We start from the raw sequence: 288,358 nt of genomic DNA, 5'->3' as shown, positions 1-288,358 counted from the left end.
ACTGGATCTTTTGGGTATTAGTTATAGAAGGATATTGGGAAGTCTGTAGGTGTTCATTAACATTTTGTAAATGTGTAGAATTTTTGTTTCTCTGTTATATTGCTGATAGTGATCATGGTTACATAGTTCCTGGTTGTTGGTTAATGGTATGTTCTTACTAAATCAATAAAACACTTTAATCCTGATTTAGTGTAATCTACATGATCTAAGCAGCTTTTGCCTGTGAGAATATGAAAGTCTTGATATTGATCAAAATTTTGACACAGTTTACATGAGAAATTATTTTTTGAAGCCATTCATTTGAAAAATAACTTTTTGTTCAGGAGCAACTAACAGAAAACAAGGTATGAGGAGCTGCCAGTCCCATATCATCACTGTCAGAGATTTTGTAGCTTTGGCTTCTTTTCTTCTTTTCTTACTCAAGAGACAAAATACTATCGAGTCTCCCTCAGCAGTGCCTGTGAAGTCTCCAACTGCGATCATTCCCACATGCCTAGTCACATGGGAAAAAGGAGAAGCTACCTCTGTAAGGCTTACAAGTACATGGGAAATGCTATTTAGTTTAATTATATATATTATAAGATAATTATAAAAATAATATTATTTAAAAAATCTTCTTCCTCAACACACCAGCTCTGTGCACATGTCCAGTCAGATCTGTTCAGCACTTAAGGTATGGACAATTCAAAGATAATTCTATGGTACCATCAACTCTTCAACAGTTGATACTGCTGTGAGACAAATAACAGGTTGTTGTTCCTGTGTTTCATGCATCATGAACAGAACTATTGCCTCCCTTTGAACTACAGAATATTTTATGTGACATCAAGGCATCAAGTCTTGTGAAAATGAAGACACTCATCCTTGGAGGGGTGAGGAGGAAGGAAGTGATAAACCACTGCTAGAAACAAAAGGCTCATTTTAAGCTTGCTTTTAGCACATCGTGATATAGATCATCATACTTGTAAACAAAGTGCACTCAGTATACTGCCAACAGCTAGCAATAGCTATTACTTTTTGGAGGGATTAATCAAACTTTAAATCAAGAATTGAAAATGGTAAGCATGGTGGGTCCCTCACCTTTACAGACTGGTACCTTATTCTCTACTGAAACCCATACAACAGTGGCACTGACAAAATCAATGTTAGCATCAAAACAAAGGCACAGGGTACTTCTTTACACTGTCACTTAGCACAGAGTGTTGTTATACTAGGTCTGCCAATAATTGCTAAAATATTGCCGGGAGATCTCAAACCAAAGTTCTACATGCTAGAGGAAAACATTAGGGTTTTTTTATCCAAAATATTTGTAATTTCAGGATTTAAAATATATAGCAATAACATTGTGACAGATCTCCAAGTCAACAGGAGCTTTATGACAGATTTGTCTAAACTTTGATCATCGACTCACAAACCCAAGTGATTTTCAGTCAGAATCCTTCGTTAGTATATAATCTGGGATAGAAAACTTTACATGAACTCAAGACTTTTGCCACTGGGTAATATAACAGAAAATAAAAAATATTTATGCACTGCTGTGCAGCCGAGAATGCACAGATGCAGTCAACTGTTAATGAAGACAGGAAAAGCAACTCTTCCCTTGCTGTTCTGGCTTCCAGATTGGATTGCAGTTGAGTTCTTCCAGGTTTAATTTGCATCACTCATCAACCTTCTGAATGTTTATGATTTATATGGATTCCTTGCTGGGCCTTGGGAGCTCCTTCCTATTGCCCTTAAGGCCTGGTTGATACTTGATGGCAAATTTATACACTCTGCTGCAACTTCTCATGCTCAGTTGCTCTTCCACCTGACCCAGTCATCCTACTTGACAGAACATAACAGAAAACTGGTAACAAAAAAAGCAAAATATCAGTCCATCAAGAGTGATCATGTTTGTTAGAGTTAAGCAAAGAAAATTTTGTAATAAACCAGATTTATTTCATTCCTTTCCACCTGCCTTTAAAAAATACACAACTCTGGGGCCAAAGGAAACACCCTGCAGAGAAACATCCATGGACCAGTGGACCCCAGGCTCAAAGAAACATACTAGAGGTTCCTTCTTAAAGGATTTCACAACACAATGGAGATAACAGTTCCCTGAAGAAGTTCCTGTCCCAGCCAGTTGAAAATCCTAATGTAAAGTAATCTGAAAGGTTAAGGATCAGTTTGACCTGGTGACAAACATTAACTGAAAGGTCTGAAGATGTTTGTACTTTGGGGTTTTACTTTTTTTACATGCTCCATCAGCCAAAAAATGAATGTACAACCATCAGATTGTAGATAAATTGAATTTACCCATTCAGTGTTTCTTAAAACATGTATTTTTGTCCTTGTGGAAATAAAAAGTCAAATAGCAGAAACAGATTTCCAACATTCAGAATTTTTTTTTCAGATATTTAAAATGTCTCCCTGGGTGATCAAAGTATATTTTTCCTTGCAAGACTTTAAGGATAAAAATGTAAACACACAAATGTAAACTCACAAGTCCTTGTTTGCAGACAATAAATCCAGCTGCGTGCATTCCCCGTTTGGCTCACTGACCAGCTGCGTCAGGAAGTTCTCTTCCACACAGTTCAGGAACCTCTTATACTGTTTCCTCTATGGTGTATTGTATTTCCAGTAAACATCTAGTAAGTTGAAGTCCCCCAAGAGAACAAGGTCTAGAGATTCTGAGACTTCTCCCAGCCACTTGTTGAATATTTCGTCTGCCTTTTCATCCTGAGTGGTCTATAACAAAATCCCACCATAATATCTGCCTTGTTGTCCTTCCCACTCTTTCTTGTCCCAGTAAGCAAGAAAGGAGAATTCCTCTTTCTAATAATGGTGACATATGTAATTACTGAGCTCTCAGAGCATCATTAGGTAATTCATAACCCTATTTTCTAAAGCTTAAACGTGTTCAACATTAGGTTTGCAGCTTTCTTGCACCAGCTTTATTCAACAGAATGTCTCTGCAACAACTGCTTCCATAACCCTATGAGGGGTAGAAGATGGAGAAAACTGGCACTTGTGGTAAAGATTGACACAGGGAAGAAGAACTTGGAATTAGGTGTTTATCAGTCAGAAATGGAGGCATGTCATTCTTTGTTTGTTGCATTTTTACAAAATTAATTGTGGCAACACTAGAATTTTGAGGTAATTTTGAGAAGACAGAGACTCTGCCACCATGACTGAGCAAGAAACCTATTCTGTAAAGCTCAGTCTACTTAAGATAAAACGACAGTATTTAATGCTGTGTTGTATAGAGATGTTGAGCTGGATTTATTAGAGCTGTTTCATGTAACAGAAGCAGCTTATGCATCAAGCATGGAGTTCAGAAGACTAATATGCGTGTTCTTCTCCATGGGTCTGTTAAACTTCCATAAGTACTGGTTATGTATTAAAATAGAAAAAATAGCAAATTAATTCATGCTGAGATCCATGCCCTGAGATAATGCTTGCAAAACCCAGGGCTAGGCTGTAGTATGGATATGTCCTTGTGTGCATAAAGCATCTTAAAATCTTGGGAAAGCAGTTTTCCTCATTCAGAATCCTGCTGGTTAACTATTAAACCTTATTGGCTTCATCTGTATTTCATAAAGAATTTTCATAAGGACATAAAACATTTGAGATTATTAGATATTTATTTCCCCATATTGCAGTATTTTTGTTTGTGACAGAACTAACCTGATTTATACTGGATTATGAACATAATCTGTTGGGTTAACCATAAAAATCACAGGGTTTGGATGCTCATCTGTTATCATACTGGAACTTACTGTATTGTAGTGAAGAATACAATTAATTCGAAAGGATTTGACTGCTTTCTGTGCACTACAGGCTTGAGTCTATTAAACCTACATAAGTAGTGGCCATTTATTAGGAATGAATTTCTTAATTGTACAAAGCCATTTTTTATATAAATAGCAGAAAGCACCAGACCAGATCAATGACTAAGGAATTGCCTGCCAAATTTCTTATTTAATTAAAACTATGTCTTTTTCACTCTACAAATGAGAAGAAAACTATCAGAAACTGTTCAAAAGCTGTTTTCATGTTGTGCAAAAACAACATGGGCTTTAATATTTTTAAACAATAATAAAGTTTTTCTGCTTTATGTGTGAACTATTTTAAAAAGTAGATTAAAAAGAGAAGACTCAAATTCCATCACAGAAAAAAATATCCATTTACTGATTATTAGAAAGCGTCTAAATTATTATTACATTGCATTAAAATAAGTTATTATTTTACACTCATATGTTAAGGCCCCACCCAGACCAGTGTTTCAGTATTCCAGCAGCTATGCATGGACTTCTGAAAATGCAACACTTCCCTAACAATGCTAGGATCTAAATACATGAGAAATTGTAGCAGTAGGATTATCTCCATTCTACAGACACCTATTGCACACGTAGGGTCTCAGAGGAGATTTTTGACACATTTAGAACTGTATCTGCCTCCCAATCTGACACATTGATAAGAAGATCATCTGGGTGTAATAGCACACAGAGTGACAAAAGAACAAGTCCAGATTTTGGACAATACAGATTTCAGAGGAATCACCCCAACATTATGAAGGTCTTCTGGTTTCTTTCCCAGGTCAACACAGTGGAACTAAGGAACTTTAAAAATGAGACAGAACCCTGAAAGTCTGCATTAAAGTCAGCTATTTCTTTTTAAGAGGAAAAAAAAAAAAATCATGTAGTTCCTTGCTCACCTGTAGTTAAGCTTTATACTGTTTGAAAGAGATAAAGGCTCAATCTCCCTTCATTATAAAAAGGTCTTTTTTAACAGGTCTGGAAAGGATGCCAGTATGTCGTGCAGTCTAGCCCCTTCTCAAAAGAGTTCCAGGGAGAGCCTCCCTCAGGGGTAGGAGCCATCCTGGCCTGAACAATATTACATCTGCTATACCATGAGGCATAAGGATGTAAGAGAACAGCAAGAAGTGACACCTCCCTCAACAACAGAAGCAGAATTTTCTGATCTCTTCTTCGATTCCTTTTTCAGTGTACGGTCGAAATCCACTGTGCTAAAAGTTAAAAATATTTTCTCCAATTCTTCTAATGAATCCCTGACAGAGTCATGGTGGTCCCAGACAATCCACCCCCAGGAAGAAGGGTAATAGGGAGGGTTATTCATGCTTTGAAGTTCAGCATTCTTTGACAAGGAAAATGAAGTGTCAGTAAGATTTCCTAATGGTGGGAACTCCTCTTCAGGACAGCTACTAAGGTATTTCAAATGTATTACAATTCCACAACTGCAGAACAGAAAGGGCAGTTTTTCTCACATTTGACCCGATTTCTTTGGGGTTTTTTTGCCCTCCTCCTAAAAAACCCCATCCTGCAAAAGTTCAGCTGGACTACAGAAGTGCTTCCAGAAATGACAGCTTGCTTTTCATTCTGGTGGATCAGTACAAGGACGTTTTTCAGTTCAAAGGGGACCATCACCCAAGGGAAGTTATCAAATGGTATCTTAGGCATTTGAAGATCATGTCAATCTCTTCATGTTAAAGCTCTCTCCTCAACTACCTGTGAGGCTTATCTCAGCTTGCCTAACGATCTGTGAATGCTCTTTGTTTCTCAGTAAGCCATAGTACTAGAAGAGCTACAGCTTTAAAACAAAATTTCAGTAAAAATAATGTAGGTGGCATGCATGACGTGATTCATGTTATTACAGGGTAAAATTCTCCTTTGTCTCAATGAGTTAGTCAGGTGACAGGTCTCACTTTTCTCAAGAGCAGCCTCAGAACCACACTGAGACATTCCTGGGTACAAGCCACCTCTATCTCCAGTTATGACAATGCAACATACTCAGTGGAGCATAACACTTAATGAATTCTCTTTTCTGAGACAGTATATAATGAGCTGTTTAAAGTGATTAACAGACATTTTCTACAGACCTTTCAGCTAGAAAGGTACAGGACAAGCTGAGGAAACGTGTTGGGGGAAAAAAGTTTTCTCTATATTTCTCCTAAGTCTTTATCTTTCCTGACAAGGTTTATTATGCTGTTGTTAGCCTAGTGACCTCAGTCTCTGGCTTGGGAGGCACAGCATGCACTGTTGAAGCACATTCCTTGTCTCCAAGTCAGTGGCATTCCTGACATCTCAATCAACTACTCATCCTTTACCTCTACTCACTGCCAAGCTTTGACTAGTATCTTTAAGGCTGTCTTATGCCCTTGGATCATCAAATCCTGGATCTTTAGTTTGATTTATTATAAATATTTCAAATCTACCAGGTCTCAAGCGAGAAGCATTTCTAATGACCTTTTGGTATTCATTCCATCAGGGAATTTGTGTCTGCCACCTGTATTTGCCTTCTTACATCTCCTTTGATTTAATTTCAGGCATTCTGATATATCATTCTGATATATCAGGGAACATCATACAGGTAAATTGAGAGACATACTTCATTAAGCAAAACACTTGTAACTCCTCTGTTCCCGGCAGCTGTACTTGGATGTGATTAGCCTGTTTCATTAGAGCACTCTTCACTCCTCCACCTCTCACCCTTGTTTTCAGAAAACCATACGGTCACTGAGGTTGGAAGGGACCTCAGAAGGTCTCTAGTGCAGTTCAGAACAGGCTGCTCAGGATTTTGTCCAGTCAGGCCTTGAAAACCACTAAGGATGGAGAAAGCACAACCTCTCTGTGCAATCTGTTCCACTGTTTGCCTGTCCTATTTTCATGCATCATGCCTCTGACAGAAAAAAAAGAAGCTGCTGTTTGCAGGATGCACAGAAATGGTGACAAACCAGCAGTGAGAGAATTTAAGGGCAAAAGTAATCACACATACAAATCCCATATATACATATGTACAAAAATACGTGGGGAAGCTCTTGAGGATGACTACAGATGGAAACAGCCTCTGCTTCAGGGCCTTCCTTTCCTGTCTTTCTCAAAAATTTACCTTTTTACAAAAGAATACATTCTGGGGATTAATCTGTTTTCAAGTAGAATGAGAAGTCACAGGAAATGGTCTGAGATGGGTGGGAGTCACGATGCAACAGATGGGAATTGCAACATTCTCTACAGAAACGTCTGCATGTCTGCACATCTATATATGCTCACCTTGTCATCTCCTGAAATATGCTGTAAATAACAACATACACCCCCTCTGATCTACGTGAAGTCAATGCAAGTCTTCTGTGGAACCCACGCCAACTATTTTAAAATACATTATCTGGCACTTTTCAAAAATTCTGTGGCCAAGACAAGCTCTAATTACTGCCTTCCATCATCGTCACTGTTTGCATTTTGCCTATCATTACTACTCTATGAGTATACTTTAAGAACAAGCGTTATTAATAGATTGTGGATAAATTGTTGTAAAAAAATTTAGAAAGGCTGAGTAAGCTTCCTATGCCTGTTTGCTCATTCATACACTGGGAAATGAATCAACACCAATTCAACACGTAGTTGCATGACTTTCACCTCAGATGCCATAAAACATGCATGCTGTACCAGAGATATTTAATTATACAACATCTCTGTGTTAGTGGTCTTCAGTGATACGCTGCTGGTATGTAATTCAGTGGCTTTTCTGTCCATGATAAGCTCCATGTGTTGCTAGCATTTGACGTAAACGTTACATTAGTTAATATCACAGATACAGAACCATTAATGCAATAACATTTTTTATCACTGAAATACTTTTAAAGAAAGAAGTTAAAATCTAAGTAATGAGTTAACATCACTTCGTAATCAATCTTAAGAATTTCAGTATTAACATGGACAAATTCCAAATCTGTCTCCTTAATGCATTAAAAATACACAGTCTTTAAGTTGTGTAACTTTGTTAAATAACAAAATGAACTGGAGGGAACTTGAAGAGGAAGCTCAAAGCATCTTTGTACATATGTGCATTTAAAATGTTTTTATAAATATATTAAACATAATAGTAAAATATGTATATATTTTGATCAATCTGGTTCCTTTACAGTGGCAGACACTGTGCTTTAAGGTATTTTATATTTTCTAAGATATTTTCATGTTGGAGTGATAAAAGCTGTTCCTAACAAGAATGATTTAACATCCAGAGATGGGTTGAACTTTATTTGAAATAGTGAAGTCACCCTCATCTCTTCTTTAGGTTTGTGGAAGAATTTTGGTAATATACGGTCTCATCAGCAAAGCAGTACATTATTTATTGTATGTAGAGTACAAGTAAGTACCTCACTGTTTTCCAGGTTAGAATATACACTATATTAGCACTGTAAGATTAATAGAGATGGCTTGGGTTTTGAAAACAAGGTACACAAGGAATATCTGCTTGCTGTAAATTTCACATTAACTATACATTTTCCTGCCTAATAAATATTTTTTTATAAACATTGCAATCCTGAAAAGTGCAAAGCTGAGCCTAAACTGTGATTGGAGAACTTTTTTCACTTGTCTGTTAAGAATGCCAACAGTTATGTTAAAGCATATCACACTTAGAAGTGCTGAGAAATACAATAGACAGAGCTTGGACTACATGATCTGAAAAAGCATAATTAACTAATGCCTATTAATGTATACTTTGTGTAGGGCAGCTCTAAGCAATCTCATTCCATTACATCCCTAATATTTTAAAAAGCAAGAAGATGCATAAAACTTCACTGAAAACATAAGCAAAAATGTGTGTGTACTTTTATATACAAGACAAAACAACTTTGTTCATCACACAAACGTTTGTTTTCAAAAGATTATAGGTTTCCTTTCCCCAACCAAAAGTAAATCTTTGGTCAGCCTCACAGTTCAAAGGCCACCTACATTCAGATGAGTATGTAAGTTTGTGCCTCGGTTTCTATGCATTAGGGAAACTTTGAAAAAAGGCTGGAAAGTCTCCTGAACCATAGCCTTCATGGTTTTGCACTTCTCTTTCTCCCCTTTTATTTAGAAAATTCACTCCTGTGTCACACTTTCCTACTTTCTCATCATTTGAGTGATAATTGTTAAGTCTTTTATGCACTGAGACATAAAAGGACAAACGGGCTCGCGCTGAGCAGTTAAAAAAAAGCAGACTAAAGTTATCAGAGAAAGTTTCTCAATAGAGGGATTTTAGCTGCCGAATCATTTCCCAAGGGAAGTAACAGAAGTCTGTTACTAAAGCTATTGGAAACTAGCCATGGCAAAGTCCTGGCACACATAATTTAAGGAAGACTCCTGCGCTGGCTCCCAAGGGATCACTGACTTTTACATTAAATAACTACACTCTGTGGATACATAGGACACGATTTACTAGCATTAACTAAGGAAAATTGACTTCTTTTTTGGACAGAGATGAAAATTTAACTCATACTATGGTATTACATCAAAAAGATGAAAATCTATATTAATGATTATAACAATGTCTCCTGACATTTTGGAGCTTCAAAGCCAGCATTGCATTGCATTGCAGTAAGAAAGATAGCTGACATGTCTTTTCAGTCTTTCTGTAAATTGTCTGTATATATGTTGTGTATATACATACACTGCATACTATACACAGACATGTATCATATATATACATATAAAACGACTTTTTGCCATGCAACCAGAACCTACTGAAGCTGATGGGGACTTGCTTGTTATGGAATTCCACATCCTGAAATATTTCTTTTAAACCTCTTTTTTGAACAAAATGATTTGAAAAAATCTCTCAGGTTTTGTGCTTTTAACTATACCATCTAATATATATTAACTATGATGTTTTGACTCGTAACACAAACCCCTTTTATTCCATCTATTAACAAGCAAAAAAACTTTGGGTGGCTAGAGTTTACACTAAAACTATGAGGGAAAACTTGTTATATCATTCAAAAAGTTATTAAACATATCAGCTTTCTGTCTCTGAAAATGTGCAATGGATTAAGCTTGGTAAACCTTTTTAAAAATGTTAATTCAGATTTATTATTTTTTTTTAAGACGGGAAAGAAAACAGGCCGAGGTTTAATTACTCCAGGTGACACCCAACTTATATTTATGTTTTCACAAGTAGGTAACAGTTTTCACCAAAACAAGAAGAGAAGAGAAAGAATATTTAATCCTAATGACATCCAGGCAGCAATATTTTCCTGGATTGCGATACCTAACAGAGATAGATAATGTTATTTTACCTTCTAATGGAAAACTGCAGAAAGATAAAAGGCAATTGGAAAAAAAAAATTCAGCAAGTGATGAATTTAACTCTTTTTAAAATATAGATAATTCTCTTGGTAACTCCTTAAGAGGAATGTTCATGTTTTTCTTCTGCACTGACAATGAAAGGTAAGCCTAGGAGATTATATTTTAGCAAATCATTAATCACATAGTTCAATATCTTAAACTCTATGTAAACACAGAAGATGAGCCAAGCAACCCAAATCTGTCACTGCTTAGTTACTTTGGAAAGCCAGTGTTTTTTCCCCCAGGAGAGATTAATGGGTTTTTTTTCAGATGTTTATTGTGAAGCAATGATATCTGAGATCAATAGCCAGCATACAGATGTAACGGTATTTTAATAGATTTTCCTCCAATTCAAGTGTGGTAAGCTGAATCTGCATCAAATACTCTTTTACAAGACAAGCGTAGCACATCATTAACAGATAAAAAGGAATGAGAATATATATACACCTTTTGTTATAATTAGGGTCTACTTGGCCTATCCCAGTCTTACATTTAGGTGTTGGTAAGTAGATGAAGATCCGTAAAATCTCACAACTACAGGAATGAATCTTAATAGAAAAAATACAAGAAAGGAGACAGACTGAATGAGATGAGATGAGCTGAAAAGGTGTGTTATATGTCTCAATGACTCTGTTGAGATGATTTCTGCTAAAATACAATAAGATGAAAAAATAAATCAATGAAATTATTTAATATGCCTGATTGGAGGCCCAACCGATGCACAGAAATAAACCCAGGTGCACTACTTTACCTATTTTCTCAACTTGTGCAATTGCAGGGCTACAGTCTTGTTGGGATCATGGAGACATGGTGGGAAGGCTCCCATGCTGGAGCGTTACAATGGAGAGAGGCAGGCTCTTTCGGAAGGACAGGATGAAAAGAGGAGGAGGGGGAGTTGCCCTTGATGTGAGAGAGCAGCTGGAGTGTATGGAGCTCTGCCTGGGGATGGATGAGGAGCCAAATGAGAGCTTAAGGGCTAGGGTTAAAGAGAGGACAGGCAAAGGTGACATTATAGTGGGTGTCTGCTATAAGCTGCCTGACCAGGAAGAACAACTGGATGAAGTCCTCTATAGACAGATAGGAGCAACCTCATGTTTATGGGGTCTGGTCCTCATGGGGGACTTCAACCACCCCGATATCTGCACAAGGGACAACACAACAGAACATAAGCAATCCAGGATGTTCCTGGAGTGCATGTAAGATGACTTCCTCACCTAAGTGATAGAGGAACCAACAAGGAGACAGGCTCTGTGGGACCTCATACTCATCAACAAGAGCCTTGTTGGGAATGTGAAGGTCAAAGGCAGCCTTGGATGCAGTGGCCAAGAGATGGTGGAGTTCAGGATCCTGAGAAAAGGGAGGAGGGTAAAAAGCAAGGTCACAGCTCTGGACTTCAGGAGAACAGACTTTAGCATCTTCAAAAATCTGCTTGGAAGACTCCTGTGACATAGAGTCCTGGAGAGAAAGGTGGCCCAAGAAAGCTGATTGATATTCTGGGATCACCTAGTTCAAGCTCAAGAACAGTACATCCCACCAAGCAGGAAGGGAGCGAAAATGCCAGGAGGCTGGCATGGATGAACAAATAGCTCCTGGCCAAACTCAGACACAAAAAGAAGCATATAGAAGGTGGAAATGAGGACGAGTAACCTGAGAGGTATACAGAGACATTGTCTGATTATCCATGGCCAAAGTTAGAAAAGCCAAAGCTCAAATTAAATTGAGTCTGGCCAGGGATGTCAAAGACAAGGGAGACTTTCATAAGTACATAAGCGATAAAAGTCTGACTACGGTAAATATGGGCCTACCGCTGAACAAGATGGGAGACCTGGTACACAGAACATTGAAAAGGCTGAGATGCTGAGTACCTTCTTTGCCTCAGTCTTTACTAGAGAGACCAGCCTTCATGAATCCCAGGTCCCAGAGATGGAGGGAAAGTCTGGAGCAAGCAAAATGCATCCTTGGTGAAAGAGGATCAAGTCAAGGAATACTTAAGCAAACTGGACATGAATAGGTCCATAGGCCCTGATGAGGTGAAGCCACAGGTGGTGACTGAGTTAGAAGATGTTATTACAAGACCACTTTCAATGAGCTTTGAACTGTCATGGCAACTGTCATAGTTTTTTCAACATCTTGGCTGGAAATAGTGCTTTACCTACCCCCAACCTCTCTGTGTATTATTTGTCTCCATAATCTTACTCTCCCACAGCTGAAATGCAACAGCCAGGGACCTTTCAAAACCTTTCATTAAATATATAAATGTTATTGTTGTTATATTTTTAAAGGGAAAAGTAGTTTAAAGATGTAAATTATGAGCTGTAGAGATGTTTTCTGCAGCATAGAAAAAGTAAAGGTGAAGTATAAGCAAAACACAAAAATGAAAGAATAATTCTTGCATGTCTTTTAATGCTATGCTCCTCCAAATCATTAATGATAGTTTTAATAATCCAGTACCAGAAACAAAACAAACTACTAGAGAAGTCTCAAGACATTAGATATGCAATGCAAACAGACTAGTCCGACCTTTTTATAAATCACAAGAAATAAGACACTAGGTGCCTAAATTAGCTATAGCTACTCAGAGCATTGGCTAATTCTAGTCAACCATGGGTGAATTTTAATTTCCAGTATATCTAAATATGACTGAAAAAAATATTGGAAAGCCCTAATATTTCAATTATTATTCATTTTTCTTTTTGGAAAACCAAGCTCTAAAGTTCATAAAGAAGATAACATCTTACAAAAATCCAAAGTTTAAAATTAAGCATTTTTTAATTTCTAGTTCTTCACAATTGATTGATGTTTTCAAGTTCTGAATAATTTACAATAACAGCAATCATAAGCAGCTGAAATACAGTATTGTGATTAGGAAAACAAAGATATATTAACTGCTGCATGTTTATTTATGGTCTTGTTTGTAACAGTCAGACCCACCCAAAAATATGTACCAAAATTAAGTACTGGTTTTTCAAAAGAAAAAAAGGGACTGAAGTGTTACAGTGTAGGTATATGTTAAAAATGGTGGCCTGTTTCCATTAAACTATAAGTTAAAACATCCATGAGAAACAGATTATAGGCATAATTTTAATTTTCTGAATGTAGAAAAAATGTAGCTTTTCCATTTGAGTAAGGATTTTTGGTAAACCACAAGAGAATACAGTGAGAAATTGGTACTTTAGACATTTTTAAAAATGTTCCTGTCCATTTCTTTCACAATCTATTCTTCTTCCATTTGAGTGAGGACAAATAGAAACATTTCTGATGAAATTTTTTTATGTACAGAAAACAAAGTCAAAATTAATAACAGATTTATCTCAAAACGTTATCAAATTCTGTCAGAATCACTTCAAACACAGCTAAATTTCACAGCTAATTAATGATCAGTATTGTTTGATTAATATAGTTTATATAGGCTTTGATGCAGTAAGATGAGGCTGAGAAGCATGATAATCTGTGAGTTCTGACCTCACCTAGAGCAAGTATCAGAGTTCATACGCTGAGGTGTGACATCTGCCTCCACTGAATCACTACTGTTTTTGGGAAGAAATAGAAAACTCAAATCTCCATACTTCATTGTGGCCTTGGATACAGTTCAACACACATTACCGAATTACCCTGAGTTAGTGTTCTCTTTTCTTTTCCTGTTGTTACCATATCAGGTTCTGGTTTAATTATGGGTAGCAAAAAGAAGCAATCTGAAGTCAACAGCAGACTAGATATAGATGAGCAGGATGTTACTGAGAAATGTGTAGGTAGGACTATTAGATGGAAAATCTTCATGGTTTGGTACTTGGGTACTTTTAGAAAGGATTTCAGCAAGGACGTGAAAGGCTGAACAGACCCATTATCCACGAGAAGTAGACTTTGGCTTAAATTGGAGGAACGGCGTCATGTGTTGCCAGGCTTACTTCGAGAATTCACTGAATTGCCTCAGGGTCTTTTCTCCTTTTAAGAATATATATAGAGAAGTTCTATAATCAGTTTCTGCTGCATTTGAACCACTTAACAGATGCACAGACTGTGCTGGCTCCAGATCTTATCATTAATTCCCCCTCTCCCCTAAAGAGAGGACAAGCACCTCATTTCAACCTGCATTAGTGACCATGCCACAGTCATTACTTGTCCCAGTTTGTCAGCAATCCAGATTCCCTTCTGACTTGCTACTCTTGCCATTTAGTTTTGGATGAATTTCCTTCATTTTTCTAATTCATAATGAATTATGCTGACAGTGGTATATATATGTTAACAAAATAATGCATACGGGAATTAGAGGTAAGCTATATGCCAAATTCTGGCTATAATTCTTCAGTACTGCATACTAGATGATATTCAGTCTCTTCTCTAGCCATTTAATACACTGTTTGATTTACTTTTTTTCACTGTTTTGGATACAGAAAAAAAGCATCTTAAATGGAAGGTGGAGAGAGAAAGCAATTCCAAATGTTTTATAACTTTAAAGGTGTACTATTCAGCATCTAACATGTCAATTGCAATAGATATGAATTAATTTCTGGTTTTGCTAAAGGTAAATTTGGCTCTTGCAGCTGGTTATATACTATTTTTTATAAGATGGCATTCATTTAGGGAACACAGGACATGAAAGCTGGAGATGACAGTGCAATAAGGATTCTACATGTTATAAAAAGACCAGATTTAGTAAATTCAGAAATATGTGTACTCTAAAAACAGTACATAGATGCCCATGATGAGAAGCACAGACATATATTGTTCTACAAAATAATATTTGGGTCTTGGTTCTCAGTGGGAGCTAAAAACTGATAAATTCCATCCTTGACAAGATGAAAATAAGCCATCTACTCAACATACAGTAGTCATATCCCTTTTATTTGGCCCATTTTTTTGTGAGGAAAAACCCACTTTCTGCACAGTATTTAATAAAGTCATTACAGTGGTAGTGCTAATATTCTAGCTCAGAATCTTTTTGTGATCACACTGCAAAAGAAATGACCCTCTGTCAGAGAGAATTGCTCAATAAGGAGAGGTAAGTGACACCCTAAAGGGATGTGGTTCAATTTTACCTGTTTCCAGACACAAGTACCTAAACATCATACTTAATGTGTGAGTAAAGGGCTGATTCGCCTCTCACACTGGGAGGCAGAGGACAGAATTAGCAAAAAAGGATAAGAAGTCATTTGACCATTTATACCCTCTTGCGTGGATACGTACACACAATTAGAGATTTTCTTTATATACAATCAGGCAGCAATTCCTTGAATACTTTTAACATGAATATTTCTGTCTATAATCCTGAAATGGAACACCACATCAATTAAAAAAAAATCAAATCTGGATCTAAATTTTCGATCTCAGGTATATTATTGGATTAACATGCTCGTATTTTAAAATTTCCTTAAAAAAACCCTTAATCTGATCTATCTAAAGTAAAGTAATCCAAACAGGTCTAGAAGAACTGATGTACTGAACCACAGGTTGATATATTCTTATTAAAAAGCAGCTACGGTTTTCTCAAAAGAAAATATGTATTTGAAGCAATGAAATAGGGAGACATCATAAAATTTTTAATAGCATTACTGGATGCATTGTGATTTGGATTTCTTTAAAGCTACAATGAAAATTATATGTAAAAATAAATCAATATTCCAATATCTTACAGTTTCTATAATATTGATTTATAATAATAAAAAAATCATAATTTATCTAAAAATTTAGAAGTAGAAAAGATATTAAAATATATCTTCCAAGTGGACAATGGCCTAAGCTATAAAACTAACTTCTACATTGAGATCTTCATGCAGCTGTTGAAACCTATACTATTTTTTGTTTTATTTCTGAAGTCACGGTCAACTACAAAGGCCCCAATATGTGAACTAACAAAGATAAACAATCTTGTAACTTTATTTGGGCCACTGGTAAGATGGTTGTTAAGCAACAATTGACTATTTACTAGATGAAAGTCTTATCTTCAGCTTAAAAGCATAATCTCAAGTTTGGATTCATACTTCCGGTTTTGAGCCATTTCTTTTTTAACAGAGTTCAAAACTTGATCCAATAAAATCCAATTACTGTTTTTAGTGGATTCCTACCAATATAAAACAATAAACAAAGGTTATAAAAAGTTCAGAAGTGGATGTTCATGATACAAATGATCACAAAATTACCTGTGATGCCGATCTCATAATTATCAGACACACCTATCATCCTAAGCAAACTAATCTGATTTACCTTACATTCTCACAATCATTACAATCTTTCTAGTTTAATCTTATTACAGGTTTTGTGGGGTTTTTTCTATATTCATATCTATTATTTATGATCATAGGTTGCTATGCTAATTTGGGGATTCAGTAAACTATTTCTGTTTAAAACAAGATTAACAACTTTGCTGTACCATATTTTATTAATGTATATTTTGGTATTGCATCTGCCTCATGTTCACTGAACATTTTTGTCTCGGGACTTTTTTTGCAAAGGAAATGATAGCAGATATATGGATCTGACTTCATCATTATATTGTGGAAATTATATCCAGTGAAAACTGTTTCTTAAATGTAACATGTAGAAAATGTAGATCTTTCTAGCACATCTGAGCATGAGGAAATGGGAAAATCACGTTGAAAACATAAATATACTTAAATACACCTCAAACTGAGGAAGTTCTGGCCAATATATTTCAAATAATTCTTCATGAACTAATAAGCCAGTGTACTTTTCCAAAGTACCAGAATTATTTGGGTGTCTCGTATAAAGGCTTTGGATATCATGATATCTTCTGTACTCAGGAACTTACATGAAGTAACAAGTAACTACATTAGATCCTTGTTTCACTCTCATTTTACTTGTCATTTCTTGAATTAATGCAAGAGTGGAAGTTCATAACACTTCTATTCAGAGAGGACTATTTATTGACTGATTGGTCATTTGAGTTGTTAACCTATTTATCAAAAGCCCCTGCACAACAGATAAGTGTTATTTTGCTTTATCTCTTCTTCGTCACTCAGTTCATTTTCTTGTCTACTTCAATAACCACTATAGCTTGAAAGAAGAATGAAAGTAAAGCTCTGTTCTTGGCCAATAAGTATGAAAACACAGCACGAAAACAAACAGTTGTGGAAGTTATTTTTCCATTCACTATAACCTCTCATTTGCGATAGAATCGTAGAGTCACATAATAGTTTAGGTTGGAAGGGACCTTTAGAGATCATCTTGTCCAACCCTGCCTGACACAGGCACGGACATCTTTCACTTTACTAGGTTGCTCCAAGCCCCATCCAGCCTGATCTTGAACACTTCCAGGGATGGGCCATCCCAAACTTCCCTGGGTTACCTGTCGCAATGTCTCACTACCCTCATCATAAAAACTGTCACCCTTATATCCAATCTAAACCTACCCACTTTCAGTTTAAAACCATTGACCCTTGTCCTGTCACTACAGACCTCGATAAAAAGGCTCTCTGCGTCTTCCTTATAAAGCTTCTTTATGCGCCGAAGGGCTCTGTGGAACTTTCTGTTCTCCAGGCTGAACAACCCCAACTTTTTCAGCCTTTCTTCACAAGAGAGGTGTTCCAGCCCTTGGATCGTTTTCATGGCCCTCTTCTGGATCGGCTCTAACAGGTCCGTGCCTTGCTTGTACTGAGGACCCCAGAACTGGATGCAGTACTGCAAGTGGGATCGGAGGAGAGTGGATGGAGCAGAGAGGGAGAATCACCTCCCGGACCTGCTGGCCACGCTTCAGTTTATGCAGCCCAGGATATGATTTGCTTTCTGGGCTGCAAGCGCACATTGCTGGCTCATGTCCAGTTTCTCATCCACCAGTACCCCCAAGTCCTTCTCCTTAAGGCAATGGCTTAATTAATTTATTTATTAAAGAGCAATATCACAACAAAAATTGGAATCTTTCAGCATTAGATGTTGCATTTCCCAAGTATCGAAACATTGGAGAAATTGGTAGAAGTGATTTCTTCGCAGGTTTTATCAAGTTACTGAGTTAGTACAAATCAACTGTAGTTACCTTTTCTTAGAGGTATATCAGTGACATAGCCATGGATATCAAACTAGCCTTCCTCAGTACATCACTTGGACAAACCTGCAGTCAATCTGTACTTAAAGAATTAATGTTAGCTCTAACAAGAAACCGAATCAAACATGGACAGCTTCCAGGAGAGCTATTTCCTGTTTTCATATAGTGGACATTATTTACAGCTCCAACATGTTATACACAGTTAGAGTAGTAAATCTGTTTATTCACAGCAAGAATAATGGGTGCCCAGTAAATAATACAGGTAAGTATTATATAAGCGTTACTTTTGCTGGGAACACTAAGGTTAGATATTGACAAACGTGTCCCAATAAACTGAGAAATGTCCTGAGGGTTAAATGCTAAATCTAGCTGAAAAGCCTGATTTTCAGCCTGGTTAAATTCCCTGGTGTTTTAATTGTATGCTGCTTTCAAAGAATGGAGCAGTAGTAGTAGTGGCATACTGTTGCCTTTCATTACCATCATATTTTGGTTGTAGGTATAACTGTTTCCTTTCGTCCTCTTACCCAGTTTGAAACTTTGTTCGTTCTTGGATAAACAAAATCACAGAATACTTAAGGTCAGAAGGGACCTTCGGAGATTGTCCAGTTAACCCCCTTGATTAAGCAGGTTGCCCAGGGCTGTGGCCAGTCAGTTTTTCAGTATCTCCAAAGGCTGCCTCTTCTGGAAACCTGTTCCAATATTTGACTGCTTTCAGAGTAAAAAAAGAGAATTATTTTCTTATGCTTAGATGGAATTTTTCATATTTTGATTTGTGACCAATATGCATTTTAAGTATCTTATTATTATTGATTGATGTGTATTAATTGATGTAAAAGCTATCCTATGGAAGGTGGTTCCACAGGACAAATACCTTCCCAGGGCAGCAAGATGAAAACTAAGTGGTCTTTCATATGCATTAAATGAAATTGTGGAACTCTGTCAGGTCCCACTGTGCTTTTTTTAAAGACAGACTCATCTGAAATAAAATGAAAGCAAATCTAAACTAAACGATTATGAGAGTTGTTCTTCTGTCCCTCTCTGCGCCCATCCCCATTCCCACCCCACCCCACCCCTCACTTTTGGGGGAGATGTTGAAAACAAAAGATGGTAAACACTCTAAGTGAGGTCTACCCATGCTTCAGTAAATGTTATTTGTAGATTTTCTTACTTCTCTGTAACAGCAGGAGAGAAACAACCTGCCTCAGGCTGGTAAGGAACTTGCCTACAGAATTAAATATCCTTTGCTTTATTTTGTGGTATCTGAAAAACAAATTTTGCTTTGCTCTCTCTCCGAGTAAGACTGAAAAGTTTACAAAAGACTATTTTAAACACATCTGTCTGCAGCTAACATGCTGAGGTTTTCCAGTGCAGTTTTCAGGTCAACTAAGAAAATAAAAGTGCTGTCTTGATGCTGATGTGTTATTCTCCCCAGCCTGTATCAAAGCAATACGTTCATTTACTCTTGGCCAAAATAAGGGGATTTGGTACAATGATTTGCAAGCACATCAACGTTGTCCATGGAGGACAGGTTCTTAGTACAGTGAATAAGTGTTTCAGTTGTTTTCTTGGTGACCCAGAAAGGGTAATAATGCCATTGTCACCAAATAGTGTTTCTATCAGAGTCCAGTTCTCTTCCATATAGTATTGATATGCTATTTCAGAGAAAAATGTTAAGATAATGGAATGAAATATTGAGATCGCTATCATTCCTTACTTTTCCTAGCCCCCCTCTTCCCTTTTAATTACCATCATATCTGCTGTATCGCAGAACATTGTGAAAAGAAAGATGCCTGAAGATTAAGTGTAATAAAGTTGGTTTTCTGCAAAATAACACACAGTATTATGCATGTTTTATGATAGGAAAAGCTGTTATCCTTTCTTTCCTCCAAACTTTTCTTATTCTTTTTGCTTAATTTTAACCTTAATAATCAGAGGTTCAATAATGACTTTTTTACAGTTTAGAGTTACAATTCTTTCCAAGAAAAGAAAATCTACCTGCCAACCACTAAGGTTCTTTCTTAAGGAGGGGGGATGATGTTTCTTTAAAAACAGAAAACATTCCACTTTATGTAATCTTTAAGGAAATGTTACAAAAATAACTTGGCCATCACTAACCGAAGCATAGGTTTTCAATGCCTGAGTAGTTCTACTTGTTCTTGAGAAGCTGGCTGCTTGCTGCTTATTCTCCTCCTATTCACTTTCTGCTCTTTGGGAATCCTTTTTATCAATAACATTCTCTGAGGTAGTCCTGTATATCCAAGAATAAGGATGTCCTTCTTATCCATACCCTTCCACTGAGGTTTTACACAGGGAGCTGTGCATGAAATTGCTGGAAGATGATCCATCATTTCAGATTAAGTGACTGACTGCTGATGAACTATAATAGTCTACTGTGCCATTATAGAAAAGCAGATGTAGGAAAGCATAAGATGTCCTCAGGATAAATTCAAAGTTGAAATAAATAATGGTATGAATTGGTCTTCATTCAAAATGAAATAAAACCAAACCATCTCTGATCCAATTGTTTGGATGGCTCTACCTTTTCAGTTTAGTTTCAAAAAAAAGTAAACCATACTCAAGAAGACAGCAACTTAAGCATTTTGATAGTGAATATGCATAAATGTTTGTTCTTTGTAATTTTTACAAGCAGCAACCCTCTATAGATTTCAGGAGTTAACTTCTAGTGTAAAGAGAATGGACTTCTCCAGCACCTTTCCCTTGTAAACTTCTGAAGGAAAATGCAACTGTGAAATAAACAACAGATACTCAGGGTTAAAGCTATTTATTTTCACAGCTATCCGCTACTGAAATGAGAGATTCTAAAAAAATTGTGACAATTATACTATCTTCCCAGGTGATTTCAGCAAAAGCACCTTGTGACTAGAGAGATGCTGCAGGTAATTTAAGCTGCCATTGTTAGTACAAATATGTCAATCATATTTATATAGCACAATGCTAATTCAATAGAAAAAGCGCAACTGTAAGTCTGATTTTATAGACCTTCAGAAAAACTGGTATAACTGAGCTTGGCTGAAAGAAAATCACATTAGAGATGTAAGAAATGGATCAGAGAGAGATCTCAGGAAATCACCATGCTGAATGCTTGTCCCAAATTAGGACTTGTATATAAAATACAGTCAACAAAATACTTGTTCCAATTTAATATTAAAAAAAGACAAAAATTCTACCATCAAAAAATTGTTCAAATAGTAAAAAGGACTAATCAATAAAGATTGTCACCCTACTGTATAACATAATTTTTCTTCTTTTTAATAATTCAGTCCTATAATATATCAAAAACAAAGTAGAAAAAAAACCTTAACACTGAGCATAATGACAAAAACACTAAAATATTAAAATTCCCCAGAGCTGCTTTTTTTTTTGTTTGTTTGGTTGGTTTTTTTGTTAGCGCTATTTTATCAAAGGGTGAATAGAAGACCACATCTGAAAATCTTACAGAACCATTGACATAACTTCCCTAACTCATTAGGGATATTTAATTTAATTTTACGGATCTAAAGCCATGGGCTTACCTACACTTTAATAAAATGTCAGCTTCTGATATATGTGAATTATTAGGATGCAAAGTTGAAAACTGGATAATTTTACAGGCACTAGCTGCTGCTTTTATTATAAATCTATAAGCTACCTTTGCCTTCTAAACTGTATCATATTTCATTCATCTAAAAGGTTTAGCTGCAGAGACATCATTTTATTTACATTGCAATGAGACTGTCAATGCACATTAAAAGTGGTTGCTCTCCAAATCTGAAACAGATATAACACTAAGGAAAAATAGCATAAACAATCTCTTTTGTGTGTTTCCTCATCCATCCCTTACCAGAGCACTGGATTGACTCTTGTATCTTGATCTCACCCTATTGATTTAGATTACTATTACAGCAGGTAGAATCAGCTACCCATTTTCATTCTGCCTGCTACCCTGATGCTTCCTCAAGGCTTATTTAAATGCAAGCACTCACTTGCAGATTCACATACAATCATTAGTTTTTATGACTGTGGACGTTCAATTAAATAATATCACCAAACTGTAAACTGCATAGAAGTTACTAACTTCTACAGAAAACACAACTTTGTAAAGTTACATGCAATATTTTTAATCCCTTCTGTTTGTCTATCACAGAGCAAGCAGGAATATATTATGTTGTAGTAAATTTCCTTTCAATTAAGGGAATGTGAAGCTCAAGTTTATCCATAGTATTCAAAGCTATCATTTTGATCATAAGCAAGGAGAATAACAGAACTTTTAAGCTTACATGTCATTATTCAATCAGTAGGAAGACACAGACTGTATTTGGAACTCAATTCTCTGCCCACTTCACTCATCTGGAGTAACAGTTTCTCACACATCCCAATAAAATCCTGCAGCAAAGTATGTAAAAAAAAAAAAAAAAAAGATGCTCCAAGCAAACGAATTTTGAAAAATCGGTCTAACTACACATGCATTGCCTATAGCATAGGTTAGTTGAACTGAATACAACTGCAACCACAACCTGTCCTGGGCAAGCTGCTCTAGGTGGCCTCCTTGAGAAGAGGGGGTGGACAACATGACCTGAAGAGGTCCCTTCCAACATCAACCCCTCCGCTTTTCTATGAATCTATGTATATTCATATATCACGTAGGGGATTAGACATCAGTGGGATAGAAGTGTTTAAAAGATTGATAAACCAGATCCATTTCAAACATAAGGATTTTACTAGACTGGTTTTCATTAACAATACACGTTGCCAATGGTTGATTCTTACTGAATAATAATGCTTAGCATTACATTTTTAAACAAGTAGTGATAATGAGCCTGTTTCCTGCCTTCCTCTGCAAAAGCAAAGGCGATGATGTTATTGACCTGCTCTGCAACCTTTGTTTGTGTCTTGCAGATTTTAGTGCTTGCAGGTGACATCCTGAACCCCTTTTGTGCAATTGTTTCCCAAGTCTTTGCTTGACCTCTTGCAGCTGTGTGTTACAAAATGGTTGATGATGATCATGTTTGTTAGTAAAGTTACAATGTTACAAAGTACTGTCACTGGTTTTACTGTTTCAGCATACTTTGGTCTGGTTCTAAGGTAACAAAACAGTAATCACATCTTGTTTAGTCTGTTTCCACTTTATGGGTATTATAAGCTTCTACTTTGGCTATAGGCTGATAGAATTTTACAACTTCTAAAGTGATATTCTAGAATATAGTATTAACCTTTTCATAGTTGAATGCGTGTCCTGTAAATGAGAAGCTTGCTGTCACTGAGTGAATATCATATTTATAGATTGTCTACGTCCAGGACTCACACATGAAACTTGTGGGGATGGAAGCCAGGTAAAAGATTGAGCCCTCTTTTTTTTTTGTTCCCCTGTAGAAAAATGTTTAGCTCCATTGTAGTCAATATGGTTTGAGTAAATACCCTGTAAATCTTCAAGGATACTTACGCAAACAATGATGGTCCAGACTCTGCTTCCATTAGTATTTCCAAAGGTGTATAATTAACTGGATATTAAATGTGTTAAGATTTATAGCCTACAGTACTCAAGTACAAGTAGAAATCAATTATTGTTTCCTATTAAAGTAGGAGTTATGGACTATTAAGCAATGTCTCAAATGGACCAAGGTTATTACTGAAAATATTAATGGAAAACATTCTAACTCAATATGCTCATAAGCTCTCATAGAAAAAGCCTTAATCGTCAGTATTTCAAAATGATGTAGCATTACTAATCAATACAGAGGTAAGAATGACCATCAGATTATATCAGACCTCTGTGTAATGAAAAGTAATGAAGTTTATGGAGAAGTGACACATGTTCACATACTTGGAGATAGGCTAAAATAAGTGAATTTGCTTCACAATAATATGTAATTAACTAGCAAATCCCAGACTACATAAGACTTTTATTGCACAGCTCAGCTGCTTCTGTACAATGAACTTCATATAGGTCTCTAGTGCTCTCTAAGTATTGATAGAGCTTTCAGACAAATAGCAGAATTTAAAAATGAAGATGGTCACTTAGCACATTTTCAAACCTCAAGACAGTTCATATGAAAGCTAATTTAAATTAACTTTTCAATTAAGGTTTTGAGACCTGGTAGTAAATGTATTGCTAAGATTCAAATATAATAAATATACTACAGTTACTCTATCCACTAATTAGGATTTAAGAAAAATAATAAAATTAGGTTTATTCATATAGATCTACCAGTGCTGTAACTATTCTATCAGTTTTAATCAAATCACACTTAAGGCAATTGAAAATCTCCCAGTGCCTTCAATGGAACAGGATCAGGCTGCTCTGTTTTTAAATTTAGTTTTGACTGGGAAAGAACATTGATATCTACTATGTCATGGCAAGGTGAATAACTACTGTTCAGTTTTAATATCTGTGTAAAATAATGCATGATACATCTCCATGTACAGATAATTAGAAGGAGATATGGAAAAGCCAAAATTTTCTTGCAAAATGATGAGATAAACTGTATTCAAAGTTCTGTCTGTATTAAATATATTGCTAAAATAATTTACGGTACTGGCTAGTTAAACAGCCTTCTTACATGCCTTCCATCAATCAATGGAATATGGAATTCAGAAAAACACATCACCTTTGAGTTCAAAAGGTAACAAAAAGGCCATGTTATTTTAGCGAGCAAATGAGGAAAAGAAATTAGAATAAAAGGAATGAACATTATTATAAGGATGAAATAGTCCTCTTTTAGCCTATAAACTGCAATGTTGTAATACTAGCAAAAGGTAACCTTGGAAAGACTTGCCTTAAGTTATCTGAAAATTCTGGAAGTAGATTAATTTTATCATAAAGTTCAACTGTTTAATTCAGAGAAGGGAAAAATGAGTGTGTAGAAAGCCTGCCCCCAACATCCTATCAGAAAGTACAGGCTGGTGATACGGACTCAGTGCACTGACACTCATCTTTTTTGACTCCTTCAGCCTTCTCTTTCCAAGATCCCAAGGCACTGTAAAGGACGCTCAAACTGCAAACTCTCAAACTGCAAACTCTCAAAATGCAAAGGCATTGTGAACTGACTTCTGCAGTTTTGCCAGGTCTGTAATATTAGCTATTCCTATAATTATACACTTACATAATTGTACACTTTTATAAGTACATAATTATAGTGTAATTGTCCACTGTTCTAAGAGTTCTCCTTACTCAAGAGAAAAAGATGACAGGAAACTAGATTTTCAGAACAGCTCAAAGAAAGTAGGTGTTAACTCCCTCAAATCAAATAAATGGTGCCTCACAAGAGACCTGTGGGATGTTTCAGACGCACTCCACATGCATACTTATATAGAAAACCTTCAACAACATCAGTCAAATGCTTAAAAATTATTTTCCCCTTTCAAATGCAAAGTTTATGACAGGAGAAGGAAACACATGCATAGTAACACTTCATGGTGTGGAATAATTCTAAGCACACTGGCTGCTTGTTTGAACAGAGATGAAAAAGGTTCTGTCTCGTAGGTTCAGCAAAAAAATAAGAAAGTTAAATCCACTTTGTAGTGAAATAATTTTGAATGAAATAATTCAATCAATCCTAATAAATGTTTTAGGCAGAACTAGTCTTTCCCTTACTCTTTTGAGGCCTCCATAGGCCAAACAGTTCAATGCCAAACGCACAGTGCAGCACAGTCTTCCTCCCTCATCTATTTCCACTTCTGAGAAAAGAAATGAGATCTCATGCAGGTCTCTTTCTACCCACTTTTGCACACTTACGAAGCTTCATTCTGAGAGCACTAATTTCTCCTGTTGCTGGATTGTGGAAGTCACTGATAGCTTTTATTACCAAGAACCGATAGCCCTGCTTGTTGCAGTTTCAGAAAGAAACTTCCTTTCTTTAGAGCTAGGGAGCTATCCCTTTCCAAAAAGGTAATGTGATCAAATGAAACAGTCAAAGAAAATGTGTATGAAAATCTCTTTACCTTTACTCTTAATTTTTTATAATCTTTATAATATACCATACCCACATCCAGACAACAAGTCAACCCCTCTGCAGAAACGTATGGAGGTAAATTGCACACATTTCTTTCTAAGCTTTTCATTCATAAATACAAGATGTCAAGAAATTTTCAGAATTGTTGTGGAACTCCCATGGTTTGAGATACTTATTATTCAACAGAACAAGGCCCCAGACAACCTGAGCTAATGTCACAGTAAGCCTTGTTTTGAGCAGAGGACTGGACTAGTCCAATCTGAGTCCAATCTTAGTCTGAGGCCCCTGCCAGATTAAGCTAATCTGTGATTTTATAATTCTGCATTTACAGAGTGCAATTGGCCAAGATACAAACATCTTCAAAGTGTTCTTTTTTCCTTAAATGTATGTTAAATTTACCAAAAGGATTTTGCTACAGACAGCATCAGTTTATTTGGTTGTAGGTATCAGTGGATGAACTCGCAGTTCTTCTCCTGTTACTCAAAAAAGAAACTAGGTGGATTCAAGTGACAATCTGTTAAATTTTATTGAGAACAACAATTGAAGCAGGAAGCTTAGATGTGTCAAACACAGGGGAAACACCCATTCACAAGTGCACACACACACTCACCTATAGATATACGGGTCCTGGGTGCATGCCAATCTGAGTCCCTCCTGGAAGCACCTACGATCAAATACCCCCAGTCCCAATGCATTTTATATCCAACATAGACCACAGTATTACTGTGCATAAGAGGATAAAACAAAGATTACACACACACACAAAAAAAAATGTATACTGATAACTGAAAGCTGAATCTTCCCTGTTAACTCATATAAATGTTCATGTGGCATAAGACAGTTGGCACGTATTACCTTGAAACTGTCTTTGCATCAAGAAAAGGTGATCTAGTTTGTATGTTGCTTTTAGAAATTTCTAAATTGGTTGTGAATACTTTGGGATGAAATTCACAATGCAATTCCAACTTTATTAGTCTTGGTTCCAGCATAATTTAACTAACAGGAAGCTCCTTTTCCACCATATGCCAAAGTGAAAAATAATTGTAAAGTAAATATTAGATTACTACAAATACAAACAAAGACTTAAATGAAAATTATCCATGACTATAAAATAAATTATCAAATGCAATTTTGTAAGAAGTACACAATACTGCTGTAATGTGACAGTGAAATGTGACAACTCTTTGTAATGTGACAGTGAAATGTGACAACTCTTTTTTTTTTTTTTTTTTTTTTTCCAGTGAACTGGGAAATGTAGGAGATGTTCACAATGTTTTATTGGAACAAAATCTGGAGCTCAGATTTCTTGGTTTTAAGAACTGATTGGGGCAGGACATCCATTTGAGACATGTTCTTTTTCTTTCACTTGAAAATGTGTTTCACTAATTCTTGGAACTAATCAAAAACAAGGTCAAATCACTTATGTCACCCTATACACATAGGGAGAATGTGTCTAAGAAATTATGCACTCATGTCCAGATGCAAGAATGCACATGCATATAGCTTTTCTAAGTTTTCAATTTCTTTTCAGTCTGTTTAAAGAGCACAAAGATAGACAACAAGTTGTTCTCTCATGTTTAAAATCTGATTCTAGATTTAGACTCATCTTTTGGCATCTGGAATGAGGAAAGTGGTTTTGACTCAGGATACAGAGACTGTTGTTACTTGTGTTGTCAGATTGTGGCATGTGATGGAAAGAACATTTTACTTCTTACTAGAGCATATGTATGTAAATCATAACTTGTGCAATTAGAGATTAGGAAAGTAAAGGTTATATAAAAAGCCAGACCACTCTCAATAGTGGCAAATTGCAGTAAGGCAAATGATAAAGTAGCATGGAGTCACAGAACATTTAAACAAACAACAGGAACTCCATTAAAAAAAAGCTTCCCTGCAGACAACATTAACATAAATTTAATGGTTGAAAAAAAATAAAAATCCAATGTTGCATGTTTTCATAACATTGTTCCAGCTCTCCAAGACATCCGTCAGAGTCAGTTGCTTTCTATCTAGTCCTGCTTGGCTGTAAACTAATTTTTCACTATAGGCCAAAGTGAAAAATATTATCCATTATCTTAAAGTAGTTCGTTAGAGGTCTTAAAAGAAAAAGAGACTTACCGGGCTAGATGTCCTTTGAATGGAGAACCTTTCTCTCTCTTTCTGACCTCTGCTCCATAAAAGAACTCAGCTGGAACATCCTGTGTTGTTCCATCTCTTTCCCTCATAGAAACATGTTGAGCGTCTTTCATTAAACATTCTACTTAGGACAAACAGAGCCAATGTTATACTCAGTGACTATTTACAGCTATCAACTTAACTGAAGAAAAAAACAAAACAACATGAAACCAAAGTAAACCAAAGTAAAAACCCAAAACAACACAAAGAGGGGGTGGCGGGTGGAGGGGTAGGGAAGAACGAAAAAACCCAACCCTTAAGGGATTTGCAGATATCTAATTTGAAAGGGAGCCTGTCTCTTAAAATTCGAGTAGATGTTGATAAACAAACAACAAAAAGATGGGTTATTTGTGCAAAGTTCGGGGGTGGGTGGGTGTTATGGTTTAACAAAACCGTTTTTACTTCATATCCCTCCCATATTGTTGCTTCAGCTTCTCTGACATGCAGAAAATCATATAAACATGTTAAAACATAACCGAGTTACCAATTAATCTCTTAATTCATTTGTAACTCCTTTAGTAGTTGACTATTTATAAGAATACAATATAAGAAAACTATATAAAAAAGTAATACTTTCATATTAGACATAATCACCCTAAAGTTAATATTTTGTTTACTGTCAGAAAGAGTTCACATGCGCTTATAGCTTATCATTCTTTAAACCGAAGCAACTCCTACCACCAAAGTACTTCCTCAGGCTGCTGTTATGGAAAGAATCAATGCTCGTGTCTCACACCAAAAAGATAACATACTGAATACCGAAAAATTGATAGAAGGTGAACAAAACAGTCTGATAATTCAGGGACAAATTGTTCTAATTAATAAATAATTGCTTTATGTACAATTATTCTGAATTGAGTCATGTTGAAGCCCACAATAAAGATGTAGGACAAAACGCAAAAATGCATTTAATTTTACACTAGACTACGAAGAATTAAAAATCTGTCTTTATGACCTTTCTATGAGGAAAAGTACACTTGCTTCTAAAAACGGTTTTCATTTTTTTATTCTAGGATCAAAAGTTCTGACCTTTTTAAGCCAAAGTCTGGAGGCCTAGCCAAAAAGCAGTCAGGATCAAAGAGTGCCTCCCTGCAACGTTTCCAAAGGAGAATGGCTAATCGTTCACAAACAGAAAGCAGAGCATTCACAGCAGAGCTCTAGCTGCTGCCTCATGTATGGGGTTCACACTAACAACTCCAAGAGACAATCCTGAAAAAAGAAGACCTTAAGATTTGTTCTAATCTGTAGACAAAAACACAAAAAGATTAAGCAATCACAAGTGTAAAACCACGACTAGATTGTGTATATTTTCCTTTAGCCTAAATAAAAAGTATTTTCTTACGTGTGCACATTGCGTACTACGTGCTAAAGAGAAGGAATGAAGGAGGATCAAAGAGAAAGTGTGACACATGGGCAAGAGCTAGAGTAGCAGAAAGAGACCAATATCATGTATAGGAAAAGAGAAACACCCAAGATCCTACTTGTGTCATGCAAGGATAAAAGATCTCTGAGAAATACCTTAGAGAGAAGCATTTCTCCAGCCCAAGGCACTCCTCAGATTCTTCTGTCTTTTATTTCCTAGGATAGCACCATTTACAGCCCAACACCACCAAAAATATATTATTTACAGCACAAAACTCTTGAAATTTGCTTTCATGGAGTTGATTAAGTCCACTGAATTTTAAATTACCCTTAAAATTGCCTTCCTATTTTATTCTTTTCATCTTTGGACTCTCAGGTTGGGGAGAAACTCTGCATGTCTGAATGAGTCTCAAAAACAATTTGTTAAAAATATAAAATAAGACTACTATTTTTTTAGATATCTTTGGAATGTCATTTCATCTTAACTAGTTATGAAAATCAGTGTATATATATGTTCTTCTTCTGCAGGAAACAGATTTTGGGCAAAAATGCTGTGGTATGTCTCTGAGAAGGAGGGATTTCCTTTTTATATTTTGTAATGATTAAAACAGACTAAATCATTGAAATAGACACCTGAAGTTAAATATGAAATATTAATTGAACATAGTAATAAATAAAATAACATCATTCTCAGTGGCCCTAATTAGAAGTAAACCTCAACAATCTTCTAACAGCACTTCTTATGCTTCACTAAAGTGATTCATTTGAAAAACAGTCTATTTTCATAACAACAACTGAAGCAATTAAGTGGTCTCTATTTACCCACTTCTGAAGGAAAATAAAAGAAAGATACACTCAACACAGAATATATAACCTCTTTTATTTATTCCTTTTAAATTAACATAGAAGACACTTATGCTCCCAGTAATCACAGAATTCATGGGAAAACAAGGAAACAAAAGGCAAATCTGCTGACTGCTCACTGTGTTAAAGGGAGCTCAGCTTAATTTTGTGCCTCCTTTACTGTTCCCTTGATTCTGCAAGTAAATTACAGCAATCACTACCCTGCAGTAGTTTAGAGCAGGCAGACCTGTTCCCACAAAAAGTACATCACTCAGACGGTTCTTTCTGAATAGCCCTGAAATGACTCTTCTTGCCCTTGAACCCACGCTTCCACACTCCACATTCTGAGAAACAGGGACTGAAGACAGCTGGCGTTGAACTGTTAGTCCTGTTTTTAGAGTAGATTTCTAAAACACTCTGAGGAGTTCTACGTTAACATCTTGTGTTGATCTAAGGACCCACAATATGGAAAATTATATTAAGACTTTCTGCTAGGTTCTGGGTGTTTTCTTTTTACACTATGTTTATCCTCCTCTAGATGAAGCTACATAGAACAAAATCCAGGCAGCATCCACGTGTGACATTGCTTGCACAGAAATCTCTGCAGGCTTCCCAGAAACAAAAGTATTTGGGGATACTGTAGTTTGTCTTCAGATACGTGATTCAGCAGAATCACCTGTTTCAGATAATTGTTACTTATCTTTTTACTGGCATACTTTCTCCTCCTGTTCCTGAACTTCAGGACCTGTCACGTCCACGAGCTCAGTCACTCCTGTGAAGCAACCCAGCCAGGGGCACTGGAGTACCTAACATCTGGGACAGGAATTGTATGACAAGAACTAAGGAATTCATGTCATAAGTGTGTTAACAGAGTGAAATTCAGGTTTGTGCCATAGTTACAACCACGGGATAGCTGGATATGAGGGCTGTGCTTGTGTTCACACCCAAGACACTTAGTCATTATCTCCCTGGTTGGTTGAGGAACTCCCCATCAAGTGATCTGGTTTGAAGCTGGAGGCTTTGATGACATGGCGTGGCAGGAGTGGTCTTGCTGGTACAACAATCTGAAGTAATAAAAACATTACAAGTCAAACCCAGTCATTAAATAACTAAGTTGAAGTATACATCCTACCAGAAAGAACAGGGGTGCTTCTGGCCTGTGGAAGAGTCCTAATCAAGCTCACTTCATGCACCTGGAGAAAGGAAAATGGCTTTTGAGCAGTAAGTGCTTCCTGAACAGCCCAGATCCTTCCCCTTCATGCCATCACCCAGAAAGCCACTCAGATCTGCACCAAGCAGAGTGTAGGTGAGGGGGTGGTGGAGAATCGTCGCAAACAGTTGTTTCTACAAGGGGGTGGAGTGGTGGTGGTGGTGGGGTTATGGTGTCGTTGCTAAACATTTTTTAAAACATTTCATCCTGTTTGACCTAAAAAGGGAACACCTTTGCAAGCTTGCCTCCAAATATTATTGTATCTCCCTGCTCACTTCTAGTGCTTTGAAGACTTTCTTTTCAACTAGAAATACCTCTTCTTTAAACAAAATGTGAATTTTTGGAGTATTTCTTTCCAGCAGGCAGTAGTTCAGCAGTAAATTCTGCAAACTAATTGCAGGGAACTTGGGGATCTGCTTGTCATCACTGCTTCGCACTGAAGAAATGAAATCAGAAACAGAACTTATGGTCATATTATAAAAACAGAAGTGCCAAGAAATAAAGTAAATGACTCCTTACTGAGCTTTCCAGGATGCTACCAGAATATAATTGGTGCTCATGCCAGCCATGTAGGCATACATGATGTGAAAGTCACAGAATGGCACAAGAATGTATTGATTTTTTGGAACAACACATAATTAAATGGTAATCACAAGCTATACATTCAGGATCAATCTCAGCAATATAGCTTATAAATGACATTACTAGACACTCAACAGCTGTTAATAAAAGCCTACAAATTTCTAAAGACCTTTTTATAACTATTTCCAAAAGTTTTAAGTATGCACATACACACATACAGTCATTCACATACTCAGATCCATCCCCGTTGCTGTGTGTGCTACCAACAAACATCCCTTCTCCTGGCACTGCAGATTCCCTCTTCTTGAACATCTGCGGGAGATACAGGTGCTCCAGCTTCATGTGTACCCCTGATGCTTCACACACCCCACTGCCCCACATGCTGGTGACAAATACCACCTAGAGTCACAGCTGCACACCCGAGGGAGGTCTCTGTGTGCTCCTCCTGTGTTGTCAACCCTTAAGCTGGTTGCTGGTATCTCAGAGTCTGACAGGGAGGGTGGTTTCTGAGACATAAACGTAGGTCTGGGAGGGTTGCTGGAAGGGTGACTTCTGGTGTGTCAAACCCAGACTTACTGCTGTCTGTTACCCTCTTCTCAATCCTAGGTATGTCATTGCATCATATATTTTCCATCCTTAATTTTATTCCTTTTTAAGATGACTCTTCCTTTCATCTAAAGTTTCTTGGGCATGCTCCATAAACTGCTTCATTTGACTGATCATCGTCTTAAGCTTTGTTATTGTTAATTTGCTTTTGATCATCATAGCTGTTGGGGCAAGCACCCTTTCAGAGGAGAGAGTTTGGGTATTCCCATCACACGGACCGCTGGTACTCCCATTGCTCCTGAGCTATCCAGGTCACGTTACCAAGAAGAGGTGTATTGGGTTTATGTGGCAAGGTTTGGTGGTGGGGGGGCTGCAGGGGTGGCCTCTGTGAGAGTATATCAGAAAATTCCCCTGTGTCCCTGTTCCAGTCAGCTCCAAGATGAACCCACCACTGACCAAAGTTCAGTGAAAGCTGTTGCTGGCCCTTACCTTCCCTTGGAAGCTGCTTCACAGCTTTCCCATGGAGAGCAGCCCACACTGGACCGAGTTTTCTGCCAGGAATTGTGACCCGCACTGGAGCAGGACATTCCTGAAGGACTGTGGAAGAATTCCTGAAGGATCCTATGGAAAGGACCCATGCTGGAGCAGTTCATGAGCTGCAGACTGTGGGAAGGACCCACTTGGAGAAGTTCAGAGAGGACTGTCTCCATAGGCGTGTCCTCACACTGGAGCAGGGGAACAGTGTGAGGAGGGAGTGGCAGAAACAACATGTGATGAACTGATCACAACCCCCATTCCCCATTCCCCTGTGCCGCTTGGAGGTAAGAGATGTAGAAATTGGGAGTGAAGCTGAGCTTGGGAAGAAGGGAAGGGTGGAGGGAAAGTGCTTTTAGATTTTTTATTGTTTCTTATTATCCTACTATTATAATTGGTAATAAATATAATTTCCCCTACTTGGGTCTGTTTTGCCTGTGACAGTAATTAGTGAGTGATGTCCCTGTCCTTCTGTCAGATTTCCCCTCCTCTGTCCAGTTGAGAAGAAGGAATGATAAAGCAGGTGGGCACCTGACATCCAGTCAAGGTCAGCCCAACAGAAGAAGCCATGCAGATTGCCCAAAAGTAAAAGATGGAGAGACATATGGAAACAGTAGAGATTTTATTAATTACTTTTTCAACTTTATACAAATGAGTAACATTATATTTTCAAAATGTTATTAACCTGAATGAGGAGAGCTTGGAGTTCTTGTGCTGGCAGAGCTCCATCAACTTCACTTTACCCATGTGGTGCATCTTGTTAATTCTGATACCTTCTTACATCCTTAAAGTCAAATATGATGTTCCAGGTGGGTTGCACAACAGTGGTGTAATCTGGCGTTTTTTCTGCCTTCCATCATGATATGATTTTAACATATGCAACACAAAAAACATATTGGCACTTTTTCTTTCATCTGGCACATTGCCTTACTGATGCAGATTTAATTTGTTGCCTTTTATGAGTTCTACTTTTCTTTCATGTCTCCCACATCAACACTGAATCTCTGAAGTTTGGAAATAATTCTTCCTTATGTGTATTCGCTTGACATTTTCAAAGTTCAGTCTCATTGTGGTACTCTTTCCTGGCTCCCAATATTGCCAAGTCCCTTTGCATTTCCTTTCCTTGCCCTTAATTTTGCTTTCTGTGTGAATGAGTGGCCAAGGACCACAGCGTTCCCTTAACAGAGAGATGCAACAATTAACAGGTGCAGGTAGCATCTTCGCCTTCACTGCGCTGAAAACTGCCTTTTCACAATCCTCTCTGAACTTAATCCGACCAGTAATACTGTTGCTTCTTAAAAACTGCTAACTTATTTGTACTAAATGTAGACCTTTATCAACAAATTTGTTTTTTCTTATGGTATACAGTTGACATATTTTGCTGAACATAATAAAACCTAATATATGTTATGCTTTTCAGTTATAAAATCAATTCATTTGCTAGTACAACAAATTATTACAGGTAGACACTCTTACACCTATACTGTACCCTTAAAATCAATCCTATCTTCTGACTGAGGCTAAGTAAAATTGACATATTTTCACTGTTTATGGTACTGAAAAGCTTATTTTTCAGTAGGGAATATTTCACTGAGGAAAAGGGAATACAACTATTATATGTGAGTTCAGCCAACAATACTAAGTAGTCTGTCTTTTGAAAATGAAAAGGCACTTGTCTAACTGGGTTATTACTGCAGAGTGTGTAGGCAAATATTTTATCTGCCAGTAAGGCTAGGATTTTGTGCTTGTGCTCTTCAAAGAGATTCCAGTAAGATCACAGGTGAGATGACAGCAGGTGGAGGAATTACCATGAATAAAACAGAACAGCCGCAATAGAGAAGCTGAGCAGCTGTGCTTAGGTACTCAATACTCTTACTCTCTCACTGCAAAGATTAATTCCATGGGCATCTCATTGAAATGATTATAGCTGGCTGACTGGGTTTTGCCCTAGACTTGTCTGATGAGTGACTTTCCTTCCTAGAGATGTATTTTGAGTTTACCATTGGAAATTTAGGATAATAGCTTAGTACAAGCTCAACAAAAATGAGTAACAGCTGCTCAAGAGGAAAACCAAAGTTATATTCCTCTTCTTTTGGAGGTGTTGGAAGTACTGCAGTACAACCTAATCTTTCCAAATTAGCTGTGTGTCTGTACAGTGCATTTTTCTTTTTTCTTGTACTTACCATTCCCTCTTGTTCTCAGATGCCTTCACAGAAGACTACAAAGAACCTTTGTTGGGTTATTTCTGTTTCTCAGTCTGTCTCATCTACGGCTATATAAAAATAACCTCTCCGAAGCATAGCCTGGTGGTAACATGGAAAGTCTTTTGATTTCTGTCAATATGTACATTGTAAAACCCTTGTCAACAAATTGCATACTAATAGAAGCAAAGGAAAATCCGCAAGTGTGTGGCTAAATTCCTAACAAAGGCAAATCCAACCAGTGGACTACACTTAACTTTGGTAAGAGCTGAAGACTGGGTTTACTGTTTTGCTAGAAACACAGACGCTAGTGCTTCATCATGAGTCCCTTTTACTCAGGGGTGAGAGAGAGAGAGAGAGGGATTCTTGCACGTAGCAGCAGATGGTACTTCTGACTATTTTAAAGCAGTCATATTAACAGATGCGATTGAGAAAAACTGCATGGACTTCACTATTTTTGGGGATATGTAATTTTGGAGAGTTTTATTAGCTGATTTTTTCATACTGTGAGAAACAGGAATACGATTGTTGGTTATTTCCAGCTATAAAGCGGCCCCTTTGCTCAATTCTGATACTATGACAAGAATTACAAAGGAGGGACAAGCAATTCTGGACCCCTTTAAAGAATGTCTTAAGTTGCTGTGCTGTGTCAAGGAAACCAGAAAAAGGCACACAGATTCAAATTACTTCTTTTGCTCCTACCCCTGACAGTCCAAATTTATCATTTCTTTGTAAATATTGTGTCAAAATATATTAATCCAACATCTCTTTCCATCTCAGGCTGAACTGTGACTACAAGTGTTTCAGAATATGGCTTTTGTAGAGAGGAATTTAGGAAGATTGTCTGCAGTTCATGAAAATGTCAATGCAAAATGGTTCAAGGGTCTCAGCTGGGAAGAGGCCCATAAAAGGCTAAAAAAAGAAAGGGTTAATGAAACATCATGGATTTTCTCCTCTATGAAAAAATAAAATCAAGCCAAAATTTTACTTTCAGATTAGGTAAAGCATTTTCAATCCAAAGTTCAGCTCACATTATTATTATTTTTGTTACTATTATTTTAATCAGTCACCTGCAATGTACTTTGCCCAAGTACAAAATTACATTGCCCTAAAATTAGTCCGGGGAATGCACTGAGACTTTAGGACTTAGTTGTTCTTGCTTCCTGTCTTGCTTAATTAGGTGTGCAAAGAAGAACGGACAGCTTGTTCATACATGAGTAAGTTTATACTCTTTTCTTCTAGCTTAGTCACTTGCATGGGATAGCAAATGCTGTGCCTCAGAAAGCACAGGTCAGATCACATAACCTATGCCTGCATATACTTGAGAGAGGGAAAGCAACACAGAGAGCTCTCTTGGGAATGTAAGCAAGCATTTTATGTTCCATTACTCTTCTTGATTTTATTCTCACTTTCTCCAAGAGAAATAGGCTTTGATACTATACCTGTACTGACTTATAGCCCATTGCATAGAGAAACCTGAGAAATAAATTTGCAGGAATTCACACATCCCTCAAACCACCTAGCTCTGAGATGCTTTACTCAGCATTACCTTCCCTGCAGAATCCATTAATTGAGGAGTCTACTGAAGGCAAAAGTGCATGAGAAATGTAAGGTGCGTAGTCTGAAAATACGAGGGAGAGTTGAGGATCGTTGGTGCCATAGCACAGGCACATGGACCTTCAAGCAGTGCCTCACGGCCCCATACCATGGGCTGCCCAGAAACAGCACCGTGCAACACGATGCTCACGTCCCAGGGCTGCCAGTCTGGAAGCCCAGAGTGCATGTGAAGGACTATGTGATATTATTGTTAACCACCTCACCTTTGAGCTGAGCCTGACATGCCCACTTCTTCACCCTATTAAGTGAGGCAGATTTATTTTTTTTTTTAACAGTAGTGAAAAAAGTAGTAATGTGTGTTTGTAGTAGCAGTGGTTACCTTCAGAGTTCTAACTTTTCAGAAAAAGAAAATGGAGTGTCACAGAACACTAAAGATTTTTCATTTTGAATGTTCACATGAAAAAAGGCCTTCGCTCCACACAGAAATCTGAGAATCATATAAATCTGAGAAATCATATAAACCCTCAGCAGAGAGGCTGAGAGAAAGGAGACCCTAACAGATAACCCAGTAAATGAAATAGAGAGCCCGAGTAAAAGTTCTCACAAATGGAAAGAGTAAAAGCTTTAAAAAGAGCTTAAAACCCCATAATATCCATTTCCTCACAGCCACTTTTATCTGTAACAGAAACAAATCAGAGGCCACATAATTTGACAAATAAGTTTCAATGTTAACTATTTCCTTTTTTTTTAATTCCTTCCGCACCAATTCTAGACCAGAAAGCTATAAAGCATCCTTATAGCTCTCTTGTGTTTGTTTACTAACTTCAATGACTATTTCAGTCTTCTCAGGGGAGTAAAAAAAAGTATCGTTTTCCTTTCCAATGTGTAAATGAAGCACAAAATTCGCACATCTGTCCTTTTGTATTCTTTTTTGGTCAAAGACCACTAATAGAGTTTAACAGTCTGCAGGAGACTGGAATCTAGCCTTAAAGCTGGTATTTATTGCCAGCATTTCTAGGCCTGTCAGTATATAAGGAGCCAAACATAAATTGACATTGCTGCATTTTAATACTGTTCATGGTTATTTAGGTTACCAAGGAACACTGAAAAGACTTAAGACTGCCCTTTTAAGATTTTTTCTTTTTTTTTTTTTTTGCGATAGTGTGTGTAAATGATCACCTTGAGCATCTGTGTTTTTAGAAAGCTACTTCTTTTTCTTGTTATATGCAAGTGCATGGAAATATCAGCACTTTTTTACCTCCACTGTAAACTGTAAAAACCCAGCTCTGTATTCTCAATACATGTGTGTGAGAAAACATTAGTTTGTGCCTGTGGTACCATGAGCTCAGTTAGAAGGTAAGCAAAACAAGACACAGAAAATCAAAATGTTGAACTTAATATCCCCACAAGTCCTACTCATAAGGCATTAGAGCCTGTTAGCACATTCAGTGGCAAGCTCAAACTGCTAAATTTTCTGAATAAAATTGTCACTTTATTGTTATTAAAATTCCACATACACATCGCATTACAAAACACAGCAACATATGGCACCCTTTGGGAGTCAGGGTACTTTACCTTAGAATTACCAGTACCTTAGACATATTAAGCAAAATTCAGTCCCAAACTCTTGTAGCTTCACTGGAGCTACACCTGCAAGGAGTTAATTAAATTTTCTTCTGAATCATCACTAAATCTTTCTTGACTTTTTTGTTCTTTAAAGAGTTGATATACAGTTTTTTTTCCCCTCTCCATTTTCTCCCTCACCCAGAAAGGCCCAAACCCATAATAAAATGATCCATTAATTTTCTATAGGAGGTCAATTGATGGGATACTAAGGAATCAAAGAAAACAATGGACATTTATTCTCTTTTCCACCTCTTCTCTATTTTTCATTGCTTGAGAAATGAAATGTGTAAAAATGAAACTATCTATTTAAAACCAACTCTACGGAATGGCAGGAGATTCTCTTTTTATTTCATTCATAAAGTCATGCCCAAGGCAAAGATAGGGAGTGCCGTAACCCTTGAAATATAGTGTTTAATTGGCCAACTACAGAAGTTCAAATTCTGTTATTGAATAAGACCAAGCACCAGCATTTTAATAACTCAGACTAATGCACACAGTGTTTTACACAAACACAAATTTTGTCAGCTTCCAGTTTTCCCACTGCAAAACTTTACGTCTTGGTGGGATATGTTGCCAGTGAAAGAAGCACTGCTTTGTTTCCTAGTTCTGTGTATGTTGCAGTCTCTGGGACGACAGCGGCAGGAGATGTTGGCAATAAACATTTCTACTCACCGTCTTTCCAAACCTCTGCAGCCTTCCAGTTCAACACAAGTAAGCTGTGACTCCACGTCTGACTGCTGAGTGGGAATACAGATCATACGGTTAGTGGAAGACTTCCCCAGTAACAACTGAATATTTATTTGGCAGTTGCCGCTACAGCTTTGGCAGGGAAACATTATTTGCTATTGATTTAGGTAGAAACATAATTTCATCTTTAAAGTGAAGAGAAAATTTGTATGCATAGTCTAATAACTGAGGTTCCTAATTTTGACCAGTGAGTACTGCAAATCTTGAGATTTTAGTCTTCATGGGCTGTCTCTCTCCCTCACCGTTAGCATACATTAACATCTATTGATACATAAATAGATCTCACTTATTAAAAGACTGCTTTATGATCTTATGGCACACATTCCATTTCTGTAGCAGATGGTTCTTCTTGTTACTGATGCTGATCACATTTGTTTTCTAGTAGAAAGTGCAAACCTATCAACATAACAAGAAATTTAATATGTGAAAATAAAATGAGTTCCTGCATTCTACATAAGGATGTTAAAGATCAGGAGACCTGGCTTTATTTGATGATGCGCAACCTCAGATACACTTTTTTTACAGTTATATTACCCAAAATATTTAATCATGGCTTTCATCTTAAAATCTGAACTTTTCTTCCTCCCACAATGTTTTTGCAAAGACAAGCTGTCAGAGATCGTCAGAGAATGACATTGGGAGTTCCACCTTTTCTTTCTAATCTTCCCCCTGCCCCTTAACTGATGTGTTTATTCTATAAGTTTAACAAAAGATCAAGCTTTTATTTTTACGTTTACAAGGGCAGTATATCAAGTGGACCTGAGGCTTTGCACTGCTTTAACCATAAAGCTGTATTTTGTTGTGTATGCCTACAATTACGTATTTCAATCTTATGTACAAGAAAAAGGTATAAATCAGGACTTCACAAAAGCCAGAAGATAACAATTTGCACACAAGATGGTAAGACAAGTCGGGAGAGTACCAATTTACCTGTAGAAAGTGAGACGACATTACTCCCTGGTGCCAAGGATCAGCTGTGGTAGCTTAAACATCTGCTAACTGCTGCTTCCCCTGCTGCTAGGTGGAGGGTTGTGTTTGGTAGGGGTAGTGCTCTGAGGGGTAGTCCTGCCCTGTGATCGGAGATGAGCTCAAGAAGTAGGGCCAGGAACCTCAAGAGGTTCAACAAAGCCAAGTGCAAGGTCCTGCACCTGGGTTGGGGCAGCTCCCAGTATCAACACAGGCTGGGGGATGAAGGGATGGAGAGCAGCCCTGTGGAGAAGGACATGGGAGTACAGGTCCTAACATTTTTGTTAGGGATGGGTTTTACTGTTAAACTGCAGATACGTCACATGCATGTCCTGCGTCACCAAAGCTAAATCAAATCTGTTCCAGAGAAAACAAATCACATTTTGAACCTGTTAGCATGGATAGGTTGTATGCAAGATGGGAAGATAAATTTGTTTACTTTCCTAAAGTTCTTTCATGGGCACAACCTGGTTATGATTCCTTAGCTAAGTACTCCTTTGAGTTGATGCATTTTTTTTTTTTTTTATTTTGCAGCATGCAACAGCTATTTGTGCACGTCCTAATTATGTCCAAATTACTCAGGCTACTGTCTACCTTCATTTAAACTCTTACATGCTTGTTTTTCAATTAGCTGTTATTGTATTTAAATGCCTTCTACTGGCATCTGTCTTTCCATGTTAGGGTATTTTAGATCCCGGATTTTTCTCCAAGGTCTCAGTTTCCTTTGTGCATGTCAACAGAGCCTGGTTTCTCATTCCTTATGAAGCATTTCCTTTGTTTCCAATGTTAGTCTAAGTACCTTCTGTCATGGTTTTTTGATCTTTTCCAGCTTCATATAGTTTTCATATAATATCCTAAAAAGAAAAAGTCGGAATATCCCAAATGAGGCTTTACTATTGTTCTATATCTGAGTAGTAGCTTCTTATATATACATCTCATTGCTAGAGGCATAATACATGCCAAGACATGCCAAGACTTTGTTTACCTTCTTGCTGCTACCAGACATTGTGCAGATGGCTAATGCATTATCCTTAATCACTCTCAGGTCTTGCTACTGCTTTGTTTTGTAGATAAGTGTTCTTATTTGTGCTCTAAAATTTGTATCGTGTGGTTCTGGTCTCCATCTCCACTTTTCCTTACACAAGGAACAATCATACCGTATTGAATCAGACTGGAATTTAAGACCATGGCATAGGGATGGTTGCAGGATGGTTGCAGGTTCCTTAGAGCTGCAAGAAAAAGTTGCAAGTGCTGTTTCTGCATTTATACTCTCTATCTTTCCCCTCCTTTTCTCATTCAGAGAAATACAACCAGTCACTCCAGCTGATGACTCAGAAATTAAGTGGCTAGAGGTGTTTGGGAATGTATTCTATATCAAATAATATAGTATACAGATGTTTCATAGCTAATAGCAGGACTTACTAGACGAAGAAGTGCCAGAGGGCAGAAGTCCACTGTATATTTACAAACCCCAAAACTAGTTGCCAGGGTGTACTGAATGAAGTCCTGCTGGAGTGCCTGTGTTTGTGCCCAGTGTAACCTTCTGTGTCCTGTATGGCTTTAATATTAAATTTCTATACACAGGAGCTATCACAACATCTTTGTTCCCCTCATCATAACATATTTTCTTACACAGAAGGATAGCAACCATGGATTTAAGTAATACTCTGTACAAGCTGAACTCTGAACTTGAGCTCCCTGAATATGGTATTAAAGAGCCCTGTGAGCAGCCCTGTAGCCACTGTGGCCATGACAGAATTGAGCGACTATTTTTTATTTGTGTGCCTAAAATAATTCCATAATTCCAGTTGTCACACTCATTTGCTTGTTAGCAGGTTTTCAGTCCCTCTGACTGAGGGAGCAGGCAGGGAGCAAGAGCAGCTCAAGCACAAAAAGGGAGAATAAGTGAATCCTTAAATGGCAGCCTGCTAATTTGTACCTCCCTTTCTGAAGCACCAGCATCACCAGAAGAAATCTTCATTTCCACTTGAGTTCAGAAGGAACAAAACAAACCATTCAGGAACAGCACGTGAATTGGCTGAGCTGTTAGGTCACAAAACGTGTTGTTTGCAAAATATCTGTTCAGAACATCATTACTCCAAATGAGCTCCACCTGTACTCCATTATCACAGCTTTTTCTTTTTTTTTCTTTTTTCTTTCTTCATTCTTTTTCTTTTTTTCTCTTCTTTTTTCTATTTCTTCCTTTTTTCTTTTTTCTTTTCTTTTTTAAAATTTTTTTTTAAAGTGTAGAAAAAATTCACCTTATCTGGTATCAAGCCTGTGAAAATGTAGGCAACTGTGTTAGATGGGCAAGTTTAATTAAGGCTTAACTTGGTGGATGAAATGTGTAACTAAGAATAAGAAATAGACTGAATCTTTATACGAAATAGGGTCAGAGGCACATTTGCTGTCTAAGTGTCTTCTGACCTCGCTCAGCTCTCAGGCTATAAAGACTTTTATAAGTGGAATGTATTATTCAAGTTTTTGCCGGGAAACAAAAATACTTTCTGTATGCTATTTCATGACAAACTGATTCTTTTAATCTGATTCCTTAAATAAAGCAAAGAACAGTGAACAAGGGCAGTGAAGACAGAGACAGGAACCCCAGGGGGTGAATATGACTCCCTCTCTGAGCAAGTCATTGGTATCCCAGAAATTTTGAAATGTAGTAGACTGATATTTTGAATTTCAACAAATAATTAACAAGAATTGTCAGCTTTCTTCTCATTCCGCCTCATTTTCCAAATAGATGTAGAGATGCTTAAGATACTGTTGTAAGAGGCTGAAAACACTTTTGTTGTGCCCTGTCCTCTGATTCTGTGTTTTCCAACCAGCTTTTCTTCCAGCCAGCTACCCAAACTCAAAGGACTGTTTTAATGTACTACCTGGAGAATATTCTTGTCTTTCAACTTTCCACTTCTTTCTTACCCCTGTGAAGTCTGTCCTTTCATTAGGCCTTGCCTATTGCAGTATTTTAGTCCTGCTCATTTATGCCTGTTTACAAATAGGTCATGCTATTTTCATGAAAACAGTCAGACAGTCTCTAAGGGTTCAGAGCAGCACCCACACATGGCATGCAAGACTTCAGCATTGCTTCTGGAGAGTTTTTTCATTGCATTATCATGTTTCCTTTAAGATCTTCCAGAAATGCCTGGTGATATTTTTGTATTCCACCTAAACCAACCGAACGAATTTCAGTTTTGCATCCCATGTCAAGGTCATTCATTCCTTTTGAGCAATTACCCCATATAACCCTCCAAGCTATGCATAAAACACTGTACCCTGAAAAAATGGAGATTTCCTGATTTTATTCAGAACTTAGATGAAACCAAGACCTCTTGGTGGGTAAAATAAATAGTTAACAGGCTAGTAATCTGGTCACACAGACTGAAAATGAGTCCCGTGTCTCTGTTCTACCTGATTAAAACTACAGGCCTAAATATAATTTCATATAGCCCTGATGACTATCCAGCTACCAAGCTATTAATTATTCTCTGATCATGAAGTCATACAGGGACCCCCTCTAAGATATTTCATTGTGCAAGTTTAGGCAGAGCCAGCATGTTCCCATTGAGACATTTCAGTCTTGGATAAATAAACATTTTATAGAAGTCAGCATCACCACACTGAGAAAGGATTCCTATGCAGCTCAGAGTGAACGCAACCACGTCTGAATGGCTTGGGGAAGTGAGGGAACAGGACTGCTCTCAAAGAAGAGCTACAGGCATTGGCTAGTCAGTTTACTGAATACTTTTGACTATTAGCAAAAATATTTTAATTCTTTTCCTTAAACCTGGAGTCATACCCAGTTTTTAGAGTCTTTCAGTGCAGAAGAAATGACATTTTTGTTCATCCAAATACAGCTTTCCCTATACTTCACTGATAAGATTTTTACCCTAGTCTGTCTGAACCAATTATATTACATATGCAGAAATTCATTAATACAGGTTAGCTTTAAACCTGCCAGTCAATGCAAATTATATCAAATGATATACGGTGGTTTATATATTTGGATTACTGCCACCATGAAATGAAAAAATATTCTATTTCAAAGTGGAGGGGACCCATGGCATAGAATAATAGAAAAAGAGCCAAAGGGTTTATTAAATTTGACACCTAATCTTTCCATCAAGCTTATAAAAATAAGACTGTTCTGCAGTAGTGGCCTAGAGCATTAAAGAAGTGCTACTGCAAGATGTAGTGTTCTGAGCCACTGCTGTAAAAATACTGTTTTAATATAAATCGTGAGAAGCTAGTTCTTATTTATTTTGCCATACAATCGTGTAGTTATAATGGACCATGCTGAAAAGCTGTTGCACTTAAGAATACGAAGCATTGTCGTAAGTCTGAGAAGATGGCTGAAAACATAATCGGAAGGTACTTCACCTAAAGCAGCAGGCTAGTCCTGCGGTATTAAGCATTGTGTCCCTGATTTAAAACCTTGTAACAATAAAAGGTACAACCTTCCAAAATGCCAAGCTTGTTAGCCTTGTAACAGTGGCTCAATCGTTTAATAGCTATACCAAGTGCAAAACAAGAGTATCGGGTACTCAACTCACCCACTCAACGGTGCCACCCACGCTGGCCGGCCTGCGCTCTGCACTCCCCCTCAAGGGCCTCCATCATGCTATGTTTCCACCCAAGAGCAGTCCATCCTAGGAAGCGTGTTCCCATCTTGGAGCTCAGACCGCTGATGAAACCTTAATAATCAAAATATTGTTGTACACATAAAGAAAACCTGCATAGATGACACTAAGTTCGGGTTTTAGTCACGTTAATCTTTTAACTGCCTAATAGCCCAAATTTTCTGCTTGCTACAGAAAAACCTCATTAATACTGCAATGAAAATTATTATATAGAAAGACATGTCCTAGTACCTACTGCTTTGCTTTATGCTATGCCGAGCCTCCCGGTGGCGTTCCTCTGTATCCCAAGGCTGACAGCTCTGGACCTCCCCAAGGGTTCGGGAAGACGAGGTTTAGCACGTGCAGTGACCACCCTGAGACATTTCCTGGGAAGATTATGATGCCTGTGGTGAAGGTTTCATTCTCCCCAGTCTTGGGGTCTGCCCGAGGCTTTAACTAGTAATGATCTTTTTTTTACTAGTAATGGTAAAAATCTTATCTACTGGGTTACAAACTGGTGAACATGTTTAACTATCCAGTTTCAACTCACTCATAACACTTTTACAAGAAGCTGAGCATTTACCATACTGTTCAGCACACTAATCCCATGGTAATCTAAATGTTTTAGTGCATTTAAATTGGTGTTTTTTTCAAGACTTTAATTTCAGTACCTCAAGTGGGCCAGATGTTTAGTTGGTTTAATCCATGTACTTCTGTCAAAGTCAATTAATCTGATAAAATACCAGTGTGGGATTGTATCCACTACAATTTTACCAACCTATGATCAGTAAAAAACCCTCAATTATTTTTGCTGAGGATGGAGATAAGACATTAATTTTAAAGACTTTCTATTTTTAACTGTGGCTGTCTTACTTTCTTCCCTCTTCATGGCTGAATTTTATGAGCTGCTGGATCTGTCAGCTGAAATGACAAATTTCTAACTCAATCTTTGTTAATTTCTTGAATGTATAAAATAATGTATGGAAGTATACAAATTACTAACATACTGTTTGATTGCTATGCTTTTCCCATTCTAATTTCTTTTTCTAGCATTCTTGTAGCACGTATGTGCTATACATTCATTTTCATAAGCTTTAACAATTATTGCACGACCTTAATGTTAACATCTAATAAGGAATCTGTTTACCTATGTTCCTTACAAAACTCTTCATTTTAATTAACAATTTGCACTCTTTAACAGTTTAAAAAAATAAATATGATTTTTAAAAATAAATAAACAGTTGCTTTTAATGTCAAATGGTTGATAGCAGAGATAAGAACTTGGGTGACTTTGTCCATTGTGTTCAGTAAAAGCATTTTCCTGGCAGTAGCTGAAGTCTTTTTCTCCAGTGGAAGGTTGTAACACAAACATGTTTTAGCCTTGATACCATGAAGAGACCCCATTAATCCTAAAGCAACTACCATGAAAGGAAAGTCAAGTAGATACATAATCATGTGAGTCAAAGATACAATTTTAGTGCCTGCAACAAAGAATTTATCTGTCTTGTTACTAACACTTCCTTTGAGAAACTATAACATAAATGAAATTATTTCTTTCTTATTCTGTTAGTATGGATATTAACAGGTCTGTACAGGTATATACAGGTCTACCCAGTTTAGAAAAGTGGCACAAATACTTCAGATCAGAAGAGAAATCTAAGTAGTTCCACTTTTGCTGAGGATGGAGACAAGACACCCATTGCAAAGAAACTATTATTGTTTGTGACACTTTTACTTCTTTTCTTTTATCGTATTTCCTATACAGCTGGCTCCCCACAAGAAGCCTCAGTTTCGATTCTGCTGTCCCATGTCCCCCAAAGCAACTAATCTTAATGAACAACCTACTCATGGCAGCCACGTTTGGACAAGAAACATGGGAAGAATTATCTTAAGCTTATTCAAGATGGGCAAATGGTTCTTAGAGTGTAGAACAGGGAATACCGCAAGATTACTGGAGGGTATGATTTGTCAAGTTATACCAATAAAGAGAAGAAAAAATAATTGTGATGTTGAAATTGATCCAACGAACTAGTTTGAAAAATATATTTATGTTACAAACAGCACAGTGGTTTTAACCTTATTGGAGTTCAGTGTAATGTAATGTACCGGCTCCACTACATGTTCTAAACTCCAGGCTATGAAACTTTCTACAGCAAAACCAAAAGGCTGAAGTAAATAGGAAACAGCATGTTTATATGCTTTTACTTAAGGATCAAATCCTTTCCGGAAGAAGTGGTTAAAACATTTCCACAACTTCCAGAAAATGTCTCTGTCACTAGAAAAAGGATATTGCTGTTTAGGAAAAAAAAAACCCCAAACAAACCCAAAACAATAAGACAGGGCTTTGGAGAGCACATTTATTTAAAAAATACAGAGAGTGAAATTAAAGTGATGAGTGTCATGGCAACTCCTGTCATTTTGATTTGTTCTTTGTTTTTTCCGCAGAGTCCCAGCCTCCTGACTGTCAATGCTGCTTGCCTGCTGTTCGCTGCCTGCTGCCTTGCAGAGAGAATTCTTTTGCTAAATCCTACCAGAAGGAACGTGGATATAATTGACCCAGGTCTGGGTCAGGTGGGTGCAGACTCTACAAGCCTTGTTTCTCACAAGCTAGGAAGCCACCACAAACACTGCCACAATGACTATGTACATGTCTTTGTGCCATATTCCATTAGCTCACATACTTGCCGTGTGTCATGCTATTCAATGTTATTCTCACGGACAGTGACATTGGTCACTTACACTATCAGTTATTCTGAATTGGGAAACCTCAAAATAATAGTGCATTATAAAGAAAGCTGGGATTTCAAAGAAATTCTAGATAAAAGCTAGGGACCATGATGTCATGAGGTAACAGTTTTGGCAGTGCAAGTAAGACATTTAGTGGATCCACAAAGACAGGTAAACAGGATATACTATTCATTTTCAGTTGTATCATTATCTGGAATGTCATTGAAACAGAGATTCTAAAAGATCAAAAATTGTTCTAGAGAGGGGCTGCTTTCTAGATCATGTTTGATCCAATCCAGTGTAAAAAAAACCAAAAAGTGAGTACAGAACAAAAATGGTAGCCATTTGGCTCACAGCTTTTTCTCTCTCAAGATTTTCATGTATATTTCATATTATATACACTCAGTATAACACTGGAAAGCACAAAGTAGATGGACAGGTAGGAACCCTTTCTGTGAACTGCAGTGCTCTTCCAGAGCACCTGATGGCTTCCAGCTGTCATATGCCCATCAGTATTATTAGACCTCTTAATGAAACAGGACTAGTTTTAAGTTTCTTTGTAGAAACCAGCTCAGCACATCTCTGGACAGCCCCTGTAAAGCCCCTAAGAGTCTGCACCTCCCCTTACAATTTCTGTATGTTATACTGCTAGTCCTAAGGTATGTGTTCCACCTAATCCAAAATCAGAAGTTGAGAAGACCGAATGCCAGCTGCTATACGACACAGAAAGGTGATAAGGACATTGTGACTGATAGTGAAAAAGCCAGAGGTAAATCAAGTACAGATAGGACTGACATCAGACTCTGGCATTTGTCTGTTCACTATAGGATTCTCACACATACAGTGCATTGAGAAAACATTTCGTAAAGAACAACATACCACAAAGCTGTTCTGATGAACATGCACTGTTATCCCTAGAGAAAACAAACAAACAAGCGAAAATCATAGCAGATGTATAGAAAACCAAAGGGATAAAATAATGAAAGAGGTTTCTGGTGGGATGGTGGCACTTATTTTACGAGCTTGTTAGGGTTTCAAAGGTTAGGTTTCTCTGATCAGTCTGTGCTTACTGCGCCTCCTAGGACTGGAATTTCTGATGGTCAAGTGCTCTCAGTCTATACAATTTTTACTGACAGCTAGATTCAATGAATAGGTGTCCCAAGAGCTTTTTATGCTCTAACTAAATAAAATAAGGGACATTTTAATTCAGAACAGGAGTGTGCTTTTTAAAAGTCAATCTGGTCATCATTGTCACTTACTACACTTTGGTTTTCACCATGAGGCAACCTCAGACCTTCCAAACTGGAATCCTTATTAATGAAATTAAACTAAGAATTTTATTGCAAGTGTTAATGGACAGTCAGTCCACAGCTCTAACCAGTCTAAAGTAACCTTGCACCTTTTTCTGAAACATGTACGGTGAGGTTTTCAAGTCCTTAACACCAAATCTTTCATTCTGCAGATCTTCTCTGGCTGCACTAGAACTTTTGGTAGTACAGATACAGGACCTTCCAACCCTCGATGAGGCATTGGTTTGGGATTTAAATGTCTCCAAACCACCAGTCCAACAATGACTCCTCAGAGGATGATGGAAGACAGGTTTAATGCCTGTGCTGGCTACCACCTCTCAGTCACCAGCATGATTTTGCTCTATATAGCTGAAAGCAGTATGAACTACATCTCTAAATCCTGAGCCTGCACATGAAGCTTAGAATTCTTTGCCATTTTGTGGTTCTGTTCTGACCCAGATTGCCACAGAGAATTATGGCCCCGGCCCTCAAGCGGAGTGAAGCAGCACCACGTGTCATTTGAGAACCATCATACAAAGCCAAGTTTGGGCTTTTCTGAATTTAAACTGTGTCAGGACAGTGACCATCTGGTCTTTCCCTTGAACCAACAGCTCCCAAACTAGAAATCGTGCCTCTGGAAGTGTGACTGCAAATGGTGTTATAAATCCAGCCACAAAGATAATTCATTGTTCAATATTCAGTTTACATGAAATGTAAAAAATGTGAATTAATATAGGCACTATTAAGATGGTTCTAAAACCCTCAAAGACCCCTACTGTATAGGAAATTTGATGAGGTCAAGGCATAATTTTCCACTGTGTTGCCAGTATATATCAAAGTATACAGTCCACTGTACAGGTACAAGGGTCTGTATTTTCCTCCTCTCTTTTGAAACCTTTATTTGTTGGTAGTGTTTGTTGTTTTTTTTTTAAACAGGGAGTGGAAGTTACTCTCCAGTCCAAAATTTCAAAAATCTAAACCACTACAGCCCCCAAGCTACCCAAATTCTTATGGTTTGCATACAAAGGGAAGATACTACATTTTCATGTCATGTACTCCTGGTGCACCTCACACTCTCAAAAGCAGACTGGGAAATAAACTTGAGGCTGCTTTGTATCTTTTTCAGTATGCCATGCTGCAATACATTTGTACATTCTTAATGTGTCTGCCCTCTGAGTATTTAGGCCTTTATCCTGTAGTAATTACTTTGTTATTACCTTGTCGTTTCACTGTACTTTGGCACTGGACAGAAATTACTTTTTACTCTTATGCTGATCTTTCATAAAGATTTCAGAATAGAGGTAAATTAACAAAGTTGATAAAAACCCAGGGAAAATTCTATTGTGCCTCCTATAATGAAAGCTGAAGCAACTGGCATACAAAGAGGAGGACCTCTTCTCTCAACTTTGTATTTAGTTCATTGCCTAACTTGACAACTATGGAATGTGCTTGCCAATATTTTTTTCCTCAATAATACCTTTAAAATAAACTAGAACAGACCCTCTTTCAGTTACGTATAGATTTTGGCCATGGCTCAGGAAAGCACTCACGTATATTTTTGAATCCATTTCTCATCGAGACAGCATTTAAGCACCTGAGTGAAGATAAACACACAGGTAAGTGTTATGAGAAGCACAGAAGCATTAGATAAACTCAAAACCTGACCTGAACAAAGGTCTCTCTTCATCCAGACAGAAGTTCATCTGGAAAGTCAATTCCCCTTCTGTTTTCCCCTTTCCTCTTCCTTCAAAGAAAAGGCATATACAAAGCTGCCTGTCAGCAATGCAGGTGGTGCCTCTCTGAAAACGTATTTAAGAAAGAGCAAAAATTCTGGACAGGCAGAGGAGTGTGATAGGCAGCCCTACAGATACCGAGGTCAGTAAAGAAGGAGGGGGAAGAGATGCCAGAGCAGAGATTCCCTCACAGCCTGTAGAGAAGACCATGGTGGAGCAGGGGGGAAAGTGAGGAGGAAGGAACAGCAGAGAGGAGCTGTCATGGGCTGACCACAACCCCCATCGCACATCCTGGGCTGCTCAGGGGTGGGGGAGGTGGTAGAGGAGCTGAGAATATAGGACTGAAGTCGAGTATGGGAAAAAAGCAGGGGGAGAAGGTGTTATTTTGATTTTATTTCTTTGTTTCTGATTTACCAACTCGATTTTAACTGGCAATAAATTAAATTAATTTTCCCCAAATCAGGTATGTTTGGCCCATGACTTTGACTGGTAAGTGATCTCCCTGTCCTTGTCCCAACCCACAGGCTTTTTCTGCTTATTTTGTCTGCCTGTCCTGTTGGGAGAGTGGGAGTTAGAGAGTCGCTAGGTGGGCGTCTGGCAGCCAGCCAAGGTCAGCCCATCACAAGTATAAATTATTTCTGTCACAGGAGGTACATGGAGCACTTTCTGCATGATTCATGTACATTTTTTACCAGCTTCAGTGGTTAAAGACTTAGGTCATTGTGAATGTACTTTGAAATTTTACCTTTATGATGATACATTACCAAAAGACTTTTTAAAGAATCTTTTCGCAAGCTACTTAGAGACCGAGGTTTAAATATTTGTGATTGTTGAGGAGAGGCAGAGCTTATGTAGTTACCTCCAGGAAAAGTTTTCTGTGACCAAAACAGGACTCTATTTAAGACTGGCCAGAGACACCAGTCATTGTAGTGGCATGTTTTAGGAGAGGATTCTTTAAATAATACAGGAGAGTGTCTGAACAGGATGAGAATCACTTTGGGTGTAGGAGTAGATTTTAATGAAGAAGCTAGTAGGATCACTCTGCATGTGCTTTAGCTAACTTGAATGAAAAATCCTACAGAAAACTTCTTAGGATAATGGCTTTCATTTTCCAGCACTGCAAGATGTTGCAGGTGATGATGCAGTAATTACTGTGCAATGAGCACATTGAGAAACAGCATAACTTAAAATGACTTCATTGTTCTAATTGCTGATTTGAGAAAGGAAAATGCTCCCAGTACTATTATAAATGGTGGATACATTGGCAAACTTTGAATAGTTCTTCTTTGCTGCTTACCAACTTTACAGCCCTACAGGAAGAGAAATTATTTAACTAAGCCACTGAAAAGTGCACCACAATTACCTGTGACAAGTATAAAATATGACTATTTATTAAGCCCCTTTTTCTCAACTGTTGCATACAGTACGTTGCAGAATAAGATCATCTGCACGCAAACACATGAGATGAATGAAATGCAGTCCTGAAAGCACGGGATGTTAAAAATATATTTGAGACATTTTCCTTGCATTTCTATAGAAACTTTTAACATTTGAAAAACCCCTAAGATCTGGTGGCCATCAATACATGTTGCTAAGTGCATTTCTTCACAGGCTCCCAGAAATGAAAGGGGCTTGTTATCATAAGAAGAATTTTGCATTTTGGAATAATTGAAAGATATGAGTCTACATATGCTTTTTTATTTTAACGGCAGGTTTATATTATGTGCAGTTAAAACACAGTCTTTACATGTATTTACATCTGAAGCTGATTGCAAGTTGTCAGGGAAATGCCTGGTAAAATTTGTCAGAAATTGACCTATAGAAAGTAAAAATGAAAATCAGAAAATTTTCTCAGATCTAGAGTACAATTTTTAGTTAGCAGGCTTACTTCAGTTATCCAGCAATCTGCAAGGCAGGGTATAGAGGATCTGATCCAGCAACAAGTGCCTGCCCCATGTGGTTCAGAAAAAGGATGACTCGGTAACACAAATATCCACTGAAAACTGAAATGACCTAGTGTCTGAACTGTTAGCTACTTTTGCCACAGAAATTATTCTAATCAAAACCTTGTAAGTTTTGGGTGACTTTTAATTTGCAAGAAAATCAGGAAGAATTTTACGATCTAATTTTGCTGACATGAAAAATATGTAATTCCATACAAGCTTGGGTTTTCACATTTTAATAATTCTTTAAATACAAACCACATAAAATATTTCCAAGTTATAAACAGCTGGTCTTACAGGTATATTCAATCTCTACGTGATAGCATTCTACAGGTTAGCAGGCTCTCCTCTCCTGCCATACTCTCATGATACTACAGGGCAGTATTGGAGCCCTGCAGGGGCCATGGGTGCAGACTTACAATAAGCCAGAATTCTTTAACCAAAAAAGTTCCAGCTTCACTAGGATCAAAGCATAACAAGTAAGCATGAGAGATAATAGCAGGCAATGTGGATGGAGGATTAAGGCAGTGATAAGATCCTTCAGTTATACTTATCAGTTGTGTGCCTGAGTGGATGATGAAGACACAGTCTTTCTACAACCAAAGCAAGCTGGATGCTGCACGGTCACATCCACTTCACATGGCATATGCACGGGGTCCCACGGGCTCTTACTGAAAGATGCTAAAGCCTTTTACATTCCCAAATAAATCTCTACCTGCATTACATAAGACTTTAGCTTCACTTAAGATGCCAAATAGCAATAAATATTATTACCCACCTCCAGCAGGGGCTCTACATAACCCCTACTGGGTTCACTGCTCCCGTATATACTCTCCAGCAAAATCACAGAGCAAGGTGAGGCCGTCAGAGCCCCCATGTTTCTGTGAATACCCGATTTTTGTGTGTGTTCAGCCACAAGTAGAGTAGCAGGAAAATTACAAACCATGTTCAGTTTTCAAGGAAATAAATGACCAAGTGAAAGGACAAACACAAAGAAAGAAAACTGACCCAGCAAAGACCCATGATTATTGACAGCTACTTAGGGAACGAAATATCGCAGCAAAAGCCAGCTTAATAATATTAGTACTTTTGATATGAGAATCTACTCCCACCTTCTTAAGTATTTGTTCTTATTTTCTGTGCTTTCGTACATTTCTTAGGATCATATATAAATATTTATGTAACAGAATTTGAGATTACTGAAAAAAGATAGCTGTGTGGAGCTACAGTATTTGGCAGGCAAGACCATTCTCTGTTTCAAAAACTCAACAACTGCTGAGGCAGAACAACTTATGTTTCCAAAACTGGCCTTGGGGGCTGTAGCGGGTTAACTGAGGGGGTAGGCAGCTAAGCCCCCACCTGGGCATTCTTCACTCAGTTACTCAGACTGTCTCACTCCTCTGCAACAGGAGGGGGAATAGGAGGGGCAAAAATGAGAAAAACTCATGGGCTGAGAGAAAGCCAGTTTAATAAGTGTTAAACCCCCCCCCCCCCCCCAAAACAACAACAAAAAACCCTAAACCCCCAAACCCCAAGTGATTCCAAGGCAATCGCTGGCTACCTCCCAGCAGCAGGCCGATGCCTAGCTGGTCTCTGAGCAATGGCTACTTTGGGAAAAACCTCAGCTCCCGGTTTTACTGCTGAGCATGACATGACACGGTATGGAATATCCCTTGGGTCAGTTCAGGTCTGCTGGCCTGGGGGTGTCCCCTCCTGCTGGCCCGTGGGGTGCGGGGGCGTGCGGGGGGACAGCCTGGCCACTGTGTGAGCCCCACTCCGCAGCAGTGGCGCGTCCGCGCGCCGCCAGCACTGCTCCAGCCACAGACCCGACACACCGTGCCGCACCGGGAACATCCACACCATCGCACACAGGCCCAGAGGCCTGCAGAAAATTAAGTATTCTTAACAGGTTTGAACATTCTATGAAAAAATAAACTAGGTACTGAGTCAGTATATTTTTCCAATCGCAGTATTCAGGAGTTAGGCCCACTTATCTAGTGAGTAACTTGTTTTGAAGGTGTTTATTTTGTTATACTTCACTGATTTTTTTTCTCTTATTGTGAAAGGAAAACTCATGTGTGATAATTCTTATTTTTGTGAGTAGACCAAGTTAAATTTCCTTGTCCTTGTTTTCTCATTTTTCACTTTTACAGAGGAAAATGTTTTACTCATTCAGAAATCAGAGAAGTTGTAAATGTTTTCTTCATGTACTCGTATCTGCATTGGTTTTTGCTATTTATGCAATTCCTTGGACTACAAGACAAGTGTTGACTACTAAATTTGAAAAAAAAATATAAATCATGCTATGGTTATTTCTTAAGAGTAGATAGTGATTGGAGCATTAACGTAAGGTACTGTAGGTACAGGTGTTTTAACTGTAAGGTATAGACTGGTTAACTCCATACCAACCATATTTGGCTTAATACATGTCAGCTACAAAAATTATTCAGACTCTAAGTGCTTAATTGTCTCAAAAAGCAACTGCCAATTACCTTACATACAGACAACGAATTGTCTGATAAATGTCAGTAGCTGAGAAGACCTTCTGCTGCCTCTAGACAATCCAAACAGTACTCGATGAGAATGGTACCTTGGGGTTCTGTTGTTTGGTGGTATTTTTATTACTTAGTCATGTGAAGTGCACAACGAATGGGGACATTGAGATTATCCTATGTTAATACATTTTGCCAGTGTTGCTTTTCCTGGGTTTATCTGAAAAAAACAAGGAAACAGATGTCTGATCTCCTAAATTCAAAATAGGAACACATCTTAGTGTTCCGCTGTGTCAGAGATTTCTGCCAAAAAGTGAATGTTATTTCTAAGGCTGAGCAAAATCAAGACAACTAACTCAAAACCGGAGGCACATGTTTTATGAATCAGGTCCTAAGATTTTATTTACTTTTCCTCCTATGTCATTCAAATGAATGCAACTGAAAATATGGCTTTCTGGAAAAGACATTTGCACCACCTAAAATGTATAAACAACTGTTGTCATGTGATTCAGCAAAACACATGCTAAAGAGTAACCAAAGGTATAAAGCCACCCTTGTTTGCTGAGGTTTTTAAGGGCATGCTTAAAACCAAGCAGATTCCAGAGTGCTTCACAAAGTACATTTGGGCTTTGTGCTCTACTGCTTTGACAAATGGAGAACGTAATCAAATAAATGATGTAAGAGACATCTTTTTTACTGCCTCCTTTCCTTGTGACTGAGAAGAGAACCTGATGTCTTCCTAGTAGCGGTCCCCCACCAGTCAGGAAGAAGTTGAAATATTACAACAGTGATGGCTGCTGCTAACAGGAAAACATACCTGTTGTGCACCAGAATGACCCAACCCAAGCTCTTGCAAGATAAGAACTGTAAAAAAAAAGAAAAAAAAGAAAAAAGAAAAGACTTTATACATATATTACTTAGTTTTCATATAATTATGTTTGAGTTGGAAATTAGGTAAATGGAGTTCATCCATCCAAATTCTTCATGCTTTTTCTATCTCATTAGCTCCATAGCCCAGGCAAATGATAAATGCTTGTAATATTGCTGCATTTTAAGTGCATGCTAGAGACTGGAAATGCATTGAACAGACTGTTCAAGAAACTGTGCTGTTCTTGTTCATTGTCATTAGTGGCCCATGTATTTTGATTCTTATGAGGTAATGACATATAATAACAAAGGTTATTTTCAAATCTTACTACAGATCTCATTTCTAAGGGAGATAACCACATCTATTGAGATAATGCAACAGATGTTATTCAGGGAATGACTATCAATTTGAACCAGTATCTGTAAAATAATCTATTTTTCAAATGCAAATTGCTTTCTCTACATGCCCTTTTCTTCCCAGCATAACCACCCTGTAAAACTGTGCCTTTCTAGTGTGTAATTCCTTGACACTGTAAAGCATTGAAAATTTCAGTGGTACCTGTCAGTTGTTCCCTTTTCAGTCCATGAAAAATTTCTTTTATATGTTCTGGCAAATATATAGTTTACTTCTGCAAACATTCATAAAGGGAAAGTACATAGATTCTAATCAGGCTCTCTTACACCTTGAATACAGACTTACTTTTGTTGTAACTTACTGTAAGTCTGTCTTTTGTACCAGGCATCAGATATAACAGAACTTCATTTGACTCCATCAACCTTCTAAAAACTCATCTTGTCTGAAAGCGGATCTTGCTTTTTTATGTGCACCACAGAAAATGCATTGAGGAGTCTTCTATTCACTTCCAACACTTCTTCTGTCCTACATCATTAATTCAAATGCATTTCAGTCTCTGACCTCTCTGGGACAGAGATTTTTTGTGTTAATACCTTGCCTAGTCTGGAAGGGACTCATCTCTGACTACACAGAAGTAACAAAACAGTAACAGCCAGACTTTAAGTCTGTGTGACAACACTAAAACCAGATAGGGATAGAAGATGCACGACTTCTGTATTTAAACACAAAGACACTAAAAATACACTTCCATTCCTCTGCAAATCTGCTTAAGTATTAGACCAGTGCTTCTCACACTGCTTGTAAAGTCAGCGTTTGTGGGACGGAGGCCTCTGTTCCACTTCCATCATATCAGCTACTGGAAGTACATATTGCACTGCTTTCATAGGACATTCCTTCCGGTACTGCGCTACTACAGCCACTGAGGATAAATTTTCCCTAAGAAAACCAGGCATTTGATGTATAAGCATCTCCACACCATGCTTCAACATGAATTCAAATGCATCTCTTCCTTTACCTTTTCCTCTACAATTATTTTTATCTTTTCATTTTCTTGAAAGTAAGAATCTTTTGTGATTTTCTAAATCCATCTAGCAAGAAAAAGTGAATACCTGAATATATCAGAGCTTATTTTGAAAATGCCAGGCCCATATTTTTGCCTGCATTGCCATTGTTCATGGAAAAATAGCCAAAATATACCCTAACTTAAAAAAATAGGTTAAAAAGTCAGTAACGGTACTGTAGCACATTACTGTCCCATGGATTTGAAGACAATTACTTCATTTTCTGTTGCACACTTCAGTTCTAACATCAAGGTTAGGGGCACTTTAAAGAAGTCATCTGATTTTTACCTAGCAAGCTGTGTGATAGCAGTCATCGTTTGCTTTATGTGCTACGGAGAATTTACAATTACTAACAATGCCTATCGTGGTACAGCCATTAAATCCCTCTGTTCATTGAGGGACATTGTTTCTGGTTCAGGCTGCTGTGTGCATTTGCAGTGCAAGTCCTGGAGTACCCATATGTTGCACAGATAATAACAGCTGTGAAGATTCTACAGAATAAACTTAAATCTTAAAAGAAAAGGGAGCAGTAGGTTGTCAAACTCTAGAGAATGTCATCCCTCTACATCTCCACTGCTGTTGTAACCCTTCTAGACGCGTGTCTAGCTATGCCTAGTGAGTTCACGTGAGCTTAGAGGTCTTGCAGTTAGTATCTTCTGAAAGCAGTAGAGAAATACCATCTCTTCAAAGAGGCTATCCTATCTCAGAAGGTTGGTGTTTTAATGATAGAAAAGCAACCCCTTTATGTTTGTCCTCTGCTGCCAAAGGATAGGGCCAGTGAGTATTCAATCATTGTTAATACTGTATTTCTTAGATCTAATTTTGGGGGAGAAATTAAAGACATTCTACAGTACTAGTTCATTCCTTGTAAGTGAAATGTTGGAAAATGCTAAAAATAATCTCCTCTGCAAGAAAAGAAAAAGTCGGTGGATATAATTTTATTCAAGTGAATCATATCTCTGTTAAAGCAAAAAAATATATACGTTGAAATATGTTGTCAGTGGACAACAAGCTGAACATGAGTCGGCAGTGTGTAACTGCAGCAGCAAAGGCAAATCAGATCCTGGGCTGCATCTGCAGAGCATTACTAAGACAGACAGAGATGTGATCATCCCACTCTACTCATTGCTTGTCATGCTGCACCTGGAGTACTGTGTCCCATTCTGGTCCCCACAATTCAAGAAAGTGGACAGTCTGGAAAGGGTCCAAAAGGCAGCCATGAAGATGATCAAAGAGCTGCAGAACGTGTCCTGTGAGGAAATACAGAAACAGTTAGGTCTTTTCTCCCTGGACAAGGCTCAGGGGGACCTCATTGTAGTGTCCCAGTACTTACAGGGTGGCTACAAAGAGTATGGAGGCTCTTCACAAGGAACTACATGGAGAAGACAAGGGGCAATGGGTACAAGTTGCACCAGAAGAAGTTTCATCTCAACATAAGAAAGAATGTTTTTCACAGTAAGAACGATCATTCACTGGAACAACCTCCTCAGGGACAGGGAGAGCCCCATTGCTGGAGGTTTTCAAGATGTGATTGGACAGTGTGCTAGATAATCTCATCTAGACTCCCCTTCCCATGAAAGGCTGGACCAGACGACCTTCTGAGGTCCCTTCCAACCTGAGCTGTTCTGCAGTTCTATGTTTCTCTGATATGTGTATAAAGCAAAATTCTAAATACAGCATAATGTTTCTATAATGACTTGTTTAGATACACAGTTCAATTTGTGGATGTAAATAGTAACTAGAAATGAAACCCAGGAATATGTGACACATTGTTTTCAAAGCTAAATATGGACACTGGACATAGGCAATTAAGCATTCCCTATGTTTTCTAGCTGAATATGCAAATTTGACATTCAAACCAGACTTCTAAAAAAAACCTTACCCAAGCAAAACCACTAAGAACATAAGCAATCCAGAGCTTAGGCGTTTTTGCTCTACTTTAATTACTTCACCATAATTTCAGTTAAGGGCAAGGCACTTTAGTAGGTTATCACTTTGCTCCTCCCAACTGTTTCAAAAGTCAAGTACAGTTTCCCCTGACAAAAGACGTAGTGGATGGAATTTTTAGATGGAGAATTTACAGCAGAGTAGCATGCAGAGAATTCATTATAGCTAGGAGAAGTGAGGCACTTTAAGAAGGTGACAGTATTGTTTGCTTAATAGGTTTGCCTGTTGCAAACTAAGGGTAACTGCTGAACTGGCTTAATAAATTACATACATTTTTCAGTAGCTAAAGAGAAGCATGCAGCAGGTTCTGGAAGAAAGAGGGTCAAAAGGCTGATTATAGAAAGCAAAAAAAAATAAAATGTTATGGGATACACTGTTGAAATATGCATTTACCAACACAGACATACACTGCTACTTAATGCAGATTTACAGGACAAAGGAATGTAATGACCTGTAATTCAGGACCACAGGGCTTTTGGCATGGGAGGACTCTTCCCTCTCACATGATGTTGTGCAGCTGCGCATTTTAGACGAGGTCCCAGGCTTGGTTTTAGTATTTTTGGTGGCTGCCCTATTCAAGTACGGTTTGTTTGCAATTTCAGTATTCTGCCCTATCATGAGATTTCATAATATTATATTCTAAGGCCATAGTTTATTAACATAATTGAACAAAAGGCATCATAGTCCACTACAGCAGTTTAACTCTGCTTCAAGACTATTTTAAGGGCTAAAATGGAACTGTTGTGGCAATCAGGTCTTGGAATTGACCACAGTGGAAAATCTGTGTTGTTACTTTAAGGTAATTTTTTTTAACCTTTAAGTATTAGACAGATATACACAAGTGCATAATGGCAGAATATGCTTATTAAAGTGGGAAAGGATCAGAAGAGGTGATACTAGTTGAGGAAACAGAGTTGTACTGCTCTCTAGATTAGAGAAGTTGGCAGGGAGGAAAAGGGAGCACAGTATAGATCAGACTGTCCACTGCACCTCTGGATGGTATGAAATAAAAACTGAACCTAACTGTGAAAGGTCTGAGTCAAGGTCTAGAGAAGTCAGCCTCTTTTATTGGGAAGGTGAGGTTGGTCAGATTCAAAATTCTCCTTGTCTGATTTAAACTACCTTTGGTGTGAAGTGGCTGCAGAACAAGTTAAGCCTAGGACATCACTAGAGGTAGCAATAACCTAAAGAGAAGAGCAGAAAAGCATTAGCATAACAGCAGATATCTTTTTATATATTCTCACACACACACACGCACACTTATATATAAAGGTCCATTGGATCTTGCTAGCATTTCCAGTAAAAAACACTGCTAAGAAGATATTGCTGCCCATGTGCACCCTGGCACTGTTGATCTATCCCATTCATACACTATGTCTCTTTGTCTTTTGTTTTCTCTGGGATTTTATCAGTTCTAGAAAATGGACAGTACTCTTATTGAGTGTCTCGAATCCAAAAGTCTATTTGATAGTCATTGCAGGCTTGATGTGCAGCAGTCTTTGTAAAGAAACACAGTGATCTTTACATAAACAGGCTGACCTTTGTAACTGGCATTTTGTCAGGATGGGGTGAAGGCAAGGGGGGGGGGGGGGGGCGAGGAGGAGCCTGTGCTACTTGTTGCTGTAAGAGAAAATGTATTCTGAGGCAAAGGTGCAAGATGGGATGCCTTTTGTTTTTATAACTGCGTAATGAATCATGCATATGCCTACATATTTAACAGCTACTACACTTGAAATGGACACTGCATTTTTTCCTTTACTGACCATAACATCTTTCCCTCACTTCTTTTTTTTCCCTCCACTCTATAAAGAAAAAGACAATAAAACCCAAAGAAGGCTAAATCATTACTAAGATCAGACCACTGCACAATTCTTTAGTATAAAAATGACGAAATACATTGACACGAACAAACCAATGTGATGCCAGAGAAATCTTGGGTTTCTGCAGTTGCCAAACGTCTCACAACAGATTCTGGAAACATAACACTGCCAGACTGGCAAGTGAACGCCGGTACATGAGCACTTCACACTGGTGCTTAAAGAGATAATTGGAAGGAGACAAAAACCTTCTTGATCAAAAAAGCTAAACAGAAATTAGTCTCTTTTGACCACATGTAGCACAATGGACAAGTGCTAGTGCAATACTGGTGGTTACTCCATATAGTCCAATGTATACATCACATAGTCTGTATGGTCACTGTGGTTATAGATCCTGGAAAGCATGGTGTGAACACAGCCAGGCTATCTTATTCACACGCAAGGATGCCAAAGCTTCTTGTTCATCTGCAGGCTGTGCCCTGACACGGACTGGCTTTCAGTTTATTGGTACTGAGCTCTCAGACTAACTATACATAGGGAAACACATTTTTATTAGCCATAAACGCACGTGCCTGCTTACAGCACGTGTGTAGGAGAAGGACCGGGGGGTGGGGGGTGGGTGGCAGATGACACCCAAGCTCCATAAATGCTGGCGCTGCCTCCCCATTCAGCACACACCTTGACAATCAGCACACGCTCCGGAGCCGCTGTGCGAGGAAAAGGGAGATGTTTCCACCGAGCCAGCTCGTGATTTCCATACAGAGAGCCCAGGAGCGCCGGGAAGGGGGGGATGGAGGGGGATGCTTAGCTTTCCCCGAGCGGGGAGGGGGGCACGGGTGATTAGCAGCAACATTACCGCTCATCCCCCTACCCCACCCCGCCGATGTTTACAGCCGCGGGTCTGTCTCCCCGTGCGCCCCCAGGCCGGCTAGCCGCGCCGGGGCTCCGCCGCCTTCCGCGGTCGGGGGCGGGGAGGGGGCCGGGCGCGGGCGGTGGGGCTGCCGCAGCCGGGCGGGCGGGCGCCGGGGAAACCTGCCTGCTGGGGGGGGAAACAGAAAGGATCTGACACAAAGGCTTGGCCGAGGGTAGGGGAAGCGGGGCGCAGGGGTCCGCTTACCCGGTCGGTACCGCCGCCGTGGCTCTCCGCGTTGCGGCTGCAGGAGGAGCGGGTGCCGCGCCACCCAGCCGCCGGCCCGCGGGCTGCCCCCGCCACCCGGGTCATGCCGTGCCCCCCCACACGCCCCCCCCGCCGCCCCGGCCCACGGGTCATGCCTTGCCTGTCCGTGTGTCCGTCCCCCCCCCGGCTGTGCCGCCCGCCCCAGCCCCGCGGGCTGCCCTCGGCCGTACCGTGTGTCCCCCGCCCCCGGCTATGCCGCTCCCCCCGCTCCGCAGCTCTCCGCGCCCCGCCGCCCCCGCCCCCCTCCCCGAGGGACGGTGGCGATGTCCGGGGAATCCCGGCGCCGCGGGGAGCGGAGCGGTGCGGAGCAGCCCCGGGAGGTGGCCGGTGCCCCCAGCCCGCCCCGCTGCCGCCGCTGGCGGGGCCGCGCTCGCCCCTCTCCGGCCCGCCCCGGCCCGGCGCCCCTCACACCGCCCGCTGCGCTCCGGCCATTGCCTCGCCCGGCTGGCAAACCCCTCTCCTCCTGCCCGCTGCTCAGTTCCCACAATTTGCTGTTCTATCCTTGAGGATCACTGCCGTCACCACCAAAAAATCCCACCCCAAGCCCAGCAAAGCCTAACCCTCCCCGCAACTCCTCTTGCCGTTCCGATTTCCTTCCCTCTCTCCTGCTCCTCCCTCCCCCGCCCCGTCTCTGGGTCTGGAGCTTCTCTCCCTACACACACACGGAGGGACGCGCGGTGGGAATGGGCTGTTACACTTGCTGCTGTGCCGCACAGAACTGCTGATGGTTCTCAAAGTCCCACCACCATGCAAAGCCCTCCTCTAGCCTGAAGCCGAAGATCATGGACTATATGCTTGGAGTCGGGATGCATTTTGCTCACAGCCGCTTGGCTTCCTGCAATTTCATCCGGTGAGTAGGTTTTATTTCACGTTCAGGTTGCTTGTTTTCAACAAAGAGGATACTTTAAAAATATTTAAAAAAAAAAAAAAAAAAAGGAAAAGCAAAAGGCAAGAAAAGGAACGTCCTAATTGCCTCGCCTTGCTTCTGAACCTTTCAGTAGCCTGGCTGGCTCCACTTTCTGAACTCGAAGAATTAGGAAGCAGCAGCCCTGCTTGCCCACATCCATTCCGTGCGTCAGTCGCCGCTCTCGGCACCAAGTTGGCAGTCCGCACCGGAGTCTCGCTCGCAGAGTCTTTACCATTCTACTGCTTATGCATCACATTTTATGAATGCTTTCATGAAGCACTGTACATGCTGCATTCCCTAGTTTAACCCTTGCAGATACAGCTGCTCGCACGGGTGCTGGAGGGGCTCAGCGTTCCTCCCCGTGTAGGAGGATGGACAGAAACCGCTGGCGGTTCAGGGAAGTCGTGAGCGTGTCTGAAGGAGTGCCTGGAAGTCTGCATAGGGAGATAAGGTGGAAAAGTTGGTTACTGATCCCCTGAAAAAGCTTGGATTGGATTGGGGTGGGGAAGTTCCCTCCAGAAGAGAGAGGAAAGGATTTCCAGCCCTAATTACACCTGTCCTGTCGCTTGTGCCCGAAGGTGACAGCGCGCCGGGGTGCGCGGGGAGGGTGCGGGGGAGCGGCGTGCGGCTGCATCCGGCTCCTGCCCTGCCGCTGCCCTTCCCGCTGCACGCCCTTCCCGCATCTCGGCATCCCTTCGCACCTCCTGGGTTTATTTATCGCTGCTCTCGGGAATACCTGTATTGTTGCTGGCCTAAGGAGCGCAGGGTAGGCGTGAGGCGCCGTCTTCACAAAACGTATGCCCACAGAGATACCTGCCGCGTTTTGAAGCGTAGAATATCTTTTGGATCAAGTAGGGGCTTCTTTACTTTGAAAGAAAAATAGAGAAGGGGACCAAGGAAATAAACAGCTTTTGTAAAAAAAAAAAAGAAAAAAAAAGAAGAAAAAAAAAAAGAGAAAAAAGAAAAAAAAAGAGGGAAAAAAAAAAAAAAAGGACAAGTGCCTTCAGAGTGCTATTTATGTCTAATACTTCCAGTATTTCTGTGTCTCTAATTAGCGGCAGAGACCCACCCACGGTCAACAGCAGAAGGTAGGGAGGGAACATGTTACTTCTCATGGGGAGGTATTGATTGGGCTCCATTTAACGCTGTCATTTGGTGTGCAGGATAAGTGTGTGTGTCTGTGTGCAGTCATGTCTCCAAAGCAATACATGCAGAGATCACAAGGAAGGTGCTAAAGGCTTGCAAGCAGGTAGAGATGCCAGCGAGAAATACATGAGATCCGAATTTATTGCCTGGTGGTAAGCAGAGGATAGAAAAGATCAATACCCCCTTCAATACCGTACTCCCGAGAGTGCTCCCCCGCCTCTCTCCCCCTCCAAATTGCTGGCTGATGTCGGGAAAGGGGGAGTGAAAAAGCCCTTCGAGCGTGGGATCCAAAATTCATCCTTTCTCCAGCTCCTCGCTTCTCCCAGCAGCGCGAAAGCCCCATGTCTACTTCTCTCCTTACAGCTAAGCCTCTTTCTCCCAGAGTCTCTCCTGCGGGAGGTTTTTCCCATTACCGTCATTGCCGACCTGCCGCCTCTGCCCCGCCTGCCCCTCGGCCGCACACACCTCCTGCCCAGGCCCCTTCGCACGGGACTGGGGTAATTAACCAAATCCCCGCCATTTCTCCTGAAATACCCGCCTCTGCCTCTGCCGCCGCCGCTGCCGCCGCCGCTGCCGGGATTCTCCCGCACCAGGCTGCTCCGGAAAGTTTCCGCGCAGTCATGCCCCTTTCCCTTCCTAGGTATAGAGGATTGCCTAGGTAAGTGCGTTTCAAAAGCTCTACCTGATTTTTAATCCTTCTCTCCTCCCACCCCCCACCCCCAAACCTTGGAGAAAAAAAACCCCAACCCGTGGAGTCCTGCGGGATTATCTGGCTGTGGGAATAGCTCAGCCGGTGAGCATCAACTCGCTGTGCCGGTTAAATGATAGCGTTCTGCAGAAGAGATTTATGTGCCCATCAGCGGAATGTTTCCTGGGTTTAAGAGCACTCTATATTCCTTCTGTGCCGACGGGGGTGGGAGATGGTAGGACACAGGATGAGTGAGGGCAGTGGAGTTGTTTAGATTACAGTCACTGTGATGGATGGCAGCAGAACGGTGCTTGGGCAGTAAAACTGACACAGGTTGGCTCGGGTGGCGTTTCTATACTCAGCACAAGGCAGGGGGACACGCACCGAACACTTTGCATAGAAACATCAAATAAATCAATGCAATGAATGTAGGCCTAATGGGCGATTGCAACAAGCCAGCGTGAGGTTTGCTTAATAGACAAGGTTCCCGTTAGCCTGGATGGTTCATCTCCAGTGGCCAGCACTACCAGACCAGCGGATACCCTCTGCTCACATTGGGCTGGATGACTCAGAAAAAAACAGGAATCCGAGGCAGCAGCCTGACGGCTTTTTGCATTGCTTTGGTTGGTTCTTTTGCTTTTTGTACATAAGACTGGTCGTGTGTAAATACTTCCCAAGCCCCGCGACCCATTCCCGAGGGAATGGTCCCCAACAGCCCTCTTCATTTAGGTGTCCAGTCTCCCTGCATGTCTGTGTCAGGCTTCACTGCCAAGGATTATCTGCTACCTCCTCTGCTACCTTCATCTCCTCCGGAGCTGTGTGGCTTTGGGACTTCCTTTTGGCCAGGAGTTAAATTTCCTAATTTCAAACATTGGCAGTGGCGGGTGGACACCCAGGGAGGGGACTCTGGCAGAGGAAACACCTTTAAAGATGCCTGCCTGGTCATCCGCTTGGACTTAACCCTACACCCTTCCTCCAAGTTGTGGGCGCCCCCGGGGCGACGTAGCATGCGGGGGGTGGGATGGGGGGGGTGGGGGTGGGGGGGGGGCGTGCGGACCGCGCCGCCGCCCGCAACAGCAGGAGGGGCTGCGGGAGGAGCGAGCTCCTGCAGCCGGGCGGCAGCGCCGGTCCGGGCCGCGGGCTGCCGGGACCCCCGCCTCCCCCAGCCTCCCCCAGCCTCCCCCAGCCTCCCCCAGGCTCCGCAGAGAGGGAAGCTCGCTGCTTCCATCACCTCGCCTGCCTCTGGGTAGGGGAGGGCCGGATCCAGCCTCCCAGGGAAGCGGGTGCCCGGCAGCCACCCATCTGCGCGGGCTTGCCAGGGCTGCCCGCAGCGGGGAGAGGCTGCACCGCGAAGGGTTAACCAAGGGCTGCAGGGTGCTCCGAGCATGAGTCCTGTGTGCGCCTCATAGATGCACCAGCCAATCCCAGGCAACGGAAGCATGAACTATGTGTAGCATGGTGTAAAAGGCGAGGTAAAGAAAATAGTGTAAACTGTGACTGTGTGTTGGAAGACAGGAGAGCTGTATTTTTGTGCTACGATTTCTGTGCCATTTAGAGACCATCATGCATTTAAAGAGGTAAGGGCTTTGTTACCCTAAGTCTGTATTGTGGTTCACTTCCGAATTTTGGTGTATTTTCTGTGTACCTTTCACTAAGTGTTAAATTGTGTAGCACAGAGCGGGAAGAAAGTGGCATGCGGTGTGATTTACTGTTTGGGAATTTTTTTGAAAGGCTATGTCAGTTTCAAGTTTTAATAATTTCTTTCAGAGATTAAGCATGTGTATGCATGTGAAGTAAATTTATGACCGGCAGAGAAATGTAATGTATGTGATAAGTGAAGGATGTTCTATTGTAACGCCAAAATCAGTCATGGATCCGTATCAAATGGAGGCCAATGTGAGATAGACCCGATTTTGAAAAAAAAAATACATAGAGTAATTCAGAGACATGTATCTGACAATCAAATCTGACAGAAGAAATAAAAATAACTTCTTCCCTCGAAAAGCCCACGTCTGACTTTATTTAAACATGGCATCACAAAAGAATGCTATAAAAAGTCAAACCCTTACAGAGTCTGTATTTTCAAAGATGAGTGACTGACACATTAAGTATACAGAGATAAAGCTACAGTGGCCCCACTTAGATTTACAGGATATAAGGAATAACTTCGGAGGAGCAATCCATTTAGATATCAGACTTTACAGACTGCTGTCAATGCTCAACTCCAACTGTACAAGGAGTTACTCATTTTAAATATGTGCTCGATCAGCTTTACCGTAAGACCTAGCTCTGAGAGTAGAAACATTTGTCTTATATCTCTTCCTCTCTGTATTTAAGTGTAGCAACAGAACTGTTGTGTACTGTCTATCAGAGTTCCATAAAGAAACTACCTACGGATTCTTGAGTTCACCATTTCTCTCTAAATCATGTACATAATTTAAGCATGGGAGAGAAAAAAAGAAAAAAAGATCTGCTATATTTTCAGTAAGCTGATCCACCACCAGTGAGAGCTAACCTCCCCGACAGACGTGGAGTTCACCAGAGTTGCTGTGTTTGGGGTGTTCATGAAATGCTGAAACACTGTGACTGAAAATGTTAACTAGGAAACATAAAAACAAGCAGCTGAATGTTTTACAGATCTTGCTGCAGAAGGCAGCATTTGTACAACAAGCCAACAAAACAACTTGAGGATCTTTGAGTGATGTAATCACCCCATCATCCTTTCCCATTTTTTCTGCTACTGTCTGAATGCTATTGTGAAAAATTCATTATAGAAGTCTGCTCATTGTTTACATGATTGTGTGTTTGAAAAGTTATTTCTATAGTCACGTAGATTGCAGTGACTTTTTGCTCCTCTCAATCCCAAGCAAAGACAATGATTCATGGGATTAAAATATTTTTACTTCTGTTGGCTTAATGTGAAATTGAGTGATCATATCTGACTACGATCAATCTAAGAAATTTCTTGCTTGAGATGCAACACCTATTGAAAGTAAAAGAAAGCTCTTTTTAGCAGCAAGCTTACTTCTTTAGCAATTTTTGAAAATGTAAATGGAAATTTGGAAGATCAATCAATTTACCTAAGTTGTTACTTAGAAGAAAAAGGGAGTGGTGGGGAGTATTAAGTTATACTTTCTGGAAGCGTTGTTTTCTAGCTGCCATATATGCCTAGTGCAGCCCTTTCTTGTTCTCCAGAGCTACAGCTCTCCTCAAAATCAGAGGTAGACATTGATTTTTTTCTCTCCTGAAACACTAGGAATCTCATATGGGAGCAAAATCACCAGAAATACATCTTGACAAACAGAGCCAAAATACTCTTTCAGAAAGGTCGCATTAAAGAAAACTGTCCTGTTAGACTGCTGCAGTTAGTAACTTACAGCTAGTAATTTTATGGGGAAATTATCTTACTCTTCTTCTTGATCTCATCCTATACCTTCATAAGAGACAGCATTTTTTAAAAATAAAATGCAGCCACGTTCTCTTCATAGCATTGTTTTCCTATTGTTCAATATGTCTGCTGTTCAGTGAGGGCCTGATCTTGCACAATTAAAGAAGATCATAACATTGCTATTAACTTCACTGAAAGCCAGATCAATTTCCAAGACAATAATTTGGGACCAAAATGAACTTAAGATTTATTAAAAAAAAAAAAAAAAAAGAAAGCGAGAAAGAGCATCAGGAAGTTACAGGCTGAATACTGAGCAACTGAGCAGTGTAAGGTTTTGCATATCTTGAATCAAATAACATTAAAATACTAAAGAACTGAAGGATTTTTAACCTGATCTTATGTTGGTTTGGGTCTCAGTACTCTATCATCATTGATAAATAAACATTTTTTCTGTATGAAGTTGAGGAACATTAAGAGAGCTCCATTTTCTGAAGTGCCCCACTGAGCTGCAGGCGTTCAGTACCTTGCGACTCAAGTCATCGTGCTGCTGAAAGCTATAATGTGAATAATTTGGTCTCCTGGCTCTGAAATTAATCATTTAGATGTACCACAGTAACTGTGCATACATAAACATAGTTTGTATATACATATGCATACATAGGCTTAATATGTACTGTACTCGCTACCCACATCCACCCATGCCTCCCTCCACACACATGGTATGTGTAATTACTCTTTTGCCCTGGCTCATGTGACCAATTATTTGGCACAGTCTTTTTCCTGTCTCCCATTGACAGTCTCCACTTGCTCTGTATGCCACAAAATAACGTGCTGACAAGAGGAAAGAAGGACACTCTGCCATGTCAAAGCTTTTCATGTTTAACTAATGAGCCTCTCACAAAGGCCACAGATTTTGTTGCACCTTCAAAAGAAGATTGACCAGGCAATATATACTGTTAGCTAAATTAAGACTATTAAACCGTAGTGGTTTCTTTTATAATGAGGTGAGATCCTATGGCTTGTCTGTCAGATACCTTTACTGTAGCAGTCACATTAATGGTGATTAGGAAATTCTGCTAATTTGCAGTAACACCTTCACTGCCACATCTACCAGCCCTAGATTAATGAGAAAAGAGATTTCTAAGGTATTTATTATACACTGCCAAGTAAAGGACTTAAATCTGGGGAATCAAAGCACAACTCTATACCTTTAATCCTGTATTATTCATGACTACTAGAACTCTGTAAGTTAATTCAGCTCTTTCAGTACTTATAAATCTACTGGAAATAACAAAAACACCTGGTTAACTGGACATGGATGATGACTCCAAAGTTAAATAGGATTATTAAAATCTGATCTAAATATGTTTCTTCATTATTTTTTTGCCTTTTTTCCCCTTTCTTTGTTAGAAATTTCTATTTCTAAGGAGGCTTAACATCACTGGTGAAAAATACCACTGCATGCTGAAAAATGGTATTGTGGATTGAGATGGCAGCCCGAGAGTGTATTTTTAATTAGCTATTTTTCACCTAAACCAATATTGATCCTTATTCATTAGCAGTTTGGAAGACAGACAGAACAAATATTTTTTACAATAAATTCTATCTTGAATAATCTTGTTTGTTTTGTAGTTAATGTGCAGTCCTAAAAGTTAGAATTGCTGAATTTTGAACATGAAGTTTTACATACATGTAATTTATAGATATGTGTACTTTAGCATCTTGAGAGTGATCACATCAGCACTTGCATTTACTTACAGGAAAGGTTTGAAAACAGTACAAGCACAATGTTGGCATTCAACCTTTTGTTCTTCCATCCTGAGCTGCTGGCTGATCTACAGGGCAGAGCTGATACCCACCTCTTGTCCTCAAGAATGTGCAGATGCTCAGCATTTCTTGGATTAATCACTTTATTCCTTAGTTTTGTACCAACATTTCTTATGAAGATGCTTGTTTATGTAAAGCAGCAATGTTTATGCAAGCGGAGACATCCTGCTGCCAGCCTCTGGAGACTATGAATGTATTTCATGTAGAACCATTAGATGGTGATGGCTATTAGTTGGTGATGTTCTCTTTTTTAATCACTGCTCCTGTGGGATATGAATCTGACTCATTGGCTTAAAAAGTAAGAGCTTTACTAACTTACTAAGTACCCTTTAAGCTATCTATTAGCAGAAGTTTACTACTCGGAGTCACATTAGTTGAAGAGACAGTAGTGACTTTTTTTGACAGGTACTCTTATTTATTAAAGAGTTCCATTTTTTTCATACTAGTTTGTCTTGGCTAGGCAGTCCAGAACATTTTCTTTTTCTCAGTCTTTCTGGAGAAAAAAAGGAGGCTGCAGTAAAAAAACCACACAACCCTATGTTCCTCATACTTAGACTGCTGTGATCTGTAATCTCTAATAAACAGACTAGGTGTCTCTAATTCTGCACTGAAAAGATCCTAGCTGAAAATTTAAAGCTTTTCGGCATTAGCTTAACACCTTTCTACTAAATCGGAATGTGTTTCTCTATCAGTTACAATAAGAAATACCGATAATTTTGTACTAACATGGTTTTAGAGTATCACGTAGCTGAATTAAATCAGTGGAGAGACTATAACTTGTGATGAGACTCTAAACCCTAGACTTTATCTCCTTGTATGTAACATGATATTCATAAGAAAGACATATTTTAGCAAACAGACTTTTTTTCTCTCAAATTCTGCAATATTTCTAAACTTGTTAAAAATCAAGACTTACAAGGAAGCTTTGGTGTTATATTTATATGAGACAGCAGGCTACCCGGTACACATGACATAATTATTACTTGTACAGTCAAGCTTTGTGTGTTATCCATCCTGAGATGCAATTAGGTCCAGACTGGCTTGCTGAAGCTTGAATCTTTGCTCAGTCAGCCATAAAGTCCCTACTCTCACTATAAAAAATTAATAGCTATAACACGAACATTTAAGAGGATCTGGCTACTGCCCATATACTAGCTACAGGCTGAAAGTGTTGCAGCAAAGGGACTTATGAAAAGTCACACAACAGTTTACTGTAGGATCAGATGTAGAACCATGGTCTCTTGAATTCTTTAGGTTCTGTCTAAGGAGCTTGCACAACAGGTGACAAGTGGTTGCAGACAGGACAGCAGTGGTGTAAGTTTATATTTTTTTTCTACTACCTTAAATATGTTGAAGCTTAGGAACCCAAAAGGATTTTTAACCATCCATTCATACCAGCTGAAAACCAGCTACACCATCTGTGAAATCAGCTGTAAAATATGCTAATAAGGTCTGGAACACTTTTGTCTGAAAGACAGAAGAGAAGAGCAAAACAAAAAACATTACCATTCTATTAGATATCAATGTTAAGAAAATATATAAAATCTTCCATTCTTACTGCAATGTATCCAGAAAAATGCACTGAAAGAAAATTGTCGTGCCATTAGATCTTCATGGAGATTTTTTCTAACTACTGGTCTAAAGTGTAACCACTCATTTTCACATGGAAAATAAAATAAAGAAGAGTGTAAATCCTTGATCAGGTGTCACTTAGCTAAAATTACAAGGCTATTTCCCATGCCTCAGCCAGAGCTCTAAACGGAGAAATTCATTCTTAGAAATAAAAAAACCTCCATTATTTTCGTGGGAACATTTTGAAACATGGACAGGATTATGGATTAGATTAGGTAATATCTGAAGGGATGGAAGTACAAGAAACTAGGCTGGAAGATGGATTTTATAAATATGTCCCCATTACAGTCAATAGCGTTCATTGCTTCTTTGGCCCTCTTCTAAAGACCAGAGAACAGCTACACACCATTATTTTTTCTTCTTCATTATTATGCAAGGAATATTAGAAATTCAACAGCTTAAAAGAAACTATTTTTATCTGAGACTGACAATTCCTTTCCTCTCCATCCCTTTTTGAACATTTGTTGTAGAATCTCCAGAAACAGAAATTCTAAGTAGCAACCAAAATAAACAGCTACTCCATTAGTAGAGTGAACATCCTCCCTTGTATTTTATAACACTTTTGTCATCCAATGATTTGAAAGTATTCTATAGACCTTTATTCTTCAGGCTTCACAATACCCTTCTTTCCTGGTCGTATGAACAGAAACTATAATTAAAGAAGGTTAAGGGACTTGTCAATGTTTATACAGTAAAATCAGAGCTATACTGCAAGGTTAACTCTGCTCCAAGTACTCTCCTTCCTCTATAAACTGAATCTACTTCAGCTTAAAAATCTGTTGGTGAGCAAAGTGGCTTTGCATTCCATCTCGTTTTAGCCTGATGTGAGTCCTCCATTAGGGAACAATCAGTCATATTTGGATTGGTCCTCAGACTGGAAAACCTGGAACTCAAACCTTAGTGTACAACCTGTAAATAGCTGCTTCCTCCCATTCTAGATGGCAACAACTGAAACAACTCTGGGGTTTAAAATTAGTAGAAGGATGAAACTGACTAAGTAAGAGCAGTTTGCTGTTCTGATGTGGTTTACTGGATATAGCTAACTTACATGTGTCTTAGTATGCATGCTCTTTTCACAACCAGCTGATACTTGGCTGATAAATTAGGCCAGAAACTGTCTGGGAACAGTTATGGGTGAAAAGGAGACATGCTACTAGAATGGTAGAACTAGAACACACTTCATGACTTTCCAGTGATAGTTTACTATTTATTTTTAGAGTGTACTCTTAAAACACAGTCAATGAGATTATAATAGCAGAGAATATCAAACATTTTAAAATTAATTGTTGAGTTTTAAAAAATTCTAGTAAGCTGGAATGCAAGCTTCTAAATATCTCTCTTCCATTCGGATTTTTTACAAACTTGAATGCTCCAATATGCAAAATTTTATGTCACAGTGATGCATGTCAGCTTGTGCCTGAGGAAACAGTGGACCAGAAACTCTCCCTGCGCTGTTCTTTTTCTTTTCCTGTAGCACAGATCTCAAACTTATTCAAAGAGAGCTTGTTCTGTTTCCATTCTAACTCTTTTCATACCATTAGATGCTTCAGCTGAAAACCTTTGGACAGGTTGGGCGAATTCTTAGCATAACTTGTGCAGTGGAAGTGTGACTTAAGACTGAAATGTCATGCACAGTTCTACATGCAAAGATTTTTTGCACATGGGACACTCCATGTGCACTCAAGGACTTGGAAAGATAAATTTTAATCCCCTACAAACTTTGATGATTGTTCAAGTACAGTCAGTCAGCCTGGAGCAGGTTTAAAGCTCTCAAGGCAGCAGATTTTTCTGTGGCTTCCTGGCACCCTGAGTGTCAGTCAGCTGAAACCCGGGGCTCGGTCAGGGTCCTGCCTAGCTGTTCCAGAAATTAACTTAATTTTAGCTTCTTGTAGGACTGATGGATGTTATCTGCCAAACACTTAGGTACTAGCTCCCATGTAAAGATGAGGAACTGAGATACCATGAAGACTGGGTGCCGCCTTCTCTCTGTTGTGCACCTACACAATTCACGTCTGAGGCATCCAGGCACCTCACTGCTGTCATAAACCGTGCATTCTGCCACGGTCGAGGAACATGGCGCTTTCTGGCTCACGAGCGCAGAACGAGGGCTAAAGCACCCAGTGTCTGCAGCCGGGCCAGGAGCTGAGTGTGGCATGGTGGCTTCCCAGCAAAGGTGTGTATGGCCAGGCCCAATGCCCCAAGCCCCAGGCCTGGCTGGGGAGGCCATGCGGCGGTGCAGGAGCTGGGGCAGTCGCACCAGCACCGCCCGGGCAGGGACCGGAGGTCCGGGAGCGCCCGGCCAGGCCCCAGGGTGGGTGCAGGCCCCGGATGAGGCCAGTCATGGCCGTTGAGGCCTGTGTGTGCACTCAGGGCCCTGACAGATAATTTCTTCCCCTCAGTGTGTTCCTCGCAGGAACAGATTTACTCATTAAGGCAGAAAGACTGTAATTGCAGTTTGGGGACGCTGCCCTACGTCATCAGCTAAACAGGTAAGAATCCATTTGCACAGGAGGATGAACTTAGATTAACAGATTGAAAAAAGCACCTGAGGGAATTTACACATCATGATCAGGGCAGCAAAGGAAAGAAATTAGGTCTTTCACAAATATCAGGCATTAAAACAATTACCTTGGTACACCTGACAGCCAGTGTGTACTTCAAGGGCTAAGGAGACTGGCACTAGCTGTACCGGCATGCAATAGAAAGCACGTGGGTACATCCAATTAAAGACTCACAGGCACCTGCAGGAGTGAAATTCTGCAGGGACAGAGCAAACACGTAGGTTGTTTCATGGGCAGGAGCTGTAGCTTGTGGCAACTAACTCTCATGTTCCAGACAGACCCAATGATGGCTGCAGAGGCTGGGCTGACATAGGCGTTCTTTTTCTGTGGGTGTATTTTGTTTGTGTTCCTCTTTTCTGAAGGCTGAGATAAGGAAAAATTAGCAGGATTGCTTTTACAAAAAAATAAGTAAAGAAAAATCAGACAACTTATTTGTTCTCTGTTTCAGCTTTCAAGGACATAGTTACAGGGGTCTTGTCCTTATCTTACATAGAGAAGATAGAAGAAAGCTGAAATTTGGCATTGGACGAAGCTTTATTTGAACAAAGAAAAGCTGTTGCTTTAGGGTGCAGATAGTCAAAGCAGGTACCAGGACCTGATACGAGGACTCCACTTATTTTTAAGCCTGGAGTGTAGAACTCACTTAAGGATGCTAGATGTAGAATTATTTTCTCCTTTCAGATTTGCCAACATCTCTGCTTTTGAGCCTCTGCTGAGGAGAGTTCCTAGGTCAGGACTTACTGTTAAACACAATGAATAACAGAGAACAAGGTGATTCAACCCCCTTCACTGAAAATCATCTGTTGACAACTATATTTTGTCTCTCCAGATGCCTTCTACTTCTTGCATAATGGCACAAGCTGTACCCTGCAGCTCATGTGTATTGGATCTGGTGGCAGGGAGAGCTCTCCATCCCTTCGCTCCCCAAACTCCTCTTCTGTTTCTTTGCTCTACCAAATGTGCATAGTTCTCCATGTACCAAACACTGTCTCTTTTGTTATTGCACCAGACTTCTGGTGGTTCTTAAAATGTGTGAAAGCTAACTACTGTCAAACAGCTGCCTACAAGCACAGGACAGAAGAGTCTACTACAGTTCATGAGTCCTTCTGCTGTCCTTCAGGAAGTTCAGATTGGAAGAGTTTATGCTGTGGATCTGGGTATCTTCCTTTGAAGAACAGAATCTGTGTGGTGGCTGAGAGCAGAGCAGAGCACAAGTGAGATGCTCTTTAGCTGCACCCTCCTCCTCTGTAACTGATACTGATTGCAGCACTTTCTGCTCTTTTCTTCCACTGCATGTCATCAATTCATGGCTATTTCATTCACAGTAGACAGTGTGAGAAACTCAAGGACAGGTGCCTCCCCAGTTCTCATTCATTTAAAGTTGTTAACATGTGAAAAATTAAAATAAAAGTTAAAAAATCAGTGGTTATAAGAAAGTTCTTCTGAGTAGGTCCTGTATCCTGTAGTGTTTTACAAAGGTGGACAACATGCTCATCACACTTCAGCTGAGGAAGTGAAAACAAAGAGACATAGAGTGAGAAAAACAGGGTCTTATAGCAGATAAGCTCTATTCTTTATGCAAAATTTCAGTTTTTCAGTGCCAAGATACCATTGAAAAAAATGGTTCTGTCTTCTCTTCTGTGAGCTTTACTGCTTTCCATCCAGCTGCTGTGAATAAAATATTGCTTAATGTTGAAGTCACTCATAGAATTCCTGAGAATTTTGTGTAATAGAAAATAATTTATTTCATACCTGTTTTCCATGATTTCCAAGATAAAAGAAATATCAAATGTACTCTGTTACAGTTACTAGCATGATACATCAAAAGGAGTAACTTTGAAATCCCTAAGGCTTATAAATGAATGGAGAGATGGAATAGCAAAACCCTCATAAATGATAAAATTATTATTTTACTGAAATCTAACTACCTACAAACAAAATCGGTTGTATTCCTCCATCTGTTTTCTTTGTTTGTTTTTAAAGGCATATATATTTATTAATTTTTATTTTGGTTAGTTCAAAGAAAACTAGGCTTTGTGTTTTGCATAAAAAAGCACCATTTTAGAGACAACTACAGTTTCTAACTCTTGTGAAGACAGGAACATAGTGTTTCCTGATAAGTTACTATACTACTTTTCTTTGAAATAGAGAATAACAATCTTAAATTTATATTTATTCATGATGGGAAGTTGCAGCCAGGAGAATCCCACTTCAGCATAGAGATTTCTCAACTTTCCATGGAGAGCTGGGACATTTCAGCATTCTCATGGAATTCTACTGAGTGTAAAACCAAAAGGGCTTCAGCGAGATCCTGGTGTTCTGCACTTCCATTGTCCAAAGGAGATCTCTATGAGATGCAAAGAGAAAGAGGGAATGCCAGAGGCAAGGCCGTGTTCATTTCTGTGGTGCTGACAGAGATTGCAGGGATGTTGTTCTATGAGTAACAGAGGAAAGAGCACCTCAGACCAAGGATACAATACCTCCCAGACTTGCCTAATAGAGAGAAATATTGACACCCCCCCGATCTTATTAAGAATGTCTGTACATTTAGCGTACAGTTATTTTGAAAACTACAGGTATAGATCTGGCCCAAGAAAGCTACTGATGATGCCTAACATCAACTTTATTGACTTTCATATAAAAATTACTTCACCAGTTAAACAGCAGCAATCTGTTTAGTAGCTATATGTCTACTGTATATTAGAACATCTGTTTTATACACGACTTTTGCCTCTTACAAAAACCAAAAAGGTGCATGCAGTTAGTTTACCACAAATCTAATTTTTTTCCTTGAGAAAATTTTATACTCTTTCCATTTTGGAATGGATTTAAACTTTTTGATTTGCTTTTTCTTGAACATTGCTGTCCACACATCTGGGCTGACCCTATCTTGTTCTGTATATCTTAGTACATGTGATTTATCAGTTCATGTTCTGTAAGCAAGAGAGATCAACCCACAAATTAAGCAGACATTTCATTTTGTACTATTTTAGGTACAGTAGCTTAGTGAGTTCATAAACCACCCATATGTAATTATATACCATTTCTAATATAAAAAAAATAATGATCTGCTAAAAGGAAGACTGAATTTGTTGGGGTTTGCCCTTCAATAGGATGACAAGAAAAAGATTACAGATATTCTGCATTCTTGTTAGCAGCTGAAGCTTGATGAAATTTGTCCCAGTGGCCACAATGTTTTGCACTTGCCAGAACTATATTCTGAGGTGGTGTAAATGCATGGATTTTGCCAGTCTTCAGCACCCTTTACACGTTCATGAAACCTAGGACTTAGCTATGGTATTTCCAGAAGATGCTGAGTCAAATTAGTTCTGCATTAATGCCAGTGAGGGGACAACGGATTTCTAACAAAGAAGAATTTACCCCATTTTGCTTCTTGAACTCACTCTAACCTCAGAATTTAGAATAGGAAGGGCTGGAAACTTATTAGCACTTGCATGTGGTAGCTGGGTGAAACCCTGAGGATAACAGAACGTAATAGTGCTGAGTATCTATACCTGATAATTGTCCTCTAAGTTAGCACTTCATAAAAGGAGCATGTTGACATGACAGTTTTATTTGAAGATGTCTTCTCTACAGAGTCTTCTTCACTTTAAAATCTGCTAGCTCTGTTACTTAAAAGGTGTTCATTTATTTTTCAGTTCTCACATCCCACCCTGAAATCAGCAGGTGCTCTACCACAAATTTAATTCAGATAGTTCCTCCATAGAGTTCCATGATGGCTGTGGTAACTACAACCTTTGTATGTTCCACATGCCTATAACAGTCTCTGAAAAATGTTTTGAGGGCATTTGCATTCATTAGAGAATTTAAGTATTTAAAATTTTGAGATATTTTTCACACTCTATCCTTAGGAAAGTTCCTTAGGCTGAAATTTTCTAAATTATCTTTCAGTAGGAAATACACGTTTAAATCCCTTTAACAGCTTAAAAACAATCTTAGCCTTGGTCTTTTCATGCTTTATCTCTTTGTTTGTTAAATTGAGGTAAAAGTTTACTTGTCAAAGGTGTTATGAGGATTAATGTTATGCAGACTGATTCTACAATGATTGGACAATATAGACAGTGGATAAGTATCAGTTAGAAATGCACACATTATTTTACTCTCCCTAAGGCCTAGCTGTATATTTATACTCTTGGAAAATACCTTCATATATCTTTACAACAAGGAGTTTATTTTCTTCTTTAACTACACAGGTTCTCTAAAGTTTATTTTACCAGTGGTTAATTTATGACATGCCATGAGGTGTAGCATTAAGACAAGCATAGAGCAGGGATCTTCACTATTCCTTTTCAGACGCTCATTTGGTCTAGTTTTAGGCAGATGCTACATATACAAAGTAATTAATTTTCCAATCCTAATATTATCAATTTGAATTCAAAAGGGACCCAATTAGTCATCATTACAGTTTAATGGCCTGAAACACTTCAGTGTTAATAAGCACCCGAAAAAAGTAAACTCCTACCTCTTGCTATTTAAACCATTACAGCTTTTTTCAACAGAAAAGATAATTTAGGAAAAATAGAACCTTATGTCTTAGCCAGCCGTTTTATAACAGCAGTAGGTATGAAAATTAAAATTCTTACTGTGCTCTTCGTAGCTTTACATAATGTCAAGAAATGACGCCCAGGGTCTTCCTTGTCAACGAAGAAGATGATGGAGGGGAACAAGTATGCTGTGCAATGTATTTTTCCCTGATTGTCAAGAAAAGAGACAGAAGTATTTGTGGATTTTCACTCTGTTGTGATGCAAAAGCTGGCCTGCAGCTGGCCAGGAAGTCTGGAAGTGACTGACATCTTCTTCATTTACACTGAGCTAATTTTTAATGGGAAATGATGCTCAAACTATCATCATGTCTCTTACGGGCTAGGGGAGCAATCTATTGGTTTTCAGTCCTGCCTCAGATCTATACATGCTTTTTCATGTGATGTGATGAAAGTTACACAATAGTTAAACCTCCCATACATGAACTTCAACCTGTAAAAGAAAGCAGACACCAATCTAGGGAGAAGATACTGAGACTTCATACAATATATACAGATCTGCAAGCTTTTTGAATTTAAGTGATTGCTTAAGAGTATAAATAAAAGTTAGAGAACTCTTTGTTGTAGACTCCTGGAATCTCATTTCAAAAGGATTTGTAAAATTAATGCAATCTGTGTTTTATGATCATAAACTACTGCATGGTTGTAGCCATTTATGGTTACGAGTCAGTGCCTTGGCATATGCTCAGCATGAAATGTATGAGTAAGGTCCTTTTTTTCAGTAAGATTGCTTACACATTTGTTTTTTGCAGGATCAGGTCCAAATCATGTTACAAACTCTTACATTTGTTCCTAGGAAGACAGTAAAACTGACTATTTCTCTGGTTGTATAGACAAATAGACAGATTATTATATTCTTAGACGTTAAATTCCTGTTGGTTCACATGAGCTCCTGTGCTCTTCTGGAGGCAGTTAACTTTCTGCAGCTGTAATGTTTATCATCTATACAAAAGATTCTTCAAAATGTTAATGTCTCAAATATATGCAGAGAGCATATTTATTCAGCTACACCATTTCCCTTATAATGGACGAGTGGTACTGAGTGTGCAGTTGCAGAACTGTTCTATTGGAAGCATCCTTCATTTATGGTACACTTACAAATTCAGTTACTGATGGTAAAGAATAAATTCCCACCAAGTAAATAAAAATCATAGCAAGGGGCACTGTAAAAATGTCATAATGTGTGCTTTTTTGAGTGAATGTGAATTAAAAAGTGTTTTTCCCTGTAAATTCATTACCTAGAAAAATGAAAGCTCTCACACTAGTATATTTTAATTAATTCTGTGCTGTTTTACCTTAGACTGAAAACTAGAACTGATTGTTTCTATATGTTTAGGTATCTCCATGATCTTTGTCATTTCAGTATTTATGAGAAATACATGCTCTTGCATAGATATTTTCACAAAATCTGAGCAGGATGTAGAATCATTATCCTATTTCACAGGTATGGGACCGAGGTATAGAGAGAAACTGTGGCTTGTCTTCACTGAATTCCCACATGAGGCTATGGGTAATACTTGATTTTTGCTCAGGCACCCAAACAATTGTTTAGGCTCCATTTAAATAGTGTTTCTGGGCTGATTCATTGGGTTGGAGTGAATTGGACTGGAAGTCAAGTGCTGTTAGGGATACTCAAAATTGCAGCGTCTGGAGCTTGAATAACTCATTGAACTCATCACTATGGGTAGCTCCAGTGCTATTGATCAGTGCAGTCACTCTTTGTCCAGCCATGCTAGTTTGAACAGAATAATGTGAGTCTGTTAACTACGTCTGTAGTGAAGACAAGCCATTAAGTGACTTTTCCAAGGACATAAAAAAAGAAAGCAATCTGGGTCTTCTTAATCTCATCTGTTTTCTGTCCAATATATGAACTGCAACCTTATGCATAGACATTGTTGAATGATTTTGTACTGATGCTAACAGGCAATAATTCTTGTGTTGCATATTTTTCATTAATGACTAGCATTACTGGAAAAAAACCCAACAATCCCTCCCCTGACATTTGTGAAGGTTTCCATTCAACAGTAAATATTATCACTGATGATGTTAATGAAGACATTAGTTTCACCGCATTTGAAGTACTGAAACACTCCACTATTAACTAGTCTAGTGGGGTTTATGCTAATGTAAAAGTAATAAAGTAGAGGCCACTATCTCTTTAAGCTGAAAGAAAGGAAACTTGTTTCTACTTCCAAGGGATGCCTAGTGTGTGCTTATCTAATTGACTGTGTATTTTGTCTAGGTGTTGAGGGAAAGCTAAGAGAATGAAGGCTCTAAGTCCCCAGTGGAAGCATGATATGGCGATGCAGTGCTGGTGCTGAATTGTTCTCTCTGATGGCTCTATGGGAGTGGATAGCACTGAGTCTTCATTGCTGGGTTTTAGCAGTTGCTGCTGTTTCGGATCAGCATGCCACAAGCCCCTTCGACTGGCTCCTCTCTGATAAGGGACCCTTCCATCGCTCACAGGAATACACAGATTTTGTGGAAAGAAGTCGACAGGGATTTAGCACAAGATACAAGATTTACAGGTATGAAGCAAAGGGAAAGCAATTAAGAGATATCATCCTTAGAAGTTGTAAATTATCATCAGGGGTTTCCTTAAGGGAAAGTTTCAGTGTGGGAACAAATCCATAGACACGAAATTCATTGCTGAAATATATGCAAGGCCATCATATATGCACTGTGTACTGTGGAAATGCCTGCTTGTGTTGTTTCTGTTTTGTTTAAAGAACTTTTGGTAATTGATTATGTTGCTTTGGAAAACATTGTTGTTTACTACCTACCTCTACTTTGTCCTAGTGACATACCCTTAAGGTATTCAAACACCATCTTTAATTGCAGAGAGCTACGATGGACCATCTTTGATCATGCAGCAAACTCCAGTTCAGTTGGTTTAAATGTGGCTCATAAGACATAAGCCGAGACTTTAAGAGTGGGAAATGTGGCTCCACAGATACTGTTGGCAAAGCATGGACCTCATTATACAAATCAGGGCATTTCAAAAGTGACTCGAAAAGTTTAATGTGAGTTTATACCATTGTTTTGAGAAGTGGTTTTCTCATCCCTGAAGGACTGAACAATAAGAGCCACTGGGAATTTTAGCAGAAGTTGCAGGTGTTTGGTCCATCACAAACCTCAGCATCAGGCTGGCCCAATTCAGACTGGGAAAAGAAAAAAGCAGAAGACTTCAAAAGGACAGATCTGCTTGAGAATTTGTGTCTTGCTGTAGAATTGCTTTCACGATACATTTGTAACCTATCACTTTCTACTCTTTTGAGACAGCACTGGTGAAGTCTTCTTAATCATTTGCAAGAGGTATAACTCAGTAACATCGAATAGATTTGTCGAGATGGGAATGAAAAGGAGAGTGCAGTTTAATAGTAGTGACCTAATGGCAACTAGAAAGAAGGGATAGAAATGAGGGAGCATGAGAGATTAAGGACTGAGAAAACAAATCTATAAGCAGAGAGACTTTTCCACTTCATGTTATAGATCCCTCCTGGCAGCAGAGAGAAGAGGGGTGGCAGCAGGGCAATGCAGGACAGATTTTTAACTTCCTTAGTAACTCTCCAGGCTATAAACACAGACCATTTTGGTATGGAAAGACATACAAGATTTCATTTAAAATCATGAAACAGGTTGTGCAAATCTCATACCTATTTTAAACTATTAGTGATATATGCCTATATGTATGTTATATTTGGTTCAATGTCCAGTGGCCTGTGACAAAACTGCTGGTCTCAGCCTGTAAAGATTTATTTTTAAGGAACTCACTTTATTTTCTTTTCCTAAATACATGCAGTAGAGGGCACTCTGTTGCAGGTCAATTTTTCAGTGGGCTCATTTGCCATATATAGAGAAATTAAACACATTTTGAAAATAAAGTGTGATTTTGAAATATGCTTGATGAAGTGGCTTGTCTTAACAGAACAGCATTGCCCAATATTTACTGCATTTTAAAAGCCAGCTGTCAGGACCAATAACGTAAAGCCAATAATGCAGAGACTGAGGCAACATATTTTATTCCTATTATTCTGTATTAGTCAACACAAAACCAAAATTATCTTGCTAAAAACATGAAAGATGAAATTGTATTTCATTTCAGATCTTTCACTGAGGTCTGAGAATTTTTCTCCTCTCAGCCATCATTACAGAAACATTGTTAAGTTTTATAGATCTGTAATCTTATCACTAACATTTACTTGAGTTTGTGCATAGGTCTCAATTGACTTTAACTTACAAAATCCCACAGAAAGCGTTTCTTTGGTTTATATCTACCCTTTGCCTACTCGCTTCAAGAAATGAGCTGGGAAGTTAAAAGAGGCATAAGCTACTAGAGTCAAAAGAAAAGCTGCATTTTTTTATTTAGTCCTCCAAATAGAAACCTTACTGCAAAGTTCCCTTGTGAAATATGGTCCCATTAGAAAGCAGTGCAGAACACGGTGACCTTGTTACGAACCACATACTGTAAATTTAATCCCTGTTGCTTTTCTATGAGCTTTCCCAGGCTAAGGGATCTGGAGTCTAATTGGTCTGCTCATTCCCTCACCGATCTTTTACCTAATGAAAACGATCCTTAAGGGACGTAGTCCTGATTTGAATGGAGAGGTAAGGAAGGGGAAAACACTAGGCCTGCACTGGCTCAGCTGAATCATATTAACAAGAAAGAAAGGTGCCACTCCAAACAGTGCTATAAGGAGGGCCTCCTTTCCCTTTGTTCTTCACATCAGCCCTTAAAGCCTACACCTGAGACCTGATGTTTTAAGAATCATGGGAAAGGAAACCCCTCTTGCTTCACTGTAACATCTGTACCAGGTGAAAATCCATGGGATGGAAGGAGAGCAAAATGTATAGGGTAAGTGTTCCATTTTGAATCTGTTCCGGTTGGATGCTTGGCACAGTAGGGTCAGACAAGACTCTTGTTTTGTTTTTTCAAAACAAACATGTACAAATGTGGCAAGTAGCTGAAGACTACCTAAAAGCATGCCTCTCCTTTGGGGAAGGAGTTGGCTCAAAAAGTACTGATGGGATTGTGACCAGTAGCAGCTCTTTCCATGTCTCCAAACTAATGGCATCCAAGCTGTATACAGAAGATGACCCATTATATCTCCCTGCCAAAACCTAGCAGGTACTGCTGCCGGTGGGAACTAACTCTGGGCAACCAACCTAATGCTGGGACTAGGTGTTTGCAATTAACAGCAATTAAATGATTTCAGGAAAAATAACACAAAACCAGCAGTGAGTTGCACATACTGTATGTAGCATTTTAAAATGTGTTGGAGACTGCGGCAGGAAAATGCTGTATGACTTTTTTTTGTCTTCCCCAACAGTGGAACAATTATACAGAGACGAGAATGATATTTTGATTTCATTATTTTTCCCCCCCTCTTTCAGTAGTCTCAGGAGAGTCAGTAATGATGCAGAAAAAATAAAATATTAATTAAACCATTAACTTCCCAATTTTTTAAATATTTCAAAATAGCGTGACCTATTATAATCAAGATCACATTAAAAAGCAGAGAATGCATGTTATTCTGCTTTTGGTGAATCAGGCAATGCATATTTCTGTAAATAATGAAGTGCCAGAGGTGAAGGCCTTTATCCTGCACCATTGTTTGGCGCTGATTTGACAAGGTCACATACTGGAGGCCCGTGAAAGGTATAAAATTAATAAAACCATGATAATAGGACAGATAACTGGAAAAGCACATACTAGAAGAGAACAAGAAAGATTATTAAAATGAAGATTACTTGAAACACTGTCGTTGTTTCTTGGCTATCGAGTACAAGAATGTTGTGCTTCTTGTACAAGAATGTTGTGCTTCTTGTTTTACTCCTGTGACTTGCATGGCAGGTGACAGGCTGTTTTAAAGTTTAGTTTCACCTGGACATATATGGCAATTGCTTTCCATAATGTCCAGTAGCCTTATTTTTTTGTTCTTAAATTACATAACCTGTTTGCACTTAAAATAGATGGAATCCAAGTTTTAGACTAAACCAAGAAAAAAATATTACTGTATAGACTCTGTGCTAGCATTTCTATTTCCCCCCTAACTGTATGCCATGAGGCAAAAAGCAACTGCTTTGTATCCCTGCCCCGTGGTCACTATAAACAAGTGTTCATCTGACCATGCATCTGTTATACATTGGAGAGGTGAAGCTGGAGACTGGCACTGAGGAGCACACATTAACTAACCCAAAATTCTTATGAGAGGTCTTAACTGAAGCATAGTATGTTTTTTAAAGATAAAAGCTACACTTTGCCATATCTTCCTATCTTGGCTTCAGAGCATAGACCAGCCATCTGATAAAAACAACTGATGCATAAATTATGGAAAGGTAGCAGTAAAAAAACACAACTATTGTCACCCATATTTTAATCTAAACGTTAAAGAACAGTTATGTCCATGGGCAAAACAAAGGTGATTCCATAGTGTGCTTAGCTCCCCAAGGAGAGGAGCTTTCAGCATTGCAGGGTAGAGCTGAGACAAATGTATATGTAATAACGTTTTAATCGGGTATTGCAGAACACTAAATAATAGCAACTGATGCTACCAGCATTGTCATAATTTGGATTGGTGGGCTGGTCATGTTGATTGTGTGGCAGTGTGGTGTTCCCTGTAGCTGTTCAAAGGAAATACCCTCCTGCAGGAAATTTAGTGATTGCCACAGTCTTTGGTGGCATTCGTTGCCACTGATCTATGAAGAGAAGTGCCAGGGAAGCACCTGGATGGCTGCTGAAAACCGCTAATTTAGTTGGAATGCTGTGTCAGCATTTAAGGAAGGTGGCTCCTGTAGTTAATATCAGTAAATATTTTGGCAAGGAATGCTGAGTTTATAATTTGTTATTTAACACACAATGGGAGTACTGTGCCTCTTATGTAAATCAGCTACCCAGACAAAGGAATTTAAATCCAAACAGAATGAGATGAGAGGTTACCAGGATGGAAAGAGTGATTGTGAAATTATGCAAAGAACTTACATTGTATCAAAAGAGGTAATTTCTACAGAAATAGGGAAGTATTCATGCTATCAAATAAGGTCCTGAGGAAATCTCCTCAGGGATACTGTGTAGTTTTGTTCAAGCAAAATGATTTTAAATCTGAAACAGATGTGAAAAATCAGGGGACAAAAGAGCCTAGCTTTTTCTTGTAAAGCACGTTTAGGGAAAAAAACCCAAACAAACCACAAACACCCCCCACCCCCAAAACTCCAGAAAGCTGAAAGAGGATGCAGTTCCTGTCAATATACATATCATAAAGTGAGATGAACTATTTAAACCAAAAGCCATCACTGTCATAAAACCAAATTGGTATAAACTGTCTATGAATAAATTTTGGCTGGCTATATAAAAAAGGCTTCTAATCATTAGAGTAAAATAGTTCTGGGACATACTAAGATACAAAACCTTACCAATCCTGTGAATACAAGGAAAGGGTTATGAGATGTGATGCTTATGATAGTGGGCTAGGTTTTAATAACCATTGAAATACCTTTGAGGTAAGTATCCCTAGCAAGTGTAGAATACTAGTTGCAAAAGGAGAAAAAAAAATCTCCTAAAGAATTGATTAGCTGTGAGCAACATGGTACTCATGCAGCTTAAGAAGTATTTCTTCAGAGGTTGTTTTAAAAGGGATTCTGTTTGTTCATGAACAACTGAAAAATAAAAGTATCAGAAAATAATGTTATATCAAAGATTTTTTTTTTTTTGTATTAGAACATATTGGGTCCTCTCATATACTCTGAATCCTCTGGTAGCTGAACCTATAGGGTAAAGTGAGCAAGACTGAAGCCTGTAGCAGAACACTCACTAATATGTTTTAACACTTGTATGTGAAGTTAAGTAGAGCCAGCGTTAAAGTCAGTTGTGTTTTTTATTCCCTATCAACATATTTTAATCCAACAGTTATCACTAGACTTCTTGATACATGTATACACTGGACAGTCAGTGTTAATAAAAAAACCAGTGGTGTTTTGTTTTTTGTTTTTGGTTTTTTTTTTTTGGTGGAGGTACACATCAACATGTGCTGATTTGCCATTTTCACCCCACTCTACAGTCCCGAATGGCTTTTTCTTGTGCTTTTCCCAAGGTTGCTTTGAACTGATAATTTAGGGATTTTAAGGCATTGAGAAGAACTAATGAAATCTCTTCAACAATTTCTTCCAATAGAAATGTTCAGTAAAATGGAAGGTTGAAGAGACATCTCTGCTATCACACCTTTCAAAATCTAAGGAAATGATGTTGTGGCATTTCTTGGTGCTGTTATTTCCTGTATGTTTGATCACACTATAGAACCATCATCACTGACTATTTTTAAGGACCATTTGGTAGCGGAAGCATCAGAGCTGTTGTTCTTTTGAAATAAAACTGATTCTTTGGAAGCTAAGACAGGAGCTCATCTCTCGGACACAGACCTCAGTTAACAAAAAACATCACATACAAAAGCCCCAAAGGGTGAGGGAGGAACTGACAGAGGAGTGGAACAGGCTATATCAGAGAAAGCAATGAGGCAGATTATAGTTAGTACTGTAGAAGCTGAGGAAAGAATTGGCCTGTGGTCAGTAAAACGTATTGGATGGCGATGAGGCAGCTTCCAAAAGGTAGCTTAGCAAACTGGCCAACCATTGCCTTCAACTTTTCAGAGCCTTTGCTTCCCTAGGCACTGAATTGCATGTGCAGTATCACTGCTGGGCAATGGGGAACTGGGATTATAAATGCGCCAAGGAGCAAACAAGTTTATCTTCCACAATTGCCATATCAATAGGGAATAAAGAGCAGGAACAGTTCTGTCTGCCTTTTCCAGAAATTCACTGTATCAGTAAATTGCTTCTGGCCTGCATTGTAATTGGTCAGCTTGCTTTAGGGAATTTTCCATTCAACCTAGTGGATAAAAGGTGCGGTAATCGGATGGGTCATCATTCTTGGGATGTTTACAAAAGAACAGACTACTGAATGCACAAAGTCCTCTTTTTAAATCCAGTGGCTCACAGACTAGGAACAGAAGAGCAGCTCAAAGAGAGTTTCTGGGCTTATGAGTTGGTAGATTGCTACTGGAAAAATAATATTTGTAGTCCAGTACAGTGGCCTCTATTACAAGCAGTATAGAAACACAGAACAAAAGGATGCTGATCTGGGTCCTGAGGAATGAAACAGCAATAGTGTCCTACAGTGGAAGAATAGTTTAATTAAAGAAAAATTTAAAGAAAAGTTAAAGAAAAAAGAAAAAAAATTCTTTTTTTTTTTTCTAAGACTGTCTGGGTCTGAAAAATATCAATGGGTTCCATTTCTGATTGTGATATACTTTAGCAGCCTGTCTTAGTCTAGGTAGCTGGGCATAACTAAGACATGATGCAAGCTGAATAACTGGCTTTGGTGAACCTGCTTGTGTAAGTACATAGCTACACTAAATAAAAGCTTTAGATGACTATTTCCAGGTCTAGCAATACCTGGACAATGTTCTCCAAAATCATCTAATTTCCAGCCCTTAGTTTCAAATGCAAATCTCCTTCATTTTTGTTTTATCTTTAGGGCCTAAACACATATGAGGTAGTGATGCTTTACAATTAGCAATTCTTATTATCAAAATTAGTTCCTTGTTCTGTTTATCCAGGGGATTCTCTGGAAGGTACATGCTTGTGAAAAGATGGAAATAAAGGAACAAATAGTTTTAACTAAGAAGCTACGTATACATAAGAGAAAGCTTTAAAAAATATTTTCAGATTAATTATAACTGGAGCCTAGTTTGTTTTACCAGTAGTCTCAAGGCGTTGGCAAGTATGTAGAATGAATGTTCACAAAGGCAAAGGAGTCTTCATTGGTGTTCCTATGGCTACCACATATGGGCTATCTCCAGTGGCACTGCAAGCCTAGAGGGTCCCTCAGATGGGTACCAGAAGTGAAGGAGGTAAGGACTGGACACACGTTTAGGTCTGTCCCCTCAGTCCCAGCTATGCAAAAGGTCTTCCCCAGGTAGAAATATATCTGCAGGCAATGATAAAAGATGCCTCCAAGAGTCTGAGTTGGATACTTGTGGTCCAGGAAGAAGGGCAGACAGATATGAGGGACTCGGAGGTGGGCGGGAATGACTAAAGAGAGGTAGGGAGTTCTAATTCCCCAAATGTCCCTCTCTTTCCAGCTCCCTCGCATATGTGAGGCCGCACAGCAAAGTGATCTGCCCTAGGTAAAGGGGCTAGCACTTATCACGCAAGAGCACTAGAGAAATCTCTTTCCACAACATCAACCCTCAGTCCACCTTTGAAGGTCTTGGGGGAAGTATGACCAAACCCTGCTGAAACAGTGTATTTTTAAGAGATGTTGGCTTCTTGCAGAATCTTGCAGGAAGAAAATTTATTAGTGAATTGAATCCTACTGCATTCAACCCCCTCTAAATTACCTTGCCACTGTCAAGTATCAGGCCTACCTCATATCCCCTCACTTCATTTTGTTGGCTCAGTACTAAAACACTGGGTTTCAAAACAGTGGTGGAGTTTCTGTGAGAGAAACAGGTGCTAGCACCAGGAAGGATACTGGGGAACGGTGCTGGCTAGGCCAGCAGGATTAAGTGTTCTCGGGAGTCAGTCTGACAACACCACAAGTGTGTTTCAGCTTGGCAACAAAAGCAAATATAGATGCCAAGATTGCCTTCTGTATTTTTTTTTTTATTTATAATACACTGCAGGAGTCTGTGTTTTGACAACCTCTCTTTGTATTTCTTCTTATTTGTTTGGTGTATTTAATCAAAGATCCCAAGGCAACTCAAATAGCAAGAGCGATAGCAAATATAATTTTTTGTAAACATTATTATAATCTATTTCCAGAATACACTTACTTTCAAAAGCTAATATTTTAAGGATAATTATTAGATCAAACCTCCTACTGGTATGTTTCTCTAGAACAAAGAACATTTCTTTAGAGGATATGGTGTGTCATCATTTCAGTTAGTAAGTTCACAAATCATTTAAGTTGCCCTAAAAAAATTAGGATAATAGAGGCTGTAACTTAAATGGTTTCATGCAATCACTGAAGTAGTATAAAAGCTGTTTAACACTAATAATAGATTCATTCTTCAGTCAGCAGGATAGTCTGCCAGGATCTTGGGCATGAAATCAGGTCATTTTCATTAATTCTTTGAAGATTTTTGGTTGGTTGGGACTTTGTTCTTTCATTTGCCCTTCCTTTCCGTTTTTGTTTAAACATCCCTGCCAATACTATCACTGATATTCAAGATGCAGAGGTTTTCAAATGCTCATGACTTTCATAGAGCAGAAAAACAATTGTCAAGATTTCTTTCGGTTACTTAAGAAAAGGTGTGTTTTTATCACTTGAATCAGTTCTCTGTGCTTTCGTGCTCTGTGCTATATTGTTATTTTTCCTTACTGCTGCTAGGTCAGTAGTTGTCTCCAAACAGAATGGCTTTCAGGATTTTCTTTTTGTCCATATGTTAAGTCTATATGGGTGGCATGTTATATCTTAAATAGAGAAAAGAACTGAAGAGCACAGAAACCTTTTCTGTACAGAAAGGCAGCAGTACTGACTAGAATGTATGATTCTTTGTATAGAAGGGTATTTGTGCCTTTTTCCATACAGAAAAAGAACAGCTGGCACCAAGTGTACTCACTCAGGAATTTTTGTCATTTTCTTCTACTGTCGTTGACTTAAGGTCGTGTTCAATATCTCAGAATTCAACTCTTAGTTGTCTTCTAGCTCTGATTGATTGATTCTACAGGTTTTACTAGTCATTATGCTGGTTGTGAATTTTTATTGTGTAGCTACAGATTCATTCCAACAGAGACCCTTGTGAAGAAAAGCAATACTTCAAAATAATGTCTTGTTGCTCAATTCTCCCTAGAATCCCAATATGATTGTTATGGATAATAGTGTTCTTAAGGTCATTAATGTCTCCATATCTCAATTCATCTTCTGATGATCTCAATTTCTACTTTATTTATGTAGCTTGAGAAGAGAAGATACTTTTACTGACCAGACAATTTGATATATATAGAGCTCTGAAAAATGCACACACAAAGCTAACTAGCAATTTAGAAGTTGTGTATGCAGGTCTCACATGCGTAAAGAGAGGGCATCTGGCTTTAAGTGATGAATGTTAATTTCTCAAGGGAAAAACATATATACAGCTTTTGTATGAGTAATATTATACTTAAAATCAAAAACATAAGGCACATTCTACCAAATATTCTGAAAAGTCAGCAGAACCTGAGATGGGAGGAAATAGAATTGATTAATTTAAAATACTGAACTATATTATTACAGTTCTTGAAATTTAACAAATTGGGATTTTTAACTTATACCCTGACTGCTAGTAGGAGTTTTGGATGTTTTGCTAGGAACTCAAATATAATATCAGCTTTTCCTAGTAATAAACATGCTCTCTTAATAAAAAGTAAATGGAAGCAACACAGTTTTATTCAGTAAATCTAATTGTATTTTATTTAAACCATGTCTTTAACCATTACAGAGAATACTGAGTATAGGTTATAGTAACATTACACAGAATAACCAAACTGATAATCTGCGTTAACAAGGAGATTAAAGTCTTTTGGCTACATTTCACATATTTAACCATATAAAGGAAATTAAAAAAAAAATAAAAAATTCAACTGATTAAAAGTGAAGGACCTGTAGTGAGTCTCTTGCTACAAAGAACTGTTTGTTGCCATTTTTCTTTTATAAAATATCTAGTGATGCTTTTGGTAGCAAACAACAAGACTTGATAAATTAGAATAAGTGGAAAATATGTAGTCTGTGGTGCATAACTCCTAACTTTCAAGGAATCTGAAAGAAGTTTGTGCTGAGTTCAGTGCCCAAGTTATGACTAGAAGAAGCATGTGAACATGGCACAAAAGCTGGATCCTGATCACGTCTTTCCTGTGCCTCTTAAAAGACTCACTAGGCTCTGTTTCATTGCTAATTTTCTCAAGGATCAATTTCCTGCTTAGACAGCTTTGTCTTTTAACTGTTTTTAATGTCAGGGTTTGAATATTATCTGAAAGATATTTTTATTTGGGTTGGCTCTGAAATTTGCTTTTCCTTTTAATAAATCTATTTCTCATATGGTTGATTTTGAAGGTCCATCTGTTTATTTAGAATTTTGCCTGAAGAAATAATAGTTATGTCTATTTTTACTGCTCTCTCCTTGGCCTGGATGAGCACAAACAAATGTGTGCTTGTTCCCTGGTTCCGACATTGAGGTTCTGTGTGACTTGGGTATGCATGCCCTTGCTACTAAAACCATCGAGGAGTGTTAGATATCAATACAACATATTGAAGTCCCCTGACTCTCACCTTTTCTGTAATGAGAGAAAATATAAACAAACAGAAAATCAACAAATGCTTCAAAACTTTTTGAGTGTGATGAGCATTAATGTTTAAAGTTTAATGTCCTAGTTCACAAGCCACTTAAATGAAACAAAAATAAGTGTACGTCCACTTTTAAAATGCCTCTGTGTACCTAGTCTATATTTATCAGGAGACAAAATTTTATATGCAAGTCACACTTATTTCACTCTATTTCTCTCTGGTTCTCTATATTATTTTTATTCATTTTAATAAGTAAATAAGAAATATATTATTATTCATGTTAAAACATGACCATTCCATACCATGAGCTGGTTTACAAGACTTTATATCATTGACATATTCAATAAAATAGTATTAATTTGGTATTTATGCTAATACAAAGAGAGACTTGGCAAGTTTCTACACAACAAAAACTGAGGTGACGGGACTCCAGTTTCTAATTAGGTTTGAATTTTTGGAAATTACCATGTATGGTTGATATGCATGAATCGATATTTATCTCTCCCTGAGAAGTACTGGTTCTGTCACAATAATTGGAATAAACTAGTAGGAAAAGGTCAAATTTAGTTAAGTAAATTTTGTAACTCTGTCTCGGAATTTAGCCAGATCTTTTGAGAGGGAGGGTGGGGTGGAACAGAGGGAGGTCCAGTTAAATGTTATTAAATGGATTTGTGGCCGATAGCTGTGTTGAAAGGTGTCATCTAGCTAGTATGAGGTTATTTTATCCTTGTGAAATCTGTGTTTCTGATCTGTGGTGACAAAAATGCTTGTGCTGTTCCTCTCTGTTTTGATGTGAGATCATCCTGAAATGCGTTAACAAAACGATAATTTCAGAAGATGATAGTCTGGCAAGTAACATCCCTTTAAAGCCAGAAAACAAAGGAAAATGATGGTAACAATCCAGGTGTGGAAAGGCCACTGGAGCGATTGCCTGCTAGCACTATCTGCTGAGTGTGGGGCAGAAGGAAAAGAGCTTGAGCTTAATACCCACAGGGTAATGACAGGGAACCAGCTGCTCTTTGAGTGCCATAAAGAGTGAAGATTGTTTTCCTACAGCTTTGTGTTTCCTGGTTGATGGCTGGGTCTGACTGGAGTTTATCTTGCATTCAAGGCATTTAAATGTAAGTGGCACTCATACTCAGCTCTGTGGGGTCATTTTCAGGTGTGCCTTTGTGATCACATTATTTTGCCCATTATGACTTATGGCCACAAAATGTGAAAAATGGTTTTAAAGTAGTTTATGGTTTAACATGTCTAAAAATAGGTGAAAATTGTTTGAAGTTGGCCAGTGAGCTCAAAAATTATTTGGAAGAGGTATAGCCATATGCCTGTAACATCCACCTGTATCTGTTACCACAACACAGTTGCAAATCAAATCTAGAATCAGCCTAAATGAGAAAGGTTGCCTTCTTGATTGATAAGGGTCACTAATGCCACTGACTTGAAAGAGCACCAGTTTACTGAGGTGAGATTTTAAGCTAGTAGGACAGGAGCTTAGGCCTCAACTGACACTGAGAAGGTGATGCAGGCTGGCTTTTCATGGCCAGACTTGTAACGGGAAACTCAGGACCACACTTGACTGGAGTCCCATTGTACTCCCTGCTATTGTGAAGGACATCTAAACAACTGAGGGCCAAGAACAGCAGGACACAATGTGAAGTTTATTTGTGTCTATGTCTGTCTGCCCCACTCCCCAATACATTTGTTTCTAATTATAGAAAGGGAACATGGATTTAATGCTTGTTCATAATTTTTGCTCTGGAGATTGTCTAATGACCTATCACAGAACGGCTGGGGTTGGAAGGGACCTCGGGAGATCATTGAGTCCAAACCCCTGCTAAAGCAGGGTCACCTACAGCAGGTTGCACAGGATTGCATCCACATGGGTTTTGAAAGTCTCTGGAGGAGACTAGACAACCTCTCTGGGCAGCCTGTTCCAGTGTTCTGCCTTCAAATTAAAGTTTTTTTCTATTCAGATGAAATTCCCTGTGTTTCAGTCTGTGCCCATTGGCCCTTGTCCCATCACTGGGCACCACTGAAAAGAGCCTGGACCCATCCTCTGGACACTTGCCCTTAGATATTTGTATGCATTGATAAGATCCCCTCGGTCTTCTCTTCTCCAGGCTGAACAGCCCCAGCTCCCTCAGCCTTTCCTCAGCAGGGAGATGCTCCAGCCCCCTCCTCATCTTTGTAGCCCTCCGCTGGACCCTCCCCAGCAGTTCCCTGTCTCTCTGGAACTGGGGAGCCCAGCACTGGACACATCGCTCCAGATGTGGCCTCATCAGGGCAGAGCAGAGGGGGAGGATCACATCCCTCGACCTGCTGGCCACGCTCCTCCTAATGCCCCCCAGGGTCCCACTGGCCCCTTGGCCACAAGGGCACGCTGCTGGCTCCCAGGCAGCTTGCTGTCCCCCAGGACTCCTTCTCCGCAGAGCTGCCTTCAAGCAGGTGAGCCCCAGCCAGTGCTGGTGTGGGGGGTTGTTCCTCCCTAGGCTCAGGGCCTTACACTTGCCTTTGCTGGACTTCATGAAGCTCCTCTCCACCCAGCTCTGCAGCATGTCCCCAGCTTGCTGAATGGCAGCACAGCCTCTGGTGTGTCAGCCGCTCCTGACAGTTCGTATCATCTGCGAACTTGCCGAGGGGACACTGCCCCTTCACCCAGGTCACTGATGAACAGGCTGAACAAGACTGGACCCAGCACTGACCCTGGGGAGCACCGCTGGCTACAGGCCTCCAGCTGGGCTCTGCACTGTGGGTCACAACCCTCTGAGCTCTGCCCTTCAGCCACTTCTCGGTCTGCTGCACTCCCTACTGGTCTAACCCATGCTTCCTGGTGTTGCTAAGACATACTACATTCATTGAATCAGTTGTTCTTCCCAGGTCAAAGGAACAAGGTGGTCCTCCCCCTCTACTTGGCATTCACGAGATGCCACCTGCAGTACTGCATCCAGCTCTGGAGCACTGAATACAAGAAAGACATGGCTCTGTTGGTGCTGGCCCAGAGGAATGCCATGAAAAAGATTATAGGACTGGAACACCTCTCCTATGGAGAAATGTTGAGGGAGTCGGTGGTGTTCAGCCTGGAGAAAAGAAGGCTCCAGGGACACCCTATTGTGGCCTTTCAATATATAAAGAGGGCTTATAATAAAGATGGTGAGAGAATTTTTAGTTGGGCCTGTTCTGATAGGACCAGGGGTAATAATTTTAAACTAAAAAAGGTAGATTTAGATTAGATATAAGGAGTAATTTTTTTATGTTGAGGGTGGTGAGGCACTGGTTTCCCAGAGAAGTTGTGGATGTCCCATACCTGGAAATGTTCAAGGCCAGGCTTGATGGGTCCTTGAGCAACTGCTTTACTGGAAGATGTTCTTGCCCATGGCAGGTGGGTTGGAACCCTTCCAATCTAAACTATTCCACGATTCTATGATTCTAAGAATGAATGTGAGAAGCTTTCACCATTCAGGCAATCAGACAAAGATGAGCAGTTTCCCTCTTCAGCTTAACACTGTTAATCAATATAGTTCCTATCACTTTATAATTGCATGAGATATGTCACTGAATGTCTCACCTGTTGGGTCTCAGAAAAATGTTCAGTGGAAGGTGTTGCGCAGCATATGAGTCGGAATCAAATATAGTTGCTATTTCTTCTGCCTTGCTGAAAAAAACAATCGTTAAATTATTCTCCTGTCACAAGTCTAGGTAATACCTTTTAATCAATGCTGAAATGCAACAATGGAGCAAAACTAAAGACTTCACATTACAGATGCCCTGAGCAAAGCTCCTCTAGTTACTTGCCCTTTGGCTTTTATTAGATGCTGAAATTCAGGAACCACACTATCTCTGTAACAATGATATGCAAAAATGACATGGAGTTAACTGTGAATTAGTCTTCTGTGGTAGTAAACTACTATCTCAGATGAATTAATCAATTTTCGGTTAAAGCAAAGGGTCTGAACTGTCTGACTACAGAAATTTCTGGGTTTAGCCTAGCATGAAGTGGTGTGTTGGTCTTCATTCTAAATAGAGACAGGCATACACAGAGGAAAGTATATAAAAAGTATAAATGTGTCTGCTGTAGACTTGATGCTGAGACTAATCCAGCAAAAGGATTAGGATTTTGGATTTAACTCATTTCTGACACAAAGAAATATGTCTTTATCACTGATAACAAATGGTGGAATTCAGAACATTAGTATGGAGATTTAATTCTCTTGCTGTGAAATGAGGAATGGTCACACTCCTCACAGGCAGAAGAAGAAGGTGGCCTTCACAACTAATGTGCTCAAGGACTACATATTTACTTTTTATGAGATCTTCATCTACTAATGAATGCAGTACGTAAATGTGATAGCTACCCCACTAGTTACTAAGCCATCAATAATTTTCCATCAAAATACTTTCTTAATGGCAAACCAATGGCAAATTGAATTAAGATTTCATATTTTTAAGAATTCTTTAAAAACTTGAAAGTGAGCAGGAATTTATTTCTGCATCCAAGATATCGGAGACTGTCAAGAATTTGCTTCTCACTCCCAACCACCACTCCAAACGGCTCAGACATCTGATTTTCTTAGATAATTTTTTTCTCCTTAGGAACAATTCCATACAATACCAGTAACTAGGAGTCCCAATGCTACTCCCAAATTAAACCTGAATATAGAGAAAAAAACTGCACAGTGTTTTTTAATTTTGGTTGCTGTTCTTATCCTGTTGTCTACGGACTATCCATAGTGGGCTGGAAACCAAAATACTCTGTATAGGAAACTGAAACATTGGAAGGTGGTTTGTGTATCAGGGGGGAAGTTTCATCCCAGTTGTGTTGGTCCAAATGTACTGTAATGTGATGATGATACTGTGTGGAGCAGGTACAAATGCTGTGCAATGCAGCACACTCTAATACCTACCACTAAGCAGTTAAATTCTTCTGGTTTGCTGCATTTCTCTAGGGCCTTTCCAGGCTGTTTGAACACCTCTTTCATACCAAATAATATTCTAAACCATCAGTTTCACTGAAGTCAATGATATAACTAAAGTTTTGCTCAAAAGAAATAGAAGTTTGAGAATATGTGTATGTACGTGCAGATTTTAGAACCCATTTTGAGGCAGATAAGATGTTAGAAACACACACTTTGTTTCCTCTGAAGCAGTTTGTAGTAATTTCTATTTTCAAACATTTTTTTAAATGCTGATAAGCTTAAGTTGGCAATTTCAAGAAAGAACATAACTGTCTAGTACAAACATTTCCTATTTCCTGGCCTTCCCTAATGCGCCCATGTCGTTTCTGCTGTGTAAATCTTGTCAGGTTGGTGGTATTTGTGAAAGAATTAACTTTACTCTGTATCTGTCTCCACTCTATTGCCAGGGGTATTTGATGGTACAGGATGGGGTTTTTATGCAAATTCTGGCAAAGCAGAGAGTAGCACGCTCCTTGCTACTCAGTAGTACCCTGAAATGGAAATGGAGTTCACCTTTATAATTTTCGTGCTATGCTTGTTTTTTTCTTTTTCTTCACCCCACTCCCCGAGCTGTAGACATCCCATAGCTGCAGCATGCAATGGACTGCAGAAGCAGGTTCCCTCCACCAGCTGTAACTGGCATTGCCTTTTCTGTTTAAAGACTTGAAGTCTTGACACCACGCTAACTATAGCTGCAGCCCTTTCAGTTGGTGAGGGGGCTTTTATTGATGCGTTGATGGGTTCATTGGGAAAAATGATTGAATATTGCATGATATTAACTGTCCTGCTCTGATTTTACAAAACTGGAAAAGTTAGCCAGATGTGTCGGGTATATAGCAGCTAAAATTGTAAGCATAAATTCTAATTTACCAGTTATGTATTTAACTGACTTTGTAGGCTAGGTGCTACTCAAGTACAAAGTTTTCTTGTATCTCACTTTTAAAGCTGAAGGTGTTATACATATTCACATCTTCTGCTCTGCATTGATTTCATGACAAAATACTAATAAAGGTAGGGAACAAAGCTGAGTGAGTTTCATATTAATCAGTAATAAATAGTGGCCCATGTAAATTCTTCTAAATACTAAGCCACATCTTGCTGTCAATATAGACGCAATTCACTGATCAGCAGCAATAAAGGCTCTTTAATTGCATACTTTTGTTACACATATTTCTAAGTAAGCATCTCCAAAGTATAAAAAGCATAATTAAAATCTATAATTCAAGTAGCTGTGTCCATTGATAGAAATATAGCCACATTTTAAATGAGCTTTAACAGTTTAACGGCTCTGTGCTTCAAAGCAAAGTAGATTAATACAAATAGCCTGCAGGGAAAGATAAAGGTTCAGATCTCAGCAATCTGGAAAACTTTGCATTTCTATGGAATCCAATTTCAGGCTACACAAATAAAGTTAAGAGGATGAGTAAACTTGCTTCATAGAATATTTTGTTATCCTGTCTATTGTTGCTTGTTGAATTAAACTTGATCATATTGCTGAAGTTCCAGTTTTGCTTCACTTCTCATGATACAGATATGTTCTGTCTTTGATGCTCTCTAAATATCATAAAAGCTAATGCCATAACAATTAAATAGGCTAAGTACTATTTTTTTTCTCACCAGTCAATTGCTCTTGAAGTTTTCTGTATTGCTTAGCATTAGCACGCAGAACCAGATTCTCAAAAGTGTTATATTTTCAAAAGACTTTAGTCCTTGGTGTGACATTTGTTTATGAAAGGAACCTAAGGGTTAGAGCTGTACTGATGAAGATGGTTCACCAGTTTTCAAATTAATAACTAGGATGGTTCTGCTGTCATTAGTGGTCTAACACGTTAAATTCACGTAAACAGTTGATATGTTTAACAAGATTATGCCTAGCAGTTTGGGTTAGTAGGTTCAGATCCTGATTGCAAAATGTCTGGGATAAAGAATGATTGAGGAACAAAATAAATGCTTATGTGAGGCTACAAAAATAGAAGAAAAAAGTTCAGTCTGTCAGAAGGAAACCCTGGTGGTTTTGTGACGTAGAGTTTTATACACAGGTATAAATTACTTATAGGGGGTGACCTAGTACTATGCATTTGAAGTTTAAGGAGTATGAAGAGCGCAGAACACCAGCATTTATAGAGAATAATGAAATTAAAAGGTCTGTAAACAGAATTGGGGAAAAATTTAAAGGTGAAAAGCTCAGACAAGAAATCTATCATTGAACTTAAAATTATTTTTAGTGTATATTTTTGCATAATATGATGTACACAATACTGGTGCATCGTCATTTTATTTAGCTTACTCAAGGCAGGAGACGTAATGTGGCAGTGAATGGCATTATATCACTCAGCTAAATCCCAACATTTTTCTTTCATAGATTGCTAACATGCTACCTTCTGTGTTGCTATTAACCACCTTTTGTTATGGAATTAGGAGGTGACATTTCCGTCCACCTTTCCTAAGTCTCTGAACCATTGGCATTGGCTTCTGACAATGGCGCTACCACTGACCTACTTGGTTCACTTGCAAAGACGTGTCTTGACCCGGTGGTAGAGGTAGAGCAAAGTAGGATGATTTCTATTTGTTCTGGTTCCTAATGGCATACCCCACATTTGAACAGCTAGAATTAAAATTAATTGCTCTAGAAAGATGCGAACTCATAGTTTGTGATGGTCTACCTGAGTAATTAGGCAAAAATGTTTGTTTTCTCCTGTCATTTTTTCAAAAAAAACCACCAGTCTTGGCACAGTAAAGTATCTATACATGCCAGCTGATACCACTGCATTTACCAAGGTTTTATATGGCTGTGTGGGTAGTATGTTAATTGATTATTTACTTATTCTATTAGCTTTTCATGAAGAAGTTAATGTTAATGTAAATCCATGAGTGAGCAAATCTCTGTCAGTAGAACACAGAGCAATCTGTTTAAAACTTTTCTCCAGGCTAAGGAAAAAAAAATATTGAATGCTTGTGAACAGTTCAGTCAACTTATCTGTTCTGATTATTATGGTTTGCCCTTATTTTACTTTTAATAAAATAGTAGACCAGAACATCTAACAAGTTGTGTGATGGCATGTTTGGTTGCTTGCTTGCTTTTTCTTTAGGGACTGGTTTATTTCTCAAATGTTCTGAACAGGTTAAATATTTTTGAGAGGAGAGAAACATTTTGGCTGAAATATCACTGTAAGTTACTCACCAAATCTGTGCGTTCTTTATTTTCCTGTTAAATATATTGGGGGCAGTGGTCTTGTAATGCGCCCTGTATCAAGGAGATGGGGAGCATCCTGCATTAATAGTGCAGGAGCATAAAGGCAGAACACAGTCATGCACGTAATGCTCCGCTCTAGAAGAAATTGCTACATGGGAAAGAGGGATCAAACCCCCCCGAGAATAATGACAGCTAAAAGGCAGTGTAACGGTGTAACGTTTTTTCTTAATATGTTTGTGAATATGCATTCAGATGGGGATTGTTTAAGTTTTTTTTTTTTTTTGGCAAATGGTGTCTAGAGCTGGATTCAGATGAGTTAGTAATAGATGGGAATGTGGATGGTAATATCTCTCTTTCCCTGTAGCCTGTTTGGAACCTCATAGTAAAATTTCTCCATTTTTCTTCTGCTGAAACCACTGATTCAGTGTAATTGTCATTAAAAAGCAGATCTCCACTCCTATACTGAGTGAAAGTGAATTGGGCTATTCCTTGCGCAGGCACTCATTTGTAAATTAGATTTGGGCGGAGTGCATAGCATAGCTAAATAACTGTATACATTAATGGCAGATTTGTAGATTGCCTGACACTGGAACATAAGCAGATACAAGGGAACTTGTACTCCTCTACACAAGATGTGTTTCAGGTCCAGTGTTGCTCATAAAAAATGTACTCTGCCAGGCTGCAGCACCTCATTAACTGAGACAAATCAATAGAGAGCCCTTAGCTGGCAGGGAGTGAGTGACACTGGCCCTGTGCTGTTTGTACACCCCAACCCCTCTTACTCCGCACTAGCAGGGACCCTGGACTGGTGTAGATCAGGAAAACACCTTGTGACAAGAGGTAGGTGGGTGCAGACAACCTCAGTCCTGCAGCAAGGCAGGAACTCGGGCACCAATGAACAAGTCTGCTCGTCAAATCTTAAAAGATCTATCTTGAGCTTTCTTAAACTGAATTTTGCAGATCAGATCCTTTTAGGAAGAGCAGAACTGAGGCCTGCCTGACTTACGCTAAAAAAGCCCAACAAACCACCCCATAAATATTTGAGGAAAACCAGTAGCTTTATTGTTTGATTGGTGTGAGGTTGCTGCTGTGCTGAGGAGTAACTGGATCAAATAGAAATATTGGTCAATTCAATCAAGCTTTAGAAGTTTATTTTTTCAAGACAGTGTTATTTCATTGTTCATTGACAGCCTTTTGCGATTTTCCCTACAAGAAGCATACTGACAGTTTCCCAATCGCAATGCTTCACAATGTACTTGTTCTGAAATTTGTTTACCACTTTGAGTGTGTACGTGTGTGTTTACCTGCATAATGCAATTTTTCATTATCTTGCGTTTGCTGGATGCTTTATGTGGGCTTTGAGAACATCCTGCCTTCATATGAACTGTAGAGATTTGTTATGTAAATGTAAAAAAGCTCTAGACTTCTCTGAAATTTGCTGATATTTGTGAAATACCCTTTGTAGTAAGCACGTATGTGTATGCACACATGAATACAAGATGTGAACAGATGTATATAAAGAGGTGCAATTTTGCAGGACACTTTACATGAAGTTTAATAGCTTCATGCAATCATTATGATAACATCAACAGTATTGTTAAACAAAGCCAGCAGAAATTTGAGCTTACTTTGGGAAAATACTGCTCTGAAAGTATTTCAGAAAATAGTGTTCATTCACCTTTTTTATCTGTTTGTTTTAAAAGAGACTTGTAGAAGAAAATACGTGATGTCCTATCAGTAGCATAGGGCTGGAGTTCTGATGTCTCCCTTATCTAAAGAGCAAACTGTCAAACTGAAGATTTTTCCCATGGTGGGCTGTTCTCAGCCTCTGAAATTTTTACAAGGAATAGTCAGTCATTAGCCAGACCAAGGAACTCTTCAACATTAATTCATAAATACTCTCAGCTACTCTAAAGCATTTCCTCCAAAACCTGAAGACACATAGTCTGTACCAATGTCACAGCTTTGTTGAGCAGCTTTAGGTACTGTCAGGACTGACATTTGCTTTGGATATCTGAAAAACATCACCAGCTCCCTGAGTGCCATCTCTCCCTTCACGGAACAGACTCGTGCTAGAAATAATCTAATTCAGAATGTCAAATATTCAATGCTGATAATTCCAACAGTTAAAGATCTTTCCTCCAGAGTCTTTCTGCCACTTATAAGTAAAGCTATACTTACAAAATGTAGAAATAAAGGTATTAACATTTCACTCTTGTTCATTAGGTTATTTTCAATAAGAAGTTGAGACTGATAATATGCAGGGAGAAATAATTATGGAGAATCCCAAATAAACCAAGTTTATTAATTCATTTCTGCTAAAATAGTCAAGATGGTGTACACCAAACACTGCACTATGCAATATTTTTAGTTCTACCTGAAAGGAAAAGGAATAGCTATTATATAATCCCAAATTTAGAAGTGATGCTGCTGTAACCTGTTATCCTCCCCAGATTCCCTAGATATAGATTTTTCTCTGTAACCATCTGGATAGAGCTTCCTAGAGTTTTTATAAAACACACTTTCACCTAACAGTTGAATTTAAATATAGAATCTCTGTTGCAGACTTTTGGGATGTGTCATTTCACTGTAACAGTTAGCATATGGTACTTGGCGCTGGGAGAAAGAAAATGGAAGTTAAAGCCAAGTTGTCAGGAAGCTACTGGCATGTCTGTCAGATAAACTGCAGAATTTCTTCAGTGGTCTGGGGCTCTTTTCTCACCTGCTAGGTACTCTGGTATTTATATCTGTATTTAACAGTTTTGCAGTGGTCACAGTGTATCCTTGGAGGGGAAAGAAATTATTCAAAAATTCTGATGTGTTGGCATGTGTCATTAAAAAGCTGTTGAGACTATTACTCCGACTGGGGAGTGTCTAACTGCAAACTTTGGATGAAAATAGAGTACAGCATTGATTGGAGGGACCCCTTTGAGCATGGCTCATAGATTTTCTTGCCCATCTGGCCTTTCCTGATCACGTACGCTACAGATCTGACAGAATTCTTAGCACCAACAGGTGAAAGGCCAGGTTAGACCCTAGACAGCCTTTGGTTTTCCATCTTCTCTGCTAGAACAACCTTCTTTCCTGTCTGCTTTTTATCACCTTAGTTTCCTTACAAAAACTGTCTTTTAGCAGAGAAAGCTAATCCGACGTTCTTTTTAGACTGGAAGCTGCTTTTGTAAGGATCTTGCCTAGCGTTACTATATCATTACATTACTCGGCATCTGTTTTGTTAAGTGGAAGAAAAAACCCATGTGCAGATGCAGCCACTCACCTTCCTGTCATGCATGATAAAGTTCACTCTTGCAGCCTTAAACCTGCTTTGAGCAGGGAAAGGTGGACTGATAGATGAGATTTAAACATCTCCTACAGCGTGCCTCTTGGGGCCTGACTGCCCAAAACACGCTGCTTACTAACACCACAACTTGTTCTATCCACAGCTATGTAGTATTCACCTGTGCTTTTAATTTCAATGTCTTTACCTCTCCTGAAAGTTAGACTTGTGCTTGTAGAATGTGTCAGACAAACAGCCAGTAGAAGTGCTGGGGTTTTTTTGAATTTTTTTGTATATTCACAGATACTGTTATAGCTCTGGTAATGGCAATGGAATTTTTGCTGGTCTCATGCCACATCAAAAAGCAGCAGTTCTCTGGTTAACTCTGGTTAAGCAGTAACTGCAAAGATTATATACTGCAGTTTTTAAGCACTTTTATTGATGATTTAGGTTGTGCAGCTAAATAAAAGTTCACCATCTGAAACACAGAAGTTCAGTATCATTTAACGTTCACAAGATTTAATTTTGAAAGCACTTAAAAATTATCTCAAAATTATTTTTGGAATTCAAATCTTATTTAGGCACTCATTTAAATCAGTGGGTTGTCAAGAACTAAATACTTCTACATGATCTAAACATAAATCTGGCCTAAATATTTTTTGCCGTAGCTATTCATGGCACTTTCTGGAATTATCTATTTAATTATAAAAACATCAAAATGTGTGAAACTAATATGGTGTAATGACTTGCAAAAGTGAACATGTATATAAAAGATGTTTTGTGATTCTGTAGAGATTTAGATTGTGGGGAGTAGTCACAATTCTGATCAAAAAGTAATTAAAATCCTAATTTCAGCTACCCTCCAGAGAGAACAATCATCCACCTGTTTGTTCTAGTTCAGATTTTAATTTTGTAAAACTCGTACAGTTTATTTAAGAATAAAAAATCACACCAACCAAATAACCTCTATGTATACAAGTCAGTATTAGTACTACTCATTTAAAAAACCTGGAAAACTTCCCAAACAAAACCTGAAAAAAAACCAAACAGATGAAGGAGTGTGTGTGTGTGTGTATATATATATATATATATAAACAAAAGCAAAGTTCTTGCAGATTGCAAATAAAATCTTGTTGGTTTTAGGGTTTTCTGTCTCTTCAAGAATGCAAAGTACAGAAGCCACACACTGAAATGGACACCATTACAGATGAATGATTCATTGCACCGGTTTTCTAACCATTTACTTTTCAATAAAGGCACAAATTAACAATGTTTGTACCCAGAATTCAGTTTGGGAAATGATTCTTAATTAGTGCAGCCCCTTAAGGTCATAGAAAGGCTTCTTCAACTTGGGTAAATAATATTGCCAAAACATTCTCCTTTTTTTTTTTTTTTTTTTTGGTGTGTGCATCTTCTTAGGGCAGTAGCCTTGCACGCACTGTTGTTATCCTGTGCAATAGCTGCTATAATATACATTTTTACTGTATTACAACACTACACTTTAAATGTGTCTGCAGTCAAATGAACTTTTAAAAAACCTGTGGCATTCCCTAAAATGAGATTCCATGCTATCACTTTGGCTAACACATGCAATCAGAGGCTTGGCAGAAACATACATATTTCTGATTATTTTATCTCCTGCTGAAACCCAAGTAGTATGGTGAATAACCTGGAAAAGGAATATTTTAGTCTCTGTGTTAGGGAGGGTTTTTGTTTTCCCTTTAGAAGAAAACAAGCATGTAGAGATATTGCAAAGGTTCTGAATTTTGGCTAAGAAATACTTCTGGCCAGATCATCTTTGTTTACATTCCCATCCTTTAACAAAGGGTACAAAATATTACTTGTCTATGTGGCTTCCATTATGTGATAATTACTGCTATTGAGAACAGAGCCTCTTATTACGTGTTACTTTTCCACAGCATGCTACTAAGCTTCCCCAATTTATTTGTCCTCAGTCCTTATGTCTATAGTATATATCATAGAATCATAGAACGGTTTGGGTTGGAAGGGACCTTTAAAGGGACCACGGGCAGGGACACCTTCGCTAGTCCAGGTTGCTCCAAGCCCCATCCAACCTGGCCTTGAACATTTCCAGGGGTGGGGCATCCACAACTTCTCTGGGCAACTTGTTCCAGTGTCTCACCACTCTCACAGAAAAAAAAATGATATCCTAATATCTAACCTAAATCTACCTTCTTTCAGTTTAAATCCATTATCCCTTGACCTATTGCTACAGGCCCTACTAAAACGTCTGCCCCCATCTTTCCTATAAGCCCCCTTTAAGTACTGGCAGGCTGCTATAAGGTGTTCCCAGAGCCTTCTCTTCTCCAGGCTGAACAACCCCAACTCTCTCAGCCTGTGTCCATAGGAGAGGTGCTCCAGCCCTCTGATCATCTTCTGATTTGTCCTTTGAAAATTTTTTAAATGCACAAAAAGTTGTCTAGCTTCATTGTTCATTTCTTGTAGAGAAAAGATATTCTGCTGTATTTTCCTTATGTATTGCTCGTACATGTATATCTGCTTTATGAGTTAAAAAAAATATAGTGGTATGTGCATGTATTCCAGGAGATTTAGCCCTGTGGGTTTAAAGACCTGTCTGACCTGAAAGACCTGTCTGGTCTTTCCTCATTAAGTTCTAGAAAAGTGCTGATTTATACATCTCATTAAGGGACTCAGAACTGACCGCTACCTAAGAAAATATGGATGATTAATCTTATCTGCTTTTGTTTGAAATAGACTCATAGAGTCATTCAGGTTGGAAAAGACCTTTGAGATCATCAAGGCCAACCATTAACCCAGGCCTGCCAAGTCCACCATTAAACCATGTCCCTAAGCACCACATCTACGTGTTTTTTAAATACCTCCAGAATGGTGATTCAACCACTTCCCTGGGCAAACTTTCCCAATGCTTGACGACCCTTTCAGTGAAGAAATTTTTCTAATATTCAGACTAAACCTCCTCTGGCACAACTTGAGGCAGTTTCTTCTTGTCCTGTTGCTTGTTATCTGGGAGAAGAGACCAACCCCCACCTGCCTACAGCCTCCTGCCAGGGAGCTGTGGAGAGGCATAAATAAGGTCTCTCCCCTCAACCTCCACCTTGCCAGACAGAACAACCTTGGGTCCCTCAGCTGCTCCTCACAGACCTTGTGCTCCAGCCCCTTCCCCAGCCTCGTTGCCCATCTCTGGACACGCTCCAGCCCCTCAGTGTCCCTCCTGCAGTGAGGGGCCCAGAACCAGCCACAGGATTCCAGGTGCGGCCTCACCAGTGCTGCGTACTGGGGGACTATCGCTTCCCCAGCCCTGCTGGCCACACTGTGTCTGGTACAAGCCAGGGTGCTGTCGGGCTGCTTGGCCACCTGGGCACACTGCTGGCTCCTGTTCAGCCAGTTGTCAGCCAGTGCCACCGGGTCTACCGAGGCAAAGAAGGCACCGGAGTATCTCAGCGTTTTCCTCATCCTCTGTGGCAGTTTCCCCCTGCATCCGATAAAGGATGCAGATCATCCTTGGCCCTCCTTTTGTTTCTAATGTATTTGTACAAACATTTTTTAATTATCTTTTATGGCAGTGGCCAGCCTGAGTTCTAGTTGGGCTTTTGCCTTTCTAATAAATGTAGATTAAGAGTCTAGGGTTTTGGTGCTTTTTGCAGCTTAGAAAACTTATGCCTAAATCCCTTTCTCTTTATAGATTCACTGTGTGACCATGCACAAATCCTTTAGTCTGCTTTTCCAACAGATAAAACCAATTTCCTGCCTCACAGGAGTCTGTCAGAATGAATACATGTAAATGTGTCCAGGTGCTACAGCAAGGGTAGGGGGCACGGAGATTAACTGAATACCACTTTTGCTGAATTGGTACTTGCTTGACCTTTCCCATTTAAACCACAATGTGTCTAAGTTGAGCTCTCTGGGTTACAATACATAATTGTAACTATAAATATGCAAATAAATATCAGAAGATTTTTTAATGTCCATAATATTTTCTCCAATATTGAGCACATGATCATTAAGCTAACAAGGGGCACGCCTTCTTATTTAATCCTTCTACAGATGTAAGGGTATTGTTTCCTGTAAATGTTTCTGTGTTTCTCCTCAGCTGAGTCCTCTAGAAATGAAAAACATAGCAGAAGACATTATTAGCGATTATAAATTAAGCTTATGATTAATAAGTTTCAATTCTGTTAGAACGGAGGGAGGAATTTAACTTTTGCATTCTCAAGACCATGTTCATGGTTTAGTTATTGGTATTACAACATCATTCTGATTTTCAGCATACAATACACACTGCAACATACCAACAGTAGGTTTGATTTCTGTTTCAAGGTGTTGCTTGCTCTTTGTGGAAGGAAAAGCAAAGTGATGGATGGAAGTTTTCATGACAAATTTTCCAATTCTTTCACCCATGAGGAAGTATGATCTGGCTGCCATGTGATGGCTTTGTGAAGGAGTGATGGTGAGACATGAGCTGCAAACGACCTGTAGTTCAAGCACAGTTCCACATAGATCTTTTGATAAATTTCTTGCAGCTGAAGATGATAAAGTACAGGGTCACAGAGAACATACAAACATCAGGAAAGTCTGATTAGAGCTTTCCCTGGACTAACAGGGGGAAGAAGGAAGGTTTATCTCAGAAGTTGAAAGCTGAAAGGAACGAAGGATTACTGTGGATTATCCAATAAGCATTAGTTTCCGATGTAACCTGGTCACATAATGCATTTAAGAATTTGTAGGCATTTATAGGACTTTGTCACTGTCTTCTGTAGCTGTTAGCACTGCAAGTAAGAATTAGATCCAGACCGTTTAATCCATGATTGGTTGTACTTGAGAAAGACTGCTGCTCAGCCACAGTTCCTGGAGTAATATCATTCACTTATACAGGAAAGAGGAATGTCTCTCTCTAATAGACAAATTACAAGGCACAATTCACTGCCCTACACTGTAGTAGGTCAGATCAGATGAACTCAACAGTCCCTTTTAGCCTTAAAACATATGAGTATATGAATCTCTGAAATAAGGGTGCATCTTGCCCATAGCTCATCACCATGTCACTAGAAATGAGGGGATAGTCCACACAATGAGAGCATCTGCTGTGCTTTCCATATCTTTTTATCCAGTACGTTGCACTTACATTTCCTCCAGTATTTATACCACATTCATCACTAGAAGTACTTGAGCACCATGTAGGGATTATCTGATGCTCGCTTTTTTCCTCCAAATCACTGGAGACAGTTTGAGACAACCGGGAGCTACCATCACATGATTTTTTTTCGGTGTGTTTAAAATAGGAATCAACAAATATGTATAAAACACCATAGCCAAGACAAATTTTAACAGTTCACATCGATTGCTTTCACTGTGTTCACCTTTTGAATATCTGTTTGCTATACCCAGCCAAAGTGATGACAACAATAATAAAGTCATTCTAGAATTCAGGTACTTTACTTTGCAAATTCTGGAGTTGTAAGCTGAACTTTGTTGCATTTTCAGAGGTTAAAAAGTCTTCTCGTATATCGGAGAAGAACAAGTGCAAAACAGTATTGATTTCATTCGTTATTCACTGGACAGAGGAGAAACAGGCACAGCTTTGGGGTATTACTAAAGTTTCTCTCATTGGTTTACCTGGACAACAAGGATCAAGATTTTGCAGCAGAGGGACTTAATGACTTTGAAGACAGGCAGCAAAAGGGAAAAAATTCCTTTGTTTATCTGTTTCCTGCATTTCCTTGCAGAGAAAAGGTGCTTCTTAAAAAAAAAATAATAATAATACAAACACAGTTGTAAGTATGAAGAGTTACTGTGCCTCTGACTTAGAATGTGCATGAAGCGTAAGATAATGAAATAGTCCCTTAGGAAGGTGGAAAGGACTGGCAAGTGAGTTTGGTAACTGCCATCACAATTTGACTGTTTCTGCAGCAAACCTAGTAGATGCGCAGAAATGGAACTGGGGAAGAAAATATTCTCCTGTGGTAAAAAAAAGATTTCAAATCTGAACAGTTTAAATACAAAAAAGTATTTGTGAACCAACAATCCAAAAAGGAATTACTCAGTTCAGCTGAAGATCTTTATTACATTTTTAAAATGTTGAATTTTGACTTTTCCACCTCATTATTCACCTCATTTTCCAGATGGCTTAGAACTATGCTGAACAAGAGAGATCCTTGTGGGACACAGTGACAATCTTCTCCCTTGTGCGCAGCCCATCATTTTTTTTCTGGTTATGTTTCCTGTCTTTTAGCAAGTTATTAATCCACTAGAGTATCTTCTGTTATGTCCCATCGCACCATGGCTTCTTTATGAGATTTTGGCTAGGAAACTTCTTTAATGTCTTTGGAAAGCTGAATGTTCCAAGATTAAAGTGAAGCTGTTTTTGTTTGGATGAGGGAAAGAACACTCTTCCTCTGGTAATCCCCTCCAGAAGAGCTGTAATGGGACCATGCACAGCTAGTGTCATTACTACTGCAAAATCATCAAAGCCTGCCCATTTTTCTTTCCATACTGCAGTGGTATCCTGGGACGAATCCTGCCACAGGCATAACAAATATTTGTGCTTCACCAGAGACGTTCTACCTTGTATCCACATAATACTCTCTGGTGCTGTCGATCAGACGCTGTTCCTATTTTCTCAGCACCTTGCATCATGGCTCACATCCTAAGCAGTAATAAACCATTGTCAACCAAACTAGCACAATTCTGATTCCCGGGTTTAGATCCTGAGCCAAACTGGGGAGTTGGTGCTAGGTGAACACGTGTCTTTGCAACCCCCTGTGATCACATCAGTCTCATGTAATTTGTAGCTGTATAAGATTTAAGTTGTAAATAAAGAGTGTAAATTGAATTTCTAGTTTTACTCAGTAGGCAAACCAGATTGCCTGTAGGCTTAGTAGCAGATGTATAGTAAGACAGATCTCAGTACCTTTCCAGTCTTATTTATGGGGCAGAGAAATCCACTTGACCCTTGCAATACCATGAGACAAAAGTGGAAACAACAGTTAATAGAGAAATCAAAAAAACTTACACAGAAGGTATATCTTTCTTCTCTAGGAAATTTTCTGCAAATAGTGTTGTTTAATATGAGGAGACTGCGCTGAACAACTACAGGAAGGCATTGTTTAAAAACTGGTTTATTTTCATGTGCCCTGTGATTCTGGTTAGAAGTTAGTACATGGGTTTTACACAACGTTGTGAAAAAAATTGCATTGTGACAGTTTATACAGATTGTTTATAAAGACTGAATTATCGCCATATTTCTATGCCATAGATTTTGAAAACCTCTTTTAAAAATGAGTCGACTAAACCTCAATTTTGATGCCAAATTTATCTTTGGGCAATCATGTTTTTTCTCTAGAGCAAAACACTTGTTTGTGTTGTTATCGAAATGTCAGTTCGTTACTATTTTGCATGCTGTCATCAGCCAGATTATTATTCATATGGTACACAGTGATCTCACCGAATATAAACATATTTCATGTCCTGGATTTAGAAATGAAAGCTGTAGTTTTGCACAAGCTGTGCAAAAACTCCTGGCTTTGCTGTCTTCATGCCTTTTGCTGTCTCCAAGGCGATACCTGTAGCATCGAGTTACTTATGTGTGTAAGATTTCATAGAGTCAGGAGAGAAGACAAGGGAAAGGTAAAGAAAATATGACCTAGCAATTTCTTGGGAAGTTGATACTTCATCTGAAAAACAGCAGTGTTGCTCCAAATTGAAGAATATAATGTCTCCACCAGGGAGTGGCCCTGTGATATTCTCTATTTTCTGTTTGCCAAAACCGATGAATCCATTCTGCACAATCACAGGTCTCCGCAGTTCTGAGGCAAAGAATCGAAGGCAAAAACCAGGAGGAAGACAGGGACAGTACTGGCTGGTTTGCTGGAAAATGGAAAGTGCTGCCTGTACTTGCCATGCACCTGAAGGTGCGGCTCCACTGGTCAGGCAGCCGTTCTGCCCCTCTTGCTTCAGCGGGGATGTTGCTCAATTTACCAGGCTGCTTCGCACGTTTGTACAGTGGAAGTGTAAGTCCTTCAAGGAAACAAAGAAGGCAGGATATTTAAAAAGTGCAAAGGATAACATACAACTAAATTTGTGGAATATGCTGTCACATGATAGCAGGAGAAATATATTATCTAGATTGCATAGAAGGTGTGGATAATTCCATGAACAGCATCGACAGCTGTAGATTTTCTAACATAAGACTGACAAGGCTGCTGGTGTTCATATTTTGGTTTTTAAACCGGTAACCAACCGGGCAATGAAGAAATTTGCTTCCATGGTGAAGTATAGCACAATTAAGGTTTATCGGTTGAGTGCTAAATGCCTTCAGCTTCTAGTGAGGCTGGATACCTCGCCGGCTTGCATTCCCTGCCAGATGCTTTGTGGTTGTTAATCCACCCATCTGTGAACCATCCATTCTGCCACAGCTGGAGGTGAGATACGGAAAAGACTGGAAGGATAGCCTGTTAAGCTGGGTCCTTTCTGTATCCTTGCATTGGAATATGAGGCAGGAGACAAAGAGAGTATAAGGAGGAACGTGTAAATGAAGTGGGAGGAGATTACAAATTCATCATAGAAGCAGCCTCAAAATCATACATAACTAAGTTATGAGCCCAGTTCTCCAACGGAAACTTCTAGACAGGGATAGATATTTAAGGGATTTCTAACACCTGCAATTTATTTCTATTATTTTTCTGCCCTAATATTAATGTGGTAAATTTACTGTCCATTTATTTATTTAGCTCATTTAGAATTCTTGAAAGTGACAGACTCTACTTACAAACTCCCTCTTTTATTAAAAAGAAGAAAAAAAAAGGCTCAGGCACACGTGTAGTCTTCTGCTGGGTCCTGTTGCTCTGCTTCAGTGGCACTGATGACAGCAGTGCACTGGGGGACAAGGGGAGAGACTATGAGGGAAGAATAGAAAGTCATACTCAATTCAGAAACAGCTTTCTGTCCCTGCAAGAATCCCAGCCAGAGATAATTCAGATCTCTTACTGAAAAACTGGAATTCAAGAGTCAAAACAGAAATAATTTTATTTCTTAGCCAGCTAGTGTTGGGTTTAAATTTGGGGTCTGTGTGAGGTGAGGCTCACTTTACAGTTTTCACTCTGCCAGGAAAAAAACAAATCAAGTGACTGTCAGCTACTAATTTTCAGGAGAATATTTCACAGATAAAATATTTTGATTTTGAATCATCATCAGCTGCCAACCTTTTAAGAGTATTGAATTTCATTCAGACTGCCTTATGACTGAGCCACAGGTATGTTAAAAGAGCCACTCGACCTTGGGAAAATTAATATATGAGTAAAGCATATGACTTCCACTGTTTGGTAACTTTTTTATGCTTTCTGCAGAAACCAGCTTTTAATTTTTTTTCCATGCAGTAATCTCTACCCTTTCACCCTCCCTTTTCCTCTGATGCTTTAGAATTTGGTATGTGTCCTCCTTTAGACTAGTTTAATATTTTATTTCGGTGGTAAGAGGAAAATATGCAGATTTAAATGAGAAGAAAAGCTGTTTACAGGCTTTAGACTTCCTTTGGTTTCCAAGCTATGCTGCATAAAGCAATGAAGCTTACTGAAAAATATAAAACACCATTTGCCTTGGACATCTCACTTCCATTTAAAGTAGTTTTGCACCTGGCAATGAGGTCATGATTAAAAGCGTATTCAAATTGTCTTTTACAGAGTACTGTCAGAGCTCAGTAATAATTCTCCCCAGTCAAGCAAAGAAATTCATATGATGTTTCCCATTTTTGTTTTCAGTAGGGGTTGAGAAATGGTGTAATAGGTTATGTTCTTTAATCTCTCTAAGACTTGCAGCTCAGCACCACCCTAAATGACTTCATAGTTTTTCCATTACTTTTCCATTCCGTTTATTGTGCCTTCTTAGAATTATGCAATAAGCATGTCCCCCTAAGAGTTTGTTGAATTGTTATCAGATAGCAAATGAAGTTGCTGCTCTACTCAGTCTCAGGGGTCTGATCCAGGCCTGTTGGAAGACAGCAGAAGGAAAACACACCTAGAAGTTTTACAGCTGGGACACAGCAGAGAAAGGTGAAAAGAGGAGGACACTTAGCACGCTGATGAGACACTTTGAGCATAGCCATAACTAAACATTCTCATTCTTTTGATATACTTTTGATATATTGTTGGACTACAGCAAAGATCTCTCATGCAGAGCTGACCCCACAATGTGAGAGGGAGAAAAGTGATGTATTGCCTCATTCCACAAAAAAAATTGGTCTTATAAGTGAAAAGAAACATCTCTGTCTTTTTGACAAGCTGGAAAGCCTTTGATAATTATCAGTATCCTCCAATAAAAGATGGAAATATATAAACTGACAAATAAGGACATTTGCAGTAAAGGAATTTGAACAGGCTTTCTATTTCTTATCTTCATATCAGATGATTACTTTTCTTTACTCCAAACATGCATACATAATTTTTTATCTGACCAGCACATTTTCCTTTTTCTAGCCTCTGGTAAACATAATTGTGAGGCTATAAAGTCTCTTTCCCTTTATCTTTTATGGGTGTGCAGCAGTAGTTTGCAGCAGCTCCACACATTTTCAAGTCAGTAAAAACAGCACTTACTCTAATGTAATAATCTTAGAAACCACATTTATTTAAGCAGTTAATGACTCTTGCTACAGTAAGTTTTCATTAGCTTGTTTTTTATTTTCACTTTATTTTCAAGTCTCTATTGTGCAAGGAATAATGAAGCTTGGTGTCACGGCAGAAGTTTTTGCTTCACTTGCAAGCAGCAGCAGTTCTTTGAATCTCCGATTCTGTGAATCCTCTGCACCATACTGACTTTTCCATAATAGCTTGAATGCCTCTGAGGTTAGCTGGGTACATCCAACATAAAGAACCCAATGGGCTCGTGTAAAGTCACTTGCTTTGCGGTTCTCTGGGAGATGATCACAGTCTACAACATTCAAGAACTTTGTCCATTGAAACATGCCCCTTCCCTTCATCCCAAAATTATTATACTGCAAATAGAATTTGTTATTTTTGCTCTTGTTACTCAAATTGCTTTAGCTGAGATACCTACAGATCTCAAATGTCTTATGCAGAGGCTCCTTTACTAACCTTCCTTACACTGGACAGTGGCAGATGCTAAATCAGTCGTGACAGCTATATCACCTTTGTTACTAACAATTCAGATGATCTTCATGCCATTGGTTTGAAGACACGTTTGTCACCAATAGGTAAAGCAAGGAAATGAAATGCAGCAAATACAAAACTAGATAGATGTATAACCACAGTAACAGCTTTTTTGTATGAGACACACAATCCAGCTGACTGTGACTCTTCTGCATCTAGTTCACCCTCCCATTCCCTGGAACAAGATTTCCACCAGCTTTTTTCTACGTGAACTGCTTAAAAGTCTCAACAATTATATAATGCCACTTTACTCTTTCTAGGTAGGTATAGCTGTAGTTGCTGCTTTTCCATATATGTATTCATATACTTCAGAACATTTGATTGTTCAAAGCAGGGTGTTCTTCACTAAATGCTCTCTGCTTTGGAAGTATCTTCCAAGCCGCTTGGATTTTCTGTCTTGTAGAAATGTTTATGCATTTCTCTGTGCCTTTGTGAGGCTGGAAAGGCTAGCTGGAGTAGACTGCAGGATCCAGGTATGTAATATTAGACTTTAAATATTCTTTTCTTTGGCTTCCAGATGTGAAAGTAGGTGTTTATGAAGTATGTAATGAACAGTGGACATAATAAGGAATCAAAGCCTGTTTTCTGCAACTATAGCCAGGAACCGTATAAATATATCTACTATTGGAAAATATAATGTGAGATGCAGTGCGAGATCTCACTTTCAGTTTAAGCCATACTGTGTTTTCTCATTAAAACAAGGAGCAAGTAGGCTGTGAATCAGAGATCGAGTGTTTCCTGAATTGACCTCGCCTTTGGTGCCAGTAATAGAAGTGTGTCTTTATTAAGCCACTGAGTGTTGTGCCTCTTAATGTGCCCAGCTGGGCCATGTCTTTTTAGGCACTTAAGCTATTTGCATCACAGTGGCAGGACATATGAAAAAAGTCCTGGGGCCATGCAGCTGCCATTTCTTTAAACTACTGCCACTCAAGCACACTTGAGAAGTTAAACAAAACGTGTTTTAATAAGTCCCCTCTATGTTTAGACCAAAGAATATAAGCTGACACATTGGACTCGAGCAGCAAAAGGCCCCTGTGTACCTGCTGAGATGGAAGAGACATTCCATCTGAAATGGGAGAGACAAAGGGAGCATCTGACTGCCTGGGCAAAAGGCAGTCACGGCTGCCGCTCTGGGGAGGGTGTACAGCCTCTCAGCCCACCTCCCCCACCTGCCAACTGGGAGGAGCAGCTCCCTGAGCTGGAGGAAAGAGTCCTTTGTCTTGGTGATCAAGTGCAGTTCTCCATTGGGCCAGGTGCTCTGAAGAGAGCTGGTATCTGAGTCATCAGGAAGTTATAACACAACCATACGGTTCGGCACCTCACCCAGTGTGGGCTGGTGAATAAAGCTACCAATGAGCCAAATTACCGCAGCGTATTCGGTACAGATTAATAGTATTGAACTGTTGCTCTAATAGTTGTGAACATTTCAGGTATTACTTATTACAGAGAGAGAAGAAGTGTTTATATAGATGAAAAAAAATGCCATCTATAGTAATAATCACACATGACTGGGAGACATATGACCCATAATCTGTCTGTCTTGGTCAAAAAGCCAAGCAGTGGTAGAGGAAAGCGACGTGAGCCCTAAGGCCTGGGTCACCTTCTGTTCATGAAGTTTGTTTTCCCTTCATCTTGAGATGGAGAAGCTATTCTTCAGTTCCTTTCCTGTGCCTGACTGTTGGCATCACCTGTTAAATGCCTCTCGTATTTTGTATTCACAGTAGTTCCACTCCAGCAGTGGATGAAGTGATTCATTTATTGAGCCCTTGTATATGTTCAAGTTTGTCTAAGAGCTTAATGCCATTTTGATGTTAAAAAGGCACTACATAAATGAAAATTGTAGTTCCGTATTAATCAAAGTCAAAATGTTTACTTACTTTAGTTACTTTATTCTCAGTGGAGGAAAATACGAAGTCAAACAGTGAAACCTTTCAATAATGTCCTTTCTGAGCCAAAAAATGGTGGCTTTGTCAAGGTGTTTTGTTTTTTCTTTTTCTCTCTTTTCTTCACATTTCAATGTACCATGCCATAATAGCATCATCACTGCTTGTATTGTTAGATTAGCTTAAGCCCATATTCAGGCATCAGTAAAGGATGGTTTCCCCCTACTTCCTAGGAACTAGAACATTAAAAAAAAAATAAAAAAAATTTCTGCTTGTGCCAGAAAACTAAAAATGAAAATAGTTTTATTTTATAGTATAGATTAACTAAAATGGTAACACATAAGGGGGCTATAAGTTCAAATTGTCTCTGGTATACAAGGGAAAAAAGAATCTCTTGATATTTGAAAATAAAGCAGAGAAAGATGTGGTGGGGGTGTTGGTTTTGTTGTTTTGGGGTGGGGTTTTTTTGTTTTTTTGTTTTTTTAAGGCACTAGACTGGAGACTTCCTTTCTCTTTTTTATGTCAGTGCAGGAGAATATGTAGTATCTTGGGTGTTATTATAGTCTCTGTAGTATATCTTGCAGCATGTGTAGGATACTTCATTATTCAGGTTAAAGAAGGCCATATAAACCAAGAAATGAATACAACCAGTAATCTGCTCTGAAACATGAACCATATCAGTTCATATCAAGTAAGTGTGACAGAAGAGGGGGAGCACAAGCTGTTTCTAACTCCATCTTAGTATCTCAGCAGCAATCAAATGAGGCTAATGAGGCTCCAGTGGACCACCTCACACCCCATGCTAAGCCCATCAGAAGAGATCAGAGCATTCATTCACAGCAAAGAATAAAACACTTTTTATTCTTATTATTCAAACATACATTATTCCATCAGAAGAGATTGGATTTATCATTTAGCCAAGCTAATGAAAGACAATTAGTCCCAGAGGAAGAATAATGAAATAGAAGGGAAACAGGTGAGTGCTCTGACTCTTGGTGCCCTGGTGAATGACATGCTGAGCTGCAAAAGTGAGACTCTGGGCTTCACTGTGGGTCTGCCGAAAACATTGATGAAGGATGCTGCTTAACCTGCTGAAAGGAATATTTTCGCCCTACCTCTGTGCTCTGCAGTTGCATTTCTGCTGCTTGCCCTGTGTGATTGAGCACTTCTGCACTGTCACGGCCAGCCTGGCCAGGCAGGAGAAGACAAGGCACCCCTTCCCTTTCTGGTAGCAACCTAAGCTTCACCAGCCTAAGCCACTGGGACACCTCACTCAGTCTTAGTGAATCCTGCAACGAAAACAAATAAAATGTTTGCATTTATCAAGTAGGAAAGAGAGTCTATGAATGTGTGGTCTGGCTTCCTGGGTAATTTAATAATTCAATAATTTCTGAACTAAGCCCTTATCTGCTTCAGGTATTTTCAGTGATGCCACATGACAGCGTATGTGCAGCCAGCTGTGGATGCCAGTTTCACTGTCTGGGATCAGGGGATTTACAAGAACGTTTTAGAATATCTGGTTTTCAGTCACCTACCTGAGGATATTCTCGGGAGTATTTTGTATGACGCTGCAGGATTTCAGATAACCTGGGCTTTATTTTTAGGCATATAATTAACTTTGGCTTCGTGGCTATACTTTCAGACAGTTGGTTATTTTCCTTTTTCTAAAAGGAAATTCAATCTGGCACTTCCAAAATTCTTTATTAGCACATTGTATATTGACATCAAGACAGCAATATTTTCAATACTTTTAAATATTGGTGGGTTTGTTCCTCCTGCTATCATCATTGTATAACAACCACTACCAGCACAGTGCAACTATAGGTAGGAGAAATGTGCATTATTTACCTGAAATAAAGCAACACTGGAAGACTGAACTTATAAAACCTGTACTCGATTTTATTAAAGGATATTATTGTGCATGTTTGTTCAATATTTAGATTAATTCAACCTCATCAAAATAGGAGTTCTATTGCTATGTCAAACTAATATATACCACACACACGTAACTATAAAACTTTTCCCTTTTGTTCAATTCAGAGAAAAATGAATTCCAGTGGCAAAGTATTAAACCTCATGTTGTAGACCAGCAGATGTGTTTTCCTTCCTGTTTTTGATTTAGAAACTGATTTTGGTTTAGATACATTTAAAACAACAAATCTTTTCCCTCTCTCTAGTTTCAGTAAAATGAGGATACATTGTATATGCCATTGCATTCTGCTGTAGGACAAGCTGTAGCTGTGACAAAGCCATAGAATTGCAGAGACAGCTCTTTATAGGAATGGGAAACTTTTTTAGATGAAAGGAGGTTAAAGAAAAGGTATTATGAATAGCTAATATAATATACAAAATGTATTCCTGGTAATATGAAGCAAAGAGTAGAAATTACTGAACAGTGGACAATAGGGATATAAAAAACCAAAACAAAACAAAACAAAAAACCAAACCAAAACCAGACCTGGAAGGACTGTTTCACCTTTTTTCATTTAATTGCATTCAATTTTTAATTTCTTCATACTCTGTTAGACCAGCTATTTTTATAGTTTAATCCATCTCCCTGTAGTAGAGTTATAAGTGATACTATAGAATTAGAGTATTTACAACCCCTACCCCTGCCTTAGGTTTGTTATATAAAATGTGCTGATAAGTGAAAACAAATTGTTTTGTGATGATACAAATTCAAAGGCTTCTGTTTTTGGTGTTTATTAGCTATACAGATATTGTCACTTGGAAAGAGAATTTGCAATTAGAAAAAATATGCCAAACCCCCCATTATCAGCTAAGGTCAATGTTATTGAAAAAAATTATGTTTTAATTGTACACTCCTGAATGAAGTATGTTTTTTGAAGAGTAATCTTTACTATCCAATATTGGTAATAGTGCAAAACAAGTCTTTGATGTGTTGTGATAGTCTTTGGGGCTACATCTTTGGATGCAAATGTCTTGCCACAGTTTGTGTGACAATAATAAACTCATGGTTCTTAATGAAATTCTGAAATTCTGAAAGAAAAGTAGTGGATACTTTTGTATACACCATGTAGTATTGCTTGTAATTTGCACAGGATGAAAGATAACTCCTTGTTTTGGTGCTGAAGACCTTTGACAATTAGCTGGATTACACCTTTGAAAGTGAAGAGACTGTGCTGGCAGTTTTTTGGACTAGTTACAGCAACATGTTCATGGGAGTTAAGATATAGTAGAATACAGTAAAAATGGAAATAGATTTGGAAATGCATTGGGGCTTCAGGGACAGAAGGGCTGGAAGTGGTGACACATAAAGTCCCTTAGACCCAGAAGTCTGAATCCTGCTTTGTCTTTGCTAATAAACGGCTGAATCATGTTGGGTTTTCTGTGGTAGAAAGGTACGAAAAAGATGCTGTAGTTGTCTGTAGCAGCAAACCCTCCTGTCAGATGCGATTATGTAGCATTATAGCACTATGCATTAAAGTGGTATTTGATGAACTCATTAGGACTGGATTCAGCTTCTAGGACCTGTACTGTAGAAGCAACTGAATGCTCAGAGTGCGAGCATTTTGCTTGGGTGAATTATACAGGATTTTGAAGGGAGTAGAATAAAGTCAGAAATACTTTGAACAGCAAAACCTTTGGTAAAAAATATTCTCTTTTTCTGAAATACTAGGTTTTGATTAGGGAGAACTAATTGAATAATTCTGAAGCATTTTCTTTCCCTCTGCTCTTGGAATGCTGTCTGAACCCTCCAGCACCATAATCAGAGACCAGAGCTGACGAGTTTTCTTCCTGTGTAGCTCATCACCCCCAGTTCCATTTTTGTACGCTCAAGCAACAACAGAAATTTTAGTGGGGTTCTCATTAATACAGAAGTCCTTCTTGAATGCATATTAAATTTTCTATGAGCCAAACATAGTACTTACCTTCCCATTTAAGTTGATAAAACTTTATTTTTATACTTTATGGTTGGACCTATTAAGCTCCAATATTTCTCCGTTAATATTATGTTTGGAAACAGAGGACTTCTTCATGCATCTTTCTGCTTCAGTGGTTGATTACAAATTTGTTTTGCCTGCTGTATAGATTTCCAATGATATGTTAAACACATTTAGAATGTTTTATCATGAAGATTAATTCTGAATAATTTTTAAAAACTACTTTTGAGATAGATTGCAGTGTTTGCTTTTATTAGTCTACCATGTTTTATTTTTAGTGTCCAGAGTTCTTAAAGTCATGTTGGTGATTCTAGTCAAGAAAAATTAAAACTGGTGTCATTTCTAGAAAGAGTATTATTGTCTTACCTGCTTTTTAAAAAAAAAAAAATTGGAAACATTTCTCTATATATGAATACTGTGTTTCATCCTACTGCACCTGCAAGTAGAATGACATTTGGTTTCTTTATGAAAGATAGTCAAGACCAAGCTCTGCTTAATGGATCCTGATGATAATTTTTCCTTTGTTTTATTTCCTGTCTCCTCACCCCTTTCTTTGGGTTCTAATTTTATAAAAGAAAATTATGACCTGAACTCTTAGGGGTGAGTAAGAGATTGAGAAAGCTAGGGCAGAGTTGCTTTCAGAGGGAGCAAACCAGTGATTTTATACTGGGAAACTAGAAGTGTGGAGACAGACTGTGGAGGTAAGAAAAATCCCTGTGAAGGTCCTGGGAAATTTCTGGTGAGATAGGGCTCAGTGCTTCAGTCTGTACCTGTTGAACTGGTAAAATTGAAGCCAGGAGCAGACAGAAAGCAATGCATAAATTAAATATTAATTTCTATCTTCCTTTCCCCAGTCACTTTGAGTTTTGTGTATTTTAAAAGTCGGAGGGTCTATTTTTATTTATTCATTTCTTAAATCATTAGCTGGCTCTTAGGAGCTGGGCTTTTGGTCTTTTGGGGTAGTTCATATGAAGGAGAAGTCAATGCAGCTCCATCTTGGAGCTCGGTTCCGCTGGGGGTTTCCTGATGCTTGGTTACTGCCCCCCCCCCCCCCCCCCCGAGGGGGCTGGCTTGCCTCTGAAGGCAGCTTTGGGCTCAAGCAGCTGCTTAGTCTCCTGCTGAAAGGTGTCAGGACGAGTTCAAGCATTGCAGGGATTCTGTTTTGTTGGCATGTGTAGCTAACATCTCTTTGAATCTGAACAATATCACAGTGTGTACTTGCGTAGGCTGGACTGACACGGTATTCTTAATGCTAAAATAATAAGCAGAGCAAAGTCATCCTGTGGGAAATGCAATCAGAAGATAGGTAAGCAGAATTTAACTGCTTCCAAGTTTTAAAGTAGCACCCAATTTTCTTATATCTATACTACAATAAAAAGGATGATTTTCAATGAGCTGACATCAGTCATGTTGTTTAAATTCATTACCTTTTCCTGCACATACTTCTGGGCTCTAGACAGCAAACTAGTTTTTCACGAGAAGCATTGATGACAGGAAGTTTTTATTTCAGTATCAGGCCCTATACTAGCTCCTTATCACTTTTTAAGCTCGTTTCTGTTTTGATAAATTAATTAACACTAGCCCTCCATTAGCTAATTTTCATCTGTTTGTGGGAGGTATCGCAGATAACTGCAGCTTAGAAGGCAGGTTCATGGAGTCTCTCCCCTTTTCTGCATCTGTAATTGCCCAGTGGTACTTGCCAGTACTTATCATGAAAAGTTTTAATTATTTCTAGCAATACAAGATCTGTGGACATTTATTGATGTTAAATAATTTTTAAAGGACATCCCTATCCATTTTCTTTCTGCCTGCATGAACTGTAAATATCCTTAGCAGAGTTGAAGCTCTCTAGATCCCTTGTTTCCTCTAAGAATTTATTTTTTTTTTACAGCAGCTAGTCTGTTTTTGCAACTTATTTTTCATTTTTATAACTTCAGCTCATAGGTAATCTAGTTTCACAAACACTTCTAAGGGTTTTGCTGACCACTCTTCATTGCAAATAATCATTCTTTTTCATGGACTCATTTGGAAAGAATTTCTTGCTTTATATATGTTTTTCACTGGAAATAATTTCAATTATTAAGATAATGTCTCAGCTCTCCTTGAGAGACAGATCTGATACTCTGAAACACAGTATGTAGGACCTTGCTTCAGGCATGGCCCACTGAATTCTTTTGATTCATTCTGTGACTGGAAATTTGTCTGGAAAAAGCATTTTTCTTCACACCCTCGCAATAATTCAGGAGATTAAAACAGATAAAACTGTTACCTTCATCCTTGATAGTTTTCACCACTCAGCTGGATAAAGCTTGGAGTAGCCTGGTCTGACCTCAAAGCTGCCCCTACTTTGGGCAGGAGTTTGGACTAGAGGTGTCCTGACAGAGATACCCTGAGGTCCCTTCCAGCCTGTGATCCTATGATCCTACTGACAATCAGTAACTGTTCATAAAAAAATGTTTGGAGGTTTGTTTGCTTGCTTTTTAAATACATCCTTAACAGAAAAGGATGAAATAATAAATGCTTAGCAAGAGTTTAACACTTTCTGTTTAGTTTTCAGCAGTGAAGTCTTTGAATTTATTTGCTATTTATTTGCTATTACTAATTTTTTATATTTTTTGTAGAAATATACTTAATTTTTCTGGATTTTGTAGACTGCACATCAGCGGCTTAATTTTTCTCAGGTCTTTTCTTCAGTCTTTCATTCATGGATTATCCCCAGTGCTAGTCACACCTGTATAGAAGGAGGGAAGCCTCTCTGCTCCCCTATCTGTAATGAATTTTGCATTAAGCTTTTGTGACAAATATGTTAGCAGGTGCATAGTATGTTGCTGACATCCCTTTAGGTCTTCGTACTTGAAATTGTTCCCAAGCCTTGCAAAATGCTCCCATTAGAAAAAATTATATTACACAGAGAAAACTGACTTGACTGCAAAAATAAAAAAATTGATTGCAAATATCACCATAAAGGCAGTGTTGCCATGTACTGAACTTTTATTTGTTTAGAGATTTTGTCATCAGAAGATGCCTTGAAGTGGCCCAGCCTCATGGACAGGGTAGTCTCTGAAGCTTGGCTAAACTAGTCAAGGTTCCTTCTTTGATAGCCGGTTCACCTGTTTGGAGCATTGGGAGGTAGGGTTCAGAATTGAAGTATAAAACAACTGCTTTACAAGATTCAGAAGTTTTGTACCGTGGTTATCAATTACTCTTTTTTTTTTTTTTTTTTTTTTTTTGCATTAATAGAATTGTTGTTTAAAATTTATAACAATAAGAAGCAAATAAAAGACGGATAAATTCAAGACAATGGTGCAGCAGGGTCTGGATCACTGCCTTCAGCGTAGCTGTCTGGGGAAGTTCATGCCACCATGAAAGGCTGAAGAACAGCCTGTCCGCTTTTATGAAACAGGAGATGAAGCTGTTAGTGACAAACTCTATTTTTCCTGTTTCCCACGTGTGAAAGTGGAAACAATTTAACCAAATTTTTTTTTTTTTTTTTTTTTTTTTTTTGCTTTTGGTGATGAGCTGAGAAATCAGCCTTTTCTCTCCCCTGCTTTGGTGACACAGCTCACAAAAGTGCCTGTGTGGTTCAGGTAAGCAAGGCTAGCCAGAGACTTGCCAGCTAGGCTGGTGAGAACAACATTTTCAAAAGAGGAAACACAACATTATGTGTATTATATGTAAATTGCTGTTAGATAGTAAACCTGACTAAATTTTCACATGACAAAAAGATGCCAAATAGAACTAATGTGTTGAAGTTAACATAAACCGAAGCAACAACTGTTAGGAGAAAGAGCTTGCAGTTTTTAGCTGATCTCTGCTTCTTAATATGCTTCTAGCTGTCACGACAGCTGCTTTAACCATCATCCCTCGCTCTGATGCAGCAGGTAAATACTGTTTAATTACCTCTGAAATTAGAAAAAAAATTAACTTTGGATCCATATTTTACTGAAGCAGCAGATTGCATAACCAGGATTTTTTTTTTACCTTCAATTTTATACATTTTCTAGTATCTGAGGATGTAATATAATGAGTTTGAGAATGTGTTATTATAAACACAACAAATTATCCACAGGATAATGGATGGAAAGTGATGAATTACCAGAACATAAATCTGTAATGTTCACTCATGGTTAGTAATAACAGAAGAATGGCAAGGCTGATTTATTGCTTGCTAGTCTATCTATTCCTGTTTGTGATTTTTAATATTATAGTACATACAAAAATTTAATTCAAGTTATTAAAATGAGAAAACTATTTTCTGTTTTCTATTCTGTAACTACAAAAGTTCTTCATTTTCTCATAAATTTAAGAATAAGCATAATATTCATCCGAGTGTAAAGAATATTATTAGACAAATAGCTTATTTTAAATCTCATATTTCATCAATAGAAAAGGTACTATGTGTTAAAGAGTGCAAGAAATGTGAGCTTTAGAAAGCCTGCCATACAAAGAAATCATCTTTCATAAATATCTGAAATCCCCATACAGACAAAACAGATTAAATTCATTTAGATATTAAAAGAATACATAAAATATTGGCATACTGGTTTTAAATCTTGTTAGCTGTGCCTCTTTGGTACATTGGAGAAGTCTCCTTGTGATAAATTTCCAAACCTGTCTCTGCTCTAAGCTCTCCCCAAAAGCAGGAACCCCAGCATTGTCTACCGCTAGTCACAGTCCCGTAAAAAACCATGTCTGAGATGGAGCAAGATATCGGGGGGCGGGGGGGGGAAGGACCTTTATCCTTATTGTCCTGCTGTCGACAGCTTTTTCTGTTTACAGAAACATTGTTTCCTAGCCAGAAGCTAGAAACCAGTGATCTGCAGCACAGGACAAACATCATTAGAATATTGATAAGACTTGGAATTTTCCCTCCTGAGTGGTTAGAAATTACTGGGTCCCTGTCGCCACTTTTCCTGGGTACAGCTGGGTCCTGACTCACCCTTCTGTTACTGGTTTTCACGAGGTGGATATACAAGTGCAGTAGCTATGATATATATAGGACACTTTCAAATGGAAGTGGAAAAGCCACAGGATGAGGAGGCATAGCTGTCTGAAGTTGCCAGGTCTGACGCTGGCTGATAACACATCGCCTGTAGTTACTGAGGCAACAACCAAGCCGGGCGCAGGCAGAGGCTTGTCAAAATACCACAGGGAAATGATCAAAGTTGCATCAAGAGAAATTTCGGTTGGGCATAGAAGAAAAAGAATCACAGTGAGAGTGGTTAAACAGCATAATATGTTGTCAACAAAGTGGAAATATGGGTACCTTCTGGGGAATAGTCAAAAATTTGATCGGACAAAGCGTTCAAAATTCAACTGTAGAGGTCCTGAGCAGCCTGAGACAATGGGACCTGCTTTGAACAAGGCATTGGACTAAATGACCCCAAAGTTTCCTCATAATCTAAATTACTCTGTGAGTCTGTGAAATAATACAGGCACTTGAGATTCTTCTTTCAAAAAACCATACATGCATGGCATTATAAAAATTCTTTCTTTGATGCCCTAACATGATCGAGATCTGGAGAAGGAAAGATGCAACAAAATATTTCTAAACCTACTGGAATCACTTTTCTATGAGACTGTCCAAAAAGATTTTTTTTTTTTTTTGGGGGGGGGGGGAGGTAGAAAAAAAAAGGAGGGGATTAGAAATGGGTTTCTCCTTCCTTAATGGGTTTTTATTCACTGACACTTTATGTTATTGATTTCCAGACTTCCAGTAATTTGGATGATTTTTGCAATGGACCAATATGAAATCTCATACCAAGCAGCAATTTTATTTCACTCAGGGAAGGGCAATCTAATTGGCAGTTAGATCAGCTTTCAAAGCCTAAAGTAAAAGACAGGCCAGTTAAGGTTCAGGTTCTCAGACAGAGCCCAGCTGTGATTTATTATCTCGACTTAAACTTCAACCTGGACTTAGGTAGTATTTTGCCACTTAAAGAATTTTCAGCTCCACTTAGGTTTTGGAGCTTTTGTTCTTACAGAGGGGATCTTTTTGCTGAGCCATGGACATAAATCAGACTTTAAATTCAGGACTTTCTCAGGGCTGCCTGTCCTCCTGCAAAGATTTATTAGCTTTTAGTACTACCAGATAGTTAGCCAAACTGCATTGGCAGAGTTACTTAAGGAAATGCAGCTCTGATGGACAGCCTGCATAGAAGAAAAATAATGAAAAGTTTGATAAATTTGTGTGAGATAAGTGATCTTAACAGATGAAGCAAGATCCTAACAAGTAATCAAAAGGGTATGTTAGCTCATACCTAAAGGAATACATTTAACAATTTGCTATATTTCCTGGAAATTAGTGTTCCCATGGTATCTGTCCCTTTACAGCTAATGGGAGATCAGGGTGGTTTCCTTAAAGATACCATTTTAGTATAGCAAAAGATGAGAATTTGAATCCAGCAGGTAACTTCCCTTGAATCGATTTATTTTTTTTCCTTGGTATTTGCTGTTAGATGTTCCCTATAGTTTACCCTTCTAAAAAGCCTTCTCTTCTACACCACAAAAGGGTGATGATAAGGCTGTTAAGGTATCTTCTATGTTCAGAGAAAAAAGTATTGTTCAGGGAGTGGTAAGGAGAAATAGTTCATATAGGCAGGCAAGAAGAAAAGAGGAAGAAGACCATGTGAGTTGGCAATAGTAGCATAAACGCAGAAAGAGGGAAAGTAGCTTGATTGATCTATACCATTTATCTGGTAAGTCTTTGACCAGAGTACAGACAGCACAACTCTAAGAGCTGTGTAAGAACGTCACTTATTTTGAGAAGGAACATATACCCAGGTATATAAAATTATGGATATTTATTTATTTATACATATTGAAATTTATATATTTAAGTAATTACTTCAGTGTGCTAGTATGCATAAAAGATATATACTAAAAGCTGCCCATGCTGTTATGAAAACACCAGCAGCTTCTGTAACGCACATCTGGGAATATGAAAGCTTAGGGTCAGCCTGTATTCCAGGTCATTCCAAAGGCTTTACAAGCATTCAAGGACACACTGAAGAGTTAACACCAGAGGTGGAAACCTGTGGAACTTAAAGTTCATGCTGAGTACTCAGACCACCAGTAAGCAGTAAGCACATGATTATTTTGTTGCAAAGGATTCTGAAAGCGCACTTTCCAGACATTCTTAAAAGATCCTTTCCTGAACTAGTCTTCAGCTGAGTTTGAACCTGGCATTTCCTCAGTTTTTTGTTCTGTATTGTGTGTATTTCATGGGCATGATCCTTTATTTCACACATTTATCAGTGTCCAGCAGTGAGAATAGCGATCACTTGCTCTAAACCCCTGAAGTTCTAGAATGTGCCAAATAGGTTTACCAGGATGTTATTCTGACTTCCAGTGCAAGAAAACAGATCACAGATTTTTACCACTCATACCTGTTGCCACATTTAAATTGTGAAATTCTTCATTTCATAAGACAAAGCTCCTGTGTCTTAGTGAGAAGCAGTTTTTGTCCTGAAGCAAGCAAGATACTGATAATAAAACTGGACTCATCCACAGTTTTTCAGCTCTGTTGCATTACTTGAATCATAATTTTTTTCTATTGCATTTTTTGCATGACATATCTACTAGCATTTGCATCACTGTAGGAACCTAGTATCTCCTCCCTGTGCATGCCCAATGCTTCCTATGGCAGAATACAGTCTGAGAGTGCTTAGTACCTGAATGGGTAAAACGAAAAAGCAAGTTGGAAAAAATACACATTCACCACCCCTCTTTCTTAGATGGTGGTAATGAAGCACAGATGTATTTATCAAAGGTCATCTAAAAGCTTCCTGGGAGACCAAACCACTGAACTCTTGTAGGCCATATGCTGAATTTCATGCATTACCAAGACAATACCTTTTCCTCTATTCAGTAATGAAATTTATATTGTTTAAACCAGTGCCATGAATATACGCTGGACAGGGAACGATATGAACATCTCCAAGTATGATGTGTATTTTTGTTAGAAACAGTGTACTGTGGCTTGCATGTCATCATCTTAAATATGTTCATTTGAGGACTATGTAAACAGCCTATTTATATTTATGAAATGTTCTATAGTTTTGCAACCCATAAAAGCAGTTGTATTTGAAGGACAGGTTTACATCATTATTTACAAGGAATAATTCTTACTTGAATTTTTGGGCACTCCTTTGTGCCCTCAGCTGTTTGGGGGAAATGGTTAATTTGGAGCAACAGGATAGCAACAGCAAATGGATGTAAATGTGTATATGCAGGAATGCTGACCAAGCTTTAGCTCAGTAAGAATAGCTAAATAAAATTCAGATACTGCAAGCTGAGTACAACTGGTTCACTACCAACACAGAGATTAAGCAAATATCTTCTTGCTGCAATAAGGATTAAAAAAAAATCTGAGCTAAAACACCAACAAAATCAGCAATTCAAGCCTTTAGGTAACAGGAAAGTGGCATGACTTCATACAAATCTGCAATTAAAGATAAAAAAGAGATATATATCTTTTTGGTGTCATTTCTGATTCATCAGATTTGTCATTTTCCAAGGATAATAAGGGATAGAAGTACTTTCCTAATAATCCTGGATGGCTCACCTGAAAAAGCAAGCAGAAAATGAGACACAAAGCTTTGTCAGATAACTGGAGCTTAAACTGTGAACCCACAAGGTCATAAAATAATCCAGGAAAATGTTTATAAACAACCCTTCAGGACACCATTTATCTTTAAAACAAAATCATCGATGCAACCAAATTTCCCAAACACTAATGATACACTCAAAATTGACATGGAAAGGCTGTAATTTTCACAAAAAGCTTTTTAAAACTAATAGATATAATTATTTTTATTTCAATAGCTCTTTTATTTTAATATTGGACCATAAAAAATTGTGTAATAAAAAAGTTTTTTAAACAAACACTGTTTGGTTTAGCTTTCTGTTAAAGATTGTGATCAGAGACAGAGCCACTCAGGAGTAAACACGGGTTTGCAGGGGATACAAGGACTTGGTAGTTGCCTGTGCTGCAGCATAAATATATATTCATCCACTATAAATAAAACTATTTGGGAATCTTTGGCAGCAGGCTGGTCAACTTGGTGAGGTGGGATTTAACCAGAAGTACTTGTGGGGCAGGTCCAAAGCAGCAATGCTGACACCATTGCAACCAACTGGGGAATAAGCCAGGCCAGGCAGAGCAGTGAGACATGTTCCTTAGCTGCCTCCCAAGATGAGAACCAGAAGACCAACCACCTCAAGTGTATGTACACCAATGCATGCAGCCTGGGAAACGAACAGGAGGAACTGGAGTGTAGAGGAATTATAGAGGAATGAAGCTGGGTTAATCAACATTGATAACATACAGCTGTGGGCTGGCTTCAGGGGCTGTGGGTCGGCCGATGTGGGTAAGGTGCAGCTGTGGCTGGTTCCTGCTGAGTGGTTAAATAGCTCTAAGGGGTGTGGAAGAGGAGCAGCCAATGCAGGGAGGCCTGGAAGAAGCAGAGGGAGGAGAGAGAGTGTGAGTGCCCTGGATGGAGAAGAGACAAGGAGAAGGATGAAGCAGGGGGACTGGCCTGAAGAGTATGAAGGAGCAGCACAAACAGTAGATGAACTGTTGAAACCTTGTGGGGGATCAGTGGCTGTGCCAGGGCAAGGTGCAGGAACTAGTTATTGAAGCTAACCTGGTATGGGATGGTAAAAGCCTTGTTGCAGCCGGCTAGTTTTGAGAGTGCTGCAACATTGGAGCTCCGTGCCCAGTCAGAAAGCTATGATCTCATAGGAATAACTGAAACGTGGTGGGACAACTCACGTGACTAGAGGCTTGTGATGGATGGGTATAGGCTGTTTTGTAAAGACAGGTAGGGAAGAAGAGGAAGAGGAGTCATGCTCTATGTTAAGGGGAACCTTGGATGTATAAAAGTCAGCTACAGTGATTGTGGAAGCCCTATCAAATGCCTCTGGGTCAAGACCAGAGAGTTGTTTCCAAGGGGGTTCTTACAGTAGGTATCTGCTGCTGACCTCCAAACCAAGACAACAAGGCCAACAAGACAATACCTGGGTCACTTAAGGGAGCTTCGGGTCACCGGAACCTGGTTCTTATGGGTGACTTCAGCCACACAGACGTTTGCTGGAAGAAGAGCGCAGCAGCTGGCACGTCATCCATCAGGTTCCTGGGAGGCGCAGAGGACTGCTCCCTCACAGGGCTGTTGGCTGTGCCAGCCAGGAATGAGGCACGGCTGGAACCGCTGCTCGCAAACCAGGAGAACCCGCTTTGTAGTGCCCCGTTAGTGACAGCCTTGGCTGCAGCGGTGACGGGGTCGTGGAGTCTGGGCTCCTGCCGCGCATGCTGAAGGTTGCTACTAAGACAAAGGGGTTAGAGTTTAGAAGAGCAAACTTCAGCTTGCTCAGAGCTCGGCTGGGAGGGATTCTATGGGAAGCTTCCATGGAGGATAAAGGAGACAGTGCTGGGAGTTTTCCAGGAATGCTCTTGTGGAAGCCCCAAACCAGTTCATCCCCTTTAAAGGTAAGGGAAGGAGGCAGAGCAAGAGACCCCCCAGTTCAACTGCAAGCTTCTGAGTTTGCTTGAAACCAGAAGAAAAGCGCACCAGAGATGGAAAAAGTGGATGAATACCCATTGCAAACTAGGAGGGCATTGTCAGGGTGTGCAGAGATGCAGTTAGGAAAGCAATAGCTCAGCTTGAAATTGGCCAGAGATGTCAAAAACTACAAGCGTGAGTTCTTTAGGTTTATAAACGACAAGCAGAAACAGAAGGTCCACTGTCAAACAGGTGGGGTGAACTAGTCGACTGCACTGAAAAGGCAGAGGTTCTTGACACTCTTCACCTCTGTCTTTACCAGCACTGTTTGGCCCCAGGCCTTGGGAAAAAAATCCAGGCTGATGCAAACGCAGGCCTGCTGCCAGCGAAGGAGTGAATGTGTACCGTTACAGAAGCTTGACCCTTACAAAGTGATGGGCCCTGACAACATCCACCCGAGGGTGCGAGGAGTGCTAGCTGACATCATTGCGAGGCTGCCCTCCGTAATCTTTGAGAGGCTGTGGAGATGGGGGGATGCCCCAGAAGAGTGGAAGAAGGTTAATGTCAACCCCCATCTGCAAGAAAGGCTGAAAGAAGGATCTGGGAAGTTGTAGACACATCAGGCTTACTTCAGTCCCTGGGAGAGTTATGGAATGAATCCTCCTGGGGGCTATCACAAGTGAAATGAAGTGCATGATCGGGAAAAGCCAGCATGGGTTTACTAAAGGCAAATTGTGATCAACAAACCTGCTTGTTTACTCCCCCCACAATAGGATGGAGGAGACAATCAAAAAAGTAAAAGTGAGAAAACTCACGTATTGAGATAAAAGTTTAACAGTAAAGTAAAAGCTGTACACACAAGCAAAGCAAAATAAGGAATTAATTCACTGCTTGTCATCAGTAGGCAGATGCTCAGCCATCTCTGGGAAGGCAGGGTTCCATCACGTGTAATAGTTACTTGGGAAGAGAAATGGCATAACTCTGAATGTCCCGTTCTCCACCAGCACCCTCCCCCCCCCACCCCCCCACCCCCCCTGCTTCTTTCTTCTTCCCCACAGCTTTTATTGCTGAGCATGATGTCATATAGTACGGAATGTTCCTTTGGTCAGCTGGGGGCAGCTGTCCAGCTCTGTCCTCTCCCAGCTCCTTGTGCCTACTTGCTGGTGGGGTGATGGGAGAGGCAGGAAAGGCTATGATGCTGCGTGAGCACTGCTCAGCAATAACATGCCTGTGTTATTGACACTGTTTTCATCACATATCCAAAACATAGCCCCATACCAGCTACTATGAAGAAAATTAACTCTACCCCAGCCAAAACCAGTCCAAAGAGACACATATTTTACACTGGTGAAAAAGCTGTGGAAAACTTGCCCCTTCTCTCTGAAATGCATATTTGCCAGTAGGACGCTTTACAAAGACCATCTGATTCAGACTCAGGTTTGAAATATACGTAGTAGCATCTGTTTCTGCAGTACAGACACACATTGAGTGGGCTCATGTTTGCATAAGACTAGAATAAGTGAGACAAACTAACATATTTTGGATTAAAAGCAAGCTGAAGTTATTGACAACATAAAAATTAATAGGTTACAGACTTTAAAGCTCCGTTTCTTTTTTTCCAAGAGCAAGCTTATTAGAATCTGTATGGATACTAGACTTGTTCTAATTACATTCAATTGGAATTGTTTTCTCTGTGGAGATGATACATTCACTTTAGGGTTCATTCCTCAGTTTTTAGGATTGGCTTTTAAGAGCCCTGGCATCCTGTAGGCCGCTGCCCTGCAATAGGGTTTAATTCAGCCTCTGATCACATGGCTTTAGTGTAGCGGGCCCTGAGGCTTATCAGCTGTAGTTAGGACCTTGCACTACTTAAGCTAGTGGGGCCAACTAATGAAATAATATTGTCAGTTTTGATTGCCATTGTCATCTGCTTGACTGGGAAGGAAACAGTGCTGAATTTCTCCCCTGAAATACTGCACTGAAATACTTGGAACCTACTTGGTTCCCAGCTGTGATTCACACTGAGGTATTTAGAATCTGTTGGCAGATTTGCCTTGTGGGAGAAAGGTACCTGGGAGCAGCTCTTCAGGCAGCAGATGCTTGTGAATGGCCTCCTGGACAGGTTTGTCCCATGCTCCAACTTGGCTTTCTAGCTGTGCACTGATTCCAGCAGAACTGCTCCAACTTAAGACTGGGAGTAGTGAGATTTGGTTACATTACACCTTTTGGTACAACCAAGTATGTTCTGTTGTCTCAGGGAGTAATAAATACTGCTGATACATCTGAAGCACCTAGCCCTGCTTTGGAAAATCATTGGTGAATGATTTCTTGATTAGTGACTGACCAAGCTGTAAACTTCCGCAATAGATATTTTATGGATAAAATGTGATGTATCTTCAAAGCTGCTGAGGATGTCATAAGGTTGTGTACATCAGTATGTTGGGTACCGTCAGCAGTTGTATAGTTTGTGACAGATGGACTTTTCCAGATTGAAAAATGTTGAAATGATAATGAACGTGAGGCAGCAGATTTCATTCACTCCAAGAAGACAAAAATATAACTGATGGGATGGGCAAAGATTATTTTAATGAAATAATTCTTTTTTGCCTTCTCTGCTAGAAAGAACTTGTCTGAAAGCTTAGGAAGCAGATTAAATAAAAGTTAAAAGCTGTCCTCAGTTTCTGATTGCACTTAATTATTGAATGCCTTTCTTGAGGTTTTGGAACTCTGTTCAGATAGTTATCTCCTCACAATCTGATAAAGATTTGCGCTGCTGTAATCTCAGAACTCAATAGTTGTAGTAATTTTATACTTTATTGGTGAGGTTGGTCCACTGAGTTAGAGTTAGTTCCAAAGACAACAATATGATTACATACTTTTGCATTATTGCAGTTAAATGCAGCCTGGTTCTTGTACTTCACATTTGGCACTATCCATCTTAAATTGCTATTTTTGATTGTAAGACCTGTGGAATGTTCTGACTAGACCCTTTTTGTGCCTCTACCTGATGCTCCTGTATCAACAGATGAACATCCATGATATAAAGTCCATGCTTTGTGAACTCACTGTTTCAGAAATAGATGATCTTGAAATATATATATTAAAAAAATGATCATCTCGCCATACTTTTCTAAAGAATATCCAATATGATTTTTCCAACTTACCACCTTGTTCATTTTGTAGTCTGTTTTGTTCCTTGTTCTTTAAATTTTTGATGACTTTAGAGAGTGATATTTAACAAATAATATTGTGTTTGGCTTTTGTTATTTAATATTTCAAATACAATTACCCTATTAAGAGAAAGAAATATTAGCCCAAGTCTGTGTTGGAGGTTCATTATTTTGTATTACTGCTCAGATTCAGAAGGTGAGACTTTATGAACAAGTTCTTTCAAAAAGAAAAAAAATCCTGTAAAAGCAACTGTTTTCAAGAGTAGTGTATCTTTCTCCATTAAATCATGTCAAGTCATCTCTAGTATATTTCTGAGCTTGCCACTTTCCATTCTTGTTCTAGTGTCACTGAATTAACCTTCTATACACAGTATCATCTCAAAATCAAACAGCTGTTACGACCTTGAAGGTAAAACTTTAAAGGTGGCATATGCCTTCTGAGAATTACTTGTCTGAATGAAGTTGTCTTCCTTATTGTCTTTTAAACAAAGGGAAAAGTACTTTGTAAAAATACCAAGCTTCAGCATAGGGAACCCTATCATTGTTTCATTGCAGAAACAAGTGCTCAGCTATCATGGAAAACAGATTGTCCTTTCGTTAGCAGAAATGTCACATTTAGGACTGAGTTCATGTTCACTCTGAGTTACCTTAAGAGCTGTTAGTCTTGTTTTTACGTCTTTGCTTTGTGACAGGGTAAAAAAATGAAGAATTAGCCCCCGAGGTTCTGTTTGTGCCCTCCAGCAATCCCTTTGCAGCTACTAGCTGCTACACCGACTGACTTAAGGAATGACTACCTAAATCTCTTAATCTTTAAAACTAAATGTTCTGTTTATCATAGAAATTCAAAATGTGCCTCTTACTGCAGTATCTTTCAGTCTGTAATGCATCATCCTCACATCACCTTGGCAAAGAGGGTACTGTTAGGAAGGCCTTACAAAGGGGCTGGCAATGGCTGGTTGACTGGCAGTACTATACTTGAGATAAATTAAATTGTTTATTGCTAAAGTTAGCTAAAAAACAAAAAGAAAAAGAGAAAAGAACTCTGTCTCATAGGGTAATTTAAGGAATATAGAGACTTTAGTTCTTAAGACTGAGGAGACACAGATCAGTAGCTTTTTTGGCTTTTATTTCTATTTGAAATTTGTCTTGCCAAGAAGTCTTTGCCAGAACTGACAGCTTTGGACTTACGTCAGTTTGATTTCTATCACTTTTTCATTTCTATTTCACTTCCACCCTGTAATAGGAACTTTGACACGAACTGCCATGGGGCAATTTAGCATGGGTTAACCACAAGAACAGAACCTCATCACTCTGTCACAAAATCTAAAATTTATCTTAGCGGGATTGGAATAGCATGTGGACAGTGGTTTCTGCTCTCAGATTTCTGTCCTTGGATACTCACACATTTCACACTCATGCCTGCCAAGGCCACAGATCCTCCAATCCAATTCAAACAGTCACCTTGGACGCAAGGGGACAGGACAGTCACTCTCAACATCTGGCATGCCTGAGTTCTGGCTGCTGGTCCAGCCTCTGGCTGTAGAGGTGCCACCTTGGGCTTTGTCTTCAACACAGTGTTCCTGTATGGAGCTCCCCATGGGTAGACTATTGTTTTCACTATTTATTGCTTCCTAAATTAGAATGTGAGCATAAGACACCAATAACCTTGTTAATTATATTGTCTTGGGACAATTTCTTTGTTTTCCTCCTTATCTGAAAGACATATAGTGACCGGTTTTTGTGCAGAAGGAATGATATATGCAACAACAAGTTCAGAAGGACTTAGGGTAACGTTAGCTAAACTTTGTTAAACTGAACCATTCTTTATAGCACTTACCATATATTCTGGCATCATAGTATGCTGTAAATGCAGAAGTTGCTGCCTAGATGGTGTAATTTTTCAGTAACGTGGCATATGCTATTAATCTTGTGCTACTAATGCTATTAATGGTATTAATCTTAATGTCTTGTGCAATGATGTAGTGTCGTGATGCACATTCTTAGGAAATCAAAAGGCTATTTCACTATACAATTACATCTACCAGTAAGCAAAACTTCAGCATTATGTCAGTATTTGGGAGCACAAACTAGCATACGAACAGATGATATTGCTGACATGCCTCAATGGGATCAGTCTGCACTGTTTTAGCAGCTCATTGATAATACTTTCATCCTTTGGTCCCTCATGGATTTTTATTTCTTAGACAGAGGTAAGAGATTACGTGTTTTAATCTGTTAGTACATTTTCTAGTGTCACCTGTGTTTGTAATGACATGAACATTGCCTTGAAGTTTGCATTTGTTCTTCCTGAATACAGGTACTATGTTTTATGTGTGATGAAACTAATTTCAAAACCATGCTAGGAAAACATTTGCAGTTGCACAAAATGGTGGATAACTTTTTTTTCATGAGTCAAAGACTGAAATAATAATTGTCCAGGAAACAGAAAATGAGCAAATTCTAAGCATTTTTCATCTTGGCATTTCCAGCTAAATGTGATTGTTATTTTGGGTCACTAAATCCAGAAAACTGGGCTTAACAAATGTCGTTCTAAAGTTATATTATTAGTCTGTTTCAAATATGGGGCTATACATTATCATATGCTTCCTCAGAGAGGAAAAACAGGAGAGGCATTCTAGCAGGAGAGACAAGATTCATGGCATGAACCATGAGTATGGAAAGCTGTACATAGGCAAACAGGTTTTAAATTCTGCTATTTCTTTTAATATTGGCTTCATACTTTTTCTGAAACATCATAGATTTTGAAAGCTGACGCACAGCCAGTGAAATAAAAACTTATGTAATACATTTGTCTAAATTGCCAACTAAGAAAATAATTCTGCCTACATAAAATGGGGACATACAATTAATGACTTAATTGAAGTATTATCATTCACAGAAGACATACTGAAGGGTAGTGCAGGCACAAGTTTAGAATAAGCTCTCTTTAAAAGCGCATTTCGATGCACAGCTTTGCTGTTGATGTTACACTATGATTGAATATTAGCAGTGTAGTATTAAAGGACTATCAAAAGGTCTTGGGACTGCTATCATGTCTCCTGGAGATTACATGTCTTTCAGTTTTGGACCTCTTTCAAACAGACATCTATTAAACTGATCACAATACCCTCTGGTACGGCTAAGGCAAATGTTTGTAGAACTTTGAATCAGAAAGGAAGGATTAAGGGTTTTCATGCCCTGTAATATGCGCAGAGGATGACACAGAGAGCAACAACAGCCTTTGTTTCCCCACATTTTGTCATCCTTGAAGTCCTGCAGTGAGCCATCAGCATTTTTCACGTCTTTATCTTGACCTGGGCACCTCCATTTCAGCATTTGGTCCATCTCCAAAAACACATAACTCACCTTTTGAAGCTGAAGGTTACTTTTGTTAAAAAAATCAATTTATATATTGAGGTCTTGAGTTCATGGTAAAGGCTGGTCACCAGAAAAGGAAGAACTCAGTTTTAATACTCAAGCTGGCTGAAGTATGATTCACATTCCTGAGAAATTCTATCATTGAGTGTTGCCCTGCAGGCCAAACAAAAACCTCTAACAGTGTAGTAGGGTCTGTACGTACCTTTGTGCACACCATAGAGATACGGTGTGAGACCACAATGCAGCTGATCCTGAGGTGTGGGTCTGGAGCAGGGGCAGACCATGGGATCTCCTGTAAGTTTTTTCTCAATACCTCTAGTCCCAGGGGCTGCAGTCAACTGAGGGGCTACAAGCAGTGGCTTCTTGCCAGGGTATGTTGTTTAAAGAAACACTTATTGCAACCGACTTTCTCCTGCTTCCAGATGAAATGGTGTAAAGGGATTGAAACAGAATCTAAAATAAGCTGATCCCAAATATTCTGCTTTATTTTAATTTTATGGTGCATTGAAAGAGACAGAAAACTTCAGGTTATTCTAACCTTCCTGACCATAGATTTCTGTCCACACACACACACACCCCACACGCACAAAAGCCCCAATGTTTTTTCATTATTTGCAAGTGTGATGGAATGCACATTGTCATTATCAATTTATTCATTACAGAGTTGATCTAGTTGAGGTGAAAAGCTGTTTTCACTTAGACAGGAGCAGAACTAGCTGGTAATGTTTATGAAATGATCCGGTGTATAGAAATGTTATCACTGTAAACATTTGCTACCAGAAACACACAAATAAAAACTGTGAGCTTCCAAAAGGTAACGAAGGGCTTTAACAGTTTCAAGGTAGTTGTTGCAAATCTGTGTGGTCACTTTTTGATACAGGACTGAAAAACATACTGAAATGAAATACGATAATGAAGCATTAGTTTCTTAGAATCAAAATCTAAAAGTATATTTTTACTATCACCATAAAATATTTCTCCTCTCCTGCACAACGTAGCATTACTGAGATGCACTTCCAAAATTTGAATGTAATGAATGCAGACTGAGCTGATGCTTTTGACAGGATAAAAGTGTTTCAGCCCATTTAGAATTGGTTAGAGTGCAGAGATACAAATCTGTAGTTTAGCACAGAAGCTGAAAATGTTTCTCTAAAGGGAGAATTTCTTAAGTTCAAAGACTTGTCCAGCTGGCTTAACCAAGAATAGCTTTCTTTTCCTCATCACTGTGTACCGTGTTTTATTCAGGTCACACTTGCACAGAACTTTCACAGTATTCCCTTCTTGTCTGAGATAATTTACTTTCAGCTTGATCTTGAATAACTGGCCAGGGCTGGTTCTGTTCATCTGTGAAACAGAAGGTATTACACCAGTGCTAAAAGTGCTTATGGATTGCAAACACTGTGGAAATACCATCAAAAAGTATACAGGCATAAGAGTATCATACTTTAATTTTAAGCTGCTGAAGTGACCCACAAGAGCTTTTGAGGTTTATTTGAGTAAGGGCAAGTTCTACTTACTTCCTAGAAAATTTCCAGATGCATACAAATAAGACAGGGTTAAACAATATTGCAGAATATCTATGCCATCACTATTTTACAGTGAAGGGATAATTCAAATTGTAACTGTTCAGCAGTGGTAAATTGTGACCAAGGAATGATCTGGCTCAGAGGACAAGAAGGCCCTGCTACAGAAAGGGTTAAACTGGCTGGAAGCCGGGGTGCCAGAGAAAGAAGGATTCCCTGCAAGGAAGTGAGGTTTCCCTTGTCGATGAGATAAGGAACAGTTTATTTTCATGCAGCCAACCTGCAATGCTCAGGGGCCACCTTTGGGCAGCAGAGCTGGACGAGGGTCCAATCCAAGGCCAGGCTGAGGCACCTCATGGAACCCCTCATGGGATGGGTCCTGGTGCGAAGCTTATTTTATTTCTCAGCACAAAACATTGCTACCTTTACTTCTACTGCCATTCTTTCGAATTTTCTTGGGTCCTGCTTTGGGTCTTATCTCCAATGACTTCATCTCCAGTGCTTCTTAGTTGTGGCTTTCTTTGGCCTTTGCTTTTGCCTTTGTTTTTCATAACAGAAGATCTAGAGTTATATTAATGGAAATGTTCCTGGGGGAGTACAACAGAAGCTGATAAGGTTTCTAATCTTCATTAGGAAAAGAAACTGGAATCTCAGTTTTTTAACACACAGAGATATATGTTTGATACTGTTCTGTGTAATCCTTGTTTGGAAAGAGAAAAATGAGTCCCCATTGATTCTGGAGAGTTATAGCTAAACTGAAATTCAAAAGGGAGAAAAGACTTCCTGCAACCGAAGCAAGAGAGTTTCACATTTAAAACAGCTTTCAGTGATGTAATTTTAATTAAAATCTAGCATATTGCAAATAAAAGAGCAACACAACCAAACTTGTTTCCCCATAACTTTAGAATTCTGAACATAATACTTCATTGCAAAAGTATTGGAACAAGATTATTCATAAGCTATATTTCTTTGGACATGTTTAAATAGTATTCAGTTGTAAGATATATAATTCTACTTTAGTACCGTATGTGAATTCATTTCCAGTAATGGAAATACATGTGCATTCAAGCAACCCATATATGACACTAATGCAGCATATTAGGAATAAGTATTTCCCTAAGATCCCTTTTCAGAAAAGCAGATCTTCTCACAAACATTGTCCTGTCTCAAAGGTAGTAAAAGATGACAGCTTGCAAGTAAAATCAGAATCTTACAATAGCTGTATAGGTTTTGAGTGGTAGAGTGGTTGCTCTTCTGCTGAATTAGACACGCAAAATAACCCCCAGATAAGAAAACTCAAGAGCTACAGCCGTTTTCCACGGAGGGCTGTATTGTTGTGGTGTTCTATGGGAAACTGTTGAATGGGAGAGAAGGGTGTAAGAGATTAAGAGACATAATCCCGCAGTCAGGTTTCCAATTAATCCAGTTAAAGTTGGTCTTGGAGCTAGTTGTGTTCCCTGTACTATCCTTGTGGATTAAAAGATGTTTTTTACAGAGCATTTAGCAGACTGAAGTCTTGTCCTGCAAGTAAAGTTTGCAGACACTATTCCAGTAATAGCACTACTAAATTCAGTAGCACTATGCTAACAGCAAGCCTTGATCCATACATAAGTAGGGGAGCAGAAGCCTTACCTTCATCCATATATGTTCTCTCTACTTTTGAGAAATGAATGCATGCATGTTTGTAAAGATAGAGCCTGGCTTTACTCCTCTGTCACTCTAGAGCTTTCTTTTGATGGTTCAAGAAAAATAGCCCTTCCACTTTTATACAAATCTCAGCCACAATCTGGCCTTGCTTAGTGTAAGAATGGGGATTTTTCATGGTTGATTTTCCTCTAAGTCCAGGTGCTTTCCACTGAGTTCATCCCTAAAGTTAAATTCTAGAAGATGCTGAGCAGAGGAAACGGTCTCAACAACCATCCCAAATGATTTATAATATGTTTGAATACAACATATTTCCTATGCACATTATGCCTTATGTTTTGATGTAGAATTGTCTAACCAGAGTGTGTGCAAGCAAATTCACACACACACACATGCTGTAATAAGGCTTCCTACCCCTCCAGGAGATTTGAAAAGATGTAGGCTACTTATCCCATTTTTATTCATTGATCCATCCATCCCTGAAGCAAAAGACATATTATATTTCATAGCTCCAGCCACAAGGACCTCCAGCTCACTGAGGAATTTTCTGAACCACTGACTCTAATTTCCATATTCTGGGGAGAACAGTAGAATGCATTAGATTAATATCTGAACTTAGTAAAGCATTTGATATCATAGCTCACAAGAATTATTCATGAAAATAATCTGTCTTGGCTTGGCTGTGACCCTTTGGAGGAATTTATACTTAAAAATGCTTAAATGTAAATGTCTATGAGGAAGTAGTTCATCTAGGGAGCAATCATGTCAATCCCAGACCTCAGAATGGAAATAAAATTAATGTCACTTATGTAGTCCCTTATCCTGCTCAAGGGATGAAGCACGTAAGTTCAGAGTCGGTATAGTGTTTGCCAAGTGCTTTGCTGTAAGCGACTATAGGATATTTTGGCTGACATTCTGATTTTGAATAGTAATAGTTCTAGACGTACCTGCATATAAACATGAGCTAGATTATTTTCCCTAGGAGGCCTCTAGGTGCATTTAATAAATTAAAAGAATATTTTATAAACCATTTACAATACTCTGCCAACAATTGGCAATGCTCACTCCATGCCAGAATAAAACTAAAGCTGCCGTGGTGCCACTAGTGAAAAGCAAATGCCACCCGCACCTTTTTAATAAGACTTTGTTCCTTCATTATCATTTTGGAGAAAGAAAGCCCAGCAGATACCACACAATGGGCATTGATGAAGTGCTTAGGTGAAATACAAGTGCCAAGGAAATGTAAAGGGGAGGAGAAGATTTGTTATAAACAGTTCTGGGGAAGAACCTTCTGTCATCTCCTGAGGTGAGGTGGAAAAAGAGTGGCAGGTCATTTGATTCGAGGAGGTCATCCGGGAAATATTATGGTATGTCACACAGTAAGAGCAGTCTTGGAGGATGCCTGGCTGCTGACATGTATTGTGGTACTTGGGTTATGGCTGGAAACCAGTAACACTCTCAGCACTAGTCACCCACTGATCAAGGGAATTATTGTAAAGCAGGAAATCATATCAGGAATTAGACAGTTATTTTTGTTACTAGTGCAGAAAGAATGAACTTAGATACTAGATTTGTCCCAACTCACAAGTAAAAAGGTGAAATGATGAGTATTCAGAATGTTACATTTACTTAATTTATATGACATTGCTTGCTTTTTATTTATGTGCAATCGTAAGGATGGATAGAAAGGCATTCATACCTATTAGTCTGACAATTTTCAGGAGTTTCTGATTTCCAAAGAGTTTCCAGTTACAGGAATCTCCGATTCCCAAAATCCCCTACAGCACATCTACTGCTAACATAAGCTGGTGAATTCTGAACTTGAAGCTTCTTAAAAAGAAGGCTGAGTATGAAGTTGTCTTTTTTTGAGTTTTGAAAGTTTGATTCTTTCTAGCCTCCATATATGTTTTAGTGATTGAGATAAATTTTGTGTAACTTATGCCTTGAAGATGATAGGAGCCATCAATCTAGTGAGGAGTTTAACTTGCTGTAGCTGAAGTGCTTTGCTCATTTTTTTTCGGTGTGCCATGATCAAGTACAGCATCAGGGTCACTAAACTATATCTTTATATTTTAATTACATGTCCACATATGGATTGACTAAAAAATTGATAATTTTGACCTTACAGAAAACAAATAGCTTTTAAAAAAATGATACACACAAGATTTTCTGTTAGTTGCCTTATTTCCCCTGCAGCAAAACAGTATGCAACCCTGACAAAGAAGATACAAGGTTAATGGAGGTGCTGACTTTTAATGCTAGTAGTAAACATTTCAGCATACAGAAAGCTAATCATTTACAGCTTAAGCAGAGAGAAATTACAAAGCCTGCCTCTAGACCTTGTGGTGTCTTGGAAGGTATTTGTATAGGTGATGTATACACGAAAGGATTTCTTTACTGTTGTATTTTCTTTGCTGTGTTCTCTGTAGGCATTATTGTGCTGAACTTTCTGAAGGCTAATATCTCACAGAACACAATAAAATGTAGTTATTTAGAAATGCTTCACAGCTATAATACTTTTTTTTTTTTTTTTTTTTTTTTTACTCTCTAATACACCTTTTCAATAACTTTTGGCTGAAAATATTGCCCTTATTTCTGAAGAGTTCTCCATGTTTACTAAATCACCTATAGGTATTGTCCTTTTTACAAACTTCTGCAGAAAACCAGCTTTTAAAGTTGTAAGTAAAAGATTATTATTTCAAGCAGCAATTCATGGGAACAGTGCAGTCCCCTGCACTCAGCAAAAGGAGTGATGTAGTACAATGGAAGCTTCTTATGCTTTTAAATAGTAAGTCTTTTTAGAAGCTTCTGTAGGTTATTTCTGTGAATGGTGTGTGCTCTAATAATATTTTGTAAGGCCTGCTGTGTTACGCCCCTTCACAATTAGAAAATCACACATTTAGGAATTACATTGCACTTAGGTAATACATCCTTTATAAAATTTGAATTTAAATAACTGGTTCCATACCACAGATCAATTATTATTATGGATTATTATTAATTAATATTATGGATTATTTTAATCCACAATGTCATCGTAAGTCCCAAAGGTGAGTAAATTATGAATTTAGAAAATTAAAAGTTAGGTGTTTTCTTAGAAATTATGAGAACCCCATTAACAATTTTGGATGTTAAATTTTTCTTTTCCTTATTGCTAAAGCTAAAGGAAGTATGTAATCTCCTACTGTGCTTTCATCTCCCAAGCCTATGCAATTGAGGTCATGAATTAGGAAAAAAAATAAAATTATGTAATTCTTGTGCCTCTTTGGCTTGACTTTGAGAGCCCTTTTTGTTTGGCACTGCAGCTGGAAAGAGACAAATCTACATTAATTTTTGCATTGCAATGAGTGCTGAAAGAAAAAAGAAAAGGGGGTTGAAAATAAAATGTTTATTAAATCAAAGAGGAAAAAAACCCCACTTATCTTAAAATCTTTTCATTCTCTGTTGTAGATTTTAATAGGAAAAACATTACTTGTCATGTTAGTGCAGAAACCTTGCTTTGAAGCTAAGCTTTCTCTACTCTGTGTTATACTGATGGAAATTGTCAACACTCAGAATTTTGTAAGGTTGTGAGGTTGGCTTTTTTTTTTCTTTTTTTTTTTTCTTTTTTTTTAACTCCATCTCTATAGCAGTCTGTACAAGAAAAAGGACACAGAGGATAAATGACAACAGAAAGTGTCAACAAAAAAGTTGGATGAGTGAAGCAAGGATTTGTGGTTACAATGTGTGAGAACTAGGCAACTCAATAAAGGTAACTGAAATATGATGCAAGAAAACATTAATTAGGAGCACTACAAACTGTTTCAGATAAGAAAGGGGTGTATAAAAAAGCAGGAAGGATTAGGAAAGCCAGGAGATTTGTGGTGGTCTTAAACACTCAAAGTCAAAATCTCACTATAAAATGTTGGGGTTAGTTTGTGTTGTGGTGGGTTCATCTTAGCCAGCTTCCAGCTGTTTCCCCAGCCACTCTCACACTCCCCTTCCTCAACAGGACAGGGGGTGAGAAGAATAAGATGAAAAATTGTGTAGGGTTGGTATAAAGACAGGGAGACCACTTACCAGCTACCACCACAGGCGAAATAGGGAAAATTAATTTAATTTATTGTCAATTAAAATAGAGTAGGAAAGTGAAAAACAAAGACAAAAGCTCTAGACAGGTATCTGAGGCTATTTTTTGTTGTGTTCAAAGCCCTGTAATTTATCTTAGGGTGTGGTCAGTTCCATTCCCATTTTTTCTCTTCCTTCTCACTGTCAGACACCTCCTTCCCAAAAAAACCTTCCAGCAAACAGTCCCTTTCCTTCTGTCTTGGATTCAGACTTGGCTTCCCAACAGTAGGTGTCCCACATGGCCAACTCCAGCCTTGACTTAGCATTTTGGATGCACAAGACAGACAATTTAGATGATGAGATACTATAGACAGGACTGAGGCTTGTGCTCATATCAAAATTTTGCGAACACATTTTTGTCCAGGTGCCTGGCTTGGTGATAATCTTGTAGCTTGCGGTAGATTCTACAACTCCTCAAAGAGTTATGTCATTCTTCTTCCTGTTTATTTGAATGTTATAAATTTCTGATCTTATTTCTTGCTTGTAGGATAAATTTTCTTCCTGTGCATTTTTATTCATGTAGGCTCCCATTTGATCCTGCTATAGGATTCTCTTCTCCTTTTCGTGTCCTCAAAAATTGTAGCTAAAGCAATTTGCATTGACATGCAATTATGCAGCTGCTTAATGCTCCTGTCTTTCTTGTTGTGCTTATTCTCCTTCCTAGTGTAATCTGCGTGACAGGAGTCATGATACGGGAGTCTCTTAAATCATCAGCCTTAATGCAAACCAAAAAGTCTTCTGCTTTGAAAACTTCAGCCACAGTTCACAACTGCAGTCTGAGCTACCTGCAAAGTATGTCCTCCCACAGCAGCATACCTCTTTGGGCTACTGGGTAGCTGTGTATCTCATGGAAAGCAACCATGCTTCACGCTGCATTTTGGGTATCTGGGTGACCACAGCATTTTCACCTACCACATAAAAAGACCCCACTTAACAAATCGAAAAAAATTATTTGTACTGCCTTGGAGATATGCCATATGCACCCCTGGAAAGCCATCTTAAAATGCACCCAGTATGACCTACAGATTGCTTTTAATTTTCTTGCTGTCACAGACATTTATTTCTACCATCCTCCATTCAGTTGGCTGAAAAAAAATGGAAATATGCTTTCAGATAAATAAAGATGCAATATCACACTCCACCCCCTTCCTCCTCTCCTTGTTTTTTTTTCCTTTTGAGAAGAAGCTGATGTCTGATCTGTCAAGGTCACACACTGGAAAGTGTGCAATGCAGGTGCTGGAAGTTGTCTAGCAGCCTGGAAACATTTATTTGTATCACAAACAAATTGTTCATTTAGTCCTCAGACTGTTCAGATCTCTGGCTCCTAACATTTTCAAATGACAGTAGTAAAAATGAATGTAGTAAGTGGAGTGGAGTTGGGGCTGCTGTTTTATGTACTGCTTGAATAAAGAAGCTAATGAATCCCTTTTCTACTGTATGAGGTTACAAGGTAAACCACAGAAAAAGCACGTGGGGGTAAAAACCCCACTGAATAACATAAAAATTATAAACCCATTCCAGAAATAAGGTTAGTTTGAAGTGTTTTAGGAAGAGGTCCTATCTTCTGAGCTAAATTTGATACTATAGTACACTTCCCCCAGTGTCAAAAGAAGGCTGAGGCACATTCAAAAGGGACAAGATATTTTAAAGGACACAAAGAAAAGCCAGAAGTTGAGGAGGACTGGCATTTACTGTAGAAAATCTGAAAGAAAACATTTGACAAAAGTGCCTGTCTGTTCCACCACAAGAAGTACTAGTCTTCCAACAGGAAAACAGCCGCCTAAACTGCAGTCTTAAGAATTAAAAACTTACTTGGATGAGGAATGGAAGAAAAGATCATGGGAGAAAGATTATCCTGTGTAACCCGTCCCATGGGCTTTAGAGCACCTGCTTCTGTACATCAGTGGGGTAGATACCCGTTGCAAAGAAAAAGTGATTTCGTGAGATTTAAATCAATTTGGAATTGAAATAGTTTATTGATGCTAACCGATTAACTGTCAGGATGCATTCAGGATCAATGCTAGTAATGCAATGGATAAACCACAGTGCCAGGTGCCTACAAGCAGTAAATATATGCCTCTGATTTCCATGTCCACTTCTACAACTGACTCCACAAACCAACAGAAAAATTCCCCTGTCCCCCAGGCTCCCCAGAAGTCAGAGCCACACACCCAAGTAGTGTCCCTGGGTGCTGTCCTTGTAATGTCACCCCACAAGGTGGATGCTGGCTGAGAGCCAGCCAGGGTGGTGGTTATGATGCTGACGGGGCAATGTCTGGTTACTGCTTAACTCGACTGACAGCTGTCTTCCTCTTGAACCTTATCAGTTTTGGGGCAAATGTCCTCTCAGATGGTCCATTTAGACTGTTTACACATACATTTCTCTCTGTCTCTTTTGTCTGGAGTTTTTTTATCCTCACATTATTATGAATGGGAAAGTTCATGCCAGTGGAAAGACAGGAAGAAGAAAGCCAGCAGAATGTGAAATAACATACATAGAAAAGGATGACTGCTTGGGAGGAAAGTGCAGCCAAAGTAATAAACAGTAACATTGCTATTCTGGATCTGAAGGAGAATAAACCCATGCAATAATAATAATAATAAAAACCTAAAAAAACCCCCAAACTAATCAAGAAAGCAAATCAGAAGACAGAGATGTCTTAGCAATTATCCTTGATTTTTATATAAAATAAAAAAAATCTGTAATAGGAAATATCTAAAACTTTGGGAAAAATAGAACAAAGGAGGGGTAGGAACACTGGGTGATTACATGTATGAAGGGTCAGAGAAATAATATTATTGAAATAATTATTTAATACTAGATTTAATCAGGTAGGTGGTGGGGGATGCCATTTATTTTTACAAACAAAGTTAAAATAATGCATTTGTAGCAAAATTTGGTATTGTTGCTACAGAAAAAAACCCAGATAAATCAGAGTTTACATATCCTGTTCCTTATACATATAGAAGAAAAACAATGCCCCTACTATGTAGACTACAAAAAAAGCTCAAAATAAAAAGCTCTTTGTATTTCTGTTTGATGCTTGCTTTTAATCTCCCTAGATTTTTATTTTCAGTTTGTAAAACCTGTAGCACCTTTCACACGGGTGACTGAGTAATTATTTGTACAACTAAGCTCCTATAAAAGGATTGAAGAACGATTATTTATGCACCTAGGGAAACAGAGTAGCAATCAGAGAAAAATTGACCTTACATGCAATCTGCTCAGGTTATAAAGGGATCTCAGTGTTTTCCTTTAAATAGCAGAGAAAGTTTAAATTTTGATCTTTTCTAAATGTGATAAAACATATGTTTTAATTTTAGTTTCTTTCTGAAAATTCCCCAGAAAAATATTAGAGGGTGCCGTGTTCCTAACATTGCTATTAATGTTCTAAATGATGCAAGTGGTTTCTTAAGGAAAACTTCAGAACTTTTTCAATGAAATCTCAGTGTATTGAAATTCTGTAGGAATTCTGGGTAGCCAAACCCGGTGGACGGCAGGATGCAGGGGACACCCCCTTCTTTCTGGCTTAGCACCTCTCCCAGGGGTGTGGGTGCATTTGCACTGCAGGGGCACAGCTGCTCAGGCAGATCCCAGGCCCCACACAGGCTTCTCCTTTAGCCTCTTCCCACCAGTTCCCCACACTGGTTCTTCCTGCAACTACTATAACCTCTCATTCTCTGCCCTGGGCTCCTCCTGAATAAATGACTTGCCCTTACTTACTTTTCCCTATAGACATTATTTTTTTCTACATCAGTACAGAAATTTGGTATTTCTGATAACATTTCCTGGGCAATCTTGGTGTTACTGATACAGTTCCCTAGGTGCTGCTGACTCGTCAGACTGTCTCCTCCAAAGGTCCCCAGTGCTCCCCTCCAAATATTTATAAAATGCATCTTTCTCTTCAATAAACCCCATTAAACCCCTGTAAAACCTGGCCATTCCTAACAGCACTGTCTGTAACTTTTGTCCTGTTCTACTACGTTGTCACATCCAGCAATTTCTCATGTCATGCCTGGTGGTTTCCCAGGGTCTGTTCACTCACCCAAATCTCATGTCAGGGCTTAGTCATCTACCTGTATACCTTAACATGCCTAATTCTCTAGACACTTTGAATATCTCAAGTTAAAAGACCCATAAAACTAGGAAGAAAAATGGAGAATTAAAGTAACAGTTAGATTTTAATATCTTTTTTCCTTTATTGCATACTGCTAGACTTATCAGAAAATATTTTGATAAGTCTGTTTTTGTTTTCATCTTTGTTACAGCATGATTAAAATCTTCCTGATGCACACCAGAAATTTTAATGCCACTTTCAACCTATTAGCAAAAAGGCATTATGAGTGATTTTACAGGAGCAATACACTGAAAGCAAAGGACAACTTTTTCTTCAGACTCTAAATGCAAATAACTTTTCTGTTCAAAAGTGTTTCAGAAATGTCTTTGCTTTTATGTGTTTGTCATGTTTTTTCTGTAATTGAAATTGGCTCCTCATAGCTCTGACTGTGCATGACAAGCCATGCGATTCATTTCCCCTCACCCCACGCTCAGCCTTGCACTACACCAAACTTCAGCACAGACCGCTATGTCAGGAGGCTGATAAAAATGTGTCTCCAAAGGGTATAAGCCAACAGTTACTGTCTTTTGCTTAAGAAAAAATTATGAAGACGGTAAAATATTGGTCATATTATATCTACTTTCCATCAGTAGCTATATACAATAAATAGATGACAAATTGATTTAAATGAAAAAAAATAAAATCCTCCACTTGTCCTATATATCTTGATTTACATGACAATAATAACAAAGCTCATTATTAGACCGTGCAGCTAAATGTGATATCCCAGTGATTCTACAAAAAAATTATACTTTGGTAACAGCAGAAAAAACTGAATACACTGGCTCCTTGAACCTTGTTCTGTCATATCGATGCTGAAGAGTTAATGACCTCAAAATACCCAAACATCTGATCAAAAAACTCAAATGTACAATTAGTAAGCTCACAGAGATTGTACAATCAACAGTTTGAAACCCAGAAATCTACCCTTCAAGGTCAACCCAGAAAGGCAAAGACTTAGAGCTTCTTGACATTAAATTCCCACAAGGACAGCCTTGGATTAATGAGCTTACTAGGGCTTGTGGTTTGTTACCTTTCAGCTGCAGTTGTTGAGCTTTCAAAAAGTTCCCTGTCACCCCAGCAATCTATAGATACTGTTCCTTTGACCTCAATGAAACCTGTGTATGCTTATCATCTGATCAAGAATAGGTGCTGAGCCAGGAGTTTGATGTAGTTCCGTGCTGTCACCTCAATGCAGCATCCAGAGAATCTAAGCTGGAGACATCCCGGGTGCCTGCACTTTGACATTCGTGCAAATTGCCAGGGATACACATTAGTCTCCCTTGGTATTAAAATATACTTGACATGCAATAGATACCGATCACAGGAGGTTTTACAGTGACTTGGAGCACATAACCAGGAACATCATAAATGCTTGGTACCATCATATGTGAACGTCAGAAATATTCAACTGCCACAGCAGCTTTTGCCTTCAATTTTGCCCAGCAAGCTAATGAAACCGAAATACCAATCTCCTGGCAGCCCGTTTCCTCAGGCTGTCGGATCAACCAGCATGACCTCCTGAGTAACTGAAGTGACGAGGCTGTCGCTTTGGCTAAGGCACCGAAGCAATGCTGATCCCCTTGTTCAGTCCTGTACCTTGCAGAAATAGTAAGCCAAGTCTTACAAAGTTTGGTTTTGCCAATACTTCAGCATATAAAAGGTGTTGAACTTTAGGCCATATAAAAGAGGTCTGGACCTTTGGAAAGCTCCAAATGTGAGTTCTGCTCAGGTGCCTTGTGCCTGGCTGTAAACTCAGAAAAAATGCCAAATCCCTAACCTGAGGAACATGTAGTTAACACATGAAAGCTGTCCAGATGGTTACCATCTTCCTACCTGTGCTTCAGCCAATTTGTATCTCTGTATACAGCTTTGACAGCTATTAAATTCTCTTAGTTTTAACACCGGTTTTGGAATGCATTTAATTTTTGTACTAAGAGATCCAAATTGCTGATGTGGGATGAAATCCAAAGCTCACTGAACTCCGCAGGAAAAAAAAAAAACATCACAGCCTGACTATATGTTGGAACTAGTCATTAGTGCCTGAAAGTATCCTATAACTGACATCACACTCTTTAATAAATGTACTATAGTGTATAGGAAAGACATGCACAGAACTGCATTGCTGCATACATGGTTTTTCTTCATTTATTGTCTTGGCTTACTTGAACTAAATGTGGTTGAACGTGGGGTGGAAGGTGTTCTGGTAGGATAGCCTGCTTCAGTCAGCTCATCACACCATGCAGTTTGACATCAATATGCCGTGTAAATAAAGACCTCTGTAAATGGAGGACAACCACATTTCTAGTCTTTCAGTACTCCAGAGCCTCTGCTGCCACACAGGCAGACAGCACTTAGGCTTACTCAGTGTGGGGTAACTCATGCTGTGAAGCTACACTGCTTCTCATAACCAGGACAGGTTTTTTAAAAGGTGCAAAATCTTTGTTTTCACAGACCCAAGAACTGATAAAGGCTGCTAACAGTCATTGACAGCATTTTCTGTGTTATCATGTTGAAATCTATTAAAGTATTTTATTTTTAAAGCTCATGTAGAGCATTTGCTTTTCCAAAGTATTTCCACACCGTGTTGCTGCTAACAGGTAAAGCTCCCGTGCTTTCTTGGCTGAGTGGTGTAAATCAGCTCTCCAGGTTACTGGGTGAAGTGGAACTTGGAGGACTCTACGTATCTCAAGCCAGGCCAGGCTTGGTTAATTTTCTGTCTAAAATCCATTTCAATCAAAAGCCCTGCTGACAGTAGCACCGTTATTCCAGCTGAGAAGAGTCATTCAGTGTTGATAAAATTTGATTACTTTGTCACAGTCTTTCAGACTGTATCCCCACAATGTGTCGCAATTTTGCACAAAAAAAAAAAAATAAGAAAAAAAAAAGTGTGATTTAATCCACTGTGGTTATTGCAATTACAAATAGTATTCACAAAACTGAACAGCATTCATAATTGGGCAAACACATTCTCCAGAAGTGTCACACTGTCATTCAGCCACAGCACAGCTGGGAAAAAGAGTGCTGAAGAAGCTAAGCAAAATAACTGATTTGGGTGATTACAATGAAAATGGTTTGTTATTGCCACACAGCAGAAATTACCCACTTCCTCCACCTTGGTTTTTTTTGCTGTGAAGTCATAACACAAAATATTTAATTCTTATGAAGGAGGCATACCAGTTGGAAGTTGAAACACTTTTTATGGACCTGAGTGAAGCTCACTTAAGGTGAGTGAAGCTCAGGAAGTGAGCTATACCTGCTGGTGTGCCCTCTGTAGCATGGATGTCTAAAACTGGCAGAAAAGCCTGTGCCAAAACTTAAAGGAATACAGATGGAAGGCTGATGGATCTGGGCCTTTGACTAAATCTTGTAGATGTTTATGACCATTTTTGGACTATTAAACTCTTGCTGTAATTAAATGTTTTGGAACGTCATTTCACAATCATTGATGGCCTTGCTAGTGAGGTTATTTTTACACGTGTATGTGGAACATCGTTTTTTCCTTCGAGGAAATCATAATCAAAATATGCTTGGAAGTAGATATGAGCACTGACTTAGATTTCTTGTACCTAGTTGGTGCTTAGGACCCTGACGTGGGACTAAACAGGCTTTGCTGATGCTTCATCCAGAAAATGGACCCTGCTACTCCAGCTGGCTGAGGTTACAAGAGGTTCCTGTCATAGCCTTCAGAGTACTGTGGGATGAGTCCTCGTACATTCACTCCACTTTTGGTGGACTTTCCACTTCAGTACATGAAGCAGTAAGCAGGGGCAGTGAGGAAATGCATATAACATCTGAGCAGTGTCCGTTATATGCTGCTTTCTAGAGCAACTCGTTAAAACACTGTGAGGATTAATATACGACATTCAGAAGACTTTGAAGAGGAAAATATCTTTTTAGTTAGTAATTATTATCATTATATTAATAAATATTGTAGGAAAGTATTTACCTCTATATCAGTGAATATTTTTATTTCAGAAAATTATTTCTGTTTCTCCCACAACCTCATCTGCCAGCACAGAAAAGGGAAGGATCAATTAGATGGGGAAAAACATGCATTGCAGCCCAGCCACTGAGTTCCTGTCATCTTTTAGCCTTCGTTAATGCAGGTTCCGTTCTCAGTTTGCATTTTCTCCCTTCTCCTTCCAACCAGTTCAGAGTTTAAGCTTTTCCAGAGTGCCAGAAGCTATTCAAGCTCAGACTGATCACAACAAATGTAAAAATAGATCACAACCTAGAACATCCCTGAAACATACACTTCACAAAACAACAAAGATGAAATAAAAATACTAATTTTAAGAATCATATATCTAAAAAAATTCTGTTTCTCTGGAGAGTTGCAGATTCCAGCTCTTATTCCAAACATTTCAAAATTTTGAAGGACTCTGAAAGTAGAGATTCTTCTATAAAATAAAACATTTTGTGGAAATTATTCTGAGATAATCTTTCCCCGATCTTATAGCTGTGCAATTCTTATGGTACATGTGCACACATGCGTCCAAGTTACAGACGCCCCCAAGCCCCATGGGTGGTAGCCTGCACTGCACTACTGACACAGCCCAAGGAGGCAGAATATCATGCCTAAAGTAAACAGCAGTTAAAATTTTCCATTTACCTTTCCTTTTCAGATATAGCATAGGTATTCAAGCAGTGACAAAAAAATAACCAAGACAAAAGCAACAGTTACATCTCTTTTTCTGTTTTCTCATCACTAGTTTTGCTACCCTGTCATTCATTACAGACAGATCAGCAACTGGGCTGGCTTTTATTATCCTCTTTTTGGAATTAAGTGATTGTAGGGCCAGACAAGTAACAAGGTGTCTTGCTAGCTGGCTGGATGATTTTGAACATTTTAACTATGGGTGGCACCTTTAAAATGAGGATAGCACTTCTCAGCTCCCTTGTAAACTGCTCTAAGATGAACTGACAAGGAAGAGTCACGAGGTAGACACGCTTTAGGTTCAGATACACTTTATTTCTATGTATAATTTCTTTAATGTGTTGTTTTGAACACTTTTATCACTTTAAATATTTTAAAAGTAACTGCAAATCTTGTCAGAATTACTACTGAATTTTATAAAGCTAGAAACCACCTCCTATTTCTCATGGATACATGTGGGATTGGGATCTGGTAGATTTGGCTGTCTAGTTTGATCAGGATTTCCACAGTGAAGCCATGCTACTTACGTTCAATGTCATGAAAACACCAGTCTAGCTTTTCCCCAGCAGGCATAGTGGAAACCTCACAGTTAAAAGCAAAATAACCCCACAAGAGTTGTCCAGACATGCAGTGTATATTTGTGTTCTCTAACACAGGAACACAGTTTACATATATTCTGTTTTCATTTTTAGTTATTGAATCAGCATTAGCAATGGTGGAATTATTAGATGCTCTTCCCAGATATAGCACTTTTAAGAAGACACAAAGAAAGGAGGAGAAAAAGATCCCTTTTCAAAAAGCATTATTTAGTTGACTTTGACTTCCAAGAATATGTATGAATATATATGTAGCATGCCAACTATATCTGTATACACATATATGTATATATACTAGCAATGAAAGTCAAATTAAAGTCTATTGATATTAGCACTTTCACCATCTTAACTTTTATGAATTAAAACAAACCCTAATCCTAGCTAGGAGGGCATTACAAACAAATCCAAGGAGACCTGGGTCCATTTCTGTGTCTGCCAATTGTCTCCTGAATAGCCTTGGTCACTTTGCTTATTTGTATCTCCCCATTTACAAAGGCAACCCTTTCTTGAAATGTGTTTCAGTCTACTCCTGCAAAGCATGAGATATTGCTGTTATAAATAATAAATTGATTCACCAATTAAAAAAAAAATAGTTGAAGACATGAGAGGAAGGTCAGGACTAGAACTCCCAGTTGTGCTGAAGAATAGTATGGTTGTCTAATTTAATACTGGTTGATTTGCTAAGTAACTGAGCTTGGGAATACCCTTCCTTGCACTTGGTACAACATTTCTAAAAAACATAAGCTAAACCCATCATCACCGCATCAGTGCAAAAGGACAGTTTCATAAGAACATAATTTGTGTCAACGAATATATCCCACCTGGATACCTTGAGTTTTTCAGGTCTTGCTTACTTTTCTGGTTATTAAGTCCTGCATAATTTCAAAGGCACTAGCTTTTCTGCTGCAGTATGTCAGCATTTCCATTGAAAACCTCATTTTAATGGGAATGCTCTCCATTTGCAAAAAGCGTGTTCTAGGCAGAAAACTGGAACATCCAGAACCAAATTCAAGCACACTGCCAGTTAAAGGAGTATTAGTAATTTTAAAAGAGCCACTTGCTGCTTTTCAAAAACACAAGCATCGAAAATTTCAGTTTGATTTTTGAAGATTTTTTAAGTCTTGGCTGCAAATCTGAATGGTTCATAAACCACTTTGTAGAGAAATAGCTGCTACCAGGGGAAGGAGGGGCCTGGGGAAAAGATCTATTAGACCTGTTCAGGGTTGTTAACACAAATCAAGAAATAAACAACTCTGAAAAAGCAGGATGCTGAGGGGGAAAGGAAAAAAATCTAGTAAAAAGAATGAATACAGTTGGCTCTGATCCTAAGATGCCACTGGGAATTTCCAAATGGGACCCAGGGGATGTATGAGAAGTGATCTTCAAAGGGAGTGCCCACAGGACTGTTACAAATTATGTAAGGTCTGATCAGGCAAGCTACAAGGTCAGATAAGGCAATTATGTGGCAAAAATACCATCCTGCAATCCAAACCAATCCAAAAAAGGCAGCAGTAGAAAGCACTGGCAGTGTATTTTGGCCCATCTCCATCTACTTCTGAGCAGGATGGGAGGAGGAGAGGCGGCCCAGCTCTGATTCTGGCATACAGGATTGTCACAGGCATTGTGGCTTAATTCATTGTCCTGTCATCTAGTGATCTCCAGAGCTGTGGCTGCCCTAGAAAGAATGAATATTACAGTTTGACGTGATGGGCTTAACTCTAAACTTTCACAGCTTGGAGTGCTGGAGGTGTCATGACACTGTGGAAGGCCAGAGGAGTTCAAAGCTGAGGCAGCACCTTCAGCTGCACCTTGGTGTCACTGGATCTGCGTGATACCAACCTGTGTGGGCTCCATCTCTGCTCGTGAAGCCAAGAACCACCTCATGCACAGAATGTAAATGCTTCAGATCACATCGTAGCTTGTTTCTCAACACAAGCTTGTTCATACATTAGTTACAACACTTCCAAAATATTTTTTTCCTCTAGCGACAGCCACAAGAACATAGCCACCCAAAGAACAAGTGCTATGATTGCAAATTTACTGGTTTCTTCAGCATGAACTTCCATCTAAAACGTACCCGTTATTCATCTTTCCTGTGATTTGCAGCAGCTGTGGTGTCACCATGCCAACTGATTGGTAAAACGGGGGAAGGGCACGCTCAAAGTCATTTCTGAGCTCTGTAATATCTTACGAAGAAAAGCTAGTGATTATAATGAGAAAAATAATTCCTCACCGTGAAAGCTGACTGAGAGCAAACGGAGAAAAGTAAGACTTGCAGCTAAAGCAAACCTGAGTGGGATTACCACCTACATGAAAAAGGTTGGATCGCTTTAGAGATGAGGCCTTCATCCTGCCCCTCAGCACAGCTCCTGGGAAGGGTTGGGAACGAGCTGTTGCCAGTCCATTATGTGCCTATGCTGGTGGCGATAAAAGGTAAGAGGATTTAAAGTGAATTCCCTTGCTTGATAAAGCCAAGCCTTTTACCTGAGGACAACAGTTAACTCTGTCAGGGGTGTGTGTAATTGCCTCGACGCAAATGGCAAATGGGGACTGAAGAAATAACTCACCAGTCCTAATGGTGAAGGAGAGAATCTCTTCAGTGCCTTCATCAAGGTACAAATATTGCGGAAATGCAATAATTAAACAAAAAGTTCTTTGCCAAACTAGAACTATGGTGACAAGGTACTTGAAAAGAGCACAACAAACCGAGGGGAGGACAAGATAACATTGAACCAATGACACAGTTGCTGCATACGCTGCAATCTCAGCACATTTTCAGCCGTGTAGTCGTCGTTATTCCAGACAACGCATTTAAGTATTTGCTGAAATGCTATTAGCAGATGATAATGAAATAGCAGGAAAATACACATGAAAGAAGACGGAAATATCTTGCACCTCCTCACAGGGAAGCTATCAAGCACAGAAACAGGGAAATGATAAACAGAGCACCTGGAAGAAGGCGATTGCTGTTAGCTACTTCTCTACTGTAAATTGGGTACTGGACTAAAAAGACAGAAGTTCCACTGAAGTGTAACAGAGGATAATACTTGCCACCATGTGTCAACTGTGCACTCAGGGAATGCAGAGAAATGAAGTGCAAGAAGCACTAGTATTAGAAATTAATCTGTAATCACTTTCTAATGTAGAGGAAAACCTTATAAATAGAAAATAGTGATGGAGGTAAAGAACAATACTCCTCCCATTTTAGCTTCAAAACAATCCTAGCTCTGTGTAAGTTTTGCTTCTTCACTCTTTGTATTCTCTGTTCTGGGTCTGAAATACTGTATTAATTGAACATGTTTTTTTATGGACAGATCTACTGACATACCACACCTCATTTACAGTCCTGACCTGGCTATCACTTCAGCATCAGCATTTATATTACAGTGTAATCTCCTATGATATGTGCAATGTATGGTTTGAATTTCTAACTTAAAGAATAGACACAAAGGTAATTGGTCATATCAGATTGTAATACTTGTTGAAAGAACTGCCTTCACAAATGGAATTTTGCTTCATTAAGCTCATCCTGAATTTTGTATTCACTTTCTAAGTTGAGTTTATGGAATAGTAGAACAGATGACGCACAGAACATGAAGATAATATAAATGTAGTCTGCGGTGGACACAATTGAGTAGACTCCACTATTGCCTAGAAGTTACATCAACTTTGCAATTTAAACCTAATATATATAGCTGTGACTAATGCATTTAGCCAGCCTGTAGTTTTAATGACAATTGGAAGGGTTTTCTTCTTCCTCTTTTTAATGTCAAAATAAAACCGGTAGCATTTTGTCCATTTACGTCAAGCTTTGAACTGCCTCACCTTTACCATTCAGAAGTTGTTGGACAAATTTAACTCAGTAATTACAAGCCAACAACTTTTAAATCCTTCCTTCAAAAGAAAACTTTTGTGAATGCTTTGTGTTAGAGTATATAAAAATTTGTTGTTCTATACAAAATTAAATTAGGCAAAGACTACACATTCTTGCTTTTCCTTGCTAGTAGGCTCGCTCATTATCAGGGAGCTTCCAGTGGATGTTCTGACAGAACTCTTCTGCCTTTTATCTTCTTATGATACTGCTTAAGAAGATGTGTGAGAGTATTGAGAAATACTTCTAACAAACCACAGTTCAGGTTGCAATGGAGAAACTCAGATTAACTGACAATGACCTTTCTGAATCAACATACCTGCACTTTGAACTTCAAGCATTTTTAGTTCTGCTTTTTTTGCCTTTGATTCTGACCGAGTACAGCTGGAAATAAATACAGATTTATAAGTTAAAACCCATGATGGGTGTACTTCAAATGTACCTTTCAACTTGCTTGCTAGAAACCTTAAAAACTGCATTGTATGCTAGTAATCAGTGAGCAGTATTCACATCTCTGCAGATTAATTTGATATGGATTCATTTGGGAATGTATTTTATGTAAAGTTGGTAAGCCTTTTTTTTGTTTTTTGGGGTTTTTTTTTGAGGCAATTTTCTATCATTCACATATATTATAGATGCATGCTGCATCATCACATGGTAGTGGCACACTATTTGTAAAATAAGGCAGCAAAATAATTTACTTTTACTTATTAGTCTATTAATAGAAGACTGCATGAATTTTAGTTGTGGCTTGCTGTGGCATGTAATTTATATAACAAACCTTGTTGTTAATAAACCTTGTAGCTTAAGGTACTGGGACACTGCTAAAATATAAATAACAAAGGAGAATTAATCATATCTGAAACATTCAAGGCTGATATATTCACAGGGGAATTAAAAGGTCATTAGTTATTCTCTTAAAGTCATCTGAGATTTTGATTGACAAAGTAAAAATTTAATATTTCTATTGTGCAAATTGATTAACAAGCAGATTATTATTTTCATCACAGAAAGTCCAACTCCTGGATAAAATTGAATTTCTTGTATACTTTAGTTAAAAAAAGATCTACTGTAATATCCTTTAACTGGAAAAGATGGAGTCACATCTGTAACGAGTGGGGTATGGCTTTCGGCAGTTGGCCAGTTCCTCATAAATTCACATATATAACAGGAATAGATAAGTGAGTCAAAACCAGTGAAGCTAATTTTAGTTGGCTGAAATCAACACCATCTGGATTTCTGGCCTGGCTAACTTTATATTGATCCAATTCTTTTAGAACAATTTGATACCAAACATGTAAGACAATTTTTCAGATTCATAATTTGTGATGGGATGGCCTGTTCAGATATCCTCTCCTTTGAGTTTTTTCAGAAGCTATAACTTTCTTTTTTTTGATTGGAAAGAATAATCTTATTTTTGTGTATACCAGGTAAACATTAGTACCCATTTCTTTGCACAATTTTGGAAAACAAATATTTCAATTTAAGTTGTTCTCTCCCCAAAGACACAGAAACAATTTAAAATGGGCAGATCAACATGTTTTTGTGTGATTCAGTTCGGCAGCGTATCTGCTTACTTATCAGTTATATTAATCCAATCAAAGAAGATGCGTGTAGTGACCATAGTTAACTGGCATTCTGGGTATGGTGTCAAGTAGATACAATGAATTATCCCCAGTACAAAATACAAGGAAAAAACTCTCACTACATTCAAATGTTGAATAAGCTACAAAAAATAGTATGATAATGGACATGTTGTGAACCAAAAGAATTCAAATTGATCAGTCATTGATTTGAATAATTTACTAAAATACAGTTTTAAGACCCTAACAATAGAAATACCATTTTAAAATCTTGGTGGCTTGTGGATTTATTTTCTGACTGTCTCTTAATTTACTTCAGTGGGCTTTGTATTGAGCTCTCACACAGCAGACTTATATTAGAGATCATTAAACTTAGGTACATTTTACCATTTGCTTCTATAATTTTAGGACTTGATATGAACAACTGTTTGCATTTACTGACTTCTTTCTTCTGTTAAGATCTCTATTAAATACAGTAAATCAGATGCTCTAACATGGAATTGTCAGCTTTTCTGACAGATTCTGGTTTTAAATTTACTTAGAGAGACAGCAAGATTATCCACAGAGCTCACTAATGATATTATTTGTGCTTAATGCAGGCATTTTAGTGTATGAGAAGTGTACATCTCTTACATATGCTGTAAAACTCCTAAATATGGATATACACTTATTTACACCTACTGCAAATTAATAAATAGGCACTTATATGTACACTTATAGATTCACTTTTTAGTGACTGATGTCCATTCAGTGCTGAAAACTTTTCAGCTGCTGACATTTCCTCAATGTTGGATAACTTTGCTTGTGCATATCATCATGTAGCAAAACTAACACATTAACAGTATCAGAGGGTCTTGAATCCTAAGGCTCATAACAATCTTGCACAATATCAATATCCTGAAGTGTGTTTATCAGCCACTACATAAGCTTGAAAAGTTGACTGTCTTTGATGTAAAGATAAAAAAAACACCCCAAAATCAAAACAAAACACCAACTCCTGTCTCATTATTGAGGACAGGTCCCACTGCGAAGCCTCCAGTGGCTCATGGCAAATTTCATACCTATCACAGACGCAGAACAGACGTTATTCACTTCTCATTCCCCAGCCATTTCTGAACTGCTTCACACTATTCTTTATTTACTTCATTAGTTGTGCTTCCAGACTTGTGTTTAGAAGATTACTGGGGTTTTTTTGAGCTATTGAAAGTATGTTGATGGCTCATCCTTTTGAAGATGCCTCAGGGAGTAGTTAGATATTCAAATGTCTAGGTATAGATAAAAAGGAAGGTGACCATTTTCCATTTTTTATACTTATTTTGTATTGTCTTTAATCAATTAAGTCAAAGGCCAGGTGGGACATGGAAAAGAGGAAGAGAATTACAGACACTTAGCATATTTACTACTTACTGAAGCACACACTGAATTTAGAAGATCAGATCTTTACCTTAAATTACAATTATTCTATCTTTAAATTTAATAATTATCTCCTTTTACAATAGCAAAGTTACAGATTTTTGCAAAATCCACTGTTTCCAACTTTAATTTTTGTGGGTTCTGGCACAATTTAAATGCTTAGGATTTGCAGAGAGGGTTATTTCCATAGAATGCCTCTGTTATTTGATTTGTCTTGATTAAGGTAAGTTATGGGCAAATCCCTCCCCCCCCCCCCCCCCCCCCCCCCAGATAAAAGCAGGTTCGTTATTTTATGATGTTTTTATGATGTTTCATGCAGTGTGTTTCTGGTTTTTACCATTACTTGTGTTTGTATGTGTCTTATATGGAAAGAGATGCTAAAGTTATCACAGGAGCCCCTAAAACAGCCAACAATTTTTTTCTTATCTTGTCAACAAACTGGTCACAGAAGTGTTCCAGACGTGGGTATGTTTGGCCAACAAGCACAAAGTGCCAAGCAATTAAGTTTGCTTTGACGTGGTTGAGGTAAGAGACCTGTTGCAGTAAAGAGTGAGTAGAAACCCAAAGGGCTTCAGCAGGCAAAGGGTTATATTGCTGTCTTCTTATTCTGTCTTGCATCATCTATTTGAGGGATTCATTTTTCTTTGGGACACTTTAGCTACGACAGATACAGCTCTGTTTAAAATGATGGTGTATACAATTGTAAAAATAAAATCAAGCATGCCTTCTAATCTCAACTCTGATGCTGTGAATAACAGACCTTTTCTGCTGTCAGCAATTTGACTGACAGCTTGATGCAAAGATGCTAAAAGCAACTGATCCATCCACCCATACTGATTTTCACCTCCCCAATAATGTTCAAGGGTTGTATAAGAGATATAGCCTGTTTGCCTATGAAACTAAATATACTTGAATCTTGTCAATTTTGACTGCCAGCACTTTTTTTTAGGTTATATGGCTTAGATCATCATATGATACCACCGTTATTACCTTGCTAGAAGAAGTTATGCTGGCAGGTCTGTATTCCTGTCTCATTATCTGACAGAACAAAGCTCATAGGTCTGCGTACATCTGGACAGAAATGCAGATAATTGCAACTTGAACACCTCCAGAACAAACTAGCTATGGCTGTTAGGGGCAGCAATGATTGCCTAGAGCTAGAGAAGCTCTGCTGCCACATGGAAGTGCAGTGAGGCCCCTTAAAAATACAAAGGCAAACACAAAACCTTCCCACTAACTATTCTACAAAGTTCAGAGTATCCTTATCCAAAATTATTTTTGCAGAAAGAATGACGTTGGAAGAGGCATTTCAAATCCATTCTTAAGCATCCCTTTTCTTTCTTCACCCTGTATGTCATTTCTACTTGCCCCAAAACATATGGTCATTTAAAACCAGCCCTTCCTCAAGCACAACCTTTTGTAAGTGCCCTGGGGAAATTTCTAATTCCTCCCACCTGCTTCCAGCCAGGTTTCCTTCAACAGATTAGCTCTATATGCAGCTGTAGTTCTCTTCTAATCAGAGCAAAAGTATTAGCTCTATGCTTGCTGCTCCCTAGACAGAGGCTTTGGGTCACTTTGTACTTTCTTGTCCCCATAACATGAAAGTGCATTTTTCAGTATAATCGGGGTGAAGGCTGTGGAATTTCTACCTCTGCACTGTTTGTCAGGCTAATAAAGAATGATCATGACTGGCCAAAAAAAGAATAATATTGGCAGTGCCAAGTTTGCCTTCAGCAGAGAGATGTAAAATCTCACTGTCTTGAATTCTAAAGAATGAAGAGAGGGAAAAAAAAACCAGTGGGTAAATAAGTTCCTCTGCAAATATTCCTAGTTTTCATTTACCAGGTTATGTTCTTCCTGAGCAGCAGCTTATAAAATCCTGCTCTTCTTGTACTGAAGAAAGGCATTAATTATATTCCCAGTGTAGACATTTCTGATTACAGAGTGGCACAGAATTGTGCTTTGAATAATATTTTACAAATAGAACTATTATGACTTCCTTGTGTAAAGAATAAATGTCTTGATACCTATCATTTTCCCAGATGGGAAAACCATGGCTGAAATAGGTTATTCTCTATGTTTAAAGAAGTGTAATTTGCAATGGCTATATGACTGAGTTAAAACATATTTTGATCTTGAAATCCCTAAAGCCCCTTCCCAAACAGCATAAGGTCAGGTACATGCCGATTAGTCACGTATTTTGTATCCCTGAACACTTGCTAGAAAAATGAAAATATATATGGTCTGCTACTGAGTAAAGGTTTTTAAGATGTAAAAGACCTATAAAGAGTATGCTTAGTCACCCATGAAAATAAGGTAAGATCTCTTACAGTTCTGGTTTTCAATGCCAAGCCTTCTCCACTGTAGAAACTATTTGCATCCTAGTCTTTGGCTGAACAAATGCAGTGGAAAGGTATTTTGATCAGAAATGTTAATACTATTTTAAGGTAAATACAATCTTATAATACCATTTCAGTTATACTTTCTCAAGATATTGTCATAAAAGACTTAAAGTGGGGTATTCCTATAAACTTTAGCACGCTTGCAATGTTTTTGCATTTCATCTTCTACAGCCAGCTTGTAAGCTTTTTTTAATGTTTAATGAAAGATCAAGCCACTCTGTTTCAAGTGTGATGGCAATCCCGTTAGGGGATCGCAATTATCACAGTCGACCTGAACAGCCTAAGCCTGCTGTGCCAGTAAAATCAGAACAGTGGAAGGGCTGTACCCTTCACGTGGGTTTTGGTGCTGCGCCTCTGTGCTCTCTCTTTTGTTCTCCCCTGGCAGCACATTTCAATTATGTCAATGTCTCAACTGGAAAAGCTATTTGTCACCCTGTCTCCAGCTGTCAGGGTAGCTATCATCTCTGAGTTACAGGCGCATTTGAGTTACTGACTGTGGGACTGAAAGGGCAGGGTATCGCTACAGCTGTAGTTTACTAAAGACTCGCAGCTGTCCTGCAGAAAGTCTAGAAATGCAGTTTCCTAATAAATAATTCTCCTTCAGTGGTATCAAATGTATCAAAGATACATCTTCCTCTTCTCCTTCCCACTGAGGATGTCGGCTTCTAAAGAATCACCAGTTCTCACAGTGTTCTCCTGAAATAATGCTTATAGGTTTTTAAGATAGTTTAACATTTTGTAGGAATTTTTATGACTCGTATAGTGATTATTAGTTGTCAAGGCAGCACTGTAGTTTGTAGCAGTGATGTAAACAAAATTAGTACTTTACATGGTCATGCTTCAAGCGATTACTGAAAATGTACTAGGAGAATACAACAACGTAACCCAAGTAAGAACCAAAGGTGAAAAATACTTAGTACAAATTAAGTTTTCTATTGTACTTCCCTCAAACCACACAGGAATAATTGAATATTTTGTAAGGGCAAGACCATGTGTGAAGGACAGCATGTATGCCTGCTGTCACAGACAGGACCAGCTTTTCCTCTTTCTGTGACTGCAAAGAAGAAACAATTTCATGGTTTCAGAGATGAGTGGCACTTTTTTCTTTCTGACTTGTTATTTGCAGAATTATACTTTTTTCCCCCTCCTCTTCCTGGGTGTGAGATGAAATGATAACCTGGTTATCTAAAAGTTGGCCAAGAATATTAATAACAAAAAAATTATATCCCTCTCTATATGCTTTTTCTTATTTTTAACCCCATGAGGATAAAGATCACATTATATTATTTTAAATTACACAAGCTCTATGTCATTGAAATGATATTTTATCTCTTACTCAAAATGTATAAGGTTTGGAAACATACTAGTTTCAGAAAATGTTAGTAAAAAAAAATAATCTTGGAGTATTTTTAATATCACTGAAACAGTCCATTTTATCCAAGTATAGTAAATCTACTGAAATACTGAAACAGCTAGTAATTACCGCGTTTTTGACATTTTCATTGAATAGAACTTTCTTGACTGCATAGCTCTAGACTACAGCTCCACTGTGGCACTCCACGATAATGCTCCCTGTATACTGACACATCTGTTCCATGATCAATCCTTTCTGAAATGTAACAATTATATTTAACACTTTAAAACTTCTTTTATTTCATGTTGTATCCACCTGTAGGAAATTCTTACCCTGCATTAAAATATAGTTAAACCCAGTTCTTTTGCTTAGAGTTGCTTATTTTCCTTCAGTAATAATACTTCTGCGTTTTCCGAGGAACTATTGGGTTGGGTTAGCACAATAGCTGCTACTATTATTAGTTTGTGTACTGGGCATTGCCAACAGACCAAGACTGCCCTATAGCAGAGTATGTACAGACACTGAAGGTGCCCACAAAATGCTTGCAATGCTGGCAAATGCTTGCCGACTAAGTAGGAAAGAAGAGACAGTAGATGGATGTCAGCAGAAAGGGAATATAGCGAGTTGTATGGCAGTGCTGGTCAGTACAATAGGTTTACTCAGATTTACAGTGCTGGGTTCACAGAACTGTAGGGATGAGGCAGATCTCTTGTTCAGCCTTCTTTGCCCCAACTAAAGCTTGTTTTCCCTAGCTGAGCAATTGTTCACCTCCTGTTTCTGAATAACATTTTATATTAGAAGCCTGTTGTCTCCAAAAGCTTGTATTTTCTTGAAAAAACAAAATGTCCAGCCTTTCCTGTTGAGGAATTTCCTTTACTTTTTTCTCTCTTTGATGTTCTTCAAAAGAAATTACACAGATTTATTTTTTTTTTTTTTTTAAATATCTTTCTTAGGGGGCATTATTCTCATTGAGATCTTAGCACAGCTCTGGAAAGTAACATAGCTATTTTGTTGTCATACATCAAATGTTCTTGTTTTATGTAAGAATTTGCATGCTTGCAGTGAAATTCCAAGCAGATTTAGGTGTGGGTTTTTTTTTTTTAATCTATTTGTTTTACCATCTTTCTACTTGTTTAATTATTTTGTATGTATTTTCTATTTTTTAAAGCATAGTACCTTGCTTTTTACCACGATCCATCTTTTTGATTCTCAACCATTTCTCTGGTTTCTATAAATCTTCAGAACCACTTGTCATAGCCCTCAGCTTAGCTCTGTCTGCATATTTTATGAATATACTTTCTATCATCCTACTCAATAATAAAAATCTTAAAAAAAGATCAGGTTCAGAATAATTTCTGTAGGATCCCACATATAAAACCCTTCTAACTCAATAAGGTACCACTAACACCACACCCTTTGAAAGGGATCTAGGTCCTGCTAGATTCAGACAAGCAGCTGTAATCACCCCTCCGTTGGAGAGATAGGCAAAAACTTCATAATTTATTTGTGCTGTAGATGGATACTAATAGATCAAATTGTGGCATGAAAGATCTTAGCTGGTTCATAGCACATAGTTTTTGCACTTCATGATGATTACTGGGACTACAAAGTTTGTTTTCATGGCAAAGGAGAATATTGAGGGAACCTGCAGTTAGGTCTTAAATTATCCTATGCAAAAATCTTTTCTCTTTTTTTTTATGTTGTAAAAGTACCATTTATATATACAGAATGCTACAAGAATTCCATTACTGAACCAAAATTTGCATGCCTCCAAAGTTTTATATATGTTTTTCTCATAGAAGCCAAAGTATACTAAACTATTAACCGGAGAGAGAACAAAGAGATTAAAAATCACTATGTACGTGAAAAGTGTTTGATTTATAACCACTTTAAGTACTTTTGCCTTTCATACTTAAAACTTTTCACTGGTTCAGTAAATTAACTTTGGTACGGATGTAAATATGTGGAGAATACTTTTCCTGTAACTTCCTTCAATTTCAGCAATTGTGTTAATTTTCACAAGGTGCAGCAATATGCATTAGAAAACAGTTACAACAAAATCAAGCATTTTATTTAAAAAAACAACCAAACAAAAAAGGCCTGCATTTCTGTAACTCTCCTTATTTCTGTTTCACAGAAAAATCAGGAAGGAAATGAAATCACCTGCTGTCACAATTAGCATTTAAACAGTCTCCATTTGGCAGTGAATCTTGTGGTCTTATTTAGGTAGAAGAGTTGAAGGATGTGTGTGTTCCTATCTGTGCAGCTCCTGCTGGGTAGAGTTTCTCCTGGAAGGATGCAAGGATTCATGACTATGTCAGTTGTTGGATACAAGAGTGATTCCTAATTCTTCATATTAAGGGCTTTTTTTTTTTTTTTTGGCCTCATCCACGTGCCTGGTCTCATCCATGCATTTTCCCTGTGTCTTAATAGCTTTGGAAGAAAAGACCCATTAACACAGGCTGGAAGTCTCACCAGACTTCTGTGTCTGTCTGTACTTCCCTGCAGCTCAGTCTGGAGACAAGATTGCCCCCAAGAGCCAACAGTATACAGGTTCCATGTAAGGCATCTGCTCTAACTTCCAGGAGTATATTTGAGGAAACCAAGTGCTCTTGTGGGAGCTACGCATTTCTTTTTGAAACCTGCTTTTCTACTTTTTCAACCTTGGTTTCAGTGGAGTGAAGCCATTTTTGTTAAAGCCTGCTCCTGGTTGTGGATATTTGTGACCCCTGCAGGAAAGAAATCTCTCCACTGCTCTGAGGTGACGCTGTGGTGAGTAGAATTAAATCTCAACTGCACAGAACTGTTAGGTTTAAGATGAGCAAAAAGGAGGCGTAATCAAGAGGCTAATTCTATTTTATCTGTCTGAGCATTTGTTTTAATCTTATGGCACGGTGCTTGAACTCCTGCTAGAAAAATAAGAGTGAAATGTCTACCCCTGTCTCTTCCTACCTGGTAGAGGAGTAACTGATGTGTAGAGGGGATAGGAAGGTTGTTTTTGTAGCTTGCTTTGAGTGTGAATAACTTCTTACAGGAAAAGTAAGGCAAGGACTCTTATGGAGGGAAGATCTCTGTTTCTGTGGTGTTTGGCTATTTGCTCATTTTCTACTCCTAATTTATTGTCAAATTTGACAAGCTTTCAGCTGGTCCCAGGTTCAAGGGTGAAGCAAATTCACGTATGGTACAGTAACTTGCTCTGACCTTGTCCAAGACACATCAAGTGTTACTTGTCAAGTGACACAACAGTAGGTCTGACTCGGAGAAGATGAACCTACCTACAGATGTTGATGGCTGTGTGAGTTCCATGCTGCTGCAACAATGTTATAGAACAGCTTTGTCCCGAGCCAACTCGATCCACAAGCAACATTAAGGCAGCATTTAGCACTGTGAAACAAGATATTTTGACCATCCTGTCTTTTTCCCCGCTACTTACATTTTCTGAGACAGGAAAGGCAAAGCCTTTTATCATCTATTTGCTGTATTGTTTTCAGTGAGAGTATTTATGAATATGCTGATTAGCATCCTCTGGTAATGTTTGTGAGATATCTACATTTGCCCTAGGAACTGGAGCTTCACAATGGCCACTAGGCAACCATCAAATAATAAAAATGCTTGCTTTGGTACCGCATTGAACTGTACTCCAGCTGGCAATCTGGACGGTCAAGGCTCTGTAACTCATCACAGGCTCCTATTTGAATGGCTCTGTAGTAACACACTGCCCTTGGTCAGAACTGCAATATAGATTACTTCATTTATCTTCTCACCTCTTTCATTCTGTGTAAGATTCTTGTTATATATAAAATACCACACTATATTTAAAAAGTAATTTTGATTTATGGGAAACAGCACACACTGTGGAGGTGCGCTGGTATTTTTTCATGGCAGCATTGCAAAGCTGGTGTGTTCTACAATAGGATGGAAATTATTCTGGCCAAGACATTAATCACTAAGGTTAAGTTTCCTGTCGCTAAAACAGAATCCCCAGTAACTGCCCGGCATTACTCCTTACACAAAGAAGTTGGACAAACATACCATCACGTCTGCTGGGCGTATGGCTTGGAAAGCCAGTTAATCTTGGCTCTGTTTCTAGATCTGTACAGCCATGTTGCAGTCTGTTCCTTCCTAAGCAACATTTCTAGGAAAATACTGTAACATTCATGTAAGCCCTCATTATGTTTAGCTTAGTGCAGAACAGCGACCAGAACAGCAGGGTCCTAAGCACAGTTGCTATACCGTGGCTAATAATCTGAAATTATTGGCTGATCAACCTCAAGCTGAAGTGTATCTAGAAGGTATATGATCATATTTTTGGTCATTTTAATTTAATAATTCTTTATTGCAACTAGCCTGCATAGCTTACACTGACTCCCAAATATGTCAAAACTCCTGTTTCGTGAATAAAATGGAAGAAAAGAGAAAGGAAGGCTTCTGACCCTGGCAAGCTGGCAAGACATGAACCAGCAATGCAGCTGCACTGGCACGGTGCTCCTCTTACACCAACAAGCCGTTCCCGATGATGATGCTGATAGCTCAGGCACAGTGATGACACTGATAATACAGATACTGGTGATACAGAACAGGCTTTTGCTCACCCGTGTTGGTATAAAGGCAGAGTAACTCTGAGCACAGCTAAATGTTCATGAGCATAGCCATGTATTGCTTCTCTTAGTTGTCTGTAAAACACATCCCTCTTCTGCAGTTCTTGTTCCAACCTCTGTCGGGTGCGTAAAGTCTCACTCCTGCCTAAACTGTGTCGGTGTTCATTGTATTACAAATAAAATTTATGGGGTATATGATAGTTATATGACATTATAAATAACATTTTGTCTCTCACTGGTGCTTATAACCCATTTGACGTTTTCCTAATCACTTTTATTTTTCTTTCTCAGACCTATTCTATAAAGGTGCTGTGAGGGATAATGAAAAGGACGCAGATGCACAGAAATTTTGTAATAAAGCATTCTCAATACATATATTTTACAATAGTAGAAGTCAAAGCAGGCCTTCATTCTGTCTGAAGCTTCTTGAAATAGTTCATATTTGGACTCTGTAGAGGGATTAAGTATTTTATTTAATCTTTTAATGGTATAGTAGTCTGAGCTTCAGAATAAACCTAGTTGCATACAAAGTCTCCGACAAGCTGACCTACCCAGCTTTATACAAATCCTAGAGTCCTGGAAATTTTGTTTCCAGGTTTTTTTCTCTACCTTGGGATAATTTCTACATCCATGTCATTCAAGAAGGACTTGAAATTAAACGTAACCGATACATAGGCTTTATTTTTTTCAGAAAATACATTTAATGCTTAACTGTTGCTGTTGCAGAAGTTAGTAACTCAACTCCCATTCAAAATGTCTATTCAGTTAAGAGCATTAGAAAGCTCTGTGTTTGTAATCTGGAATTATATTGACAAGTTTACTGCCCTGACTCTCTGTTCAGCTCACTGTTGTAATTCCACTGGTTCTCTAGAGACATTTACAATTTACACTACTGGAAAAAAATAACACAGGGACCATTTTTAATAAACCACAGCTCCAAAATTATTTTGGAATTAATACAAATAGTTGTGATAAAGAAGAAGCATCTTTTGTTGGGATAGAAAATAAAATTGAAATATTTTTTATTTGCTGGGTAAGAATCCCTGGCTTTATTTTTTATGTCCAAGTAGAGATCTGAGCATTTCCTGCTACCAGTGGAACAACATTTAGATAGGAGGGTAAAATTTAGATGCAAAGAAAACCAGCAGCACATTCCCCCAAGAGCTAACCAACAAAAACCCCAAATAATACACTAAAGTATTTTCAGAAAATACTTTGGTTTACATTCTACTGCTTTCAACAATTTGAATTGCTACAAACAGCAACAGTAAAGTTGTTATATTTCACAATACCAAAACAGCATTCAGGCATATGTCTGTGAGATTTACATTTGTGTAAATCCAGACTTGTCCCAGAGTGTTGCTAGAAAGAACTGCCTTTATAAATTCAAGTGCAGGTTAAGTAACTGTCATCCATCAGTGCTGTAAATAGTACTTCTGGAATGCACTCTGCAAGAGTGGTGTGGAACTAAATGGGTGACAAAAAGTCTCTTATTTGGAAGGATATATTTATAAATAATCTACACTATAGAAGATTATTTAAGTTTATATAACATTCTTATTGGAAAAGGAACAATTCTAAACATTATGTATAGCTTCACAGATAAGGCTTTGGATCAGCATTTAGGAATATATTTGAGACTAGATTAAGAATATATATTTTGTCTAAGGCTAATCACTTAATGTACCTTTTTCCAGTTCCAGGCAGACAGGAGCAACATCAGCCTTTGGTCTGAGTAGACAGGAATTTGGTGTCTCCCTGACACTGAGCATTAAGCCAATACTGAGTATCAGTAATGTCCCAGAAACGGTTTTCAAAGGGTTTAAGATCTTACATCCCTTGCCACACCAGCCAAGTCATAAAGCTTTTTGGTCTCCTCTGAACATGGAAGAGGAGGTCATGCCTACTCACAGTACTCTATACCCTTAGCCTTACTGTGCATCAGTTTTCCAAATGCGAAGTAAGGTCACTAAGAAACACAATCTTTAAATTTTAAATTATTTATCACAGTTTGATTTTGTCTGTATGCATCTCTATTACCCAGTACAACAGATCAATGTGTAGTTCTGAAACAGGAATTATTAAAATAGTAATCAAAGACATTTCAAAGATTTTGAGAGTATTAGCTGTGGCATGTAACGATGAAGTATTTTAGCACTCTGTGTTTCCCCTGTAATTCACCTGAGAGTATCCACCAACACTGAATCAATGAATCCCCTATTATGTTTTATTTTTTCCCACAGATCTTTATGTTGATTCAGTCTTGATAAATTGTAATTTTGTATGTTGATTATTGCACCAAACACTTCCACAGATTCTTCTTCCTCATCTCTACAAGGAATCTGCTTCTATTTTTTCTATTTTAGTCAGTACAAGAAAAGAAAGAAGAGTAATCTGATTTTTTTTTGTTGATTTTGAAGCAGTAAAAGGTACAGTCATAAAATCCCACAGTTGTTAGGTTTTTTTCATGTACAATCAACTACAGGACCATGATATCTATTGGCTCTTAAGGTTAGACAAAAAGACTGTAAATATACATTTCTGTTTCTCTTTCTCATAACTTTTTTCCTTATTGTATCAAAAAACTCCAAGGCAGTCTTCTCCATTTTGAAGGTTAACTACTGTTTCAGCTAAGATAGTAAGATACCTGCTTCTCTGAAAATGTTCTGGGTAACATAATTAAGGTAAAAAGTGCACTGTGGAAAACATAGGAAACGGTATTTCTACCGCATTAACAAAATTTAAATCCATACCTTTTCATCACATTGAATTTTAGACAACATCAGCTTTCATAACAGTTGAAAATAAATTGAAAGAAATGAGAATCTTCAAGTCAGAGTAACTTTTTGGATTCCACACGTCTAAGCAAATGCACCATTTTATAAAACCCATTGCCTAGATAATAAATGATTCCTATGGGCAAATATGAACTAGGAAAAAAAAAGGATGTTTTGATCTTGCCAAGACTAGAAGGGCTGGATTACTGAGCAGTGCTGGTATAAGTTGTTAGAAACTCTCTTGATACTGTCAAGGGGAAAATGAACCGTCTTCTTACCCCTCTAAAACATGTGACAAACCATGAAGTCAGTACTTCTTGCAGGGAAGAATAAATATATAAACCAGTGATAATGAATAGTGACCTGGATTTTTCTTAATTAATTGAATGGACAATTACCTGTGACTCAAAAAATGCCACCCTCTTACTTAGTAGGCTGTAAATCCGTATTATTATTTCATTAACACAGGAAAGAATACCTACTGGCCAGAGCACATCTGGATATTCAAACCCCAGAAATATGAAAAAGCTGCAAAATCTATGTTCTGCTTACTCAGACTGTAAGAAACACCTAAATATCCCAGTTATTCTCCTTTTCAGATGCAGTAGAGGCAAGAGTAGTTTTACTAGGGATTCTCCCTTTCCTTTCTGCGCTCTGTGACTCATTATTGTCATACGTAGGTCTAATGTAAAATTTGGTTGGAATTTAATCCTTGTCTTAAAAGCTTGTGCAAGGTGCTGCAATTTTACTGCCCAGTTCACCAATTCCTCACTATTAGATGGACAGTTCATACAAACATGTTTCAGATTAGAAGTGTTTGTGTTCTGCCAGTTCTTGCTCTTTATCTTTTGTGTAATTTGCAACATATCCCTATAAGTGCATTTCTTCATGCTATTGCTGTATAATGCTTGGGTTATTGAGATTCTTCTGAGGCAGAAGGCAAATACGATCAAGTCACAAAGAGCTATTAGTTTTGTGCAAATACCTTTGCATGGGTACAAGCACAGTTAGATATGTGAACGGTGAGACTCTGAATGCATGTTCACAAGTGTGTTTGGAAGAATATCACAAACTATAGGTAAAAAGCTAGAGTAAAGCCACAAGACAAGATACAGAAATAATTCCCTCTCAGATTTCATTACAGGAGGAATTTTTTGGTATATGTGTTACAGGGTTAAATGTCCATCAGTCATGGACAAAAGGAAAGCCACCTTTCTTTTGTGCAGTAAACTCTGATGTTCATGACAGGTGACATGTTTCAAATTATTTATGTCACAGTAGTTGGTAAAATAATCTGTCTGTGAGTAGTCATAAAAAAGAAATACATCTGAGTACATTCTAGTTATATAATGTATATATTTTTTATTAAAATTTGTTCATAGATTTCTACATATTTCATATGCATTATGTAGGAAGATAGTGAAGCTGATACTAGTTCTGGTAGTAGAATTTCAGGTGTTAGGATACTGGTAAGGTGAAAAAGACATAGAAAGGCAAGAGTATTACTAGGACTTTTCAAAAGAATGGTGTATTATGATAAAAAGAAATCCTAATGTTAGAGCTTATTCATTATAAGATGAAAGCCAGTATAAATATAAGCAATAATAGGGGAAATACATATGTGTTTAGCAAACATTCCCGTTCTGACTTTGGGAAAATGCCAGTTATGAGGATATGATTAATGAAGAAATTCTTTCTATTTCAGCAATGGGAAATAAGTTTAAAAGGACCTTATTATATCTTGTTTTTTTTCTTTTTAATCAACATGTCTGGATAATTGACAATTTTAAGAGATATAGATAAGATGTATTATATAGTATCAGGCCCTGCTTCTTCTCCCCCTCAAGGGAAGCTCTTATGTTTACTTTGCCCATATTGCAGTATTTGTCCCTATTATCATGCTTCTATAGAAAGGCAGATATTTTCAGAAGGCTGCTCAGTCAAGATATGACTAATTCCCTCCTTCTTCACTGTGAATAGTAAAAATCAACTGTAGTAAACATTTTCGTAAATGTCGTAGCAGATTCTCCATCGCTTAAGTGATTTTAATAAATATTGAAAGTTTTATGACCTGTGCTGGTAAGGAGAGATTTTTCACCCAACAGTCTCTGAATAACATGGCCTTGGTTATTACCTGATTCTGGTTCTGTCCACATCTGGCTGAATCTTCTTTTAAAAGCCAATTTATTTATTTATCTATCTTATTATCTATCTATCTATCAATTTCTTTCTGTCTGTCTGTCTGTCTGTCTTTCTTGCAAATATTTTTTGTACTTATGTCTTACTGTTGTGGGACTACTAGTAGGTAGCTGCAAAGTAATGGGACCTTGCTGCCATGGGATCCTTTTATAAATCTGTAGGAATGTGGTCTAGTTGGGGCCAGGTGGTGTGTGTATGATCTGCTTTGAACCTGTCTCCTGTAGAGGAATGAGGCTGTGTGCAGTTTCCTCCAACAGCCGTAGCTATATGTAGCTTTTGCATTGAACGGAACGGAGGAATTGCGGTTGATGGTGGTGAGATAGTGTTCTGGCCCCAGCAGAGCCAGGCAGTTGAGCTTGTCTGGGGTGTGTGTCTGTGCAGCTGGCAGCCTGCGTGAGCCCCGGTCATGGATCAGCGCGTGATGCAAGTCGTGAGCGTTATAACGTTTTGGTGACCTTTTTCTTCTGAAGTTTAATATGGTAGTAGTTTCATTTTATATCATCTTGGCCTTATTCGAGCTATGGCCTTAGGCATTAAGAAATCCTCAGCCTTTTAAAGAAGGTAGGGGGAGAAAAACACTGTATATTCTTTCATTGAGCTGTTCTGCCAACAGATTAACTTGCAGCTGCATGGGAAATATTGGCTTCAGAATCCCACTGTCATTCCAGCCCATTTGAAGCAGTCCCCTTCTCAACGTCCAAGGCTGGAGCTGTCTCATTTAGAAGACATTAAGAGAAAGGAACACAGAAGAGTTTAGTATTAAAAATGATGTGGAGTGGGTTTTTTTCCAATAATGCTTTCCAAATTATGCCACGATGGTATTCATTAACATTTATGCTTACCAGTACTAGTATTGTTTTACAAAACATCTAAGTTTCTTACAATGAGGCCTAACATTGCTAATTTGCCTGGGCTCTATTTTGCATAAGGTTGACCTTAGGAGAGACTGTTGTTGTTAAGAGGAATCCATCACACTCAATGTAAATCCCTTTGCAGGCTCTGATTTAACCATCTGCAGTAGCAGAGATTATATTCCCATTTCAAAGTTTCCACATGCTACAATTTTAAAGTACAATGTCTTTTTTTTTTTTTTAATTTCCTTCAACTAAATGTTTTATATAGACCTTTCCCTACATTCTCCTATAAAGTATTATTTAAAATGTATTGAAATGAATGCAGTGGTAGAAGAAAATGTATAATTTATATACACATTTGAAAAAAACACCAACTATGGCTTTAAAGTCAAAAGAGACATTCACAGCCTTGTTGGCCTGCTGCTCTAGAATTGCTTTCAGATCCACTTGCAGTTTAAGCTTCTTTCAAGATAAAAACATGCCCACGACTTGTACAATACTCTAGTAAGGAGTGTTTAATGTCAGAACAGTATTTTTAGATTAAACATCACTCTGAAAGCCATAGCGTATCAACACAAATGAGAAACAGCAAGAAATAATAAAAGAAATAGTGTTGAAATAAACCCTGCATTTGAAATTGTGCTTGTTTTTACCCCACACTGACTCCCTGACTGATCATTCTTCAGCCTATCTTCCTCCAAGCCGCACAAGTGGCAGGAGACCCTGTTCCGCAGACAGGCTGTGGCGTGCATGCGGTACAGCTGGGCAGAGCTGGCACCGTCGGCCTTTGGGGCTCTTGCATATGCATTAACCAACCAGCCAGGAACCAGCTTTTTGGTAGGACATACAAATACACAGTTCTGATATGTAGGAAGATGGAGAGAATGATGCCCATGGCCTCTGGCACTACTCATGATAATAATGAGGTTCCATTATAGGCTTCATCCTAGGAGCCAGACTGACTTATTTCCTCTCTCTCATACAAGCCCAGGAACTCAAAGCCATCATCCTTCTCAGCAACAGGCTTTGCCCTGAGCATTAAGGAACTCCATCCAATGCTTAACATACTACTTGGGCTGGAAATAGATGGGCAGCACAGGAGATACCACCTGCTATTAAATCTTTTCTTCTTGATAGAGCCATGACAGCTGCTAGTCTTGGCTCTCACACAGCAGAAGAAGAGGAAGAGGAGGAAAGAATAAGCTTCTAATACCTCTAGTGCATCATTGGTTTTCTTGACCAGCAGCCAGCACAGATACTATGTTATTCTGTGGGAGGTGTTCTTCTGATGAATGGTACTCCAGCGACTTTGGAAGGCAGTATTTTCTCTACTAAAAAGATCATCATTAACTGTGTCAGGCCTGCTAGTCTGCCTTTGGCAGCAAACAGGAACATGATTTCCAAAGGAGAGTAATGCACATTTGGTAACGAAAATCATTTGAGGGCTGGAGAATTTGTGTTAGAGAGAATGACTGCAAGGCAAACAGGTAAATAAAGGTTGAGCTTTGCTGTGTGATAAAACAGGGGAGAAGGAAACAGGAGAGAAGATACTGCTGCTTGCAAGGTGAAATCAAGAGAAGAAAAAGAACTTATAAGTATATAAATATATTTATCTATATAAATCATATAAAAGGAAGGTAAGGATATGATTTTACTTACAATGAAATTTAAAAAAAAAAAAAAAAAAAAAAAGCTCTAATTTTAGGATATCAGTTATTAGTGACTCTCACATACCCAGAGAGAGTTTGTGAAAGCTTCCTCACTCAACATGCTACAAATAATGTGGCACGAACATCCCCCCCAACCCCCCAGCTCCAGCCCAGGTTTCCCTGCTGATATGCTTTGCTCTGATAAACCCAGTTACTTCTCAGGTCTGCTGTCTTTCCTCTGGTGTCCTGTTGGAGAAGCTGCTAGTCACTTTCTTGCTTGTCCACATCTAGATATCGCTGCTCTTGCAGCCAGGCAGCTCAGTTTTGGTGTTCTGTGTCTCTTTTTTTGTCTTCAGATATGGCACTTCTTCTTGCCTCTCCCAGAGGGTTTACGTTGTCTTCTCTCCAGGTTCTAAAATACTTAATTTAAGAAAAGCTTCAGGAAAACATAAAAGTTGGTTTGTAAGTTCTCTAAAAGCTTCAGCTCAGTCTGTGGCAGAGTTATAAAACTGACATCTTTTTTTTTTTAAAAAAAGTAATAATAATAATCCAGCTTCTATATTCTTCTTCCTCAGTTTCCTCAGCAGTGAGTTTCAAAAGATGATTACTTGCTACACTAATAATGGCTTCCAACTGGTATGCTCTGAATCACAAAAGAATGCCAAAACCTTCAGAGTAGCATTAACCTACTTGCTTTCTCTGAAGTAGCATAAGATACAGCAAAAAAACCTTTCCATAGCAAAAAACTGTGGGAGGAATTAGTTTGCTTAACTAAGCCAAACAAATTTCTCCTAGTGCTAGAATAACTCCATCCCTGGATTCTGTAAATAAAGGACTTGCAGTAGAACATGAGGAGGTCAACTTGGAAATACTTCTGAATTTGGTATGGAAGAGGCCGCTGTTTCTAGCTTTACTGTTCCAAGAAATTATTTGTGACTTTTGGAGAAGAGCTGTAGGACATATCTAAAACCACAATTCACAAAGAAACACAAAGGCAATCAGCTTAGGCCAAGGTTAAGAGGAGCTGTAATTAGTTACTCAGAACATATCTAATGTTTCGGAAAAAAAAACACAAAAAACCACCTCACATTAAAACCTCCCAAAATTGGAAATTGAAATTAGCAATGTTAAAACTGAAAATAAAATGCACTCCCTGTAGTTAAATGCTACAACAGATTGTTCTGAAATTCTGAGAAATCTTCAGCATCAGCTTTTAAGTCAGGAAGGGGTGTTTTTCTGGGAGACAGTTTCTTCTTCAGTCACAAACTTTCTGACATAGGCAGCAAGAGCCATTTGGTGATGGTCCTTTGCCTGCATTAGAAAGGGGACGTGTGAGGGGATTATGGTGGTCTTCTCTGTCCTTAAAAATTCTGGCAATGAAAATCAAAGGAAGAGTAGCAGCAAACTAGCATTTGTAAGAATCTTAACTATTCTGTTATTCTTGTATTTGAACCTCAGCTTTGGTATGGACAATTAATCTGATAGCTAGTTTAGAAGGAAAGGTTTCAACAAGATATGAAATGACTATTTTACGTAATAAAATTTGTATTTTTTTCTTGTTGTCAAAGCAATTCTGTCTTGATGGTCTGTTCAGGAATTACATTTGACCTATATTTTCTGACATATTCAAAGGGAAAAAAAAAAAAAACACCAGCCACTCAAACATGCCCAGAAAGCACAGAATTTAAATATTTATTTATTTATTTATTTTCACTTAAGAAGTACATTTACAGTGCAGGGTAATTCACTGGTTTTAGTGCCTGTATTAATGTGGTCAATACGCCCAGTGAATATTTTTTTCACTTTAGGAATTAAAAATGTTTGTCTATAATTTCTTTCTACTGATATGCAGTAGTTCCATAAAAGCTGAAAAAAATAGGTTTTATACGTTTTTAAAAGGAAATTAAATTTGTGAGAGAAAACTTCAAAACCTGACAACTGAATTGAAAGACATACACACACCCCCTCAAATAGTGATTTCCAAATACTAATTTGGCACACTGGTGATGTGTAGAGTCTTTAAGAAACCAGGGGGTCTGTTTAGTCTCATGCTCTTGTTTGGTAACTTACATTATATTTCAGGTAAGTTACATAAATCTCTTTCTACTGTAATTCTTCTGATTTGTTTTTGATAAAAAACGGCATGTTTCGAGAAGAAAGGCAATCCATGGATGTTGCACCAAATAGTCCCATGTTATGCATCCAAGTTTAGACTGGGTATAAGACAGTTTGGATCCGCAAGTGAAACAGGAAAGTGCTGGAAAGTAGAAGGGCTATGCAAGAATGTATTTATCTGGCTTCTACCAATAATTTTGGATGTAAAAATACTGAAAAATAGTAGTGTTGATTATGTATTACATAGCTCATCCTAGTCAGTCAGCCGCAGGCAACTCCTTTGTTTCAGCTATCCCTCAAATGCTATTTTCCTACTGCATCCTTGATTTTTGCCTTCTGTGTTAATCTTGTAAATGAATGTTGTTCTATATTTAGCTGGAACCTTAAGCAGGATCTTTCAAGCTCGCTAATCTTTTTGCTTTTCTATAATCTTATATAAGAAAAATCTTAATTGATATAGCTATATGAATGATTCCACAAAGTGGCAGCTAAACCACAGTCCAGAGGTTTCCTTGGACTTAATTCTCACAGTACTCAAGTCTTTAACCAAAACAGCTCCTGGTGTACCTTGCAAACACAAAGTTACTACAAATGCTGTGTCCCTTGGCTAGATTTTGAGGACAATGAGTTCTTCCACTAATAACTTTATCTGGTATCTTAATTGGTACGTAAATGAATAAAAAAAATGTGTTTATTGCTGTGCAATTGACTTGTTTGTTTGCCCTGTTATCATTGATTGATTTTGGAGAGGGGAAGGGGACAAATCTTTGAATTCATTTATATCCCTCCTACAACTGAAAAGTCATCTACTTTTAGGAATCGGTCCCGCTGTCTACATATTTCCTCAAAATAGAGGCCAAAAGTACAGAAAACTGGAAATATCATAGTAAGGTCAAATGTGCTGTGATAGTGTTTCTCCAAATTGCTCAAATTAGCCAGCTATGTACCTAAGTGACCTACCATCAAAAGCAAAGAGCATGGCCTGTTTCTTCAAATGTTTTTAAAATTTGCCTTGTGTCATGAAAACATTTATTGCATTTGGTCCAGATTTGGGGAAATTATTAATTTAGTTTCATTTTCTAGCAAATCTGCTTGTTCTAGGGCTGTACTCACATCAGAGGCTAAACATAAACAATAGGAACAGCAACACCATAAGTGGCTTATTTTTTATTTATTTTTTTCCAAACAATGATTTTATTATGGAGTACTGCCTCCACTTCTAATAAATAACACTGGTTGCTTGTCCTATGCCTATAACACATGACAGAGTATCACTGTCAAGGCCTGTTATAGTACCCGGCTAGCCGCCTCCAGCAGTCAACAGAGCAGAGTAGCTTGCAAATGAAGAACATTTGTCCGAATGACATATTTCTGAATGAGAATTGCTTTGTTTTGCAGAGAGTTTGGCCGCTGGAAAGTAAACAATCTTGCTGTCGAAAGAAGAAATTTCCTTGGCTCCCCACTGCCACTCGCCCCTGAATTCTTCCGTAACATAAGGCTACTCGGACGCCGCCCGACCCTGCAACAGATCACAGAAAACCTTATCAAGAAATATGGGACACATTTCCTACTGTCAGCTACCTTGGGAGGTAGGGTAAACGCTTGGAAATGTCGTGCATCGGTTTGGTGTGACTGATCTAAAAGTGGTGGTCACAACTGATTTCTCTGTAAACTGTGATGCTCCTTCTCGGAGCAGCTGGGCTGAGCAGCGCTCCCTGGACTGGGCTTGGAAGCATGGGAGCAGCTTTTGTCTACAAGCCTCATGGTTCCTTCATCTTCTGCTGTTGAAATTTCTTTACCTTGTGTAAAGAATTTTACAGACAAAAAAATAAGAAATCCCATAGCTAAGATTGAAGTACTTTACTCGAGTTCCTGGTGTGCAGGCTTCTGGTCTTCTTGGGATGTATCTCTGCACTAAGGGGTCATTAAGGAGAGTGACCTTTTTTCTGTAAGAGGTCCTTACAATTTACATAATACCAGATTACACAAGTCCATCATGGTACTGCAGACATGAAGCAAGAAAACCAGTAACAATAACTTCCAACAAATCTTTTCAGCTAGGAATCTTTTAAACGACGTTGGCTGCTGGGAAGTCCCTGTATTGTCACTCTACCCCTTTTAGAACTAGTCTTCACTTAACCGGTGTGACTAAATTTTCAAAATAGGATGATGAGATTTTGCCATGTGATTCCTATTAATATAATGGAATCTGCATCTCTAAATCCCCACAGCCTAATTTGGAAAAGGTAGCCTGATGTATCATTGGGATCCAGTCACTACATGGATTGAAGAAATCCAGTGAAGAGGCCTAATGTTCAAGAGAGAGCATAAATTGTTGTGAATGAAAGATAATTAGTACCTGTGATTACCCATCTAGACATTTCAAAATGAACTGACATTTTCAAAATGCAGTTTTATCCCTTGGTGGATGATTATATTAAAGATAATTCTGGTGATTGAGTATCCTTCCAACAGAACAGTCTTGTCAAAATCCTTTATTCACCTGAGGAATGGTTCTCTTTAATACATTTCATAACTGAATTTTTACCATATATTAAGGAAATGACACTCTTCTTATTCTCTTTTGGCTGATATCTGAGATCTTTAACAGCTGAAATGGCTCACAGTAGCTTCCTTTTGGAAAAGACCATTCTAGAAACAAGGTGAACTTCTTTTTTGCTGTGGTTATTTCAAATAATAAAGAACTCATTCCTACCATTATTTTGGAAACTAGTGTTTCTAAAGCAAATTCATTACCATTAGAATTTGAAGAACAACTTACATGTGTTGACCAGTGATTTGGAACAAAATTCCCAGAATTTCTTTTAATTACTCAGTACATTTCATCCATGCTAAAAGTACACTTCTTATATATTACCATCAATTTTCTTCTGTATACAGCACATAGCACATCTGAACAGAAAAACTAACTGCAGAAGTGAAAGAAAATGTTTCTTAAAATATAAAGCATAATAATTAAAGATTTGGCTGAAGCATGTATCCTAATGCAAGGGTTATGCAATGGTAAAAATATTTTTTAGTATTATTAGCTATTTGCTGATGACTAACTAACATAACTTTCAGTAGGAACCTCCACATGGTGAAATTCACTTTCAAGGTGAAATTGGGCCCAACAGCTCTGGGAAAACGAGAGTAGCTGCTCTTTAAAAGTAAAAAACACCAGTATGACACTGATCACAAAAGAGCTGCAGACATGACACCTTTTAGGAAGCGTGGCCCTAAGTAAAAAGTTAAACTCACGGGTATTACTTTTGAAGACACTTGAAAATTGTAGTTTAAACATTCGATATTGTCCCCACAGCCTCGGGTTTTGCTGCAGGGAAACTGGGGCAGGGTGCCCTTTTCTCATCCCTCTTCAGACCACCTCACAAAGGCCTTAAAATGCAGTAGCTGCCACACGCTTGGAAAAATTTTCCACACACAGAGAGTCAGTGTTGACTTCTGGGCTCTGCCAACACTTAATGAAGTCAAAGAGAGTTTTTATATCAAGTGTGATGGGTTTTGATTTAGGCCCCTAGCCTCAGTTTTTAGGCATGATTTCAGGCACACTTGCTGCCTTCCATTATCATTAGATGGGGGCTGAAGACTTCAAAAAATTGGTTCATTTAAAATAATTACAGGGAATTAGAAATATCTAAGAATGCTTTCATGAGGTAGCTAATAACCCTATACTTTCCTGTCTGTGTTAGTTCTCATTTGGGTGCTACATTGAATGGAGATTCCCAGAGATGCTTGTCCACACTTATAACATCTAATTATATTTTTCACTTTCAATAATGTATTCCTACTTTTTCTTTAATTGAAAGTTGGTTTATTCAGAAACCTTTGTCACTTACGTAGCTCCTTAAAAGCAGAAGACCAAACTGTGTGTGTATAGTACTTTTATTTAATGAATCCCCAGTCATCTGTATTCATGGACATGGAAAGCTTGGCAAATGAACAATCCCGTGGTAAGATTTGTGTGCCTCTGTGACCATTTGGCTTTCATGAATATCCCTTTTTGACCATAAAGGGAACCCTTGCACATGGTTGTTTGTGATATGTTCCCAAATCTTTATTCACAAATGCAGATATATACTCCACAAGGGCATTCTCAAACAAGAACTTAGGGAAGTTCTATTTTTCTTGTTGCCACAAGATAATGTGGAAAATTACATTTCTCACTGCTTCTGTTTCTTATGGAAATTTTATCTTCTTGTGACAAACCAAATGTCCATAATGAGCAGCTTCAAGCTGCCTGGCAGAAGGACCCTATGTAATCCACTGTTTGCACAGCAAACGCTGCATTGAGCAGTGGGTTCATGGGCGTGCTCACGTGCCGGTGCACAGGAGTAACTACTGCATCTACATTGACTATCTGCAGCGTCAAATCTGCAGGGAAAGGAGAGAAATGGCTGCTCATTTTTGTTAAATTTTGTGCACAAACGGGGATGCTCTGTTGGGCTGGGCCAGTACTAGGAGGTGAAGAAGTTTCCTCCACTCCTCTGTGACTACACATCTCCTGATTTTGTTAGCAAAATTGCAAATTTACATAGCCCAGGCAACACTGACCAGAGCAGCTTTAGGGGAAAGGTAAGAAAGGACTCATACAAGGGAACTCCGTCCTTGAAGGTGAGAGAAGGCTCTACTGGACAAGTCCCCGAGCACCACATTTAATCAGATTTGCTCTGAGCAGGGAATTGGACATGATGACCGCCAGAAATCCCTTCCAGCCTAAATTATTTTCTGACTCTATGAATTGTGTTTCTAAACTCTTTAACAGCTTTCACCTAGCAATTCCAAAAAGCAAATGTCCTCCTTTAAATGAGGGACAATACACAGTATTACTTTTTCTCCTTTTGTTCTGCATTTACACTTTTCTGTTTTGCTAACATACAGCATGATGCAATTAAGGTCCAGCTTGCCAAATAATAAGCAAGAGCATTAGCTGCTGTACACTTTAATGGTTTACAAAAATTAGTGTACAGTGGTGAGCTTCAGAACTGGAAGTTATCATGAAGCCTAGGGCACCACTGTGGAATAAGTGTAGGAAGAGAAAAATATCAGTGGATCCTACTTCAAAGGCATTCACTATAATGCTGTTGCTATGTATAGATGTAAAGGCTACTCAGCCAACCAGTAGGCTTGGCAATGAGAAAATTACAGATAACTAACATACTACAATGGAATGACAGGGCCTTCCAGGCTTTTGGGTGATGTGAGACTGATTTGCGTGCTTTGCAAGATGAAGATAGTGGACTTTTGCAAATAAGTCCTACTTGCATCTGGAAACATGGTAACTGTTCTGTATAAACAAATTTGCAGGAGGTTGCCAAGGCTTCTTATGAAACTAGAACTTTTTTTAGGCAATTGGCTAAACGGTAATCTTGAGTGTTTGAGATTTATTTATTTTTGCTGTTATTGTCAGTCGTAACTGCTTAAAGTCTTCATTACCAGACCATCTATACACTCGCCTCTCTGGGTCACAAAATATCCCTTGATAATGTTGGAGTCTTTGAGAACAAAAAGAAACAGTTTGGTCTTGACAACAGACAATCTTAATGGGTGTCAGTAGATCAGCTTAACTCCGACCTCTTGTCATTCTCCTCTTCACTCATTACAGTCCCACAGGTGAGTTGGATAGTTACACCTATTCTATTCTACACACTGAATAGAGGGTCAGATTTTCTGCTGCTGATTAATAGTCTTCTTAAGCAGTATATTACTCTCTGTACAGAGATGGGAAAAATTGTCAGGTGGTGTAAACCAGTGAATCTTAATAATTTATGAAAGATTTATGCTCACACTAACTGCTGATATGACCTTTGTTTTTCTATAACAATTATTTCCATGTAAGAGACAAAATATTGGCAAATAAGGGAGGAGCATCCTGTCTCAAATGACTGATGTGAGAAAGAAACTTGAAAATTTAGCCTCAGGTTTGAAAACAAACACCACCCCCCACCTGTAACCCACCAGGTATATAAACTTTCCAGCATTTAAGATTATGGATGCTAAGGGGAAAAGAAAAATGTAGAAATATATTTTCTTTCTTTTCTCTCCCCACTTAAAGAAGAAAAATTTTAAGTACTAAAACAGATTGTATGTATGGAATTAACGAGTACTTTACTCACTCGAACCACAGAAATGATACCACATCTGGCCTAGCATTAATTTATATGCTTTTTGAACCTGTGCAATTCCATTAGCATCTGCTTAAGTTTGGGAAAATGACCTGCTAAAACCTTAACAGTACATTCTGCAATCCATACATGAATAGATTTTCCACTAGCACTAAGCTATTTTTTTATAACAAAGGTATAACTTTTTTTTTATTATTATTATAATGCATTACAGCTATTGTAGCTGAGTGTTCTTGAGTATTCTATTTAATCAGAAACTTTTGAGGCATTCATAGACCAAAGACCTTTATGCATTTGTAAAATACATATATGTATATAAAGACAGAGCTCTAGGTAGGTAACTGTCCATGGCACTCAGATATATCTGCCTTTGAGTGTTCTCCTTTTATTAGTTTCCTCACTCTCTGACATGAAGTGATGGGTACTGCTTGGATCACTGCTTTTTCCTACCACTCCCCATCTACAGACAAAAATATGACACATCAAGGCATATGATCTTTTCATTGTTACAAAGATGTAGGTACAGGAGAACAATCTCTCAATAACTGAGTTAGAAAATGGCACTAAATATTTAAATCATAATAATATGTATTATTATGTATAACAAAATGTATTTACTCCTTCAACAGATGGTTATATTTAGTTACAGTTGTTACAGCGTTATTCCAATTCTACCATGTCAATGATTCTGATTTGCATTTTTTACTTAAATAATTTGTGAAGATATTCTTAATATGTACACAAAATTAACTTCTAATTTCTGAATGCCATTTCTAAACTATTGTTTAGAAGTCTTACACCTAATTGGCCACGGATGGGTTATGTGTCTAGGTAAATTCCTATATACCTGTTTTATTTTATGCTTTAGTTTTTGAAAAATGTCATGTAGAATATTTTTTTCAACTCAGGAGTTAGTGTAACTTATAAATATAAATAGTGGAAAGTATGTTTATACAAACCTAGAAAGAATTAAATATATAGGCTAAGTTATAAGCTAGCAAATTCCAGGGCTCAGGGGGACATTAGTATATATTGTGCCAATGCCAGTCTATAGTGTGAATGTCAATCTCCTGCCCCCCAGTGAGTATCTGTCAGTGACATCAGCTACATGGTTATAAAGCATCACTGCAGTGACTCTGGTAATTTTCTGAACCATTCATTGGATTATGTAGCATTGTTTTGAGCACGACCAAATGTTTTTGTGCTATTTCTTTTAAACCTGAGAAAATGAAGTTAACTGACTCTTGAATTTTGTGAATTAGAGAGAATACAGCTGTGTGGATCCAATGCTGAATATTCATGTTTTCTTAGTATACACTGGCATTAATAATTTTCAGTTCTTAAAATTTATAACTTTGAAGAGTTTTTTAAAACACACTTGCTTTTAACTAATGCTTGGGTGTTGTCTTAGCCTATTTCATGGTGGCAGACTATAACCAGTAAAAAACCAAGACCCATCCATGTTTCAGATGTGACAGAGAAAAAAGAACTTAAAATGTTAATTATCTTCCACAAATTAAATACGAGCCAGTGATTTTACTTTATAAGCCCTGAGTTCTGAGTGTGAAAGGGATCCCTGTTACAGTTCTGCAGTGACATGGATGCCTGAGTGCTAACATATGAGGGAGTTCTCTGGGGTTTAATCCACTTTTTCTAGCAAGTGCTAAATCACCTCTGACAGATGAAAAAATTCCAGAAACTCTAAGATGTCTTTTGAGCAGGAAATATTTTTGAAATTTACCTGATTGCACTTGGTATTAGCATAGTGCCTGAGAAGACGAGTGATGGGCTAGGACCCGCTTGTGTGAGCTGCCCTACAAATGCGATGTAGAGACTTTTGAGGAGAAGGGGCTTCCATCACAGTTGCACTGAAGGCCCCCATCACTCCAGCTATGTGCTTTCATCAGCCTTGGGAGATGTAATCTGATGTGATCTGAGTCAAAGTAAACATTCAAAATCATTTCAACCTGGTTACAGAGCATGAAAAAAGAAAACATATCTGTCACAGAGTGGGGATAGAGATGGCAGGGGTTGGGTGCTGGGGGATCCTGCCTGACAAAACACCCCCACCAGCAACTGCCACGGCAAGCATGGGATCAAGCACGACTAGGATAATAGGATGATGTGATAACTGTGAGGGAGTTCAGATGTTATTTTCCTGACATTTTCTAATCAAAGCAACATAACACTGTTATTTTTCAAGTTATTTTTTTGAAACAGGAGGTTTTATTGTAGTTCTGCTCTCCACCCCCCTGGAAAACAAATGGTTTTGAAGGGAACAAAAGTGAATAAACTCTGTTTTAATAACGAATCTTACCAGAATTCAGTTGACATAGAAGCAGTCCCACCGTCTCTACTAATAACTAATACAGACCAATCAAAAGAGTTTACACCAGAGCAGGATGGGGTGGCATGCTGGCTAATGAAACACAACAAACATAAAAAATAAATAAAATATTTTTCTCCGCTTTGCAGAGATTTTCTGCAACATTAAGGGCTTGTTTTCTTGTATCTTACAATTCATTATAAGCTATTTCCAGCGGAAAGCCAGTTGAGCTTGCAAAGGTCACTGTAAAATAAATATATTAGCTAAGACCTCTGGAAAGGGGAAAAATGGGAGGGATCTCCTAGTGAAATTTTACACTTTATTTGCGCAGGCTGAACGGGTCACTGACACAGTATTTACCCCTGGGAGTTCTCATGTCGTCTGCTCTGGTATGACCGTGCCTTTATAGCTCCACAAACAGCTGCATCAAGCCTGTGGCCCCTGGCTCAGCTCTCAGCCCACTCCATCACTTTTCATTTCACAAACATCTTTCACGCTGGCCAGAGTCACAAGGCAGGTTTAGAAGAGGCAGGTTTTATTGTGCGGGCACAGCTGAATGCCAGCAATGTTGGAACTTAGACCAGGTTTTGACGGCAAATTTCTCTTAGAGTACAAGTCATTAGACTTTGCTGTACTTTTCCAGCTCCGTACCCATGGCAGCTGGCATGGATGCAGCACGGTGTGAATAACGGCCCACCTGGCCACCGGGCCATCAGCAATGCACGGCAGCGCAGCATAGCAAACAGTGGTGCTCCAGTCTGCGCTAGTGCAACGTGCTCATACCTGCCCTGCCAAGCAACCGTAGGCTGCTTTGCAGGAGGTTTTGGCGGTAGTTAAATAAAATGCAAACCTATGTCTACTTATTAGAGCAGAGAGATTAGGTAACTGGATGGGGAAATCCTGTTACTTACGGAGGCTGCTGTAATTCCTGGTTCTTTGGAGTTCAGGAAATTAATCCCTGCTTTGATGACTGCATGCTCAAAAAACCGACCCATTATGAAACTGTAGGAGAAGAAGTATAAATATAGTGGTGAAAGCCGAGGTAGGCTCCAGCTGGAATAGCCAGCTGTCCTGGGCAGCAGCTGTCCCTTCCAGGACAAAATGAACATACTGGACAAGCCTGGCAGGTCTAATTAGATAAGAGGCTCCTGGATAATGGCAGTTTTTCCTATGTAAGGTCTGAAAGGCCTGACTGTCCTCTGAATTTGTGAGGGATTGGGAAACACTGTAAGGTACATTGATTACCACGAATTCACTCTTTCTCCAAACAGAAATGAATTTTGTGAGTGGAGGTAGCTGTGTGTCGAATTTGTCAATAGATGTGGCCTCCTGCACAGAGGCACGCGGTCTTCATTTAGCATTGCTCACCACCAACATTATCGCCCTTTGAAGATGATGTCATGTTTTCATCCTACATATTATCCCTCTACAGCTATTACTTTTTGGCACATAAACCCATCCAAAGCTGGCAGCCCACCCTCTGAATGGGCAAAACGCCACTGCAGCAGATGGGTGAGCAATGAAACTAGCACGAGTGGCGAGGCAGACCCTATCTGGGTAGCTTCCTTTCCAAGAACAAGGGAATAACATTCAGTGGAGTCGTTCAGCACCTAAAATACAGGTATAATGATAGTATTCGTTGGTTCTTGAGATTAATGTTGAAGAATGCAAGTCACCGAACACAGGCTCGGAAAGTCAGAAAAGTGTTTTTGTAGTTACTTTGGACATAAGTTGCACTGAAGAAAACACTGAGTTAAAAAATTACTTTTCTGATTCATTTTCTGAATTGAAGAGTTTTGCCTAAACACATTACTAAATGAACAAAGTCCTGATTGGTCTGAAACACAAGACAAAAATACCCATGAAATAAATTATAAACATGGAAAATTCCTTACAAATTTAACAGTATCAGTAGGTCTGATCTGGAATGGTTCTTAAGAACTTGTTTAGTTAAACAAGTGAGATTTTGCTTTGGCTTTGTTTTCAATAATCCTACAAGAATGAATATGTCTAAATTCAATAGTATTTCTGCACATCTCTTTAAAGACAAAGAAAGTGAGAAATCCACAGTGTAAGATGCTGGAGCTTCTCTTTGCTTTCAGAAAGACACCTCTGCTTTGGGAGTTAGGAAAGTGCTATTTATGTTTCCCCTTTTTAAAAGAAAATAGCTAACATTCTTTTAATATATTTTTATACTTTTCAGTTATATAAATTTGGTTTAAGGCAACTGTTTTATAAGGTTTCAGGCATTTTAGCATTGCTGAATTGATCAGACAACACAGGATTGCTCATAACAAGATTGTTTATAACAAGTTGTAATGAAGTATCTTCTGAAATCAGACATGATACATGTTTTAAAAGAAAGAAACATAATAATAATAAAAAAGGGGTCTCAGGTATTTCCCTGGTTCCATTTTTTAAAATGCTAATGTTAAATGCTAAAAAAGTTGAAGGTATTAAGCAACTTTGGAAATAAACAAGTTTTATGCATGTTTTAAATTGAATGTCTACAGAGTATCTCTCTGTTGTGGGTAAATAGGAGTTAGTATAGCAGATCTATGCCCGGTGTCATTGCATTTTAGGCATAAATAGTTCCTATTGTATAATTGTTATTCATATGAGGCACCAAACCATAAGAATAAATACCTAGAATAGTATCTGTTGTCCATGTGCTTAAGCACTGAAGTTTTTGCCTCTGCCACCAGGGAGGGATATCTAAACATTAGGCAACAGCCAGGGAAAACTTTGGCTTGCCACCTTCTTTCTGGCAAAATGAGACTTGCAGCAGATGTCCCTGATGAATGCTGTGCTTTCTGTTTCCCTGCCCAGGAGAGGAGTCACTCACAATTTTTGTGGACAAACGGAAGCTGAGCAAGAGGTCAGAGGGAAGTGATCCCAGCACGAACAGCTCTGCAGTGACTCTGGAGACCCTGCACCAGCTCGCAGCATCCTACTTCATTGACAGGGACAGCACGCTGCGCAGGCTCCACCATATCCAGATTGCCTCCACTGCCATAAAGGTAGGGGAAGCCCTCTAATACCGGCCTGCAGATATGTTTCTAGATTTACCGGCTTCTCCTCTGGAGAAAGGTGTTTTGATTAGTAAAAACAGATTTGTTAGCAGAACAGTGCTTTTTGTTGTAAACTTTTTCGCCTGATTCAAAGCATTCAATTGATAATGAAGATTCTACTTTAAAAGAAGGTCTAACCCACTAAAGATGCTACTCTTGATGAGTGATGCATAATTTGAACGATACAGATGGCCCTCATAGAACTGTTTCATCATTGAGACAATCTCTTTTACGTATGTACTCAGCAACTGCATTTATAGACAGACTTATGTTTGTGTACAGGAGAATACAGTTCCCTCATACTTTTCTTTTTTCTTTTTCTTCTTTTTTTAAACATAGTAATAGTACTCTTGTGAGTGCTGTTCTTTTGAGCAGCTCTCTAGCCTCATGTTGCTTATTTGAAATAACCTCTCTCAGACCATTTCCAGCATTGGAGGGCAAATAAAATGTTAACTTGCAGTTGAATGTGCATTAATTATGAAGCTTTTAATGTAAAATGTGATTGAGAATTCATTCCACTCATTGTATCTTTCCACTGGTAACTAAGGTCTTCATTAAAGACCACATCTGGAACCCACTGCAGTTTCCCAGTACCTTAGCTGTTACTCAAGTAAATATAGATTTACTTCCTTGGGAGTGCCAGCACCCTTAGAGTGAGAAGGATGGAACTGGAATTTGTGGCTGGGCAGCACTTGCTCAGTTTGGCTGCTGGTACGTGGAGCACATTCCCCCTGTCCCTTCCGTGGCGGGCTGGCGGTATGGCAGCTACCCCCAGCTCGGAGCTGGTCCGCAGGTGCAGGATGGTGTCTGGCTGTTTAGGCAGTACAGCTGAAAATGCAGCAGAACTGACAGAGTCCAATCTCAGTAAGGGCTACCCATCTGATCACAGAGTCTTGCTGCAGAACAGCACACCACCCATCCATCTGATCTGACTAATTTTCATAATCTAGTTGTTTATCATGTAGACATACAGCAGCCCTTAAAACTAGGCTCCTTCTATGTCGATATAATTTATGACTGAAACCAGTGGTAACTGAAGTGATAGAACATAGAAATGTAGAGAAAACATGGTGTCTGAAAGAATTTTCGCTTTTCTATTCACTGAAAAATTTTTAAAGCAGATTTGTGTCACAATGCAGAATTCTACCCTGCTTGCTAACAATTTATGTAATGAACTTTCTGCGTGTCCGAAGGTTTTTACCAACAGTACAAAATGACTAAGTTTTCTCTCCCCCCTCTCACTGAGGTAGATACAAATGCAAGCTGTAGTCCATCAGCAAATCTGATTTGATTAATTGACTGCAGTAGTCTCTGGAAAATGGTTCTCACATCAGATGCAACAGTGCTGATAGGTGAAAGCCTCACTTTTTAGCTTGCTTCCATTGACAGACTGGGAGCATTTGCATTACAAATTTCTATTGTCAGAATGCTTAACTGAACAAAAAACCTTTTTCTGTTGAAAACTAGGAACACAAAAGCAGCCAGGGAAGGCATTTTTTTTGTTCTTCCCCTCCAAAGAAATTTTAAATACTCTTGGTTTTTAACTAGATTCTAGATCGTTGGTGTAAATAGCATCTTTCAAAATAATTTGTTAAAACATAGATAGTGGCATCGGGGTTAGACCACCACTTTCCCTGGAGCTGCAGAGCCAGATCTCTGCGTTCAAGTGGATCAGCTTAAGGGCTGATTTGGGACAAGTGACCCCTGGGGAACCTGGGGACCATGGTGGCTACCAGCCAGCTCTGTGCCTTCACCTGCTGGGCTGCTCCAGGGAAGAGAGCAAACCCTGTGCTTTTTACATCATAAAATACTGGGTAGGTTATTAAGTCACAGCACCTTTTGTGTCTGGCTTGCTCACCACAGGTCTGCTCAAAGCCTTCCTCTGCACAAGAGGTCGAGCTGGGGATTTGCAAAGGCAGTCCAAGAAAAGCTTTCTCAGTTTACCATAACTCCTTTCTGACCAGCAAAGAAATCTAATATAAAAGTATTGGAACAGGTTTAGAAATCCCTGAAATTCTGAGTTTATATTAGAAGTTTTCCAAGTGATACATGATCATTTCTGGATTGCTGACTAGTTAACAACAACAAAAAAATCATGTTCAGAATCTATTTAGTATTTGATATTATCTTTTTTTTTTTTTTTCTTTCCTCCTGACTTACCTGTGGTTTTTTGTTATCTGGTTTGGGCATTGTAAATTGGTAGCACATTTATAAGATTTAACGATAATTTAGCAACAAAAATGTAATAAGAACATTATGGGAGGAAATATTCCCTTGTCCACAGGAGCATGAAATAGTAAGGAAAAACTAAGCATGCAGTAGCAAAGGGGGTCTTGATACTACCTTGAAAGCTCCACCAAGGGGGGATTTCTGTAGGACAGGAAAGAGGATGGGCATTTCACAGAGCTGTAGCAGCAGTCAGCCGTATGCTAGGGTAGCAATGAACAGCTCATCCATTCACAAACCAGGGCTGTGTCTCCGTTTGTCCATTCCGTTTCTAACGTTTCCAGCTTCTCTGTCTGGTGCTTCCTTAATAGATTAAGGAAGAGGAATCCATGAATTCTCTTGAGTTACAGAACCAAGTCAACAACAGATCAAATATTAGGTGAGAATGATCAAGTTCAATTAGTCTTCTCAGGAAAAAAAAAATTGCTAGCAATAAATATGTGTTTTCACAAATTCTAAGTTCTCTTTGGAAAGTAACACATAATGAAACGTTTTCCTCCTTTATGTAATCAAAACAATTAATCCTTGAGCACTTCTTACATTCTTCATTCAAATTCATTGAGATATGTGATAGCTGATTCTTTTTTTTCTTACAGGCCTTGATACATTGTTTTGTGGGACTGATGCGGGAAGATAATATTTTGATAAATTTTATAATTAAGTTTTTCTATCAAATCGCTAAGTTATGTCACAGAGAAAGGAAAGCATTGAGAAGGGAGAAGTGAGAATTAACATTAATATCTTCATGTTTAATTCTTACTTATCTAGTGAAAAACAGTACCATTTAGAGCAAAATATATTAAAGTGCAACACGAGGAAAGGAGTGAGAGAGGTGTATTTGATGAATCAAGTTTCTTAATCAAATTTGTTTGTAATCAAGTTTGTTAGCTGTGACATAATTATCCTTGAAAATAACATGAGTACAACAGATTGAGGCTTCACATTAATCACATAGACAACACATTGTTTATTCCATATTATAAAAGGTAAAATCACCATGTTACAACATTTTCCAGTTGGAAACCAAATGTCCATGGGAGCTACCCAGAGACTGTATCAATATTTAACTTTTTTAAAAGTCCCTGATACATACATTCTTTCCATATTAATTTAATGCATGCATTTTAGTGTGAGTGGTTAGGCTCATATGCTAAATCAACAGTTTGCAGCCTCAAGGGCCTCATTGGAAACTCACCAAGCGCCTGAGGGCTGCATCTAATTTGCATATACATTTACATGAATGTACATCCTGTTGTGTTTGAAATATTACAGATCCAACATTACTTCCTTTGCATGCTCATTTTAGAAGCTTTTTCCTATGAAAATTTCTCTTCAGATGCACTGATGACTGTTAGCTCTCCCTATTAACATCCCTATTATGATGATGGGGTATGCTCTCCTCTTGTTTAATAAAATCCTGTACAGTCATGGAAGCAGAATACAAATAAAGTCAGCAAATGTTTTTCTTTCCCTGTGTGGTATCTTTAATGAGCTCTCCATTATCTACCTCAGCTCTTCCAGCTCAGTGTCGTTCTGGCTTCTGTACAGCCATGCTAATTTGCACCTCTTGAAGATCTACCCACAGCTGGAGGCCCAGGGGAAGGTGAAATGGCCTGAGACCTAAGACTATGCAATGACCCTAATCCATATGACTGACTCCTTTCCTTTGCTGATTGACGGATGGTGTGAACAAGACATGAAGGTCACAAGTTACTGTAGCATCTACAGTGATTCTGGCAACACGTCCTGTCATTGCCCACTGGCAGAATGACATTGGTGTACCACCCTGAGATCGTGCATCCGTACTCTTAAAAACTAATCAGGAGACTTTTCCAGTGGTGGGTAGGTGGAAGAGGGCTATGCATAGTACATCTAGGTTTCATTCTGCTTTCTGACTCTATGGTTGACAGCAGTATACCCCTACTCAGATGACCCTGATTCCTGTTCACCAAAAGCCATAATTCCACCACTGTCACTAATAAACTTCTGCACTAATTCCAAATAATTGTGCAGAACACAGAAGAAACACATTGGTTACACAGTAAATTAAATATTATTGAATATTTTTACTGCATTCTGCAAAAGGATAAACACAGTTGTATTAGGCAAGTATAATATTGCCATTAATAAAGTGTTACAGTAATTGTGTTGTGGAGGATATCTTCTTCCATTCCAGAATACATTTTCTTTCAAGGGAGTTGGGTCAGGTGAATACAGTGCAGGTGTTATCTTAAGGTTCAAGCAGCTGTGGGACAGACACAGTGCAACAAAAGAACAGGAGGCAACAGAACAGAGGCATAAATTGAATTTTCCACCAGCTATTTACAGCCACATTAGAGCCCATTTATTCCATCTGAGTGAGAAAGAATAAACATCCTTGAGAATGTGCCCTCTAATTTCAATTAAATTTTATTGTGCTATTTGGTTTTTGGTTGGTTGGGTGGTTTTTTTCTTTTTTTTTTTTTTCTTTTTTTTTCCTATGAAAGGGTAAAGCACTTTGGTTGTCTCTGAAAACTTTAGATTATGAATAGTTTCCAAGAACAGGGCTCTATTGTGATGGTAACTATATCTGATTATGTATAATTAACCCATGAATGACTCATGGTGAGCTGTTAGACAGGAAAGTGTAATTAAATTAGTTTCTTACTCAAAACTCAGACTGGACTACAGACTTTTTTTTTCTTTCTTTTTTTGTTTTGCCTGGAAAGCTTTCTCACTTCATTTTTTTCTTTCATACCTCATACTGGAATGTGTTTTTCTGTGGATTCAAGTAATTGCTATAATCAAAATAGAAATGCTGAAATACTAAAGCTTTGCACTATTGTCAGATTTCTGCCAAATTCAAAATGTAAATAGTTTTCAGAATTTTGTATAAGCAGCCAAATTTTTTAAGCTTTTGAAATCTGGATCGTGAATCCTTCTTGCCCTCACTTCCCCATTCATTTTGTGGACAGGATTTAAGACTATAGCTGAGAAACCTTGCAAATGACCAAAACTTGGGAAGCTCAAAAAATTGTGCACAGCAGGATCTTCAAGTTGCAGAATCAGAGTTTGAAATGTTGGGTTGGAAAGACCTGTAATATCAGGTATTTTTTGACTACACTGAAGAAATTAAATAGTCAATCTAAGTTTAATTAAAGAAATCTAGCAAACTAAAAGCTAGGAATGACCATAACTTTTCAAAAACTGGTGGCTTCCCTATTGTGTAGGTGCGGTGACATTACTTATGCATGTCAAGGAAAAAACACAGCACAGATTTTCAAGGACAGGTATTGCTCAGCTCCATTATAAAACTCTAAGTTCTCCACTACCTAAGGAAATCAAATTGCCTTCATGCAAGACCAAAGCTTGCAATTTTTCACAGAGGGAGTTAAAAATTAAGGTTTTCAGGAAATACATAGAGATTGTGCTACCAAATCTTTATCTTGATGCGGTAAACTCGCATGAAATTTTTGTGAGAATTGAATTCTTTTGCAAGTTATTTTGAAAGTCTCACTCATCATTAAAAGCTTCACAAAATCAGCTCACTATTTATATGGTTATGTATGTATTTCTAAACTTAAATTTGGGTCTTCAACTAACCTTACCAGAGGAACTGGGACCTGCAGTTAAGCATCTATCTATTTTCCATTACATTTTGGGCATAACCTATCTCCTAAGGGTCTTTCAGTAATCTGGATTAAACTGCAGATTTGGATAGGCAAGTTTAGACAGCTGGGATCAAAATGCTGAGGTGGTGGTCCTTGAGCCTGGCTAAATCATGCCACAAAGCACCATGCAGAGGCTGTGTGCTAGTATAGTACATGGTGCTAACACCAGTACGAAGTGACACACAGGACATGGCCAGAAAGCTGCACCACCACAGTGCTGTGCCCAGGCAAATACGTGGTGTTTCTCCAGGGGTTTCTTTGCTCAGGAGCAGCAGAGTTCCACAGCTATATCCCTTCCTTTTTCTGAAGCTAGATCAATTTCAGGTAACTAAGAAGTCTCTGTACCATCTTCTACTGTGCAGCATGCAATTTGTGTTTGTCTCATTATAAAGTTGAAATACATGAGGTTTTATACATTAATGTCCGGGAACTGTTGGAGATCTTTGGATCAAATTCGTCATAGGTAAAACAAAATCTTCTGGCTGCCATGTGTGGACTGTTAAGTAACTGTAAGAATACACCAGTTGTAAAGGTTAGGGACTTATTATTCAGGATTTGAAGGTGATGATACTAAAAACAACTTTAATTCATTTGGACAGTTGAGTTTTAATTAAATTGAAACTCCAGGGCTGCTTTCTCTAAAAGGTAATGTAGAGGTCAGCTCTTCAGCTGGTGTAAAACAGCACAATTCCTTTGAGAATCTGGCCCTCACTATTCCAAAGAGTGAGAGAAAAGGGGGAGGGGAAAAAAGACCAGCAAGTTAATGCAGTAACATGTTTTACTAAACACTCTCAGAATGCATACTCAGCAACATAATTGACACAATACATCACAGCAGCTGCAGTATGACACTAGTAAAAGGATGTGTTTTAGCAGCCTCTAATACAAGCTATTCTGTCTCATTATATTTTCAGCAATGTGCATAGAGGAGTAATGAGTGCAAGAAGTTATAACCTCGCCAGCTAGTTGGTAACACAGCATGAAATGCTTTCAAATCAACAAAATAGCACATAATAGAGATGCTAGGATAGGCATTTTGGAAAGACTTTAGATAACTATTCTACCCTTTAAAAAACCCCAACAACACAAAAGAACAACAAAAAAAGGACAGACCATATGACATGATAGATCATAACAAATATAAGGACTTTGTTACATCAGTTATGTAATTTAGTAAAGAGAGAAGCATAAAAACAACCCCAAGAAAATAAAGACTGCCAAACCATGAGCAGGTTATAAATATACATGTGTAAACAAGAGACCTTAACAGCACTCACACAACACTTGCCATCACAGTTGTCAAAAACCTATAAACAATTCATACTGTAGTTTCTTAAATGTTTCATGTTCTTTTTTTTTTTTTTTTTCCCCTTAAAAAAAGTGAAACTAAAGCAAATAAGCCCAGAAAACAGAAGGGTTTTAATATTGAGAGATCCACAGTGAACATATTGAACAATGCAGTCGGAGCAGAGCATTCCAGCACTAAGTTGGAGGCACTCAGATTTGTATGGATCTTCATTTGGTCTGTGTTCTGGCTGTGGAGTGGCTTGTGCATGGGTTGAGACACTTCAGCACTTGCCATCTCCTCCACTCTCTAATTGACAGCTACTGCCTGCCAGCAGGTCAGAAAATGTCAAGCAAGGACTGTAAAATTCACAGAACATTTCCCTACCTCTGAACCCTAAGAAATATGAGGTAGCATGTATCAACAACATATATGAACACAAAGGTCAGATTTGGAGGAATATCTCAGGGTAATAGAGACTCAGAGTCAAGAAGAAATAAGCTCAGAGAATAATAAAAGGCTGTTGCAAGGTTTCAGTGTTCATATTATGTTTCCTATGGAATGTAGAATTTATACCCATAATAATTTTCATATGTTTTGCTGTTGTAGATTATGATTCAAACTGAAGTCATACTCTTCAATCTATTAATGTAATGGTAACCCCCCCCCAAAAAAAAAAAAAAAAAAAATCCTTTATGTGAGAATCCTTTACAGGTAACTGAGAGGTACATCACTGCTGTCTTCTGCAGCTCACAATTATTTCTACCTGTAGGGCTTCTCACAGTATTTCAGCAGGATTTACATTTCTGACAGCAGAACTATGATGTAATCTCTAAGACAATAATGCTTGTAATGCCTATATATGCTGTTGCAGAAGCTGGGTTTAAGAAAAGTTTTGTTATTTATCCAGGAGACTTCCTATAGTATTGAGTGATTATTGTAGTGTTTTCAGATCTTTAATGTCTGAAAGGTTGGTAGTTTCAGCTCTGTTCTACAGAGTTTATTGCTGAATCAAGTATACAAAATAAAGTGTTTCTAATTTTGCATGGTGAGATTCTGACCTTATATATATATACATTTCTTCACATATATTGCTGTCATTAAGATCCGGATTTTCTGCATTCAACCCCAACCATCATCTTGCTAATTTATCAAACTATTTTTTGCTCTTTCTCTCTCTAGATTACACAAATTAACCCATTAATTCCCAGGGAATAGTTAATATGTTTCATGGTCTTTGGGTAGTTTTCCTTTTATTTTTGTTAAAAGTAATATAAAAATAATTAAAAGGAGGGGGAAATCATAAAGTAACTATAGTGTCACAGTTATACTGGTTCATAATGTTCCAACATTTATAATAATTCCACTAAATAGAGGATATTGGTATACAGTCTCCTACCTAGTGTATAGATTTACAAGGAAATATAATTGTATCTTCTCCAGGAGTACCTAGAGGCTTGAAAATGAAAAACCATTCCATGTTTTTCCTTCAACTTTTCATTAAGTCCTTAATGTGTAAAAATAAGTAATGATAAAATGTTGCAGATAACAGAGAAAATCAGTTGAAGAGGACCGTTACAATATTTTTTCCGTCATATTTTAGTCTATTTAAGTAGACTTTATTCTTACTCAGATTCTCTGAAATATGACATTGACAGCAATACTGAGCCACGCGTATCATTGTAAGAAATAAATGCCCTGTATTCCCTCAAGCATAGCAATTGATATACTTGGTTAAAGTATAATGTTAAAACATGTGGGTCTGCTTTTTTTCTTCTTCTTCTTTTTTTTTTTTTTTTTTTTTTTAGGATACGCAAGAGGACTGAAGCATTATGATTTTAATCTATGTTTGAAATTTGTCATTTGGTCATAAACCCCAATATATTAAAAATAAACCTGTAGAAAGGAGTTGGTATATTGCACAAAGAGGAGGGTAAAGTATCATACTGTTTTTTCTTGATGTAAAGGACGAAGGCATTTCACTTCTTAAACTCCACAGCATCAGGAGATTACAATGCTAAAAAAAAAGCAATAAGGAAAGTTACTTAACATAATTGAATAGAGTTTATCAACTTTGATGTTGGTTTACACTGGGCAGGATCTGTCCTTACTTGATGAAAATACAAAAAGCTGGCAAGTCGATAGTGTATGATATAAAGAGTTACATACTACTATCACAGGACAATAGCTTAGAAAGAGTTACGCACTACATACAAGATAAACATTTTAATAACATTCACTTTTTGTGTGTTCATTAAAACTTTAAGGGATATAATGAAAATATAGTTTGGCACCCACACCTTCCCAGTTCTCATTCACTAAAGGCAGTTTCTGCCATCTCCAGACTTTTGAGAATTATATGTTATTTTTGAGAGTAAATATAGACACACTGGAAGTTTCTACATTTAAGAGTGGGCACAACCAAAACCATCTCAGACCTTATGCTAAGTGGGTCTCCACCTGACTTGTGCATATTTGACAGGACTTAGCTGTAAAAGGAATGATTTTTTTTTTGCAAGTATTTTGAAAGCCCAAATCTGAAATATCAGACCGTATACAGAACACAACTACCAATGCTCATTTCCAATAAATTTTCACTGAAATGAGAAACCCAGGTTCAGACCTCTTTTCGTATCTATAACAGACAGGCAACAGAACTGTCTGGAATACAGTTGGTTTCAGAGGGAATAAAAAGGGGAATTTATTCTATTTTGGTAAAAGCATTGGGAGTTTATGTTTTATTTTTAACCAAACATTTTTATTTCATATGGTTATTTACTTGCAGATTTGGTTTTTTCCTCCAGCATTGCCTTTCACAGTGATTTTTGGTTTTATCTAGAATAGTGCTCATTATCACAGCTGCAAGTTTTCTGTAAAAACTGTTGCCTGAAAAGTTATTTTTCTCTATGTGCATATAGTTAATTACTAAAATAATTTGTGGGTTCATAGTAGAGAGTTCTAGGTAGAACTGTGTGATTATTTATATCTTAATCAAATATACCCTCAGGTTTGGTGTATTTACCCCCACCTCGGGCTTGCAGGAAGCTGACCTAACGCAGCAAACTCACATCCCAAATAACCTGGCTCCTTTCCCAGCCCAGCCTGCAAACACTGATGGTTCTGCATTCCAGACTAGCAGCTGGAATAGAAATAGGGAGACTTGGGAGATTTTTTGCGATGAGTATTTTCCATATGAAGACTAAGCATGGTAAATGAGGACCAACTTTATTCCTTCCTGACTGCTGCAGTTTAAACTGTTGCAGACAAGCCCTGCAATATTTCTTTAACTTTCAGCTCTACAGTGAATTCAGAAGCAGTCTGGATGACAGTGAGCCAAAATATGACTAAGATTTCCTACATCCTGCAAGAATCTCAGAAGTCAAGCTCTCAGAGCTGCTTGTATAATATAAAAAGCTGTGGCTCATTTGTCAAAGCAAGCACCTAAAACTCATGAGTCTTGCAGTGAGTTCCTGGGCTCTTACATTAGCTTTGATTATGAGCATTGCTCCTTTAACTCACTTAAATGGTTAGAAAACATCAGCATCTGTGTGCTTCAGAATAGATTCAACAGTAAGTCCTTTGTGGTTTACTACTCTTTAGCTAGTTTGGTGTTGGTCCTTGACTGGAGTTTCAAGTGCAATTGCAAACAAATAGTTGAAGATGCTTTTTGCTATGCAATAATAAACAAGCAACATGCACTTTTAGTTCAAAAGGTAAGTACCAGAGATTTTCTTAATCCTAAATCTATTATAATATATACAGTGAACACGTTTGCCAATCTTATTATCCCACTTTGAGTGCGAGTCATATAATCTGTAGCCTTGCACTATGCATGATACACATATTTACTGCAGCAATATCTGGAATCAGATTCCAGTCTCAGGTGTTCTTTCCATGTCTTTTCATAAATTTGTGAGATTTAAAAATGAAGACTGGCTTTCGCTATGGATTAAACTACACAATATTAATGGAACAGCACAATCAATCAAAGTTACAGAGCAATACACCTGAACTAGTCACCCAGCACTGAGGAAGCATCCATATGAAACGAAGTTCAGAGCTTCAGTATAAAGTTGCTTTTCTTTTCCAAAACAAGTTTAGTCAAGCTTTTCCCTTTAGTTTGAACATCTGATAGGGTTTAATAATTAAGTTAGGGATCAGAGATAATTGTTTATTCTGCAGGTAGGCCTCCAAATATGCAGGAAAACATGTGAAAACCAGTAGCATAAAAGTAAGAGTTTTGCAACACCATAAATTGAGAGTTGGCAGTACCAATGAGACAGAAAGGGCAAATGGGTTACAATCGATTTACCAGAGGGAATAAATAGGTGGCAAGTAATGAGGATACAACCTAAAAATACATCCCTAGAAACATATATGTGACCCAGGCAGAGAGCAAGCCAGCAGACATACACACTGTGGACAGTAATGTGATTTCTTTTGAGAGGTTAGAATGACAGTCCCATAAGGGGTAGTTTGACTGGAGCGTGGTAAAATAAAACGGACGTTCAACATGTCGTGCTGCAGATGTCACAGTGACTGAGGTGCAGAGTGTTAGGAGCTGTAGTGGTATGGACAGCGGAAATAAATCAGGTGTCTACATGCACTCTAGGGGAAGAAATATAAGATCTGGGAATAGCTGAAATTAGTAAATTTTTAGAGTTATTACTGAAAAGATATTGCAACTAAGTGTTAGAATTGCACAGGAATAAATAATCATAGGTAGGATCTCCATGGAAAATCTGGTTCTTAATTACCTGCCCTTATCACTTTGATTTTGAGCTTAAAGACTTTAAAATCTTTTAATGTTGTTTTTAGGTCCTAATGTTAACCTGTAACACTTATTTTTTCTTTAGCACAAATTATTCTTACTTTTCCTCTTAAAATCATAATTTTTAAAACTGACCATGATAAAGATAAACTGTTTCAGATTATCCAAAGATAATTTTTATATTCACCTAGGCTTTCTTCTTCATGTCCCTTCACAAAGGAAAAGAACATATAAACTTTGAATTCTGATTTAGGAAGGACTTTTTTTTTTTTTTATTCATACTTCCATAACTTCAGAAAATTCTTTCCCATTCGGCTGTGTTATTATTATGACTAATAATATCTATGAGTCTTATAAATAGCCAAATCATGCTGTCCTCTTGAAACTAATGGGGACACAGTGAAAAGTCCCCGTAGCCTCAGCATTGCATATTGGAACTGAGCCACGAGGATATAAATCCTGTTCCTAATACTCTTGGGAAGTCCTTGCATGGGATTTTGCAGCTGGGGTAAATGTAGGTAGATGGTCTCCCTTTATGGTATGTGCCCCAAGATTTCTTCGGAGCTTTTTGTCCTTTATGTAGTAATGGATTTATATTTGGAAAAAGACAGAGGGTTACAAATTGGGCTTTACTTCAGTAGGCTTCTTTGCTTTTGCTTTCTGCAGATACCTTGAGATCTTTATGAACATGAAATATTATTTTAATTTTTATCTGTGCTGTCCTCTTAGTTTCTAATTTTATCTTTTAAATAAAATATATAGATTTCATTTATTGTTTGTTGCTCAGCTGTCTCTTCAGGCAATAAAAGTTGTGAGAAATTAATATTAGTATTCATTAAATAAGATGTGGGCAAGCAGAAATATCTAAATGCAAAGGGAACAAAATACTCAGCTTTTATTACATTTTTGCTAAGTCTATTACTTCTCCATAAGAGAACTTCACTCTAATTTACTCTTCAAGATTAATTAAAAGAGATAACTTGTTCTTTCTGCAAAAATGCCTGTCCCTATTCTCGGTATGAGGCTAATGCACCCTTGATTTCTGAAAGTGCAGGAAATAAAGTCTCTAGTACTGCTGCCCTGACTGCTTCTCCAGTGGCTTCATTTCCTGCAGCCTTCCCTGTTGCTTTACGGAAGGCTGCATGGGAACATGGCATCTGACATGCAGCAGGTTTAAAATGTCCTTGGAAAGGGAAAATTGTGGCTCCGACGCCAGAACTGTCAATGCTGCCAGTGATTTCAGCTGAGGTAAATCTTCACTTTTAATTTCCATAGCCTCGGGTGTATTACATGATCTGCAGAGTCGGCATTACAGAACAGCATAAGGAGTAAATGTTTTCTCCTCCCTACTTGACCCCTATCTCAAGTACCCTTAGAAGTCAGCTCAGCCCATGCGTGTTTCCTGCTAGTTCAGAGCTGAGGCATTCTTGACAGTCTTGGTTTCTTGTCTAGTTTTTCTGTGGCACAGCGTAGATTCAAAGATTTTTCCCAATGTTCTTGTGGATTCTCCTGGAATTTCCAGGTAATAAATTGCTCTCTGAGATAGTGGGAAATAGACCTGAACAGACAGGTGATTGCTCCCTATCAGATTAACCTAAACAGCCTTAAAAAGTCATATTTTTAATGAATGTAACATCAGACCAGAATTCAAGTAGTCTGAGTAATTTCCCAGTTCCTAGAATATTCTGATTTCCAAGTTATTTAATGTTATATGTGGAGATAATACATTTCAATTTCATTGTTGTAATGTAGTAGTCTAGTTCACAGTAAATTCCTGAGTGTAGAAAAAAAGGAGAAGGGATGGAGGGACTACACTGATCACTTGGGAAGCTTTATTACTGTATTCAGTGACATTGAGTCTTCTCCTGGCCCAAAAACTTGAAAGAAGCCGTTATTCCACTTTTAATGAAGTTAATGGAAAATTTGCCATTTGTTTCATTTGCAGAAAGATAAGTTTACTGTTCCTGTTCCATCTTACAGCAGCAGATGATAGAAAATTATGATGGGAGCAATTCCAGGTCTTCTGAGTTAGTGAGATCTTCAAATTAAAAAGTCAGTCGTATGCTAACAATACTGCTGCTAGAAAAATGTGTTGAAAATGTTACATGCCTATGAGGTATTGTTTTAGAATGCTGGTGGTGATACATATATATATATATAAAACCTGAAAATACTACTCCAACCCCTGGCACTGTGGTGCTGTCGGTTTGTCTGTACCTCCTTCAGAAATCTTCATCTAGCTGGTAGCATGATAAATGTCAGTGCTTGGAACATTCAGAAGATTTGATTTATTTTAATTACACACTGATTAGTGGGAGTCTTTTAATATGCTCAATGACACAAGTAGGGCAGCAGAGCAGCAACTATTGTGTGGTAAGGGGAAGTGCTGAAGAAAGGTGCTTTTGTGAAAAACTGTCGAGCCTGGGGAAAAAAAAAAAGAAAGTTGGCAGGAGATTCACTTCTAAATAGAAAGTACATCTAGTTCTTATTTGTTTGATCAAGTTTTCTTTAGGTGAAATGAGCATTGACTGCAGAATGTCAGGGATGACAGTGTGTGGGAACATGGGCTGAAAGACAAGTCCTGAAGGTGAGGCTGATAGGAGAGTCATACAGGAGAGTCCTAAAGACCTCATATTTCTCCCTGCTCCATTCTTTTGCCCTTTCTTCTGTCTGCACCAATTGTTCAGAAGAGACCTTCTCCCATGAGTAGTCATCTATATATGATGAGTTTGCTCTAAATCATTATTTTAATGTTTAAAATATTGAAGAGCTTTATACAAATATGAATGCAGCTGCCTCTTTTGAAGTGATGAGCATTGTTTCATTCTCCTTTGTGTTGGCTTAGTTAGCTTCCTTAGAAGCCAAATACATTTTTAAAGAGTCTTGCTGAAGAAGATAGACCTTTATGCAATGCAGCACACCACCTCTGCATGGGCATGTAATTAGGAATATCAGCTATGTGCATTTAAAAGGACACACCAGGAACAAAATCTCTGCAGAAATATATTTCCCTTTTATTAGGAAAGCCTTCTATAGGCTTAATTATCATGGACAAAAAAAGCATGCTGTTTCCCAGGGAAATACTACCCACTGATATCACAGGAATTCAGTCCTGCTTAAGTGCTAGGAGGTATGTTCTCAGTGCACTTATAATCGGGTCGTTATCACCATGGTTATAAGATTTAACTGACTCAAAACTGTAGGCATTTGTCTCATTAATGCCAAATGTTATAGTTTATTTCTGGGAACCGAAAATCCTGCTGCCCAGGGAAACCTGTTCTGTGATAATCTTTCAAAACAAGGCACTTGAGAATAGCCTGCCTGGTTCATGTCAGATGGTTTCACACATATTTTGTTACTGGTTCTTAGGGGGTTTTGGTTATTAAATAACCTTGTTCTGTGGCATTTTGCTTTGTGAGTTACTGTTCTTTATGGATTGCAGGTCTAGCTCTTCCAAAACAAGCGTGTGGTTACGAAGCTGTTTGCTCATACACAATCGCTTCCCAACTAGGGCAGCATCTTAGCGCACTCTGCATTTACATTTTACCTCTCCCTCTCCTCTTTTGGGTTTATCTTTTATTGTACACTGTAAGACAAAATACTTCTCAGCTGTGATCTTGCAACTAAGCATAGTCACACTTCCCTGCTTGGAAGAGAATTAAAGAAGTGCCATTGCCCTTCCAATTCCATTTCTACTGTTCCTGAAACAAAAAATGTAAACTCATCAGTGATTTCGGTAACATGTGAATCAAAAGGGGATTTAACACGTCTGGACATTTTTTGTTTTCTCTCTGTAGTCTGCCTTATTGTCAAAATGAGTTACCCCAAAATGAAAAGCTTGAATTTGATTAGAAAATTTGACAGAAATTTGAGGCTTTCCTTTATCAACTACTCAAATTTTTCTTTTTATTCGCAGTCTTTATTGAGTAGAATTTGTACAGAGTATAAAAAAGCATATATAACTACATTGTTTTGGTCTCTGACTAGAAGTGTCATCCATGGGAAGTTGGAGTTTGGATGATTTTTATCTGCTTTAGTATTTCTTTGTTGTATATTAAGACTATAGACTTTGGTTTTCTTCTTGCAATGTTTTTTCTATGCCAAAGAAGAGTACTAGAGCAAAGGACATGACACAGGAAGGCAAGAGTACTTGAGAAATTAAAAGAATTAATAATACAAATATATAGATTTGGGTGAAAATATAATGTTTGGAAAAAGACCTTATTTATTGCTCTGTTTATAAAGTATTATTTCTTATTGCTACTATTAGGACAATATTGTATTGCTCACCTATAACAATCATGAATGTCTGTAAGTCATCTCAAAATCTAACCGTGCTCAGTTTTTTTCATATATATATATATATAGTCTTGTGTTGAATCGGTGGATTTATGTAGCCAGCTTCTAAAAGTCAAAAAGCCATTTAATTATGATTTTTCCACATTGTGCTTCTTGGCCCATCTAAATACACCAAGTGCTATTACCCCCATAATCAAAACAGTGGTAGTCTCTACCTATGTTTTACTTAATCCAAATGAAGAATGAAGATGCATGAAAAGGGACAAAATAATAATTAAGATACTTACTAATCTTCCCCATTTTCTGATTTCAGGAGATCCAAAAATAGTAAGAATGGATAGGGAGTGTAAAATTTGCTTTATAGTTTATGCATTTCTTACAACTTTATGAAGCTGCTTTGCCTTATAGACAAGTGGTTGAAAATAATAATAATAATAATATACAAAACAAAACAACACTAAAATAAATGGATCTTTAAATAAATAATTGCATAGATAAATGCTGAGAATAATCTTTCAGAACTAGGAGTTGAGTTTTAACTCAACAACATTCACCTCTTATTGTCTTCTTGCTATTTATCTTATTTCATGTAGGTGACTGTCTTATTGAAAAAAACAGGTTAGGATTCTGTATATTGGCTGGGCGTACTACACAAAAATGAGATTTTAGAATGGAATTTTAGAGCACTTGTTAGGAGAGGGAGAGGACAGAAGGATCACAGCTAAATCAAAATTGTCTTTCCAGCCATGTCCAAGCCAGATCTGATGTCCATGTAAGAATCTTTGTGCTGATTCAGGATGATTAAGCAAAAAACCACAGTAAATCTGGCCTTGGCATAAATATTAAGGACTGCCAAATATGTGCAGGGAGGAAACGTCCTGACTGTCTCGTTTCCTTGCACAGCTGGCACTCTGCTAACAGGTTTGGCTAGAGCCAGCTCAGCGTGTCCTCTCCACTGGTTACTGGCATTGTAAGGGGTCTCCTTCTCCACTAGTTCAAAGTGAATGAATGGTGTCAAGAGCTTTGAATAGACTAAGATGTTGTAGGGACTTTGCAAAAGTGCTAGAGATCCTGGAAAACGCGAAATCTCGGTGGTTTCAAGAATAGCATGATCTAGCTGCAGCCACCCACACGTGCTGGTGGTAGCACAGACTGCAAGAGAGCCAGACAATCCTAAGCAACATGAAAATTCATGGATTATTTTAGCAAACCTTCATATTCTTTTCAAAACAGTTTGTTAAAACAGCAAGCTTCCTTCTGCTCACAAGAACTAATGTTAGTAGACTGCATGTCAATTGGCTGCTCTGTGGAGGTGTGCATTTTGGAAATGAACTCCTTGACTCTATAATTTGGGCTTATTCTCCAGGAGATCCAGAGCTGAATATAATACCTGAAGTAACAGAAAATAAAAGTGTTTGTATTCAAAACTGAGGCAGATCACCAGATAAGGGTAGATCTGGCCACAGCCTCTGAGATGGTAAAAGGAAGAGAGCTCAGAAGCCCCAGGGCAGTGGCTGGGAGCAGCTTGGGAGGGGGTATGATAGAGGAATTGGTTGTACTTTGGCAGTAGACTGGGACAATATCCCATGGCCAGCATTTTCTGCTGTGGCCCGGTTTGTATTACTTTTATTCCACTTTCACTTTCTTCTTTCCACCTGGTCTTGGTATAAACGAGAAGGAACCACAAAACCATGAATTTTGTACAGTTTAAAAAATGTGAGATCATTGCATACTCATCTCTCTTAATGATTTGAGGTTTTTCTTTGGCTCCCTGTACAGGCAAAAAAATAAATAAAAATAGAAGTGCTGAGGTGCTGCCTAATCAGCTGTGGAGCTGCTCACCCACCCACTGGCCATCACAGCAGCACTTCAAAATCCGTGTGTTTCATTGCTGAGAAATTACGTTAGACTGGGGGTTACTTGTTTGGTTTTTGTGGTTTTTGTTGTTTTGTGTGTGTGTGTGGGTAACATTTGAAAACGACATTAGTTTTTATAATTATTTTGTTAACACTTAAAACTTATCTATAATATTCCATGAAACATATAAATTACTTGTCTTTTATTATTATTTAATGTATTTAGTCATTTGAATAACTGCTCATTGCCAAGCACGAGTCTCAACTGTTAAGCCAAAGCTCTACTTGTGGTGATTCTGTTTTGATAAATTTAACTGTATTTTGATTCTGTGTTTATGGATTTGGTGATTACAATAGGCAGGACGTCAAGAGTTTTATGTCTGAACTTACATTAGGCCTTTCCCTGATGAAAAATTATCCCACCACTACCCCCATAAACAGAGCTCATAAAAGGTTTTTACTTCTGAATCCTGCTGTGCTACACAGACAAAATCAGGTTTTTTTCCATGATTTCAACAAGGAGTTGTCATGTGCGCAAGTTCCATCACTGAAAATCACGCTCCTTATTTTTATGAACCACGTTTATTGAAGTCATTCCAATTCCCATAGCTATGAAGAAATGAATTGTCTTTAGACTGCTGGGCAGCTAAGTATTGGTAAGGATTCTCTGCAATAGAAATAGCACTCCCCAAAGTTTGCGATACTGGTAAAATATTTGCAGTCATACTATTTGTAATTAAATTGAACAATCTCACCTTAATTAAGTCTGAAATGTACCACCACCTGAATTAAAGGGAAACTTTATGAAATGAGCTTCTGAACTCAGTCTGGTTTGAATAACACAGCAGCTACTTTTCCATTCCCTTGCCATCAGGTAACAGAAACGCGGACTGGTCCTCTTGGCTGCAGTAACTATGACAACCTAGATTCTGTCAGCTCTGTTCTGGTTCAGAGTCCTGAAAATAAGATTCAGTTGCAAGGTATGTAGGTGCAATTTCATTAATTTGTTTTGGAACAGGATGACATTTATCAAACTATTTGTTTTTCTTTCTTCCACCTCATAAAAGGTCATTTCCCTAATTTTATTTGTGTGTGCAATAAGTACATTCTAGACAAAGCGAAGGAAATGTCAGTAAGTCGTGTTGCCTTTGAAATAGAAACAATTTCTGTACACATCGGAAAATAATTTGGATAATGCCGTTAACATTTTACAGCCCTATTTAGCAACCGCTTGCACACCTCTCAAACAGCCTGAATTCCTATGGATTCCGCCAAGCAGGGAGTGACATTCAATGTGCTTAGCCTGCTCTGCACACACTGACCAGCAGCTTATCCCTCATGCAGTTGTCCCACTGAAATAAGTGGAGTCACTGGATGAGCAGGATGTAGAACTGCGAAGACTCTAAATCATGAAGAGTCCAAAGACTCCTCTTGGGACTTTTAAGAAAACATGGAAAGTTAGGCACCTCACTAATTAGAAAAATAATAATTATATATAAAGAAAGAAAAAAAGAGAAAGAAAGGGAAGAGAAAAGGGAAAGGGAAAGGAAAAGGAAGAAAAGAGGCATAATTTCTAATTTGTTTTCCGTTAATTCCAGTAAATACATTCCCCAGCCTGCACCTTAAGCACATGAACATTTTTGAAAAGTCACCCTCTAGGACACTTGGCCATAAGTAATGGCTTTTTTCAGTTACACAAATGTAGCATGAACAACTTATTATTTCTATAAAAACAGACCAAATTCTTCAATTGATGGGCTTGTATACCTCTGTGTATACACAACAGGAGAAGAATACAATTCTTAATTTGCAGTTACAGGTAGCTATACAATTATTTCCAGTTTTAAAAATTTAACATATTGGTTCATAAATCAGTTGGACATATAGCGTGAAGTTGCTGACTATTAAGAATGGCTGTCAGGGAAAGATTATCTTCCTGTTTAAAACATCCATGTGCTTTTTTCCCTTTCTCTTCTACCTCCCCAGCAAGGTTAAATGCCATAAAATCATACAGTGATTTCAGAAACAGTATATATTTTTTAAAAAAAGAAACGGTCATTTCCAGGGGGGTGCAGTTAAACGTTTCCAGAAAAAAACTGCAATTTTTAATGGCCACCGGCATATGCACAACATTTGTCAGTTAAAATCTGGAAAATAGTCTTTGTATCCCTCAGACAGTGGTTTGACACATGCCATTGGGTTGTCATTATGAGAAATATATTATCAGAACCGCATAAACTATTTCATACCTATCTTGGAAGAAATTATCAAGACTCAAATTTGCTTATCTGGGCTTCCTTTTCCTTTCACAATTTCAAGGCTTTTCATAAATACATAAGTACTTGAGAAGTTTACTCGGGTAACAACAGACGAATTTTGGTATAAAGTAGAGGAAAGCAGACACACCTGATTGTAGCAATTATGATATAATTTTTGACTTGGAAGGGTTATGAAATTACTATTACAGGCATCATTTTTATGTACCTAAAAATAAAGGATAAAACTCTATGAAATCATGCAAGTGCCTGTGTAGAAGAAACCTACGTCACGAATAACCAACCCATATGCTGAGAAATTACTTGGCCCATAAGTTAGCCCCACTGGTTCCAGAGAGACTGTTTTTGCCACGGAAGATAGCAAGAAATAATAAATAAAAATTTACCATGTACCTTGCAGTGGCTTTTTGATTGTTGATTACTATTGTAGCTAGAGTAACCGATAGATAGTAAATTAAAATGCTTGTATATAAAATACTTATTCCCATCCTTGGGATCATGTAAACAGTAGTCAGAATTTTCAGATGAGTAAGTATAAATTTCTGGTCACAAATGGTCTGAGTTTTTGATTCACCTGCTCTGTGGTTCTGATACATCAACGTGATATGCTTTTGCAAGGCTTCTGTGTGCCATTGCAGGGTAAAGTGTGAAAACACTTCGCAAAGGGATTTGTGATATAGCAGGAGGTTTTCTGGAACACTATGGGAGCTAGATGTCGCACCCTTTCTCCATGTTAAACCTTTATGAGATTTAAGAATTACTTTTATTTCTCAAGGTTTTATATTTTTTTATATTTTTATATTTGCTGTGGTTTAACCACAGGTTGCAGCTAAGCGCCAGGCAGCCGCCCGCTCACTGCCACCCTCAGAGGGGTGGGGAGGAGAACAGGGAAAAAGAAAAAACTTGCGGGTAGAGATAAGGACAATTTAATAATTGAAATTAAATAAAATTAATACTAATACTAGATGATGATGATGATGATGATGATATTGATGGAGAGAGAACGGTAGAGGAATAAAATCCAAAGGGAAAGGAAAAAAAAAACAAGTGATGTACAAAGCAATTGCTCACCACCCGCTGGTGGATACCCAGCCAGTCACCCAGCAGCAATCAGCAGCCCTGTCCAGCTCCCCCAGCTCACACCCTCAGCATGACGTCCCATGGTATGGAGCACCCTCTGGCTAGCTCGGGTCAGCTGTCCTGGCTGTGCCCCCTCCCAGCTCCTCGTGCCCCCCCAGCCCCCTCGCTGGCAGGGCCAGAGGAACTGAAAAGTCCTTGACTCGGTATAAACACGACCCGGCAACAACCAAACACACCGGTGTGCTATCAGCAGGGCTCTCACACCAAATCCCAGCACAGCACCAAGCCAGCTGCTAGGCAGAAAATTAACCCTGTCCCAGCCAAAACCAGGACACTTATTCAATTGGCTGTCTTTTAGCAATGAAATACCAATGTTATAAGAAAAGTAATATCAGCTGAATTTTATTTCTTTAAAATTTCCCCCAACCCAATTTTTCCTATTCATCTTCATTTGTCTCTACAGAATGATGAAGAGATAACTAGAGTTATTTAGACAAACTATATCTTGTCTCACAGGCAACATGGAAAACAAGTCCAATACAGAATGGGAATGTTTACCTTCACACCTCTTTTTCTGATTATACTGTCTCTTTACTCTGTCTTTCAGGGCTGCTTTCCTTTCATCAGCACTCTCAAAATTTGCATTAGCTGCCAGTAGCAAGATTATGATTCAGCTGCATGCTTCCCTACTGCTGAGGCTGTTCATTCAGCAATTCTTTACAAGGAAAAGTTGATGTAATCCTTTCTTTCTGTTCCTGACAATCCCCCTAGAAAGAAATCACACCAGTAAATGCTCTGAGGAACACAGGTCACTGGTTGGTGGAACAGTTGTTCCATACTGAGGGAAATATGAGGGATATATCTGAAATTAATTCTTAAGGAAGGAAATATATGACAGTGCAAATGCTAGACAGATGAGTAAATTGTCCTAAATCAGCCATACAGTATTTTTTTTTTTTTTTTCACGTGGGTCAGGGAAGATGCTTGGCTCAAGCATTCCGTTACATTTCATAACATAGTGCTTACTCTATCTCCTTCAGGTCTTCAGGTCATCCTGCCCGAGTATCTGCAAGAACATTTTGTCCAGGCAGCTCTGAGCTATATCGCCTGCAATTCAGAGGGGGAGTTCATCTGCAAGGATAATGACTGCTGGTGCCAGTGTGGTCCCAAATTCCCAGAGTGCAACTGTCCCTACATGGACATTCAAGCCATGGAAGAAAATCTGCTCCGCATAAGTGAGACTTGGAATGCATACAACAATGAATTTGAAGAATCTGGTGAGATGTTTTGTAAAATTTTTGTCTGTTTGGCTGTATCTCAGAAAAAGTATTTATACAACAGACTCCATCTGAAATTTCCAGCATGGTTTGTACATCTAGAGCTAAACATTTTTAAGTGCATCCTGGATCTCAGTCTTAATTATTATAACTTTCTGATAGTAAGTGTCCTCACATTGGGATGATCAGCAGTCTGTAATTGCATTAGGATTTAGGCAGCTGTGTTTGAGTAATCTCCTATATTCTAGAATTCATAGAACTGTGTAATTCTGTGATTCTGTACAATATCTGCTATACTTTGTGGAGCCCAAGCCTGTGAGAACTTGGTCCCTATTGGAGCAAGAGGTTTACTGGAGCAGGCAGAAAGCAGAACAAATGAGGAACAAAGCCAGGTTGCAGACTTTATATGGGTATTCTGTATTTTTGTTCTGTAATGCAGCTGAAAGAGCTGATTCATTTCACATCCATTTTTCAGTGTTGGGTCCAAGTTTCTGTGGCACCTCCCCCTTATCCTGTCCCTCCAGCAATACCATGAAGCTGGCTTGGAAAGCATAGCCGGCCCTTGATTTACCAAGTAGTTAATAGTTCATTTCATTGTAGTTGGCAGCTTGCTTCTTTGTATGATTTCTGTTTAAACTGGATTTATCCATGTTGTCACTACAACACATTTGTGCCACATGAGTTTTCTTCAAAGCATCAAGCTTTGTTTCATACATCATTTCATCTGTCCTGATCATCAGAACTTCCAGTCCCGTAGAGAATGGGAACCGCAGGTAAAATCAGCTTCTGAACAACTGTTTTCACAACTCACTCACTCAGTAGTATCAGCAACAGCTGTCTAGCCAGATGGTGGGAAAAGTAAGGAGAGCTCAGCAGACCTGGGAAAAATCACCGAGGGGAAAAAAAAAATTAAAAAATGAGGGAGATAAGGAAGAAGCAGAAAAAAAAAAATAAAACCCCACAATTTTTAGTGAGTTGTGTTGGAGAAAGAGAATGAGTCAGCAGAAGAGAGGGAAGAAGACTGTACAGTGGCCATGGTGAGAGTTTAGGAGAGAAGAAGTATCAGTACAATACTTAACTGGGAACAGTGCATTGTATACACTCATTTTTTTGCTGTTGTTTTAATGTTAAAGTCTGATTTCTCAGCTCAAGGTTGAGAATTTCAGAAGTCCCTATATCAGCTGAAATTGCCGTCATAACCTTTAGTGAGATCTGATGCCTACATCCGAGTGTTTGGAAGATCTCAGGAGCTTTTCTCAGCCTGGTCTCTTTTTGCATGAGAACACCAGAACTTACAATATTTCTCCTCGGAGGATCACAGAGTTCTTTAATTACAAAAGCATGAATCCATGTTTTGTTTTTATGTACATTTGTGGCATTTTCTCGATGACTATTATGACATCTTTAAGCATTTATGGAGCCATGCTATCATTTACTACTTTGCAAATTAGGACAAACATATTGACTTTGCAGAAGGGCACAGTTTTGTTTACCATAGTTTGTCCTATTTGAATGGGCTGTTACACTGTTTAGCGGCTGAAGAATGTCATTTGATGGCACCTACTTAATACCAATTTTAGTTAAGCAGAAAGAGCACACATATCTGAACCTGTGGAGGATTCTTACAGCAAGCTGTATAGGGGCATCACATCACTTACAAGTTTGAATAGCTGTCAGCTACACGTATAGTCCTATATTTAGGATCAAGACATGAATGTCAGGGGAAAAATGGGTAAGAGTTAGATTTTTAAAAAGGCTCTTTAGCTATGCCGTGTGATTCACTAAAATGGAAACTTCACATACATCTGTCGATTAGGTAATTGTTAGTAGGCGTGGTTAGTAAAAGTGTGAAATAGAGATTATTAGCATATGCCATACCCATTCTTTTAGCCTTAGATTTATTGAAAGAATTTTTAATCTAAAAAACATAGAAAACATGACTTCCACATCTCATAGGTATCTAACAAAATCTCTGCTTTTACCTTATAAACTGTTTTGAATACAGATAATGGAAAGATGGGATAGGTAACCTTGTACGTGTATGGATCTGTATTTTGTCAAAAAACAGTTGGCATGTAAACCTTTGATAGATAGGTTAGTCAATGCCCATTCACCTCCCCCCTATAATTTATATATTACCATCTGAACAGCTCTTCGAGTACTGTCACACGTGGTCTGCAAGCATTTCTAGCCACAGTGATTGCTGAGACACATCCTGAGAAATTCAAAGCCTGTGCAACATTTAAACTATGAAAAACACTATTAACAAATATCAGCATGATCTGATTCATGTTAATAGCATATTCTGAGAACAAAAGTACCCTTTATTAAATGAAATTCATGTTTTATAACTTTGATGTGGGATATATATCCTTCAGTCTTTGTCTAAAGCTTCTGAGATAAGAGCATGTTGTTTTATGCAAATCAATTTAAAATAAAAATAAATTAGCTAGAAAAGAGTTGTTTTCTCTACAGCCTACTACTTTCTTCCAAATTAGGTGATAAAAGAAGGGCAGATTATTTAGTAATTAGAGTCTGAGTCGACAAGGGACAGGATAATACAGATCATTGACAACTGGTTCATATAATCTGCTGCTAACTGCAGAAAAGTGAGTGAATGAATTCCATTCTTTGACAGTATGAATTCCAGGTTCAAGAAAAGTTAAATACAAGTGTAGTAACTTTCTAATTTTTCTGCCTTCCAAACCCTTCCTTACCTTACATATAACAAAATAGTCCTCTGAATCCAGAAACAAATTTTTTCCCCTCATGGAGACCTGAATACTTACTGGGTTCACCTGAGGTCATGCAAATTATCTGTGGCCAGAATTTAACCTAAATGGAAAAAGAAAATATTCTATTTAAGATGGTTTGTTTACTGTCGGTGATATCTCTCCTTCTGTCTGTTCAAGATAAAACAACAGAGGAACAGATTTTTTAAAACAAAAAAATGGTACTTCTTCAGTGCCCAAATCCCATTTGAAATCAATGGGTAGCTAAATTTAGTTTGTGTCTTTGAAACCCTCCATCTGAATTTCCAGAGGAAAAAATAAAAAACAAACCAAAAAAAGCAGAAGAAAAGAAACCCCCAAACCATGAATAGGACTCTTTTCTCTACAGCCTACTGTTCTCTTCCAAATTAGGCAGTTTATGTTATTGTTTTGCCTTTTAAATTATGAGATGTGAAAGAAAAATGTGTGTACTTAGTTAAAAGTCAAAGGTCCTGAACACTACAATTACAGCTGCAAAAAGGCAATAACCTCGTATGACCGCTCTATACACGCAAGTCGAACTGCAACAAGGGGACCTTTGAGGCGAATGTAATGTTGGGTGAAAAGAAAGCATGTACCACATCAGGAACCTCGTGAAGTTCAGCCAGAAATGCAAAGCCCTGCACCCAGGGAGCCCTGCGCCCGGCACCAGGACATGCTGGGGCCACCCAGCTGGAACGCAGCTTGGAAGAAAAGGACCTGGGGGTCCTGATGGACACCAGGCTGACTTCACATAGAAGGACTCTGGTCTGCAGGTTGGATTTGCTGGTAGTGACAATTTCCTCTTGAGCAACCCTGATTATCACAGATCAGATGACCAAACATTCCAGTTCAGAATGTGTCATTCATCCATCCTTATGTGCAGATTTCATTTGACTCAGGCTCTTCTGGCAGCTTTTAACTACTCAAATCTTATTTTGGCGGACATGGAGCAGTATGTTATTTATCTCTCAGTAAATCTGGCTGCCTTTTTCATCTCTCTAGCTGCCCTCCAGCAATACATACTTGATCACTATTAACTCAATGAGCTTCGTGTAACCTCTTAACATCAGGGTATGTACTAAGTTCTCAAAGAAGTTTCAAGGGCTACTTGAATTGTTTAGTCTGAAGCATCTGCTTATTCTTTACCATATCTTGTGGCCTCCAGACTCAGCTTAGTACCCTTGCAAATGAGCAGCTGTTTCCTTATCAAAAATCTATACTAAAGCTGTTCAACCTTTATTAACAAATTTCATTAGTTTCTTGAGGCCTTTGGCTGAATTAATGTGAAAACAAAGTTTTCTCTGAGAACATCATTCCAAGAAGCTGTGTTCTTATCATCTACCACATGGCCTAGACATTTCACCTGTAATGGAGACAAGCAGCGTTTCGTTTATCCTTTCTTAATGTTCATGGAACTAGGCTTTTGCAGCAATGTGCAGCTTAAAAGGATGACTAGATAATCTAGTTGACTTGCTGTCATCACAAACCACATTTCATTGAGATTCCAGAATATGGAATCCACCTACGTTAAAGCACTGCAATCCTCGCTAGTATGCCTGCAGCCCTCCCCACCTTTTTAATGTGTTGTTCTTTTAATGTTGCCTTTTTTCCTGTACCCCTTCTGCCTCTAATAGTAGGAGCAGGTACTTGTCCAGCTCCTTCTCCTGCTTCATCCTATCAGTAAACTTTATCTTGCCCTTTCAGGAGCAAGCTTTGACCTAACTGCTCAAGTGGTAATTAGTTTCACACAGTACAGAGGGTCAAAAGATTCCTTGGAAAAAATCTAAAATTTTTGAAATATGTAGGACTCTCACAGCCTATGGTTACAGCTGTGTTGGAGATGGTGTTAGTGAATATGCTGTGTTGTTAAACATCACTGATTTTGGAAGTTTTGGGGACTCTCTTGGCAAGACTTAACGCACAAAGAAGCAAGTTCTAACTCTGTCAGTGAGTGACTGGCAACTTAGCATTTTACAGAGATTATGACCCACATGACGCACAAAAACATCTACAGGCTCTGGATTCTGACAGCAAGTGATAAGAATATGATCATGCATTGTCTGTGCCATAATCCTGGTGTGACTGGCTGCTATGTGCCTTTGGAAATCTGGCCTCTTCATTTAAACAATTTAAATGACAGCAATTTTCTTTTAAGGTGGTCTGCTCAGTGATATCTAAAATAAATTTGTAACAGTCCATGTTGCAACTTGATTTCATTTTTCTAAATTAAAAAGGCTATAAAAATAAATACGAACATGGCTGATAGGGTTGCTCAAACAATAGAAGATGGCAAAAGTGCATTTTTGTAATTTCTTTTTTTATTGCTAGCATTTATGAGACCTCCTGGAAACATGAAAATAAAATCTTCTGTACAAGCATTTATTTTCACATAGCTCACATGCAATGGCAGCTTGCTGCCTTGTCTTTGCATATTTCCCAAGTGCTGAGGAGCTGATTTCCTTTTGCACTTGAAGGCAACAAAATCTCTTTTGGAATATTTCCTTGAAAGGCATAGGAGGAGGAGACGTGCAACAAATATAATGAGGTATGTTTTCAAAGTAGCTTTGAAATTGAAAACTTATTCTTTCAAACATTTAGTTTAAATACAAAATACTGTGGAAGGAAATAGCAGGCCTGCAACAAATCGGACAGAAATTTTACTGTCACAGATGGATTTAAAGGTGATTCAGTGTAGCGGTGAAATATGTGCTTATTTTAATAATTTGTAGCCCATTAACTTCACAGATTTGACTTGTGTGCTGAGATGTTCAGCATCAGCTTAACTAGATCAGAGCCTGAGCCATTCAGGGCCTTGAAGAGTTTGACCCACCAAACACAAAAACTGTTTGTGCTTCTTTCATAGGCATAATTAAATATCAAAAGTTATACTGTAACTATTTTGAAATGTATCCTACAGCTTTAAAAGACAAACTTCTCAAAATATGGGTTCTGATTTTTTCAATCACTTCTGTATCTGTCTATAGAGATATTTCAAAAGGTAATTTTCAGTATCACAGAAAGTGCAAGTGGTATAAGTGCAACCGAAGTAAATTAATACTAACTCTCACATTAATATTTGCTGAAACTATTTTTCATTGTACATCCATCCTGCACCACTGCTTTGATTGTAAAGTACTAGCTGAAATGAATTGCTGTTGCAAGCTATTTCTTCTTAAATCCCTGGATTCACTGGATTTGGACTTCATGTCTAAAGCATTTCATAATTCCTTAATAACTCCAGGATGTCTTGCTATTGAGCATTGGTTACCCTTTACATGTACTGACTTAAATCATCTCAAAAATCCAGTTTTGAAAGGTTCACCTAAAAATTAGATCTGAATCCTCAGTTAATATATAGCACTACACAGAAAGTTACCAAAGTTTTCTTGTTTGCATCAGCATAGATTGCTTTTGAGACTTTAGAGTCCTGCTTCCTCAGTTCAATTATATTTTTCCATTTCTCTATAATGATGGAATTAATGATGTTCCCAAAATCCCTTGTAGAAAAGAATGGGATTTAAAGGGTTGAAGAAAGCAGGTTCTAACAGTGGAGATGACAAGCTTATTACTGAACTAAATATCAGTAATACTGAAGATGAGGAAGTTCAGGCATCCCATTCTTTTTTTTGGGGGGTAGCATTTGCGTTGTATATAATTACTTTTATGTAAAATCTACAGAAAGTAATAGGAGAGATCATCTCCACCATTCCACAATCTTCAGTGAGATTTAGAGAATTATCCACTTAATAGCATCATGAATTTGTGTCTCCATCTTCAAAACTGCAAAATGTGGAAAGCCATCATGTCTTGATGATACACTTACAGAGCTGTGTCTCTTCTTCAGTTCGTATTTTCCTACACAAAATACAAGAATACTTTAAAATGCCAACTTTGAAACAAGAAAGGCTCTCTTCAGCAAGCACATCTACTTCATGGATATGCAAACCTGTTTTATTAAAATCAAGTGCAACAGAAGTCCGAAGTTGGTCTTGGAAAAATTGAAGAATTAGTGTTCTCTCACTTGAAGTTAATCTAGACCTGAATAATTTGAAACTCATATGCAATCGTGGCCAATATTTTTACTATTGAATGCTCCTAAAGGACAGAATATGTTTCAATTCATACTTTGGATTTTGGGATTGATGGTGGTCTTGCTGTACAGACATCTGAGTCATCTGAGTCACAATTTCTCAAAAGACTGACCCACCATTTGTGGTCTTACTCCATGTCTTTATAAAATAGCACTGTGTGCTGACTCCAGGCTTCAAAACTGTGTTATTGTTTCTTGTGAAGGATGAAGATCCCTGTTCTTACAGTGAAGGTGATTTCCCATGCTTAGCCTGGAAACTGTGCTAAAATGCAGTAAAATCAAGACTGGAAATGACAATTGGCACTGACGTGGAAGTGCAGATGCTCAGGGGAAAAGTCTTTACACCCTCTGCTAGCCTTATGAATTTGCTACAGATGGGCAACATTGTCTTTATGATTATTGAGGCTGTAAAGAAGCTGTAAAGGAGGAATTCTAAGATTGTTCCAAAGTCAAAGACTGGGTATGACAATCACACAGTCAGTGCATACATCCATAGCAAGTGATCATATTTGATCTCAAAATCTACACCATTCTCCTAATTTTTCTCAGGAAAGACAATTTTATAGTCATTATTCCTGCATGTAGAGACTCTTAGATGCCAAGCACATAGTAATACTTCTCTTCAAGTTTTTTTCTTTCAGTCGATTTGAGTAACAAATAAAAAATAGCAGACGTGGATAGTAATCAAACTTATTTGATTTGCTAAAAAAAAATAAAATATGCTTTAATAAAGCAGACACAATACCAGGTAGTTAAACAAAATGTAAAGTTAAATTTTTAACATAGATTTAAATAGAATAAATTTACAGTTAAAATTTTAAAAATTTAAATAATGTAAATAAATTTAAATAGATTGTCCAGTGCTGAAGACAGAAATCTTAGACATCTGGTTGACAGAATGTGTTATGATGAGAGCCAAGGACAAATCCAAACCTTCAAGATCAAATGTGAATCACAGCATAAAGACACAGGAAACCTGGGGGAAAGAAGTTTGCATCATCAGATAATTACTTGCTTTTTCATAATTTCATACACTGTTGTCAGCTGAAGTTCTGGGATCATCTTAATTGCGAATTATATTAATATATCCCAGCGGTGCATTAAGGAATGCAACCAGTGTCAATCATGTGGTTCATTCTTTCTCCTCCTCTGCATCAGAGAAGCATTTTAAAATATTACTATGATTATCGTGTGTCAGGTTCTTTCTGATGGATGAATCCAGCAAAACTACAGCATGTCTGCATTTAGTCTGTGATGTTGAACCTTAACAATCCTTCCGTGTAGTCAGAAAAATCCAATAAAACTTTATTTGCCATCCCAATAAGTCACAGATTTTTGCTATTCCTCTGGCACAAATTCTTTCCAAAAACTGCTTTAGCAAAAGTGGGCACCATGGGATTCCCTTTTGTTGCCTCTCACTATCGTCAAATCAAAGTCACCTAGCTGACAAGTAAAAAGGTAATTCTTCCCAGCTGCCAAGCCTGCAGAATGACTGCATCATGCGGGCATCAACCTGGGTAATAACCTTCTCCGTTATTACCAGCAGTAATTAGGGAACCCTAAGATAGGAGTAATTAGGGAACCCTAAGATCTAAGCAATGCCCTCAATAATTCTTGTTTAAACTACAGTGATGTTATTTTAAAAAATTTCAGACTACCTTTTAATCGCTAGGTAAAGATTATCTTGATGTTTATAGGTTTCCCTATCATCCTTCTGGTACAGGAGAAAAGCAGGAAAGGAAAAAAAACAAAGGAAAAAGAGGCACTGCATTCTAAGGTAGACATTTGAAAACATAGGTAGTGCACCAAATGTCTCATTTACACCTGTTCCATATTACTAAAACTGATTAAAAGGACAGAAGGTAACTGCAGCTTTTATTTGGAAATGTCAGTTTAAACATAGATGTTGCTGTATGTACGCTCTGATCAGAAGAAACTTCTTGCAATTATAATGGAAGAGAAGTGCCCAGACTGACTTTCAGACTCGGTGTTGAGATCCCAAATCTTAAATAACATTGCAAGATGACCAGGTTTAATTTGGCGTTGGAGACAGAGTGTAGATTTAGAGCCCCACGCTGTCATTTGCGGTGAGGACAGTTTCCACTGGAAGTTCCCTGTCACCACAGTCTGGTGACACGTTACCGCTTTTCCAGTTACCATCTTTCAATTCCAATGCATGTAGCGTATGCTCAGATGAAATCTGGAAGTAAAACGGAATGCTGGAGGATTTCTCCTATTCATATAAAATCAACAAAGTTAAGCTGGCTCTCCAAGAAGCTTTGTTCCCATTGATTCAGAAGGGTGGGAGAACATGCTGGCGCAAGGGCCCTCGTGAGCGCGCTGTGCACAGTGCGCAGCAGGCATGGCGGCACGGGTCAGCCAGGTAGCACGGGCTGTCTCTCTGCTGACCAGAACAGACCGATTGCGATGCAAAGTGAGTCTCGTTTGAAATCTTAATTGAAAGACTCCTTGTGAAAGTCCGAACAGACTCACTGGCAGTTGAAGGTGCTTTTTAATCACTGCGAATAAAGACTTCAATCAATATGGCTCAAACTATTTGCCCCTGAGCAATAGAGCGGTGGTTTTCTTTAAAACAGTGCTTACAGCTTCAGGCTCAAGGCCAAGAAAACTTAGCCCCCTGAGTTCTTAATATAATTATTGTTTTCTCTATTATCTTGCAAGGGTGTTAATTTGCCTCCCAGTAATTAACTTCCCCATGTGGTTGTCAGGAAGTGTAATCAATAGCATGAACAGATACACCAAGCTGTCATTCCTTCTGTGACCAATGTTCCCCCCCTGCCCCTACCTCTCCCACCCCTGTGGAGGTGTCACTGTTTTAATAAAATGAACAGGTGGTACGTGCATAATTTCTTCAGGGAGTCCGTGTCTAAATTGTTCATCTCCTACTCCAAAAATGAAGGTACAGCCAAGCGGGTGCCATCAGTATTGTTGCCCCTGTTCCAGAACTAAAAGCATTATATGACTCCTGCTAAACCAGCACCTGGCAAATCAACTTACAAAACTTTTATATGGCATTGCATTCTCAGGCACTTTAAACATTGTGATGACATTGTAATAAGAGGAGGAGCAGAAGGTTTGATCTAATATAATTCTGCTTATGTCCACCATGTACAGGACATAATGTAATTCCCTTCAAAGCTAGTGACAAAAAACCTCATTCTTGGTGGAATTCCAATCTGCCTTGGCAGCTTTGGACTTTCTTTATTAAGAGGGATGTCACTCTGTGGCCCCTTTTTTCTTCTAGGGCAGCGTTGTCTGTTCTGATTCATAGCTTCTTACATCTTCTCTTGTAACCGCTTAACACGGGTTATTTACTTGAATGTGTTTTCCAAGAACACTTTTCAGTTTCACTCATTCTCTTCCCTGAACTATCCTTCTGTGATACATTACGTGTTTATGCAGCTTACCCAGGTTTCAAACTGCAGGAGTTGCCAGCATGACCAAGAACAAGTAAGGTAACTTTTGGGGTGACAGAGGTTATGTCTAAATCTACGCATAAGAATTATGTCCTTTGCATTATATGCATTTACATTATATGCTATAGAAAGTTAATAATAGCTAGCACTGGATAGAAATTGGAACAATCATATTGCAGGAATACTTGTAAGCCATGTTCAAATGATCAAAATGTTTACAAAAAATTCCAAAATAACCCATAGATACATTTTTGAGAGTTTATTTCTTGAAAGCTTACAATGAATTGCAAGGAACATCCTTTTGAAGGGTAGCGATACAAATATTTTTAAAAGAGCAATGAACCAAAATCACACCCAAAAGAAAAACTGACAGGATTAAGGGAATGTCCTTCAAATGCTGAGATTTACAGAGACAGCTGTTGGAGCCTGGCTTTTTGGTTTCTGAAAAGTGAACTTGCTGTCAAGGTCATATTAAATTCAGAATAAGAAACAAGTCCTTCTTGATTATAGGAAATGTGAGTCCTTCTAGCTCTCAGCAGGGTCTAGGGAAGGTTACTGTCTCCTGCCTCGTAAAACTTCAGAATTAATCCATGATTTGCATGATGATATTCTATCTTTACTACAAATTTTGACTCTGCAATTTTTTCCTTGTTATCTGGGCACCAAGAGAATCCCAGGGCTTGTGAGGGCAGGATCTGTGGTGTCCTGTTCCTATAACAGGTTGACATTGCTTACATTAGTTATATATATATGCGTATAACATGCCTATATATATAAACATATGTAACACATATGCAAAACCAGCAGTACTGTAACATTTGCAGAATAGTTCTTCACAAACAATGTATTAATGAACCATCAGAAGATCTCTGTTCCCTGCCAATTCCACCTTCACCTGTGCTTTCCTCCTGGCAAAGCCTGGGGTTTGGAGGAGCTATTCCTGCAGCATTCCTCAATTCAGAAAGGAAAGCCAACTGGAAAAGCCCCACAAGCCTATCCCGCTGAAAGAATCATAAAAAGTTGCTTCCCCTGAGGCTCACACAGCAGCTGGATTGCACCAGTTCAAGTAGCCTGTCCCATAGTAAGGGTCGAGCTTCTCTGCTCTTACACATGCAGCCCATATCCTGCGAGCACATACATTTCTTTCCTTCCCTTTGTCCTTCAGCAAGTTTAAAGGAGAGCTCATTTATTTTGGAGGAGCAAATGTTTTAATTATAGGGAGAGTGGAATGATTTAGTCTACATGGGGAGGAGAGAAGGGAAGGAAAATTCAGCTTTACTATCTTTTCTGTGAAGAAATAAGGTTGTTTCAAGCTGCAGTCTTATGCCTCCTTGAATTGGATTATTTTCAAACATGTATTTCTTGGAACACAGCTGCTACTTCTTTGACAAATTATGTAATGCATCATGAACAGCTAAAATTCACTGAAACATAAAAACAAATATATGTTCATTTTAGTACTTTGTTTTCTCCAGGCTTTTGAATAATGGTAGGATATTTTAAAAAACATATATCTTTTATAAATCTCCTTAGTAATATCTACACCATATTGAGGCAGCACTTTATTGAACAGCAATCGTATCCAGCCATTTGAAATGTAGGTCCTATTGCTTTTTATTCTCTCAGACTACCAGCTTGGTGGTTTGAGGTTTCAATTTACAGCTGACACTGGTATTTGAATTGCTGTCATATTTATTGCCCTGATTACAATTAAAGGCATAGTTATGGGAAAGGAATTAGAATACCATTGTCACATTGTTTTAGTGTAGAAGGTTTTTCACATACATTATATAAAAAGTGTGATAAACTGTTGGGGATTATGAGATCTTTCCTACCAGAACTCTTGCTCCTCATGCTAATTGCAGCTACCATGGAGGACTCCAAGGAGTATGCAGTTCCCTGGAGCCATAAGCAAATTTATTATTATTATTTGTAATACATGACAACAATTAAACTTGAGGTCTATTGTGCCAACTGCCCTATAAAGATGTAATAAGAGACAGGCTCTTCTATGAAGAATTTGCAGTCTAAACAGAAGACAGTTGAAGTGCAGGAGAGACAAAGATTTATCTAAAGAATATCACAAAATATTGAGGAAGCTGTTTCTTTTTAAAAAAAAAAAAACAAACACAAACAAAAACAGATCAGGAATAATCTTTCAATAATTGCAAAATATTATTTTAACAGAATACAGTAAAGCGCTTTGACCTTCATTTAGAAATGTTCATTTATTTTGTCATTCCTTACTTTATAACGTTCATGCTATAGCAGGAAATTAAAGGTTGACATAAAAATGTAAAATCTCTTGCTGTCAAGTTGAAGTATTTTGACTGATTCAAAGCAAAGTAAAACAAGAAAACTTTGCAATGTTCCTTTTAGAGGATTTCAGATAAATTAGAGACATTTGGAGAATTTTAGAGAATTTCAAAAGATTTAGGTTGCATTCTAATTTTGGAAGGCTAAAAATCCTTTCACAAAATGGATTTTCTATTCTCTGCACAGTTCTACTTAAGAGCTGCCTTTGTTCTGAAATGAATAGCGTTAGCAGCGCTCCTTAGCCTTTGTGTGAAATTAATTGATAGTCTTCTTTCCCGCTTCTAAACTATAACAAATATAAACCAGTATTTATATTAAATAGTAGGCTTATTTACAGCATCAGCAGATAAGGTCAGTGCTGAAACAGGCACAGAGGTTAAGCAAATTGGCAGAGCAGGGTGGGATGACTTTCTTTGCTGCTGCGTGTCATCTTTTCTGTAGGTGAATAGGTTGCAGGAGTTACTAGAGATATTCCCTTAGTGTTTTTCAATGAAAGCTTTTGGTCTGAATATTTCTTGTTGGCTCTGAGCATTGCTGGTTTTCCTTATGTAAAGCTATCTGTTTATTTTGGCTTGCTGTTAAAATGAATTGTGCCAAAGGAAGGCTGGAGCGATATTAAAACCAGGTGTAGACAAATGATGAGTAAAGACAAGGAGACAGGTTATTTCAGAAAAAAACCCACCAAAACAAACAAAAAAAAAAACATTAAAAAAAAAAACAAACACCACACCCCAACTGAATTAAAACTGCAGCTGAAATTTCTCATTTAATGTAACGCTTCAAAAACCTTAAGTAGTTTTAGTTTTTCCTCTGAGAGGCAGGAACCTGGAAAGGCATTATTACAGGCACTTGCCTTTTGAACTTCATCTCATGGATCACTCCTTGGAGAGGGAATAGTATTCCCTCTGCAAAGCACTGGGAAAGATGGAAAAACCAGGTAGGATCTTCACAGAGACCTGGAGGAGCCAAGCATCTGAACCCTCAGCTGCACGTGATGGGTGGCCAGAGTCTGTACTCCATCAAGTGGCAAGTGCAGACTGTCAGGACAGGGGAACAGGAGCCTTGTGACTTCTGCTGCAGATCTGTGACTGCAGAGTAGGTTCAGTGTCCTGGGGAGCCATCAGAACCAGCCAAGCCTGACCCACATGCATGTACTGAAAAGCAATGGTTAATGGCATTTGAAGATGCAGATCCCCCTCTGCCAACTTGACCTGCTCTCTGGGGAGATTTTCTGGGGACTTTTGAGCTGGGAAGTTGAGAAGAGACTGCTGAGGCTCATTTGGCTCATCTTAGACTATTATCCCTTGCTGCTCATCCATACGAGCATGATCAGTACTGCCAGAGGAGAGCTGGAGTGTATCAGGAGTGACTACATGGCTCAGGCCCATGTGGTGTCTTCTTGGTTCTACCAAGTAAAGGGAGAACCTTTCTTAGGAATACAATAGTTCAGGGTGACAGTAACAAGAGTAACGATTAAACAGGGCAGATGGAAATGCCCTTCAAGTACGCCTACCCAAACACACTCAGCCTGTGAAATGAGCAGAACGAATCAGTACTCTACGCGTGTTCAGAGAGGCACAGCACTGTTAGGACAGCAGAGACAGGTGGGACATCTTGCCTGACTGTGATACTGTGGGGTGTAGAGACATGTTCATCAGGAAAGGCAGGCGGGGACGATGAGGGTGGTAGTTGCCCTATGTGTTAAGGTGTAGCTCGGACGTGTGGAGCTATGTTACTGGCTGGACCACAGCGATGAAAGCTTGTAGGTCAGGGTCAGAGGAGAGGCTAGCAGGGGGGACATTGTGGTGGGAGTGTTTTATAGACTACCCAGTCAACGTGAAGAAGTGCATGAAGCCTTCCTTAAGCGTCTCAAGGATACACCTGGATCACAGACTCTGCTTCTTGTGGGTAATTATAACCTCCCTGACATCTGCTGAAAAACCAACACTGTGGGACATAAGTAGTCAAGGAAGTTTTGGAAGGTGTCAGGAATAACACTTTGATACAGATACTGGATGAATCAACAGGAGTGGCACAGAGCTGGGCTGGCTATTCCCTAATGAGGAAGTGCTATCTGAGGGTGGGATAACCAATGGCAACCTTGTGTGTTGGTGTTCAGGATCTGGAAAGTAATGGGTAAGAAAAACAGAAGAATGTAGACCTGGTCTTCACAAAATGCCTTCTTTGCCCTCAGTCTTCATCAACAAATATGCCAGGTCCTTGAGCTTAGTAAGGGGATTCAAGGGGAAAAGGAGCTACCAGCAGTGAGTAATGGTGGAATCAAGGGTTATTTGAGAGAACTTGACTCTTGATAGTCCATGGGATTCAACAGACGTATCTATGGGTTTTGAGAGAGCTGGATAATATCCATGTAAGGCCTCCCTCACTGTTAGTTTTGAGAGATCATGGAGGCTGGGGAACTTTCCTGATGTCTGGAGAAAGGCAAATATGCTAATCATCAAAAAAGTCTTAAAGGATGATCCAGGGAACTACTGATTTATCAGCTTCACTTTGGTCCCTGGGAAAATAGATGGAGTCCTCTTGGGCCACATTTCTGGAGATGTGTTGGGTTTATGTGGTGAGGTTTTGGTAGTTGTGGGGCTGCAGGGGTGGCCTGTTTTGAGAAGACACCAGGTGCTGCCCCAGTGTCAGACAGAGCCAGTGCCAGTGGCTCCAGAGCAGACTGACCACTGCCCAAAGCTGAGCCCATCAGCAGCACTGGTGGTGCCTCTGTGACAGCATATTTAAGAAAGGGTAAAAACCACTACAAAGCAGCTGAGAGAGAGAGGAGGGAGAAAATGTGAGAGAAACAGCCCTGCAGACACCAAGACTGGTGAAGAAGGGAGGAGATTCTCCAGGTCCCAGACCAGAGATTCACCTTCAGCCTGTGGAGAAGACCGTGGTGAAAAAGGTTGTCCCCCTGCAGCCCATGAAGGACCACAGTGGAACAGATATCCATCTGCAGCCCATGGGGGACCCCACTCTGCAGCAGGTGGAGAGGCACTGAGGGAAGCTGCAGCCTGTGGAGAGGACCCCATGCAGCAGCAGTGTGTTCGTGAAGGACTGTGGAAGGGACCCAAACTGGAGCAGTTTGTGAAGGGCTGTATCCTGAGGAAGGGATCCTACACCAGAACAGAGGAACAGCACGAGAAGGAAGGAATGCCAGAGATGAAGTTTTATGAACTGGCTGCAATCCCCATTCTCCATTCCCCTGCACTGTTTGTATGTAGAAGAGTTGGGAATGTAAGGAGTGAAGTTGAGATTTGGAAGAAGGATGGGCTGGAGGGAAGGTATTCTTAGGCTTGTCTTTTTTTTTTTTTTTTTTTAGTTCACTCCTTACTATCCTACTCTGTTTTTAATTGGCAATAAATTAATCTTCCCAAAGTTGAGTCAGTTTTGCCCATGTCAGTAACTGGTAAGTCATCTCCTTGTCCTTATCTCAACCCATGAGCTTTTTCATCTTATTTTATCACCCTGTCCTGTTGACAAGGGAGAGTGAGAGAGCAGCTGGGTAGCAGCGGGCAGCCAGCCAAGGTTAAACTAGCACAAGGGATGTGAGGGAGAAGATGGTGACTGGGTAAATCATGTCTGACCCACCTCATTCTATCTATGATAAAATGCTGATTTATGGATGGATGTTGTTTACCTCAGTTTTAACAAGACACTGGACATGGAACCTGGTCATGCAACTGGATTTTTACCCATCTATTTGTCCTTCCATCCAGACCACTGTATCTTAACTTGGATACCAGAATATTGTGGGAGACAGAGGGTAGGGTTAGCGGGTCACATATCCTACCTGAAGACCAGTGGCAAGTGGAATACAGCAAGGATCTGTTCCAGGACTTGCTCTGTTTGCCTTCTGACCTGGAGGAGGAAATGAAGTACACTCTCATCAACCTTGCAGATGATAAGAGTTTGAGGCTGGGGGACAGGAACAGAACTAGATGATATGCTTAAGAACAGGGATGCCATCCAGGGGGACCTGGACAGGCTTCTGGAATGTGGCAACAGGAACCTGATGAAGTTCTACAAGGACAAATGCAAAGCCCTGCCTCAGACCTACCTAGTCAGGAGCAGCTCTGCAGGAAAGTTCCTAGGGCCTTTGGCAACAGGCGGAGGGGAGGATGTAGTGGCCTGACAGCACCAAGGGCAAGAGCATCCTGGGTGGTATGACCAGGAGCATGACCAGGAGATGAAGAAGGGGATTAGCCTCAGTACTTGTTAGACCACATTCAGATACTGCACCCGGTTTGGGGCTTCACAGTACAGGAAAGGCGCTGGCAAATTGAAGCACAGTCGGCGATGTCCCCAGAGCAGTTGAGGCATGAACACCCACCCTGGAAGGAGAAGCCACAGGAGGAAGGCTTGGTCAGCCTTGGGCATGGGGGCTTCAGGGGGACTCAAAGCAGCCCCTTTGTCTGCAGGGAGGAAATCAAGCATACAGGCTCTGTATGGTGAGAGACAGCAGCCATAAACCAGAACAAGAGAGGTTCAGAATGGAAATAGGGAGAAACCTTTTCTCCATGAGGCCAGCTGATTCCTGGTTACCCAGAAAGGTTGCGCTGTCTCCATCCACAGAAGTTTCCAAGACCACACTGGACCAAACCCTGAACAACCTGATCTGATGTCAGAGAAGACCTACTTAGAGCAAGAGGTTGAACTAGAGACCACCCAAGGTCACATCAAACCTGAATTAACATCTGATCATATAATTACATTTTAAGAAGGGAGATGGCATCTCAAAGTAGTAGTGGTCTATAAAAAGCACCAGTCATTTGCAAGTAGTTTTCATTATAAATATGAGAAAAGATTAAATGCAATGTACAACGTGGAATCACTTCAGCTAATTCTGAAATTGGATGAAACACTCTCGTTTGAACTAGCATGTCAGACTGCACAAGTTTCATTCCGACATACATTATCCCACCCTTGTTAAAGACTGGCCAATTTTTGTCAATTTTCCTTAAGCTCACTGTAACATTGTTGGAGCCAAAGCAGACCAGTTTTTATGTGAGGTATTGCACACTTCTAGACTGTGATGGCAGAATTTTAATACCTTCGGAGCAAGTTAAAGGAGCTTGATAGAAGAAGATGTACGCACAAATGGCAGATGCATAGATTTTACAGACGACGCTGAAGTGTCACAAACACTGGCAATTAAACTAATGAACATACACCATTTTATTTACTCCAAAGTTTGTCAAAGTATTTTTATTGTTACTCTTAGATAAATAAGGGAGAAAACTGTTTCATTAAATCATCATTTAGAGAAATGACAAAGCCCATTTCAATTGCTGCCTCATGGTAGATTTTTGACATGATAATAAGATGTTAAAAAGGGGGTTTCTTCTGCAGACATCCTTTTACTATTCATTACATGGAAAAACTGCTACAGTCCAAATTCTTACTTACTTTAGAAAGTACATGGCATATATATAAGCCTATTTTCAATGGTATGTTTCACTCAATAAAAGATTCTTAAAGTGGCCATAAAAAAATACTTTTTCAGTTATTGTCAGGTTGCTTTTGCTGAGATAATATCATTGCTTTTTCCATATTAGAATATTGGTAAATATATTAAAATTAAGTTTAGGTTAGACTATCTAATCCACAGTTAGACAGCTTTCTACATTTACTGAAACATTATGTTTTAATCTCCAATACTAAATGTTTTGATGCCATAAGATTAAACTGTTTCATTTTAGGTAGAAGAGCTCATCAGAATATGACATGAAATTAAATGACAGAATAAAACTTGATCGTATCCCAGAAGGTCTTTTCTAGAGACTGAGAAAAGATGGATGAAATTTCTTTCAGTCTACCTTGCTGTGAAACAATGTCTTTCTTGACACATCATCAAATGCAGGATATTTTCAAATTGTGTTTTGCTTTACGTTCTTCCAAACTGCATTTAGATTGCCTCCTCCCTTAATTTCTTCACTTGTACAATTATGCTGTCATTCATTTCAGCCATAATACAGAGCCAACAGAAAAAAAAAAAAAGAAAAAAAAAAGATCTATGTGTATTTTTTTTTTCTTTCTTAGAAATCCATGTCAAATTTGAATGTTCCTACTTATTAAGGGACTCAGGAATTTTGATCTTCCATACAGTACATTACTGAGACGTCCTCAGACACAAGCTGTGACTTAAAGAAGCTATTTTATACTACTGCTCATGTTATCCTGACTGCAGAAGCTGAGATTGTTCTCTGCCTTTACACAGGGTGTGTCTTGGGCTGTGAGGAGGAAACCCCTCTGATTCCAACACCTGTAGACTAGAAATAGTATCTGTTCGGGGAAACAGTGGCTATATAATTAAAAAAAAAAAAAAAAGAAGAAAAAAAGAATGACAGTTCAAAAGCTCAGTCATGGACTTACTTTGTTTAATGTAAAGAAAGTAAGAGAAGAAAGAGCAGTGATAGTATATGGCATTTTAATATTGCTAGCATTGCACTGCACAGTCAGACGTCAGCCTGGGGTACAATTATTAACCCAGGGTTCTGAGTTCCCAGGCTGGTATAAATATGTTGACTTCCAAGATGCTTCCAAAGATCCTCCAAAAGGGTTAGGAAACAAGCTAACACAAAACATTTTGATAGCCTGGAAAAGTTAAAAAACCCCACTCATCCTCAACTGAAATGAAAACAGAAATGTGCATGGTTGTGTAGGTGATAGTCTTGCACAGGTCTTGTAATACAAAATATCAGGGTTATGCAAAATGTTCATAGAAGAGAAATCAGGGGTCCTATTCTTTTCCAATGCAGAACAGGCACCTTTTTTCCTTGTAGTAGAGCATTGTCAAATCCTTTGATTTGTATTTTTCTGGCCTTTGCTAGCTCTATATGCAGAATGTTAATCGTTGTATTCAACACTGAGCCCTGCTCTGACACTGAATAGCACTGAGAATCCAAGTTAGAAGCTAAGTAGCTCCAGGTATTTCTTACAGCCTAAATATGTCTGAAGTTCATCTGATTTCAGCAATAATATTTGCTCCCATTGTGATATTTTCCATTTATTCTTTGCTGCTGCAATATAGTATGCCATTTCAATTTCTAGACACCGTTAATACAAAGATTTACTTTGCAGAAAGGGGGAAGTGAAAAACAGACATGACCAGCCATCAAATGAAAGTTAAACTTGTTTGATCAACCACTGCATATAGTTTTAAATATTCCTCTGTTAATTGCAATTAGTTAAGAATATGAAGAAATAGTATTGCATGTGGAACCCATGTGAAAATATATGAGAAAGTGCTGAAATCATATCATATGTGGTATCAAGTATAGTGTTTTCAAAGTATCAATTTCTATGGCCCCCAGCACTGTAATACTGGCTGTTAATCCTCAGGAATGGCTGGTGCAATGTGTTGATTAGAGTGTAATAGTTTAATCATCTCTCAGTGTTAGGAGTTCATGTTGTAGTTTCACAGATCATGAAATGTGTCTGTTTAAGATATGAGCACATTATCTTTTCCACTCTTTTTCGCAGAAGGCACTATGTAACCATGCTCTTTTTATCTCTCTCTCTCTTTTACCTGCATTATGGTGCTCATTAGCATGATCATACAGGGCGCAGGGATAGTCAAAGGCGATGTTTATTACAGGGAGAAAAAGAAGCATTTTCTTATTGAAAATGCTTTTGCATTACAAGTTAAGGATCCTTATCACTTCTAAACACTGCATCCGATTAGTTGTTAGCTGTAGAGCTTATTGCCATTGTGCAAAGGACAGCAAATTGACAATGTTTCTTAAATAAGTTATTACAGCAATATGAAAACTGAAAAGGCATCTTCTGAGTCTATTCTGTCCTCAGGGATTTGGGTTTATTTTTGGCTTCCTGAAATGGAGTTTAAGTAGATATACCAGTGTCTCAGAGGAACAGAAGGAAAATAAGAAGTTAGTGATTAAAACAGGTAGTCAGGAATGTGGCTTTTGGATCTGATCCTCCCTAGGTATATCAGTACACTCCTCTGAAGTCAGTAGAGTTTGGCCGATTTATACAATCTGCAGATCTGCGCTTTGCCAAAGGACACACTTTGTAGCTGTTCAGTTAACCTTACTTCCTATTAATTCCTTTCTTTTTTTTTTTTTTTTTAATACCAGTTTGTTAAATTTCAAAATGCACTCTTTAGTCTTGGAAGGCTTTCCCAAGCAATGGGACTGTGCTTCCCTTCCTTTACACTTTGCACAAGTCAGACATGACCCTCTCCCACAGCATCTGTGCAAGCCTTGAATGGAAGCGAGGACTGGGAAGTGTAGTATGAGGAGACAAAGGCAAAATTGTCACTCGAGAAGGGGAAAACGGGGAACTGGTTTTCCCAAAACTACAGTAAGACTCACAGAGACGCTCATCTGATAATGTAGAATTTATTAAATACTCCTATTAATTCCAATTATTAAGCTACAAACCCAGGAACAGATACTTATTCTTTTTGGACAGAGGGTAAGAGCCCACTTCTTACACAAAATTAGGAAAGGGAAAAATCAAAAGATTAGAGATTCAGAATACTTGATAAAATAAAGAAACAATTCCTTTCCTCAGTCCCCTAATTTGTACGCAGGTCCACCAGAGGGGCAGCGGTGTTGTCCTCAAGGGGAGAATAATGGACAACTAATACCCAGAGGGAGGCATGAGGAGAAAATGAATAACATGAAGAGCTCTCAGATGAATTATTAAAACAACTTTATTAGATATAAAGTCATCATCTTTGCCCCTTACCTTTAATTTTTTACTTTCCAGAAGGCCTTTCAATGCTTTTTTTTCCCTGATGAATCTTCATCCATCACAGAAAATACTATGCCACAATAGGGCTGTCCTATTTCATCATGGCCCTGTGCCCCTCAGGATGTGGACGAGGGTCACTCCAGCTCGTTTAGAAAAGATCTTTCTTCTCCACCAATAAAAATAAAATATTTTGGCCTTCTATGTGTAAAAACATTATTAAAAAAGCTAAACTAAAGCCAAAGCTAAAATCAAAAGGCTTACGAACAATGATGGTAATCAAGTATTCTTTCATGCGAACAGACATTTTCCCCAATCAGCTCTCTCCCACAAGCAACCTAAAATCATAGCAATGTTAAATATTATGATAAACTCTAGTTTTTAGAGAGGCTGCTTCAGTCAGTTGGATCATTACATTCACAGAGTCTGCTGAAGTGCAGACTACCCAAAAGGAGCATCTGGCAGGGTGAAATCTAAACTGTGGGATAAGTGACTTCACTGCAGGAACAAGCTGGAAAAAAAATAAAAATGGGTTGTGAAGGATGGGAGGACAGCAGCAGGCAGGAAGGCAGGCAGGCAAATGTACTGATCTACGGAAACAACAAAGAAAAGGGATAAACTTGCATTCAAGTGTGCTGCTCATTTTCTCATTTTTTTCCCCAGTAATTAGAGCCCTTTTAAATGGAAGTTTATTTAGGTTCAAAACTTATTAATCAACATGTAAATTATCCTACTTATGCAAATAGATTCACTGATTAATACAGTTCTGTTAATAAGATTCAGTCTACATATTGTGGGGATGGAGCTACCAGAACAAGCAGAAAACACAGAATGTCCACAGTAACAGTGGTCCTGTGATTTGAGAACCCCTTTTTACCGCTTTAGAGGTGGAGATACGAGTCAAAAAGAAGTTATGAGGACATTTTTGAAGTGTCAAATTACCATAAAATGCTTTGAAAGGCTCCATTTCAATTCTAAATACTTTTGAAAGTCTGATCCTTCATGGCTTGTCTCAGGTGAAACAACAAGTCTGAAAGGGAGCTGACCTGTAAAATGGCATTTACTTGCTTTGCCTAAAGTTTGGAATATACTCTTTTTAAGACAGTTTTCTATCTTCTCCAAATGATTCAATATACATTGATCTTTAAATGCATGATTACTTTCAGATCTGAGATTTGAAAATAAGAAACCCTGATTCTTATTTAATCTTCATATTATCCGTTAAAAAATGCTGACAATGCTTGCATTTGTTGCAACATCAATGTAAAAAAAATACATAAATATTTACTTTTGCTGGTTCTATTCTAATATTACCACTACAAATGCAATTACCTTTCTACTTTGAAAGAGTTAAAGTGTTCAATTCTAAAATTGCAGAAATTCAAGTTCAAAAATACTAAAAGTTCAAGAAAAGAATTAAAAGTTTTTTGCTGCAACAATAGCCATAACTACATAATTAAAGACGATGATTATTTTTTTTTTCAGATGAATTCAAATTATTTATGAAAAGGCTGCCCATGAATTATTTCCTGAACACATCTACTGTAATGCATTTGTGGACAATGGATTCTAATTTTCAGCGTCGCTATGAGCAGCTAGAAAACAGCATGAAGCAACTCTTCCTCAAGGCACAGAAAACTGTTCACAAGCTCTTTGGACTTAGTAAGAGATGCCATAAACAGCCCCTCATCCGCATGCCAAGGCAGAGGTAAGAAAGCCCATGAAAACCTGAGAAACTCAAACTGCTGTCTTGACACTAAAATCTCCTTAGGAGCATGGATGCTGGAATGGGTGCAGCACATGGCACATGCACAGCGTGTGATCTTTGTATCTGTTGGAGCTGAACAATCCCAGCTTTCGATGTTGCTCCACTCATGTTTTCCTAAATATGATGGGAAAGGTCAAAATAAAACCTGATTTCTATATGACCGTGTATTATGTGAGGCAGCTTAAAAATAACATGAGCGTACAAATCCATCCCATTTGGTCTGCCTCTGTTTTTACAGAACCGTATTTTCAGTGGAACTCGGCCAAGTGTAACAGTGCCAAATAATTGTATACTGAATACTGAATACCTATTCTGAAGCAAGCACAGCTATTTTAAGAACTTTCCAGGTCATTATACAGTATATGCTACATACTATCGATTTCTTGTCTCATTTGTCAGATATGAATTACGTTTGAAAGGATGCCTAAGGAGAGAAAATAGGAGTGTTTTAGTCCTTCCTAGAAACAGATCGTGAAAGCTAGCTAGTCAAATCTATATTAACATAAAGTGGTTATAGTTGATTGCTGGTCGAAAATGGCTTTATTGAAATTAGTGGAATAACACTAGAGTAAACCTGAAATGAATGAGCTTTTAAGGATGTTATTCTTCTGACTGCCAGCGTCATGAGCCTGGTACAGTGACTCCTGTAGCTACACATATCTTCGTTGATTTGAGAGAAACCTAGTTTAGGTTCAGTGTTCCAGGGTACTTTCCTCTCCCCTGCATTCAGCTCTGCTATTGCAGGCTAAGGCTCCATCACTTGCTTTTTGCCTTTTGGTGGCACTTAGCTAATCCTCCCCCTTTTTCTTGCAGAAGGAGACAGCTGTTATGGCTCCCATGCCCCCCTTTTTCTACAGTTTGCTTTGCTTTGTGATCTGCTAGTTGAAGCAAAAAAAAAGTTTTCTTCACTTCTGGGGTAATTTCATAATTAGAAAACATTCCACTAAGAAATGTTATATAGTCACTGCAGTGCTTCAGCATCATGTCTTGTGTTTCTTGGGCATGACCTGAATGAACGTTCTGCCAAAGGCATGATTCAACACGAAAGACTTCAGCAGGAACCCAGAGCTTTTAAAAATAAAATAAAGAATCTAACCTCACTTCCTTTTTTTCCCCTACCAAAATATAAAATAATCAGGTTGTCCAAAATAACTCCCATAGGGTTTTGGGGCAATCTTTGGCTGCCATCAGTAACGGTAATGATAGAGTACAGATGAGCTGAGGTACAAAAAACAAAGATCAGTTGAAACGATTGATCAAAATACACCTTTCTTGTTATACAAAGGTATGCAGAACTTGTGAGTTCATGGTTTGTTTGTTAATTAAAAGATGTGGCACTATGCAGAATAGATGTGGAAAGGCTGGAGAGGGTCCAGAGAAGGGCCACAACGATGATCAAGGGACTGGGAAGCCTGCTGTATGAGGAGAGGCTGAGACCTGGGTTTGTTCAGCCTTGAGAAAAGAAGGATTAGGGCAGACCGTATCACCATGTTCTACTTAAAGGGTGGCTACAGAGAAGACCGAGATTCCCTTTTAATAAGGAGTCACATGGAAAAGATGAAGAGTAATGGGTGCAAGTTACTCCTGGGGACATTCCAACTGGATACAAGGGGAAAATTTTTCACAGTAACAATGAGCCATTGGTATAATCTCCCCAGGGAAATGGTGGATTCCCCAACACGACACTTTTAAGATTTGTCTGTCCGTCTTGTCCAAACCATGCTTTTGCCAAGAAAGGTTGCATCAGATGATCCTTTTGGTCCCTTCCAACCTGGTATTCTATACCTCTGTGTTTCTGTGAGAATAAATTGTACTAGCAATGAGTTTGCCTGTTTTACAGGGAATTGTGCTGAGCTTTCCTAACAGTTTGGTTTAGCAATGTATCCCTAATTTAGGAATATCCTCACTTTTAAGACAATTATGTCCTATTTTAGTGACTGCCATAAATTTTTTTCTAGTCAGTACAGAGGGAGATTTGACATATGATGACATAATGATGATCAATAGATGACTCAAAGATCTGTGCTAAAGGCAGGTTCGGGAATACTTAGCCAGTGGGATGCATTTGCTAAAAGAGAGCATTTTTGGAGGCTGGATTCCATCTGTCTATCTGGGAAAATTGCCTTCTGACATCAAGGCTTTTATGGCTGATAAGAAGAGCTTTAAACTGAGAAGTGAAGGGAAAAGGTCAAAAGAAACTGGTTTAATTTCCAAACCTGGTTTAAAAAAAATCTGATAGACCAAGATACATGAATGGATAAAAGAATATCAGTGGTGAAAAGGCAGATAGTGAGGAGAAAAAACCCCACAGGTATTGCTAGAATAGTCTTCAGGTACTTCTCATGATGACGGTATACCTAATGCAAACAAGGTACTGAATTTTTCAATATAGAACTGCTAACAGGTAAGTACACACATGAAGAGCAGGTAATGCAATGGAGAATGAACACCTGAGTAATGCAGTGGAGAAACATGAATTATTACTCAGACAGAATTATTGAACAGGTAGCGCAGCAGAAAGTGAGTGGAATAACAGAACTGAAACCAAGTATGAAAATTCTTGTGTTTAAGTGAAGATAGAAATGGCAGCTTCATGTGCCAATGATATTCTAGGCTCCAAAGAAACAAGAAGGGGGGATTAGAACAAAGTGTAATCTTTTCCAAAGGCTTTTCACACAGCTCCCTCAGATTAGTGTTTGGGCTCTGCTATTTATAGTTAAGTGTTAATTTTGTTATGGAAAGAGAAATTAGACTGAGTTACTGGAGATATAAATACTATTTTAAATTGTATTGTATGGGCACTTGTCTTTTCAGATACAGGATAAAGATCCAATGCTTCAGTTTTTAATAAAGGTCATGATGCTGACAGTGAGTAAAAGCAAAGTAACTGTGCTAATGTTTAATTTTAGTATGTATTTCACAAGTCAGTAGAAGTTATATACAAAGGATTTTTAAAGGAATATGTTGAAAGTGGGAGCTGGTTTCCTCTTCCATGAAACTGGGATTTATGTCTTAAAAGTTTAATATAATTTATAAAAACTTTCTGTGAGACTGAGTTTTATAGGGATTTATCTACGTACTCTGCCAGAAATTCTTTCATTACACTTGAAAGAGCTCCTACATATGGTCAAGTTTATAATTAATTACTGGAAATACCTGTCTCTTTTCACTGGCCTCAGAATTTTGTTACTGAACATGAAACAAATTCGTGCTTGACTTTTTTTAAAGGGGACTCAATTAATCAGTTACACAGAATTGCTTACAACTTTTTCCGTATTTCCTGAAGAACCAAGCCACTTAATCATAGGACTAGATTACATTTATATTTTAATTTTCTAACCCTTGAACCAAAATAACATTAAATCCTCTAACATCATTGTTCATAGTAGAAAAGAGTCAATTAACTTGCAAGTTAAAGAAACTACATTCCATGTCTCCGTTCTAAAACAGTTTATGCTCTTCATCTAGAATAATGTATAAATAGTTTTCTTTCAGTCTGCACTAGCAATCAGAACAATGTCTTATTTACTGCAGCACTTTTGTATACACTGGGGATGAGAACAGGATTACTATTTTTATTCTATTCTGTCCATTGAAAATCTTTTCAAGTTCCAGATGTTCTTCCCAGATTTTAAGCTTTCTTTCATTAACATGAAAAAGAACATTGTTCCTTTTCCTGAAAGACAAATCATGCCAAGATACATCAAAAGTCCGTAGATTTCCATTATAAACTGTTACAGTACTGCTTCACCTGAATTAATCAATACACTTTCTGTAGCCAGTGAAGTATTTACTGGTTGTCTGAGTTCAAAGAAAAATACCAACCAAAAATTCAAAACCAACAAGGAGCACAGGATTTCCCATGTAGATATTATATTCTATTCCCATGTTCTATATAGGGATGGAATGATGAAACATTCCAGTTCAAGAGATAAAGAGAAAAACAAAATTATAAAAAATACACTCTGAAAAAAACCCCGTGATATCCCGTGGATTTATGCTACCAGGTGAGCTACTGCCTCCATGAATCTGAAGCTCTGCTGCTTCAAAAGGCTCAAGTGATTATTACTAATGTGTTCTTACTGCATTGACACATCAGCCCTAAAATCCTGCAGTACCACATGCTCATGCATTGTGTTTGCTTGGCAATTGTTATTCCACTAGATGGCCAGCTCTTGCTGCAGTTTTTATACAGGAGGTTGTTGAAACGCCACTAGTGGCACAATACATTTTGCTTTGCAGGAATCAGTAGGTGTTGTAAAATGTATATAAGAGGTTGTTGAAACAGTGCTAGAAGCACAATACATTTTGCCTTGTAGGGATCAAGATGAGGTTTAAACCCCTATGTCTGCTCTAAGCTCATCATGCTAGGAACAATTGTTAATTTTTGGAAGCAGTTTGCATATGGTATCTGGGGTCTAGTGTATCTACACTGAGAAAAGGACATAGTAATTAAGTTAGTCCCAGCTCTCCATTTCAGCAGAATCTTTCTGGAATGAGGTGAGAAAGTGATGCCCTGTTACAGGCAGCAAAAGGCAGGCTTCCTTACAGCTTAGGCTGAGCCTTGCGAGTCATACCTGCACTAAAATAGATCTGTATGTGTGTTATTCATGTTATATCTCTGTGTGTGTGTGTGTGTATAGATGTATATTCATATTATATATATATATATATTCATGTTAATATCACCTTCGGATTGATTATTCTAATTTTTCACAAACAAAATAAGTGGAGGAAATAAAGAAAAATCAATTTTACTTACAAGGAATGTCCATATAGGACACCGTAGCTCACATATTGCAATAGAAAGAGGTAAAGCAGCAAGCAAAGTTGTGGTTATGTATTTGCCACTGTGTTATGGGCAGGGAAAGCTGGTTCGGTTTCTGTTTTGGTTAACATAACAGTAAGATTTCTTTTTAAATGTAATGACTGTATGCTGAAAAGCTGAAAATCACAGGAACAGAAGACCTGATCCTACCCATGGATTGCTGTCAGTAAAATACCTGACTTGAACCAGTTCTGAGGGTAAACTGGCCCTTAACATCCACCCAAATTATGGAAGCAAAAAGAGAAAACTGGAATACGTATGCCTAAGAGCATAAAAGGAATACAAACTATGCTGGTGGAGGAGAAGCTTCACTTTCCCAAATATTTTTCAGTTAGAATGGAATGATTTGCTGTGATTGGATTTAATATCCAAACACTACTGAAAGACATTGAAAACAGGGAAAAGCTTTCATTTCTTCCTTCAGAAGTGCCAGTTTGGCACTTGATTTCATTCTTTTCTGCGTCATTCAATTTGGTTCTTGGCTAACATTATCCATTTGAGTGAATGCACTCAGTACAGTATATTGCTGTATGTACAAAACTTATTTGCATGCTGTTTAAATCACTTCATAATGAAAAAGCATCACTTGAACCCAAATTTAACCAGCACAATTTGTTATTTAATAAAGATACAAACAAAGATATTATCAGCAGAAATGTGGTGTAAATAAACAATAAGCCAGTGGAAAAAATTACATCTTCCTTGGCATAATAAAAAAATGATAATCTGCTGCAACAAACTCCAACCGAAGATTTTGAGCAACTCAAGTAAATAAGCATTTTCATTTTAAAAGACCAAGGTACAACATTTACACACAAAAGCATGTAATCTTGAATATAATGTCAGTATTTGAATTTTTGAAGATACTGGTTGCTTAATATTACCATATAACTTACAGTGAGGATGTTGGTTATACCAATATTCTAGCCAATTTTTTAAAGGATCTTATTCTGGTAGCACACGCTGAAAGCAAATTTAGACAAAACTACTTCATATCTATAAAACCATATTTTTAAGTAAGGTATACAAACCCTTATTTGTGAAAGGAAAGCCATTCTCAGCAGCCCTATGTTTGAAGCATATCCTTCATAAAGGATTTTCTTTAAGAAACATACTCTGAAGCTAGTGTAGCCTTCAAAAGAGTTCATCGCCAGAGACAGTGAATGGCTGCATCAAACAAAATTGTTGCAGAAAGAATTCTGGTTTTCAAAATCAGAATTTATCCTGGAATTTCCCACTGAATGTACCACGGGCTTCTATAAAAGGAGGAAGAGCTATGACTTTGCATTTTCTCATTTTTCTCTTCTTTTTGAATTTTACAGAGCAAAAAATTCACATGTCCTAGGAGCACAACAGGGCTTGAATACTGTAAAAACATTTTGGAGAATGGACTTGTATCTTAGTCTTCTCTGCAGTCCATATGCAGAAGAAAGATTTAAGATATCTGACTTTATTATAGTATCTGTAACACAGTCCATCAGAATACTGAGGGCTTGAAAGCTGTTCACTTCATAATGCTTCAGAATGAAATACACACACACACACACAAAAATAAAAAAAAAAAAAAGAAAGAAAAAAGATAGTGTAGATTGATCCCACGCCCTCAGGATGTTACACAGGATTAATTCCTTGCATCCCAAAGTTGCTTATTAGCTACTTTAGATTGCTTTGCTGTAATTGATTCCTGGGCACAAAATTACTAAGGAATAAAATCTTCCACCAAGGAAGCCACAAAGTTCAATACATAGAAGTTTCCCCATGCATCACGCAGAGATTTTTATTTTCAAAGCGCATTTGTGGCATTGGATGTAAGGGGGGAAAAAATCTAATTACACATCACTTAGCAGACTGCTAGAATGAAGGTGAACAGCGAGTCTAGATGAAAATCGTGGTACGGAAAGACAATTTAAGACAGCTAAAGCTCAGCTGAATGGACTGGGTCTAACGTGTATGATGCCTCTGAACCAGAGGTGCTAAACAAGCAATATTCTGTCTGGTTTTAGAACATTGTCTCCTCTTAATAGAGTACAATGTATCATAAAGATGTTTCTAAACAAAAGTCGTTCCAAGAAAGAACAAAGAAAAATGTACTTAGATTGCACATAATTTTGCATTATAAAAAATACCAGAAATTTTTTGATCTGCTTCAGTTAAGATATTGCATGTGGGAGTTAAAAATGGGATTTGCAGGTTTCAATGTAAGGGACACCTCTCAGGTGGAAACTTTGATTAGATCTAACACACCAGGTGCACATCTGAAAGTTGTATGCCGTAGAAAAGGAAGGTGATAAGATGAAAGTGTGTGAGATAAAATGAAGGTCAGTTTAGCAGTGGTTGCTTTACTAAGCTGAATAATAAGGCTGCATCTTTTCTCGAAGGAAATAAAATGATCCGCTTTGAGGTGATACCTTTAATTGGATTGGGGATTAGAGTTATTTAAAACTAACGTGACAGACATAGAAATATGACATAGAGGCCTGCAAACAATAGGTTTGATAACAATGACAAGCTAAGATAAACTCTTGTGCATATGTGTTTTCACACATATTTTAATAGCTGTATGTACATGGGGCTACGCTGCTTTTTAGCATCTGTCCTTGTAATACATTTTCTTTCAAGGAGGTTTGGTTTTGTAATGTTGCAGCACTTTATTACATAGTCATAGAGGCTGTTCTTGATCACATGCTCTACAGGAAAAATTTTCCAGCCTCCCCACAGCTCCACTTTTGATTTTTTGATGCATAGCAATATTAGAATGAAGTAATTTCACGATATTATAAAGCACTGTGAAACTAGCAGACAGGCTATATTAAGGTCATAGAGCAGGAGTATGCCAGGCTATCCCCAAGGCCAGAGCTTCCATGCTCTAGAAAAACCATATGTGCAATATGTGGAATGAAATCCACATTTCTCATGCCAATGTTTTGTCCTTTTGAAGTGTGGACTACTTACCAGTGCAACTGTACCCTAATAGTAGTGCTTTAGCAATCATATTTTGCATTTTGTCGTGTATGCAAACTCTTAAAGAAAGAAAATAATCTTAGAAAGAATCATCTGACATGAAAGGAGCTATATCAATATAGGATGATATGATATGATATGATATTAATTTAATATTGCAGGGTGTTGTATTACACCTTGTTCTGAGACTTGCAGTACCGAAGTATGACTTATGAATCCCTACCCGCTCTGTAAGTACTGCTGCAGTGGCGAATGGTCTGTACTTTAAAAGGGCAAAACAGTGACATGAGAGATTTGACTTTATTCCATGTATTGACCATATATTACATACTATTGGTGAATATTTAGACAACACTTCAAAGGAGACAGTGTTCAGAAGTGAAACAGCAAATGAGTCAAGGAAATAATTTCACTCAAGAGTTACTACTTCAGTGTCGATCTCTTTCTCGCGGGCTCTCTTCTAAGAGTACCAGGGTGATAGGAACAGAAGTCCCATATTACTTTGGAAGACCAATTTCCTCTAAACAGTCTGGTTCTGAGAAGTGGAAAACTGGGCTCAGTTTCTGCTTCTCCCTCATGAAACATTATCTAGAGTATCCATTTGTTTCAGACGTGTTAACACTCATTCCACTACAAATTTCCCTGGCCCCTTTTACCTCCCAAACCTCCTTGTTGTTTCCAAACCAAGTGTCCAGACTTCCTTGTTATTCCCAGGAAAAATTTGTAATGCAATTGATGCTATCAGTACTGGAGCCTGATAATTTGAAGACAAGTGGCTTGAAATAGCATTTTATTTTATAGACGTCGTATCAAAAAATAAAAGCACAAATTAAGAAAAAGCTGCTGCAGAATTTCGGCTATAAAGATGCAGTATTCAGCACATTTAATGCCCAGCACAGATCTACAATACTGAGGGGCTTGGTTTTGGCCTTTTGGTTTTTACTGTGAAAAAAATGCTGTAAAGGACCTTCCCTCAGGCCAAATTTAAAGGTATCTTAATCACCTATCCACATGAATCACTTGTAGAAACATCAGAGCCAACACTGTGGTGAGTCACAAGGCTTGCAAGCCTACACTTTAAAATAATTACTTGACATGTGGATAGATCCTGGCACACATTTCTGGGCTTGGCAGCTTCTGTTTGCTCCTAGCCTGATGACCATCTGTCTTTGTAGGCAGGACATGTGACACGATGGCCATGATCCTTTCTAGATAGCACCCACACACACCTCTAAACATCATGGTAATGCACACAATTGCAACCAGAGGTCAGGCAAGGACACCAGAGTGAGATACTGGATCTTGGAGCATCCTGGGCTTCAGGCTGTCCCCAGGTCAAGAAAGTGGCAGTATCTTCCAGATTTCACCTGCCTAATAAGAGCATATTTAAACATTGCTTTATCTGATAAAAGCATGTAAAATGTACCATAAGGACCATCTATGAATTATTAAGTAAGGTAGGAGAAAAATAAGAGTGATCTTTGATAGTCAGTCTCCAGCATAAGACTTCCTCTGTGGAGTCCCCAGAGTCCCTCAGTCTGTGCCCACTGGTTGTGGTTTAACCTCAGCCAGCAACTACGTACCACGCAGCCGCTCGCTCGCTGCCCCCTGCTTCCCTCCCTTCCCTGGTGGGATGGGGAGAAGAATCAGGAAGAAAAGTAAAACCCATAGGCTGAGATAAGAATAGTTTAATAATTAAAATAAAATAAAATAAAATATGCTACTACTATTACTAATAATAATTGTAATGTAACTTGAGATAATAAAGAGAGAGAGAGAGTAATACAATGTTAAGAAAAACAAGTGATGCAGAATACAATTGCTCCCCACCTGCTGACCAACACACAGCAACTGGTGGCCTCTGGCCGACTCCCCCCAGTTTATATACTGAGAATGGTGTTGTATAGTATGGAATATCCCTTCGGCTAGTTCAGGTCAGCTGTCCCAGCTCTGCTCCGTCCCAGGTGCTTGTGCGCCTGCTCACTGGCAGAGCACGGGGAACTGAAACGTCCTTGACTTGGGGTAAGCACTAGTTGGCAACAACTAAAGCATCAGTGGGTTACCAGCGCTGTTCTCACACTAAATCCAAAACACAGCACTGCACCAGCTGGCAAGAAAATTAACTCTATCCCAGCTGAAGCCAGGACACCACCAGAGAACAGTGACAATAGCAGTGACAATAGGCTGACATATCACATCTTCCTCGCTCGCTTCTGTTTTGCTTCTTTTAGAGCGATACACGGGCTGTCTCTCGCTCTGTGTTTGTACAGCACGTGCCGCGGCAGGGCCCCAGCCTCGGCTCAGGCTGGGATGCGTTGCTGTAACAGAAATGCTTTTCAGGTCTGCACTGTTTATAGTGAAAATGTGTCTCCTCTGTGAGAAGGTGGTATTGATGTAAAGCACAAGAAAGCTTTGGCATGATTGCAGAGCGAAAGGGAAGATGAAGGTTGGATTGTGTGTGTGGGGGGGGATACTGCCATGCATACCCATATTTCAGGCAAACCCCTTCATCACTCTGATGCCTCACTTTGACAAAGAGGTCTCTGCTTGTCGGGTCATTTCTGTCAGCACTCTGAAAACAAGGTTTTCAGGCTCTGAATCAAAAACTTTGCAATTTAACAAGTCAAAGGACTATAAGTTAAGCATTGACACAGAAATGGACACATACAAGCAAGTATGTTATATTTCTCACCTGTTCTAGTGCATATGCAATTTACTTGTTAGCTCACTGGGAAGGTGATATACTAGCTCTCCAAGGGGACATCAAACACCACACTTTAACCTTCAGGGCTGTGCCTCGGGTCATCTTAGTTAAAGACATAGAATAGCTTTGCCTTCAGATAAATTTGAAGATTGGATAGTTTCAGTCCTGCAGATAGTGGATTTTTAAGCTTTTGATTTTTAGAAATGCTTTGAAAAGCACTGTAAACCTGCACCTGAATTGTTCCTATTATCTCATGTCTACTCTTTTGTTCCTTTTATAAAGAAATATATCCTTTGCTTTCAACAGGCAGAATGCTGCAATTCCATTGTGTCCTAAGTGCTTCCAAATGACATAGTTCTGGGAATAGGTCTCCCGGATATGCACATATATGATCATGAAAAGACTTATGCAAAGTTTGATATGGCTGTTTCATACTATGTAGTCCTTTCATTTGCAACACAAAGACAGACATAACTCTAATACAGCAGCTTCCAGGTCATTGGATGGTCATTATTTCATATTTACAGTCTATTATGTCTTTTATAAAACAAAAATACATTAATTTTTGGTGTGATATGTTTGCTATATTTTCTTATGTGCTCTTGATATCAGCAAAATAAATGAATAGAAATAATAATGTGCATATAGAAAGGTAAAGGGTAGGGGCACATTTAATTTTTCTGAAATTGAACTGCTAGATAAGAATTCAGTTTGTGCGTAATTGCTATGGATACTGTCAAGGGTAGAGTATGCACAGAAACAGTAGGAAAAAAGTACATACAACAGTACTTGATTTTTGGAAACATAAAAAACCCCCAAACCTCTGAAAAATCAAAAATTTCAAATTATGAATTCAATACTGGTATTCTATGCACGTAGCTGTGCATGGATTGGCAATGACAATGCACAGTTCATTTACCCCCAAGAATACCAAGCAGCAAACTGAACATCTCTGCTGACAGCAGCGATATGACATGAGCTAGAAGCTGCCTTTGTCCCCTCCCCTTGTCTGTCTCCCTTCGTGCCTTCCCCCATTGCTGATGGATTTGGTACTCCAGAGAGGTGCCCGTCAGGCAGCTCAGAAGCATCCAGCCCCCTGACGTGCTGCCAGAGTTGGGGTGGTAGCAGGCCCAGGCTCGCACTCTCTTGCCAACATGTCTCAGCTTTCACTGGGAGGGATCATCGCTGGAGGTGTGAAAGCAAGTTCGTGACAAATAATAAATTCCATCGCGTTTTATTCATTGGCTTCTCGGCTGAAAGCGTCGGCAAGGTCGCCAGTTGTGGTGGTGACATGTGCTGTGTGGACAGATGTCACCTAGGGAAAAGCTTTATTGTTGAGGTATTCACCTCATATTTTGTGTTGTCAAACATTTACATTCCTGACAGATTTCTTGCAAACTTAATGTAGCTCAAGAGCTGCGCTCGAAGACCCCAGCTAACACAAACCAGCTCCAGAGTTTTCAGTTCAGCTTATGTCTGCTATGTAGCAATATCTGGTGAGGTACAACCTTCTGTCCAGTATGACGATATACAGCTTAGATATTTTTTGTATCTCAAAAGATATTCCAAGTATTTAATAAGCAGCAGATTATCATCTTTTACTCTGGGAAACATTAGGGTTAGAAACGTTTCAAGAGAGGGTTCTGCTATCCTTGTTCAGGTTGACCAAGTTGCTTGTCCCTGGAAGAAGGTCATTTTCATTCAGACTACTTACCAAACGAGAGCAGAAAATACGAGTGACAGAAGTTGCCCATTAGAAATATTAATTTTCAGTGCAATTGTTAACTGCCATGGATGTTTATAATCTATGAGGAACTCACTATCTTAATGACGTATAAACTTAGGTCGTATGTTTTATGTGGTTCTGGAAAGAAAAAAAGCAATGATTCTTTATTAGTGAGATTTTCCATAAAATGTTATTGTACAAAATGCATAGACCTATAGTTGTGCATTTTTTCCCCCAGATATTTCTGTCCTTTTGGAGAAGCGCAATAAATATAACAGAGAATGAATACAAAGCACTGTGTTATCAGGAACATACTTTAAAAAAATCAATTTTAAAGTCTTTTTTTTAAGGCAGGAAACAGAAATGCTTCAGGCTGAGAGGATGCGCATGAAGCTTTATTTCATGAAGTGAAGGAGACCAGGGCCTTAAAGCAACATGCAAAATGAAAACAAGATTGCCTTTCTGTCAGGTTTCCTTCCTCCAAATTCACAGTTCAACCAGTGTTCTGGAGTCAGTTGTCTCCATATCTTACGACTGCATAAGAAATGCCAAAGTCAAATGTCTAAGACATCTGCATCCTATGGCTTCAACCTGCACCTCTCTGAAAAAAATGGCAGGAAGGTTTTTATTTCAACAGGCAAGTTTCAGAATTCATAAGAGGAAATAACATAGAAATCACATCCGGGGATCCCACGTGCTCTACCTATCCCACGCAGCTGGAGAGCAAGTGCTAATTCAGAACATGTAATCTGTTTACTCATCTGGGGCATGTTTTTTTGGACTCTAAGGCATATTAAAGGGATACAATCACTAGTATAGTTTAAAACTGATGACCACAGATCATTAAAAAAATCCCTCAAGTAGCAGATGATTCAGCACAGCTGCAGAAGGCATTAATTCCAATTAATTTGTCAGGAAATTATCCCAGTCATAGAATTACCAGTTTTCTAGAAACCCACATATAGAACCACAGACGGTAAGTATAAAATAAAGGATTTATGTATTTCAAGAAGCAGAAGTAATAAAAATTTTTGGCACTCCAGACAGAAAGTGACACTTGCTGATTTTCTAACGTAGTTTTATTTTATCATCTTTAATGACTGACTGCTCTCAATTGTTGAGCTATTACAGTAAGAAGATGACCCAAACTGAACCAGACTAAACCATTATTTGAATTCTACCCAGAATCACTTTTTCTTTGCTTACTTTTCAATAATAAATAGTTCTATTTGTTCAAAACTCAAGAACCGATGATAATACACACAATCTCGACAGAGTCAAGCTTTTTTCCCCATTGCGCAGCTGCTGTCATATCTACCACAAAATTTATTTTCCCCAGGTTTTAGTTAAAAAGAAAAAACAAAGAAAGTTTTGAATTTTTTATTTTCCTTTGGTTATCTGGCTCTTTGGTGATTGAGATTCTGAGATAAATAGTATGATAAATAAATAAATATGCCAGGAAAAACTTCAATATGCATTCAAACATCTCCTCATTACATAAAGTGCAGCAAATGTCAGGATTTGTTGCATCAATTTAAAATAATGTATAAGCCTTTGTATTAAGAAATTTTGAAATAAATTCACTTTTCAAAATGTCTACCCTTCTAAAAAGCAAGAATTAGAAATCTCTTGCAACATTATTTAGTTTGTGTTCGTTATATTTGCTAAGACTCTTCTTCCTTATTTTAAAGAGCAACATTTCCGATAGAATCTGAAATCAGGATCGGTATCTTAAAATTTTTGAGTTCTTATTTTTTTAGTCTTCCAAATTTAAGAAAGTTCTGGTTGATAATTAAGAAGAAACCTAAAAAAGTCATAACTGACCTCATAATAACCCAAAGGCATCATGCCCTTGAAACTGTGCATATATTATTCCACATATTTTTGAACAAAGTTACCTTAATTTTGGAAAAAAATGGGAACAATAACTGATGATTTTTTTAATGTAAGCTGAAAGCTTACCATCTGTGTAGATTGCTTCATCAGTGTATTATCTGCAGAAAGCACTACTGGTTTAGATAATTCCTGGAGTGATGGCTAAGATACAGTATAAATATAAATGAGATAGCTGGCAAATACATCCAAGATGTGAGCAAGGTACTGTGAAATGGATAGCTAAGCTGCTGACTGTGTTGTCCCTAATGTTCCTCTACAAAACTTCACTTAAATAAGCTCTGAGTAGAGACCAATGTAGCAAATCCCAAGACAGCATGCAGACTTTCTGTTTCATCAATTTAGCCCTCAATACATTGCAAAACACTTGAGCAGCATTTCTGTCTTGCTGTGTCCAGTCCACAGTTTAATGAGTCTTGCCACTGGTATGAGGTTGTTCAACATTAAGTGATTTTTTATTTCTTCTGCTGACCATCTGCTGCATATGCAGACTACTTATCTATGTATATCCACATTTGGATATAATGTCAATTGCATTGGAGAGGAAACATTTTACTTGTGGATTAAGAGGCGAGCAAAAGTTCATGAAAGCCAGAATCCTTGGCTTTGAATGATAGTAGAGAAACAGGTTTCCACCCATGAATATTTAAAAGGAAGTCTATACAAAATATCTGCATCTGTGCTTCTAAATGTTGCTCTAACTTGGTGTTGGATTAACTTCAAAGACAAAAATAGACCCTCTGTCTACGAAAGGCAAAATGTCCCTGTACTGAATAGAGATTAGTGTCCTGACACAGAGGACTGAAGCTTTATAAAGAAGTTTTCTGCAGGAGGCACCTGTGAATCTTGGCATATAATGATTCCAGAGCCTGTTTCTTCTTTTTGCTGAATAGCAGACAGTCATCTGGTTATAGAGGTCTATAGACAAATTCAGATGAACGGTGCCATGCAGTTGTGAAATTGATGACATTGCAAGTCTCAGTTTATGGGATCAGACATCTCACCCAAACTTGCAAATATATTTTACAAAAAACCTCTTTTAATCTATTTTGTCTTTGAAGTTTGCAAGAGCATTCACTATATCCTTTCCACACTTTGTGTGAAGGTGATAGAGAAATGGAACCCATATACTGTGTGTGTGAAATTCACATAATTCTAATGTAATTCCTAATTTAAAAGTCTAGCCTTGATAGTAAACATAATGAGAAATACCTTGCAATATTTGCAGATCATAAACCCTAATCATTGACATAAAATATACAACTCTGCACACAGAAAATCATATTCACACATTTACAGAAATTTAATGAATAAAATTAAGAAGAACATTTGCAGAACTCTCTCCAAAAGAACTGTACAACTTTCCTTCAAAACAGTGAAGCAGAAATGTCTTGTGCACACAAGTTAAAATGCATAAGACTTTGTATCTTAAAAAAACCCCACAAATAAATGGCTTCTTAAACCTACCCTCAGGAATTTTATAAAACTGTCTTGCTTTGTGAATTCTGCTCTTTCACTCTGAGAAGCTTTGTTTTAGGAAGGTACATCACAAATTAATCCCTCTGAGTCACAGCACTTTCCACGTTTTGGAAGAAAAGGCTCTATTTCACAACATTTCCTTGTTCTGATCTGATGTATTGCCTTGATGATTAAGTAGAAAACTGGAGCTTTCAACTATCAGATAAAAAGTGGTGACTAGTTACAGCAGTTTGCTCTCTTCCTGACCTTCTTACATACTCCTTTTTTTTAGATCTGAACTCAGTTGCTTGATCACAATTCAAATCCAACATCACATCAATGCTATCAGCTCCAGGAAAAAAGCCAGCAGTTCTGACTATTTACTTCTTTGCACTCTTAGGTCTGCAAGCTCCCCCGGACCTTAATAAGATTTTCATTTATTTATTGGCAGCATCAGTCTAGCATGGATTCTTCTGAACCCCAAATAATCTAATCCCCTCTCCCCGCAATGATGTAGTTTAACCACTTGCTGTTATTTTGTGCCCAGTATCCTCATGGAAAAACACAGATGCTACATCAGTTTGGACAATCTGCAAAGAAACAGAATAATTGAATTTTTTTTTTAAATATTTATTTATTTATTTTTGTGCAGTTAACACTTTATATTTGGATATAGAAACTGGCATGCTTCTGAAGTTTCATTTGCTTGCATAGATTTCTAGGTTGTTCTGCATATGTTGTTGACATCAGAAGGTGCTGAATTAACATTTCCACTGGAGGAAAGAAAGATTGAGTGCTTAATTTCTTGAGAAGATAGCTTTTAAAATGCAGTTAAGGTATGCAACTGACAGTATTAAGGCACCTGAATGGCAGTAACACTTTGCATACTTTTAAGCTATAAAGTAAAACTGAGTATGATTAATGGGATGGCTTTACACATAACAGCACAGCTGGGGATTATGTTATTTTATATTCATCTTCCAAACTCCCATAAAAGTAGATTATCGTAGCATAGCACTTCTGAATAGCTACTTGATGATTGGAGTCTTAACAGCTCCCATGCTCTTACAAAGGGAGATATACTGCATGGAAACTCGGTCTTCCTCTGTGGAATTCACCCTTCAAGCAAGATGAGGAATATAAAACACTGGAAGGCTCTTTAGGGGACGTTGAGGTCATTAGACAAGTATTGGAAGAGATGTAAATATTTGGTTGAGCCCGGGAGCACACAAACAGGATTATCTGCTTAACTTCTGTGTCTCAGGTGGGCTGAGGAGAGGCTCAGGGCATGCCCGGGGCTGGGGGGCTGGCGGTGGGGCACTGGGGCTCTGAGGACCAGCAACACAGTTGTTACTGTACTTCATGGTGACGGGATTAGCCACAAAGCCACAACTATTTTCTGAAGAAAGGGCCTATGTACTTTTAAAGATCGAGTGCATCTTCCTTCCATGTCCTGTCTAAGCCTAAAGAAATGCCCCGGGGTGTCTGCGGTACCGCTAGCAGCCCCCCCGGTGGGATGTACCTTCGGGTGTACGCAGGCACCTGAATAACCTGGACAGCCACAGAGAGGCGAAAGCGTATTAACAACTCTGAATAAAAAGGGTATTTGACTTACGGTTTTTATTGCCCACTAATTACAGGACAAAAATTTGCAACCATCTAAATTCTGCTGAAACTCAGCCGGAATTAGAACTGCTGCCATGTGTCATGCGAAATCTGGCTCACAAAGGACGTTCATCTGACGGGCTGCTGGCATCAGCTGGAAGATACCCACTGATCTCACAACGAAAGAATAAGAGTTCTCCTTTATAACACCTATCTGAATATTATATATATTCAGAAATATAATAGCTATCCAAATTAAGATACTTTTTATAACAAATGCCATTTCCTTGATTAATAGTCCTTTCCCCCAAAATTTTATTATTTATGATCAGTTGAGTCACAAGAAGAGAAATTTCTTATTGCTTAACTTCTGTCCCATTCTTTTTTCTGTTATTTATGACAGAAAGTTTACCATTAATGAAATATTAACAATTTAATTACATTACTTTTAACTGTAGCCATAGTGAAAATGTTTCAGTTTGATTTCTACAGCAGCAATCGTGTTGATCTACAGAACAACTTGACAGGTATCAGATACAGGTAAAAAGAAAATTAACACTGAAGAAATAAAAATTTTCTGAAGTTCCTTTACACAAATAAAATCTTCTGAGTACAATTTTAGCTCTTCCCCCCCAGTTTTTAATAGAAGAATAATACTAATTAAATCCACATTTCTGAACTTTGTTCTTCAGTATGTATGCTAAGGACCAAACAAGCTGTTGACATGGGCTCAGATACTACTTTCCTGTAATAATTTTTAATTTGTTATGGATATTTTAAGCTTTCAGTGAATGAATAAGAGAAAATGTTGAATGCATTTTAAAACTGTGACTTGCTATAGAAAATTAACTTTGTTCAGCTTTTTATTTGTTAGTATATGATATTCTGTATCTTTGTGAGGCAATGACTATGTACTTAACACTGAACACCGTCAGTATTTTCGATATATTAATACAATGTCACTTCTGTGTTCCTCAAGTTCTTACAAGGACAGATCCTGCTAGGAGAAAATGGAGTTTAATAAGAAATACTTTAGCAGGTCAGAAGGAAATGAATAATATTAAGCAACATATTGCTTTACCTGACAATAAATAGGAATAATGCAAATATACTAACCTTAATAAAACCATCTTCATGATAAATAATGTAAGTACATATTAGCAAATCGTGTTATACAGTTAAAAAATACACTCGTTCTTTACGCTTCAAAAATACACCTAAATAATAGTTTCACTCCAGTTGCTCAAACCCTGACACACTGCTTTAGAGAACGTTGGCTGTGAAAACAAGGATATTCTTAAGACTATCCCCCCTTGGAATGGTTCAGCTTTGCATACTGACTGTAGTTGTGAGTTTGTAACTCTTCCGTGGCACCCTGTGATAAATAGAAGTGCACTGTACTGGTGGGTTTCTGAATATACCAAATGCTGGTTATACTGAATTGGAGAACAAGGAAGCTATTGGCATGAGCGAGTAGTGTTTTCCTGCGGTCATTTTTCATTTGTCATAAACAAATTACCTTGGGAGAAAGGTGATATATCTTAATGACTTCAGAGAGACTGGTTTTGGCTTTTGACTGACTTCAGTGTTCATAGAAGATCTGTTAAAGATGTGATTTTTGACAAAGACACAATTTAAAATACATCAGGCATCTATCAGACTGTTTCCTTTTTGTTTTTTATTGTTTTGATTTGTTTTTTTTTCCACCTAAGAATCTTTATCTTTTCTAAGCAGTTGTTGCCTAAAAAAAAAATCATTAAAAAAGAAAATAGCTCTGTAAGCACTGAACTAGTATGTCCTGTTTACCTATAAATTAGCCTCTCGTTGAATTCCTATGTGAATTTATGGAATATTTGAGCTTACACTGCAACTTAATAGGCTGTCCATCCTATGGACTGTCTTCTTTTGATAAAACAAGGAGGAACTCAATATTTTTGATATTTCTTCCCCTTTGCAAATTTTTGTAGATACTAGCTGAACACTTCCAAAACTTGTTGGCAGAAATAATGAAGGAATGGTAGAAAGGACTGAGAGATAATACTGCGAAGTTTTGTTTTCTTCAGAATCCAAGTGGGAAAACACGCAACATGAAAACAAAACAAACAAGAGTGGCTCCTTTAGAGTCCCAAATGAAAAATCTTAAATGACAGTGAGAATATTGAAAGTCCCAGCACCAGAAAAAAAAAAAAAAAAAAAAAAAAAAAAAAGAGGATTTTTCCTTCATGACTATCTCATCTAATGAGATTTGTGCATAATATTTGAGAACTTCTCTGTGTTCATATATGACCATGATTTTTTTCCTAAAACTCCCTCAATTATAAATTATTTATGAAGCAGAACTTCTATCCACTACTTCTTCCTTTTCCTTTGAGATCTCTGTTAATTATCACTACCATCCTCATGGACAGATTTTCCTATGATCTTTTTCAGCATCCAACGAGCACCAGGGAGGTTTAAATTTGAGAAGCATTTATATGCAGATTTAGAAAAAAACACAAACAACAACAAGAAATAGCAGACATACCTCTAAATGCGTACAGAGTAACTACAACAGCACTGCAGCAAAATTACTTCTGTCTCTACAGGTTCTTGGACATTTAAAGGAATGAACCACTGAAAACAGACACATAAGCAGTTAATAGGAATGCAACAGACCTGGTTTAAGCTGAGTAAAAAACATGCTTTAGAAATGATAACATCTTAAAAGAAATAGACTGTAAGTTTGAAGAGACAGGTGAAATTGGAAACCAACAAATCACCTCACAATGTAGATAATGGAGAATCTTAGTCTTTTTTTTTTTTTCTTTTTCTTTTTTTTTTTCCCAATCAACCCATCAAGGTAGGTTTTAATAAATCAAAAATGGAACATTCATTTTGCCAATATTTAGTAAATTCTCTAAAGTAACAGCAAAAACCACCTATACATACAGACTGATCCTGTGGAAAGTTGTGAATTTAGCAACAGATGGCAGGAAATGGAATTTGCTGCCTTATCAAGACAATAAAGCAGAAAACAGTTGGGTGAACTTGTTACAAAGGAAAAAAAACTTGCAAAAGAAAATAGAGCAGATACTCTAGTTCACATTTATAGATTCTATTAAGGACAATCTGTTTTTAATTGGAGAGGGCTTCCTGAACCTGTGAATGTGGTGTGCATGCTCATCTAAAAAAGTATTTGCAAGTTATTGTCATGCTGAACACAAGTGCTGCTCATGCACTAAATTGGATTCACTGCTTAGAGCCTACACAACTCTAGTAGCAAAACAGGAGAATCATGAGCAGCGTCTGAAAACATCTTCACAAATCACTTACATTTTAGTGGATCCTGAATAGAGAAGCTGCATATTTCTACAGCTGAGCTCAATCACTGTTGTATCAAAGGTTCTGATAACTTATTATACAAATGGCTAATAGATTCAACATGGCTCAATGCAGAGCAGAATGGTCTGAAATTCTCTCTAAAACAGTGAGACACAGGAAATCCATGAGTGATTTTCAGTGCAAAGAAATTAAGAAATGGTTCCAGGAAAAGACAAATAAATAAAAGATGACTTCCAGAGCATACATACAACATAGGGAAATCGCAGGTGTAGGGGCCACCTCAAATGCTTGCATTTCTAAACTTTGGATGATTTATTTTCTTGTTTGTTTTTGTTGTTGCTGCTGATTTATTTTAAGGTTGTTATTTGATGAGGAAAGGAAAGGGGATGAAAAATGTATGAAGTGATAGTTCTGAGTTCATTGTGATGTGACCTCATATGACCCTTAGAAGTAGCTTTGGTTCACTCTGCCCTTGGTAGAGTATACTTTGGGGGCAGAAAGTCTTATCCATCAATCATTTCTGAGAAAGATCTCTGCTCAAGGAGAAAATGAATTGCAGCTATGTCCAATGTCTGAAGTAGTCATTGGCAAAAGAAGAAAAAGAATCATCTTTTAACCACTCTCTTTAGCTGATGTGAAGACAACACACAGCTTCCACCCTCCTCTCAGATAAGACAGTTATTCCATAATTGCTCTGGGTCTAGACCTAGAAAAAGGTACATTACTTAGTGTAATGTAAGTGATCTATTTTCCTTAACATTTGCCAAGCTTCCCTAGAAAAAAATTTTGTAGACTGTCTTTCGTTTATTAGTAGTAAATGTCCCTGTGATATTTAGAAGAAAGCCTGGTCACTGTTATGTGCAAGGTGTCCATAATTAGCACTGCATTTATATAAGATACTGCAATTCTGCATTCCAAAGGAAACATGCATAACTGAAAACAAAACCCAGACATTAAAAGTAGTCAAGAAGAAAATAAATATATCTTCCAACATTAAAAAGATGGCAATTTTCTGCAGAACAGTATGAGAGCTCAGAAAACATTATTTTTCTTTTTGTAGAAGCTAAAGCTAGGCATCTGCAGAAGGCTTTTACTTTTTTGTTCATGTGTTCTTCACCTTGATTCCATTCTGTCTGAAGTCCAGTGGCTCTGTTCCTAAACTGAAGCTCCCTGACTCCAAGTCATGGTTTGTACTTTAGCAAAGGGCAGAGGAATTAGCTACCTGAGACATCCTGTCAGAATTCAGTCAGCCTTACTGCTTGCCGCCTTCTGTTCATGTACTTGAGGACTATACCTGTCTTTAGGATTACCTGAAGGATAAGTACCTTGATTTGGGGGTGGGAGATTATGTCTTGGCATTACAGACGTTGATTTTAAATGGATTCTAATGGCTTCATGTTTTATGTGCTTAACAGCATCAGTTGAATACAAGTTGGCTAAAAAGCATAATCATTTTTTCATGGTGTATGTTGTAAAAGGTGAAAATATAAAAGACGTTAAAGTTCAAAATTTAAAAGGTGTGCAAAATAACCTCCTTGACAGCCATGCTCAACTTCAGTAGGAAATTTTAAGGTCAGTAGAAAGAATCAATCAAGTTACAGATCACTATGTACCAGAAGCAATAACCCCCTCAACAAGCAAATAAGACTTTCTCCCACAGCAACCCTTTCCTCCTCTTTTATAATGGTTAATTTTACCCTAATATCTTCATAAAGAAGCTGGGAAATTGTTGAGATACTCAACCTGCAGGGTATAGTAGGATGCACTAGAGTTTACACCATGGCATTTCAAGTTTTCTCACCCATCTCAATTATTTGATCCTGGGAAATTAAATGGACTTAGAGTACCCAACAAATCCTTTCTTTCTGGAGCTAAGAGTATAGATATTTCATTCAAGAGTTCAAATATCCATATGTGGACAGGTAGTCTATGCAGCAATTCAGTCCTATGTGAAAAATAATTGAAATTGTTTCCATAGAAACTAAAAACACCCAGTGGAAACTGCTAGATAGTATTAAAAGAATTCAGTCAAGTTATATTTGAGTAAATAAGGATCATTTGCAACATACAACAGTTTTCAAGGACAGGTGGCATTCTTAAATATTTTTAAAATTACATCATTGAGATGCAGCTACTGTCAGGCATATGGTTTCTCACAGGGCTACAGGTTGGTGTTGAAAATGCTAGGACTGTGTAACTGGTTGATCATGAATGTTTGAAGTTAAAAGGGTCCTTTTTACTGATGATTTTTTTTTCTTTTTTTTAAGTCCATAATGAGGTAAATTAAATAGAATAAGAGTAATAAGCATTCAGATAATACCAATGCTTGACAAAACTGCATAGCAGTAAGTGGTACTGATGATTGTAAAGCTCCTGCCGGATGTAAGGTTAACATTACGTTGCACTCCCTATATCACATACAGCTTGGCTTGCTTTGAATGAGTATTGGGCTGTTAAGAGTTAACTTTAAAATCAAACAAGCAAGCAACATTTGAGCAGGGTCAATTTTTCTTTAACTTTCTGGTAATGTCAGTTTTAGCTGTAAGCAGCCTTGCGAAAAACACTGGATTATATGTGGATTTGGGCTTCTCAGTCCGTTTGCCAGCAGAGACTGATTGTGTTGCGGAGGCAGTGTAATTACTCATCAAGGTGAGAGTGTGTGTGTGTTGGAGCCCTGCTTACTCTCCCAGTGACAAGCCCGCTTACCTTCACTGTCAGTCAAAAGCACCACGAAATGGTAGCACCTGGAGACGAGGGAAAAGACATAAATGCATTGAATGAAAGTGCCATAGCAAGCAGGGTGAAAAAGAGCCTACCAAAACATCTCTGTCCTGTAAATGCTCCTTTAATATAAATGCTAAGTCACCTTATCTGCCAAAATCCATGTAAAAGATGACTTCAAGCCCCGTGTATACAGACTGTGTATTGGATAATAGGAGAAATAATGGATGGTAAGTTTGCCTGGGGACATTAGGGCTGGTTTTGTGGCTATTCCTCGTTATTCAGTGGTATTCACTGTGCACAGTAGGAAATCCTTTGCCAGACAGAGGGAATACTGAAGATCCAGACTTGTACTTTAGCTAGTGGCTCTGCAGTGATCCACCTCCAGTTCTCATCATCCCCTCACTATGTCTCTAAAACCTTTGTGAGCACATCCTACATCCTATTTCTATTCCTTTTGTCTGTTTTGCACTTAGATTGGAAACTCTTCAAGGCAAAGACTCTTGAGGCAGATTGGCATTTTCCTTACAGATGATGTCTTCAGGCTTTTCTTGTGGTCACTTTTATTATAAATTCAATAGAAAGTACAATAGCTTTTGTGGTGTTGAGACAATGGATGCAATCCTTTTTGGGATATCTTGGTAGTGCTGTCACCCTAATAATTAACAATTTTTAAACTATCCCTATGAAATTCTTCATGTTTCATGATCTGATTCACAATCTTAAAGGTTAACCATCCTTTCTGAGCTTAACTAGTTAAAAGTGAAAAGATATTGAACTACAGGAGATATATAATTTTGTACAAAGGGAAAAAAGTGTGCTATTTACTCTGTATATAGGTTCCAAGCTGAATACATATGACATCCAAATACATCAAGCAAAAGATAGAAAGTTGCTGTGCATGCCATTTCATTCTGTAAAAACAGGAAAGCACTGCAAATTTCTGCAGCTTGTGCAACAACCTCCCTTCAAGTAACTCTCCAGAAATAAGCAAGCTGCTTGCATTTCAATGGAAATTTCATATAAGAAACCTCATTTAAGAGAAGTACATTCTAACAGCTTGACATCAGCATACAGTACATGGTAACTCCACAGTCTGGGGCTGTGACCAGCAAGTTACACAATGATTTAGTCTTGCACTGCTTCTTGTATGTGGGAAACATAATTTCTCTTTCCCCAATAAAAAAAATGCAAATTTATCTCACTTTATCATTCATTTCCATTAATTAGAATAATCATCATTCCCCTAATACCGTCATGACCCTTGTTCCTATGGTTCAGTTGCAGCCCCTGAGACTGGGTCTGGAATGACATTTCCAGGGGATGTTTGTAGCTCTCCCTTTTTCCGCCCCCCCCCCCCCCCCCCCCCCCTTTTTTTTTTTTTTATTTCCCAGGTCAGAGCATCTGGTCTTTCTGGAAGAGACAGAACAATCTTTCAGAAAGTGCCTAGGGTATTAAGAAGGGGTGTGTGTGCTTATATATATATACACACACAGATATATATAGAAAGAATACTAGAGACCTCATTAATGGTAGAATTCTCCAGAGCCTTTAGTATCCCACAGTGCTTATAATCAAAGATATTTAAAATAGCTGTGTTAAGAATGCTAAATAGGTGTTAAAACATACACTGTTGTAGGCTCTGAAACGTTATATGTCACTTGTCAGAAGAATACATTCTTTAAGACATTTGGGTTGGGTTGGGTTTTTTTTCCCCCCTAGAAGGAAATCTTGTCTGCTCCAATCCACTTATGGTTCTTAATATTAACTTCTAGAAATTCTTTGTGAAAGGCAAGCTCCTTAAACTAATTCCTTCCAGCAGCAGCATGTTAGTTTCACCAAGAGGGAATTTAAAAGGGACTAAAATGTTTGTGGGTTTTGTTTTGCTTTTATTTTTCTTAAACTATAACCCTTTAAACTAAAATTTCAAGGTGTTAAGTTCTGCATGGGGAGATTTTCTTTCTACCTTTCAGTATTATTTTATATAAAAACGTAATAATGAGGAGGGGGCCATCTCAACAGAATGAGATTAAATATCTGGATAAATAGCCTATCAGAAATAATCTGTTCTTTCTTTGCAAGACTTGTCATTTCTGAGGATATGATGCATAGCTCATTAGCCTTCATAAACTCTTCTCAGGGGGAGGGGATTTGCACAGAGTCCCACCACTATATCCCAGCGTCTGTGACTGACTTTAACAGATAACATACTGATGCAGAAAATAAAACTATGGACAAAACAGTTTGTCCCAACTATGTTTTCTAAAACAAATAAAATGTCCAGAAAAAACAATAATTAAAAAAAAAACAAAACCACAAACAAACAACCACCAAACAACCCCAAAATTCAATAATGTATCTGTGAGAGATCCTAACAACTTTGAGTTTTTGACAGAGTTACAAAGTATTGTACAGGAGTTAACAAACGCCAAAACAGATTCAGTAGTGGCATACATCACAATTACATATTTTCACGTGGTTCCACCAGGAGAAATGTTGAGGGGTTTCCAAGGGGTGTTACACATCCTGGGTTCAGCCACCGCCATCACAATCGCTTGTGGCTCCTGTGGGTTATTCTAACCAGAGTGAGCCAGTTATATTGATGAGTAGAAAGTACAAAGATTTCAGAAACCTGCAAGGATTGTTATTCTGAATTGCGTATGTAGATCTTTTTTTCTTAGCAACCATTTAACAGTTTCTGAGGAAGCGAGAATAGCTCTACAAGATAAATCACTTTATCTTTGTATAATTATATACATTCCAAAAGAAATTTTCATAGCTTCCTAAGGTGGGACTTTGCTTCCTCACTCTCAGTTATGTATTCTAATTTTCCTTTTTTTTGCAGATCAATGTGCAGAAAATTGTTCTTTCGTTGACCCAGTGTAAGCCTTTCTATTAACTTATACATTGCATTTTAGACTGTGGGTTTGTTTGGGTTTTTTTTTGTTTGTTTGTTTAAGGAAGATACAAGTGTCAGAAGGATGCAATTACTTGATATCTCCTTATAAGCATTATTACTATATTGTCTCTTTATTTGTATTATATACATGCAACATCTGGTCATTTAAATGAATACTTTCCCTATTTATGACTGTTACCTAAGTGACATCTTATTACAAAAATTATATACGATTGAGTGAAATACATGCTTTTTTCAAAAACAGCATGATACAATTTTTCTAGACAGCCTTTAATTTTCCTTCAGAAATGTAAGGGTGTTCTTACAATTTATTCAAACATATCATGGCAGAAAACCAAACCTCTCTTCTGTAATGTATTTTGTGCCTATATTAAAACTTTAAGGATTTGCTCAAAATTATAGTTATTATGTTATTTTCAGTTATTACAAGAGAGAAAAAAAGCACATTGATCTCAGAATCTTATTTTATTTTATTTTGTTTAATATCATGATAAGTGAGGTATGAATACAGAACTGGGCTTTGTATTCTTTAATTAAAACCATTACTCTTTACTGGGAGATTCTTGTTTTGGTATAATACTTCTGATCCTACACAAAGGAAGAAAATGACAGATTGTTGCTGTTTATATTACAGTAGTGTCTAGAGGCAACTGAATTTATAATCTAAATAAGCAAATAGCAGGGAAAAGAAATAAGAAGATTTTCAAAAGAAAAGAACAAGTGATTTGTCCGTAGTCATGGTCATATGGAAAGACTGTGAAGGAACCAGGAATAGCATGAACAGCATCCCCATTTTCTATACTTCCATCATTATACCTGTAACAAATTTTGCAGGAACAGAAACAGATATACATATACATACATACATACATACACACACACACACATGTAATTTTCAGTTATTTGTATCTGGGAAAAAGGATGCCTAAAATAGGAATAGAGGTTACAAATTCAGCAGAAAAATAGAAAACTATAATGGTCTTATACCAGTTTACCAGTTTCACAGATGTAATCATGGACTTGTCTTTCTGCTACTGGCTGTTAATGAGGCTATGATTTTACCTGTATTAATGAGGTTTAATTCCAGAAAATCATACAATTGATGGCTGATTTTTGTGGCACTAAATCTCTTTTCATATCCAGTTTTACCCCTCATAATGATTAAAACTTTAGATGCTTTTGTCAGCACAGTATTTTTGCATTTTTACTATGGTGTAAGCCACAATACCAATTACCCTTTCACATGATTTTTAATTATCCTACAAAATACCTGAAAGCTTCAAGCTCAGAAGTTATCTCCAGTCTCTGGACTTTCTATTTTACTCTTATTTTGAATAAAATACTTCAAGAACATGGATATTGCATCCTCCATCCTAAGTACAACATTAAAATATACAGTACTGTCTATTCATTTTTCAATAGTTTTTGTGACCTGCTGCATTACATATGAAGACTTTGCAGTCAAGGCTATTTTTTAATTATTTCTGGAATTTCCACTGCAAACTAGAGCTGCTGGTACATTTTGTTATTGTTTCAAATGCAGTTCATAGCTACATTTTAGACTAACTTTGAACTCGTGCATTTGGCCTCAGGGTGTGTCTTGGGAATCCAGTTAGTTTTAGCAGCCCCTGCTGGCTCACTTCTTCCTATAGATTAAGTATTCAATTTAGGTTGATGCCAGCACATACAAGCAATGTGACCTGTCCTCAGAATTATACTACAATTGCTTCAATGTTATATGTATTTTAAGATCCAAAGGCATCCCTAAATTAGCTACTTTTACACATCTATCTTACATTATTAATTGGAAAATATTTTCACTTAAAAATCCCATTTAATTTTTCTCCTTGTTTTAAGCCAGAGTTTTCATTCTGCTGAGTTTATTCATTCTTACATCTACCTTGTGGGCAGTTGAACAGAGAGCAAAGAGCTTCAACAGGCCGTTGCTTAAGCTATATTCATGTGAACTTCTTTCAAATGTAATAAATCCAGCTGGGATGGAAAGGCTAGCAACAGTGCAGGGAAACAATCAGGGCAGTACTCAGTGTCAGTACAGGCTGGGACGAGTGGGACAGAGAGCAACAGTGCAGAGAAGTTTGTGGGGGTACCTGTGGATGAAAAATTGGAGATGAGCTGTCAATGTGCAGTTGCAGCCCAGGAAGCCCAACCTATCGTGGGCTGCGTCAGAAGAAGTATGGCCAGCAGGCTGGGGAAGATGATTCTGCCCCCCTACTATGCTCCTGTGGGACTGCATCTGCTGTACTGTATCCAGCTCTGGGGCACCCAGCATAAGGAAGACATGGACGTGTTAGAGCAGGTCTGCTGGAGAGCCAAAAAATAATCAGAGGGCTGGAGCACCACTCCTGTGAAGAAAGGATGAAAGAATTGGGGTGTTTCAGCCTGGAGAAGGCTCCAGGAAGAGTTTATTGTGGCATTTCGGTATATAGAGGGGCTTATAACAAAGGTGCAGAGACTTTTTACCAAGACCTGTAGTGACAGAACAAAGGGAAATGGTTTTAAACTGAAAGAGAGTAGATTTAGAGTGGATATAAGAAAGAATTATTTTTAGGATGTGTATGGTTAGACCCTGGAACTGTTCGCGCAGAGAAGCTGTGCATGCCTCAACACTGGAAGTGTTCAAGATCAGGCTGGAGTGGGCTTCGAGCAACCTGGTCTAGTGGAAAACATCCCTGTCCATGGTGGGGGCTTGGGCTGGATGATCTATAAAGGTCCTTTCCAACCTAAACCATTCTATGATTTTGTGATTGTGTACAGTTGTGTATGTGGCATTATCATGCCCTCATTTTACCTATCTCTGTAAAAGTAGAGTTGGGGGTCTACTTTCAGTTAGTCCAATTTTATGACATTTCCTTGGTTTTCTTTCACACAAAAGAGTTTGTCATGGTTCAGCAAATTTGTTATTTTTCCAATGCCTTAAAGGGGCATATTCATCTGTCACCGAAGCACCTAGATAAGCTTTTTATAACTTCATTTTTTTTTTATTATAACAGTTTAACATATATCTAGAAAAGTTCACCTAAAATTGCACTGACTTAACAAATAACCTGAGGCCCAAGATGAGTTTTTCGCTCATTTAACACTACAAACATAGATAGCCACATAGAATGCCACAGATGAGTTCGCTTGTTCAGGGTTTTTGCTTAATTAATTTTTGTGTGTGTGTGCGCGTGACACCTTCCTTCTCCTGTACATGAACACTCTCTTTCCTAACACCTCCAATTGCTTTCATTCTGCTTTTCACAGTATTAATTAATGTGACTGGTATTTCCTTTGTCCCTGCTGCACTATGGATCATTATTTAGAAAAAGCTCTTAAAGGTTGTCTCTAATTTGAACCTCTTTAAACAAATAGGTGGTACTACAAAGCAGTTTGATTCCTATCTCGTCGTAGCACAATGGTCATTATGATTATAGCTGTGTCAAAAAAATTGTGGGCATGTTATCTTAACATTTTTTTCTAGAACCATTCTTTGGGGGCTGGCAGGGGTGGCAAAAGTTTTTCATTCTAGAAAAACTTTGCAATGAGAATTAGAAGGGTGCAATATTAGCGTAGTTACAGCTACAAATCTTTGTAAGTAAATTTATAACTAACTAGATATATCCTCTGAAATAATAAATGTTTTAATGTCAAAATATTTATTCTGGAATATCATACAACTCATAGCAGTTTTGTCCTATGAGGTGTGAGAGGTTTACATAATTTACTATAGGGGCTTAATTCCTTTACTTCTTATAATGCAAAGACTATCTGGAACTTAAGTGACATGCGTTATTGGTTTTAAAATATAAAGCATCAGCATAGGGAGGGGGGGGGAGGGGGCAAGGCAGGAAAGAGCTGCAGAATGGTGACACAAGGGATGGATGATCTGTAAAGATTCTTCTTAAATGTGATTAACAGGACAGAACAAAGTATTTTCTTTTCATCTGTCAACATAGATTCACTTTAGGTTGTATTAATCCCAGCAACAAAATCCCACAATCAACCTCCTGGTTCATCTAGTCCTTCTCCTGTAGCATAACCACCATGGAGGAGTCCCACGTTGAGCTAGATTTCTCAAGTTACCCCATCCATTTCTTTGCTAGAAGCAATTTTAGCATATGGAAAGAACATTTCCATAACAATCGCATAGCTATTTAATATCCTTTCTGTGTATGCTAACGGGATTTTTAGCAAAGGCATCCCTCTAGACAGAGGTTTTTCTTTCATTTATATAAATTTAGAGAAGTATTAAATTCCTTCTCTATTTCACAGCACGCTTACCTTGTTTTCACCATGGTCCACATAGCTAGCTTAGGCCTTTAGATCAGCTTTAAAGTACCTGGCTCAGGCGGACCCAGCTGTGAAAGTGTAAGATGCGAACCCAGAACAGCTGTGCTGCTCCTGGTTGTCATGGTTTTTTAGTAGGATTTGCAGCTCTCACTGGGAGTCTCGGTGACATACCTGTAACGTGAGCCACAGCAAAATAATTTCAAGCGTGTCTGTTTGAGGGGTGGTTATAGTACTTCTTTAATTCTGGGAGGCTGCATGAACTTCAAACATTCATTCTTCTAAGCACTCACTGGCCGCCTGGTGACTCTACAGTTGGTAGTTTTACCCTGATTCCCAGAAGAAAAATGAGACCATTATCAACTTTATTAGCAATTAATGTTCTTGTTATGAATCACAGCACAGAAACAAAGTACTTGGAGTCTTATTTGTCCTTCCCAAGAGGTAAACCCACAAGATCAAGAGTAGGACATTTCAGAGATGCCTTTAAGTGCATTTGGTGTTGATGTTGCTGTCTTACAGATTTATACTGGACTCGGCCTCCAAAGGAGGGAAAAATAGGTAATGGGTATTTTACTGCCTATACACTTGTTAAATTGTCTTCATTTTTTTTATTTAGCACGTGCCTCACTGAGTACTCATCATCTGCTACTGAGCCATCTGATGTAGAACAGATGTTAAGCACTTAGTGAGGCAGGGAAGGAGGTAAAAGTGTCATATCATGATTAAATACTTGCTACAACTATTATATAGGGTGACCATACTGCTTTGTTCTTATATTTAATGTTACAGTGTATTGAACAAGAGTAAGCACATATTTTGGATTAAACTTGCAACTGCTATTGTTCAATTTTTTTTTTTTTTTGAAAGTAAAGTATTTCATAGAAAAAAAAAGATTACAAAATATTTTAAATGCACTTCAGAATTCAGAATTGGAGAATATTTCATAAAGAGGTAATGCAGTGCAACTTCATGTAGAATTGAACTATAAACACATGAAGATTTATATTTCTTAAGACAATTCTCATCAGAAACTTGGCTGATGTTAACTGATACATTAAGTTCCATAGGATTATCCTATTTTTTATCATGCTTGTGTAAATGTGAAGATTATATGGAAAGCTTTCTTTACGCTGTAAGTATTCTAGCTGAAAGTATGGTAGCCAACTCTTTAGTGCATCCTATGCAGCAAAAGATTCACCCATAAAAGAGTCTCACCATCCAGCAACAACAGCCTGATCTTCTTGTAGTATAGTAGGAGAAGGGTTGAATGTAAGAAGGTGGAGCTGGAGCTGTTATTAAACCATAATTAATTAACAATGTGTTTCCTAGTAAATTTTAAGAATTGAGAAAATGCGTGGAATGTTGTCACAGACAACCAAGTATGTTCGTTTTGATGTATACGATCAAGCAAATTAAACAGAGATGGAGGGACACGATCATCCACAGAAGAGATGTGGTTCACATGACTGGAAAGGCTTTGCAGTCAAAGGTGAGACTGAGACCTCAGAATATGGGAGAGCCAGTTTGGAGGTCTTAACTTAAGGGTAGGAGTATGTGATTTGTATGGGTTACCTGGCTCAGTGTTCTGCTTCGCATAAGTCAGAGCAGAGGCTTGATGGTCTATTTCCTATAAAGACAACAGGTATTCAATTAACAGGAAAATAAATAATATTTATGTTTTCATAGAAATTCTGTCATGAGTTTTACACTTCTTTTGTAACTTCAGGCTGCTTTTAAAAAGTTGGTTTCAAAGGGCCAATATTAACAAACAAAAAAAGCGTTTTAAAAAATTTAAAGAATTTCCTGGGTGCTGTAATTAATTATATACTTTGATAAAAAAATATCCTATACTTATCAAGTATTTTATTTCATTAAATTAAATAATACTTGATTTCTAAAGTAAAGTTGTGATTTCAAATGTATGATTCAGCAAAAATAGCTTTTGGTTATAGCTTAACAGATAATTTTGCATGATGGTGAATGCACAGATATTTCAGGCATCCCATTTTGATTTGAAGCTCATTGAAGTAACTAGGAAGATTCCGGCTAGATTCACTAGGTTTGGAAGTCAGAAGTTCTATATCTCAGTGTTTGAAAAACTGACATATCAGGCAAGTAAATACAATTTTCCAAATCAAGTGATAATGTTTGCAGTGTCATTAAAAGAATAATTTGAGAGCTCCTTCAACCTTTCCTCAGAAGCTAATTGTCTTTATTTATTTATTAACTTCTATAAACAAGAAGCAGCTGCTCAAGATAAGAAGCTTTTGTCACTAGTCCCCCATTAACACAACGAGAATATAAATTATTAAATAAAGCTGATTAAAGGTAAAAGAACACTGGGAATGTGTACAAAACAATGTCATGGGGAATGAAGTACCAAGAATTTATTATACTTGAAGAGAAGAAAGAAGTATAATAAATTTTGAGCAACGCCTCTTATTAACTTTAATGTGGACTTGAGGAGCTTAAAGTCAGAGATTCAGATTCTGTCACTATCAAAGTAAACAGAAGGTTTTCTTAGTGACTCCTGTAGACCTCACGTATCAACACAACTTTAAAAAAAAAGAAAAAAAGAACTAGTGGGAAAATACAATTAGGTCCTATGACAGAATTAATAAGCGTGTTTCTTTCTGGCATCAGATTAGGGTTTGGATCTTGAATACGTCAAATAATGAATAATGAAAAAAAGCAATTAGGATTGGTATACTCAAATAGAGTATTTAAACAACAAAGCACTCATTCAGTAGCAAAATCTTGGATGGATTATACATTATCCAGGAAGAGAGGTTATTTTTCTCCCTAGGTAGTAGAGATGCACCCTGCTTCTACTGGCAACAGACACTGAGGGAGAGCAGCTCCTCTAAAATATGAAGCTGTAAAAGTACATACAAATCTAAAGCAGTATAGTTATGTACTGTTTTTAATACTTGTGATAATATTTGTAATTTTCTCAAAACTTCCACTAAAATGGAAACAATCATAGAATCAAAAAATAATTTAGGTTATAATGGACCTTTGCAAGTCATCTGCCCAAACTAGGTTCATGTTCAAAGTCTGGTCAGGGCCTTGGATCACCAAGCTTTTAACACCTCCAGTGATGGGGATTCTACACCTCACTCATCAACTTCTCATAGTGTTTGGCCACTCTCACCGTCAAGAATTTTTCCCTTTCTCTAATCAAAATTGCTATGATATGACTTCTGCACCTGTTTCTTGTCCTTTTACTGTTCACCTTGAAGAAATGTCTGGGCCTAACTTCCCTACATCCTTCCAGAATGTATTTGGAGACAGCATTTAGATTGCCCTTTGGTCTTGTGTTCCTCAGCCTAGACAAACCCAGTTCCTTTCAGGCTGTCATCACATGTTGCATGCTCCAGCCCTCTGATCATCTTGATGGCTTCTCATCACTGGATTTGCTCTAGTCTGTTGATAACTCTTTCATACAGATGATTCAAGTCCAGACACAATGTCCCAGATGCCATTTTGCAAGTACCAAACATGGGAGAATATTTGCTGTCCTTGACCTGTTGGATGCTTTTTTCCTTAGTCCTCATTTTGACTCCAGCCCCAAGGTAACATTGCTTGAAGCCCTTCTCACTGGGTCAGCAAATCTGTTGCCTAAGATGTCACCCATTATTTTCTCTTAAATCCCATCTCTCCCCAGCTGCCATCCATCCTCAAAGAGGATCTGGTGGCTGTAAAATCCTAACCCTGCCTATCCGGCTGCACCAGCTGTTCAGCCAGGTGTTGACCTGCGGGAGGCATCTGCTTCTAACCAAGCCTTTCCCCTTGACTGCAGGGTCCAGAATTTTAAATGATCTTTTATTTCTAGGAGAAAAAGAAAGCTTCCAGAATGACATTCCAGTTTGAATTTATCTAATTAAGGATGAGTGGCTTAAATAAATTAGCTATTGCTGACATTTTATGTACTTTCACTTAATTTAGTTAATTTACTTGAGTGAAAGCAATAAATTTACAAAGAGTCACAGTATTCCATAATGATTTTTTTTTTAAAAGGAATTTATAAAGGCAGTTGATTTTATTTTTAAAAAAAGTATTTATGTTGTAAACTGTTCAAACACAAGTATATGTAGATCATCTTGACAGCTCTCTGGTTAAAATCAGGTAAAAAAATCAAAACAAGGTAAAAAATATTAGAAGATTATTATTTTGAACTTTATTTGGAATAAGTCGAAAACTTCCTTCCCTCTAAAGTTCTTGGTCTCCTTGCAACAGTTATGATCAAAGATAGATAGATAGATAGATATTAATAAGCTAAATATAACTTATAAACTGATAACTAAGTTTTAGAAAGGAAACTTAATTGTGCAGCTATTTAGTTTCATGCAGACTTTTAGACGGCTTTTTCTATCCCTTAACAGAAAAGAAGGAAGGTAGGCTCATTAAAAATAAAAAGAACAAAAAAGTGACATTAAAGGTTTTGCTTCTCATAATAATGGAAACAGTAGATTAGATCATTAATAAGGAAAGAAAATGTTTTAAAGACCATGTGACTGAAGAAGTGAGTAACCCAAACCAAATCAACCCTTGCCAGCAAATTAATTTTGCTGGTTTAAATAGGCTAATTCCAACAATAGAAAATTCTTCCTTTCCAACAGCGCTATCTTCCTCACCAGGTGTCTCTCTTTCCATCACCTCTGTGGACTGAGAGAATTCCTTCCCTGCTTTCCCAGCCGTCTTCTCTTCATCAGTCTGCAGTAATGCTGGTCTCTCTTTCTTAGCCTGGTGCCTGTGTACGCCAGATACTTGTCCCATCTAATGGGACAAGTGTATTCACAGGAGAAATAATACTTGTGCCATCTAATGATCATGTGTAGTCACAGGAGAAATAATCCCCATCTTTATCCAAAACCTCTTCTATATGAAAAAACCCTACTGTGAAGTTCATTCTTTGACTTGTTTTAATGCCAAATAATAAGCAGAATAATAAGTAATAATATCATATTTTAAAAAAATCTGTAAACCTATCCACTATATCTAAGAGGAAGAGAGGGTAGATGAAACATAACAGGGATCAACTTAGAGATGCAAATTATCTCCTTTACCTTATGTGGTGGGTTAGCACAGGCTGCCTGCCAGATGCCTACTTACCGACTACTGACCCAGCTGCTCTCCCACTCACCCTCCTCAGTAGGAGGGGAGGGGGAAATAAAAAAAAAAAAGCTCGTAGGTCGAGCTAAGAACTGTTGGCTGGAACCAGTTGAAGCTGGAACCAGCTGTGTCTGGTATGGGGCAGCCCCTGGCTGCTTCTCACACAGGGCATTCCTGTTCCTGCCTTCCCACTGCCAACACCTTTCCAGTGACACCAAGTACACCTCAATGAATCGACATGCAAAAATCTACTCATTAAAATCTATCATAACATATCTAAATATTAGGCTCCAGAAATTCATAACCGTTGTGTAGCTTAAAGCTGATTGTGTCTGAACTGTAAACCGGGGTATATGCTTAACCTCCAAGACATACAGAAATTTCTTGTCCATACTAGCGCAATGCCAAATCCAGGTACTAATCTCTGCTGAAATACTAATGGAGCCTTGTGGCTCTGGCTTTGAAGCTCAGGCACTCTTATCTTTCTTCTGACTAGAATATATCATTCAAACCTATCCTTAGATGCTACAGACTGCCTAGCATGGTTGATGCTTTGTGTGAGCCAAACAGATTTAGCCTTTGTGGGCGACACTTTGTGATATATGGAAAATCTTTACAGTAAGTCTTCAAATGTTTATCTTTCACTGCAATGAATTCAAAATCACAACTGTAAGCTCAGGGTTACTCTATGCAAAATTAAGTTTTCTGGAAATGTACTGCTAATACATCACAAAACTTTTCAAAAGCATGGACTTCTGTTCACAAGAGCAGTGGAAGAGGATGCTAAAATTCGTATTAACAAACCTGTTAACCTTAATGCAGTAGTCATGTGGTACCAAGTGGTAGTAACAGTACAAGCAGAAAACTTGGAGATTACAAAGTAAATTACAAACTCTTGAAATCTGCCCAGTCATCTGTCCAATGAAACAAACCAAAATAACAACTTTATGAAAGGCTATTGTGAAGCAAATGGCATAACCCAAAAATCGACAGGAGAGTAAAACCCCCAGACTTTTATATCTTACATCCAGCAGCTTTTGAAGCCCAGTGTCCATTCCGAAATAAGTACAGAGAGCCGTTAAGAGTTAGGAAGAAGCTGTAATGAGAGACCTTTGAAAGGTTAGTTTCACTCCTTTGGACAAGGATCCTCTCTGTTTTGATTGCTGTGATGCATCATAGGGCTAATAGCAACAGGACAGACCATGTGAGACACTGCCCAGCTGCAAAGTTCATCCCATAATGGGAAGCGGGGTCATAACACACCTGAGCTGCCGATCCTGTGAGCTGCCAGGGCACGCTCAGCAGGTACGGGTTACTGGCAAGGCAGCCCAGAGAAAGTACACAGGAACTCCCCATCCTACCTGGGAGAGCAATAGCTTTAATGTTCTACTCTGTTTTGGAATAACTTATATTGTGACATTGACCTTTCTTGTTGAATGGACATTATGATTTTTATTCAGGAAATGAAGGAAAAATTTGCCAAAATATTTATGCTTAACACTGACTTTCAAATAAGCACAAAGAAGAATGGCGTTAAGGAATTCATTTAATAGGTGTTATTATATTTACTTATACTTCTGGAAAATACTGATAGACTATATGTATTTAAAAAACACAAACAACTCAAAACAAGAAGATTCCACTGCCAACCAGAAAAAGAGAAGGTAAAGAAAAAAAAAAAAAAAAAAGATTAAACAAAGTCACCAGAGTATACAATGATTTAATTTTACTGATCTTTATTTTCATGTTTCTAAATAATTAGATTTTGAGATGCCATAGATTTTCAGTTTTAGTATTTATTTTATAGTCAGGAAAAAAACAACAAAAAATAAGATTTCTAACATTTGAGACAAATACAGATGTGACTTGAAGTAAGACAACAGTAAATGAGGCTTTTGCATTTTCTTTTTGAAAAAATGCAATGAAAAGGGAAGAAACTGTACAACCATCATCACTCATGTGGCAACAATAGATCTGACTCTGCAGCAGCCAAAACAGCTTCTTTAAACTGTACATTGCTAGGCTTAATAAGAACTGAAAAATTCAGACAAAGAAAGAAGATAATTTTTCTCTTTACTGTTTCCATATAACTCCATTTTTCCTTATTGTCTTTCTTCTAGCGAGTGTGCCTCATCAGCCTAGACTGCTGCTTTCAGTATCTGTTTTGCCAGTGTGATGCAAGACATTAACTGTTGCTTCTGGTGAAACCAAAATGAGATGACAAGCAGAACATTAAAGTGATCCTTTAATTTCATCTCCAAAGATGAAAAGTAAACACAGCATGTTCATGCAAGGCTTCCTCTAAGGATATTGTTGTGCTGGAAATCATCTGAAGAATGAAGACCGAATCTGTTTTCGTAGGGTGTATGGTCCTATTTGTTATTCCAGAAAAGTGTTTTGGCTCACTGTCTGTAAATCAAAGTGGCTACAACCAGTAAAAAAGAATGCTTGTAAGCTTACAAAAATCTTCATAATGAAATAGAGAGATAGTAGAGAGTTATACACACTTAGATAAATACAAAGCACCTCCCTGAATAAATAGTATGAGGAAAAATAATCTCAACTGTATAGGATTTCAAGGTGTTAATCTGAAGACAATTACAGAAAAGTGGATCTTTGTCAGGGTTCCTGAGATACAGAAAGAGGAAATACATGAACCAAATGTTCCTGTTGTGCCTGTGAGTTTGTAAGGAAACTTCTTTTGTGGTTTTGCATTGTTAAAAGGCAATTTATACATGTAGTTATCTGACAGCAGATGCTGTCATCTGACTTTAGTGCCTTAATCTGCTACTAAAAACAGCTTTATTTTTCTCTTTCTGATAAAAAAAAATAAGGTTGCATTTATTGTACGCAGGTCTCTCTTTGTGTTAAAAAGTTATTTTAATGTTGCAGATCTTCCAACTATTGGCTCAACCGCATCCAGTCCTTTCTCTACTGCAATGAAAATGGCCTCCTGGGAAGCTTTTCTGAAGAGACTCACACATGCACCTGCCCTAATGACCAGGTTGCCTGCCACGGGTTCCTTCCCTGCACGGTTGGAGATGGCTCGGCGTGCCTGAGCTGTGCTCCTGACAATCGCACCCGCTGTGGGAGCTGCAATGCTGGCTACATGCTGAGCCAAGGGCTTTGCAAGCCTGAAGTGGCAGAATCAACAGAGCACTACATTGGGTTCGAGACAGATCTTCAGGACCTGGAAATGAAGTATTTATTGCAGAAGACAGACCGGAGAATTGAGGTCCACGCCATTTTCATCAGCAACGACATGCGCCTCAACAGCTGGTTTGATCCTTCTTGGCGCAAGCGGATGCTCCTTACTCTTAAGAGTAACAAGTACAAGTCTAGCCTGGTCCATATGATACTGGGCCTCTCCCTTCAAATTTGCCTGACTAAAAACAGCACCTTAGAGCCTGTTCTTGCTGTTTATGTCAACCCTTTTGGGGGCAGCCACTCTGAGAGCTGGTTTATGCCTGTGAATGAAAATAATTTCCCAGACTGGGAGCGGACTAAACTGGACTTACCCCTTCAGTGTTATAACTGGACGCTGACTCTGGGCAACAAGTGGAAGACATTTTTTGAAACTGTACACATCTATTTGAGGAGTCGAATAAAGTCAAATGGTCCAAATGGCAATGAGAGCATCTACTATGAACCCCTGGAATTTATTGATCCCTCAAGAAATCTGGGCTACATGAAAATCAATAACATCCAAGTGTTTGGCTACAGCATGCACTTTGACCCAGAAGCAATTCGAGACTTGATTTTGCAGCTCGACTACCCCTATACGCAGGGATCACAGGACTCAGCACTTTTGCAGTTGTTAGAGATACGGGATCGTGTAAATAAACTCTCTCCACCTGGTCAACGTCGTCTAGACCTCTTCTCTTGCTTGCTTCGTCATAGACTCAAACTGTCTACCAGTGAAGTGGTGAGGATTCAATCTGCTTTGCAGGCCTTTAATGCCAAATTGCCAAACACAGTGGATTATGACACAACCAAATTATGTAGTTAACCATAAATGTGAAGCACAACACAAAACCTTGAAGGAGTTTTTACAGTGCTTTTGTGGAACAGTTTATGTTTGGAAGAGTAAATTTAAATTGTCTTTTCAATATCTGTCTTATATCAGTCAATACTGTTGGATGGCAATTTACACACATGAACTTGCTGACAATGAATATATTATACCTGCAGTTTTGGTTTATGAATGAAATAAATACTGACACCAGTCTAGAAGACATTCTACTTTTTACAATAAATTTCATTTGTAATTTTATATGTTCCGTGGCAATGCTTTTGTGCATTACATCCTCTAGAGGGAACATAGAAGGATACCAATAAAATTTTGTAGCTGAACAGTTATTAAAAAGAAATGCTGTGGGATTCTTTTTTCTTACACAAAAGTAGTAAACTTCATACACTTTTGTGTTTGTTGAACACAGGAGGTGTAGTTAAAGAGAAGATAATGACTTGAGATTTTAACAGAAACTGTAGAAAAGTCAAATTTATAGAGTATTTTATTCTTAGGATGTGGATCTGAATGTTCAGGCTGAGTTGAAGTGACAAATGTAGCGATGCTTTACTTGCTAGGTCTGAGATTTTCCTAAGGCATGCCCTTCTCCAGGCGCTTAACGTGACATACAGACTCCCAGAGTGGTAACATCGAATGCTGTATGATGAACAGGAGGTTGGTACTGGGAGAGGCACAGTAACAAAAGGCTGCATTAGCCCTATAGGATACAGGTGAGAGGCTGTCTTTGCAACTGATACTACTTATGCTACAAAAGAAACAACCTTTTGTAGCCAAAGTACTTTTTGAAAGTCTCCCTAATCTTTTACTTTGCATATTTATAGAAAGAATTAAGCATATATACATTACCTCATCCCAAATACATACACTATAATATTAATCTAGAATTATCTGTTTTCAACTACCACGCTGATTAGATTCAAATTAACTTAAAACATTTCCCTGACAATGCAACTGTTTAATATGTGATTTTTTTTTCCATTGGTACAGATAATATCCTTTCAGTGCAAGGTTTTTAATTTACAGAGAATATACCCTTTTACAGATACATTACAGATATTGAAATCTAGTTTATGAAGTTAAAAGTGCAAATAAATGTTATTATCAATTAATGAAATTAATTAAGGGTGCATTACTCTGGATCAGAATGAGGTTCTTTGGAATATTACACATTCTAGCAGAAAAAAATACATCTAAGATGGCAGAACTTGGAACTCAAAAAGATTTTGCTACTTCTTGCAAGAGAATAGAACAAATGGCCGGGCTGTCAGAAGTCCTTGTTAGTAAACAGAGGGTAAAATGAAAGAAATTGATACAAAGTCTTTTAGTAACGTATCCTTACATTAAATCTTAATCTGTGTCATTAGTGTAAAAGCCAACCTGTTTTTCAAAATGGTAAGGAATAATGTATAAAACTACCATTTTATGTGCAAGCACAGAAAGAAAAAAACCCTCATGTTTAATTCACTTAAAATTTTAATTCAAGTAGTCTTACATTATTTCCAATTAATTTCCATTTTATTAATTTCAATTTAGTTACATTACAATTTCATTTTGAATTGTAGCCTAATCTGAATTTAAAGTACAGTACACTCTTAACTTTGTTTCTAGCTAGGCCACAGCAGCACAAGAAATGCAATGTTTCATAAATACATGTAAGCAAAATAAAATGCAAGTCCTGAAACACTTCAGAAATCCAAGGAAAATCTTCTGTTCTTTACTGATTCCTGTCTTTCCTGATTTCACCAAATATTTATAAGGATTACTATTTCACCATCACACATTCAGAAAATTCCTCAGACCTTCTATATAAGGAATCCCCCCCAGAACTAAAATTAGTAATTTTTACTTATAATCGACCTCTAGACGAACTTCTGTTCACTACTTACAGCTTTGTTTTGCTGATAAATAATGTATCTCAGTCCCTTTTCCATGTGTCAAAATTTTGGCTTGCTCTTGCATTGGTAAGACCTTCTCAGTTAAGATTCTTACTATTTTCGTATTCATCTCCAAGTCTTTCCTTTGCTATGTCTTTGGCAACTAGAATAAATAGAAGAACTAGTGTGATTTTACTACTAAGTACCTTCTGTAGTCTTTTTAAATAAACAAGACTACGATGTATAAAATGAACAAAAAGCAAAATATCGTCTTCTGTTCATAGAAAGTAAAAGTTACAATAGAAATATGGGGCAATGATAAATAAATAATTGGCTTATGTTATTCCTTGACTAGGTAAAAATACTAATATGTCACAGTAAATTATCTGAGGGTTTCTTTTTGCCTCTCATGCTTCTTCCTAAAATAATTCCTCAATGGCTATTTTTCTCTTTTTGGCTTGGGGTTTGGTTTTGGTTTGGTTTAAATATTTTTCTCTACCAAGATGGAAAGTTTGTTGCTATACCCAAATAGAATATAAAAATAAGAAGAAGCTGAAAAAGGTTTCAGTGAGACATCATTTAATTGCTACGCCACACATTAAGTGTATTTGACTGGACTAGTGCAAAACCCTTGTCATTACTGTGACTTTGTGCCAAATTAGAAGTGTGATACAACTTTCTTAACCTACTTATCATGAACTAGTTTCAGATTTTGGAACCTGCAGAATCTTGGAATAGTGAGAGTTTCTATTTTACCAAAACTAGATTCTGTAATGAGAAATATAAAAAATATTTGATAAATTATATTTTTTTAAAAAGTGAATAGTGAAAATAAAAAGTCACAGAATTGATCTGGTTCTTGAGTTCCAAACAAGAGCCAACAGATTTCCCTTTTGATACTTTTCCAATTAAAATCTTTCTATGTTCTCAAAAAGCAAAAAGAACTTCAGGGTGTGTAAAAAAAGAGAGGTCTGAATAAATCAAAGCAGTCAAGGACTTGATCCATAACAAAATTTGGTAATAAGTTATGAATGCAATTGGGGGGAAGAAGGAACTGTGTCTGCATCTATGTATACTCATTTCCATCTGGACATTGCAGATAATATTTAGTGTATGCTGTACACCAGATCCTGACTGTTTTTTCGCTGTCCATTTCCCTTTGCATTCACCAATGCTGTTATTACCTGCCGTTATAAACTGAAAAAAAAACCCAAAGGAAATTATAGTAATATATGGAACTGTACCATGACAACCTAAAATAATATTCAGAACAAACTTTAGTGACTACAGGTATAATAACCAGGTAGATATTAATTATAACACAGTGACCTTCCTGGTTAAGTGAAGGCAACTGTTACTTGACATAAAACTCTTATAACTGTATTTTCCAAGCAAAGAAAATTCAGATCATATCTGAAGTCTGGAAGCCAAACTGATATCTAGCTCAATTGCAGGAACAAACTGTAATAAGGATAGGAAAAGCCTAGAAACCAGAATTAGGTTTGCCAGAGTGATCTAAATCTCTGAGTGACACAATTTGGAATACACAGGCTGAATTGAATCACATCAAAAATACCATGAAGATGAATAAACTTTCATTTCTCTCATTTCTTGCTGAAAAGATACAGGCAAAAAGAAAATGTGTTCAAGTTCTAGTGGTGTAGGGGAGAAGTGTAGTCGTATTTCAGGATGTTTTTTCCTTTGCCACAGAACAGTTATACTTGTACAAATATTTGGAGGAAGAGCCTTTGTTTCCAGAAGTATACACATATTGACTGTATTTATTGTGAAAGTGCTTATTCAGCAGATACTTCAAGTCAGTAAAGAGGCAAAAGCCAAGAGAAGCCGGTTTTTCCCAGGCTGAGTAAGCAGCCAGGCAGCTTGAGCAGGAGGGAGGCCAGAGATATACAGAAGGATGCTAAAACTGTCAAAAGGTCATCTACTTGAAAATACAGCACATACTCCAGGTCCAAAGCAAAACATAGCAGAGCACCGAGGAAGAAAAGTGTTCAACACCCACATCACTACCTCACTGAGCTACACCTAAACTATGAGCCCTGCGTGGCAATAGAGCTATGACAGTGGAGATAAATGTGATAAGGTGAAGGGTCAGTCTTTTACAATGCAGCAGCTATTGCAGATGACAGAACCTGAACTGTAGCTTGTGCTAGCACAGCCACCTTTATGAACGGGAGCATGCTTTAGATGGGGCAATAGGGGCTCCTGTCTCCTGCCAGGACAGTTAGAGTGCAAACGGGAAGCCAGGAAAAGTGGAGAGAGGGAAGGAACCAGGATCTCATTTTACTAGGCTCTTAAAGAAGTGGAAGAGAACCCCTATGTTCTGTTGTACTTACAACAAGAGACCAAGATCACTTTGTGTGTGGTCAGAGTTTGGCAACAAAAAATGTCATGGCTCCTTTTTAAATGAAAATCAGTGATATGAGAGACCTTGATATGGTGTTATTACTGCCACACACCACTGACTGAGACCTACAGCACAGGCTGTTTCTAGGGCTGCATGACTGACTTTGGGTCTACTCACCCAGCTTCATGTTCTAAGCAAGAAATCTATTCTAGGTGTGACATAGTAATCTAATGTTCTTCTGCATACAGATATCACTTATGAAGCAACCTATGACCCTGGGACACAGCGTATATAATGTTCACTTACCCACATTACAGAGGAGCATATGGCTTTCTGAGACATTCTAGAGTCACACATTTGGGAGGGTGGCCACACCAGAGACTACACTGCTTTGGGAGCGAGGGCGCGTCAAGGAGCAGGAGTTGTAATTTCTTTCTCTCCTCACCAAATCAACAACATTAAGGTGCAAATTAGGATTAAGGAAACAGTTTTACCACCCAGAAATGGTGCAAATTTTTCTTTCCCTACAGATTATTTCTTGGATGACAATGCACATCTAAAACTATCACTGCCTCTTGTCAACACACATATTCCTCATAATTTTATGGCATGTTTTAGTACAACATATGCATATATGAAAGAGAAATACAGCCAAATGCAATGTTAGCAACGATAACTGGTGTGGGGTTGTCTGCTCTCTGGACACGGATGCACTGGTTGTTGTATGCCTGCCTACGATCTTCTCTTCAATGTACAGCAAATAGAAAAGAGGGTAAAACCACCTGGGAGGCAGAGATGGTTTTGCTCTGAAACAATACTCCCCCGAGGGTGCCTAATCTGGAGAGTGACCACCTTTCAAGCACATTACAAGACATTTCTCTTTTTTAAAACAGGCTTTTTGTCATTTCTCAGCTGACATGAAAGTGGAAGGAGAAGAGGAGGATCAAAACAAACCGAGGTGTACGCGTATCAAACTATGATTGTTCTGAGGGGGAAGGGGGAAGAACAAAGAATCTTTGAAGGCCTTTTGGGATCTCATCGCATCTGTGTAACTCACTCTAAGAGCGTTTTGATACAACAGGGATAAATGCAGCAGCAGACCAGAAATACAAAGATGAGCTACAATCGCTTAGCATGAACATGACTTGAGAAAATTGACCAGAATTAGTTTTCAACACACAAAATTTTGTCTTACATCTCTGTCTCAGCAGAGAAGAAACTTTAAGCATTAAACGTGCATAAGAGAACAACAAAAGATAATTAGTATTATAAATGTGTAGATATTCATTTATGTGTCCTTTTTATTGAGCCTCCCCACATCCACTTCATTTTTTCAGTATGTCAGTTATGTATTAGGACTTGACTTCTTTGGCTACAAAATTAAGGCATTGTACCATGCGAGAAAATTATTGTTGTGTAAATAAGATTACCAAATATTTTTAAATAACTCTATGTCTCGCATACAAGTATAAATTTTCCAAGTAAATCCTTCCTTACTGTTAAACAAAACAAACAAAAAGAAAAACCCTAGAAGTAATAAAATGTAGTTAAGCCAATTTCCAGAAGGACATGACAGGTGATATAAGATGTATAGATCTTGCTCAATTAATAACATTAATTCAACCAGTTCTGTTTGCAGAAGCTGAAAGCAGTTCATATTCTATTCTAACAGTGTAACAAATTTATCACATCATTTAGTAACAACGTAAATTGCTTTGGTGCATATAAATGTTAAAATACATGCCATAGATTAAGCAGTAATTCTACACTGTGTTAGTGATCTGAAAATGATTCTTTTTAAAAAAAAAAAAACAAAAAAACAAAAAAAACAAAAAAAACACCACACCACACTGGTATTGTTCCATTGATGTTCTGTGAATTTAGTTCCTCTATTGCTTTCCAATGCTTAAGATTTCACTACCAAATCAGTATTTGTTGAGGGGACTAGATTGAAAGCATCAGATATGAACGTTCTTGTTTAACAGCAGGACATCAGATAGCATCACAGCTATCTTTTTATATTTGGATCTATAAAGTTAAGAAGAGGACTAAGCTACTAAGCATTTTAAAATGCTGACTTGTCAACACAAAATAGAAACTGGAAAGTATTAGAAGTTTTATCTGGACTAAAAGTCTCTAGACAACCAGAACTTAGTTACAGACATGGAAAATTACCAAACATTTATTTTCATGTATTATTTCTCAGCTTTAACAGTTTAAAATATCAGTGTTATTTCTAATAAGGCTTAGGTTAAATGGAATATATTGATGACTTTTTTTCCTTCATCAGGAAAGGCAATGTAATCCCTGTCATATTATCTTATTCGAATAAATTGGACTACTTCTATCACTTCAGTTCATCCCAGATATATTTGAAATGTTTTATGTGATTACTTATTAAAATAGCTGGATTATACACACACCACACACATACTTATTCCTTGAACTTGACTAGTTATTTTATTCTTTAAAAGGCAACTTTTAGTGTCTTTGATAAGGTTGGGAAAAGCTATTATATAATAAGAGCTCAAATACACTGAGCAGTAATCCCCCTGCAATTCCAGATATTTGACTTTAAGGTTAATAGATGTCATTTCCACCTAAGCTCTCTAGGAACAAGCGAATCATGAGGAGCTGAAGTTGCTTTGTAAGCAAGGTCTTCGTCACACTGATACATAAGGTAACACGTTTCAGATCACTGCAGCCATCCATACTTACATGGAGACATTCGTCTAGTAAATCTTAAGGCATCTAAAATGAAGGGTTTAAGATAGGACCATAGGCTTCTTCTATTTTCAATGAAGCTCTGAAGGGAAATTCAGACATCTTAGTAGCCTACACCTGCCCAGCAGCTATCCAAAGATCCCAGTCTCCTAACCTCGGTTAGATGTATGGTGTTGGACAGCCTGAATAGTCAAGCTTTGCATAAAAATAGGCAGAAGTCCTAAGGCTGTTATTACCCATTCTGTTCAACCTAGGGCCATTCCCTAGGGAAATCTGCAAAATAATTAAGAGACAGGAGGGAAGGAAGGAAGGGAGGAAGGAAGGAAGGAAGGAAGGAAGGAAGGAAGGAAGGAAGGAAGGAAGGAAGGGAGGGAGGAAGGGAGGGAGGGAGGAAGGAAGGAAGGGAGGAAGGAAGGAAGGAAGGAAGGGAGGAAGGAAGGAAGGAAGGAAGGAAGGAAGGGAGGGAGGGAGGAAGGAAGGAAGGAAGGGAGGGAGGGAGGAAGGAAGGAAGCAAGGAAGGAAGGAAGGAAGGAAGGGAGGAAGGAAGGGAGGGAGGAAGGAAGGGGAAGGGAGGGAGGGAGGGAGGAAGGAAGGAAGGAAGGGAGGAAGGGAGGAAGGAAGGAAGGAAGGAAGGAAGGAAGGAAAGCAGGCAGGCAGTGATTAAAAATATCCCAATCATTTAAAAAAAGCACAACAAAACAAAGAAAAGCAGTGAGAAGCCATTAAGGGCCACATTTAGCCACTGCATAATTATGCAGGAAGTTTCCTTGGTCAATGCATTGCAATTTAGCATGTTGTGATGTAGCTTAATGTGAACACTTCTGCAGAATCAGGCCTTAAGGAAATATTTTTTAAAACATTAGGAGAAAATATAAAATCTTCTTATGAAATATGATATTTGGACTTATAACTGAGTTTCCCCTGGTAAGTTCTGGGAAATTTCCCTAAATCAAATTAAACTCGGGGAGCTCAGCCTGCCTCATAAATCACTAGTCTGAACTAGGCATGCTTCAAGTGATGCATATCCAAGTCAGGAAGCATGATGATAAAGTTACTGACATGAAATGAGCCTGTTAGACCAGGATAAAACTGTGAACAGGCACTTTTCATACCTTGCCTAGACAACTACAAATGAGGCTAGTTTTCGTAAAGTATAGGATGAAGTGTCCACATGTGCAAGCTATATTGCTACAGTCCCATTTCATAATCAAAAACTTCTGCTCAAATAATTTTGAGGGTTACTGAAAACTTTGAATTTGAAAATGCTCAAATAAGTATCAGGTCTTGGATATTTACTTCTCCAATGTTTGTGCTAGCAGTAAGGAGGCAACTAGAGAACAAGCAAAATGCAATGAATGAAACCCCTTCAGCTTAAGGAGTTTATCACTGGAGTAAGAATGACATCTTCTTTGTCATTAAAAAAATAGCACTAATTCACAATGTAAAGCTACACTATATGACTGTGCAAGGCTTCATATAAAAACAAATAGATGCAGTGGATGGCATCTGTAACCAACTTCCCCTGGCTAAGAAAGCAGCAATGGAACTTGCCAGGTAATTGAACTTCACTTGGGAGCTGTTTGGTGGGTTCATAGTCTTGCAAGAAAGAACCTGCCTGGTGGGTGAAAGCACCTGTGCCTGCCTCCTAATTAGTATTTAATTGGCACTAAGGGAGCACAGTGACCTCGACTGCTGCAAATAGGGGCTGCCAAAAGTGATGTAGCAGTTTGCATGTCAGTTTGGGTGGGATGGGGCAGTGTGGCACACAAAATGTCCAGGATGCTGTTTGAGCTACTTTGAGGTAGTGAGATCTGTGCTGGTGTTCTGGTAGAAAAACAGGTAATCATTTCAGACAGTGGTGACACAACACAGGATACTGCATCTATAGCAACACTTGGATTGTTCTTATATATCAGGGGCATCAAACCAGATAGAGCTGCTGTGTGGAGATGTCATTAATCATTCCCGTGATGCAGTCCAGAAAGTATCTGGTGCTCTCCCATGAACTGAGATGGGGGCAGACCCTGTCTGTGAAAGGTGTTGCTTCAATCATTGAACTGTCAGATGAAGGGATGCAAGAAGAGGTTGGTGGATGATTCTCTATATGGGAAGTTGAGCAGAAAATCTATAGGGTGCTAGCAGTGATGCTGAAAGACAAGAGCTGAGACCTCAGGATGCAGAACAGGGTGGTCAAAAGCAAGGCTCAGGCAGGGGCAGGGCAGCAGGACAAAACAAAGCTTGGTATCCACAGCATCAAGACAGCTGCTCTTCCCTTGTATGGAAAGAAACAGGTGGAGAAGAGACATGGGGTCCTAGCAATGGAAGGTGGAGAGAATGAATTAGTTTCTTTTTTGCAGGAAGAAAGAGACAATTAGGCCAACAGTTCATGCTCAACAGGTCAAAGCCAGTAGGGAGAATGAGCAGGGACTACTAGGATGTTAGGACTGGAATACTGTGTCCAATTCTTTCCAGTTCAAAAGAGACATTAAATGACGGAAGATGGTCCAGTGGTGGGCCTCTAATGTGATTAGAGGGGTAGAAATCTTGGCAAGGTTGAAAAAAGTGTAGAAAGGCTCTGCACAGGGATCTGGACAGGCTGGGCTGACGAGCTGAGGCCAATAGTATGAGCTCCAACAAAGAGAAGTCCCAGGTCCTGTGCTTGGGTCACAACAACCCCATGCAGTGCTGCAGGCTGGGGGCAGAGCGGCTGGAAAGCTGCCTGGAGGAGAAGGACCTGGGGATGCTGGTTGATGACCGGCTGAACAGAAGCCAGCAGTGTGCCCAGGTGGCCAAGAAGGCCAACAGCACCCTGGCTTGTATCCAAAACAGTGTGACCAACAGGACTGGGGACATGATTGTCCCCCTGTGCTCAGCACTGATGAGGCCGCACTTTGAATCCTGTGTTCAGTTTTGGGCCCCTCATTGCAGGAGGGACACTGAGGGGCTGGAGCGTGTCTAGAGATGGGCAACGAGGCTGGGGAAGGGGCTGGAGCACAAGTTCTGTGAGGAGCAGCTGAGGGAACTGGGGGTGTTTAGTCTGAAGAGGAGAAGACACAGGGAGGACCTTATTGCTCTCTACAACTACCTGGAAGGAGGTTGTAGGCAGGTGGGGATCAGAATCTTCTCCTAGATAACAAGCAACAGGACAAGAGAAAAAGGCCTCAGGTTGTGCCAGGGGAGGTTTATACTGGATATTGGGAAAAATGTCTTCACAGAAAGGGTGGCCAAGTATTGGAACAGGCTGCCCAGGGAGGTGGTACAATCACCATCTCTGAAGGTCTTTAAAAGATGTGTAGCTGCAGTGCTTAGGGACATGCTTTAGTGATGGATTTGGCGGTCCTGGGTTAATGGTTGGACTTGATCTCAAAGGTCTTTTCGAATCTAAACAATTCTATGTTTCTAAGTGGAGTTCAGACCCGAGAGGAAAAGGATTGAGGGGGAGATTTAATCCCAGTCTTTCAATAGAAGACTGCATAAGAGAAAATGAAGGAATGCTGCCTAACATGCAGGATGAAAGGAAAAAAGGTGATGGACACAATATGCTTCAGGGGAAAATACATTATAAGGAGAAAAATCTTGATCATGACAATAAATATTGCAATGGGTTGGACAGAAGAGTGATGGAATTAAGCCTTGCCTTGGCAGGGTCCTGGATAAGCTGGCCTTGGTCTCAAAAGAAGGATTTTCAGACATCCTTTCAGTGATCCCAAGCTGGAATTTTCTGTGTTTCTGTAAGGCTAAAGGAGTTAAATCTTACAGATTCAGCAATACATGTCACTTCCGTTACAGAATTTCTGATTGCACCACAAGATGAACTGGCCCAGTATTAGAAATGTTAAAAAATATTTTTTAAACTAATTTTAAACTGGAAATAGAGTTTATGAATTTATCTGGCTTGTATTGTCAGTATTGGATTCTCCTGTGATGCATCAACATGAATTATCCCTGTAGTACATTCATGTTGTGAACCCAAGAAACCTGGAATAGCTTCTAATTCAAAATCCATGATTCACTAGCTTCAGTTACAAGGCACATTTCAAAGGAACAATCATTTGTAAAACACAGTGAGAAAATGTGGAAGTTCTGCAGAGAAAAATCTGGAAGGTTTTGTAGGAAGATTTCTGCAAAAGTCCTGTTGTCTGTAAGGTACTGACACAAGAATACATGTGAAGAAAAAGGATAGATCAGCGATACATTTTTTCTTGTGTAAAGGCATGTTTTCTTTGGAAATCACAAAATTTTACAGAAGAATTTTTCTTCTCAGGAGCAGCTCCTAAAATCAGGACTCAGTTTTTGCTGTAGGTGGGCATCTTCCCCCAGACCACAGCTTCATTAAGGCTATGTGTAAAGACCTTTCTGCTTTTGGACAAGAAGAAAGAGCAAGTGTGTGAACATCGTGGAAATGTTCATATTCCAAGAAAATTTCAGACCTGAGGGAAAAAGTACAGTGGTCTGTTAGCTGAGAAAATTGACAAATTGTCAAATTATTACTGCACACATGACAAGCAACTTACAAGTCCTCAGATAATGCCTTTGCTCTCCACTTAACAGACAGCTTTCCTTAAATCTTGGTCAAAGTATGCTGGCTGGAGAGAATGAAGCTTAAGTGTGGGCAGTCAAAGACTTACATACTCAAAATCTTAACATAAGGACACAAAGCTGAACGCTACTTGAAGTAGCCACTTAGTATGCAAACCTTCTTCAACAATACTAAAAGCCAAAGACCCCCAAACCCAAACAAAAATCAAAATGCAAGTATTCCAATGAAATCAATGAAATCCATAACTTTTTCTTTGGCTTAAAAAATAAAAAAAAGATCAGATGGCTTTCTCAAACAATATCACTCTGTTCTGCCTATCTGTTTACTAAACAATCAATCTGCAGTCCATAAGCTATATGTATTACTTTATCAAGAATTTAGGGCATGGTGGAAAGAGACATAATCTATGATTTGTGGTTATAAAGTACTGGTTTCAATCCTGGACTGTAGGTAGATCAACAGAAGTGTGTGCACCAGTCCATCAAAATAGCTACAGATTCATTTGAAAGTATCTGATATTTTAAGATCTGCCCAATCCACAGCTTGGATGAAGATACGAATCTGAAATCCCTTTATGATAATGATGGGTGAT

General features: G+C 38.4%; 1 protein-coding gene across 2 annotated transcripts; it reads left to right on the top strand.

Moving 5' to 3' along the window:
* Positions 1 to 62,672: 62,672 nt before the first annotated feature.
* On the top strand, positions 62,673 to 276,592 carry BRINP3 (BMP/retinoic acid inducible neural specific 3). 2 transcript variants are annotated; one of them, XM_056356485.1, is made up of 8 exons: positions 62,673 to 63,283; positions 81,387 to 81,672; positions 180,742 to 180,932; positions 190,642 to 190,832; positions 209,845 to 209,950; positions 213,367 to 213,603; positions 236,409 to 236,631; positions 275,126 to 276,592. In XM_056356485.1, the coding sequence occupies exons 2-8, from the start codon at positions 81,437 to 81,439 to the stop codon at positions 276,240 to 276,242; spliced, it is 2,301 nt and encodes a 766-aa protein (XP_056212460.1). In that variant the 5' UTR covers positions 62,673 to 63,283; positions 81,387 to 81,436; the 3' UTR covers positions 276,243 to 276,592. The 2 variants fall into 2 exon arrangements, with proteins under 2 accessions (XP_056212460.1, XP_056212461.1); XM_056356486.1 differs by lacking the exon at positions 81,387 to 81,672.
* Positions 276,593 to 288,358: the final 11,766 nt, after the last annotated feature.

The sequence above is a fragment of the Falco biarmicus genome, chromosome 11, assembly GCF_023638135.1.
Source record: "Falco biarmicus isolate bFalBia1 chromosome 11, bFalBia1.pri, whole genome shotgun sequence".
Lineage (NCBI taxonomy): Eukaryota > Metazoa > Chordata > Aves > Falconiformes > Falconidae > Falco > Falco biarmicus.
The sequence above is the reverse complement of the archived record's forward strand: the minus strand, read 5'-3'. Positions and strand labels throughout refer to the sequence as shown.

Coding starts and splice junctions, on each gene's coding strand:
- BRINP3 (XM_056356485.1), top strand. CDS start 81,437: ATGATATGGCGATGCAGTGCTGGTGCTGAATTGTTCTCTCTGATGGCT. Junction 180,933..190,641: donor ACTGTCAGCTACCTTGGGAG/GTAGGGTAAACG, acceptor TTCCCTGCCCAG/GAGAGGAGTCACTCACAATT. Junction 213,604..236,408: donor CAATGAATTTGAAGAATCTG/GTGAGATGTTTT, acceptor TTTTTTTTTCAG/ATGAATTCAAATTATTTATG.